General features: G+C 40.0%; 2 protein-coding genes across 3 annotated transcripts; both read right to left on the minus strand.

Moving 5' to 3' along the window:
• Positions 1–1,174: 1,174 nt before the first annotated feature.
• LOC147135187 (uncharacterized) lies at positions 1,175–28,151 on the minus strand. The gene is made up of 4 exons (XM_086054266.1): positions 27,916–28,151; positions 6,243–6,390; positions 4,470–4,628; positions 1,175–1,310 (listed from the first exon to the last, which is right to left on the minus strand). Exons 1-4 carry the CDS (start codon positions 28,046–28,048, stop codon positions 1,181–1,183), a joined length of 570 nt encoding a protein of 189 aa, XP_085910392.1. The 5' UTR covers positions 28,049–28,151; the 3' UTR covers positions 1,175–1,180.
• Positions 28,152–33,309: 5,158 nt separating this feature from the next.
• cacna1bb (calcium channel, voltage-dependent, N type, alpha 1B subunit, b) lies at positions 33,310–209,487 on the minus strand. Of its 2 annotated transcripts, XM_086052698.1 has the most exons (51): positions 209,338–209,481; positions 203,960–204,253; positions 200,634–200,739; positions 197,378–197,517; positions 147,212–147,303; positions 145,044–145,196; positions 134,615–134,802; positions 124,319–124,422; positions 121,189–121,304; positions 121,022–121,111; positions 115,483–115,572; positions 113,271–113,492; positions 113,065–113,177; positions 112,816–112,928; positions 111,397–111,528; positions 102,946–103,018; positions 102,489–102,606; positions 101,085–101,152; positions 100,908–101,014; positions 96,883–96,945; positions 96,121–96,162; positions 93,493–94,209; positions 92,282–92,466; positions 91,865–91,994; positions 91,123–91,252; positions 90,509–90,568; positions 90,247–90,353; positions 78,633–78,729; positions 75,827–75,987; positions 75,554–75,703; positions 73,535–73,736; positions 72,935–73,099; positions 72,125–72,235; positions 71,316–71,399; positions 66,315–66,431; positions 65,623–65,688; positions 64,619–64,710; positions 64,365–64,515; positions 62,576–62,703; positions 59,498–59,566; positions 56,100–56,196; positions 51,313–51,418; positions 51,090–51,197; positions 50,860–50,969; positions 49,995–50,170; positions 47,924–48,053; positions 47,723–47,833; positions 44,201–44,239; positions 42,365–42,614; positions 37,677–37,900; positions 33,310–36,679 (listed from the first exon to the last, which is right to left on the minus strand). In XM_086052698.1, exons 1-51 carry the CDS (start codon positions 209,364–209,366, stop codon positions 36,128–36,130), a joined length of 7,278 nt encoding a protein of 2,425 aa, XP_085908824.1. In that variant the 5' UTR covers positions 209,367–209,481; the 3' UTR covers positions 33,310–36,127. The 2 variants fall into 2 exon arrangements, with proteins under 2 accessions (XP_085908824.1, XP_085908825.1); XM_086052699.1 differs by lacking the exons at positions 59,498–59,566; positions 96,121–96,162 and having other exon boundaries at positions 209,338–209,487.
• Positions 209,488–212,716: the final 3,229 nt, after the last annotated feature.

The following is a 212,716-nucleotide window of genomic DNA, read 5'->3' on the forward strand; positions in this document are numbered from 1 at the left end:
AAGTAAAAAAAAAAAAAAAAACTTAGCTAGTCCCTTACCCTTGTTCTCCATAAATTATTACTCATATCATGGTGTGGCGTTGGTTTGTGTGAGTGTGTGTGTGCATGAGTGCCAGTGCTTTGTGTTTAACATGTTTAATTCAGGTCTGACAGTGGATCATGTCAACACATTTGGTAATGACGCCAATCCCAAAGTATTTACCTTGCACTGACTACTGCTGTTACGACTGAATCGTCTCAGAAGTCTGCGCAAATATTCTTTATCAGGTAAACCAGAGATTATACAGCCACTGATACACGATGTAGTCCATCCAACACCAGAGCAGTACAATCAACACTGCCTTTATACATTCAAATGGATGTAGAAAACTTACTTCAAACGGAGTCTCAAAGCCTTCAATGATGCCTCCAATCATGAAGAGCCCATCAGTTGTGATCCCTAACCCTTGGTTGACCCAGTCCACACTCTCCAGCAGAGTGCAGTCCACAAATATTGCCACACGCTGGCCAGACACACTGACTGCTACATGATGCCACTTTCCATCAGTCAGATCACGGATGGGGAACCTGAGGAAGTGTGTAGATTGGTGCAGAATCAGAGAGGAAGAATGTAAAACCTACAGTAGATAGATGGATTTATTATATGGATTTTATTGAACTAACCACACCGACATCAATATTTATATGCTAAACACAGGGTTCAAAATTATTATACACATTTTTGAAGGAAGAAATAATGTTGAAAAAAAGGTATAAATCTGTCAGGACATAGAGACAAAAACATCTTCCTTCTATAGGTCCTCCACAGGTTCTCGGTGGAATTTAGGTCAGGGAATGATTGTGACCAAATCATGTGTTAACCTTTCTTTATAACAATAAAATGTAGATCATATTTTTGGCAGTGGCAAGCATGGTTCTTCTTTTTATGGTATAACACAGCAGAAAAAAGTCATTTAGAACCTCCACATATTTTGCAGAGGTCATTTTTACACCTTCAGGCCCCCTTAAGGTGATGACCATTTCCCGACCTCTTATTCCAGCCCAATAAATTGCCTCCTTGTTGGGACATGTGGGCATCCACTCATCATCCAGAACTCCATCTATCAAGATCATCCAAAAATGCACAGCATTCATTTGTGAATACACCATCCTTGAAAATTAATCTTTGGATCATACTGCAATCATTTCTCTTTGTGCGCATTGGTTAGGCATGTCCAAAATACAGCTTGATGCATGACTGCAAGTCTTTGGAGGATACTGCATGGAGGGGTTCTCAGGACTCCAGAGACACCATGAGCTCCATATACTGGCCTGCAGGGTTAAATATTTTTTTTAACAATTTTCCTTTAATGAGGTCCACCACAGAAACTAATAACCAAACTGGCTTTTGATTAATAGCGATACAAATATACAGGAAAAAAAAGATGCAAAAAAAATACCCCAGAAAAACTGAAACTCTAATGTTTGTTTAACTTCAATCCCATCTAAATAATTATTTGGAACACATGGTCCATCACTCTGCTGCTGTTTGTTTGGTGCAGCGTTACTACAATCTACCTCCAATCTCATGCTCTTGATTTAAAGCTTTAAAGGAGACATACTGTATTATGCAGGTCTCCAGACAGCCCCCAAATGATTGATGGTGATGTCCAGAGCTGGGCAGTCCGTCCCGGTGCCGGACCCTCCAGCCCGGTCGGATGCCCATTTTTGGGGCGGGGGGTGGGGGCTGTCAAATTTAAAAAAAGGGCTGGACTAAGCATGGCCGGAAGTGGATTTTGGTCCGGCCCACTAATTGGCCTTTATGCGTGTGACGTGGTTGCGAGGCGGCCAAATTTCATCTCAGTGTACTCGGTGAAAGGTTTCTTTTAGGCTTCTTTATACACCCGCGTCGGCGTGACGCATTGTGCTGTTGCGACAGGTCTGCAACACATGCCATGCACACATCAGGAATTGTTGCTGCTCTGATCGGTCCATTATGTCACATGTTGTGATGAGGATGCACCCCGCAGCACGTTGCTGCTGCAAAGCAAACTAGTTTGGCAGCGGCATGGGTGTTATGTCACGTATGTGTGTGTGTGTAAAGAAGCTACTCACCCACGTCCCCCCTTTGCAGCCACCTTCCAGATCGTTTTAGCAATACAGTTAAATGCATCGTCTCGTCATCTTGGTCCCTTTATGGTTGTAGCAGGCACGATATCCATTGTTGTCGCTGTCTTTTTGAAGCGACGCCCCCCGACTTGGAACGGAACAGTTTCAAAACAACTTGTGTCCACGAGTATGGTCAAGCTGCGCGCATCACTCAAGGATGACGCTGGCATATCGATTGATAATATTTATGAATAAGGGCGGGGGGTTGAGGTTGGAAGGGTACCCAGGTCAAGGATGGAGGGTCGCGGCCGGACCGGCAAAAAAGGGTCAAGTGCCCAGCTCTGGTGATGTCGTTGTGTGTGTTCTGAAGGAGGTCATTATTAAACACTGTGACTGGCTAATGTGAGAAAAGAGGTGGGTTTTGGAGTTATCATGTGAATTTCCAAGTTTCAGATAACTCTTGTAAACAATGAAAAATGGCAGAGAGGACGATTGGTACTTATATTGAGTCTGACTTGTTTTGTCAGGAAACATTCATGGCAAAAAAAAAGGCAGGAAACTGTGGGGCGTTCATCTGGTTGAGGTATTTCATGGAGATCATTCAATGAACTGCAAATTTTGGTGTCAATGAACGAAAGATTGAACACAAAATGTGTTGATAATACTGGCACCAGTGGTCTAAACATGAATTTTGAATTAGATACATTTAAAGGCATTTAAAAGCAAAGTAAAGAAATAAAAAAGTAGCATTCCAAAATTACTGACAGTGAACTTGATTGTAATGCTTCTAAGAAAAGGTTTGGAAAAAAGTAGTTTAAAACCTGGATTTAAAAGCATTCACACCTGGAACTGACTTCACTTCTGTTGGCAGCTTATTCCACTTGTGTGCCGCTTCATGTTTGATTTTGCATTTATACTCGCGTGTTGTATTGAAAACGTGTTGCATTTTCACTCCAAGTCAGAGAGTGTCGCTCCAGCAGATATTAGACCTTATTTCTGGCCAATTCCGGTCGGCGCTTTTACTGCCAAGCAACGCACAAAGCAACATTGACAACAATAAATATCGTGCCTGCTAGAACAAAGGGACCTAGATGAAGAAAGTCAACCTAAGCATATTTTCTTCAACAATATGTTCGAGGCAGGCCCACTAGTTGAAATATGGCATTCTGATTAATATTGCGTTTGTGGAATATAAGTTAAGCAGCAAAATGCACCCACTTTTAGCCATCTCAGGGGACGGCCATTTTGTCACTTCTGTTGACTGAAAATGACATCACAACTGCTCAGGGATTAATTAACGACCAATCACGGCTCACCTGTTTTCTGAAGCTGAGCCATGATTGGTTGTTACCTGAGCCCTGAACAACTTCAATGTCATCTTCAGTCGACAGAAGTGACAAAATGGCCGCCCATAGAGCTAGCTAAAAACAGGTGGATTTCTCATATTCCACAAACGCAATATTATTCAGATTGCCGTGTTTAGACTGCATAAAAGTTATTTGGAAAAAAATATGTTTGGGTTGACTTTTGACTTGACCCTTAAAGGCCCTGATACACCAAAAAGACGCTGGCCAACAGTGACAGACGCCTACCCCCTGTGGCGTCCGGCCAGCTGTCGGCACATCACGCTGGAGGAATACACCCGCAACGACAGACAGTGACGCTGACCTTAAGTACCTTCTGTGCATGCATAAGATGTAATACCCTTCCATACCATCGGCGGCGGTAGTCACTATTTCTCATGGTTAGGAAAAAACAAACGGAAAGATGTTGGCCAGGGGCGGATTATAAAAAGATATCTTCTTCACTCACGATGAACTCCAACGCAAAGTAAACATCACTTTCTTGACACGGTATTGTGAAATACTTACATTGTCAACCCTCACTCTTGTACTTGTAAGAAGATTAAGGCAGTGGAGGCATGCTCACTGATTTTCCGCATTTGTCACTTCCCGTTGGTGCTCCGAGCGCTGATTTGCTAGCTAACAGACAATCAGAGTGACGAAATGTCACGACTGGCGACGCCGATTCAACATACGTAAACGCCCCCAAGACTCTTACAGGCGGGTTACGACAGTACACCAGTGGCCACTACACCAAAGACGCCACGACGCTTAACGACCTCCGACGTCGGTTTGGTGTATCAGGGCCTTTTAAGCTGCTTGACTGGACTTTGACAACATTTATCAAGACATCAGAAATTATCACAATTGCTGTATGTGCAAAGCAGTTAATAAGTGAAGTAAATATGCTAAGACAAAAGTTGCTTCTCCACGTCCGTGTTTTTAGTCCAAGCATATAGAACGGCATAGCTGTTGGAATAAGAAAGAAAGAAGCAAGAAAATCCTTGCAAACTCATGTGAAATAGTGAAGTAGGCTCACTCATAGTGGCGTTGCTGTGCTCCGGTGAGGATAATGGTGAAAGCACTGATTCGCAGCTGCAGCATGATATGGCTGTCTGGGCTCAGCATGGTGAAAACGCTGCTTTCAACTCTCTGAGGACTCTTCAGCTGCAGCAATAGACTGAACTCATCAGCAAACCTAACAGAAACATTTCACATCAGAGGCACTGATCCAGTCTATTTTCTGAGATGTTATTGAAAAAACAAAACACAACATGGCATGTGCTTGATCACCTAAAAAATATTGAATGTGTGCCATCAGATATTTAAATTAAGACATTTAGCCAGTTGCAACAGTTCTAACAGTTGTCAAATAATTGATCATTTTATTATTGTCATTTACACCAAAGACAAATTACATTACGAAAAGGTCAACTTAATGAATAGATACACCCAAAAAAAAAAAAATGATGGTTGAATTTAATCAATTATATTTTGTCAGGTGGTTGCACAAAATAAAACAATCTGGAGTTTTACTTTTAAGTAGATTGAGATGATTATATTTTGTGCAACCACTTGAAGAATTAAAATTGAGTAAATGATGCACAATATTTTTTTCAGTGTAGGTGAGAATACAAGGTGCATCAAAACACGTTCCCACAATGTTGTCACAAAAAGTCTACAGTAACTCAAACCTCAGCTACAAACTATGAGTTTTCCTTGTCTGGGATTAGCCAAGAGGCCGCCAAAGCAGCACTTTTATCAGAATTGTGCAACGGTTATTATTCCTGAAAAACAAATAATGTTACAGTGGTCATCGTTTTACACCGCTACTGACATACAGTACAACAATTTGACGTTACAAACAGCGCTTAATGGCTTAGTTTGTGCATCAGTGTTAGGCTTTGGTACTTACTGTTTTTCCTGTTATTGTTTTATATTTACGGCCTAAAGGTGTTTTCGTAGATAGAAAGTATTTCCTGTAATCAGGACTTTACTAATTTGTGAGAGACAGGTTACATCAACGCTGCTGCAACGGAACTCTGTTGTAAAGCGAGAACCAGGAGACAACCAGCTTCTCAAGCAAATGTTTGTCATTATAGTTCACTCCCCCATATAGCACATTGTCACCTTCCTCCTATGCTAGTGTTTATGTTAAAACAGCATAGATACTGTTTTAACATGTTTTAACATATACATTGGAAGCAGAAGATATTAGATATAAATATAATATGATGAAACAGCATACACACCATTTTAACATGTTTTAAGATAAACACTAGCAGACATAAAAAACTATATTTTCTTCACAAATACATTCTAAGTTTTCACTCAAAATGAATACCACCGATAATGAGTTAAAGAGGAAGTCAACCCAAACATATTTTTTTCCAGAATATGTTCTTTACAGACCCACTTGTTGAAACAAGGCATTCTCATAAGAGTTAAGTCACTTGTTTTTAGCCATCTCTGGGTGCGGCCATTTTGTCACTTCTGTCGACTGAAAACGACATCACAGTTGCTCAGGGCTCAGGTAACGACCAATCACGGCTCACCAATTTTCTGAAGCTGAGCCATGATTGGTCGTTACCTGAGCATCTGTGATGTCATTTTCAGTCAACAGAAATGATAAAATGGCCGCCCCCCTGTGATGTCTAGATTTTGCTGTTTAACTCATATTCCACAAACGTAATATTAATCAAAACGCCATGTTTAGACTACCGGGACTACATAGAACATATTATTGTAAAGGAAATGTTTGGGTTGACCTCCCTTTTAATAAGAAGTCATGTGACTAAAGATAGAACCATACCCTTCAGTGAAGAGCTGCGAGAGAGGGAGAGCCAAGATGGAGTAGTGTCCCACCTGTAGGACTGGGCACCTGCCATCCTCCACAATCATAGAGGTGTTTGGACTACTGGGTAACAGAATGGAAAACTCCTGGAGAATGTTCACCTCATCTGGACGGAGACAGTGCAGTTAAATAAATGCACAAATGAATTTGTTCTACAATGCATGTGGACAAAATAGCATTGCAGGTTTTTGGATATACTCTACATTCGTTTGGTCATTGTACCTACAGGGACTGAGCATGGAGAAATTAAGGAGTTAGTCTCCACATTGCCAAATGTTGGAAATGGAAGATATTATATACAAATATAATAATATAAATAAAAATATGTTTTATATTTAGGACGACTTTCACCAACCTCATATTGATTTAATTTTCGAAGAGGAGTATCTCAATCGCCCATGACTGTTGGGTATGAATATGGATACTGATACGGCATTTGATTAACTTGGCTATTTTCAGAATTTCAGTTTAGTAACCTTCCAGCTCGTTCCATACTAAAATCAAATACGAACAATAAATTGTGACCCAAAAAAAAAGATCAAAGTTGTAAGTTGAACTGTAGTTCATGTTCAGATGCATTCAGTTGAAGTGGTGATTCTACAGAGATCTGCTGTATGTCACAGTCACGAGATCCAGCTGGCAAACATATGCAGAAACCATCTCCTTCACTTGTGGGCAATTACAACATACTGCAGAGCTTAGCACACAGTGAACAGACCACTTACTGATGCCATTACTAAAAAGCGGAAAACCACTTATGGAGTCATTGACTTTAAAAGCTCAGAGAGCACTGGCACATTTTATCCTGTTTAAACTTTTTTTTTTACCCCTAATGCCAAGGAATGTCAGACACTGTTTTACCATTAAACATAAGTAATGGGTAGCAAATATGCCATATCCTGCTCAGATCTGAGGGGAGGGTAAAAAACATCTTTTGGGGGATTAGGCAAAGTGATCCTGATCACATGTAGAAACTGAGAGAAGACTGGGATTATTTTATGCATGTATATTGATCCCATTCTCATATGGGAAAGAATGAATTAATTTTAAGAGTAAAGTAAAGTGAGCTGTCAGTATAATTTGTTTGTAAGTTTGTTTTGGTGTTGGTTGGTTTGTTGGCCCAGGGGTTGGGAAATGCAGCGAGGCTCAGGCCAGCCCATCTTCGTCTGGTAATCAGGCACCCTTTGGTAGACAAGCTGTGGAACTAGGATGATGCCGAATGATTCCCGTCAGCAGTGTATGATGGCTGTTAAAGTGCTGGCAATTTATTTTTGTCTTTTGTTCCTAACAGAACCAAATATTGGTCAGTCCTCAATGGCGTTTTCCAGAAATGTTTTTTGTTTGCCATTGTTTTTTTAAATGTATTTATTTATTGATACAGAGGCGTTTTGATATCTAACACTGAACATTTCTGCATCAGCAGCAGGTCATTCTGTATTAGAACAAAAGCACATGTACATTATCCTCTTGAACATGGAAACACTTCCAACAACTTCTGACCTCTAGAGGAGTGCACTGTCGGTTTCGTAACTGAATCCAAATCTGTCAGCTATTCACTTTTTAGATTCTAGCAGCCTTGCCAGACACATGCCTTCAACAACAGAGCTCTCTCTGTGGTCACACTCTGCGGCACAGAGGAATGGCACTGGTGGAACATATTTCGGGTCACACAAAAAATTCCAACATACCAGCCTACCAGGAATTCTCAAATAAGAGAAGGATGAGAAGCAAGGACAGAGAGAGGGAGAGAGAGAGAGAGAGAGAGAGAGAGAGAGAGAGAGAGAGAGAAAGAGAGAGAGAGCGAGAGAGAGATTATTTGAATAATGGCTTTTGCTGCACTCTTGACCTTAACTGCTGTTAGTGACATGAGGTCAAATAGTTTGCAAATGAGCTAGAAAAGATATTTTATACAGCAAGTTAATACGTACCGGTACCCGCTTTTGAAACATGGCGGACAGCATTAAAGGATTATCAATAAGGAATAGTGTATTGTTTAATTAACTATTAATCAACAACACGTAAAAACATGGGGGCAGTGATGATTGTTGATGAAGAAACATCGAAACGTATAAACTGGAAATAATCGACACAAACTTGTGTAGACGCCGCAGGTTGTCTTTACGAAGCTCAATCTGTGAAGGTCTTATTAGACGGATTCATGAAAGAACATTTCCTGATGGCCCCAAGGGGAGTTCAAAACGTATGCTTTTCTTCAAGCGCTATAATCACAGGATCAAGCTATTAAGGTGAGGAGAATTAAAGGGAGGGGGAGACTGGGGGCAGGGTCAGCCAGTCATGCCTGTTATGTTTCGTTTCAAAGTAAAACAGATGTATGAGATGTCTGAGATCTCTGAAGAATGAAGACTTTAAGGACTAATTTTTAGTTTTTTATTCTGATTCACATACACAGACACACCCCTTGTAAACATGAATAAATACCAAAAAAAACGTGAACCCGCAGTCCTATATATAGTCGCTGTCCTGTGAAAAACACGTAGGTCCATTTTTTAAATTTATTATTATTATTTTTTTACGTTAATGGAGTTTCTGTGTTACAGGCATCCCATTAACGTGAAAAAATTTTTAAATGACAAGATTGGACATATACTTTTTTCACAGGACAGTGACGATATGGAAGCAATTAGGGATGTAAAAACATTCACTGAAGCCCCGATTCTTCGATTTGATTTTCAATTTTCAGTTCCTTATTTCGATTCAATTTGATTAAAAAAAATCTTTTTTAACAAAATGAACGACTTATTTTATAATTATGTTTTATTTTAACATCTACATTTTGTACTTGTTACAAACTAACATTTTTTAATTTTATAAAAAAAAATTAAAATGAACTAATAATTTTCACTTTGTAATTACATTTTCATCTTATTAACAGTGTTTTGTTCATGAAAGAACTAAAAATGAAAATATATGCATGTATAATAGATTTGACTGTTATCATTACAAATCTTTTTGTGATCAAATCTTTACTTTGAACATCTGCCTAGGTTCCTCTGAGTCCCGCTCTGCCCCTCTATCGTATGGTGTTCCACAGGGTTCTATTTTGGGGCCCTTGCTGTTCTCACTGTATTTGCTGCCCCTTGGTTCCATCCTTAGAAAACACAGCATTTCCTTCCACTGCTATGCGGACGACTGTCAAATCTATATCCCGCTAAGCAAAAAAGAGGCTTCCTCCTTAAGTCCACTTTTGTCCTGCCTAAAGGACATCAAAGATTGGATGGCACTAAATTTCCTAAATTTCAACGAAAAGAAAACAGAAGTTCTGGTGTTCGGTCCCAGCGGCTCGTCTCCATCCCACCCTGTTGTCCTGGGCCCCCTGGCTTCATATCTAAAGCCAACAGTCTCAAACTTGGGTTTTAAAATGGACAGTGATCTTGAATTGGACCAGCAAATCAGCGCTGTTGTAAAGTCGAGCTTCTTTTACCTTAGACAGCTGGCTAAGGTAAGGCCCCTCCTTTCCCATCAGGACTTAGAAACAGTCATCCATGACTTTGTTACATCTCGGCTAGATTACTGCAATGCACTTTATTTCGGAGTCAGCCAGTCCTCCCTCAAACGTCTCCAGTTGGTCCAAAATTCTGCTGCCCACCTACTAACTGGAGCTGGGAGGATGGAGCACATAACACCAATTCTGGCCTCCTCTCACTGACTCCCAGTGCATTTTAGGGTTCAATTTAAGATTCTCTTATTTGCCTATTCATGAAATGGCATGGACACTCTCTGAGCTCTTCCACTCCTACGCACCTTCCCGCAGCCTCAGGTCTGCAAACCAGGCGCTGCTCGAAGTGCCGAGGACCAAGAAGAGCTTCAGAGGGGACCGAGCCTTTTCAACTGTTGGTCCTTCCCTCTGGAATGACCTTCCATTGGTTGTTAGGCAAGCCCCTGTCCATTTTTAAAACCCGGTTGAAGACACATTTCTTTTCTCTGGCTTTTGATCAGACCTGAAATTTTCGGCTCTTTTTCGGTGTCAATTGTATATAGTGTTTTATGTCAATTTATTGGCTTCATTATTTATATTTTATTTATATTTGTACATTATTTATGTCTATATTTATTAATACATGTATCACAGCCTTTTATTGTTTTTGTTCTATTTATTGTATTGTTTGTAAAGTGCTTTGTTACAGCTCTAGCTGTTATGAAATGCGCTATATAAATAAAATTGTATTGCATTGTATTGATTTCTCAAAATCCTCAAAATAAAAATCACACACAGGCTGCACCCACCGAAGGGAGGAGCACAGGAAAGATATGTAGAGATGATTTTCACAATAACTGCTTAAATTTTTTGTGACTGATGCTTCTGTGCGGTTCTTAACAAATAGCAGCTATACCAGGATTTAATATGAAAGTACTGTATCTTAGGGGGTTGTGGAACACAGTAAGAGGAAAAATGTCAATGAAAGGTGAATCTATGTTTTTTCATTTAAAATTGCCCAAATGCTCGAAATTTCAGCTACTCAACAATAAACATCCAATTTCTGTAGTTCGCGATGAAAGCGGATTGATTATCTTTGTGTTGAATCAAAATAAAGAAATTGGTTTTACTTTGGAAACCAATGATCAACATGTTTGCCTACTTTCTCACGTTACGGACCAAACCAGTTACTGAATTATAATTAATGTATGTTTGTGCAATGTCAATTTGAAATAATGTCCTGTTTTTGAATAAAGGGATGGACATTTCAACAGGTTAAAATAAAATGAATTAAAAAGTATAAAAAAAATTATGTGCCATGGCTTTTGGAATCCAAATAATTAAATGGATATGATGGTTATGTAGATAATAGATCATGGATGGATGGATGGATGGATGGATTAAGTGTATGGATGGATGGAAGAGTCAGTGTTTAATGTGCAGACTTCAATGCGATTTAAATGATCAGTCTGTCCCTGTGTGCCCATATCCTCCTAGCTGGACATCATCCAGAAGTCATCATAAGGGAAACCGAGTTCACTTCCGTGTCGTTCTGTGGAAAGATCTTATTACTTAATCGGCAAGATGACGGAGTGACAGATTTCCGTTACAGTGCTTGCACAATTATCAGACCCTGCTCGGATAGATGGCGGAAGCCCAAATGGGAAGGTGATTAAAGACTTCCACCTGCTCTGATGGAAAAATATCAGCATCGCCACCAAGTATACCAGCTCAGATATGAAAGAAATGAATGAAGTGAACACAGGAAAATGTTCGTTCCTATGCATCACCACTGAAGCTCTGAGTGATGAGCACACCTCCAGCCAAACTGAGTGTCACTCAAAGAGCGTACTGGAATTGATATACCTTCTGTTTGCACAGCCTTAGAGTGCTGATTTAACAAAAATCCAGATCCAATGGCCACAGGGTGTCCCTTTGAGAGGAGGCTACCTGTGAAGACAGGCCTATTAACAGCTTTAATAGTCCAGTGGAGGAAGTACAGTAAATGCACTGAATGGTTATCACAGATGTGTTTGTTACAAGGCCCAGTGGATCACCCCGTACCAGACGGGATGATCCTCTGTCTCGTAAATCTTCAATATGCACTCATCTGCAACAGCACAAAAATTGTCCTGGAGGGAGAAATGACCTTTTGTTTTCAGTAACATAGTTCAATCCGCACACTAGTTTTTTTTGTCTATTTTCGAATTGTTTTTTCACACCAAAAAAAAAAAAAGATTCAGGGAATCCTGTTTTTACCACGTTAACGAGGTTAAGACTGTTAGACTTGTGATTGGAAGAAGTGTGTGTGTAGGCGGAACATCCGGCTGCACAAATAACACCTTGTTGGCATGGGTAGAAGGTAAGGATGTAACGATTCATCGAAAGTCGAATTAAAATTGATTTAAACTGCCTAAAATATGCATCGGTGTAAAACATAAAAGAAAGAAAATTTTGATCACAAAAGGATTTGTAATGCCAACAGTCAAATCCATTGCACATTTATTTCTTTTCATGTTTTGTGTTCTGGCACTAACAAAACACCGATAAGACAAAAATGTAGTAAAAAGTCAAAAATATTAGTTCATTTTCAAGATGTTTTTGGTAAAGTTACAAAAAGTTACTGCTTATAACAAGGACAAAATGCATATGTTATGTTATGTTTAACATATGTTAAAATAAAAACATCTTTAGGTTATAAAATTAGTCATTAATTTTGTTGTGTCTATTTTATTTTTTCAATTTAAGAGATGCTCCAGTACCATACATACTGTACGTATCATCAGGTCTGGGCATTTTAGTAAAATTTCCCAGTCTGTTTATCGCCTTCCACCTGCAGCTGGGGTACCCTTCCGCCGTCCGTCTATCCACATTTTTGTCTGCCCAGAACAAATAGTAATTTCCTATGGGCTGGTCCACCTATCATTTGAAAGAGGAAGTCAACCCAAACCTGTTTTTTTCAAGCATATGTTCCCAGCAGGCCCACTAGTTGAAACACGGCATTGTGATTAATTTTGTGTTTATGGAATAAATGTTAATCCACTCCTTTTTAGCCATCACGGCTGACCTGTTTTCTGAATCTGAGCCGTGATTGGTCCTTGTGAGCAGTTGTGATGTCATTTTCAGTCAACAGAAGACAAAATGGCCACCCCCAGAAACTAAATTGCCCAAAGCTTTGAGATGTCAGCCGCTTTAATCAAAATAAGACATTTTATTGTAAATCATGAGAAAATATTCATGGCAACTTTTGTTTTCCTCCCATCTTTTTCACCCTTTGCCTTTGTTTTGGGTTCATCATACTGTAGGTCTCACTGGGAGGCCATGATATCTAATCACTCTGTTTAAGATGTAAACAGACAATACTGCTTCCTGACATATTCTTCTCTCTTTTGGATGTCAACGTAATCCTTTCAAAGTACCGTGTAAGAACACTGGAGCCAGTCACAGGAAAAGTACAAACATTATGTTAGTATTAAATACACTGAGGAAGGGGGAAATCCCACCGTGAGGATTATTGCTGTGGCATTGCATTTTCAGGAAGGATCATGTATTCGACTCAGAGTAATGAGATGTGCACATGTGATTTCACCTCTAAAATGCTTTTACATGTCAGTCAGCGTATGTTAAGTGTAAAATACTCAAAACATACTGGGGACCTGAATAACTAAACGGAGGGTGTGAAAACAACCTGTTGATTCTGTTGATTGCTGACAAGAAATGAAATACTTCATAAATTAGTGATAATGTGACAGTGTCTGCAATATTCAGCTGTGATTTAACAGCACTCTTTACACATAAGCACTTGTTAGCGTAATTTTGTCTTATCAGTCCCTGAGGCTGTTTTATGTTGCTCCAGTCTACTGAAATGGCACGTCTTGAAAATAGCATGTCTAAACTTTTAGGTGTGCAAAAAAGCTTACACAAGCATTGATGTTATCATCAGCGCTTGGACAAAAAATAGAACACACATACCTGGCAAACCGCTTTTATAGAGCAGGCAGTGGTAGATGATCCTATATGATTTTCAATACCAGTGTAACATCACATTAAATTTAGTACATGTTATTTTAAACTTTTACTTGTGTACACACTACATGTGAGGGTGCCACCTAGCGTCTTATTTAATCCACATTGAAAAACAAACTTTCGGAATGATTTGCCACATGAATAACAACACACACCACAACAGCGTGAGAAATCGCCAGAACTTCAAGAAGTGGAAATACAGAAAAGCACCAGTCAACACTTGCCTAAGTCTAATCAACTCACCTGTGTGGGAAATTCAGGACATGCACTCAAGAAGCGACTAGCATTAATCATATGATGAAAGATTTGAATTGCTTTGAGTATTTTGAACTTCATGGCAGACAGAATGTCATTTATGTCAGTTATTCATCTCAATTAGGCTGTTTGACTTCACACTAGTAAAGTAAAATATCCATAACGCAGGCTTGCGGGTCTGCAGACTTTCTGTATGGCCAGAACAGTTTTTTTCAATCATAAAGATTAATACAGGTCATCCTAAAACAACACAAAAATGAATCTTGTAATAATCAAAAAAATATAGAAATAAAAAAAAAATGGCTTGAAAGTGGGAGGTCACGAGTAACCGCGATTGCCTGGCATCCATTCCAGGGTGTGCCCCGCCTCTTGCCCAAAGTCAACTGGGATCAGCTCCAGCACACCTGCAGTCCTAATAAGGATAAGCGCGATACAAGATGGGTCACCAATAAGTCAATTTTAAAATGTAGCTGCTGGGTTCAGGTCATTTGTACCAATGCAGAACTTTGCTGGTGTAAAACACAAAAAGGGCAGGGGGCTGTGGCCGTTACGCATTATTTACATCTTATGTGAGTTTTTAAGAAGTTCACAACTGATTAAAAGCTGCAACTGTGTTATTGTGATGACAACGATACAAACATTCTATAACATAAATACAAAAAAAGCAATACCTGTAACTATGGATTATTGATGCGCAGTAAGAAATGTTAAATAGTTAGCCAGTTATTTATGTGTGTTGTGCTTGATTGCAGGTGTTAGTGCTTTGCTTCACCTGCCAGACTATGCTTTAATTAGGATACCGGTCATTATTATTTTCTCAGATGTGGCAGTTAAACATCTTTGGGCATCACATCTACATTTTAAAATGATAAATCACTACAAACTTGTTCCACAGGGTAAATAGTTGCCAAGTCAAATAAAATCACCCAGTTATTAGACACTGTACTACAGATATGAGCCTGCATACCTTCCAAGATTTAAATCAGCGCAATTCAGACACGTTTTTGTCAAAATAAATGCGAATGAGGGTCATATACCGGTATTTGAAGATTTGTGATTAATTAGTGACTGTAGTGTATACTACCACCAGACTTGGTCTACAAACTCCTTTCACTCAGATCATTAATAGGAAACAAGGTGAGAAGAGTTCTACATCTGGTTTATACTTCACTTCCCACAATGTTCGCAACCGCAACGTGCAAAAGACTCCGCACACACACACACAACCGGACCAATGACCCAGTCTGCCTACGGCACATTATACAACATACTACGAGTATATTATTATGAGTTAATGGGCTACAGGTCGTGGCTCTGTGGTACACCAAGAACCACCATTTCATCATTTCATTGGATGCAGATGTCGAGGCGTGCAGCTGGCATTATACTGGCAATGACATCATAAGCTCACTTTGCTCGAGGAGATGTGTGAGTCGCTTGGTTTTTGATCCGGTTTGTCTTGGCTTACTGACATTTATTTCAATGTCAAATGTTATTGAGAGTCAACATTTTCTTTGTAGACTGACTAGACTTGTCAAAATGTTTTTTAATACGCACGGACCAAGTATTCATCTTTGTATGAACACTTGATTGTAAGTGTGTGTGTGTGTGGTGGTGTGCGTGGGTGGGTGTGTGTGCGTGGGTGGAGGTGTGCGTGCGCGCGTGTGCGTGCATACCTTCATCTAATTTAATGGTAAATGTTTATGCCACAGCTGTCTGAAATTAAAAACAATGGAAATAACAAAAATCATGTTTTATATGTCTGTACACTGCAAATCGGCCAGTGTTAAAAGTTCGGGGACAGTGTTAAGAACAGAATGTTGCCGTTGCATTAACACCACTCAGTAATAAAATGAATAAAGTGTAGTCTAACATGTAAGACTGACACATAGTTAAAATGGGGTGTCACCTGCTGGATTGCACCTTGATTGGTGTCTTTTTGAAATTGAAAACACAACCGTATGTAATAATTTGAAGTTCACTGGTTAGACAATTTTCTTCAGCATCATTTTCCTTCTGACTGAGATGGAATCAAACTTCCCGACAGCAGGTAAAATGATCACATAAACGTATTTGATGAAAAAAATGTTTTTCCTCATAACTTGTTTTTCACAGTTTCATATTTTTTAAAACAGATAACATTAATTAACCGATAATTAAGATTGCATATAGCGTACATCTTTTCAGTACTTCAAAGTATAGATGGGTATCGGTCACTTAGGTCATTTGGACACTCACAGTTTTATTTTCTGTGACGTCACATGGGCTTACACGACCAATCGGGTTCATTAACACTAATACCAGGTAGTGTGGATGCATTGGGACACTCAAATTTTAACATCAGCAGGTTTACAGTTTAATGTCTGTTTATACAATTCATAGAAGCCCTGTAACCTAAATTGTATTTTCAACTTCTGATAATCACTACTGATATGCATGAATATTCAAATGTACTGTTTTACAAAAAGTGTAAACCATGTACTTGATTGATGAAGATTATACTTTGAATGTTGTCCTTGAATAATTTTAGAAAATTCCAGTGAGGCATGCACATACAGTGAGTGTAAAGTCTACCCACCCCAGTTTAAATTGACAAGTTTTTGTGATATTTAAAAAAAAAAAAAAAAGAGAAAAATCAGTTGAAAACACTTTTCAACATTGGAATGTGACTTGTACAACTAAAAAAAATATTTTCGAGAGGGGAAGTAAAAATAAACACCTGAGATAGTGTAGTTGCACAATTGTGCATACCCTCTTACAGCTGGGTATGTGGCTGTCTTAAGAATTAACCAAGCACATTCAAACTCATGTTAAATGGGAGTCAGCACACACCTGTCACCATTTAAAGTGATGTTGATTAAGTCCAAGTTCCGATGTTCTAGTAGACTTCTCTTGATATCTTGTATTTTCTTGATAGCAAAACTTTGAAGGATTTGTGCAACAAACCACAATTCAAATGAAGTTGGGATGTTGTGTAAAATGTAAATAAAAAACAGAATAAAATGATTTTCAAGCCCTTTTGAACCTGTAGGTCATACTCACACCCTGTAGGTGTCAAACTCAAGGCCCGGGGGCCAGATCCGGCCCGTGACATCATTTTATGTGGCCCGCGAAGACAAATCATGTGTTGACTTTACATGTTGTTTTTTTAAATTGTCTTCACTGATAACACAACATATTCAATATTTCAAGCATTTGTTACCAATCCTTCCTTTAAAATACATTGAAAAATAGTTTAACAAACTATTTGCTGGCTTCTGATTTAAAAAACAGTGATTCATCAATTAGCTGTGTATGGTGATAATACATTTACACAGGTTAACAGTCGTAACGGCCAATTGAAATCAGAAATATGATGTGGCCCGCGACAAACATTGTCAATGCTGTAGGTAATTGAATACACTACAAATACAAGATAGACTGTATTTCATGTGATACATGTTATTGTTTATTTACAAGTATTCTCATTTTGAATTTGATGCCTGCAACACATTACAAAAAAGATGGGACAGGGACAACAAATGACTGGGAAAGTTGAGGAATTCTAAAACACACACACACACACCTGTTTGGAACATTCAACAGGTGAACAGGAAGGGGTTAGGATTAGAAGGGGTGAAGAGTTAGGGTACATGAGCAAATACTTCAATAGTTCACGAAAACATCTCATGATACAATTGGGGATGAGGAATTTCATTTTATACGGTCATCAAAATAGCATCAATGTGGAAACGATATTAAAATATCAAGTGGGTTAAAACTCTCCCGTGCCAATCAAAATCCATATTTCAGCAACGTGGCATTTCTGGGCCCGGCTCATCTGAGATGGACTGACGCAAAATGAAAACGTGCACTTTGGTCTGACGAGACCCATCCATCCATCCATTATCGATACCGCTTATCCTCACAAGGGTCGCGGGGCGTGCTGGAGCCTATCCCAGCAGTCTTCGGGCAGTAGGCGGGGGACACCCTGAATTGGTTGCCAGCCAATCGCAGGGCACACAGAGACAAACATCCGCACTCACAATCACACCTAGGGGCAATTTAGACAGTCCAATCAACTTACCATGCATGTTTTTGGAATGTGGGAGGAAACCGGAGTACCCGGAGGAAACCCACGCAGGCACGGTGAGAACATGCAAACTCCACACAGGGAGGCCGGAGCCGGGATCGAACCCACGGCCTCTGAACTGTCAGGCGGACGTGCTAACCAGTCGACTACCGTGCCGCTCTGACGAGACCAAATTTCAAATTTAGGGGGAAAACATGTTCTGTGCTCCAGGCCAAAGAGGAAAAGGACCATCCAGATTGTTACGAGCACACAGTTCAAAAGCCAGCATCCGTGATGGTATGGAGGGTGTTAACGCCCATGGTATGGGTAACTCGTGTGAACGGACCTTTAATGCGGAAATATTCAGAGCTGGGCATTTTACACCACATTTATCACCTTCCGCATACAGCCGTGGTACCCTTCCACCGTCCGTTTATCCGCCTTTTTGAACCAGCCGGCCCAAATAGTAATCGCCTATAGGCCGGTCCCACTATCATTTTAAATTGGCTTCCATTTGTGTTTCCAACTACAAACTTCGACATTGATTGGTATTTGGAACCTCACAGAGCCTCAAAGCATGGTGCCGCAAAATCATACTTCAGTGTAGATATGGTACTCTTTTTGTGATGAGCAGTATTGTTTTTGCATGCAACGCCTTTCGGAATTATGGATGGAAAGTTCAAATTCGGTTTCATTGGACTATTGCACATTTCCCCACATGCTTTTGGGAGACTTAAACATTTTTTTTTTATTGTTTGTTCTTTTGTATGAAAAGGCTTTCATCTGGGACAGTTGAAGAAGATGGAAGATGTCACAAGTACTAGCACTAGAACTTGCCAGAAATTCCTGCAGCTCCTTCATTGTTGCTGATGGCCTCATAGCAGCCATCCTGATCAGATTTTTTATCATAAATTTAAATTACTGAGAGATTACCAGCTTTCGGTCATATTTTCTCCACTCTATGATGACCGTCTTCACTCGCTACGTTTACATGGACAAAATTTCTTTAATACAATCAGAGTTCGGATTGATATTACGATCGGCTGCAATGCTTTCATGGACACTAAAAATATTGCGTGTTCATGCGTCACACTTTTAATCGAACAAATTATTTTGTTATTTTGTGTTATTATGTGGAGTTTGACCAAATATAGCGGAAGTAGTAGAAGAAGAAGCCGTAGTGATTTCTGTGTCAACAAAACATCGCTCCACCCATTTCTACGTTTCTACGCTAGTGTTATTTCGCATATTTTCCCCATTTGTGCTGTTACGTCGAGTTAACACTTCCTAATGGAGCTGCAAATGTACCAGTTCAGTCTATCGCCCGCCATGTCTTTTGCTCGCTGCTTCTAATAGCTTCCGGGAATAACATAAACGTGTATACAGACATCACAGACATGCGCAGTAAAGACGATTTCTTCCGAGATTTCAGAATAAGTGTTTTCATGCTCGGGGATGGGATTAACAATCGACATAAACCACCTCTCTCGTTCGGAATAAAATCTTGATTGGAAAGGGCTTGTTCGGGTCCGAATATTCCAAATGGTGTGTGTACATTAAGAATTTTTATTCCGATCAGGCATTTAATCCGAATAATTGTGTCCATGTAAACGTAGCCACTGTCTTCCATGGTATATTTAATGCCTTGCCAAATTTTGTGTAGGCTTTTCCTGAATGATTTTAAAAATGAGATCCCTCTCATGCTGCGCAAGCTGTCTGTGGAACATGGCTTTTATTGTATGATATGATGAAAAGACGACATTAAAAGACTACTAGAACATCTAGATTTATCTTTGTCTCATTTTTATTACGTTACATAAACCTGACATTTGAAGGGGTGTGAAGAATTTTTACTTACTTTTTACCACTTTATGATACAGTATATAAGCGTCTGACATTACATTGCTTTTACTTGAAAGCTTGTCTAATATTTTTCTGACAGCTGAACAGACTATTACAAAGTGTTACCTCATCCAATGGTTTGCCAACAATGACAAACTTGTTGTCATTGGCTTGATTTGCAATATTTCCAGTTGATAGCGTGGATTATATATCCACCACTCTTAAAGTATCCCATGAGTGTTTTTGATATTGAGAAAAATAAATGAGAGGCCATGGCGTATGCATAGCTATAAAAGGAGAATATGAACTTTCAGGTCGTGAGAAGTGTATAGAACTTTTATATTAACATTTAATATATTTCTATGAATATCTCCCCTTAAAAATGTGCCTTAAAATGAAAACAATCTTGCACTGAAAAAGCGATTAGTCTATCTAGAGCTGTTCAGACTCTTGCTAAGACCTTAGGCTTGAGAAACACAGACGCATTCCAGACGGAAAGAAAGATTGGAGATGAGTTATGTTCTTGCTGATAATGCATGCTGTTGTAGAGTGTGATATGAAGTCAAATCAAAGCTATGGGTAAGATATATCAACGGCAATGGAATTTTGCTTCATGAGTTTACATGTAAATGGTTCTAACGTGTAATCAACTTTAACAAGTGTGTTAAGTGATTGATTTATTGCGCTCAAGGCTTCTATCGTTCCCTTTTTCTGCTGGTTTACCAAGCAAAAAGAATGGCTCATTTGGAAAGGTGGTCTGTCAAGTCTGTCACTGACGGACGCCTGTTTTACTGATGATTGACGGGAAACTGGAAAAAAAAGACAGACTGAGCACTGATGGGATTGTTTTTTCGTCAATCAGTGCAATCGTCACTTTCCGGGTCAAAGTAACCATGGTCCTTTCAGTCCGTCATAGACATAGAAGTGACAGAAAGACGCCCCACCTCTCTAGTGTGTTTGTTTGCAGGTTCTTTGTTTTCGTTTTAGAGAGGACTGCATTGACTATATATGTGTGAGAGAGAGTGTTCCTGTTTTCAATAGGATCTCTGCGAGGACTGTGATGGCCGGCTGTGATTGCCTAAGGAGGCGGAACCAGAATACGTCACTTCACTTTGCTATGACAACACAAATCTACAATGTTTGTTTGAATCAAATATTATATGTATGTGTATTTATTTGTACATAAACCTTTCTGGTTGTGGTTTTCTGTTAAATCTTGGTGAAATTATGTTTAATCAAGACTGTCTCGTGTGTTTGATCGCGGGACATTGACTATATGTGGGAACGTTTTGCACTTCCTGTAGAGTAGGTGGCTATATGCACCAAAGAGCTGTAATCTGCCCATGAACCAAGAAGAAGGAGGGGAGGAAGAAGAAGAAGAGGAGGAGGAAGAAGAAGACAAGGGTTTATAAACATTAATTAGAGTGCGCTACTTGGATTAGATTTTATTTACACTTGGTCACAATGCGGAGCTGGATTCTGGTTAAGATAAGTCATTTTAAACTATAAAACCTTTGGGCGTTTTAGGGCGTTCATAAATGTAGGCTGTAGGATGTGAAACAGACCGACTGACTTCTAATGGACTAACTGATGGATTTGACTGACGGATCACCTGGCGGACTGACCAACTGACGATTACAGGTTGGTTCGGTTTGAAAAAATATGACGGACTGACAAATGACGGACAAGTACCCAGGCCGCTGATGGACGACAAATGACGGAAATTTAGTAAAATGCCCACTTCTGCTCATTTGTATTTTGCTATTTGTATACTATATATATTGGTTATATTCTTCTGAGCTGAACATGCTTTCCATGCTTCTTCAAAACTCATTTAATCCCAAAGACATATATATATATATATATATATATATATATATATATATATATATATATATATATGTCTTTTCACAGTCCAGCCATTTAATCCCAGGAATTTATTTATATATTTTTTTTCTCATTTTTTTTTAAACGTTTGGGTAAAAGACGGACTAAAAATGTCTGGTACTGAATGAGTTAAAGCTAAACTAATTTCCGTTGTTTGTTGTTATATTTTGTTTATTTATTGAATGCTTAAGTCAAATAGATTATTGTAAATATTGATTGTAAATACTAAGGAATGTCTTTGATTTAATTTTCACGGTGTTCCATAATGGACGAGCAATTAAACGTGGTTATTTACTGGAGTAGATACATTGCTTGTGCTGCGCATGCGTGACTTAGTACTTTGTATGTAGTATGTTCTCAACGCCAAGTGGCTGTGATGATTTGATGGTCCTAAAATAGCAATCGCAGACTGTAATTTAGCGATGATGGAAGCGTGGTTAAAATAACAATGATAGAGTGACAGACTGAAAATGATAGATTTGGTCGGCTTGAACTAATGATGGACTGACGGTGACGGACCACCGGGTGGCCTGGCTGTTGGTAAATGATGAATGACGGACCAAAAAAATTTACAGACACGCTCTCCTCTGATGGTTCTTTGTCTATGTGTGCCCTGCGATTGGCTTGTGAAAGTCTTGTGTGTACCCCGCTTCTTGCCCAAAGACAGCTAGCATAGGCTGCAGTTCACCTGGGACCCTAATGAGCATAAGCAGGATAAAAACTGAGTGGATGCATGTGGATCATCATCATCATCATCATCATCAGTTTGGTTGTATCTTTGGCTAAATTGGCAGACAGAATATTTTATTTAGAATTCCAAGTTCATGCTGCTGCTTTCATCATGAGCTGCAGTAAAAGATACTGTAAGTGATCCAGAAAAAAACATGGAGGCCCAAGCCTACGCTATGTTTCACAGCTAAGCTTGAATATTTGCGTGTGAGAATATCCATGCTCTCTCCAAAAATATTCCCACCCATCATTTTGATAAAGGTTCATCTTTGTCTCGTCATCAGTCAATAAAACTTTTCGACCAGCATGTTCTGGGTGTGTCTCTGTACTTTCAACCTGCCTGGTCTTAGTGGGCTGCAACATCTGTACTTTAATTCATGAAGTCTTCTGCAAATACTGCACCTTCAGTTTTGCCCTCTGGATGATATTGCTGATGTCACTGACAGTTATTTTACATTCAAAAATGTTCTGTTCTAAAATGGTGTTCTTTCTTTTTTAATTTACATTACTACACCAATTGTTTCTTTTTAAGGGTTTCCAAATGGATATACAGTACTGCTACAGCTAATGTCTACGCAACGGCTTTGATTTTCCATTTTCGTTCAGCTTCATAAATGCTTGTTTTCATGTTGGTACATTTCTAACTAGTATAAATGTAATTTATAGATTTATAGGCAAAAACAGGAGGGAACTCCTCTCTTTGATATGCGCTAGCCATGTTGAAGTGCTCAATTTGTTTATTAATTCATTCTTTGGCTTGAGAACACAGCTCTCAACATTGACATTTAATTTCAGGAATTGTGCTGGCTTCTGAAAAGTGTTTATTTACACTGACAAATCAAGACTAACCAAGATATATGTGGAACAAGTTAAAACAGATCATAGGGGACATATTACTCAGTATTACAAAGAGATGGGCACTTTTCCCTATTTTGCCGGTCCGTCCTCTAATTTCCTATTCACATCCACTTAGCGGCTGGGAATATCTAGAGTGGCTTGAATTGTTTCCAACTGTTAAAGTGTCAACCAAGATACCATTTAGCTGCCAACACAACCATTGTCGGTCACCAGACTAAATAGCCTGCTAGGGGACATTACGAGAATATTTAAGATTGTGTTATAACGCAATACTATTGCGTTTTATTCCAAAACGTTTGCATTATAACGCAATAGGTTTTCAGTCTTTATGTGTTATTTTGCAAAAAAAGTAATCATTGCAAAATAACGCAATGTTATTTTAGGAGGAGAATGAAAGACTTCCACTTCCGGGTCGTAGCTTTAAATGTACAGCGGGGCTGGTGTGAACATGAATAATGGTCTGGATAGTTTTTTACGCTCTAGAAATGTCCCAGACAAGGACATACTTTGCATGCAATGGAATAAGGTATGTGCTAAATGTTAACAGTTAGTTAACAAAACAAAATTGCTTTCAAACTTTTTCCTCGTCAGTGAAATGGGCATCCTGTGGCATAATCTATGGTATTACATGTGTTGAACCACTAGAGGGCAGACTATGCCTGTGAGTACCGTATTTTCCGGACTACAAGTCTATATATATATATATATATATATATTGCATTTTGGGGGAAAATGCAAGAACAGACCCGTCATTTAACATTTAAATGGCGAACAATTTAAAATAAAAATAGAATAGAGGTAACAACAGGCTGAACGGTATGCTTAGGTTGCATTACAAGGGAAGCCAAACTGTCAATTGTCTCCGTCGCGTAACGCTGATATTAAATGCACAAGCTAGCATCTCCGTTGCGTAACACTAATATTAAATGCACAAACTAGCAAATGAGTAAAACAAATAGACGTATTGGGCACCACTTTGAGTCCGTTCTTTAAAAAAAGCAAAAAAAACTTCTCGTCCTCTATCCCCAAAATGGGCGTCTGACAGGGACGGATTGACGGAATGCCCATCTCTGGTATTACATAACCATCAGGCTACAGTTACACTGAAGAACCTGATGTTCGGTTCAAGATAAGAAGCAGTACTTCTGAGTCTCAGTCCATCCGTCAACTATATAACAAAAAAGATGACACTAAAGACGAAATGTGCTGCAAACCAAGCAGCAAAATAAACAGTGTACTGCTGTGGAATTCAGACGTAACTCACTAAGGCGCCTGGCACAGTGCCAATCTGAGATCAATTTCAGCAGGTCATGAAAAGATTATAGAAGTTCAACACAATGTAAACCCAACAGCATGTGCACTTCTGTCACTCTGTCAACAATCCTGAGAAAACAAACGCCGATGAGAGAGTCAAGCCGCCGGGATGTTGTGTTTAACTTAGTCTAGATGGCACATTAAAATCCTTCCATCAGATGTAACACGTATGGATTGGATTTGGCGCCTGATTCCACGTACACAATTAATAACATTATTGTGTGCATGACAAGAATCCATCCAAACAAGACATCAACTGAAATGTATCTTGACTGCTGGTCATTCACAACTTAATTTCAAAAGATATAATGTATCAAAATGTGCACTTTTCACCATCACCAGCTCCTATTATGCATTTTTTAAGAATACCATACTACCGTATATTAATAAGCATTGCAGTACATTCACATAGGGCTGGACCGATAATTCAATATCAAAATGTATCACGATTGACACATGATCGATATCAATTAAAAATGCCTTTGATAAAACAATCGATAGAAAAAAAATTAGAAAACAAACCCAATGGTGCGTGATGTAGGTAGCGCACATCATGCACACATGAAGAAGAAGTTAAACCAACAAATAAGAAACCGCTAAACCAACGAAGAAGAAGCAGCTAGCCAACGGACCATGCGTGCGGGCCCGGCGGCCGTGTGCCATACTCACATAGAGCAGCTAAACTTCGTTCTAATAAATGACCAGTCGACTCAATACAACTCTTACAATAAAGTGATATTATGCGGGATAACCCGATTAAACACCTCCGGATGGAGACGTGGTGTACAAGTAAAGGAGTTCCCCTGTCTTTGATATTCTAGCGCCAGTTAGCCATATCCGATCCCTTGCACTCAAGTTAAAATCAAGCAAGTAAAATATGAATGGGCTATGGCAATAATGAGTCTGCTAAAAAGATACAGTAGTCCTAAGATGGTTGGTAAACGAAAATGTATGTGCTGCAAGAGAGTACATTAGTTCACTCGTATGAAGATTAAATGAAGGCTAATGTAATCAACAATGCTGCTTTGGGGTAGCACCTAATGCAAATAAGCATTACAACGTACTGGTGGAGGAGACACTGGCAACAACGCTACATAATGGTGTACACAAAAACAGTTAACTGTTATTTTTTTTAACAGGCTTAAAACAAAATCAATAATTATCAATATTGACTGATATTATCCATCCATCCATCCATTATCTATACCGCTTATCCTCACAAGGGTCGCCGGCGTGCTGGAACCTATCTCAGCTGTCATCTGGGAGTAGGCGCGGTACACCCTGAACTGGTTGCCAGCCAATCATAGGGCAAACAGAGACAAACAAACATCTGCACTCACATTCACACCTAGGGGCGATTTAGAGTATCCAATTAACCTACCGTGTATGTTTTTGGAATGTGGGAGGAAACCGGAGTACCCGGAGAAAACCCACGCGGGCACGGGGAGAACATGCAAATTCCACACAGCAAGGCCGGGGACGGGTACGAACTTACACACAAACACCCGACCGAAATTGATTTTTTTAGGCTGATGCCGTTTTTTTCTGGAAAAAAATACAACATACCGACTGATTCATTTAAAAAATATATAATGCAGAATTTTTTTTTTGTCTAATGCATTTCAATGGTCAATAATACACAGATTTTCGCTATTCGGTTGGCCGCCCTGGTTCACAATCCTCGCAGTAGTCCACTGTAAAAAAAAAAAACGTTCCTTTTTAGTTCCCAGAATACACTGGGTAGCGCAATGGATTTAATCAATTAAGTTATGAGGACATTAATCCTTGTCATATGTGTGTTTGTGTTACCAGTAGTGTGTCACATTTAACACATTTATGTTTGATTTATGTTGCACTATGTTTTTATCCATCCATCCATTATCCATACCGCTTATCCTCACAAGGGTCGCGGGGAGTGCTGGATCCTATCCCAGCAGTCTTCGGGCAGTAGGCGGGGGACACCACGAATTGGTTGCCAGCCAATCGCGGGGCACACAGAGACAAACAAACATCTGCACTCACAATCACACCTAGGGTGATTTAGAGTGTCCAATTAACCCACCATGCATGTTTTTGGTATGTGGGAGGAAACCGGAATACCAGGAGAAAACCCACGCAGGCACGGGGAGGACATGCAAACTCCACACAGGGAGGCCGGGACCGGGATCGAACCCATGACCTCTGAACTGTGAGGCGGATGTGCTAACGAGTCGACCACCGCGCCGCCACTATGTTTTTATATTATTTGTTTTTTTTTTTATTTAGGGTTGAGTGTAAAATAGTGACAGCCAGGTCAATTCATTACACAACTGGCATTGCACACTGAAACATTACTTGTAAAAATTCAGATTTTCTTTGGTTTGAACGACCTTTTCAATCTTATAATAATAAGAATTATAATAATTGGGTATTTTGGTGCATGAAAAAATGTACTTCATTAGATATAGTAATAACAATGTTTCTTTAGGTACATGTTAAAAATCACAGTAATATTGCTATCATTGTAGTCAACATCCATATCGAATGTTTTTTCCAAGAAATGAATGGATAACGCAAAACAAATTCTACAGTGTACCGATCCTGTGTGGATACAGTAAAAAAATAAAAATCAAGTTTTTCTAAACTGCCCAATTTATCATCTTCAACAGATAATAATAATGCCCATAGATGTACTGTACAGTGCATTATTAAAGCGGTCACTTTGTGCAGGTTTGAAAAGCAGGACTAAAGCGGAAAACGTTAACCTTACAAAAGATAGAACAAGCAAAATCTGAGCAAACACCACAACTTGTTAGTGGTGCATCAGATTGGCATGAGAGGCAAAGTTGACAGCCAAACACTAATGTGTCAACAAAGATGTCAAGAATGCCAAGATTTTACCAATACCACAGGTTCTATAACAGAGGATGTGGGTACATTTTTTCATAAAAAAAATGTACAGCCCAAATCCCCCAAAGTCACATTTTTACCTGTCCTCAATGTAAAATAGACACTAGACTAGTTGTTAAATCACAACACACACATAACACAGCCTCAATTTGATATATTGTTCTAAAAAAGTAGATCAGATGTGTTCAAAGAGTAAAACGGTGATATTTACTAACTGAACAATCATGAAACATTTATGTTCATTTTAGGATTCGTCAATTGCAATGCGTTTTAAATGAGGAATTTAAATACTATACGCTGCCTGTGCTATACTAGCAGTAGCATATTATTGAGGCATCCCTTACCGGTGTACAGCATCCCTGAGCCAGACTCTCCTCCGTAATCAAGCAAGTTTGGGAATTCTTCGGGCGTGCCTGATCTGCACATGCTAATGAGCCCAAAGAGGCACAGTGTGCATTGTGACCACGGGCACAGCATCTCCTTCGTGTATTACGGTGCCAAAGTGCGTTGTGGGCATCAACGTGTGGTCGGCACTGATTTAAAACAAAGTCACTGGACTTTTTCCACCTGTCCAGTTGTTTCTTACTTCTTCCCAGCCGGTATCTGTCTCCCCCTCCCTTGGCGACATCGACATCACAAGCCGGACAAGACTCGCCCACGCTTTCCTATGTGGCCAATCAAAACTCTGCATTTCTCCGCCAATTTGACTATTCAATTTCAGAATGTAGCGTCAACAATGAGTGCTTGGATAATTCCGGGCGGCAGAACGCAAGCTATTATTGTGAAAATGACGAAATCCCTCCGGAAATTGTCGAGACAGAAAAGCTGGTAAAAGTACTCTCTCACTGTACTTAAGTAGAAGTGCAGTTATCTACTGCATGGCGCCAAAAAGACAAGTAGAAGTGCAGCACTGATCCAACACCTGTAAATTAATAAGTAAAAAATGACGGGGACGTTTTTTTCTGTCAGTTACACCAATTTTAACAACTTGGTGCGACAAAAACAAAACTGCACAAAATAGCCCCACTTTTGTTAACTTTCTGATCATACAGAGAAGAAGAAAAAAAAGAACACACTATATGCTTACATTTAACTTAAAAGCACTTTTAAAAGCAACCGCTGCTGGTATAAATTGCTGTACATTAAAGCAATCAAACATAAATACGAATAATACTAATATTTATACTACTAATACAACTAACGGTAATGAATAATAATAATAATAATAATAATAATAATGAATACTTATTTCCTTTAAAAACATAAAACTGGTCGAATCGAAACACTCCTGCAGCGCCTCTTCACCTGCTGTTCAAGCGGCCTGTTAATGGTCTGAAATTGTGGTCAGATTGAGTCATATGCTCTCTTCACAGCAGTTTTATTCCCTTTCGTTGCACAGTCCAACTAACATGTTGTGATAAGTAGTTAATGCAAGCAAAAGAGGAACATGATCAAAGTCTTTACTGACCTTTATGAGGCAATGAGATTTTGAAATTGTAATCTTGTGATCACTGTGTATGACGTCACTCACATTAGCTGCAGCAACTGAAGGTTGAAATGTAAACAAATGACTGCAGTTTTCTTACGAGTAACTTCACATTGCCTATATTGATCAAAGGAAGGAATGGTTTGATTATCATGTCCCCTTCAGTCCTCTGTCTCACTTTACTTCACTAGCGCTTTTCCACCTATTAAGGCACCGAGCGCTTCACACTGAGTTCACATTCACCTACTGATGGCACAGCATCAGGAGAACCTGGGGGTTCAATGTCTTGCTCAAGGACACTGTTCGAATATGATGTGGGTTTTTTTTGGAGGGGATGGTAGGTATTAGACGGATCAAAATTTAGCGCTCGGTGGTCGCAGTTCGTAGTCAGAAATGCTAACGAAAGTCAGTGTAGACTCATAGGCCGACCGGCTCAGAGGCGAGTACTATTTTTTCTGGCCGGACAAAATGGCGGATAAACGGACAGCGGCAGGGTAAGGCAATAAACGGACCACAATTTTTTTGTAAAATGCCCAGGTCTGCAGTTTAGGGTTAATCTTTTTTGAAAGATACATTCAAACTACAACGATGGAAATGACGGCAAGCCAATCGGAGACGCGTTCCTTTGTAAATGTGACATGCTGTACTCAGCATGTCACATTTGGGATTGAAAAAAAAAAAGTCAGTTGTCAGTAATCTAGTTCCGAGTGAGATTACTTCTTGTTCTGCAGAGATGAGTCTCTTCACATGAAGCACACCTCACTTTGTAGCATCCATTTAGTTTTTAAAAAAATCATTTTAAACTTAGCCATGTTTTACTGCGTAGCCTGGATAGAAGCCCAAACAATGCAACATGTTCTGTTTGAAATTCTATTATTATCATAGTTCTCCTTTTTGCCATCACTGGCACTCTGTGACTCTGTGACAACATTGTATATATGTAAATATATACATAATATGAATATATGTAAATAAATAAAAAATCAAATCAAAACATGATTAAGCTAAATCATGAGATTCTCACTGAGCTTGTAAATTTCGCATGATGCTGTATTTATATAATGTAGATTACAATATGACCTTGGCAACATTTTTAGGAATGAAAGACAGCCATTTCATAATCATTCTTTATTCAATAATTTATACTCATACAAAAATCGGTACAGTTAGACTGACTGCGGGAGACAGTCGAGTAACAGATCAGGCAGCAAAGACACTTTAGAACCACTCTGCAAGTACATTTCCACTTTTTTTGGAGGGAGGACTGGTGGCAACTTTGTGACTATGGTATTCGTCGAGTTCATTAAGTTTACACACTGGTTGTGTAAACTAAAGCATCAGATACACAACAGGCAAATTATCAAAGTCATGGATGTATTGAAGTCAAACAATGTTTTTTTTCTTCATTTTTCATTTTTGCACATGCACACTTCTTTTAAGAACATGCAACAGGAAATGTCCATAGGGGAAGCCAGAGTAAATGATGACAGAAGACATTTGGCACCCTGTTCAAGTTAGAGGTTGAAAATATTGTCTATTTTCGAAGCACAAATCTAACACATCCCTGGAGCCATAATGGCTGATGGCCAATTGTTGTAAGAATGAGACAAGCGTTACTGACACAGACAAACTCCCAACACAGTTGGGAATGATAAACAATGTATGAGAATGATTTCTGGTGGTGAGGTGAGGACACCGTAAAATGTGAGATAACACCCACCTAAATAATTTTCTTGTGATTCCTCACTATAAATATACCCATTGTCTAATATCCAACAGTGTATACTGGAGTGTTGCCTTGCTCAACATAGTAGCTCTTGAAGACAAAAACAAAGGATGTTAAGGGCGCTCATATTTCCTCCACTGTTGTTATGTAAGTCACATCTAAAAGTCCATTGGCCTGTGCCCATATTTCATTAGACTATCGAGATATCTTTCAATTGTGTGGACCATAGTGTTTGATCTGATGGGATTGTGGTAGCATGCCTGATTGCTTGGAAAAGTACATATTCCATATTTGTACATGAATTTGTTTAGAAAGCCCCCATGCCTCGCCTGGCCAACCATAACATCTTGACAATTATTGTTTGTAGTTCCAGAAAATGTTTATTTGGGATGTCTGACAAACCATTCAAGTCTGCAAAGGAAGTTAAAAATAATCTATAAAACAGTGGAGCCACTGAACGCTTAACCTGATGAGCCTGGGCCAGGAACTGATGAATTGGGGAGGGAGTCATACTAGGGTAAAGTATTAAGGTCCTGCTGTCATGCATCTCTATTATTCTGTCAGGCTAACATTCAGTGAGTAATGAATTGAGGCAAGTAATTCATCCGTTGCATGTTGGCTCACTATTTGCTCTTACATTAGGCCTTCATTATGGCTAATTGACTTTCCAAGTCGCTGATATACCCTGAAATCTGGGTGGTGATTTCAGACCAGACACAGTATACTGTATGCAGGGCCGTCCTTCCCTTAATGCAGAACACGCACTGTGCAAAGGGCCTCATTCTCGCTATGGTCACATTTTGCGCAAATGTGCAGTGACTGCGGTTATGCGAATCCATTTGGAAGTTTGTGCTTCACTTGAAGATGGCTATGATGAAATAAAACTGCTACTTAGATAGAAATCCCTGTTTCCAGTCTCTGTCTGATGATCCCCACCTCCACTCTAACAGCATTGATGATCATTTATTGAATATCGCAATTACCTTGGCATCCACTGGATGAAACGGAATTGTAAAATGACCAGTTTGTGGTTGTATGTACAGTAAAATGCAGTCAATATATTGCTTACAGTAAGCATATTACTTAGCCTATCAATTTATATCTGTGACGGTGTGGCTCCGTCAGGTGCTGCGGGCAGAACAGTGTCGCCAACCTAATCCCATACGCACATAAGCACACCCGTACCTCGAGCCGTTTGTCCACTCAGTCTGCCCACATGTGTTTTGTTGGTTGGCCATTCATCGGTGGGCTTGGGCGTGCGGGATGTGGTCACCGTCGGGCCATTTTTTTCCATTCCATAGTAGTATTCCATAACCTCGTGTTCCACAAACTTTTCTCCAGCAACCATCTATCATTCACAACTTGCCACTGTCAAACCGAGCACGTCGTTATTTCCGGGTTTTGTAACGTCATGCGTAGGGCGCGCCGCGTGACGTCATTGGGACGTCATGGCGGAATACCGGGTTTTTAAGTTAAATAATTGTTTATTGTTTTTGAGCAGTCTAAGGGCGCAGGGTTATGACTGGTTGAACGATTATATTTTTCTAAAATTTTGAATATTTTTTGTTGGTAATAAGGATGTGTTTTGACAAAGAAAACAGTCAATTTGGGAATTGATTGGTTTAGGGGAGGGGCCTTGGGGTTTAAAAGGTGACCAATCTCCTGTGGCGGCTGTCGGCACGTCACGCTGGAGGAATACACCGCAACGACAGACAGCGACGCTGACCATTCAAGTACCTTCTGCGCATGCATAAGATGTAATACCCTTCCATACCATCGGCGGTGGTAGTCACTATTTCTCATGGTTAGAAAACTGTCAGAGTGACCAAATGTCACGACTGCCGACGCCGATTCAACATACGTAAACGTCCCCAAGACGCTTACAGACGGGTTACGACACTACGATGGTGACCACTACACCAAACAGACGGCGCATTTGGATGCCACGGTGCTTCGCGACCTTAAAGGCCCTCTGATAGACCAAACCGACGTCGGAGGTCGTGAAGCGTCGTGGCATCTGAATGCGCCGTCTGTTTGGTGTAGTGGCCACCGTCGTAGTGTCGTAACCCGTCTGTAAGCGTCTTGTGGACGTTTACATATGTTGAGTCGGCGTCGCCAGTTAGGACATTTGGTCACTCTGATTGGCTGTTAGCTAGCAAATCAGCGCTCGGAGCACCAACGGGAAGTGACAAATGCGGAAAAACAGTGAGCACGCCTCCGCTGCCTTAATCTTCTTACAAGTACAAGAGCGAGGGTTGCCAATGTAATTATTTCACAATATCGTGTCAAAAACGTGATGGTTTACTTCGCGTGGGAGTTCATCGTGAGCGAAGAATATAGCTGAATGCATTGTTTACGTTTTTATAATCCGCCCCCGGCCAACAGCTTTCTGGTTGGATTTTTCTAACCATGAGAAATGGTGACTACCGCCGCAGATGGTATGGAAGGGTATTACACCTTATGCATGTGCAGAAGGTACTTTAATGGCCAACGTCGCTGTCTGTCGTTGCGATGTATTCCTCCAGCGTGACGTGCCGACAGCCGGCCGGACGTCACAGGGGGTAAGCGTCTGTCACTGTTGGCCAGCGTCTTTTTGGTCTATCTAGGCCTTAAAAGGCACAATTGCATGTTTCGTTTAGATTTGTTTGTTTATTTCAGATTTGAAGATGTCTTTATTCAGTATTTATCTTATTTAGGTTGATGTTTAAATTACAGCTGTTAACTGTTTGGCGATAAATGTTGTCAAATGGCATGTTGTGGTATGGTCAGAGGTGGGGTGGGGGATCTCCACATAGAATTGTGCTTGGGGCCCCAATTTGGTCAGATTGTATGTACATATGACAATAAAGAAAGTGGAACAGATAAAACCATCTTCTGATTTTTCTATACCCATAATGACAATTTAAGAGATGAACAACATTCATTGCAAGACAGTGATTTGGAGAGGGTGTGCATGCATGCAACATAATCAGCCCACAGTAACACACAAGCGGGCGCAGTAAACCTTTTTCAAGAATTTGGAAAACATTTTGTCTGTGAAATCTTTCTTTTTTTGTCTTGGCAGACACACACATACCCAACACTCAAAACGAACACACAAATGTACATAAATATGGTACATCCAGATGGCAAAACATACATCCTCCTATAATTAGATTGGGTGATATATCTCAAAATGCCCACAGATTCATAACAAGTGCATATTTCGTAACTGTACCAAAGAATGTATAGAATACGATCAAAAACTCGAAAACAAGTGTGGTTTGGGTAAATGTGGAAAAGATATAATCAGGGATGCACAGAAGTGGGCCACAGATACTCCCAAACATATGCATCACACCAACAGAAAAGTGGCAATGCTGAAATGCCACATCACAAACAAAACGCTATTGACCTGTTGAATGCAGACTGAACCAGGAAGAAAGAGGCCTAATACATCGTCATCACTCCATCCATTTTGTACAGCGCATGTCCTCATTAGGTTAGGAGCATATCCCAGGTAACTTTTGGCGAGAGGTGGGGTACACCCTGGTCTGGTCTGGTCATACACCCTTCAATTAAACTAACATGCATGTTTTTGGAATGAGGGAGGAAGCCCGAGTATTCGCAGAAAACTTATGCTAGCACCTAAAGAACAACTCCGCACAGGAGGCAACGGGTTGAATTCAGTGCAGTGAAAAGCTGCAATTTCATTTGTTTTTCATTGTTCTGGTATATTTAGTTCATCAGTACTTAAACGGCTGTCATTTCGTTAGATTAGGAGTGACCAACTGTTCCGAAACTACTTCTTGGGTACTAAGTAATGCAAAGGGCTACGAGTTTGATACACACTTCTGAAATAAGACATTTGCGCAAATTGCATGTTAATGATTTCTCACAATAATTATCAACAATGATTTAACAAGGTAGAGAAAAGTCAGATTTCAATATGGGACAATTCATTTCTATAAATAGCTGCAGAACAATGATCACTTCTACAACATACCTAGTAAATCACTGAGTCCCATCACTGGTGAGTTATTTATAGAACACGCCCATGGGCTACTCAAGTGGTCTTCAGGGTCTACCTAGTGTTTGTGGACACCATGTTGGTGACCCCTGCGTTAAAAGGTTACACAATAGGTTAGTTGTACTGATTGTGGGGAAGGCATTAAGAAAAGGATGAGGACTAAAACTAACCAAGCAAAACGTTCTTCTCAGAGCCAGAACAAACAAAAATCAGCGCTGTGCATCTTTGAATAGAATCAGGTCTGCTGGAGGACATTTGTTTCTGACTTGAGTTACATTTTGATGTTTTAAAAATGGCACTTTTGTCCTTTTAGAGACGTTTTTGTATCAATGGACTGGCAGTGTGTTTGAAGAAAAAGGCAAATGCTTAGTACACACCCTTGAATAAAGCACAGACACAATTTTGACATGTTCAAGACCTCGGCATGCACTAAAATGCTGACTTTGGATCTTTAGTTTGGACTCACCAACTACAAGACTCAATATATAAAATGTTTTTTTTGTTTTTTCTTTGATTTTTTGTTTTTGTTTTTATCGAGACCATTACGACGGATCCAAACAGCTTTATGTTGTCCAGTATTCCTCAACAGTCTACATAGCAGTACTTACATGCTTGACTGTGTGTTCAACACAGACCACCCACTCAAGAAGCCAGACTCCTGCTCACATCTTGTAAAATGAGGCACTTAGTATTCGGCCACATGTTGTTGTAAAATTGTTGTCCAAGTCCCTGCGTGCACCCCCCCCTACCCCCCGAATTTGAACAAAGCCTGACCATGAAAACGACTCATGATTGTTTCTTTTGCCTCATAGTGACATTTGTTGATGTTTGCGTTAATCTCAAAAGTTCCAAGAATATTCATCTTGGTCAACGGTGACCCTTCTATTCCATCAGATGTTTGGTGCTAGCAAGTTACGTCAAAACCTCTGCCCTATATATGAAGAGAAAATAAAGCATCCAGGTAGAATGAGGCATTTGGACGATTCTAAATCATACAGTAGCTCTTCAAGATTTTGGCTTTTTAGTCCTCAACACCACTGGCCAAGGCAAAATACTGAAGTGTCTTCAAAATCATTTTGGTGCAAGGGGTAAAATAAAGGGGTAGAAAAAGTCAGCATTCTGTTTCCTTCAACAGTTCTTTGTGTTGGAAGGAAAGTAACCCCAGGACACTGCATTGGACCCTTTTGACAGCACTTTCAACTGACTAGTTTCCACTTTCCCTCAATTCAAGCCTGCTGGCCTTTGACCAGCTCACGCGACCTGACATGAGCAACAGAGACAAGCTGCTCCTTCATCAGTGGATAAGAAAAAAAACCTCTCTCGTATCCTAGCATGTTAGCACCAGTCCTCATCCTCTCTCTCCCTGAGGCTTCCTGTTCCTCTGCTGTTTGACGCAGAGTTTACCCCAAATGTGAAGTGATACCCGTTGGGTACCACATCTGCACGGCCTTGTGTGGCCGCTGCTGTGACGGGCACAGCAGCAGTATCATGGGAAGATGAGGTGGTTGCGGAGGCGCCAGCTCTGGCAGAGTGCGACAATACTTGGCTGCTAACAGCGTCCTGGAAGTCCTCTGTCTCTTCCATAAGCGCTTGTTGAGAAGCTCCCTGCAGCTGCCGGTCTAAATTTGGGTCTGAACCAATGCAAGTGACCGGTATGGGGGAGCGGTCATTGTCCCCGTGCAAGCACTCATGTTCTGAAAGGCCACGGCTGACGCGAGTGTGGTGTCCGGCCATAGTGGTGCTGGCAGCAGAAGAGAGAGGGGAGGAGTTTGCAGTCTTGTAGGCCACGGCAGGACGAGGAGTGAGGGGTGTTTGGGGGAGCTGCCTGCGACCACGACCTGGTGTGCTTGAACCAGAGGGGGCGGGTTTACTCCCAGTGCTACCATACTGAAAAAACAAAATAGGATATTACCAGCCAGCTAAATTCGACGAGAGTGATATAATATCAATTTGGGGAAGACCCATGTTTGTTACTTATACTGTACAGTATGAAATTGGTTTTGTTCAGGCTTTCAAAAGAGCTAAGTAGTAATGTTTCGCTGAACATACCCCCTCTACAATATAAGCTATACTGTAACTGCGTCCACTGATATTTCTTACCCAAAATTAGTTACTGTACCTAAGAGGAGGGCTGCAGACATAAAGCTTTATAAACATACAAACACAATTCAGTGAACCGCACCTACGAGGGGCAGTCAAACAGTTATGGGCCCTGTTCAATTTACCCGACTTATAGTTCATATTTTCTCCAGAACTGTCAACAGTGTGTAAATATTTTAAATATAAACTGTTAAAAAAATGTTTTCTGTTTCCTTCACTTTGTGTCAGCCATTTTGGAAATGACGTCTGTCAGAAGCAAAGAGCTGTGATTGAATTACTTGTTTTGGAAGGCGAACCAACACTAAACATTTTAAAAATAATTCTAGAGGCTGTTTGAGGTATAAACCTTTGGAAAAAACACACGGTAACTCTATACAGTATATTTTTACTGTTCGCGGATGGGTCTGGAAGGTATACCAAATGATGAAGATGGTTTTTATGGTACTGTTAAATTAATCCCTCTATTAATGTGTCATTTAAAACTGTCAAGACATAAAAATACAGATCTGGTTTTGAATCATATTAGATTATGCAGGTGTATCTATTATTAATTAATGATGATAGTATGTGTCTTCATTTGCAGTCTAGTCCTGACTTGGAAATTAAATTTTATAAGACCTTAAAATAATTCTTTTTTAAATAATCCTGATTTGCCCTGGTTACTTTACCATGTGAATATCCATAATCTTGTCCAAATGACACATATGAGCCTGATCATTTGGATTTTTGACATTTGATCACACAAATATGTGAATGCTGTTTCACATAAAAAAAAAAGTCTCACTTGTTTAAGGATGGCGGTGTCTTGTCCCTCTCCTGGAGATGTGGATCGGCTTGGACCGGCGGACTTGGCGTGGCTTGTCTCCCTGGAGCCATAACGCTCGCAGGAGTAGTAGCGTTGCTTCTCCCCTGCAGAGGAGTGATGCCTTCTCTCGTGTGGGCGACTGCGGTCACGCTCCCTCGCTCGTTCTCTAGACATACCTTCAGCTGAGGGGTCTGTGAATGAGCCTACGGGAAAAATACGCAAAATTACAAAACTGCAGCTTCAGCTTTTTATGTCTTTTGAAAGTCACGTCGTTTTTCCTTGACCTAAGCCCATAGTCCAACTTTGATTATCATGTTATTTGTGGTGAAGTTTAAAAGGGAATCCACAAAACAGATATCAATAGAACAGTCGATAATAAGTAGCATTTTTTCCATTTTTTTTTGATGAAAACGTTTTTTTGGTTTCGTGATTCAAGTTGTAAAAATACAGGAATACAGGAATACATTTGTATACATTTAAGAAAAGATTGTTTCCTTTCAAGTTTCAATTAGTAGTAATATGAGGGTAAAGTTGTATTTTTATCAGCGACATCAGAGGAGCTGTTTGTTGCCTGAGACAGGATGAGCATTGTAGAGGAAATGTTATACGTTCAAATTTTCACAAGACACAGTAAAGAACGCTGATCAAGATTTTGGATTGTAATGGACTGGAATTCCGGCGAACTTGTCGTCCACGGCTATGACACTTTAATGGCATTGGGATTGACAGTATGGGAGGATCTCATGTTGGAGGCTATCAGAGCAACTTCCAAATATGTGTGGTTCTTTCGTCGCAACCCATTTGTGCTGGCACAATCGCTTCAAAGTCCTGATACAGATAATACAGTGATCTGATACTGATGTGCCAGAATATTGACTACAGTTGACCCCTGCATTTTCGAAGCTCGGTATGCTTGCAAATTCACCTACTTGCAGACTTTTTTTAAACACATCCCCTTAGTTGTGGAAACCCTGACTTATTTGCTGTTTTTCGACCCAATCATCTGATTAATTGTGGAACCCCCATACTTTTTTGTGGTTTTTTTGGGGGGGGGGTGGGGGGGGGGGGGGTGGGGGGGTTTGGCCATCGTAGCTATTTTGGTTCAGGCTCACATAGTGGGGGTAGGCTACACTGTATTTCATTCAATTCTCAGAATACTGCAACTTCAAAAAAAAACTTTTTTATAAAACATTATTTTCATAAGATAACAACTATTTTTGTAGTATAATTGATTTGACCGACAAATATACTTTGGAAAAATACTTTGCTTAAAGCGGAAGTCAACCCAAACATATATTTTTCAAGAATATGTACTATACAAGCCCATTAGTCGAAACAAGGCATTCTGATAAATATTGCGTTTGTGGAATAAGAGTTAATCCACCCGTTTTTACCCATCTCGTTTTTAACCGGCTCAGCCGTGCTTGGTCGTTACCTGAGCCCTGAGCAGTTGTGATGTCATTTTCAGTCAACAGAAGTGACAAATTGGCCGCCTCCTAAGATGGCTAAAAGGGGGTGGATTTTGCTGCTTAATTAACTCATATTCCACAAAAGCAATATTAATCAGACTGCCGTGTTTTAACTAGTCGGCCTGCATAGAACATATTCTTGAAAAAAATGTGTTTGGGTTGATTTCCCCTTTAAGCGAGTGAGCATCAACATTAAAGTCAGTGAACACGCCAGCAGTTAAGCACTAGGTTTCTGTATTTGAAACCAATTAGTCTGTACAAAGTCATCATGGAAGGAACAAATTGTTTACCTGGACAACAAACAAATCAACAAAACCTCTTTCAAATCCAAACAATGGACACTGCAATGTGAACACATGCTTGAAATAAAGCTAATGATTTTGAGTGGAATTCTGTTGGTTCAAAGCTGGAGGCTGAGATTTTTCCTCGGAATCAGCCTGTATCGTCAAACCTTGTACAGAGTAGAACAAAGGTGCAGACATGTGGCAGGAAGAACGATAACTAAACTGGAAACAGCAAAAGCCGGCAACGCTGTCGGATCAGCCATATAACTTGTCATCGCCACAAGCATGCTTGAGACTTAGGTAGCAAAAGGCAGTCAGGGCTTGGATGTTGACTGGGATTTCATTTTGTAATAGGGACTTTGCTGTGTAATATATTAGATGGATGAGTAATAAAACATTCTGTTTCTCCAGGGATGTGCCTGGGAACAGATGACGTCGGGAAACAAAACAGACGTCCTGACAACCTTTGTGGCTGGTCTGCACCCAGTTGATGCCCTGTTGTCCTCCTGTACATTCACAAGGTCCATTTGTAAATGTTTGTCTGCAACATTAAAAAATACAAAAAAATAAATGCGGCCCTGAGTATACAGAGCATCACCAAGCGGTGGCTGGAGGTCATTTCGAGGCAGTTGTAATCATCTCTGCCCACATACCAATGACTATCTGTGACGACAGAATGGCGCCTTCTTCATCAGCTCCAAATATCCCATCCAGGTCACCCCCCTCCCTGCACCTTCATATGATGCATAAAAGAGCCTCTGTCTTATGTCTTTCCAACCTGATAAACGCACATCCCCATTTACAAAGACAAAACCAGCAGTGTTATACACTGGTGAGAGGAAAGAAGAACAACAAGACTATTGAAAAGTGAAAGCCTCAACTATGATTGGCAATGGGGGAAAATGCTGCATGACCTTTGACCAATTTGTCAGTTGACTGGAAGGATTATGAAACATTATTACAATCTCACCCCTGGTCACACCTTACTTTGATGAAAATGACATGACTGTTGTAACACTGATTCAGGTTTGTCACCTTTGTTACAAGATTAATTAACGACCAATGTATAATTGCAGTTTTGTTAACTGATTTAGCTCCTCATCTCGTTTTTTTGTGCAATGTATGCATATGTTGTACAGTAGAGAAGACTTTCGTTTCATCAAATACAGCACCACCTGTCTTAAAAACTTGGCGTATGCGCTGAAAATTTATTGACTCTTGCTATGCGGTGACGGTTGACGATGTTAACATCCACGCTGGTGTCCCTCAGGACAGCCGCGCTGAGAACGGCGAAATACTGTACATTCTACAGTGCTATAAACTTATAAACTTACTCAACAAGTGCAGACCACACAATCTGTGTAGTAACTAGCACTCAAGCAGAGTTTATGGCAAAAAAGAAAGAGCCTGTAACAGTTTTTTTGTTGTTGTTTTTTTATAATACATTGAATTAAAACGTGCATCTATCTATCACCTTGTAAAAGTAAGTGAACTCTAAAACAGGTAAAATTCTATACACAACACTGCCACAAAGTTTCTCATTTTGTAGAACATGTGCTTCATTGGGTCATGTTTGAAGTGTCTGCCTAAATGTTTCTGTTTTCACTCTCCCTTCTTCAGAGTGAAACTGCTGAATGGAAGCAAGAGAGAGAGAGAGAGTTTCTCCGGACCACTTTCTGACTGCATAAAGACCCAAACAACTTCTTGAAAGAATACTTTAGATCAGTATTTTTGTCTTGATTACATTTGTTTACTTTGAATAAATGGATAAATAAAAGCCCTAATATCCACGTAAAACAGCAACATGAACAAGAACTGGCCTGTTTGGCAGTGACTCTGTAATCTGCAACCATTTGGAATAGCATCTAGCTGCCCCTAACCCTGAATAGGACAGTGCAGCCTAATTTGGATGGATTGTTGGATGGTACGAATGAGTATACTCATTGACAGATCAAATATTTTAATCATTAGGGAAAAAAAAAATCAGTAGTTCAATCTCTTGGAGAAACACTTACAGTAAATGTAATGTAAGTAAATTATTTTAAAAAACGTTCATAGAATATCAATTCTTTACTAGCAAACTATGAGCACATAACTCAAATCATGGCTCTTGGATATATCAAAAGGGGGAAAATGATGACATCCATATCACATATGTCACATTTGCTTATTTATCAGAAATTGTTCATCTTTTTGAACTACAGTACAGTATTTTGTTGTTTTTGACTTGTACTGTCCACCTAACACCAAGCTACTGCCCCCAAATTTTGCTAACAGCAGACCTGGGCAAACTACAACGAGGGGCCACATCTCGGACCGGCCCGCACAGTGACCATGAAGTCAAAGTAAAACATAAAATATGTGGTGCTTTTATTTTGAACGTTGCGCTTTTTATGTGCACACGTGTGGACGCTAGTACAAGCGAGGTACTAGCAAACAAGCGCTACGACTTGTGTCTGCAGTGTTGCCAACTTTGTGGCGTTTTCGCTATATTTAGCGACTTTCGGACCCTTCTCGCAATTATTTCTCCAAAAAAAGAGACTAGCAACAATGACAACAGAGACCCTGATATTAGCAACATTCTTATTTCCTGCACAGTGGCAAGAAGTGGATCAAAAAGATTTGGCCTACTGTATGCAAATCTACAGTTGCATATATTTTACATAAGTCATCACATTTGTATGTCCTAATCAGAAAAATACATACCATATCTACACATGGAGCAATTTATTGAAACAAGACATTATACTTTTCTAAATGCATTGAAAACAATACAGACACAGTTGAAGTTTGCATGTTGGCTTGGGCCTTGGCAAGCATTCCAGTTTCTCATGTGGCCCCTTTGCAAACTTAATTGCCCACCACTGTCTTACCATCTTAAAACACAGAAGTCATTTCTATTTTGTAGACTTACCAACAGTACTTGGTGACTGCACCGACGTAGCTCTATCCAGGGATTTCTGCTTTTTATCTTTGTCTTTGTCCCTGCGTCTGTGGCAGCGGTGGTGGTGATGATGGTGATGGACTCGGTCCTGGCCTTGGACTGCTAATGATTGATGCTGGCCTGGTCGTATCAGTTTATAATCCTGAAGAATGACCTCCTGGTTGTGCTGTGGGGTCAGCGAGGAAGCTGAGCGTCTTATGGGACTGAGGTCAACAATTGGCTGGAAATGGAAACAAAGCAGACAGCAGTGAGGAGAAAGTAGAGTGATGGTGTGTCAGATCGTAACCAAACCAATTGTCACGTCACACATGATCAAGGCAACTTTTTGTTTAAAGACTGATGATACTCAACGAATTCCTATTCCTCAATCTGACCAACCTCCATGTACAGATGTTGAAATGGTTGGAGAAGACCTTAAATACTTACAATTACATAACTGTGGACTACAGTATTTGTAGACAAAGAACAGGCTGGGGGATGACAGTACAATTTCTGGGTCATTACTTAGGGCGTACCAAGACTAATTACGGACTAACACTGTTGCGTGCGTGTGGCTCTGCTTGTGTGTGTTATTTTTTTACATTTGCTAATTAGAAAAAACATGTATTATAACCATTGTGTTTCATTATTGTTCAACATCATCTTAGCAGTATGTTTCACTGGATTGTGAAGTGAATCAGGCTGGGTCAATTCAGGAAAACTTTTTTTTAAAAAAGCTACTATGATTCTTTGACCTATCCCGTCTAAAGAGTTGTATGTTTGTGATTCTTGGAAATGAGTCTGACAGTACCGAGTTTTACAGAGGTGGACTTTTGCCTGTCGTATTTGGCATCCTAATTCATCTGAACATTTCTTTTCAATAAACTGTAATTGACTGACTCAAACAGCTGAAGAATACTTAAACGTCTATGTAAGGAGTAATTGTTCTTTATCACCTGATATGTAACACAGCACTTCCAAGTGCTTGTACAAGCACCCAAAAGGAGAGTGTGTATTGTATACAAAGTTTAGTTCTTTATTATGCACCAATTAAATTGTTTTTCATTGTTTTGTTCTCCTCTGAATCTGAATTCCTTGGTTTATACATTACTCTCTGAAATTCTCCCCAAAGCAACACAGATAAAACAGCACCTTATTTGGGAAGTACATGACTCACGAAATGTGTAATATTACGGTCATATTTTGTAGTAGTCCAAAGTACAACCAGTAGAGACATTCAAGGACAACAATAGTACAACACAGAAAACAAACATGACTAAATCATTGTATCTGGAATGCTGTCGTAAAAGCATACCGCAATGAAAATGCACGGACACGTGGTCACAAAATTCAAGAATGAACTTAAACGACTTTTGTTTTGTGAAGCAGAAGATGTCGCCTTCAGGAAAGGTCATTCTATCAATCAACTTTGACTGGTTACTGAGCAGTAAATGAGAGAAAATTGTTATTCCAGAGCAGGAAAGCAGTCATTGTCCCTGCCATGGTTCAGAAACACAAACACTCACAAAGCTTCACAGAAAACTACATGCCACTATTTTCACACACACACACACACACCCTTTTAAAGAATAGAATTGTACTACTGCAACTAGTTGCCAAAAACTGGCGCAAAAGTGCTAGAAATGAAATCTTTGTTTTTATTGTTTGTATCTCTGTATCTAATCTGACCAATAACGCTGCATAGTGCAGGGTCACCTTCTCCATAAGGATGCAAACTGCACTGAGATGACGGAAGCTCACAGACACAAAGACATTCGAGAGGAGAAAGGAGAGGAACATAGAGGTGGCACAACAGGTGGTACATACTGCCAGGTGGGTCCCAGGGGCGTGGCGAGGGTGGCTCCGCTATCAGACAGCACACACAAGAGGGAGGTGGGCAAAATATTAGCAATGGGCATCCAAATTAGGAGAAAGCGAAGACAGAACAGGAGAGACTGATGAAGTTAAAGGTTGGCAGTAGCCCATCAATTTTTCACCAACATTCTAGAAAAAGATAGTCACAGTCACTTGAAGTTCATAAAGTAGCACAGTCTGGAAAGGCAGTTTGTTCTTATTTCTGCCTCGGAGTTTCCCATCACAGAAACACATCACACATGTTGCATGTTCTTTCACTAGTGTTAGGAGTATGACCTTACTTGCGCTGAATAATGCATGAACTGGGTGGTCCAATTATCAATTTCCTATATGTGTCTACATATATCTTCGTTCTGGCCCAAAATATTTAGTTATTTATGTTTACCATGCATAATGCCAACCTCCTCTTCCAACAAGCCAAAAAGCAACATAGGAAAAGTGCATGTCAGGTGACGCGGGGGAGCAGGGGGACAGAGAGCGGGAGATAAAACTAGCGAGAGCGGGCATTTAAATTAGACCAAAAAAAAAAACCTAACCCAAAACTAATACTACAGTTCACAGATTGGCATTAAATAAAACAATTTAAATTGATGAGTTGACTGAAAATGACGAATCGTGATCAAAACTTGGAGTACGGTACTTGACGATCAACTATTAAAAGTATAAAATGAGTGCATTCATTAAGAAGATTTCCTGGAAAAATTCTGGATAAATACAAATAAAATTCACTAGATTCATTTACAACTCTAAAGAGTCCAGAATATTCACAAAAATTTGTTAGAAGTTTGTTGATATTACTTCAAGATTGTGGCAAGAGGACAGAGGAAAACATGTATTTAGTTTGCTAAAGAGGTCCAAATAGTTATATTCTGAAGAGCTTTTTTCTAGGAAAACAAGCCGATGTCCAGAGTTAATTTTCAACATTTCACTGCATTTGCAAATACAAATTCAACATGTAATAATTATTTAAGTATGTACGGATTTTCACACAGCATTCTTGCACTTAAGTTACACTCCCATTCAATGTATTGAAACAGTGAGGACAATTTTTTTTTCTCTAAACTGAAAACATTTTGGTATGAGGATCAAGTTTTATTCACAGATAAAACTAAGTAAAGTTACAAAGTGATGGACTAGCTAAAATATTTGTGAAAGAAAGGATCTGATCACGACCTCAAATATACAAGCAGGGTGTGTATAACTCACCGTAATTATTGATTATTGGCGTATTTCTATAAAACCATGATATAGACATGTATTAAGACACCTGGGAGATGTTTAAAATCATGGAAAAAAATGCTTAATACAGTATGTCCGCTTTAAAAAAGGGCGAAAGCAAACTGATTTGGAGATCCTTCATTTTGTAACATGGTAATGACCTAAAACACACACATGGGCAAAATTTTGGAAGGTTTTAGACTGGCCAAGTCAATGTCCAGAGTTAAAAACTACAGGGCATGCCCGCTACTGTAAAGGAGTTTGAGGTAAATGGAGTGACCTCCTAAAACCAACATTGAATGAAAGAGGCAGAGCCTGGAAAAGCATCACTTAATGTAAAATTTTAGAGATGTCAATGGGTCACAGGCTTGATGCATATTGCAAGCAAGAGATTTGAAACTAAGAATGAACTCACTTCAGTCCATTCAAGGTTATCTCTTCCAAAACTTTTGCTAACCTAAAGTCTAGCGCAAAGCGCAGTCTAACCGTGCGCATGGGTTGAGTTTTCTCTCTTTTGATGTTTTTGCACGCATAGGAGTGGGCACAAGGGGGCGTTTGCGCCACTGAAGCGCACACGGTGCTTGACATCACGGAAACTGAAATAGACTCGCCGGGGTCAATGCATGACACTGGCGTATGCAAAGTGCATTTATTCAGGTAAACTGCAAGATCTCCTCTTGCGGATGATGAAGTCGAACCGGGCATGTGACGTGGGCAATTGGAGACCACCTTGCACCCACGGCCCGCCTCCATGTGTGACCACCCCACCAATAGTTGTGGGGATGTTAAAACATTTTTAAGATTATGATGGTAATTTGTTCAATTAATTTCTTTCTACAATGATTCAGAGAGATTGTCCCATGCCGGTGGCATACTTATGAATGAAATATGCAGAGGTGGGCATTGCGTCTGACTGACGGACCCGTCCGCCTGTCCGTCACTAATGAACGGCTGTTTTGCTGACCTTAGACTATAGATGGGAAATTTAGAAAAAGGTGCATTAAGTACAGATGGAAGTGGATTTTCATCCGTCTATATAATCATCACTAGCCTGGTCAAATACCAACAGGCCACACAGTTCATCATTGACAGACGCCCGTTTTGCTGACGAGAGACGGAAACGCGACCCGCCTATCGCGTGTGAGTTGTTTTGACGGCATGCTTCCTAGAGTAGACTGTCTTGACCGTTTATGTACACTAGGTGGGGGTATGCACCAAAGAGAGAATCATGAGTTAGGCTGGCTGTAAGGCAATAACTAATTATGAGCTCAGAAGCAATGAAGTAGCTTTGAAATAAGAGACAGTTTTACAGAGAAGTTCTTGTGAGTTAAGGTTTACATTTCTATTTCATTTTTCGTAAAGAGAAGGGTTGTGGTGGTGAGTGTAAAGCTGTTTGAGCAGCAAGCCAACACAATATGATGCAGATCCACTTTGTGTACGCCATTTTATTCAAATTGTTGCAGATAATGGATGGATGGATGGAGGAGTGGATGATGGATGGATGGAGGGATTTTTCATATGTTGGATGTTTTTTTCTGGTTTGATGACTGACAGACTGGCGGCCCTTTGAGTTTACTGACGGAAGCACAGTTAAAATAACACGACGGACTGACCGACAGATGATGACAGTTTGGTTCGACTTGAAAAAATGACGAATGACGGACCGGCAAACTTAAGTATAATGCCCACCTCTAGAAATGTGATTACACTCACCACACATGTCCACAGAGCGCTGAATCTGTCTGCCTGCGCCAGTGTGACTTTTTGCCTACTTTTTGTTACCAAATCAGCCGGTGCGCCGTGGGAGTCGCACAGTCTTCCGGAATGCCTAGTGGCGCTAAGCGTGGGCTACAAAATTACAAAAAAGTCTAGTTTAGCGAATATGAATCCGCTAAACTAGACTTGGCTAGGCACGAAAATGAAGTTGTGCCCGTTTTTACACCTAGCGCCTGTCCACCAAAATAGGGCTCATGGTCTTTTGTTCGGAATAATGCTAATTGATAGCTGTTTATCAGATCCAGATGTCACTATTGTACCCAGAAATACAAATTGAATTGTTGATCTCTTGTATCATATTCACCTTTTGATGTCAACCCCAATATAAAGGAATTGGCCTCACTGTTCCCATTTGTTTTGGAGGGGAGTATAGTTGCAGAGATACACTGCCTTTTTATACCACTCATATTTCCAAAATAAACACCTGAAAGCAAATACTTGAAGAAATAGACACAATATCCTGAATAGCGAGGAGCTTACGTAGTACTCTGCATTAAGTCGAGGCAGAGAAGCTGCTCGGCCATGGCCTTCCAGGCCGGGATATGCCTCTGTGTCTGAGATGTTCTCAACCGGCTTCATTTCAACCACTTCCTGAAAATACAATGAAGCATGCATGACAAAAGCAGGCGCTTCATTGTTTTAGTTCTTGGTTGTGGTGCTTTTTCATGTGTGTGTGTAAACCTGAGGCCTTGTGGAACACTGCACATCTTCTGACTGGCCTCTTTGTAGTTTCCTCCGCCCTTTGGGTCTCAGCGCTGCCAGAGAAACGTCTCCAGACTGGGAGTGTTTTATGGAACTTTTCTGGTCAAGTCTGTGAAGAAAAACAACAAAATTGTGTATTATCATTCTCTATTTCTCCAGGGAAGGTCGAATTTGTTCACTTTTGATGGTAACTTTTGAAGCAATGGAGGCCAAAGGGATTTTAGTGGATGCAAACAGTGAATGGTGTTGCTAATTTAGATTCCAAGTAGAGTATTTAAAGTAGGGCCTGGACAATTAATCTGCTAGCTCATAATGATCAGCTTTCTAGTAGTACTGATTGACAGTAGGAATTGTAAAAGTCTGGCGCAGGCAGCAGCTCACTTGTGACGTAACGCTGTACTTCATAATAAATGTAATCGTTAATCAGTCAGCTACTCGTGATCCTAATGAAGAGAAGCAGTATAAAAATGGATGGATGTAAACTGTAGGTTGTAATTGTGGAAGATGACTCATGATATCTGCTCTCCTTCTGATTTCTGTTATTCTACATCTCACACACATCACTGCTCGCCTTGCCTCATTTATCTTATTCAAATAGAATGGCCAGTAAATGTTATACTCCATGATATTTTCAAATAATGTAAATAATAATTAATATACCCGTTGGTCGATAATTTGTGCTTCCTCTTTTTAACCTATTGTAATGGCCCATCTATGCAATACGTGTATGTCACGGGAACTTGTGCAATTAGCAATTGTGCAAATTCTCCGTACGCTTTAGATTGTACAATTAGTACTTTCTGCAAGAACCATTTATCTACATTAAGCATTTTTTCACCAAGGCATTTTATCTGTATTCTGATGGTCACTAAGCATAGCTCTTAGTTTTTTTTGTTCTCGACTTTTTCTGTATTCAGTTTTCTATTTTGTTGCTATGTTTCTTTGTTGTTTATTGGGATGCTCTGATCAGATCATGATCAGCCTGTAATATTAAGTGATCTGAACGTTTGATCAAAGCCTTTTATTGCCGAGCAAATAATCTGATCACCCGCATCTCATGCTTCGCAGTCTACAGCCATGAGAGACCCGCCTGTGTTGCGTCACCGCCCCATGATGCAGTGCTGTCACAGCGCAGTATAAGTAACATTAATGCCACAGGGAGATGCATTGTGGGTCATTATTTTTAAAATACACTGATAATCCATGTGATCCGAATTGGCATCTTTATCGACCTTTCTCACTCATGGATGATCGATATCGTTATAGGTGTCATAAAACCATCATTGGAACATCCCGAGTTGTTTATTTCATATCTAAGCTTTTAAACATCTACCTGCCAACCGACTACAGGCGTGAATTAGCCTGTGGCTTCAAATTGGCATATTTAAAGGTGAATGTTCTTTAACATGCACTGTGAGGATGTGCGGCTTGGATAATGGATGAATGGGTGGCCTTTCTTTGAAATAAATTAACATGAGTATTGAAAATCAAATCAAAGAATGTGCGGTGAATGTGCACACCTACTGATGTGCACATATACAGAGATCATAGACAAGTTCATTTATTACTTTAGTTCAATTCAAAAAGTGAATAGAATGAATATTAACATTCCTAAATTTTCATATAGGAATATTTCATTAAAGCGGAAGTAATGAAATCAGTTTGATGGACTCCTACGTAATACTCAAACTTCTTGAAATGGTAAATTTTAGGGTTTCGTTAGCTGCAAGATATAATCGTTAACATTATAAGAAAAAAATCTAGCAGTATTTCACTCTTTGTGAAGTGAAATCCCCATAATATATGACATTCAATTGAACTACTGAAATGTAGTAGATTAGGTTGGAAAATGCCACACAATAATGGTATGACGGATAAGATGAAATACAACACATGATTTTATTTTTCGATTGAAGATGCATAAATGTAATTTTCAGGGGTCTCCAAGATGATGGAACAAAAGCTGAGTCCTAAAACTGTTGTCAATATTGTGTTGGTAAGTTGAGTAGGATATGTTTGACAGCAAATGCCACTGACTGTAAACACTCACATTGTGTTGTCGTTAACCGAAGTGGTAGTAGCGGTTGTGACTGGTGGAAGTGGTGACGTCTTTGCTTCTGACTCAGGGTGTGGATGAAATAGCTGTTTGGGACTGGTTATCAGGGGCTCGACTTCCTTGATATGACCGAGGGGAAGCATAGGACGAAACAACGCCCCCAGTTTACTCTGCAATACAAATAAAAGTGATTATTAACCATAAGCATAACAGACAAGTTATAGTACTCTACCTCAGTATTCATCACTATCACTGAAGGGAAGTCACAATATACACATCCTTTGTTACTGTAATTAAGTAGATTGTTTATGTATCTGTACTTTATTAAGTATTTCACTCTGACATTTGTTTACTTTTACTCTCTAAATTTGAAAACTTTGTCAAAAAGACCCTCGGGGTGTTTCCACCTAAACCGATGATAACACAATGTAAAAAAATGTGCACATAGAGGTAAAGTCAACCTCAATTGAGATTTTGATTGAGAGCCTCAGGTCTTATAAGGCGGGAAAAACAGGAACAGCAGTGAGCATTAATACAGATTGCAAAAGATTTGAAGAAGCAAGATATTCCCCATTCATGTCACACAAGAATGATTCACGTTGAATGTGAGGTGTATTTTTTTTCAGTTATCATTAGCTAAGTTTGCTTTTTTTTTTTGTCAGTTCTCAGTGCTAAAGCTACAGATCCTAACATTCATTCATTCTCTACCGCACTTTTTTCACTGTTATCATGTACATATACATTTTCTACTTTCGAAGTAGCACAAAAATTGCGATAGCTTTCTTTCTAACAAAATGAAAGCAAAATTCACTAGATTTCACTTTAATCAAGGTCCGCGAATGAACTTTGGATAATGTACCTGAACTCCTCCTGAAGGATGCTGCTGCTGAAGTCTCTTGGCTCTATTCTGCTTATAGTAGTCAAAGATCATGAGAGCTGCATACACTTTCCCCACGGTCAGCTCATTGTCTGGAAAAGAGGGCACACAGTAGGTGGCGCCAGAGTACAAAAAAAGCGAAACACTAACGTACTTGAGACCATGATTCCTTTGTCTGTTTCCATAGCACTCTAAAGAGAAATTGGGCTTACATTTGTGTGGCGTCACAAGAAGGTCAATAGTCTTCTGCGACAAGCTGGGCCATACTCTGTTTAATTCTCTTTTCAGGTCAATATCACATAAATGTTGTGCCAAGACTCCTGTGAAAGCAAAAATTTCACATGATGTACATTCTTCTTCTTATTATTATTCTTTAGAATGATCATCATCATTCCAGATGCAAAGAATTTCCAAATGTTGAGCTTCCAGTCTCACCAGATGCCAGCTTGATCTCGAGGGCTGTGCGAATCAGGGCCATTAGTGTGGAGGTGAAATGCACTGTGTTGTCATCTGCAATTGGCATGTTCATCCTTACCAAACGCTAACAGGAGTGGCAGAAAGAGAGAAGGCAGCTTTATAAACTGGGAAAATTCACACACACCACTTGTTTTGCAGTCCCCTGAATATTTGGTTTACGTGTAGAAAATTGTAATAATAATTTGAGCTTTGAGCTGTAACATATTAAAAGGATAATGTAATGTTTGTGCAGTATACTGATATTCTTGGAGAAGCAAAAAAGTCATGGGTATAAAAAGTTTACACACCCCTGTTCAAATGCAAGAGTTTTGTAAAACATTTAAAAACCTTTTCCACCATTGTGACCAACAACTTGTACAACTCAACTGAAAAAAAGTGTGGTTGAACAAGTGTGCACCCACTTAGAACTGGGCATGTGGCTGGGTTCAAAATTCTAATTCTAAGGGAGTCAGCTCACACTAGGGCTGTGCAATTAATCGAAATTCAATTACAATTACTATTATTACACTCCACCCTTACAAATTTGGCATAATCGTAAAAAAAAGATGATTAATATGCATTTGTATCCAATGCATTATGTTAGTTTATACAAAGAAATCATAGTTGAATTTCTACACTTGCACCTTTTTTTATTTTATAATAACAAATTTTATAAATTTTGTTTGGTGCAAAAGGAACTTACATAATTAGAGTGTTTCAAAGAAATGTGTCTTTATATTTTTTACGTTTAAATTTTTTCTTGTTTTGTACCAAAAAATAAATGACAGTTTGGATTATTACCAAGATAATCGTGATGAATATTTTTTTCATAATCGAGCAGCCATAGCTCACACCTGCCACCATTTATAGTTTAGCTGTTGCAGTGTGGACAGCATGCATCCACGCATTCAAACAGGAGTGTGTAGGATCTTTATATCCACTGTATTGTATCTGCAATGTCTGGCAAGAAACTTTTATTAGACCAAGGAGCAACAGTTAGGAACATGTCTCTTGGCCAACATAAATCTCACAACTGTTGGAATGCCTGGAAGACTTCTAATTGAATCTGACCTAAACGCTGGGAGTTGACATCCTCAATTTTTTCATAAAGCACATACATTCTGTGAATTAAAGATCCTATTTAAGAAAAAAAAAAGGAGGGGGGGAACATTATCAGGCTCTAACACTTTTAAATCAACAGATTTTTTGTTATGCTCATTATGTCGACTAGTATTAATTGTGTAGTCAAATAACATACTGTATCCTGAGAGCCACAAGAGCGTGGACTATTGTATGCAGCCGGTATTGGTTTTAATCATCGGTGATCCATTCCAGTCTGTGTTGCATTGTATTTATTGGTCATGCAGATTTCACATCCAGACATTCACATTGCGGCAAGGCAGGTACATGCGCATCTGTATCCAGATACTTGAAGCATCACAAACAGTGCAAAAAAGACAATGACAGAGATGACATGTAGGAAAAGGAGGTGGGAAATAATGGGGAGAATGCGCAGTATTGTGTATTTATGGAAAGTCTTGCGCCTATTACTGAGAAACACATAGCAGAAAGGTGTCAGCTGAGGACATGAGTGCCGGATAACAACACAACACATCATGCAAATGGGTAGGAACACCCATGATAAAGTCACAGCGGAGATTTGAAAAGTCCCAGTGTCAGCAACGCTGCATGTGAATCAAAATAAAAGACCAACACTTTCTTAAAAGTTCCTATTCTTTGATTCATACTCCGTTTTTGGTGCCCAACAGCTACACTTGTGCATTCCTCTTTCCTTGTGATTTTTCACACGTAAGCCACACACTGTCAATATTCTAATTGTACTTGTGTAGAGATCAGATTACAATACTACGTAAACAGAAAGTAAAACTTTATAAATTATTAAATAAAGAGGTTAAATTTAAAAATATGTAAAAAAAAAAAAAAAAGCTAGTTGAGACAGGATGATAAGCAGGGAGTGAAGTTATGGCAAGGTGATTTAAAATTGTCATTTAAATGCATTGCATCTAAATTGAGAAGCTCCTTTGAAGTCTTAAATACTGTAAGTTAGCAGCAGAAACTGCTTTCATTGAACCGTAGTAATTGACTTCTTGCTTTGAGATATGTCTTTCTATAGAAAGACTAAATATATATCCATTCATTTTCTATAGGGCTGATTCTTGTTAAGGTTCCAAGTGTGCTGTAGCCTATCCCAGCTGACTTTGAATAAGACGCAAAGTACACCACTGATCACCAGTCAGTTGCAGGGAATAGCCAAACAACCATTTACGGTCACATTCACACATACAGTATGGAGGATTCAGATTATACAGTAGCACAGGTTCTAGGTTCTCGGCCCTGCTATTTTGCAGGTGTTTTTTTTGTACGGTTAACAACTCGGGCCCAAATTCACAAAGAATGAACTCTGGTCGCTCATAACTCCAATTGCACTTCATCATTTTGCACCATCTTAACATCCTACTCATAAAGGATATTGTGCTGATGATATACCAGCGGAAACACGCCTCAAAGTTTGACAGCTTAGAGCAGTTTGCACCTGGTTCCTCCCGAATGTCAAAATTCACATGCACATCTGTACTCATGCCCACAGACTAAATCTCTGACCACATCATTATACGTTATAAGCATTTTTGAGGGAGAGGAAAACACTCCTCTAAAATCCCAAATATTGGGGCGATATGTATATTGACCTCTTTTAAACGTGCAAATAACACCGGAGCATTGAGACACAATCTGCTTGGCAGCGCAGTTAGTGAAGCGTTTCGACATCTGGGCATGCTTTGTGAATAAGATGCGATTGTTTTGCTCTATTTTTACGTTAGTGCCATGCAAAAGCCACGCAATGATTTAAAGCCCATATGCCACTGAGCGGTGAAGGTTTGCGAGTGTTTGCGAATGTTGATTTTTCATTGGATCGCAAACGGCCGCGAAGACGTTCGCCAGACGTTCGCCAACAGTTACTTACAATACTTGCAAATATTTTTTCTTGTCGCCAAGAAAATTTTAACATGAACAATTTGACATTGAATGAACGCATATGAAAGATCAACAAAGCATCTGCTAACCTTCGCTGCTCAGTGTGATATGTGATTTAGTGAATCTGAATCTATTTGGTCAAACACTCCTGTTTATTGGGTGAACTGTAATTCTACTGTTGACCAACAGATGGCGGCACACTTATTGAGTTTGAGGTGGTGTAAATTTGAAAAGAAGGAAAATGGAGTTACTGTTTTTCACCAAAGCCTGATCTTGTAATGTTAACATTTTCCGCGTTAATCTTGTTTTTTAAGACTGCACCAAGTTACGGCTTCAATAATGTACTGTACATCTTTGAGCATTATTATTGACGTATTTGATATGAATTTGTTAGTTCAGAAAAGTTATAGTTTTTAATGTATACAATTTTTACACTGCATAATTTTTTGGGTTATCCATTGCTCTCCTCTCTCTCTCAATATATGTTTTGTTTAAATGTGTTTACATTATTTTAAAATTTCATTTAAAGTCCTTAAAAGGACAATGTGTAGTATTCAATGCCATCTAGTGGTCAACTAATGGAATGAAACGACCTAAGATGGAAGCCATGCATTTTGAAGCACTCGCTTCAAAACGAGACCACACGTCACAAGCCTACCAACAGTTTCTTCAGTAGAGGTGCAAGAAAAATGTCATCACAAATGACTTCTAGTATTCCCTCAAGTCATGAAGTAAGTATATTGCATTCTTTACACATGCAGTGCTCATGATGCTTAGGAACTACGTTCGCTAAGTTTGTCTCCTTCGACTATCCGTAGCTCAAAGATGGCAGCCTCCTGTAGGGGTGGCGCGCCCTATGTAATAGAAGTAGAGGTTACATCATCTACCATTATCCATCCATCCATTATCGATACCGCTTATCCTCACAAGGGTCGCAGGGCGTGCTGGAGCCTATCCCAGCTGTCTTCGGGCAGTAGGCGGGGGACACCCTGAATCGGTTGCCAGCCAATCGCAGGGCACACAGAGACAAACATCCGCACTCACAATCACACCTAGGGTGGCTTTAGAGTGTCCAGTCAACCTATCATGCATGTTTTTGGAATGTGGGAGGAAACCGGAGTACCCGGAGAAAACCCATGCAGAAAGGGGGAGAGGATGCAAACTCCACGCAGGGAGGCCGGAGCCGGGATCGAACCCACGACCTCTGAACTGTGAGGCGGACGTGCTAACCAGTCGCCCACCGTGCCCCAATCTACCATTATATAAAAATAATTATGTTGATGTGATAGAGAATATTTTTTTGCATATTGTTGAAATGAATAGTGGGTCTTTAAAATGAATGATCATTGAAAAATCAAAACATTCTACATATTGTGCCTTTAAAAACAATTAAGTACTGTAAATGCTATAAAAACCCCACGCTACTGAGATTAAATATCTAACTAATAAAATGGTTTTCTATTCCCAGTTTGGATTCTGGTCTAAGTTTCGTAGAGGTTTTTCTTTGGCCTTCCCTGCTCCACGAGAAACGACTTGAGATCATCTATCCAGAATTTTTTTTTTTTTTTCAAACCGAACATAAATGTCAACAAACCCTCACAAAGCATGACAATGCTATGGGGCCTCACGGGAAAACAAGATACATCAGCAGCCCAGAAGATTCTGAATGTGACACACTGACAGAAATTGGATGGTGTTTGACAGTTGGAAGCAGGATACCAGCAGTGACTGAACGAGGCAACGGAGAGATGAGGGGGGAGGGGGGATTCTACCTTATAGGCGATGCGGGGTGGGCATTTCTTTCCCAAACCTAGAGGAGGGGACATGTCTCGAAGCATCTCGTACATATCACGATAAGTCATGCGGCCACTTTCCGCAGAGATGATAGGAGGAGGCCATGGTGGAAGGAATGGAGATTTCCCATGTGTGAGATGGTACAGTAAAGAAGGAGGGGTGGGGAAAGTTTCATCAACAAAACAAAACAAGAAAAATGGCAAGGAGAGTGGGGAGGGGAAAGAGAAAGGGACACAGAAATCCTTGTTAATAAGATTTCCAGGATATCATGATATGGAATCCTTGTTGGAGTTAAGGATTCAGGAATGGATCCCAGAGACGATCGTTAGGGAGAAGGCTCTGGAGAACTACCTAGATGGAGGCATCCCAGTGAAAGTTGTGCATTCAGAAGTTAGAGAGCATTTTGTGTTAAATGAATACTTTGATTTTTTTAAGAATAAAATGCAAAGGCTATTCGAAAAAGTATATCCACATTAGTTACAATGGCTTTACAGGGCAGCCTGCTTTTATCGTAAAGCCATATGATCCATACATCATTTTGTCCTGATTGGATTAATCATCCAGCAAAACATACTATCGACAATGATGATCGACATTACAATCTATGAATCAGTGCATGTGTGTATGTTCAAACTCTTCTAACATATGCTCTGGGTGATTTTATTGTAATCTTAAAGTTCAGGTGTGGCAAGATTTTGCCTAACTTTCTCACACCTCGTCTTTGTAGTATGGCAGTACGATAGTGGAAAAACGTGACATCGGCGCACTGATTGGATGACTGTTATAGTTACGTTATAAGTTATCAAGTGTTAGTAATGTCCATTGATACTTTTCCCTCATTGGTTGCCGATGCACATTTAAGGTTGCATCTGATAGCTTAAAGTCAAGTTAAAGTCAGATAAAAGCATACAATTTCATATGAAACTTACTGTGATACACATATTATAAACGCATTTTGCATCCCTACTTTACAGTACAACATTTTATATAGCTTCTGTAACACCGAAAGATTTGTTGTTTTTTTGTTTACAAATGAATGTCAGTGGAAATGGTTTTGCTCTCCAGGGCTTAATTAATTTGAGAAGCTGCTCATGTGATAATTGTTAACAGTTGTCCAGATGCTCGCTGGTTCACCACCACATCATTCACAGCCAGTGTATGTAATAAATGTGTAGTAAACATCTGGATTGATATAATTAAACACAGTGTGTATTGTTTGTATTTTGCGCTTCAAAGATTAAATCGCAATTGGTCACTCAAGACACCTCTGTCAAAGTCACTGCATTGTCTTTAAAGCGAAAGTCAACCCAAACATATTTTTTTCAAGGATATGTTCCGAGCAGGCCCACTAGTTGAAACACAGCATTCTGATTAATTTTGCGTTTGTGGAGAATAAATTAAGCAGCAAATTGCACTAGTTTTTAGCCATCTCTAGGGGCGGCCATTTTGTCTTCTGTCGACTGAAAATGACATCACAACTGCTCTCAACGACCAATCACGGCTCAGATTCAGAAAACAGGTCAGCCGTGATGGGTCGTTCTGAGCAGTTGTGATGTCACTTTCAGTCGACAGAAGACAAAATGGCCGCCCCCGGAGATGGCTAAAAACAAGTGGATTAACACTTATCCACAAACGCAATATTTATCAGAATGCCCTGTTTCCACTAGTGGGCCTGCTGGGAACATATTCTTGAAAAAAATATGTTTGGGTTGACTTTCGCTTTAAGCCTTTCATAAGACAACGCTAAATATCTTAAATGCCAGAATAGCGGTGGAGTATTCATTCAAGATGCCCTCTATCTTCTAATGCTAAAATACAATAGCAGTAACCAAAGTGGAAACAAAGCACACAAAGCTCATAACTCTGCATTCATTTCTGTGTAAAAACATCTTGTTTGGTGTCTTTCGTATGAGCCTCACTTGTGGCGTTGTTTCTTAAACTTGCCATGGTTAGCTGCATGCTGGTTAGTAAGGGATCAATGCATATTTGTATGCATGTGTGCCCATGTCGTTCTCTGGCACCTCAGGAAATGAAAACAGACATTCACGGTCCAAATCATCACAGTCCCTTTGAAAACAAAAGGACTGTGAGAGAGTGCAAACCTTATAGGCCACCCTGTTAGGGCACTTCTTCCCCAGGCCCAGTGGAGGTGAGATAAAACGCAACAATTTGTACATATCTTGATAGCATATCCTTCCACTGAAAAAGATAAGACATGATCAGTGATGTTAGGTCAGAGGTCATCTCATGTTTCTGCTTGGTCATAACTTCAATGCTCAAAAAGAACATACCGTCGCTGTCGGGTGGAATTCTTGTACTGTCAAATTGACAACTTGACAGGAAGTAAAAATAAATAAATAAATATAAACGGCAGCTTGTTTGAGTTCGCAGGTACTGCTTCGTTCAATGTGTATTATACCTTCTACTGTTATGGCACACTCACGTCAACATAATACTACCTAAAAAATACATTCAATCGCTAATTTAACGCTGGCATTGATTAAGACAGTGCAAACACAAAGTCCGCCCCGTACAACATCTTCTTGAATTCCTTGCAATGAGCGACGTAATGAATAAAACAATGAGCCAACTAAGCCCATTTATTATTAATATGAAACGGAGACTTACCTCCGTGACACACGAGGGTACTTCTGCAATCAAGCACCTCAGGGATCGATTTTAAACAAACAAGCCAACTTAAATGTAGCTGACCTTATTATTTTCACTCATTGTCTAAAAAAAATATCCAAATGCTAAACAGAGGCGACAATTACGCCACACAGCTTCCGCAGAACGAGGAAACCGAAGTAGTGACAGAAGTAGAAGCGCCATTTCTACAACACTTCTCAATTATAAGTTGCGTTCAAGAGCAGTAATGTATTTGTTTTCAAGCAGTTTTCACCTAGCTAAAATTGTGTAAAAATTACAGACGAAGTGGGGAAGAGTCCAATAGTAACGATTTGTGAAAAAATATGAATTTGACCCTATTTGGACATGTGATGTTTCTGCCGGACAGCGACGATATACTGAAGATGTACACTTTATATACTAAACAACAGGTACATTTGTTCGCATTTTTTAAAATTGTTTTTATAGTTCTTTTTCCAACTACAGTGGTACCTCTACTCTACTACGAAATTAAATGGTTCTTGAAGAAATTTCTTAAGTAGAAAATTTTGTGAGTAGAGACGTGTTTTCCATGTATATGCCCTAATCCGTTCGAAGCCCCCCAATATTCAGACCAAAGAATAAAAATGCATCAAAACATGTAACAAATACAAACATGTTACAATTAGATTGTTGAACAATAAATGAGAGTTGTGCATAATGTATAAAACAAAGAATAGAGTAAAGAATAAAAATGATGGTCGTTTACCTTTTAATTGCTGTCCTCATCGCTTTTTGCCCTCTTTGGTTCATGTTCTCTCTCAGAAGTGGTTTGTGCCTGGCGTTTTGTAAAGAACTGATTTAATAACGTGGCGACTGTCGATACATTACGGTCATATTCTTTGGCGAGATCAACCAAACGCATCCCTTTTCATACTTTTCTATTATCTCTTTCTTTCTTTTTCTCGTTTCTAATTCACGTTAAACTATCGGAACATCTCATGGCCCGAGGGGCGAATGACGAGGACGCTGCATAGACATATTTAACACGTATATATCTATCTACCTGTCTATCTACACACATAGACATATACGGTAGAGGTCCCTCTTAGCCAATGGGATGCCAGGAAGATGCTAGGTAATAGCCAAAGGCAGAGCAGCTATGAGTATGTTGCGTTCAGGAAACTCCGGAGCTTTGAGTACCGGCCCATACTGTATTTTTACCTTTCGTATCTTGAAATTTCTTTTGTAACAAGAGGTAATATTTTCCCGTTGAAGCGTTTCGTAACTTGAAAATTTCGTATGAAGAGACGTTCGTAAGTAGAGGTACCACTGTATTATAATTTGGTTGGCACATCAGCACAATCATTCATTCCAGGCTACGTTTACACCACAGTATGTTCCCGGCAGCCATGGCAGCCCATTTGCCTGAAACGTAATGCAATGTGGAATTCCGATGATTATTTTTCACTGTTTCCTAAATGTGAGTCCCAGCAGCTCAAAGGCACAGAACGGTTCGGCCCCCGGTTTACCACAGATGCCAGTACGTTCCCTTCCCAACCTGTGGTGTTGGGTGGTTGAAGTTTCTCAAGTTCTGTCAAGGATTTGTACAAATGAATCATGGACTCTCAGCAGCTTTGGAGCATGTTTACGCTCGACTGTTGTCCAGATTCTGCTTCAATGTTAAGGGAGCACAATGTTGCTCAAAAGATGCTTAATATTAGTAGTATTCATTCAATAAAGTCACTAATAAATCTCTTGTAGCAAAACATGCACAAGAGCCCATTATTTACGTACACAGTTACACCACGCAGACTGCACAGTGAACTCAAAACACATCCAAGATTTGATTATACTTTACTATGTACTGTTAAGTTTAATTGTATTTACCCAGTCTCACTACAGCTTACTGGTGGAACAAACTTTTCGACAGTTTTAAAATCTCACCGGGCATCCACAGCAAATATTGGCCTGTCACATGCGTCCATCCCGTTCCCCTGCATTGTCTCACGATCAACCCACAGTCCACAGTTGCCTGAAACGGGGCTGCCACGGCCACGGAACGTACAGTGAAGAAAAGTGGATCCAAAAAAAAGTGTACTCACCCCTGTTCAAATGCCAGGTTTTTGTGGTATAAATACAACTGAGTCCAAGATAATTAATTTCCCCAAAAATTCCAACATTAATGTGGCCCTATAACCTGCACAACTCAACTGAAAAATGTCATGTCATGTCATCTTCCAAACCGCTTATCCTATATAGGGTCGCGGGGAGTTGCTGGAGCCTATCCCAGCCGTCAATGGGCGAAGGCAGACTACACCCCGAACTGGTCGCCAGCCAGTCGCAGGGCACACATAGACACTGTCACTGAGCGGGAATCGATCCCACGCTGCCCGCACACAACTCAGGCGTGTGTACCACTACACTATCAGCGGACACTGAAAAATGTTTGTCACCTTTTTTTTTGGAGGGTACTGGGGATGTGGGGCAGGGGGGGTAATAAAAACCAACCCCAAATTTTGTGGTTGCACAAGCGTGCACACCCTCTTATAACTGGGCGGTAACTGTGTTCAGAACTAATCACACTGAAATTAAAAGTTTAAAAAGGTCTGCACACACAACAATTTAGTGGCTCTGATTAACCCCTAATAAATGTCAGCTAGTCTAGTAGGCTTTTCTTGACTTTTGTGCATTTTAGTGGAATGTGCTGACACTGATTGCTATTTCAAACTGTTCATAATTCCTTGCACCTCATCTAATGTCTCGGATCCCTTGAAATGAAACAGCCCAGAAGCATGACACTGCTGTCATCACCACAAAGGTATGGTGTTGTTTTGGTGATATGAGCAGTGTTGTGCTTGTGCCAAACATACCAACAATGATAAGAGGGTGTGCAAACGTGTGCAACCACATCATTTCATTTGTGAAAGGAACAAAATGTGAAACAATGTTTCAATTGAGTTGTACAGGTTGCAGGTCGTATTCATGGTGGAAAACGTTTTGAAATGACTCTTCTTTATTATTATTATTTTTTTAATCACTCAAAACTGACAGGGGCGTGTAAAGTTTTTATATCCACTGTAGTGTACACGTATCCTTTGTCAGGGCAATTTTACATAAATGTTCAAAATCTTAACATGAGTGTTTTAAACCCATTAAACAAGGAGGGGGGGGGGGGGCAATCCACCCCCATCAGACATAGTACACACTTGGAGATGTGTAAATATTTTCAATTAAATCGCTTCATTTTCGTGTTTTAATTACATGATTTACTCATCTATATTATGCTAAAACACAGAATATGGTCTCACTGACATCAAATCATTTATAATTACTGAACTAAATTGGAATTTTAAGAGAATCTCTCATGTGTCAGAAAATGACAGTTTTATAGCTCACTTAGCAGCAGTCCTGACTCATAAACAAGGCTCCAGTAAATCCGGAATCTACTTAGCCTTAGGATTTACTCTCCGTGCTAAAATATGTAAAGTAGAGCAGGGTGAGTGTGGCAGAGAGCAAAACTTGTATTGTCCCACTAGTGGGAAAATGTCTTCCCTTCACAGTGTCGTGAGTCCGTGACTGACTAATATCTTTAGAGGCACTTGGTTTAGCAGGAAGGAGGGGACGTTTGCTGGATTTCCATGCATCAGGCACGCCGGCTGAGGGCTTGTCACCCTTCTCAGTTGGCACGGGGCTCAGGCTGTCATTCACCCCGCTGGTGATTCTAAGATGGGATTTTTTTTCCCCCTCTCAATGGCATTAAATCATTCAGTTGGAACACCGAGACCCTCAGCAGAAGATCCTCTTCTAGCATCGCTATACAATGGAGATCAACTGAAGCACCTACCATGCAGCAGGGTCATACTCTGCCCATACACGGATGAACTCATCGAGGTGATGAGGACCCAAAATGGAGGCATCCCTGGTCAGATATTCAAAGTTGTCCATGATGACAGCAACAAATAGATTCAGCATCTAGTGAAGGGAAAACAAACATGCATAAACATCTGACAACATGTGAAAACAATCAAAACAGGTCATCGAAGATTCTCAAAGTTTACATAGCGAGCTGCTTTTAAAGCAGAAGTTAACTCAAACATATTTTTTTCAAGAATATGTTCCCAGCAGGTCGGCACGGTGGTCGACTGGTTAGCACGTCCGCCTCACAGTTCAGAGGTCGTGGCTTCGATCCCGGCTCCGGCCTCCCTGTGTGGAGTTTGCATGTTCTCCCCGTGCCTGCGTGGGTTGCCTCCGGGTACTCCGGTTTCTTCCCACATTCCAAAAACATGCATGGTAAATTGATTGGACACTATAAATTAAAGGTGTGATTGTGAGTGCGGATGTTTGTTTGTCTCTGTGTGCCCTGCGATTGGCTGGCAACCAATTCAGGGTGTCCCCCGCCTACTGCCCGAAGACAGCTGGGATAGGCTCCAGCACGCCCCGCGACCCTTGTGAGGAGAAGCGGTATCGATAATGGATGGATGGATGGATGTTCCCAGCAGGCACACTAGTTGAAACAAGGCATTCTGATTAATATTGCGTTTGTGGATAAGTGTTAATCCACTTGTTTTAAGCCATCTCTGGGGGCGGCCATTTTGTCTTCTGTCGACTGACAGTGACATCACAACGACCAATCACGGCTGACCTGTTTTCTGAATCTGAGCCGTGATTGGTCGTTGTGAGCAACTGTGATGTCATTTTCAGTTGACAGAGGTGACCCCCCCCGGAGATGGCTAAAAACGAGTGGATTAACTCTACAAGTGCAATATTTATCAGAATGCCCTGTTTCAACTAGTGGGCTTTCATAAAAAGTTCAGGTGTGGCAAGATTTTGCCTAACTTTCACATACATCGTCTTTGTAGTAGGGCAGTACGATATTGGAAAAATGTGACATGCAATGAGTGATGAATAATGTGATTGCGATATTATTGCAATATTTAACATGTACCAAAAGAAATTACATTATTACCAAATGAATTGCTTCATGTGGCAATGTGACAGGTGCCTTGTGCCAACACTTCTTTCCGATTGGTGGCCTTCGGCGGGAAAATGGCCATCCAATCAGTGCGCACTGTGTGCAGGAGCCCTCCCATCAGCACACTGATTGGATGACTGTTATAGTTACGTTGTAAGTTATCAAGTGTTAGTAATGTCCGTTGATACTGTTCACTCATTGGTTGGCGATGTACATTTAACATTGCATCTGATAGCTTGAAGTCAGGTTTGTGTGGAATAAGTGTTAATCCACTCATTTTTAGCCATCTCTGGGGGCGGCCATTTTGTCATCTGTCGACTGAAAATGACATCACAACTGCTCACAATGAGAAAAGAGGTCAGCCGTGATTGGTCGTTGTGAGCAGTTGTGATGTCATTTTCAGTCGAAGACAAAATGGCCACCCCCAGAGAGGGCTAAAACAAGTGTATTTTGCTGCTTTATATTCAACAAACGCAAAATTAACAAGAATGCCGTGTTTCAACTAGTGGGCCTACTGGGAACATATTCTTGAATAAAATATGTTAGGGTTGACTTCCGCTTTAATGGTTTCTTAGGCCTGAAAATATGCACCTACGTCTGCTTGAATCACATTGACGGAATTACTCTATTAGTGTGTTTTACAAGGGCCGAAATTACTGACCAAGAAGGAGCAGAGGAAAATGAAGGAGACAAAGTAGAAGTAGGCAAAGTCACTTCCGCACTCTTTCCCTGAAGTTCCTGAGAGTTTGTCACATGACCGATTACTGAGACATGAAAGCATAATTTCATGCCACGCTTCACCAGTGGCACTCCTGCAAAATGCATAAAAAATACAAAGGAAAGACACAATTTGAGCCCGGAGCAATATTTATGATTGTGTCAGCATGTTTAGAGTGCGGGTGTGTGTGTGTTCACCTGAAGAGAAGGGTTAAAGCCTGGAAAAAAGTCTGAAAGTTGTTGTGGTGATTTATTGCAGTCTCCTCATTCAGCTCGATGTTACCAAACACCTGGAATGGGAGGGAATCATCTTTAATGTGCAAAGTTGCTTTCAAAGTAGTTTCTGGAAGTGTTGAAATATTTGGATTATTGTGGAGCTTTTCAATTTAGTAACTTTGAACACCAACTCTGAATGATGACAACTTCATCTAAGATTAAAACAAGGCAAGAGACCTCCACTTTATAGCGCAAAACAATTCACATTTTAAGCGTTACTTATTTATTTGAAGTACAGTAAAGTGGTTGTTTATAAAATAATCATCTTTCTTTCTTTGGCTGTAGCATATGTTGAAAGATGAGAACATGTTAAAGAGAGAGAGTGCAAACAGCTGTGTGACTCACACACTGTCAGTGCAGTAAAACCATTTTGCTTTAAATATGTATTTGCCACATAGCACGTTCATCCTACTGACAACAACAGCAACAAAATCCGCTGTATACTGTTTACAAGAGGTGAAAAATCGCAGTCATATGCACACAAGCTGAAAGATATACTGTACGAATTCATCTTATATGCTGACATGAAAAAAAAAATCAATGAGCAGAATCATAAATTATGACCAAAAAATTCAACAATGGACCATAGCACATTTCACCACATGTGTTGGGGAGACTTCATCATGGTCCAGTGAATGTGGCAGGAGTGTGATGACTCCCATTTAACATGAGGTTGAATGTGATTGCTTGATTCTGAAGACAGCCACATCTCACTTATAAGAGGTGTACACATTTGTCCAACCGCATTATTTCAGTTCATTTCTACTTCCGTCTTAATAAGATTCAAAATGTAGAAAAAAAAAATCATAAGTAGAATGAATGGGATAAATGTTTTAGAATGATTTATCTTGTTTTAGGATAAATAAAATGAAGTGGAACGTCCATTCTAAAACGTCCATCTACGTGACGTGCATGCAACAACTCACCTGCATCCCGATAATGGCATAGATGAAGAAGAGCATTGCAATGAGCAGGCAAACATATGGCAGGGCCTAAAAACACAAACACACGCAAGGCTGTACAGTACAGAAGGCTTCAGATTTTCTGTCTCCGTTTCACAGACATGTCCATGTCAACACTTGAGTAGTGCCTCTCTGTTATGCCTCTTTCTTTGCACACAAACACATCTGACTTACGCTGCAGGTTATGAGCATCCACCAGGTTTGTTTAACAATCTAAACTTTCAACCTTACCTGCTGGGCTGAGACATTAGCTGTAATTAAATAGCCACCTTTTAACACACCAATTACTGTCCATTTTCGTCTTTAATAAAAGCTCTCACCACTGACATTAAACCTGCTATAAATTCCTTCAGCTGTAACTTGGCTTTTTGGATTTAACATGACATGATCTATCTGCAGCCTTGCCAGTGCTAGTTTGCGAATTTTTATAGTAAACAGAGTTTGCAGTCGCCTCTTCAACCTTTTTAGCCTTCTGTTTGTCTTATACTTGTGGTGTTTATCTCTAAATAAATCACAGTGGGAAAATAGCAAACTAATGCAGTTGCTTTCTTATACTTAGGGAATAATTACTCGCCTGCGTTATCTGCATTTTGAACGTCAAGACTGTAACTCCTTTCCACTCTGTATGTAAATGTGCATGAGAACTGTTTGTTCACCTTGAAGGACTGCACAAACGTCCACAACAAAATGCGAATGGTGTAGCCCTGCCGAAGCAGTTTGATGAGCCGGGCCGCTCTGAACAGCCGCAGGAAGCTCAGGTTAATCATCTTGTCCTGGAGGAGATGAAAGGGAACAGGAAAACGTTCACAGCGAAACAACAACCTTAGGAGAAACTATTTCCCTTTCATTTGTACTGTTTTGTTTGTTTTTTTAACCGGTAATCGGAAAATGGTGTCCGCTGATAGTGTAGTGGTACACACGCCTGAGTTGTGTGCGGGCAGCGTGGGATCGATTCCCGCTCAGTGACAGTGTCTATGTGTGCCCTGCGACTGGCTGGCGACCAGTTCGGGGTGTAGTCTGCCTTCGCCCATTGACGGCTGGGATAGGCTCCAGCAACTCCCCGCGACCCTGTATAGGATAAGCGGTTTGGAAGATGACATAATCGGAAAATACTTATTGAGAGGCCAACAAAAGACGGCCACGTATGAGCTATACACTAACAATGCATGTCTAAACATTGAGCATGGAAAGGTTTTATAAAGCTTTTTATTGAATTTACGCAATTTTATTTCATCAAGTGGTTGCAAAAACTAAAATCACCTCCAGATACAATCAGATCAAATCCAGATACATTTTTTAAGTAGACCTATAGTCTTCTTTAAAAATGTATCTAAATTCAGATTTGTCATGACCCAGAGGCATCTCGTATCCATGACCCTGCGGAAGAAGGTTCTGAACTGGGAACCATTGTCCCTGAGGGGTGCATCGTGGGAGCAGTAAGACGGGAGGTGTAGCAGAGGATACTGGAGGCACTGAGAGGGACCTCAGTACCGGATGCCCAGATGGAAGACTGTGGGAGACTTTGTCCCCACCGCTGCGGTCCGAGGTGCTGCTGTGGGGCCGCTCCTCCAAGGTGGCATGTCATCCCGGGGTTAACCGTACCCTCCAGCTCATCTCCCAACATTTCCGGTGGTTGGAGCTCAGGACAGACGTCAGTCTTTGCAGTCGTCATCGGCTTTGTCAAGGCCTGATTTGCCTGTGCCTGCAGCAAGGAAGACCACCAGCCGCCTGCTGGATTGTTGCAACCTCTCCCGGTTACGCCTCGCCCTTGGTCCCATATTGCTCTCGCCTTCATCACCGGTTTTCCTTCTTCCGGGGGCAAGTCTGTCATTCTCACCGTTGTTGACCGATTCTCCAAGTCCGCCCAATTCATAGCTCTTTCCAAGTTACCTTCTGCCCTCAAGACCGCCAACCTCGTTCAGCACGTATTCCAGCTACATGGGATCCCAGAGGATATTGTGTCCGATCGTGGTCCCCAGTTCGTCTCCGAGGTATGGAAATGGTTCTGCCAAGCCCTCGGGGGTCACTGCAAATCTGTCCCCCAACTATCACCTGCCATCAAATGGACAGTCCAAGCGCACGAACCAGAACTTGGAGGCAGCGCTTCAGTGCGTTTAGTGTGGTCTAAACCCACGTCCTGGGCTGTCCATCTGCCCTGGGTTGAGTGCGCGCGCAACACTCTTGTCTTGTCGGCGGTCTCCGTTCATGGCGGCTTATGGCTACCAGCCACCGCTGTTTCCTTCTCAGGAGGGACTGGTGGAGTTCCCGTCGGTACAGCTCCAGTTACGGAGGGCCCGTAGGATCTGGAAGGAGACCAAACCTGCCTTGACGTGCACTGCGTCCCGCAATAGGACGATTGCGGATCGGCAGTGACGACCAACACCTTCGTACCAGGTGGGCCAGAAGGTGTGGCAGTATACTCAAGATTTGCATCTGGATAGCTCGTCTCGTAAACTAGGGCTGAGGTTCGCGGGACCGTTTGCGGTAAAGGCCGGCGTCAACACTGTGTCCGTCAGGCTCCGGTTCCCGCCTAGCCTGAAGGTCCACCCAGTCGTTCACATCTCTCTGGTCAAGCCGGTGTCGTCCAGTCCTCTGGCTCCTCTTTCTGTTCCGCCTCCTCCTCCGCGGTTGGTCGATGGTGGTCTGGTATACACAGTGAAGGAGATTTTGGACTCAGGGCGCAGGGGCAGGGGTGTCCAGTACCTAGTCGACTGGGAAGGCAGTGTGCTCCTGGATTGTTGACCCGTCCCTTTTTCGTGATTTCCATTCGTCCAACCCGTCCAAGCCAGGTAGTCCACCAGATGTTTTTTTTTTCTTTCCTTCCAGATGGAGTGGTGGCCAGTTCCCTCCAGTGGCGCACCTGCCTCTCATTGTAATCAGCCTAGTTTAAAAGGACTGCCAAACCATTTGTGCCTCGTCAGGTTATTCCTTTGATTGCACCTGACTATAGTCGCCAAGTATTGAATTTTCTAGACGTTCTCACACTCACTCTTCTTGTTTTGATGCATTTTTGGCCATATTAAGTATTGGGTTTTTTGTTGTTAAGAATATTCTGGGTTAAACCTTTACAGATTTGGAATTATCTTGTGTTTTTATGACAAGCAACCTTCGTTTCAAGTTTCCTTTGTTCACGCGGAATTGGTTTGTGTTCTTGTCTTGGCACAACAAGCAATTTTTGTTTTTATGATCCTTGCCTTTTGCAAGCGTCTTTTGTTAGTCTCGTTTTCCTGGTTTTTCCATTATCAGCACTCTTATTCGAACTTTGTTGTTTTTGCGAGTTTTTGTATAGCTGTAAGTAAACTATTTTTTGTCAACATCTATCTGGGTTTTCTGTTTCTGAGTCCTGCCTCAAAAACTATAGGTATCCTTTATAAAACCAAGGATATCCTAAATAAGGCATCTTTATATATATTATATTGCTCATTATTACTGCCGTACCTGATATGGGGACACACTTATAAAACAAACACTCAGTCTATCTTTAAGCTACAAAAAAGAGCCATACGAATTATTAACCACTCATCTTATATAGAACTAACTAATCCATTATTTATCAAGTTAAACACTCTCAAATTCCATGACTTAGTTGAATTTAAAACAGCACAAATAATGTATAAAGCCTACTATAATCAACTTTGCCACAGTCTCCAGAAGCTGTTCAAAATCAGAGAAGGTTGCTCAGGTAAATGTGTGTCTGTATTTGTGAATAACCCACCTTAGTATTAATAGAACATGATTTCCAATATTTTATAATGAACAAGGGGTAGGACTCTACAAGTTATTTAATTCTTCCTACTCCCCTTGAACATATAAACTTTACTGAATTAAGATAAGTACTGACCCTTTATTTTTATTTTTTTGTTTCCTTCGTGTTTTTCATGTTGTTTATATGTTCAATAAATCAAATTAAATCAATCGGCCGATTTTCATGAAAAATTATGTGATCGGAATATTCAATCAAAGTCTTTTTTGCCGATCAAAACATCCGATCACCCGCAGCTCATGCTTGGTTGCCGCGAGACGAAATGGCAAACAAGTTGATTTGTTTAACACGCGACGACGTCTCTCTGTCCAAAAGCATCGCTCGCGTCGCCCTGCATGCATCCGCGCCCGCCCGCGTGAGCTACATTGACTCCAATTGAAACGCGCCGCCAGACAGGCTCCCTAACGCAGCCGTGCCTCCACTGCGAATAGAGGGGAGGGACGCAACACAAGGCTGCTAAGCGTGTGTGTGGAGTTTGCGTCTTGTAATACTGTATATGCCATGAAAAGGTAGCTCGCGCGGGGAGCATGGCCAAACGTTTCAACAAAACCAACTTAATCCGACATTTGAAGAACAAGCAATTGGGAGACTACGGTGCGTTTATAATAATAATAATAATAATAATAATTAATAGTTAATATTGCATAATAGCAGTCACCATAAATAAATGGAAAAATATACAGATATTCCATGTGATCTGAATCGATATCGGCCGATCTCACTCATGCATGATCGGTGAAAAAAAAAAAAAACTATACGCTTGACACGTAAACATGATACGCGGCCAATTTTGGACCAGCCGCACTAGCGTTGCGTTCATTGCCTGCACGGTAAGCACTTAATGTGTGGCTCAAAGCCAGCCTCACATATCGCCACATCCATGTTGCGAGCGTTGTCGGTCACAACAGCGACTCCGTGATTTGGCCTCGGGAGTTCCCATTCGGTGATAGCTCCTTTTATCATCTGCTATATTCCAAAACACCGTCAAAAGAAAATAGATCTCGTGCGGTGCAGGGACGAGAAATATCGTGGCGTTATAACCCGTCCCATCCCTAATATATATTTATATTACTACATATATGTGTGCATGTATTTCGATAAATCACGATGTCATCTCTCTTAAGTCTCAGCAACATGTCACACTGAAAAAAACACTTGACTTGACTCAAGCAAGAGAAAACAAACCATAGGGAGGAAAAATGAAAGAATCAGCAGCCGACAAGAAAAGCCACTTACCGTCTGTGTCAGTTGTGACACGGAGGGCAGAGTGAGGGCACAGGCGCCAGGAAAGGCATAGCAGATGATGGAGATAGTGACAAGAGAAACAGAGAAAGGAATGTGAGAGAAAAGAGACAGAGCGCAGACCAACAATCATATGATGAGAAAAGCACACAAAGATAGAAAGTACATCTGCCACATACAACGCCACAATACCCCGCCTCAGTCCTCCATTCCATCAATGGGTCCATTACTAGAGTCAGTTCTCATAGCTGCCTTACAGTAGTAAATGCATGATGCATGCTTACATTAGTGATTTTTTTATAATCAAGAAGCCAAAATGAAGAATGAAAGGTTAGAGAAAACTATGCCTTTGAAGCTTTGCTTTGTTCAGCCTTGTGTGAAGAAAAGAACATAGAAAAGTATTTTGATTTTGCCATTTACATGTTGACCACTTTAACCAAGATGTCTTTTGTTGGCCAAGGAAAAATTGCCTTGAGAATCTGAAACTCAATTATTCATCATTGAAAGCAGCTAGTTAGCTTAACTACGTGCACATCCTTCTGCTGTGGGTGAATTCCTACTGCAGTTGCTAGCATACACAACACAGTGTGCTCATGTTACCATTGAGGGATTGGTGAGCCAGAGGGTGCACTCGATGAGGTGCAGGTCTTACCTTAATCTCTGTCACCAGGATGTCTGTTATGCTTCCCAAAACCGTCACAAAGTCAAACACATTCCAGGCTGCTTTCAGGTAATTCTAAAATACAAACCAACCGATTTTATTGTGACCCGTTCTGCTAAAAATAAAAACAGTCACATGTAATTTATAATGGTTGAAGTTCCAGCAGAATCTGACAGCTCCCAAATGAAATCCTCATTAATCTTTCCTTAAGACAAGCATTAGGATTCGTTAAGAGAGTCGTAAAATAATAGATGAGAATAAATAGTCAACGTTTATATGCAGTGACTAGCAAATGCTGTCTAAAAGTAGAGCCTGGTGCTGTACATACACTTCTGAGTGGGAGAGGCTGAGAACATTCTGCAAGCTCCAACAAAACATGTGGAGGTAACTGGTGTGTAAGAAAAGCAAATTAAGAGCCAGAACTACGCTTTAGATGAAACAGTTCATGCAGACCAGATGGCTCCATGTGGAAATGCAAAGTATCACATCTTTGAATTCCTGCCTTCTTAGCTGTGCTTATCGGTATGAGTAATTTTGCATCTTTGTCTGGAGTTTGAGACCTAAACTCAGTATTTTACAATAATGTTTCCCTGAGTAGTGCTCTGTGACTGTTTCTTAATTTGCTCGGCTTTCTTAAGATTCAACACTAGAGACTGAATTTCTAAAGAATCCTGATGATTTTAGCAATTGTCTGGGATTGCAGTCAGTTTCACAGAGAATAATAATCATTAAAAAAAAGTACAAATAAATAAATAAATACGGACAAGTGTTTGCAGAGTGCAATAGGAGCACATTCTCACCAGTGGACCAAAGGCAATAATCTTAAGGATGCACTCAAGAGTGAAGAGGGCAGTGAAGACGATGTTCAAGTATTTCAGCATGGACTCGTAAAGGTCTGGTGCTCCATAAAACTGAGGAGGAAAGGTAAAAGGCACATAAGTGTACGGTACGGTGGCTGACGAAAGCGCTCGAGGAACGACTAATGTGTTTATAATCCGCAACATTACAATGCTCGGAGGTGCAAGGGGAGAAAGGAGGCCCCTCAATATGAACTTTAACTCCAGCACTCTAAAAACAATTGGGGTTAAAAATAACACAATTTGGGGTCAAAAAAGGACCGATCCACTACTTGGGTCAATTTGAACCAACTTTCTGGGTTGTTTTGCAGAAAACCATCCCAAAAATGGACAGTTTTGTACAAAACAACCCCCAAATTTGGACTGTTTTGTACAAAACAACGCAAGAAGGTGATGTATGCACTGCCTACTCTGGTATATTTCCTCATAATTCACTCACGATCCCTTGTCCCAGGGCTCCATAATATATGACAGTCTATGTAGGAACATACCTATAATAATGGCGCACTATCAATAGAAATATTCAACAGGCTATTTCTGTTGCTAATAAATAGACATCTCAGTAAAACCATGTTATTTCCTGATTGTGTTTACTGACTAATGACAAAATAAAAATATCAAAAGGTATGTTGTTTGTGCACGAGATAAAGTAACTAGATAAAATAAAAATACTTTTTTCAGGGCAGCTCTAGTCTTCAATTTGTGTGATGTAACTTTTTCTTTCTGAGGAATACATATCGTACTGTAACTCACCTTCATCATCAGCACCACAGTGTTGAGGGCAATTAAAGTCATAATGGCATATTCAAATGGAGGCGACACCACAAATTTCCACATCTTATACTGGAAGGATTGCTTGTTTTCCGGCATGTATCTAGTCAGCGGCTTGGCATTTATGGCGAAGTCAATGCAAGCCCTCTGTTTGATAAGGAGACACAATAGAAACTGTGTGAAATTCTGTTTAGAATAAGGAGCTTTACTCCAACCAGAACTAAGTCAATCAGCATTTAAAACTAAGTGCGGCAGATGGCTTGCATCAAAAAAAAAATTTGAGTGTTGTTATATCATAAAAAGATGAGACTACAAATGCTCTGTGATCACAAGCAAATAATGTAAAGACAAAAAGAGCCTCAATCAAAGTCCCTGTGGGATGGAGATGACAAAATACAGAAACAAACATCATTTTGCAATTTGGCTTGTGTGCACAAATTGTAACGGTCAAATTCATTTGTTTTGAACATACTTCAATGAAGAATTTGAGACGGAAGATCAGTGTGCCTTTAGCAAAGCATGAATACTATAGTCGCAACGTGAAAAATGTAGACAAGCCGATAAAAACTTCCACTCTCATACCTCATTCTTTTCCAGGCTACACTCAGACATGGCTTTGTCTCCCTGCTCTTGAAAGGTGATGATAATCAAAGCCACAAATATGTTGACGAAGAAGAACGGGAACACCACAAAGTACACCACATAGAAGATGGATGTCTCCATGCGGAAACCTGGGCTGGGGCCCTGGTCCTCATAGGTGGCATCCACTGAGTGCTTCAGCACCCTGAAAGTGAATAATGTCATTTAGAGTGATGATTTATAAACACCATCTGTGTAGAAATGCACTGCATCCTGTAAAGCAACGGCTGCTTTATAATGTAAGAAAAAATATCAGATATCAGAAGTAATTTTCAGTCAATAACTATAAACATTACTCATACATTTTCCATTAACTCATTCCCTGCCAGCCATTTTCAGACCCTTCTTTACCCTACCGCATGACAATATTTGCAAAAACATGCAAATACATACCTGGAATTGAATGTTTGGATTCTTAACTCATTCACTGCCATTGACGAATTTACTTGTCTTTTCACAGTCCAGCCATTCAATCCCAGGAATTTATTTAGATTATTTTTCAAACGTTAGGGTAAAGGGGGACTGAAAATTCTAGCAGTGGATGGGTTAACGGAGAAGTCAAATTCAAAATGTTTTTTACAATAATATGGTATATGCGCCTCCACTAGCCTAAACAGCATTCTGATTAATATTGCATTTGTGAAATATGAATTGAGCAGCAAATTCCACCCGTTTTTGGCCATCTCAGGGGGCGGCCATTTTGTCACTTGTTGTCGACTGAAAATGACATCACAGTTTCTCAGGGTTCAGGTAATGATCAATCACGGCTCTCCTGTTTGCTGAAGCTGAGCCATGATTGGTTGTTTCCTGAGCCCTGAGCAGCTGTGATCTTATTTTCAGTTGATAGCAAGTGACAAAATGGCCGTCCCCTGAGAGGGCTAAAAACGAGTGGATTTTATGACTTAATTTATATTCCTCAAACACAATGTCAATCAGAATGCTCTGTTTAGACTAGTGAGGCTGCATAGAACATATTGTAAAGATTTTTGGGGAGTTGACAAACTATGCTGCAAATCACAAAAGGAGACAACCTGAACACTCACTTATGAACGCTTACTTATTTTCTGATGTGTGCGACTCGAGTAAGGCGTGAGACAGCTCACTAACAAATTGATTGCAATGTGGTTCGATTCACAGTACAATACAGGCATGTGTTGACAAAAAATCTTGGTAAACCACATGATGATATGTTTCGTAGGAGATAAAAGAATTGTGTGGTGAAAAATATTGCTGAGACTCCAATTCGAATCATTCTGTCACCAACCGATCCTTACCACACCACTTTTTAGAACATTTCCTTTGGTGTACCAACTACAGCATTATAGTACCTCTAGGGCAGAACTACGTACAGGACTCACTATAGTAGAATGACCTTTGGTTCAAAATCTGACCTTAACTCTCTGCAATGAAAATGGAGTCAGATAAACATTTAATCGTTCCAAAGTGCACCAGAATAAGATAAACTGCACTTAGTGATCATATTGCTCAGTGGTTAGCTGTTGTAGCAGTTGGTTCAGATTTTTGCATAAAAACATATTATCGCAAACAAAGTTGAGCTTTTCTACTGAAATGATTGCGCTGCCACTGTCAATTAAGTTGAGCGAGACATTAGGTGACAACAGTAATTAGTTAAATTAATTACTTTCCCGTCATGTAACTCAAATCAGCAAATAGTCTAACAGCCCTAGGTGGATCTTGGCAGCGATGATGATTATGATGAATGTATTCATTTTGGCACGGACTACTTGAACGACACAAGGTATTTATACAATGAGCATTGATTGAATAATGAACATACAAAGCCGAAGAAATACATTGGATTTCATTTCGTCTTCATGTGTATTGCATTTTCTCAAATTGGCACAGCTAAATTTTAATGTTTGGATCACTGGTTTCTACTTTGATTCTTGATCATGAGTGATGGTAATATGCAGCTTGAATGTGCTGATTATCCTAACTTACAGAGGCCAGCCCTCTCCTGTGGAGACGGTGAATAGCGTTAAGAAGGCCCAGAGAACATTATCGTAGTGGAACTCATATTTCTTCCACTCTCTGGGCTGAGCTTCCACATCACGTCCGCGTTCCACTTTGTCATAGTCCAGGAACTGACCCCTTTGAGAAACGGGAAGAGAAAGAGCCTCAGTTGGAATCAAGAAAGACAGAAAAAAAACTCTCGCTGGGTTTAAAAGTGCTACCCAGAAATTAGAGGAAGGCCAAAGACTGTAAAATGTGTACCTGCAGTCTTTCTCTAGACCCTTGGACTCATCAGTGCAGTAGAAGAATTTGCCTTTAAAAAGTTGCACAGCGATAACAGCAAAGATGAACATGAAGAGGATGTAGACGATGAGGATGTTGAGAACATTCTTCAGGGAATTCACAACACAGTCAAACACAGCCTGAAAAATAGACAACACAAATGTCAGGAATAAGGAGACATCTGGCTATACTCTACATATGCAGTCATGCATCAATGTTTGTCCTCTGAGTTCTACAAATTTTGCGTTGGATGTTTTGTGAGATAAAGTACTTTGTGTATGCACTGTGACGTCTGTGCAATCCAGACCATAAATAGTCTTATGCATGGATGACCACAATCATATTTTTACATAGAGTGAGCCAAGTATATCTCCCCCCTGTCCATCATTGTGTTATCACAGAAACCATGTCAGCCTGCCAACCTCCATTTTACTCAGTCACTCTTCTTTTGTTACCCCACTGGTCTTATGTCTTCTATAAGAAAAAACATCTTTTCAGCATTCACACCCCCAAGTCACACTGACATGTGAGTGTTATACGATGTACTGTAGACCAAAACAGACCATTTTTAATTAAGATGCTCTACACAGACTCCACGGAAAGTAATAATTTGCCTGATAGCCAGAATCCATGCTGAGATGGATATCTATGATACTTCAAGCAAGATATGGTGAGATGATAAAGAAACTAATCTAATGAATGAAAGGTGCTTCCATGGTGTAAGCACCTTTTCATTTGCAAGGACACAAAGCACAGCTTCAGCAAAATGTGCCGCTTGTTCTAAAAAGTTACTTTTTAAAATTCAAACACTTAGATTACTGAAACAATGGTCTATTCCTAACAATACATTCATCAAATCAAAGACGGAAAATAAATGATGTTATGTCACCGCCAGAAGGGTCCATTTCCACCTACTAATGTAACCCATTCCACTCACAGCACTGTATCTGGGGATTGCTATGCTTTGCTGTGATGTATGCCATACTCTTCCGTAGCATAATTGCTTCAGCGAAAGTAATTGCAGAGTGAATTTGAATTTCTACTTCTCGATGGCTCTTTTATGAAAATCATTAGATTAGTATTCCATCCATGTTCTCTACAACTTGTTCTTGGTAGAGTCGGCGGTAAGATGGAGCCTATCCCCACTAATTTGGACGAGAGGCAGGATACACGCTGGACTGGTCACCAGTCAGTCACAAGGCACACACCTGTATATACGAAACAACCATCCACATTCACATTCACACTCAAATTCTGACTTTTCAAATAATTATGCATCTTTTAGGAATGTGCTAGGGAACCCTCATAAGCATGCTAACTCCACACAGGACGATACGGACGGACACCCATTTTGTGGACAGACGGACAGAAGATGAGAAGTCTCTTAAAAAAGATGGACTAAGCAAGGACGGAAGTGAGTTTTCGTCCGTCCCTCTATTCGTCCATAACCGGGTCAAATATCAACTAACGTGTTGTGTTGGGTTCTTTTGAAAAGAAAGATCACTATTCTTTTCTGTGATACCACGGAGCCGCCTTGATCAACTGCACTTTTTAATGTGCATTGCACAGGCATAGTCTGACATTAATATAATCCATCCATCCATCCATTGTCTATACCACTTATCCTCACAAGTGTCGCTGGTGCGCTGGAGCCTATCCCAGCTGTCTTCGGGCAGTAAGCGGCGGACACCCTGAATTGGTTGCCAGCCAATCGCAGGGCACACACAGACAAACAAACATCCACACTCACACTCACACCTAGGGGCAATCTAGAGTGATCAATTAACCTGCCATGCATGTTTTTGGGATGTGGGAGGAAACCGGAGTACCCGGAGAAAACCCACGCAGGCACGGGGAGAACATGCAAACCCCACACAGGGAGGCCGGAGCCGGGATCGAACCCACGACGGGGCGAACTGACGGAATTTAAGGACGGAAGCACTTTAATAATAAAGGATGAGTACAGGCGGGGTCGACGATTATTTTTATGAACGGAGGGACGAGGACGAAAGGGTACCCAGTTCGCGGACGGAGGACGGACCGGTAAAAAAGGGTAAAGTGCCCATCTCTGGTAATTAACATTCCTGTATACAGTATGTACAAAGGAAACCTTGCAGGCCAATTCTTACATCCAAACTCTCAAAATTACTAATATGACAAGAAATTAAAACAGCACAAACATCCAAACAGAAAATCCGGCACGTTACAGCTATTAGCTTCTGTCCAGAGATTATGATGTTATGAGCAAATAGGCTTTGCCAGAGGCACTTTTACCCCTCTTTGCAACCAACTTACAAACCATACCATACCATACCATACCATACCATACCATACCATACCATACCATACCACATATTTGGACCAAATATAATGGAATATGTTTTGTTTAACATTGAAATATAAAAGATGATTAAAATATTAAACATATAGTAGTGAACAACTATTACGGAAAACCTGAAATTATTTTTTTTTGAAAGCAGTAACTAGAGGATTCAAGACAGTAAATTTCCCATTTTCATTCGTGGTGATGTCGTCTGTTCCTGTACCCAAAGTGCCAAAAAGGTTTACACCGTGTAAAATCGATCCAAAATGAATCAGTGCTGTGCAAAATCACAAATACTAGTGTGTGTGCCTGCGTATAACTAAGTTGAAGGAAAAAAAAAACCCAACAAAAACACACCCACACACACACACACACACCTACTGTCTATAAACAGTGTTGCCACTTCATGCCATTTGTTTTGTCCCGAATGAGCTTGATGAGTTACATATTGGATTACTGTACCTTCAGTTTGGGCAGACGTTTAATGGTTTTGAGTGGCCGCAAGACTCTGAGGACCCTCAGGGACTTAATGGTGTTGATGTCCTTGCCTTTTGTCCCTCTGTGGAGATTGAGATGACAGTAAATTTGTGAGATGTTGAGTAACCCATTACCATTAAACCCTTTAACCTTTCTAAACGCTTCCATCCTCTTAAGAGTAGCAGACCGCAGTACATCAAATAAATGGTCCACACAAGGAGAAATACCTGCTTATGATCTGTTAGTAGTGAAATACAGTTAGGTGAGGGTTACACCATGTTATTCTACAGAAACCAGGGGAAGATGTTACATTAGCAGTGCAAAGTAAATTTGATGAAATAGGCAAAATTTGTCACAAATTTGAGACATTCATGCCATCCTGCATGCAGTATTTTGTTCATATTACAAAATATTGTGTTCGTAAAACTCTACATTGAGATAAGACTTTGTCACTGCTTGCTAAGTCAGCTAATAAATGATTTTGCATAAGACAATTCTACCACTTCCATGGTCAAGATGAATTCTATTTGCACTTCACTGGTAGCGTTCACTAACACTTGAACCACCTTTCTGGAGAATAACATAAAAACAAACAAACAAAAAAAATAGAGTAAATCAGCAAAGAATCAACCTCTAGTTGAGGTAAAAGCTTCTTTGCAGGAACCACTACCATGAGTCTTTGGCTAATGGTGCACCTTTAATGTACTAAGACGGAGTTGTGTATACTCCTCCTGAAAGGATTGTGTACAGCTGAACCATCACTCACGCAAAGACTGATGTTGGCCAAGGACAGTGGGGAGAGTGAGATTTGATTAGAACTATACATGTATTTATTGTACCTGATGGAATTGTTTTCTCATGTGGGATTCACATATGCAAATGCTAAATGAGACAAAGAAGAAATATACAAAGCAGTCTCTATACAATGACAGCCAAAATGTGATTAAAGATTGCAGTTGTGATTTACATGAACAAATTTGCTTTACTAAACATGTTTTTACTCAAGATATTTTTGCAGTTGCTTTTTCTGGTCATTTTATTATGTGCCTGCTTGTGGAGCAGTGCCCTCCTTGTAAATGCACTACAGTAATGCTGAGCAGTAGCTAAAGATAGCGTGATGCATACATACTGTAAAGCAGTCTATATTATTATTTCCCATACGTATACCCATTCATCCATTCATTTGGAATGGCTGCCAGTCAATACATTCACGCGCACATCCACACTTAAGGAAAATCGGAATCATCCATCCATCCATCCATTATCTGTACCGCTTCTCCTCACAAGGGTCGCGGGGCGTGCTGGAGCCTATCCCAGCTGTCTTTGGGCAGTAGGCGGGGGACACCCTGAACTGGTTGCCAGCCAATCGCAGGGCACACAGAGACAAACATCCGCACTCACAATCACACCTAGGGGCAATTTAGAGTATCCAATCAACTTACCATGCATGTTTTTGGAATGTGGGAGGAAACCGGAGTGCCCGGAGAAAACCCACGCAGGCACGGGGAGAACATGCAAACTCCACACAGGGAGGACGGAGCCGGGATCGAACCCACGACCGCTGAACTGTGAGGCGGACGTGCTAACCAGTCGAACACCGTGCCGCCCAATCGGAATCATCATTTACATTAAAAATTGCATCCGACCACAGGGAATGATGTAAAATCATGATCAAACTGCCTTTGGCATACTAACTGCTAGCAAGTTAACATTTCAGCTATTCTCATTTGAAACAGTACCTGACTACATGACACAATAGTATATCCTTATGGATCTGCCTAATCAATTTTTGTGCTCAAGTTGTTTTGTTGTTCTATGTTAGCATACATGCAGACATACACAAAAAGACTTACCATGGGAGTATTCAATAATTCTTTATTATAAATAGGCAACAGGGGCGAATGTAAAATAAGCACAGAATAATTGCCAATTTGTCGGGCCCGAAATTAAAATAGTTCTACAAGGTGAGCCTAACTCTCAACAAATAAGGTAAATGCACGCTTTTGCATGCTTTCTTTAAAACAGTAAACATCACTTAATTTGTCAGAGGATTTGGTAAAATAGTCAAATGTTAGAAAACTAGGGTTGCCAACTCCTTGAAAAATAAATAAGGGGCACCTCATCGGCAGGGAAGACCGACCTGATAGCCTTTAGCTAGGGATGGGCGTATCGATACCAAAATATTGATATTCCGATGCAGAGTGCTCAATTTTAATTATCGCTCCTCAAGATACAGATATAATATCTAGAAGGTTGTATTGTCATACAATCAGAATTTTCGCTGTGTGTTGCCAAGGGCAAAGAGCTTTCTGTCTTGGCAGGTACATTTTTGACGACTGCAGAGTAAAACGCTGAGCAAGACATGTCATAGTTGAGGCTCAAAAATGAGCTCACCTTTAATCGCCTCAGCAGAACATTTGCTTCAAATATTTGTCCACTTAATCTTCAAAAAAAGAAAAATAATGTAACCAATTTTTTACTGTTTTTTAAATACTGTATTATATATTTGAACTTATATATAACTTATAAATATTTGACACTTTAACTATAGTTAACTATAGTTAAAGTGCAGTATATCAGCTGCCTGTAGAGCAAAAATTATGCATATCTGTTTGAACTTGTAATAAATGTAAGGCTGTGTGTGTATTCTTTATCTATTTTTCATCAATGTATTACTTTTATGTATTGTCTATTTAACATACTTAAAATTACCCTAAAATTATTACATGTTTGTCCATACAATGCTGACATTCATTGAACATTCGCATGTTAACCTTGATCAGGGGGTTAAAAAAAAATCATTCTTTACATACCATATCTATCTCTGACATTGCCTGGTGGAAAACAACTTTGGCATGCTCCTTTTTTGATTTTCCCTATCTACTTTGGCAAGTAACATTCCCTCGACCAATAAGACAAGCGGATTCTGTATCCTGATACACACGAATGTGCTCTCATCTCACTGGTCATAGAGCAGGGGAGGGCTTAGGACCGTTACCGTAAATTGTCATATAAAGTGAACTGTTGTTCATTAATTCCATTGACATTTTACAGACTATTTTTGACTCTCATGATATTACGGGACAAAGTGCGTGCCTTTACAACTCAATACAGGATGCATACTTATATTTCTAAATACGTGACAATTACGTTTTTCAAGGGACTGTTGGCAACCCTTTATAAAACACATTTTAAAAAGCCCCTAACCAATAAAGTGTCTCACACATATAGATTAACACTGGACTGGTAAGTGTTTGAAATTTTGCTAACCTACAATTTTTATGTTTTGTTATTAATAATTGTAGAAATAACTGCCTACTGCCTTCAAATTGTGTATTGGATAAATCATACTGTGACTATCTGTAAATACAAGTAGAAATGTTGATCTCTTACTCATATTTATTTTTAGTGTTCAGTTTACATTGTAAATCAGGAATGGACTCTATACACGTAGTAATTCCGTGTTTCGTGTAAGGTGGCATATTTTTAACTTACAGTTGGCAGGTAAATGCAAGGTGCAAAGTGACAACAATGTCAAAGTTTGCTATCTGCTGGAATTACTTAAAGTTACAATGAATTACGTATTAGATTTAGAATTGCCACAGTTATCCAAGTAACTGCAGTTGAGTAACTCTCAACTCAACTTAATTTATAGAGCGCTTTAAAAATACAACCGCGGCTCTACCAAAGTGCTGTACATAAAGACTAATAAAACAATAATGACAAGTATATACTACAGGGAGAATCAATGTGCTCACGGCCTAAAGAGTTTCTCCATCTCTGTGACAGGAGCTCTGTGACGGGACGCCGGCCCGAGCTAAGCAGCACAGAGCAGAGAGACAGAGAGAGACAGTTTTGGTGGTGGAATTGCCCCAGCGAATATTAACTTTCCCTCTCCATTGTAGTTCTGGGTCACTGGGAACATAACGGGCAGCACACCACATAGATGGACCAAGGAGCTATCTGCTTGTCTTTCAAAAGTAAAAACATTTGATGCCATTGCCACTTGAAAAGTACCAACACTGAACTATAACAAACCCAGGTTATCACAAACAGTATTGAACGAAGGAGGTTATTTTTACGTCAGATGGCATCCCAGTAACTTATAACATATCGACAGCCATGCATATGATCCATTGGCCAGACTTTTCCCCCTGAAATTGGAGTGTAAATAATTTAAAGGCCCAACCCTATACCTCGAAACCCTCAGGGACTTTCACAATAATCCCACCAACAGCACTACGATAATACTCAACCGAAGATGAGCAGGTGACCGAGATTTATGTGCTGTAACACATGGTTCAAAGGTACTATAGGCTCAAAGAAAGGAAGATGTGTGGTTCCATCACTCTTCTCCCTCAGTTACAGTCTAAGAAAATGACATGCACCGCTCATGCTCACATTACTTGACTACCCGGGCATGCAAGCTAAAAAGACAATTCCATCTCTTGTTATTAAAGGACCTACACGCGGAGATGAAAACAACAGTCTCCCAATAGCTTTCAGAAGGTCAGCAGTGTTTGCTAAAATAATTTAGGATCCAGGTATGTCAGGTCATTGTTACTCATTGGGTGTGTGCACGACTCAACAGCCTCTTAAGAGTGGGATCCTTCCTGAGTTGACTTATACTCCGAGAAGCTTTAATGCCCCAGTAAAATGGGATGCGCATTTCACTTCATATTAAAAGTCTACTTCAGGAGGTATTCTAAATCATTCTATAACATGCCAAACAGGTTTAATTATACATAGTAAATGTTTCTTATTATGATTAAATTGAAGGAAATTTGCTAAGACTTTTTTTCAGACTGATATCTGTGCAAGTATTCACATTTTGAGTATTAAGCAGTCTCAATACTGAGTACAGACACCACTCATACTTTTGATACATGAAATGTTAATTAACACAGTGACAGATAATTGTGAACAGACCTTTCTTTCTTACTGACACACATGGCTGATATGTCAAACAACTGCAATGTAGCGCCAACTACTGTCATGGAGGACTTACTCGGTCCAATGTTCTTGCTTATTGCGGCCTTCCGGAGAACCTGATACATTGAAAAAAAGCTGGTATGAGCCTGATACCGATATTTGGTGATACATTGCGATACCTGGTGCGTGACACTGACTCACCGCACAGCTAGAGTTGAAAATCAGTAGCTTTTAGACATGACGGTCCGATTTCACTCCATGAAGTGCCTCATCTTTTCTCATGACCGCAACACACATTCACACCTACTGGGACACATACTATACGTACTCTGTTTATTACGATACATGTACATACTGTACTCTGATTAAGTGTGAGGTGCACAAACTTGTCCGACCTCCAAAGTGTTGCCATTTCTCTCTCTGGTAATCGATGTGACAAGGCCGGATAAATCCGCCAATCTTAATCTTCTACTCAAAAGCTGTGCTGATCTCAAATTCAAAGCGATGCAATGCCACCATTTACTGGGACCTGTTAGTCATTGCAGTGGTTAACAAACAGACAAGCTGGGTGAGATACTCTTCCATGAGTTCCTCTTGAAAAACATACGTGACCAATAAATAAGTCAGCGGCAGTAAATGGTTTGATGAATATAAACATCCAGGGTAATGCATTAATTAAAATGATCATTTGTTTGAATTCTTTTAGCAGTTGTCATGAGCAGTATCTTTAAAATGAGGAATTTCGTGTCAAATGTCAGAACGATGAGAAAAGACTGAGATTTTTCCAATTGACCTTCTGAAAGCTAGGTAAAGGAGATCCCAATATTGTCTTCTTGTCCTGATGTCCAAATATTGGGACAGGAGCTACTCTTACTCTACAAGGGAAGAGGGATACATGGTCATATCCCAAGCACCTTGGGATGGAGGCCAACAAAAAAAACCCCACACACATCTGAAGAGGTGGATAAGAGAAGCATTCTTTGCTTCACATGTAGGAAAGAAGGGAAAGGAGTGTGGACAGGCAATAGGTAGATAAGGACTGTTCCCACCTGGCCACGCTTTGTTGCGATCTGATGAGAAAAAGCATGATAAGCAGACAAACACACACAATGAATTAACACCCAAACCCCTAAAATGCCAAAAACCAAAGGTAGAGCAAATGGATGTAACAAAATACAGTCAAGCCAAATAATCTATTTAAACAGATAACCATATATTGTGATGGTATAGTGATGGTTATTCAAATGATGACATCATACAGTATGTTGAAAAGGGACACCAGATGAGAAGTTCTTTGAGTGGATGGAAAGGCAAATCATGGACTTTTCACACTCATGTGTGATTTAAATAAAACGGTGATAAAGGGTATAGGTGACGACCCGAATTACTTAACAATGAAAGGACACTGTGAAGGAATAGCATGTGTGGCATGACTGACTACATTCACACTGCAACTAAGAGTGAAGAAAATCTGACTCGACTTTGTAATGTCACTGTCCGCTTAGCAGACACATTTCCACTTCAGCGCCTCAGCACTCTCTAAACGCCACACAACTTTTAAACCAATAGTTTGACTCATGGGTATTAAGCTGGTTCGAAACATACTGTCTGCATATCCATTCAACCAAATTCAATTGAAACCCATACAAACAGGTTACACATCCAGTACTGTGTTGTACTGAACTTCATAGGTAATTACTAAGCAATGATTTTGAACATGGCAAAAGAAACACTTGGAATTGAAAACATTAAAAGTGCCTTAAATAAATGGATAAAGGGTGAGTTCAATAATATTAACCTTTGAAACGTTTCACTTAGTGCTTATACTGATCGTGAAATTGATTTATTAAACATATTTCAGAAATTAAATCCTCATTCTTTGCTGCTCATGAGTACACTGCATTTGGGTAAATGTGTAGCCAAACGGGTTGACATAAACATGGCTGAAAGATCACAGTTCTGTAGTCTTGATGATGGTTATTAAGTTCCGCAGGTCAGAAATATCATTTAAGTCTTGCAATGTGAAAGCAGCCTGTGACATCATAAATATGAGTTGATGAGGTAAATGATATGAACGGAGCGACCAAATGCTGGAAAGGAAGGGAGGCCGGGTGATGGGTTAATGAAGAGGAAATGTTTGCGTCTGATAACTTGCATGAGTGAATTAGAGAAGTGCTAATGGTACTATGTGAGGGCAGTGCCGTGCATTAGAAGTCACAGAGATACTGACAAAACCCTCAAAGTTTACTTTATGTTTGCAGTTTCACATACATGCATGGTTTACGCTTTTTGTATGCCAACCGCAGCACTCATCCTCTGCAACTCTTATAAAAGACTCAGCTTTTAATTTTTTTGTCTCAGCCAGTAAGGTATGAACAATAGGTCATTGCTGCCAACATTATCAGATAAAAGGAAAACAGTTAAATTGCTCTTTTATAACACAACCACATACACGTGTGTGCCAGTATCTCTGGTTGTTACTGATCTGAGTTAGACAGAAACACTCATTCAGCTGTGAGGTTGCAGAAGATAAACTGATTAAATTTGCAAATGATGGGCAGGAAGGAAAACAGAAGATCCAAACAGGACAGACAAGCACAGACTGAAAGACTGAAAGTTCAGGCATTACCCCATTAGGCTCCTGAAAGCAATCCAAGGCAGAAACCAAGGACGGAAGGAAAAAAACGTGAAAAAAGAAAGGGACAAATACACAAGAATCAGCAACATGTAAAAGACAGAGAAGCATCAATTTTTCATTGGAAAGGGAGGAGAAAGCGGAGTGACAGCAAGCAGAAAAAGATCATACAGGTGAGAATCTGTAAAGAATATTAGGACAGGGTCCATGTGAAACCAATTGCAGAGGAGGTAAAACTGAAAGAAAAGAAATAAAGAGAATAGGGAATCAGCTTCGAACTTGTGAGACCCAAATTGCAGGTCCGTATGAGCTTCAAGGGGCTCATTAACTCTGTTTTCAAAGCCTCTGAATTATTGTGAGACATATTAGAAATGCGGGGAAATACAAACTCTAATTCCAATGAAAGTTATGTAAAACAGAAACAGAATACAATGATTTTCAAATCTTTTTCAGCCTATATTCAATTGAATACACCACATCTTCAAACTCTTGAACTTATTACTATTATTATTGTTTTAATTGCAAATATTATCACATTTTGAATTTTTGATGCCTGCAACAGTTCCAAAAATGCTGGGACAGGGGGCAAGAAAAGACTGAGAAAGTTGAGAAATGCACAAAAACATCTGTTTGGAACAGGTTAATTAGAAACAGGCAAGTGTCACGATTGAATATGAAAGGAGCATCCCTGGAAGGCTCAGTTCTTCACAAGCAAGCATAAAGAAAGGTTCATACAAACCAACTGTGTGAGCAAAAAGTCAACCAGTTTAAGGAAAACGTTTCTCAACGTACAATTGTGAGGAGTTTAGGGATTTCATCATCTACGCTCTATAGCATCATCAAAACATTCAGAGAATCTGGAGAAACCTTTGCATGTTAGCGAAAAGGTCCAAAACTAACGTTGAAAGGAAATGCCCTTCAATCCCTCAGGTGGCACTGCATTAAAAACTGGCGTCATTGTTTAAAGCGACATTTCAGAAAAACCTTGTGAGTTACTTTATACATCAACAAATGTAAATTAAAAGTCTTACATGCAAAGCCAAAGCCATTCAGTATATCATCCAGAAACACCGTCAGCTTCTCTGGGCCCGAGCTTATCTGAGATGGACTAAAGTTGAAAAGTGTGCTGTGGTCTGACGAGTCCACATTTCATATTCTTCTTGAATATGAATGTTCATGAATGTTGTGTCCTCCCAGCCAAAGAGGAAAAGGAGCATCCAGATTGTTATTAGTGCAAAGTTAAAAAGTCAGCAGGTATGGGGATGTGTAAGTGATAGCTTGTACATCTGTGAAGGCACCATTAATGCTGAAAGGTAAACACAGGTTTGGAGCTGTCATCCAAGCAACATCTTTTTCAGGGACATCACTGCTTATTTCAGCAAGACAATGCCAAGCCACATCCTGCACTTGTTACAACAGCGTGGCTTCATAGTAAAAGAGTGTGAGTACCAGACTGGCCTGCCGGCAGTCTAGACCTGTGCCCCATTGAAAATGTGTGACGTGTTCTGAAGCGTAGAACACGACAACAGAAACCCCGGACTGTTGGACAGTTGAAGGTGTACATCAAGCAAGAATGGTAGAAAATTCCAGCTATAAAGCATCAACAATTAGTGCTCTCAATTCCCAGACACTTATTGAGTGTTTGTTGTCAAAGGAAAGGTGATATAACACAGTGGGTACCAACATCCCGTTTTTTCATTTTTTTTTAATGTGTGACAGGCATCAAATTCAAATTTTTTTTGCTGAGAAAAAACCATGAAGTTTATCAGTTTAAAAATTACATATATTGTCTTTGTAGTGTATTTAATTGAATATACTAAATATACTATATTGTCTTCTGTCATTATGTTTTAAACATAGTCCCAATTTAATTAGATTTTCGGTTTATATTAGGCTACAACAAATAATTCTTATTGATGCATATTTAACATGGGTGGATCAGACTAAGTATAGAGCATGTTTTTTTTTTTTTTTCATTTAAAAACCTACTGCATTATAACCATAATCATCACAGTGTTAGGCTTGGAAACATTCAAGATTTTGAGTGAAAGAATAAACTAGTTCAATCCATCACGAAATATTAATTCATCATTTCTGCTTTAAATTTTACCATTTAGCAAACAAAACTGACTGTTAAAGCAATCTTTAAAAACTCTGCATGTATTTGTTTACTGTATTTGTTCACGTATTAGTATATGTAAGCATGCCACAGCTGGACGCTAATTTGGATTTGAATATGAAATATAGAATTGGAATATAATGTTCAACATTATTTCGGTATTAAAATAAGCATATTTCTAATTTCCAGTTAATTTCTACAATCACTTCTAGACCCTGCTGCTCAATTTAAGGTTTTTCTTTAATGTGGGTCATGGGGACTAAATGTAGCATTTGATTGAAGAGATTGACATCATGTTACCAAATTAACCCATGGCAGCACAAAGGTATGACCTTGGGCAACTAAATCCAGGTTTTATATATGTATATATGTGTATGTATGTATTAGTGCTGCCACAAACGATTATTTTGCTAGTCGACTAATCACTAACAGTAGTCGCGATTAGTCAACTAATTGGATAACATATAAATCGCGGCAAATCGCAGCAGCAAGCTGCTGCTCTTATAATAAGCATCATTCACTTACATCTTAAATTCTTTATGTACAAACTAATCATGAATACAAGACAATAGTACATTTAACTTGTATTAAACTTTGCAACTCAAGCCATCATTCCTGACATGTTTATAAATAAAGGAACAACTTAAATTGATTGCAATACACTGTCCTTTAATTTTTTAGCTGTAATTCTTTAGTGTGTTTTAAAATTGAAACAAAACTATACACTATGCAGAGTTGCACTATTACAATGAAATTATCTATGAATACAAAAAGAAGTACTTGTAAACATATTTCACTCTTCTTGGGCACCAAGACTTTTTTTTTTTTTTAACGGAAGGTAGGGAAATCAGAGGAGAAAATTGGGAAAATGCTCTGTGCTAAAGAACAACTCAAATAAACATTTGTATAGGTTTTTAATTTTGTGTTAATTTAAATTTTATCAAAAAGGTTTTGTTTTTCTTCACTAGTATGCATAATTTAAAAGTAATCAATCAATCTACACAATAAAAATGTGGTATGCACCTGTAACAAGAAAAGGAAGACTTTTTTTTTGCACTATAACGTAGTATATTACAACAAACTTAATTATGGATTTTATTGTTATGTGATGCCGATGAGTGGCAGGTATGCCGTTTTTGTGTTGAGTGCTGACACTTCCCAGTTCATGAACGCGTCACTCCGTTCGCAAGTGAGAGAAAGAGAGAGAGAGCAAGCGTGCCCTTCCTGCTTCGATGTCCACCACGGGCATAAACACACAGAGTTTTGAGTGTTAATCAACGCGAGTTTACTGAATAATGGCTGCTTAATCCATAGAAGATGCTACGACGTGTTAGCGTACCAAATAGGAGCGTTACATCAAACACACACTGTAACGTGTGTAACTGCAACTAGCCAGATATGAAATCAGGCATAAGCCATAACTTGCTTCCTTTTTTAAAATGATTGGGCATCCCCATTGCGCTGCCATGAAAGGCAGGTTTGCATTGTATTGAGTAAGTATATTTGGTGAAATGCACCGTAACTTTCATACTCGGTTGCCAACACGAATTAGCCCCTAGAGTGTAAGGCTTACACTACTTTCACTACTACACTACTATCACCCGGATTACCACCACTGCGCATGTGCGTTGCAGATAGGAAAACAGCCAGCGGGAGAAGCCCGGGATGCGGCAGTCTCGAGAGAAAAATAATGTGCCAAATAAATAAATATATAAATAAATGACACGTCGATGATTAAAAGTAATTGTCGACGATTTTGATCATCGACGTTGTCCTGATTAGTCAACTAATCATGGCAGCCCTAGTATGTATAAATTTGCACTTGCACACACCTTGTTCATATATATAGTACATTGCACAGTAGATGTCTATATACAAAAAACATTGCAAGAGCATTAAAGAAGAGGACTTACGAGCAGGCAAATGCCACAAGAGCGCCACTGACCACAATGAAGTCAAGAATGTTCCATAGATCACGAAAATAGGAACCAGGGTGGAGGAGCAGTCCTAAATCAATCATCTTGAAAATCAACACAATAATATTAGAAAAAACAAAACGGCAAAGACCGCTATGTAGGCATTTTTGCTTAATTCCCAACTACATAATAGACAAAAAAAAATGTGCTAAAACAAAACGTCACCAAAGACTCTGCTTTACTCTGACAGCCCTCTTACCTTAATCACCATCTCAAAAGTAAACACTCCAGTGAAGACATAATCCAAATACTTGAGCACCTGCAAAACAGAGTTAGAAAAGATGCTATAAAATGACAGTGTGGGATATGTGAACAAACCATGTCATAGATGTCAAGCCCTGTCAACTTTGCACTCCCCTCAAGCAGAACACACTGCTCACAAGACCCACAAATAAGACAGAAAACACACATGCATGTTACATCAAAACCATGCTGACTCTGGGCAGAATATGAATTGCCAGTGCCAGTCTGTCAAAGCGCAAGATACCAGGTCACACATCTTTGAACATGTTTTTGTTTTGTGTCATACAAGACATGAATACATATGTCACAAAAGCATAACAGACACTCAAAGGAATTTCTGCACAAGGTTTGCACCAATTCTCCTGTGCTATCTGTAAACAAAAACACATTTTGGTGCTTCCATCCTACTGCTTGTTGCATAAACTTTCAAGTCTCATCAGCAATTATTTTGGATCAGTCAAAAAAAGATTCAACAGGCGCATTCTTCTTGTAAATATGACTTCCTATGTCTAATCTGTAAATTTGGGAACTATGATACCACCAGATGCTGAAGTTCAAAATCTGACTCACGTTGTTACGCGGTGCATTGGATTGCACAGGATCCTCAGCTGCCAGGGCAATGCTGCTCATGGTAATGACCATCAGGATGCACATTTCAAAATACCGTAGGTTGACCACGTAGTGACACAGCCGTCGTACCCTGTGACACCGCACGTGAGAGCATAAAATGAAGAGACAGCTCATGTTCGAGTGGCATGCTTCCCAGGTGAGCCATGAACAATAAACAGTCAAAATGACTCATCTGGTTTGTCAAGATACCTATGAGCCAATATAAAACAACTTAAGATGCGGCATCATCAGCATATGGGGAATTTAGCGAGGACAAATGTCATTCCTACGTTCGAATCGTTACGATGTACTAAATTAGAATTGCAGATTGCTGTGTTTTCATACCATTTGTTTAACAGTCACAAGACACTTCCATAGGTACATTTGTACAATCTAAGGACATTCGATGTAAGGCCTCTTTAAAACTCTGCCCTTATTTCTTTATTTATTTATTTAGCATTTGTCATTGTAGTTCGTACAGTGGGGCTGTGTTAATCAGAACTGGAACATTTATTCTTCCTAAAGTTTCTTCCATGAATGGTATATTCCCCTTCCCATTGATTTATTAAAGCTTCCATCTTTAAAAATTAATGGAAGACTGTTTCAACTTTCAATTAATTACACAGGAAACTCTGGAAATTGTGCAATCTTTATGACTTTAATTAACAAAAAAATGTACGCCAGTTATTACCCAATGACTTACGGGTTTGTTTGTCCAAAGATGAACATGGAACTATAGGGGAGGATCTGCCGAGGCCTATTGGCAGCATCGTCATCTTCCAGAGCTTTCTTCTCCTCGCTGACTCCGAAGTTACCACACTCAATGTTGTTCACTAGTGTGGAGAAATACGTATATTTGTGTATTTATCGTAGCTCAAAGGGTTGAACTGAAAGAGATACTATGACTATATAATTGTAATTGTCATCATTTTGCTTAATGTGGGTTGATTTTCAGCCAAGGAAACATCGCATGGATAGCCATCACGTTTACCACAAGCATTCATGTCTTCCAATTCCTGAAATGATTCCTCATTAGTTCCAAGTATTACATTCTGTGACGAGAATACTAATACTTTAGTTGGAAGTGGGCATAATGTGATGTGATGACGGTTCTGCTCACTGGGAATAATGGTGGTCTCTCCAGGAGGGGCAGTTATGGTGACAGGGATGTGAATTGTGTTGCTGTTAAGGCCGGCCTGGCTGGCTCTTGTGGAATTCCTTTGGTTATCAGCATCTTCTTGTTTGTCTCCAAGACTCAGAGGACTCGTGGCAAGAGCCTCCTCCTCACCATCAGACTGCATCTCCCTGTGGAAAGAGATGTTTATCTGATCAGAGACATTCACTTTGAAGGTGCTTCATCTTTATGCAGTCAAATGAGATCCAGTAACTTGAGGGGGTTGAACACAGATTTTCTCAAAAGACAAAGCTATAAATTATATTATATAGTATTCTTATGATGTCTTCCACTAGAGCAGCGGTCTGCATCCTTCAAAAGGAAGGGAGGAAGGAAGTCATTTTTAAAGATGATGAAGAAGAAAGAAGAAAGATTAAGGACATGGATTACTGGAACTGGGCCATGTGGTCTGATGAGACCAAGAGAAATGTATTTGTTCGGATGGTGTCAAGCGGGTGTGGTGGCACCCAGGTGAGGAGAACAAAGACAAATGTGTCCTGCCTATGGTCAATCTGTGGTGAGAGAGGCATAGTCTGGAGCTCAATTACAGCAGCCAGCACTGGGGAGCTACAGCTCATCACGGGAACCATACATGCCAATGTGTATTGTGACATACAGAAGCAGAGCTTGATCCACACCATTGGAAAGTGGGACTGAGGGTAAAGGTGATGGACAAACCATCTTTGCGAAGCCCAAGCAGGGTTAAGGCAGTGCTGGAAAATAATGGTGGCCACACAAAATATTTACACTCTGGGCACAATTTGTACATTTTCACTTAGGGGTGGTTCAAATTTGTTGCTATCAGTTTGGACATAAAGGCAGCAGTAAAAGCCCAAATGCCAGAAAGTGTTGATTAAGTTTATGTATAACATTTGCGTTGTCTTCATCAGGTTTGGGTTTCATAATTTTAATTTCACATGAATCATAAAGCTGTCGTGGACACATGTTGCAGCTGTACTGGGAGCCGACAGCATTGACACAACTCATGTTGAACGGACCATGAACTAAGATCTTATTTCTTTGAAAAACATGTCATGGAACATGTAAGCAGAGAAAGGACATGGGAGCTCACAAATAATGAAATGAGAAAAATCCTCAATCAACCACAAGACCAACACGTTCTGTTATTTGATAGCCGATACTACCTGGAGTCTTACCTATGACTTTTCTTGCACTTTTTGCTTTCATCTCCATCTAGGGTCGACTGTGCTCTGACCAATCGAGAGCAACGTCCTTTCCTCTCCCCATTACCCTCCGCTCCTCTCCCCCGGCCCCTGCGCTCTCCATGGGCACCATTGGCTAATGTCCCGTTCCCCTCTTTTGGTGTACGGTGTGAGTGGTGATGGCGATGCACTCTCTCTTCCCCTCCTCCCCGTACATCAGAGCCCTCCTCTTCCGGGGAGCCGGTGTGATGATGCCTCCGGCGCCTCTGCCCCTCATCCCGACTGTGACTACTCTCCCCTCTTCTCTCCTTAGTCTGAGCGCCGTTGCTACTGTGATCTTTGCTCCGGCTGTGATGGGTGTGGTGCCTCGTGGCGCGGCCGTCACCCCCATCTCTGCCCTCGCCGTTCCTGTCCCGATGGCGGTGGTGCTTTCTGCTGTGCGAATGGAAGTTGTCTCCCGTGCCATCTTGTTGTCCTTCCTCAGGAGGCCTGTTAGGAAGGTCGCTGTTCCTGGACTCTACCACAAGGGGCCTGTCCAGATGAGTCTTCATGTCGGGATGGAGATGGAGAACAGAGGACAGTCGTAGGCGTTCCTCAGGGTCGAGCTCATTAAATAGAGCCTCGCTGCTTGCTCTTATGTTGTGTCTCCTCAGTTGGTTGGTCCTCTGCTCCCACACTGACATGGTCTTTGATGTCCGTTGCTGTTCCTTGCTAGGCACACAAAAATCCCACATGGCAATGTCACAATTAACACCGTGTCATTTAAGATGTCTGCCTTTTACTAGGTTTTTCAGTGCATGGTGTTTGGACAGATATTGGTCATCTCCAGTTAACACACAGCCAGGTCAACTTCTATTATTGATGTTAAATTCATAATTAACAGTATCAACAGCTACCTATTCGTCCCCGAAAGACCCAAACTTACGAGCATGTCACAAAATGATCAGGGATGTAGAGCACAAATGTCCATCATGATAGATTTCACTAACCATGCTCATGTAAAATACAGAAATGCAAACAGTACTGTTTAAGTTTAGGATTTGCAGAAAACACATAAAACCAGAATGCAGTGGAATGAAAGCATACAATGCCTCATTTCTAAATTACAGTACACTATATACATTATATGCATGTACCCAGGATGCCATAGTCATGAATGCACCTCTATTTTTTTTAACCAGAGGATGGCTGACTTTTCCATTTTCACCAGCAATTTAGGCAATCCCTCTTTCTTTATTAAACAAAGTGTACTCATGTTAAGACTCATAATAGCACTCTCTACATTCCTACTGCCCCGAAAGATCCATAGTCTAGTACAATAATATAACTGGCTGCCTGAGGGTCATATTTAATGAGGTGTGAGTATTTCACACGTTGGGGTTGAAAGCAAAAAACATTTCCCTTTAGTTGTGCTTTGAATTCTGTTGGCTGGAAACATTTGGACCATATTTGTCCCTATAGCTTTTAATAGAAGAGGATGTCCACAAACCGGAATCTTTAACGGCAGTAAAGATGCCATCTGTTAACAATTGACTTTCCATCATAAACAGTATTTTTGCATGCCGTGGAACCGAGGACTTTATGAGTTCTACAAACAAATAGACGATCCCTTCTCCCATTCCTTTCCTTCTGCCAAGTCTTTCCAATTGGCAGAGAATAATTCATTATTACTCTATTTAGGCAAACAGTGAGCCAGGGGAATTAAAATAGAATACAGTCAATCCAATATTAATGTGGAATTTGCCAGGCCCCAGCACACAAATGAGGTGATCTATAAACCATTCAGAAAGAAAGGTACATGCTTGCTACAAGTGTTCCCTTTGCTGTAATAGAGTAAAAAAAATACTACTTGTTCAAATTACATTTGACAGATCCACTCCTTTAAAAAAATACATTTTACTGTGTCTTCGAAGACTGATTACTGAGATTAGGGATAACTTGATTTAATAGGCTCATAACTACAGTATATGGAATGTGGCAAAGGGAACTTCAGCAAAAACAATATTTTTTTTTATAGTATTTGCTGCCCTAATAACAAGTCTACTGTGTATCTTTGGGATGTAATGATAACAGCGATATCACAATATCATGATATAAAAAGCCTACTGCATGAAGACAGCTGGGATAGGCTCCAGCACGTCCGCCACCCTCGTGGGATAAGTGGTTCGGATGATGGATGGATCCAGATACATTTTTTAAAGTAGATGTATATTCTACTTAAAAATGTATCTTGATTTCGATGATTTTATTTCATGCAACCACTTGACAAAATAGAATTGAGTAAATCCAACTCTCTTGAAAAAACTTTTGTTCAGTGTAGCATTGGTTTGTTTTGGTCTTCTACCCATATGATTCTGTTTTAGGAACATGTTTGCTACAACTATCATACAACTGTACGTCCTATGTCAGCTTCTGCAGACATGGCATGCCTGTATCCAACATGGCAACAATGAGTGAAGACACAAATGGGTGAAACTTGACTTTTCATATTATGTGCTTTTTTTTAAGTTGTGTTATTTCCTTCTAACCCCCCTCAAAAAAGCAATGCTTACTGTGTCTATATGAATTATTTACATGGTACTTTATTGGTTAGTTAAGTTTGCTCCATCTGGTCACCTGTACCTCAAGATTCGGCGGGCAGGGGTAGAGTAGAGACTATAACTCCTAAGAGACAGACAGAAGACACACAAAGACAGACGGAAGACACAAAGGAAAGGTTTCCACACGCACAGACGTGAGCAACACACACAGGCTGTATTTCCCAGAGAGGAAAGTGACAGAGACAAAGACACTAAAGAGATAAAATTATTCTTCGCGTGAGATACATTTAAGTCCCCACAAAGCATACGAGTCAAATTAATGTTTTGTGTTGTCTCAAAAAGATGTCAAATAGTCAGCTTCCCTAACCTTATTTTAGAACTGCAATACATTCAGACACCACAAAACAACTGTTATGTTGACACAGACAGCAATAAGCAAGCTATTGGCTTCACTGCAGACAGTGTTGTGGTTAATAAAAGCACTTTCAAATATTAAACAAAAAGTTCAGAGATGTGTGTTTGCTAGACTATTTCTCTGTTGTATTAGTGTTTCAGGCCAATACATTTTATACTGTAGGAAAGATTATTTTAATTCCCTTTAAATTATGAGGCATTTGTAAGGAACATGAATTTATGATAGCGGTTTATTCTGTATGATATATTCAAATAACGGTCTACTTCGCCAACAATAAGGACAAGACAGACAACAATTTTGATGTAGGGAGCCCCAGTGAAGAAGAGTAGTAAGCTAATTATATAGGTAGTACCGTAATTCGATCTGAATGGGGAGTACAGAGGAGAAGAGGCAAGGAGGGGAATATTGTAACAGAGAGTGATAACTCACAGTGACTGAATGCTGTTGATGGACGACCTGCGAGAGATTGCATCTCGATTTTGCTTTACAAAACTGTACATGCAGAACAAAAAAACAAAAGAAAAATGAGACACAAATATGAAGGGAAAAGGTGGAACCTCAGTCCGTCCACCTGTTCCCTTCTAATTTACTCCAAAGGACAAATCTGTGCAACTACTTTGCAAACACCATCACTAATTTGTAAGAAGACGTTTTTAGAAAAGCATAAACTGAACCTCAAAGCTAGTCAGGAGTTTCATTCCAAAGACATTTTCCATTTGAATTTGTAACATTAACAATTAGAATGGTTTGAAAACAATCCTGATTGGAATTTTCATCGAATTTTGTCAAGAAAATGTCATGCCATGAAACCCAGAGTTTGCAAACAAAAACAGTACATTTCAAACAAAAACAGTTGCTTATGAGCCATCTCACCAATGTGTCACCACACTATTCACTTTCAAACATTTGAAGAACACTGGAGATTAATGCACAGGAACATAACAGTGATGACAGGGGATAAGGGAGGGTAAGGCAGCTAACAAGTGTTTTGTCCAGTTGAGCAATGAAGGAGACGCTGTAGGACAAACATCATTTTGTGTAATGTATAGCCTGTGAGGGCAAATGAGACTATGAGTCACTCTTTTTCACCACGTACAATAACATACCTGTGTGTGTGCACATGTGTGAGCATGGATTTACAGAGAGATTTGACGTTACATGAGTTACAATGTAAGATACTTGAAATTTAACTGAAGTATTGCTTTCAAGTACTCCACACAAGACTGGAGGGAAAAAACCTCAATGTAATGTATTTAATTTTGTTAGTAATTAGTAAATGATTACGCAAACAAAACCCTACCTGTCTTTTGAACGATATTGAAACTGTGAGCATCTTTTTATATACAACTTTGTGAAAATTGAAGCAGAAGATACCATTTTGGCCTCTTTTGCCACCCCAAAAACATGAACCCAAAAACTACTCAGTTTGTTTGCCTGGATCGGGGGTGTCAAACTCCAGTCCGCAATGGCCCAAATCCAGCATGTTTTAGGTGTGTCCTCCTCCAACACACATGATTCAATTGATCAGGATCTTTATCAGGCTTCTCAGAGCTTGCTGATGAGCTGATCATTTGAATCAGGTGTGTTGGAAGAGAGAAACATGCTGGATAGTTCAGATGAGCTTGTGTGCTTCGCTTTAGAGTGGCCGTTTACTGTGAGTACTAAGAATGGCCTTTGGGTCTTTTGTGATAAGAGCTGTGAAATGTTCTGGTTATTTACATCATCGTAATGATGCCAATAAAAAACGATTCACGTTCTTTGAGACGTTTTTTAATTCCACAAGGGCCTCCCATACCAGATGGATGGAATATTATAATTTTTTAGATAATAAAAAAATATTTAAGAAATGAACCAAATATAAGGAGTAAGTATTTTGTTTGCATGGCCTCACACTAAGCAATGCGGTAGAACCCTGAACACACACGCCGTGCACGGGGCCAAGTCTGGGCCTATGGTTTTGTGGCGATTGAAAATATGAATCGCAGTTGCATGATGTGGCAGCCTCACAGATTATAGCCGATCAAAATGCACGGAAGGTTTCACAAATGCCATCCATTTCCTGGTTCTAAACTAGCAAGACACAGCCACGCTCCGCCAAGCCATAGAAATACGGTATAAACAGTACACTTACATGCGTTTTACAACAGTACTTAACCATATTTATTTTCCTATGCGAGCCCTGACAATCAGTAAATCCCCATTGTTCGCCTTTATTTTTGCCCACGTCAGACTTTAGCAAACTGTAGACCGTGGGGTAAATATAGCTTCCGTTTTGAATTTGTATGATTTCCGTCTAGCGGAGGTGTGAAAATTTGATAAAATGGGGCCTGAGAACCTTTTAAAGAACTTTTTTTTTCACAAGGGCTAATGTTACACATAAGTGAATACTGTTCCACTAAAGTATCAGTTGCAGGGCTCCAGACTGCCCCTAAATAGTGGCAATACGCCATCGCGCATGTGTGACCAGTAAATTTGCTGATTTTATTTTTTTTAACTCTTGAATATTTTTTGTTCCTGATAAACTTATGATACGCTCCCACTCTTCTGCCCATTTATCAGAAATATAGTGAAAATGAGTGATTTGAATATTTGCTTTGCAAGTCAATTTGGGATGAATTCATGTGCGTCCCTAAATTTAAAAAATGTAGGTATCTTAAAAAATAGGTTTTGTGATATATTTACATAATACTTTGCAGGACAGAAGAACATGTACCTAAACAGGTTGGAGCCTTTTCACAATCCACCCATAAGTAAAATTATAAAATTATTCAAATGCTTAAGCTCAAGTAAAAATAAAAAAAAATAAAAAACTTTAAACATACCTGTACTGGCGACACTATTTGCAAGTACAGTACTTCTTTACCGGTGGCAATACTATTTTGCACCCGCAAACGTGCTGCTTGTCAGTGAATCTTGCATAGCAAGAAAGATGGAAATCAGCATCCCTTCAAATGGGCATCGAAGCTGCCTGCAGCGTGTGATTACACAAAACTGAGCAATTTAAGTTTTAGACTGCCCTCTAAATGTTGCAGCTGAAGCACAAATTCTTTACAAAGTATAAAATGATCCCATGTCTTGTTATTACATGACGCTACAGTGGATTTCTTTTTAGGTTAAATACACACATCACATTTTTTTTTAATTGTGCTACTTGCCAATAGTACAGCGCTTTTCATTGGTCAAGACAGATATCGGCGTCTTAAGGGTATCTCTATTGGCTAGGCTGGGCAGTTAATTTATAAAACAAAATCCAATATTGTAAAATAACGTGCACATTTTCAGCATGTGAGAAAACACACTAGTAAAGTTATATATTTTTTCCAATATTTTAATAAAGGTTTGCCTCCCTTTACTTGGTCATCTAATGAAAAAATGAATCCACAAACATCATCATCATCATCGTCATTCTTACTCTATCTTTTTACGGATAAAAAAAAAATGATACAGTACAAAATATTTCACGGGGATCCTCAGAAAGCGATACAGGCTCGCATAGTTTACATCGATGGGAGTCCGTGTTGTGAATTGCCCGATGTGCGGGGATGAGTGGCCAATTGCCATTTTTCGCGATGGTCGGGAAAGAAGCATCACAAAGAGTGATGCTTACGTGTTTTTATACCATTTGTAGAAAGAAGAGTACTTTCCCTGTCCTTTCCATTTTTTGCATGAGGCTAGTCCACCAATTTCACATTACGGAAACCTAGTGTGGAAACCTTTCTGCCACTAAGGGATAACTGTAAATTATATGTAATATATATTAAAAATCCTAAATGTTCTACAAAGTTTCTTATCTTCTCAAACTCATACTTTTAATGTCCATTTGTCATGAGCAAAGTTAATGTTGCATGTACAACTTGAACTAACAAGAAAACGATCTGTGATATTGGGTGCTTGTTCAACAAAACACTTTTTATATTTTCCGTGGTTCAGTATTCCTATCACTTTGTTTCTGCTCAACAAAATGAGATAATGTTGAACAGAAAAATACAACTAATTGGCAAGTACATGCTGTTTTCTTAACCCTAGAACACTAACGGCGGGTGGTTTTCACCAACACATTGTTTTTTTAATCTGATATTTTGAATTGGGAAATTAAAGAAGACCACTTCCAATTGAGCATACAGTGTTGTAATTTTACATACATTGATGAAAACTGTATTTTATCAGGGATATTACATCGGGTTAAATGTACCCGACGTTAGTGATAATTTTAAAATTTGTGTTCTAGGGTTAATTGTTTGTAATTCAAGGTGAACTGGGGTAGGGTAGGAGGGGATGTGGGTGAACCAATTAAAAGTACAGGAGTACTCTCCTAGGTTGAGAAGATGAGAGGAAACACAAACACAAACTCACACACAATATTAGATGGAGGAAGAGGACGACAACACAGTCAATAACAAAAGAATGTTTCATTGGGGTTGTGTTAGAGAATTTTGGGATGCACAGAAACTTACGCAGCTATTGAGATGTTGGCTGCTGACATGGGACTGACTTCCTTCACCTCCAAAGCCTTCTGCAGAGCAAGCTTCTTATTGGCTGCCTCCTCCTGTTCTTCTTCATCCTTTAGCCAAGTTGCAGGATTACGCACTGCAGGTGTATGTATTATGTGAAAATGGAATGCTTGAACTTACCTTTGTTAGCTCCTGTGCATTTGCAAGATTATCAACAGCAATAGCCAAGAAGACATTCAGTAGGGTGTCTGAGGAGCAACGCAACTCAGGAGAAACAATGTACTTACTATGCCACGATTACACTCAAAGATATTTTGGGAGGGCATATTCAACAGTGTAACCATCAGACAAAATAAAAATGGGAGGAGTGTTGCCCAAAGAAACAGATACGGTAGACACACTCAAGTGGGAATTTGATCCATTAGTCCAAAAGAGTATTTGTGAGGTTGGAGCACATTGATCTGAAGAGGATCTTGGCTCTCAATCTCAAAGGTGCTTGATAGTGCAGAGATCAGTCAAGTTTTTCTATAGCACACTCCAACCATGCTTGTATGGACCTTGCTTTGTGCAGTGGGTCACAGCTGTGCTGGAATGCAAAATACACTGAATGCTCCCCACAAAGAAGCATAGGATTGTCTAAAATCCCTTGGTAGTATGAAAAGTTAAAATTCAGGGGGGCTAATGAAACACTAGCGAGAAAAGTATTTGAACACTTTGGAATTAAATCAATTCTGCATGAATTTGCATGAAATGTGTTCTGATCAGCTAAGTCACAACAAATAAACACAGTCTTCATAAATGAATACCTCAAAAACTATTGTATCCATGCATGTTTTGAACGCAACATGTAAATGTCACAGTGCAGGGTGGGAAAGCATTTGAATTTTTCCATTTAAGTGACTGATCATTTTTGACAGTGATACGCTCAACCAAATGTTTCTACCAGTTGCAGATCAGACCTTTACCAGGGCGAGGAGGCACCATTTCTCTTTGTGGAACAGTTTCAATTCAGCAATATTTTAGCTGCCTCTTGGTGTCACGCCAGTCATTTTGAGATCAGGACTGTGACTTGGCCACTCTAGACGGCACATTTCTTCTGTTACTGCCATTCTGTCGTTGATTTACTTCAGTTCCTTGGGTCGCTTATATATATACTTATATATATAAGTTCTTATTTTATAGGATAGGGCAGCTTTAACCAACACCTCCAATCTCATCAAATCGATTATCTAGGTTGACTGACACCTGACGCTGATTGGCTCATGAGCCTCAGGGCTCACATTCTTTTCCCACCCTGCATTGTGATGTTTACATGAAATGTTGAATAAAAACATTGCTTTGTTGTATTAGGTTAAGAAGGCTGTGTTCTCTATTGTTGGGACTCCCATTTTATGACCAATTTAGGCAGAGTAAGAAACCAATTTCATTTGTGATCCATTAAAGCATCATAAAATGTTCACCTTTCAAACTTGATCTTGGCTTTTTACTAATTAACTAAACTAATGTTTGTTTACTAAGGAATTGCTCCAACAAAAATCATTAGACCAAAATGATAGTAATACTGTTTTTCTATTGAGAGGATACAGTTTCCAAAAAGTGTAAGGACAATGAAGTAGACAGAAGAGAACATTCCACGGCGAACACCTCCTTGTGACTCGATGCCATGGTACATCACAGCATTCCAGTCCTCCCCAGTTAAAATCTGAGTGAGTCAAGAGAATTCCAATGACAGGTTTGTTAGAGTACTGCACGGAACTTAAATTAGCTCGCAGTATAAAGGGTTGTGAACACAGACTAATTAAGGGATTATAAGTGAGCTTGTCAAGAGGCAAAAAGGTACACAGAGCAGTAATTTCTTCTTATTAACGACTGATAATAATCTTACAGCTTCCGTGAAGTCAAGTTTTTCTCATTTTGAAGATGAACCGTATGTGTGTGTGGGTGTGTGGGTGTGTGGGTGTGGGTGTGTGTGGGGGTGTGTGTGTGTGTGTGTGTGCGTGTGTGTGTGTGTGCGTTAACTCTTATATTTGGGCTGCCCCACCTGAAACACAGTGAGGATGGCTGCTGGGAAGGTATCGAAGTTTGTTGTTGGCGTTTCATCCTCAAAGTTAAATCTAAATGAAAGCAAAAAGAGAGCAAGTATCATGAAGGAGCAACTCAAATAGCATCTCACTATGGAGTGTGCAAATATCTGCCAAGACCAAACAAACAATCAACTGAAACATGCTTTAAACATTCCTCAAGTCTTAGGGAAATCTAGTACGCTCTGAGTTGTGCCAGCAAACATACAGTGAATGCAAACAAATGAGCGAGATGACATAATCTAAACATGCAATATCTCGGCAGATTGGCAATTGTACCAAATGAATGAATAACGAGGTGGGCGTATGCAAATAACAAGTACTGTACTACTACTTCGGGAAACAAAAACCCACAATTATTAATAACTATTCACACAAAAAGCCCCTCAAGGCATAGTACTGGGTCATACTTCAAACTACATAAGGCTCAAATAGCAGTTTGCATTTTGAACCTCATCAAAACACAAATAATAATAACAAAACAGAAAATCACAGATTTCAAATTTTATTTTTTTATTTTTTGATAACTGAACAGTGGAGACTGTCCCAAAAAGCTTTGCTGGGCTACTTATGGACTATATGCATGGAGTGATGTGACGTATTTCTAGTAAAACCTCACAGGGCAGCGCATCTTCCGGTCATGCCGAGCACCATTGTTTTGAAGCCCTTTTACTTCAGAGAATTTCTATCAATTGTCAACGTTTTGGATATTTTTCACTACTGTCTCGTGTCTCTTTATAGACCATGGCCATTGAAGCCTCGCCGCAAAAATAGACTATAGACGATTATAGACTATATTTAAACAGAAAGGGTGACTCAGTGCGCCATGGAAGCCCGTTCATAGCCTGGTTGATCAACTCATATCTATCCCCCAGGCAACTACAACTCATTATTGTTTCTTGCTGTGCTCGCCCTTCCGCAAAAAATAGACTAATGACGGACTACAGACGAATAACGGATACCGACTATGCTTAGTCTGTCTATTTTAAAATTTTACCCGTCATTCGTCAACCGTCAGCAAAACGGGCGTCCGTCAGTGACGGATAGACAGACCGGTCCGTCACATAGGTGGAATGCCCAGCTCTGGTAGTTATATAGCACCAAAGTCTGTTCTCTGCATTTTTTTCCCCACTGATGTATTAATGTAGCCGTCAACCACACAAGGGCGCCATTTGTTCAACTATAACTACTAGCCTTAATTTTGACAGCCAGGCTTTAAACAAAGGAGCGGTCCCTGTTCCTTTTGAGTCGATTAACGAGTTCAGGCAAGATTTACATTGACGCGGAAGTGCTGCGTGCATATAGTCCATATCAAAGTGAGACTCCGCATTAGCTAGCTATAGCAAATTTAGAAACGAGATTCGGCTGGCTGCTACTAACTGCTAAACGTTGCGATTTGGCTCCTAAATCAGTAATCACAGCCTCGATTGTGGCAAATAAACTACATGCATCGTTCTCATGCAGGGATTACAATGAGCAAATAAAAGAAGGAAAGTCGGAGAAGCCATGCTAATTGCTAAGATAACTTAATGTTATGTTGTGAAAGACCAGAATTGAGTGCTTGGGTAGGTGAGTAGAATTTTCACAGAAGTCTCACTCGAACCGCGCAAAGCCAAGTATATCCATCTTAGTTAGACCAGCAAATTAGCAGGCAATTTAATTAGTGTCTGGAGAGAAAATGATACAAAATAATGCTACACACACATTGAAACATAAAATGATTGTAATGGCGTCTCATACGTAGACTGGGAGGAGTGGCCCAGAAGATTAAAAGTATATATAGTATATATAAACATTGAGGGAACAGAAAATGGATGGATATAGTATATTGAATGCATATAATATTAGAAATGTGATTTGTTTTCAAAATCTGACTGTTCCCGAGTTTTGATTTTGACTTTTGTTTTCTGCACAATAAATGTTGACCAAATTACATTGCAGGAGAGCTCACCTTTTTATTTTCATTTTTGTAATCACTTTTCATAAACAGTATTTTGTGTCTCTTATTTAAATTGATATCTACATTTGTGCAAAAATATGTAGGCTACTTTGCTTCCGTTTACATTTGATAATTTTGGATAGCAGCACTACTGGATGCATTTCTTATATGATATCGGTCTGTTTAATGCAATGTATAACTGACAATATATGGTGGTACTATGTATCATTAGCATGATATGAAAAGTCCTATATTGCGATAGACATTTTTTTTTCATATCGCCCAGCACTACACAGTCGTATGATTCAATACGTGTGTTGGGGATGAAAAGAAGTGAGGAGAGGATGTGGCGCACTTTGTTACCGCAAGACAACTTGGCCCATTAGCACCAAATGGCAGCCTGCTTCTTCCTCTCAAGAAAATCATGTCATAAATGCATGTCTGGATGTGTGTGGGCGCACATATTATATACATGTAAATTACTGTACATTCTGTCTCTTTTTTGTACATACTAGAAAGCACAGTGCATTGACAAACTTACAGAACAGTGGTAAATCTACAATAACCCAGTAAAGCTCAACCATGATCAGCCAGCCACACAGCTTTTGCTCGCATGTGCACTGTACATGCATCACATGAAGGAAATGAGGGGAAAGAGGGTGGTGGAGGAGTGAATTAGAGAAGAGTGGGGAGGGGCATCTACTGTAATTCAATAAGCTTTGCCTCCCTTGGTATGGCATTATGTTGTCTCTCTGCATGCTCGTCTCCGTTCACCATTGTCCCCCTCTGTCAGATCACGACGTCCTTCATCACACTCACATCTTTGGTCCATTTCTTCCCAGCCCTTCCTCGCCTTCCTAACGCTCTCCACCGCTGCCTCTCCTACTATCTTGTGGATTAGCGGGTCCACTGCAGGCGGTTGGCTGCTGTGCTTGTGAGTTCTGACCTCTGTTTACTACGATAATGGGGATTGGGAGTGCTCATCCAAATGGCACCCACAGAGACTTCATTAAATCAATTCAAGAAGTATGGGCCATGTGAGTCCCCGCTAGCAAATACCCTCACCTCGAGATTATACAGGACACGGTGCATATGTGTCTGTGTGTAAAAGTGGGCTGGAGATAAAGGTGGCAATAAAATAAAATAGAAATAAACAGGACTTCCTCAAACAGACCTGACTTTACAAAGTACTTTATCAGTATCTTTAGAGCTTTTATTTTTCTCAAGATTCATGAATTTGGGACTGACAAATTTATGAAAGGTTAAAGAATGCCCTCCCACGCAGAACCAATAAATACAGGAGGAAAGCCTGGATCTTATATAGACTAACAAAACCTTTTGTGGAAAGCGATTTAGTAATGTCAAGTGCAGCAATCAAATAACTACTCTATATATATATATATATATATATATATATATATATATATATATATATATATACACTTTTTTTAAACTTATACTGCAAATTACCGCTGCTCAAAAATAGTCTTTTTCACTCTGTTCTATTTTATATATTTTTTTGGTGTGTGAAGCATTTGAGACCACAGACAAATAAGTGCACAGGCCATAGTGCTATGTCAGCGTAGGCTGAGTTTGGGGAGGTGCAATGCCTTGCTCAAGGACATCTCAGCTGTACACAGCAAAACAATTGGAAAACACACCATCTGAGATATCAAGAAATGACAAGGAGCAAATGCTCACTGGCATGTATACAAGACACATTGGAGGGGAAAAAAAGGCATTTTTAGAGTTTCTCACCATATGATGTCAATACATTGAAATGAGCAAATCACGCAAAATTATTTTATAGTCATCACAGTAAAGGCTGCACATTTCGTCAAAGCTTATCACAAACAGACGTGTTGTCCTTTGAGTCTCAGCAGGGAGACGGTCCACTGCCTCAAGCTGTTTATCTTTTAATTCATAATTTTACCAAGACACATTTGGTGTGTTGTGAGCAAGAACATAATCTCTGAACAAAAAAAATAGCCATTTGCTTTGCTCATATAGCAAAGCATCCTCCTTCCTAAAAGATGCACTATTGTACGTATCATTTAACTAAGCTTAGAGTGATTATTTTGCTTGTGAAAGTTAAAACCAACATTGTATGCAGCCAGTGCAGCAAAAGTGTGTGCTGCTGGCTGAAAGCACTCTGTGGACGTCAGACTCATCTCACACTTGTCCATCACAAGAGACTGTTGGGGTGCTAATGATGGCATAGACTGATATAAGGCTTGGTGCCATGGCAACAGCCTGCTGCTTTCAAGGCAGCCAGACGTGGTGTTTGTGAGGAGAAGTGAATCCAAGTGAAAGGCTGCTTCACACATACTAGCGGTGTGAATACTATACTAACCTAGTAAAAACAGTACGTGGCAACATATACACTAGCAAGTGACTACCTGGCAACAGTGTTGGCAAAAAAAATACTATTTTTCTATCATGTATCTATCAGTCTAAAGTCCTGCTACAAATGTAGATTCATCTCATTTACGGGCTATTAATGAAGAAAATCTCATTTCACTTTACCTCCCTAAAAATTAGATTTATGAACCACACGTTTAAAAGTCATCTTCCAGTCATTGTGTTTTATTATTTTTTATAACAATTTTCACAGTTGGTTACACAAGGTAAGCCAAACGCGTAAATATTAACATGGAGTATTTTCATCAAGGCAGTGGGCTATTGCTCTTAATCTGTTTCCTACTTACAGTACATCACTTAAAAGGATGTTATGCATTATGTTGCTTCTCTAAAAGGTCAGTCTAATGGCACAAAGAAGTATTTGTCTGCCGCTGATGATAACCACCCATGAAAATCAAAACAAAACAAATGAAGAGGTTATAGACGAGAGGCAAAATGCTCTGGGAAAGGCCTGCTATGCATACTGAAAAGGTCTATTGGGTGAGTATGTGAAGATTTTGACAGAAAAACTCTTGATTCTTTCTTCTCTTTTATAGCATGACTAGCCCTTCATATTCAAATTACAAAACCACAACTGTCTTAAAGACTCTTAAATTATTGTCTCAAATTGGTAGTTATGAAAAGAACTAACTAATTTCCAATGGCCAAAAATGACACCAAACGAGACGAAACGTAAGAGAAAAACTTAATGGACGCTTTTTTGGATACAGCGCACATCCCTTGTGCATTCTACGCTTCCAATCTGGCTTGTGTTTCTGCTCACTTAAGCCCATATCCCGCTGAACGGCGAACAATTGCGATATCTGCGTTCACGACAGAATTTAATGTCACAAATGTTCTCAAAATGTGCTCAGACGTTCACCAACAGTTTTACTGATTTTTCTTGTTGCAAGGAAATTTGGAACATGTTTGAAATTCCCTTGCGAAAAGAAAAGTACAGGCCGACGTCTGACAACAGTTTGGCGAACATATGCGACCTTGAACGAACCTTGACGTGAACGTGCCTTTTTCTACCTTTGCCAACAGTCATAAATGTTCACCCCTAAGTGGGGTAGGGGCTTTAAGCCCGTATTGCACTGAGCGGCGAAGGTAGCGAATGTTGCTTTTTCGTCAGTGTTTGTTCAAGGCCGTAAACGTTCGTAAACATTCGCCAATAGTTTTAATGCTTGCACACAGTTTTTCTTTGCCAAAAAATGTTCACCATGTTCTAAAATGTTCGCCAAGAAATGTTGAGCATTTTCATTTCTTGGTAACAACAAAAATAGTTTGCGACCGTTAAAACTGTTGGCAAGCGATCTTTGCGAGTGTTTGCAACCTTGAACGAACCCTGATGGAAAAAAAATAAAATAAAAAAAACATTTGCTACCTTCGCAAACCTTCACGGCTCAGTGAGATACAGGCTTAAATGCAAATATTTGAAAAGTAGGATGGTGAACGTCGGAAGCACAAAGTTAGCTGAGTAACATAACTCAAAGAAACCGACTTGTGACTTTAGGAAGTCATGAATGTTTGGTTTACCATACATCCATGAGGATATTTTAACCTTTTCCTGTAGCTGGCAAAGGTAACCATCCATTCATTTTCGACACCACTCCTCATTGGGAACAGCTCACCAGCCAATCACAGGGCACATGTACTGCAGATGAACAACCGTTAAAAACTATGGACAGTTTAGAGTCTTGTGATTCATTTAACAACCAGTCTTTGTGCCCCGCCTCTCACCCAGCGTCCGCTTCAATAGGCACCAGTTCACCCGTGACCCGATTTATGATTATTTATAGATAATAAACCGGATTTATTTTTTCTTTATGGTATTTTTAGGAGCGCATGCAAACTCCACAAAAGGAAAGGCAGAGATCGGATTTATACGCTGAGTCTCAGAACCATATGACAGTTGTGCATTGTAAGGTTCTGTTGCTGCGGCTGTGAGAACACCCATTTGTTGTGTGGTGGGCTGTTATTGATTTTTACGTTTTGCCATATAATACATTATCAGAGATCCAGTTTTCCTCCTTTACTTAAAGTGGGAATCAACCCAAACATATTTTTTTGAAGAATATGTTCCCAGCAGGCCCACTAGTTGAAACACAGCATTCTGATTAATATTGCGTTTGTGGAATAAGAGTTAAGCAGCAAAATCCACCCCTTCTTAGCCATCTCGTGGGCCGGCCATTTTGTCACTTCTGTCGACTGAAAATGACATCACAACTACTCAGGGCTCAGGTAACGACCAATCACAGCTCAGCTTGAGAAAGCAGGTCAGCCGTGATTGGTCGTTACATGAGCAGTCGTGGTGTCATTTTCAGTTGACAGAAGTGACAAAATGGTCGCCTCCAGAAATGGCTAAAAACAGGTGGATTAACTCTTATTCCACAAACGCAATATTTATCGGAATGCCTTGTTTCAACTAGTGGTCTTGCATAGAACATATTCTTGAAAAAAAGTATGATTGGGTTGACTTCCCTCTTTAAGTACTTATGTTTTGTGTATATTGTTGCAGTATCCCCAGATATCACTGTTTTACCTTCATATAGTATACTGTATGTGGTTTATTTTAATACAAAGCAGCAATGCAATTGGATAATTAACTTGGCTCATAGTGCTGCTAATCCTATTGAAATGCTACAGCATTTTTTTTGTTTTCGACATGTTTCTCACAAAGACTTTTTTCTAATTACAGCAGTGTTCTTCCACTCTGTTATCACCAAGATGATTACCTGTCACATCCACGTTGGCAAAGACATGATTGCCAACAACAAACCTGACCACTTAAATTACACAGAAAGCCAGATTCAAAATCAATCACGTTGATGTTCTTCCTATTTGCTGTATCTCCCTTCTGTGGTAATTGTGTCGTTTGAGAAGAACAGCATAAAACCTTGAAAGTAATCCAAAAAATGCATGTTAGGTTCATTGATGACTCTCAATTGTCTTTTAGTGTGACAGGTAGTTTGTTTATTGGTGCCAACCAGTGCAGGGTGTACCTCGCCTTTTGCTCAAAGTCAGTTGAACTAGATTCCAGCTCACCCGTGAACCCTAATGTGGACAACCAGTATAGAAAATGGATGGTGACTGGACTAGTCACATCTATTCTGATTGTATCTGGTTGATGGAGAGAAGCTCTAACCATCAGAGTGTCTAGGCATTTCTTTGTTGAAGATCACTGAAGTATAACAAATAAGAAACAAATAAATGAAACCTGTCAAACAAGTAATGGGAAAATCATCACCAAAACGCTTCTTCACAAGTCTGACTCAGCACTGTGCAGCTTTTGAGCTGTCACCTTTGGTTTTAAGTGCTTTAGAAACTAGAAAGAAACTGTTGACTTGTTTACAACCGGTCTACCTCATCGTCTGTCAGCTTATAGTTCTTTATTGTTATACTCCATTGAACTAATGATGCCATTCTCTCAACATCAGCAACATCTTTTCAGGATGGAATACTTTTAGGGCCAAATAAAACAACAAGCAGTAAAAACAAAAACAACAACAAAGACAACAACAAAAGGGTATTGGGCTTTTAGGCCAAGGTTTGATTTTACGCATTCTTTCCATCTGAACTACTAATATCACTTGCCATTACTGCAAAAACTTCGACCATTTATTCTATAGCTGTTCAAAACTATAAAAGCAGAATAATATGTGAGTTGAGTATTCAGGGCTAAATGCCAGATGGATTATAAAGTGCTCCCATCATTAGAAAGCATGGGACCCTCGCTGAGATTGATATCAAAGAGCCACAGTCACTGCTGCTACTTTGCCAGCTTCCTGCTGCGCCAACATGTCTGTCACCAGCACCACGCAGGGCCACTGGCTGCACACAAGAAGGGTCAGCTGGAGAAATGGATTGTGGAGATTTTGAGCAGTTGTGTACAGTACAGAGGTGTGTGTGCGTGTGTGTTTGTATTCGTCCATGCAGCAAATAGTGAGCTAATTGGAACTCAAGAGGAGGCACGTACAGTCTGTGAGCATATTAAATCAAGCGCTGGATGGAAATGAGAAGAAAGATCAGTTAGACTGTATGAGTGGGACAGGTTCAAGCTATTACTCACTGTCCTCCGAAGAGCTGCATGCCCAGCAGAGCAAAGACAACGATGAATAGGAAGAGGAGGAAGAGCAAACTGATGATTGACTTCATGGAATTTAGAAGAGAGACCACAAGATTCCTCAGAGAGTTCCAATACCTTATAAATTACAAAACAAGGACAAAAATTACTGAACAAAGCTGTACCTTCAGAATAGAAGAATACAGCTGATAGCTGAACAGAATATCATCCATCATAACTGGCATTTATTGACCAAAAATGGAAGAAAATAGGGTAGGCATAGTATGAATCATTTGCTAAATGCATCAGGTTATTCTCAGCCTACAAAGCACGTTTTTACTGGCCAAAGATGTGATGTGCATAAAAGAATGAAAACAAAATCTAGCATGAATTAATTTACACAAGACATCAAACCTCAAAGTTAACGCAGATGGAAAGGTCAACGTCAAATGACAGCTTTGTAATCTTCACTTCTCTTTGGATGCTGAGATATCTAATTGCAACACGATCATGCTTAAACAGGAAGTCAACCCAAACTTATTTTAAGTTCTTAAGTTCTTACTTAAATTTAAGAAAATATTCTATGCAGGCCCACTAGTTGAAACAAAGCACTCTGATTAATACTGTGTTTGGGGAATATGAGTTAAGCAGCAAAATCCAACCCCTTTTTAGCCATCTCAGGGGGCGGCCATTTTGTCAACTTTTGTCACTTCTGTCGACTGAAAATGACATCACAGTTGCTCAGGGCTCAGATAACAACCAATCATGGCTCAGCTTCAGAAAACAGATGAGCTGTGATGTCATTTTGAGTCGATAGAAGTGACAAAATGGCCACCCCGAGAGGTGGCTAAAAACGGGTGGATTAACTCTTGTTCCACAAACGCCTTGTTTCAACAAGTGGGCCTGCATAGAAGATCCATCCATCCATTATCTATACCGCTTATCCACACAAGGGTCGCGGGGAGTGCTGGAGCCTATCCCAGCTGTCTTCGGGCAGTAGGCGGGGGACACCCTGAACTGGTTGCCAGTCAATCGCAGGGCACACAGAGACAAACAAACACTCGCACTCACAATCACACCTAGTGGCAATTTAGAGTGTCCAATTAACCTACCAAGCATGTTTTTTTTGGAATGTGGGAGGAAACCGGAGTACCCGGAGAAAACCCACACAGGCACAGGGAGAACATGCAAACTCCACACAGGGAGGCCGGAGCCGGGATCGAACCCACGACCTCTGAACTGTGAGGCGGACATGTTAACCAGTCGACAACCGCGCCGCCCTGCATAGAACATATCCTTGAAAAAAATACGTTTGGGTTGACTTCCACTTCAACACAGATTAGGCAACATCATGATACAGTTTGTAACATACTGTGTAATGAGTGTGATGATGATGTCATTTTATCATCGCAGACAGAAACTCACTTTGTGACTTTGAAGATTCTTAGCAGTCTCAGTGCTCTCAACACACTGATGCCAAATGATGCTCCGGGTTTGATCATGTCCCAGATCACCTCAAAAATACTTCCCACGATTACCTAGATGTTAGAAAAGAGGGAATAGGTCCATGGTTCAATGTTCCTTAATTTCACCAAGTGGCTAAGTAAATAAGCACTCTCTGTTAAGACCTTATCATCGATCTGCGCTGGTGTTAGAAAAACAGCATCAATTTACCCCAAAATCAAAGCAGTTAAAGGAGGAGTGGAAATAATTCCTTGGTCCAAGGCCGTACATCTTCAAGGTCATCTCCGTGAGAAACAAACCCAGGAATACAAACTCTGCTGTGTCTGTTACAAACATGGACAATGTAATAAGATAGCTAAAAAGTCTGACAAATGTGCACGGCTTTCATTTGGAGCCATACTTTATGTGTGACTTACACAGGGCCGTGGTAAGCCACGCGGGTTGATCGTAGTGGACTATCGCCACACACAGAGTGTTCAGGCCAACCAGACACAGAACGATCCAATAGAAGCTCTGTGCTTTTACCATCCGCCGGATAAAGAAACGAACCCTCTTCTCCTTACGACGAAAGTAAGACGAGCTGTCCATCTTAGTGCTGCTTTTCACACTCGCCCGACCAAAAGGAGAACCAGGAGTAGCTGAGCAACATGACAAGAGTTAATACAATACTTGAAATTATGCATTCTACCAAAGTGGCAGTGAAATTCAAAAGCTACCCGAAGTACATTGTTTTTTAGTCCCTACGGTTTCCTCTGACTATGTTAACAAGTGGTTTATATTATTGCTGCATGAATACCACAAGCGCAGCACTGTGTACAGGACTTGTTTGATGCCATCCATCTTGTTTAGTCTAATTTGCAAAAATGGAATGGAAATTTGTGAGTCCAAGGTAAGATGACAACACCTTGGGTATGAGGTTCAAAATTTCAAAAGGAGCAAAAAAAGACACCGTAACGGATGTTAAGTACACTACATGCATGTGTAGGTAAGTACTGCATATAGAGTACAAATATAATTTTTTCAACATTTCAACATGCACATCGACGGCATCAGAAGTTTTGCTCTCTCTTCCCGGAACACATCAAAACGCCTTGTCTGTCATGGTAGTAACCAGCTGTGGGGTAGGAGGTCTTTGATATTTAGTTTCCTTCTCAGACTGAGGTTTGCATTATGCATGAATCTTAAAGGGGAGGTCAACCCAAACATATTTTTTCGGCTGCTAAAAGGGCTAAAAATAGGTGGATTAACTCATTCAACAAACGCGATATTAAGCAGAATGCCTTGTTTCAACTAGTAGGCCAGCATAGAACATATTCTGGACAAAAATATGTTTTGGGTTGACTTCCTCTTTAAAGACCCTGGGATGTTGAAACCAATGTATGTGCTGCGGATTGATACGTAAGCATAATCTGGTTTTGACTCACTTCTGCTGGAAAAATAATGAAGTTTCAAGATAAATACTGGACTGATGAAAGACACCCACACCGCCTGTCTACAGGTAAGGGAGTAAAATTAGCTGACTCCCATTGGGTGCCCTACGCCCACCCTACAACACTGCAAAGATTAGTGATTCCAATTCATAATATTGTCATTATTTTGGAGTCATTTCCCGAGTTTGTTTGACTATATCCTTGTCCATTTCGTTCCTTTTCCCTTAGGGCGTCCTCTGGCCCAAGCTGCTGAGCAAAAAGCATAGCTAGTACAACTGACATTTTGCCATGTTTCGTACTGTGCTTTGTTGGATTATGTGACGCGATCAGCAAATACAATTGTGGTGATCTCTGCTGCAGTTTTATATTGACTAAGGATTATTTCAGGTCATCATGTCTGAGGACACTCTCAAAATGGGGAAAACATTAGACAATAATAGTATAAAAGTATTGCAGTTTTCCTTGTATGTGACCTAGGTGGTCAGTGCTCCACCATTATTTTTTTCATACAAATGCACCGCGGTGGTCAGCAGACTTCTCATCACAATAGGGGTGACAAAGGTAGTTATGACTTACTATTTCAAAGTTACAAAAGAAAAAAAAAGGCTGGTGCAATTAAACTAGCAGCTACCTGTTTAAATAGAGCACTTTGGAAACCATGGCTTGATGAGAGACTACATTTTAATATTCACCCTGCAGCATTATCCCTCCACACTCTGCAGGGTACATTTTAATAGTAATAGCACTGAAATAATTTCAATTTTCATGTTTTTACCCAGTTGCAACCCACAGACAATAAATTACGTGTCCTCTGTGTTTCTTACCGTGAAGTCAATTAATTTCCAAATTCATATTCTAATATGCTGCAGGCCTACTCCTGAAAGTATTTTAATCAAACATTCTAATTAAAAAAGGTAATTGTACTTTTTTTTCCCCCTAACGGTGATACCAGATCCAGTTGGTGTTGAAGCATATGTGTGATGCTCACATCTTTGGCAAGAGGGATATTTAACTATGTTTTATAGTGTTGACGTGACATGCCACCTTAACCCTAGATCTGAGTCAGCAGCCAGTATGGGTACATTTGTCAAAGACAGGCTTTTAAGGTGGCTTTTATTCTAAAGGTCAGCGCTGTGAGGAGACAGCATGTGGAGGTCAGAGGTGATCTGCTGGTGGACGAAAAGGACGTCAGGCTTACCGACAGAGGAGATGTCAGCGAATGGATCTTCCCCTTCTTCAGCACCAATCAGGTCATTTTTACCTTTTTTGTTTTTGCTTCGTTTCAGGGCTGTAGAGATATACACAGAATAACAGGCGGAGAAAAATATGCAGAACATGCATATATATATATATATTTATATATATATATTTTCTGTTCACACACAATATACTATACAACGTGGTGCATGTGTGTGAGTGTGTGCTTGTGTGTGCGTAAGAAAACTAATTAAAAGTGTGAGTTAATGGGCAACTTTGATTAGAAGGCATCAATCTTGTTTTAATGGTCTGCCTTCCGTGTAGCCTTACACTGGAAAAACTGCCAGCCTGATATGGATTTCATTGGCTCGTGACCTCCTACATGTTGACACAGGTTGTTTGGGTTGTTTTTGTCTGTCAAATTTCTGTCTAATAAACACCTGGTGCTGTATATTAACCCTTCCATGCAAAGTGGTCACTACAGTGAACAGCTATTTAAAAGCTGCTTTTGCGTATATTAATTAAACTAAAAAACATTAAATCAGAATTAATGCATGAAAGGGTTAAAAATATTTGTAAAAATTTAGATTAATTAATATAGGTGAAAGCAACTTTTAAAAAGCTGTAGTCACCACTATGCATGAAAGGGTTAAAATGTTTAGTTTGCCACTAGATCCAAATGATTGTAAAGTATTCCTGGAAGTGGTGAGGCTATAATGATGTGTTGGGCGAATCATTTTCAAACAAAAAACAAACATTCTGCCCCAATTTGATTTGAACTTAATATTTCTGAGGGGATATTTGCTTCAACTTTTCCCGGAAATGAAAACTATAACACCTACAAATCAATCAATAATTTATTTCTTTATACAGTATCTTTGGTACTTAAAGCGGAAGTCAACCCAACCATATTTTTTCCAAGAATATCTTGTATGCAGGCCCACTAGTTGAAACACGGCATTCTGATTAATATTGCGTTTGTTGAATATGAGTTAAGCAGCAAAATCCACCCCTTTTCAGCCATCTCATGGGGCGGCCATTTTGTCACCTCTGTCGACTGAAAATGACATCACACACCCTCAGGGCTCAGGTAACGACCAATCATAGCCGAGCTTCAGAAAACAGGTGAGCTGTGATTGGTTGTTACCTGAGCCCTGTGCAGTTGTGGTGTCATTTTCAGACGACAGAAGTGATAAAATGGCCGCCCCCAGAGATGGCTAAAAACGGGTGGATTAACTCTTATTCCACAAACGCAATATTTATCGGAATGCCTTGTTTCAACTAGTGGGCTTGCATAGAACACATTCTTGAAAAAAATATGTTTGGGTTGACTTCCCTCTTTAAAAAGCAACACAAGGTGCTGTGCAAAATAATGAAATAAAGGACAATAAAAGCTCATAGCTGCAGAGGCAGAGCCGCACAAGAACCACTCAGGCACACGGAGGAGTCTGGACCACAAGAAAAAGACTAAGACCGATACCACCACCAAACCCCAACAAGGTGACCTACAGTGACATTCTCCACAGTCAGAGCCAATCACAGTAGTACTAACGGCTAACTGATATACAAGGACTAAAATAAATAAACAAATACTGTACAATACTATTTGAAAACAATCAGACAACATAATAAGCCCAAGATAAAACAAATCATACAACAACTCACACAATAATATATAGTACATAAAGATACCAATAGATTTAAAAAAAAAAGTGATGTTAAATCAGACTTGAGTAAAATAAAAATGTAAATAAATGCTAAATCATCGAAAAAAAGGGCATAAGGTAACAAGGTAATTATTAGGTAAAGTAACAAGGTAAGGGAGAGGGAGGTCCTGAACCTCTTTTTAAGCATAATTTCTGAAACAACACTGCGTGATGCCTACCAACAAACTCACAAAACAGTGTCCATATAATTTTTTATTAAGTGTTACCAATAGGACAACTGTAACATGAATGTAATTCTACTTCAATTATTGTTTTTAGAAGCTAGACTGACATGGCAAAGTCAAGGCATAACTATTTTATCTTCTCTGAGAAATGTCAAACTTGTGCCAAAAATTACATTAAACATCTTAAGGTGATCTCTATAACCCTAAAGTCAGGATTTGTTTTCAGCAAAGCTTTTCTAAATGATTGTCTCTATGATGCCTTGAAATAAAGACTCCAGAAAGCCACAGTTCCTGTGATGGTAGACCTGACCAGCAACTCTTGTGTGAATGCAAGTAGTTAACTCAATATTATATATTCTTCATACATGTCCTATTTACAGTACATACTGTAATATAAAAATGTGTTGAATGTCTTTACAAAACATCCAAAAAAGAAAAAGAATGTGAATCAGAGGGGACTTTTTCTAAGTTATGTGGTAAAAAACAAAGAATAGACTTGAATAGTATATTGATCAGAAAGTAAATGAAAACTGTTCCAAACACTATTCAAGGGGTTTCATGCAAGCATCAACCTGTTTGAAAGTATAATAGTGGATAAACTCCTTCATTCCCCCTCATCCAAGGATTATGGATATTGTAAGTCAATTGCTAGATAATTGACGTTTTTGCTTTTCAGTACTCATGACTGTCATTCAAATTCTGCGTGACATCAACAAATTTTCTACAGGGAGGGACTCAAGACACTTCTTCATGTAAGGAAAGGAGAAATAAGACAACACTGTTCTTTCACTCAGCCAATGAGTAAACAAGACAGTAATAGAATCAGGTTTGCTCTTTTTTAGAAGCTTCAAACAACAATTTCCAGCCAGACAACTTGTGCTGATTTCATGTTCTGTCCGTGCTTTCCAGTATTTTCTCAGAGTACTTCGGTTTCCTCCAACATCTCAAAAACATTCCATTCCACATCTCAAATATGCAGGAGGGGCCCTCGAGGTCCTTGAGTTCTGTCGAGTTGGTGACCACTCTGGCCCTCGAGGGCTGCTGCGCTATATTAATGGGTATTTACTGAACAAAACCACCATGATGACAACAGTATTTTAGTGCGAAGTGCAACATTTTTCAAATTAGTTTTCTCAATTATTATGCATAATAGTTACAAAGGTTGTAAAGAATTTGTCTTTCGGTACATAAAGGTTTTTTTTTTTCTGTGTTAATGTATCCATCCATCCATCCATCTATCCATCCTATCCACCCTATTTTCTACCACATATCCGGAGTCGGGTTGCGGGGGCACCCTCTTCGGCAGGAAAGCCTAGAATCCCCAGCCGCTTCTTCCAAATCTTCCAGCGAGATCCCAAGGCGTTCCCAGGCCAGCCGGGAGGCATACTGATTCCAGGATGACCTGGGGTCGTCACTGGGGCTTCTTGCCAGTGTGACATGCCCGGAACACCTCACCAGGCAGTCGTCCAGGAGACATCCTATCCAGGTACCCAAGCCACTTCATTTGGCTTCTCTCAATGTGGATTAGCAGCAGTTTGACTCAAAGTCACTCCCAGATGACCAAGCTTCTCACACAATCTCAAAGAAATAGGCACCGGCCACCTTACGGCCACGGCTCTAATCGGCCGTCTCAAGAATGGAGGAACTCGATTTTCCCCGCCTCCCCCCAGGGCGTGGGGGAAGTTCTGAAGGCTGCTGTACTTTGATCAACAACCTGATGATGGCCCCGTCATTATGCTGTGGAAGGCGTAGATCTGCTTTTTGTATCATCAAGGTAATGGTCAATTTGAAAGTCCACATTCTGTCTCGGTCATTTTGACATCTTCAGGCGCACTAAAGCGCCCTGCCATCTCACTTTCCATTATTCCACGTTAAAACATAACTAAGCCACCTCCTTGCTGACGTTGCAGCCTTGTTGGGACATGATTGCCACTCACCAGACATCTAGAACTGAATTCATTTTGACAATCTAAGGTGCATTCATCAGTGAATAAAACCATTTGAAAACAAATCTTAAACACTCTAGAAACAGTTGGGTTAAAAATAACACAATTTTAGGTCAAAAATGTACCAATCCATAACTTGGGTAAATTTGACCCAACTTTTGTTGGTTGTTTTTGCAGAAAACAACCCAGAAAAATGGGGTGTTTTGTACAAAACAATATAAGAAAGTGGGTCAAATCGGCCCATTTTTGACCCAAAATTATGTTATTTTTAACCCAACTTTTTTTAGAGTGATGTATTCCTGAGCACATTGCAAAGGTTTTTCCCTGTGATGATGGCTTAGGGGTGGCAAGAATACAACTTGAGGCATGTTTGCATTACACAATAAACATGTCAACAAAATGAGTTTATATTGCCTATTTCTGCATAACACGGTTGCTAAAGTTTTATTTACCCTCTCATTAAATTTAGCACAGATAATAGAAATAATATGTTCAATGCTGCCTCTTACCAGTTTTAAAGGGAAGGCAAGGCAAACATTTTTTTTCAAGAATATGTTCTATACAAGCCCACTAGTTGAAACAGGGCATTCTGATAAATATTGCATTTGTGGAATAAGTGTTAATCCACTCGTTTTTAGCCATCACTGGGGGTGGCCATTTTGTCTTCTGTTGACTGAAAATGACATCACAACTGGTGACAACGACCAATCACGGCTCAGCTTTAGAAAACCAGACAGCCGTGATTGGTCATTACCTGAGCCCAGAGCAATTGTGATTTCATTTTCAGTTGACAGAAGACAAAATGGCCGCCCACCAGAGATGGATAAAAACAAGTGCATTTTGCTGCTTAATTTATATTCCACAAATGCAAAATTAATCTGAATGCCATGTTTCAACTAATGGGCCTGCTGGGAACATTCATTCATTCATTCATTAACTATACCGCTTATCCTCACAAGGGTCGCGGGCGTGCTGAAGCCTATCCCAGCAGTCTTCAGGCAGTAGGCGGGGGACACCCTGAATAGGTTGCCAGCCAATCGCAAGGCACACAGAAACAAACAAACATCCACACTCACAATCACACATAGGGGCAATTTAGAATCTCCACTTAACCTACCAAGAATGTTTTTGGAATGTGGGAGGAAACCGGAGTACCCGGATAAAACCTGAAAGATAATACCGTACTATAAGTATATTAAATGACAGGTTTAGGTAAATTCAGGGCTGAATTATGCTTCCTGCGTGTTTCATGACTGTTGTAGCACAAATTTGAATACTGTAATTTATTCATGGATAGGAAAAATTGTTGTAATTTGTGGAAAATTGCAACTTAATATTGTCAGCCCTTTGGACTTAATGACACTGCTCGTTTTTCTTTCTACTGCCACCTACATTGTAGATGTAGAGTGCAGTTACTTCTGCCAAGTCATCATTTTTTCATTATTCTCTTTGATCTAATTTTGTAGTTTTTTTTTGTAGGGTTTGTTTGTTGTTGTTTTGTTTTTATGTTTGAAAAAAAAAAAGCAAATGAAATGAGTCAATCAATCCGCCTGATTTACGTAAATGCTCCAGAGATAAAGGCTGCTGTCTGAATGCCAAACAAAAATGGGCCACAAGAATTATTTTGTCCAAGAAATTAACAGTTCCTGGTAATTTTGGTGTGAAAGCACCTCAAGTTAAGTTTTTAGCAGTGTTGCTGTCACCTGGCAGATTTTGTTTCCTCTTGTACCATGCACCATCCAGAGGTGACTTCTCCTCTGCAATTTCCTCCTCCTCTTCCAGCAACACCTCCTCTGCAGAAAGAACAAAAGTGACATTTTCATTATTTGGGGGATTTAATAATTAGCGCAGATTGAGGGATGGCGCCGACCGGCTTTGCAGATCCATTCCAGGTATCCCGTGAGCTCTCTCTCAATTTGCTGCTGCCTTCGAAGCTTCAGGAACTCCTGTCTCTTCTCCACACGCTCTCTCTCTTTGGCAAACTCTCTGTGGAATTCACATGATGCTTTAATTTTCACTCACAAAAGGTAAACAAATGTCGCACTTGATATTTCTTCTTTTGGCGAGTTTACTATGCCCTGTGCATATGCATGTCAGCCTGCTTTTACCTTGCAACTGATTCAAATGGTCCATCCCTATCAAACTGCATAAGTCAGATAATAACTGATAAAAAAAAATATATTGCGGAAATATCACATTTAGATTTTCTGTATTTTTCGGCTGCAGCAAAGTGACTGCCTTTAGTCCAAGGTCAAAACCACTTGAATCTGTTTATCTTCAGTACTAACGTGGATATCATACAAAAGGAATTTGACAAGAAGATCTGAGGAAAGAAATGGTGACTAATTTATACTCACACAATGTTTATTTATTTTGCTGCCCCAAAAGACAAACAAACTATGTAACAAATCCTGTAATTCATTGCTGTAAAAAAATAAAATAAAAAAGATTTGTTTGGGTTTGTGATTTCTTCTTACTTTTTACCAGGAAAAAATGAAGGCAATCAATACATTTGGTAAGACAGGGGCAATCATGAATTCAAATAAGTTCCATTCCTTGATGCTCTCTTAATTTTTTTCATCTTATATTTAACATGAATTGTTAATTACAACAGCACGTAACAAATCAATGTAAAGAAAAACGTAAATGCTGTGGCAGGTATTCAGCTGATACCAAGTCACATTTTCCGTGTGTTGAAAATGAATGAAACATAAGAGGCTATATTTTCGTGACCAGTGTAAATCCTGTGCGGCGTGTGGCGCACCTCTGCCAGACACGGGTTGGATGAGCACAGGCTTGCGGGCAGGGGTTGGCATTTTACAAAAATTTGCCGGTCCATTTATCGCCATCCGTCTGCAGCCTGGGTACCCTTCTGCCGTCCGTCTATCCGCCTTTTTGTCAAGCCAGATCAAATAGTAATCGACTATCGGCCGGTCCGTGTATCATTTTAAACGCGCTTCCATTAGCGCTCCCGTCGACCAACTTTTCCCTTCATTCATTCAGACGGATTGATGGCCGCTCTTTTTACGTGCATGAATGAAATATGTCACATTAGACGAGCCATCTATCCTGCGCTGGCCACTTACTTTTACATCAACTTTGTGCCACCAAGTTGTCACTTCACTGAGGCTTGTGCTGATATAAAAATCGGGATCCAGCAGCATTTGCTGCTGTCTACGAAAATAGAGGCCAAGGTGTACAAAATGTGACACATGGTGGTTATTTGTTTTTTTTCTGCATTTTCAATTCCAGATGTGTGTTGATAATGTGTCTTGACTTGTATGTACAGTACAATGTTTGTTTGTTTTTTAATATTAGCACAGCAGGCCTTCAATTATCAGACAGACTGACATGCCTCCAATTTGATGCAGTACGCAGTGTGACATTTTCTAGCAGTGATTTTATACAAGTCACCTTGCAGTGTGACATGCAACAATCCTGCAAGATTGCTGTTACACCCAAAAACAACCACACCAAATTGAAGGGTAGCAAGTGCAACTGGATTGGAGTGAAGACACTGTGATTTAACTCACATTCAACAATGCCATCGTCAGTACAGTATGTTCACAACATGCCATCTTTGTAAGGAGAAACGGATTGAACCAATCAATCAATAATGGCAGACACATGTAAAAGACACTGCTTGTACCGTATAGCATTAAAAGGTTTTCTAAATGTCAAAACACTTTCTCAGCAGGGTTCTTAGGATGTTCAAACTATCGATAAATCAAAAATCTGCTTCTAATCAAATTTTGCAACTTCAATGTGCAAGTCACAATTACTTGACTGAAGTTAGATCCATGAACAGAAAGTGATTAAAGTCATAAATCGAGGCATGTTGAGCTTTGCGCCCAAGCTTTTACATCTGATGTATGTTTTCCTTCCTTTCAGGGATCAGTGGGACGCATGGGCACCATAAGAGGTAGTAATTTGACCATGATTCTACTTGTAATCCAATTTTCAATTTTCGGCATTGCTGGAGACCAAGTGATATGTTTTAGATTAGAGAGTCCCAAATCATTGGTGGCACTCCTGGATCATGCTACGTCAACGTTATTCCCCACCAAAAATAAGAACAAGAAAAATCTTCAATATAAAAGTACATCATGTGGTAATATGGCATCCATTGTTTTTAATGTGTACTAAGTAAGTATTTGTTGAGATTAAAGACAGCTCTGATTAGTCCAATTGTGCGCCAAAATGTACATTAGGACTTTCAGAGAAAGGATAAAAATTAGAACAAAAGGGACAAATCCTGGTCTAGATAGGGAGAGAGAAATGGAAGGGGAAACATGTTAATTCATCGCCTTTTTTTACTTTGGCACACAGCAAACCGAATCACCTACCACTCAGGTTCTTAAGGCAGAGATTTCTAACAACTATGCTGTGGCACAGTGGTGTGCCTGCCATGAGAGATCATCAGGCGTGCCACAGGAAATTATCTATTTACCAATGACCAGAGCTGGGCATCGCCCAACCGCCACTGAGTTTCCATCTACATATTTAAATAGTAGGTACGGCTTCGGCTTCGACAACTGACTTGACCTGTACCAGGTCACACGAAGGTGCCTCACTTCTGACATGCAAGGGGGTAAGGAAAAAATAAAAAATAAAACTGCGTTGTCTACCTCGTGTACACGGCTCACCTGTTTTCTGAAGCAGAACCATGATTGGTCGTTATCTGCGCCCTGAGCAACTGTGATGTCATTTTCATTCGACAGAAGTGACAAAATGGCCGACCGTGAGAACACTAAAAACAGGTGGATTTTGCTGCTCAATTCATATTCCACAAACGCAATATCATATACAATACAATAGTGGGCCTGCATAGAACATATTCTGGAAGAAAAATGTTATGTTGACTTACTCTTTTATGACTTGATGTACTGTAAATAATAACATGTAAAAGCCGATCAGCTCTGGATTATTTGCTAAAGTCATTGCTGCATATCAATTTTTGTTCTTCGTTTTTGTTCTTTCAGTGCTCTAAAATGACTTACCCTGATAGGACACCAAGTACCAAGTTGAGCATGAAGAAAGAGCCAATGATGATGAGAGGGATGAAGTAGAGCCAGTTCCAAGTGTTTCCTGCCACATCATTGGTCTGCACATACAAAACATATGATAAGACAGTTTTTAGGAATTTGTGAAATTGTCAAGTGGTCCAGTTCAATCATGTGCGGTGGGCCTTGGAAATACCAAATTATAAAGGCCTCGGAGTCATTGTGAACATCATTACTTCAGTCACCCCATCCACCCAATGCTGATTTTTGTACCCTGTCTAAAGTATGTCGGTATTACTTATGCTTTGAGCCACTCTGCTACAACAGAGCTGATATGCATGCCCCTGTGTTTTAGAAGTCAATACTCGACAAGTCTCCAAGTGCAGCCACACAGTGACCTTAAGGCGGAGAAGAGTAAACCTACAGGTGGATCGTCTATAGGCAGCGGGGAGACATTTTGCAGACACCAGTTGCAGAGAGAAGCCATGCACAGATTGTAATTGTAATGGGAGGTTGAATAAGACTCAATCAGCAACAAGACATTGTATATCATGTACTCACGTGCCTGTGAGATAAGCAAAACATCTTTGTTGAAGCCCAGCCACCTGTGTAACTTGGCAGACATTTTTTCTTAGTTTGCGTTCAATGATTCATTAATTGTATCATCTTTGTCAAGATACATGCATGTAACTAAAATTGATCTTTATACGAAGACTTGAAAATGACTTTTAAATCCAGCTACAGACAAAGAAAGATTGAAAAGAAAGAAAATACTAATCCAACAGATTTGATGAATATTCAACAAATCCTGACGACTGTATCTTGTAGAGAACATACATAACATTACAAAAGTTGGTCGACTGTGGAACAGAACAGAGGTGGATGTGCTAATCACGCACCCACTGTGCCACTGGGGAAAAAAAAAAATAGACAGCTAAAATGATTAATTACCATAAACACATAGGGTTTTAACGTGTTGAATATCATAGTAACGAAATTCGTAATTACGTGTAAAGAATGTGTAATGTTCAAGATGTCGTCAGGAGTAGAAACCAGTAGTTTACACGGGTCATCATTCACAATAAAGCTCCACGCCATGTACTGGAGGCTATTGTCACCCCAAAAGGTCAACGTTCTGGTGAACGATGTTAACATAAGCTGTGAATTCAATGAGTCATTTTTTCCACCTGTGCTACAATTTTTTTCCCCTGTAGAGTTTGTGGTTCTATACAGGTACGTTTCACTTTTCTTACCCTTTAAATCTTTGCAAAATGGACTCTCAGTACACGTGAAAAATAGACATACAGTATTTATACCAGAAAGGAGAGGAAAAAGGAAAGACAAGAAGGCATCAAGGAAGGACAGGCGTCATTTTAACACATCATACTGCACGTCACATCCGAACGAAGGCTTTGAGCCAGTATTCTATGTTACAATCAGCCTCTGGCATCAACATCTGCGATTTTTTTCTGCATCTAATTGGTGTGTGAGTGTGTGTGCGTGTGCATATGTGCATGCATCTGTGCAGACTTATACTCATTTGCTGCAAACCCTTTCCACATCAGTGTCATTTTCATTTTTTTGCATTTTGCTAAAAAGGCTGAAAAATGCTTTATAACCTAGAGATGCAAATGTGCATCATTCCCTGACTGTGTACAGGGTGTACAACACTTCACTAACAATGTTTCTTGCTCTCCGGACAAAAATCAAAACCTAGAGGACAGAATCATTGCCCTGTTTTATTGCGCAGTATAAAAAAAGTATAAGAGGGTGAGGAAAAACAAAGAGCAAAAGTAGCATCCGTGTCATTTAAACAGATTTGGGCTAATGAGCCGAGTATCCTTTTAAGTGCAGGGGCTGTGGAGTCTCCGTACAAGCTATGCGAGCAACTGAGAGGCATATACAGGGCATTTGGCAAAGGAGCCCACTAGCGATACTCACAAAGTTCATTACAAAACTGCTCATGCACTATGTTGCCTCAGGCAAGGTACTTCAAATGACCCCATAGAGAAGTAAACATCTTGAGACATTTTGTCAAAGCAAGTAACAACTTTGCACCAACAGCACAGAGCAATACATGATTTTGATGCCAATTTTAACCTGTGCCATTGAGGACCCCTCAAGGACATTCAGTATGGATGGTAGTGCTTAAATTGAGGGACCTAATGGAAAGGTTTGAAAGAAGATGATATCCTTTTTTTTTTGTGCACTGGCCTCTGAGGTAACTATATTACATAAATAAGTGAATTATGAAAAGATTACATCATTATTCTCAACAGTAATCAGGTCTGTTTTGGAGATGACTTTTCAGATCATTTGAAAATCTCCTCCATCTACTGTGTGTCATTTTTATATAGCTTGCTCTCATTAGGCTCGTGGGTGTCATGATCTGTGATTTTGTAAGTGTTAGGTTTGAGGTTAGGCTTCACTCTGGAAAAAAAATCGTTTGTGTTTTGGTCTTAGTTTATCTAAAGTTGGGTATTTGCCAGTCATTCAGCTTTCTCCAGTCACCTGTGTCTTACTCAGGCATACCTTGTTGTCTTGTCAGTCTGCTTGTGTTTAATTCCAGGATTTTGTTCACTCTGACTCTGGCAACTGTCATATGTCATATGCTATAGGTTCTTGAAATGGAGTGAAATCCAGGACCTGAATATAGGCAAGGCATATGGGAGTTGTTCATGGAAAAATCAGGGTGGGCCTGAATATTTGTTTCACTAAGCAGAATGCTCCTGTCCTGACAAGTCGTATAATCAAATACAATGACAAACCGAATAATATGAAGTTCAGATCGTCCTTAGACAACCACAACAATGCCATTCTTAATATTCAATCAAATCCAAAAACACAACGAAACACAATTCAAATAATTGAATGTAATTAATTTAATAATAATTTGCTAAAAATGTAAAAGTATATATTTTTAAAAAGTATATATTTTTTTCATGAATCTCACTGGTTGGGCAGTCTATCAATCTGGGTGGGCCTCTGAATAAATAAAGCCAAAGGAAAATGTGATTTGGAGACTTAACAACACACATCCAGTAGGTCTCTATAAAGCTTTATTTAAAAATTTCATTTAAAAAAAAAACTTAAAAAAAAACTTTTTTCTTTATTCTCTTTTGGTGTGACCAAATATATGAACTTACTAAACTAGAGAACTGTAGAGTTTGTTACATAAGATGAGAGTCAAATTAGACGAACATTTTTGTCTTTTAAAAAGAGCGAACGCAATTTAATATTTAAGCACAGACATCTTTTAACACAACATGGCAAGGGTTATTTGAGTCGCTTCTAATTCTTATGACAGCTGCTGGATTGTAAGAAAAAGTCATAAAATTACAAGGCATGAAATGAAGATTGGCACATTATCTGCACTGCAAAAGCACCGACATATCCCTCAGTAGCAAAAAGAGTGTCAATTTTAACGCTTGCTGGTTCCGAGTAACAGCATTCACAGTGATAATTTGCGTGGCTTTGGTGGATCAGTGTCATTTTGCTGAATGGGTGTACAAATGGGGAGATAGTGCCAAGATGGCACTTGAGGCATGCATCGTTAGCTTTATCGGGAGGTTTGAGTCTCTCAAGAGGAACCTACGTCAATAAGAATTATGCTAATTATTTTCAGTTTGCCAATGTGGGTTGACTCAGTGAAAGACAGGCAATCGGCCTCAAGCCTGACAGCTCATGTAGGCCATATAACCTTTCAACCAACTCATTGCTCCAACAGTCACTAGATAGCGTGAGATTGCCGCAGTCACATTTTAAGTGACTTGGGAATTCCCCAGGAAAGAGAGATTAGAATGCAGAGGGTTTAATTTAAGCCCTTTTCCGAGTAACATTATCAAAGTGAATTGTAGCAGAATGTTTATCTGTATTTAGGAGGCGCAACTAAACTGCAATGCTGCTTTTTCCATACTGGAGCTGGCCAATGAACAGCATGTCTCCACTCTACGACTATTTTTTTGTTGACAAACAAACAAAACAACATGGATACATGCACTATTCAATGGTCAGCAACATATTTAGACACACAAAAACATCAGCGCCAGTGTCGGAAATAGATGTACTAGTGTTATATTGTGTTTAAAAAATGTCAGTTCAACTGTTTTGGTAGAGTCCAAAATCATACTTTTTGAAAATTGCAGTTTTAAAATTCAGTTTTGCGTGTTGTCAAGTTACATAAAGGGGAAAATCAACCCAAACATATTGTTTTCAAAAAATGTTTCCAGCAGCCCCACTAGTTGAAATAAGGAATTCTGATTAATAGTGCATTTGTGCAATATGAGTTAAGAAGCAAAATCCACCCGTTTTTAGCCATCCCAGGGAGTGGCCATTTTGTCACTTCTGTTGACTGAAAATTACATCACAACTGCTCAGGGTAACGACCAATCACAGCTCGTCTGTTTTCTAAAGTTGAGCCGTGATTGGTTGTTTCCTGAGCACTGAGTAGTTGTGATGTCATTTTCAGTCGACAGAAGTGACAAAATGGCCGCCCCCAGAGATGGCTAAAAACGAGTGGTTTAACTCTTATTCCACAGACGCAATATTTATCAGAATGCTTTCAACTAGTGGGCTTGCATAGAACATCCATCCATCATCGATCCCGCTTATCCTCACAAGGGTCGCGGGGCGTGCTGGAGCCTATCCCAGCTGTCTTCGGGCAGTAGGCAGGGGACACCCTGAATCGGTTGCCAGCCAATCGCAGGGCACACAGAGACAAACAAACATGCACACTCACAATCAGAACCTAGAGGCAATTTAGAGTGTCCAATCAACTTAACATGCATGTTTTTGGAATGTGGGAAGAAATCGGAGTACCCGGAGAAAACCCACGCAGGCATGGAGAGAACATGCAAACTCCACACAGGGAGGCCGGAGCCGGGATCGAACCCACGACCTCTGAACTGTGAGGCGGACGTGCTAACCAGTCGACCTGCATAGAACATATTCTTGAAAAAAATATCTTTGGGTTGATTTCCCCTTTAAGCGCTGCTAATTACAGTTCATGATTTTCGGTGTCGTTACATTGTCTTATTACAAAATGGGTTGTGTAAGCAGTCACTTTAGTCTTGGGCTATGGTGTGTCATCTATCAATGTTGAACTAAATAAATGTTCAGGGTTCTGCTAATCATACAGTTTCATTTAAGGTCATCGCTACGTAAAAAAAGCTGCTTTTCACATGATAAGGGTGGATCATATTTTCTCTATTAGTGCATTACTCACTGACAACTTTTTGTCTACGAAGCACTTGTGATAATACACATGCCAGCTCACGTTAAACACTTTTTGAAAAAATGAGACTTGGTATTATCCTATAATTAATACACTATTAGAAATGGTAAAATGTAGCATTACATATAAGGTAGTATTTATATTATTTGTGGCCTATCCCAGCTGACTTTGGGGCACAACCTGAACTGGTTGCCAACCACAGTACAGAAAGGTTGAGGGCTTGAATCTAGTCCCCAACATCCCTGTTTCGCCTTTGCATGTTCTCCTCGTGCATGTGTGGGTTATCTCCGGGTACTCCAGCTTTCTCCCAAATTTCAAAAACATGCAAGTTTGTTTAATTGATTGCTCTAAATTAAAAATTGGTGTGAATGTGACTGTGAATGGTTGTTTGTGTGCCCTGCGATTGGCTGGCAACCAGTTTAGGGTGTATGCCGCCTCTTGCCCAAAGGCAACTGGGATAGGCTCCAGTGTTTTTTAGTTTTTCCTTGCTCGGTTAGATCAGGTAATGTCGTTAATATTTTTCATCTGTGGGCTTGTGGAGCTCTTTGAGACTCATTTGTGATTAAGGGCTATAGAAATAAACTTGACCAAATTAGAATGCATGCTATGCATCATGATTCCTAGAACCTTGGCTTGTAAAACATTTCTTGATCTAGACCTTTTTAGATTGAGGACTCCTGATTCGTATCCTGCTGGCTTTTCCCACCCCCAAATGAATGGGATTTGAATTTGCTCATTTTAATTAACTAATTAAAACACGGGCGGCACGGTGGTCGACTGGTTAGCACGTCCGCCTCACAGTTCAGAGATCGTGGGTTCGATCCCGGCTCCGGCCTGCCTGTGTGGAGTTTGCATGTTCTCCCCGTGCCTGCGTGGGTTTCCTCCGGGTACTCCGGTTTCCTCCCACATTCCAAAAACATGCATGGTAAGTTGATTGGACACTCTAAATTGCCCCTAGGTGTGATTGTGAGTGCGGATGTTTGTCTCTGTGTGCCCTGCGATTGGCTGGCAACCAATTCAGGGTGTCCCCCGCCTACTGCCCAAAGACAGCTGGGATAGGCTCGCGACCCTTGTGAGGATAAGCGGTATGGATAATGAATGAATGAATAATTAAAACACTTGAAATTAATTAACAATGCAAAATTGGTACTAGAGTACTATATAACCTGGAACCTACAGCGCAAATACATAGACTATCATACTATAGCTGCAATAATATATGACTTATTCCTTCACTGCTGGATTTTATGATTTATATATTGGGAAACCAGGAGATGTATTAATTCAGAAAAGAATTATAAAAATATGCAGAAAATAATGTCTGACGGGTTAGAAGGAATACGAGGTAATCTGTGATAAATCCCCCGCAGAAAGCAATAGGATAAAGTATTTCTCAGAAGTAGGAAAAAGCAAATAGTAAGAATAAAAAAAAAAAAAAAAACGTATCAACAGAATGGAAATGCTGTCCTAGATCAAACCAGTGAGAGTTTGCAAGCGCTTAACATAATGAGCCTGGAAAAGCTACAGGAGATGTTTGGAGTGAAATGAAAGGAGCAGGAAGGAAATGGAAAGATGGCTCGCTATGTGGTTCACGATGTGTCTCATGGGGGAGGAAAAATGAGGCAGATGGTAAAGAAAGGGTCAGAATGTGCTCAAGAAATAATAATAATAATAATAATAATAATAATAATAATAATAATAATAATAATAATAAAATAATAATAATAACAATGACATGTACATTTATATACAGGAGCGCCACCCAAGGACTGCAAGGGGAACATGACTAAGCTTTGTTTTCCTTTCCGTGGCAGTTTGCACACTCCTTCCCTAATTATATGGAAAAAGAGACAATTATTTTAATTATTATTATTATTAGAATTATTTTACTCATAAAAGAAACTATTTTGCATGTGTTTTTAATTTAATTTGTATTTATGTATCTGATGAGGGAATTAAATGAATATGTTTTATTATTAGGCACACATTATCTTAAACGTTAGCTTTTTTACTTTAATTTTACTTTAAACCTGGCCAATCTGAACATTTTAAAAATCAAATGTAGTCCCTGAGTCCTCCGCTGTCGATTTGCAGGGCTCCCACATGTGATATAGTGTGGGCATGGGACGCATATACCATCATGACTCCTGCAGAAAAACAGTTTCTGTCAGCAAAGCATACATTTTTTTTCTCTTGCATTGAATTCCTAAAGACAGTCACAACTCAATGATGCAAATATGTAAATAAAGTTGAGTATTGAATTAATATTTACCATTTCAATTAGTATGTAGAGAAATTTAAGAAAGGTTCAATAATGGCCAACTAAAATATGCCTTGCCTGTCTGAATGATGTTTTTATATTTAATTTGAATGATTTCCTGCATGGGCCTCGAGCAGATTGTGTGATGTTATGTAAATAAAAATCAGATGTTATTTCATACAGCGCCTTTTCACCTAAATGCTATGATTTAAAGTTCAGTCGTGCATTAAATAATGCATTCCAACTTTGACCCGGCAACAGTTTGCTCCCACACGGCTTCTCCTTTGCAATTATGGTTTGAGACTCACTATATGCTCACTTCAGCACCTCTAATTTTGAGGAAATATAACCTGACATTTTTTTCTCTCTGTTGCCACGCTGAATAGACATATCACCGCTCCATTGATGGTGTCCTTTTGTTGTGATCATCCATGTGCTTGACTAAGTGTGAACATACTTCAAGTTGACTGAACTGATTCTGATCAGTTTTCCATCACAAATTAACTCAGTGTTCAGGTTTAGACACAATTGAATCCCAAATAGATGCCATGTCTTTCAATTCAATTTGTTCTGCCATCGTCCAAGCCTTCCTCCTTGCTCTATTCTTCACTGAGCCTTGTTGTTTTTCCGCATGCCCTCTTCTTTTTGCTGCAGTACTTATTTTCATCTAGCACCGTAGTTTTATGATACACAACTGAATGTAAAAAATGAAATGTAATTAGTTCTCCCTTTGCCTCCCTTACTTGACTAATGCTAATAAAAACCTCTATGAGAGACTTGCTTAATATTTCTTCACACTCTTGTTGAATTGTTCGAGACACTTGCTTGGATGACCCACTGCCGTCCTTTAGGGATTCTTGTTTTCTTATATGTCCACGTGGACTGTATGTTTTGTTGCCCTGAAAATCCCTCTTTAGAGAACACAACTGTGGAAGTGTAGGGAGGAGTACTGAAAAAGATTAAAGGTCTTGTCTAGCTGGAGAGGTTGTTTGGGTGATCGGCATGATCTCCTTTGCTTTTTTTGTGCTGACTTTAAAAAAAAAAGACCTATTCAAAGCTGATATTTCAGCATCCTTCTTCTTCCCTTCGCAGTAAACCAGTTACTGAGAGGAAAAACGAGAAGCTTTGAAAGCAGTGGAACAGACGTTCACCCTATCAGTCGTTTGCCACATCGTAGTTACGGTGTCCCTCAGAGGACCGTTATGACGTTGAACCACATAAATGTATGTCATGTAATGTAAGTAAATGTGTGCCTTACATTATCACATACACACAACAAATTGATGGATAACTAGTTTTGCAATCAGAAGCCAGTAAATAATTGTTGTTCAAGCATTTTAAAGGAGGCATTGGTAACAAAAAAGGCTTGCAATAGCTCAATGTTTTTAAATGTGAAAACAATTTACAGGAAACATGGACTCGACGCACATGATTTGACATAAAATTATGTTGTGGCCCACACCTTGCTCCCAGGCCTAGAAATTGACACCTGTGCTGTAAATCATTGAACAAGTATGAACATCTTTCAGTCAGTGGTGGAAAAAATGACAAACTCTCCTCATTCATTGAGAGATGAATTAATCAGAACAGTTTCTTAAAGTTCTTTAGGTTATACAACTGTGAATACAGTACTGGTGGAAGAATATACCGTATAATATATTATATATATCCTTATACAAATGACTATTCCCCACATATCATTGTCCGACTTCCTCAAAAAGCTCTGCCATTTGAATGGTGAACCAACATTTGAAAGAGTGAATAAAGATTTTCAAGGAAATTTGAATTTTGAAGGACTTGAGCCTAAAATAGCAACATCAAACAGGGCCAGCTCATTGACAATGTCAGATGGCATCCCAAAGCAACGAAGCCACTGGCACCAACCATGACTTCAATAAACTAGTAACTCCCTGTGTACTATTTTATTACTCTAAAACATTTACCAGACTAGGGCACGAGAAAGCAATAATTGTGCTACAGAATGAAAATGAATGATGTTGCTGAATGGGGACTTGAGGAAACTGACACATCAAGGCAAACAAAGACCTTTTGAGATTATCATGAGAAAATGGATTTTGTGCAAAAGGTGATGCAAAGTAACCAGTCAAAGTGATTTAATGTTGGAGTTTTAACGTGGAAATCAACCCAAACATATTTTTTTTCAAGAATATGTTGTATGAAGGCCAACTAGTTGAAACAAGGAATTCTGACTAATATTGTGTTTGTAGAATATGAGTTAAGCAGCAAAATCCAGCCCTTTTTTAGCCATCTCAGGCGGCGGCCATTTTGTCACTTCTGTCAACTGAAAATGACATCACAACTGCTCAGGGCTCAGCTAATGACCAATCTCGGCTCAGATTCACAAAACAGGTCAGCCGTGATTGGTCGTTACCCTGAGCAGTTGTGATGTAATTTTCAGTCAACAGAAGTGACAAAATGGCCGCACCCTGAGATGGCTAAAAAAGGGGTGGATTTTGCTGTTTAACCCATATTCCACAAACGCAATATTTATCACAATGCCTTGTTTCAACTAGTGGGCTAGCATAGAACATAATATTGAAAGAAATATGTTTGGGTTGACTCCCCTTGAAAGACGTAGCGGTGACAATGTTTTTTAAATATTTGACACAAATTTGGGGCATTTTTGCTTCTTAGGTGAGTCTCTAAGGACGTTTGAGAATGCATACTGTGCTTATGTGGGCACAATGCTAGAAAATGGTCCAGTCGCTATATATTGTGTGTGACTTTTTGTACAATTTCCTACTAAATACTTGCAAGAACATAATGTGTATCAACTTACGCTGTAGAGGATGTCGACCCAGCCCTCCATCGTGATGCACTGGAACACCGTAAGCACGGCAAATAGGATGTTGTCGAAGTTAGTGATACCAAAATTGGGTCCGGTCCAGTATTCATTGCACTGGGTCCCGTTGGGACACAACCTGGCTGGGGGCTCCAGACCACAAGGCCATTCTGCTGCTTTTTCACCTGAAGGAAAAAAGGGCATATATATTTTAGCATGACTTATTTTGCGGCTCTTAGTACCCGTCTATAGGCTGGTCCGTCTCTAATTTTAAACGGGCCTCCGACAGCGATCACGACTAAACTTTCACTCACACCAGCTCTGGTAATTTGTGGTTTAATTTCTTGCTTTCACTTGTTATATTATTGATATTTTGTTATTATAATGTAAAGTGTTTTGTTACAGCTGTAGCTGTTCTGAAATGCGCTATATAAATAAAGTTGTATTGTATTATATGGAGCAGTCTCAGTGCAAACCAAGCGGCCACAGGTCCTTTTCCAGAGCAGTTTCCCTCGTGCTGTACACCGTCAGTTATCATCGGTTAAGCTCTCTAAAGGCATCCATCTCTGGTAAGTGCTCAGCCCACTTCAACTGATTTCTCTCAGTGAACACCATTGACCCTGCTAACACTATCGTTCAGAGTGGTGCTGCAGCCTCATTCTGTCCATCACTACAGAGCATGTGGCCACAGGTTGAAGGCCTGGTTGAATTGAAAATTTTGTCAGTGGCACAGATCACGTTCCGACATACAGCAGCATCGACTGCATCTTCAGCTACACACGTTGAATTGTCTGCACCGACGTTGATTGTCTTCCTAATGTGGTGGTTTAACGAGAATATTTCAGCTATAGTGAAACAAATTAAACTGTTTTATTTTGGATATGGGAAAATTCCAATTTTCTGTTTAACATGCAGAGTCTAAAATGCACTGATGCACTTGCATAACTACCCAGTGATGGTGTCATTGTGACTTTGAATGGTTGTCTGACTCCATGGACGGGTAATTTAATTGCTGGAGTGGTCCTTAATCTGGGGGCCACAAATATTCATTAGCACTGTTTTTGGGCACATTGGACCACGCACTTCCTAACCAGATGTATGATATGACAAAATTACTATTTTGAATATGGACAGAATCCATGCATCTAAATGAACTTTTTTTTATCACCAGCCATAAAGCTGGTGACGCTCTCAAGCTACCAGCCAATCAGAATTTACACTAGCCATTTAAATTTTTTTTTTTTACTTTTTAAAACGTTTTTTTTAATTTCCTCCCTTACACAATCTCTGTTTGTTTGTCGCGCTGTTGACATTAGACTGTAGCTTGAAATACTGGCATTCACGCAGCCAGTGTTGGGAAAGTTGCTTTTCTATGCAGACTACCTCAAACTTCAGCTTACAAATTAAAAAAATGATCTGGTTCAGTTCATGGTTCACATAAAAAAAAACAAAAAACTACAAAGATGAAGACCACTGGGACTCTATACTCTGCAGCGATGAGACCAAGATAAATGTTTCTGCAACTGATGGCTTCAAAAGTGTATGGCGTCGCAAAGGTGAGGAATACAAGGAAAAATGCATGGTGCATACAGTGAAACATAGTGGTGGCAGTGGCCTAATTTGGGTTTGAAAGAGTACTGCTAGTGTCGGGGAGCTGCATTTCATTAATGGCATCAGAAACTCACAGATGCATTGCTCCATACTCAAAGACGAGATGCTGCAATCATTCCATGCCCTTGGTCGTCGTGCACTTTTTCCAACATGACAATGATCCTAAGCACAAATCTAAGGCCACTGTGGGATTTCTGAAGAAGAACAGGTTAAATGTGAACCCAATTAAACACCTATGGGGACTTTTGAAGAGACAAGTTGAGCATCACTCTCCATCCAGCATCCAGTCCCTAAAAGAGGTCATTCTTGAATAATGGAAAACGATTGATGGAACAAAATGTTGCCAGTATGTGCATTCCATGCCTGGCAGACTTAGTGCTGTCACAAAACATCATGGAGGCTATACAAAATACTTGATGTAGAAGTTTTTGTTGTGGGGTGTACTCATTTCTGCATCACCCTTATTTGAGTAAAACTGAAAAATGTGCCATCTAACTTATATTAACCTTACTTTCATGTTCTAATTTTATAAACAGATGTATTAAACATGGTCTAGGCAGAATTTCGCCAATTGTTTTTGTGTTCATTGAACTATTCTTTAAAATGTTGCTTATCAAAGGGGGTGTACTCATTTACGCTGAGCACTGTAAGTAAGTAAGCGCAGCATGACACATTTAAAAAGGGGGTTTTGCACTGTTGTGGGTGTGACTTGATTTGCCACCAATCAAAGCTGCTGCTCTCATTCCTTGCAAATGAATCGTGCGAGAGGCATGCTGATGGTCCGTGACATGGGGGAAGAATTAAAAGATTTGCTAGAGTCCTATGGGAGGTCGAGGTGCGCGGAGTACGTTTATAAGGAAATCCGAGCAGACCTCCATGGACGGATGAAATAAAGTTGGCAAAGATAATCACAAATCTGTGAAGTGGGCACTTCCACCCACGGCGAATGTGGGGGTTTTGTATGTGACCCACAATTCCCAGCGCCCCTAGCTGTACGATGGCCAGTGGGATAATTTAAAATAATAGTAATATAGTTGAAAGGTAAATCAGATAATATTAATAATTTGACTTCTGTAATGATTCAGAGAGCTGGGTGCACATGGTTGTCAACTTGTCATATTTATGAATAAAATACAATGACATTCAATGACACATGTCAGCGGAGCTTACAATCCTTCTGCCTGCACCAAATTCAACCAAATCATAATAGTTAGACGTGATTCCAGCAGGTGTAAAGTTAAGTCTACTTTCAGCCACCAGACTGTCGGGTGCGCCATGGATGCCCAGCAAAACAGACGCAGACATGACAGTAAGCTACAGCTGCACACTGTGCAGGTTAAACAGTACAGAAAATGGATGGATGTTTACTATAGCTAGTATAGTAGTGCTCCTCAACTAGGTGTTTTCAAACTAGTACCCTTCAGTTATTTTCAATCCAACTGCAGTTCTTTTGCCTAAACTAACTAGCACAGACCAAATCAATTGTTCTGCTAAAGCCTGAATATGAACGCATTCATTTGTACCCTAAATGGTCCTGTAGCCGGCCCCTCTTTATTTTGTGATGCAGCGTGTGCATGGGAGCGAAATAACATTTGCGATAGCATCGGCAACTAAAAGGATGAAATGAGGCGTTATTGATATGCTCCTTCCACGCAGGAAATCATTATAGTGACTATATGCTCACAGTTTGCAGAGCACCATGGTGAGCGGCAACATGAGTTTTCCATTAGATTTCTCTATGTGGTTTGTCCACATGTTTTGTCAATATATTTTGAAGTTATTGCATGTACCTGAAGTTAGGATTGTTAAAGAGGAAGTCAACCCAAACGTTTTTTTCAATACTATGTTCTATGCATGCCCACTAGTTGAAATTTTGCGTTTGTGGAATATGAGTTAAAGCAGCAAAATCCACCCATTCTTAGCCATCTCAGGGTGGACATTTTGTCACAGCTCATCTGTTTTCTGAAGCTGAGCCTGGTCTTTATCTGTGCCCAGAGCGACTGTGATGTCATTATCAGTCGACAGAGGTGACAAAATGGCGGAGATTTGACGTTTTGTTTTTTTTGCTGCTATTTCCCTGAGACAAACAAAAACCTGCTCAAACACAAAATGTATGAATGAGGCAACTTATGGGTTTCATCATAAATAATAATGTGTCTGTTTACGAACATCCATACCTGGAACTGACATTCCAATGTCACATTGCAACATTGAGAAAGTTTCTTACCTACATGCTCAAGTTTTAATTGCACTGGACTGCACAGAAGATGCTGAGAGACGATTTAAAGGTTGTGCAGGCGCATGTCAAATAGTCCAGGATGAAGAATGAATGTGCTGAGTCTAACAGATGCTTTCGAGGCCAACATTTCTTTCCTCGATCAAGTTTTAACAATGATGTGCAGAGCCACTTTGCACAGCCAACATGCCTCTAGTGCCACTCCTGTAAAATGGGCCCTTTGCTTCCCACTGACAGATGCTGCGTCAGCCAGACTCAGTGCCCGAGGACGATCCAGGAACATCGAAGGTCCCTATTTGCTTTTACAAAGTGCATTCCCCCGGTCAAATTTAGCCATAACACTGGTATTTAAGATAGCCATTTGATATTTGGGCTGTAGAAAAAGGATGCAGAAAACAGTTTGAACAATGATGTAAAAGATGGGACTTTGAACCAATACCAGCCAGGAAAATATTGTGCAACTATTTCCAAAACAAGACCTCTAGCATGTATTCTACATTTACAGGGATTCTTAGATTTGACATTGTCAGAGAGGTTCAATCTAATCAGTATGTTCATTATTGCAGCATGGTAGCATAGTGGTTAGCATGTCTACCCTTCAGTCAAGAGATGTGGGTTTGAATCTCAGTTAAAACATCTCTGCGTGGTGTGTACACAGGGACGCCTTACCAACGGGCTTACCTTGGCTAGAGCCCGGGGCCTACGGAAGTCGGGGGCCTATCAGATTTTTTTTTTAAAAAGGAAAAAAAAGATGTTGATTTTTCTATCAATCACTTTACATTCTTGCCCTGAGTTGACAAAGCTGCAGGTGATGCAGGCAATTCTGTGCAACGCCGTGGCCGTAGAGATAGGGTCACTTGCTGTTGCAGTACACGAAGCCTGCTCTAGGGGGCCTATCGGAAGGCATTCAATTCCACATTCTGGTGTCATTTGTTTATTTGTCAGTCAATCTTGTCATCGTGGCAATCAAACACCCGTACCATATACTATGACAATTTCCAGCCAATCTCCATGTACAGGAATTTCCCGTGACTTTTTTTTTTGACGTCACGTGACCGATCGCCGGGCGTATTTGTTCACGCAGCCAAGATGACTGGACTGTAGCTAGTGGCGCTTTAACAGTCAATATTTTGTCCAAGTGAACACGCAACTCACTTTGATAAAAAGGACATAATGAGTGGACCGGTTGGTATATCACAGAGCACCAGGAGTGCTTTTTCAACAATGGCAGGTGCACTGGTGAGTCCTTGCGAAATTGTCTCGGAACGTTACAGAGTTCCGGGCCGTGTGAACTTGCAGGGCTTTAAACTTTTAGACAGGCATACTAGCAGGATCTACCAGGCTGCCTCAGAGCCAGGGCTGGGCTGGTTGGATGTTTTAGTTCATTTTTTAAAATCAATTTCAGGCCACAAGCCTCTTTTAGGACATATCTTTAGGTGACTAATATTTACATTTCATAGACATACTGTATGTAAAGGGAAAGCGCACCCATCTGCCTTTTCACAAAACGTTGTTCCCAGCGAGCACAGCTTGATGAAATCCTGCTGGGTTTCTGCAACTAAAATAACTCAACAATATAATGTACATAGCAAGCCATGCTGAACACAACATCACACTCGCTCAAGACACCAGCAGTGCTCAGAGAATTCTGCCATAATTGTTATCACTACATTACACAATGGCCCTTTTCAGGAATCTGAGGGGGTTTTCCAGTCACCGTAGTTGGACAAATCTTATATTAATGCAATTAACTACAACTACGAGAGTATCAATAGTTTTGATGCATGCATCTTTAAATACATTTCAGAGCGCGTTTATATTTTAAGCCCCTCATAACATAGTAGACATATAGTACATTCAAATCTCACTTTAACAACAAAAACAATGCATTTAAAAGTACTGGGTTGTATATGTAAAAATACATAATACCACAGCTTTCTCTACATGAAATAAAGATGAAGATTTCCTGAAACTGTTACGCATTTTGATGAAAACATGTTCTCGTGGCTTTTCTATCCACCCATCCATCCATTTTCAACACCATTTATCCTGTACAGGGTCGCGAGGGGGTGCTGGAGCCTAGAAAGGAGGCCTACACCCTGAACTGGTCGCCAGTCAGTTGCAGGGCACATATTGAGACGAACAACCATTCACACCCACATCCACACCGTCACTGAATGGAAACCGATTCCACGCTGCCCGCACACAAGTCAGGTGAGTGTACCACGACACCACCAGCGACTTTATGGCTTTTCATTATCCACATTAGTTGATAAATTAGTGTGACATTAAGGAATAACTGCTTCCCTGTTAGTTTGACCGTTTTATTTTTCACTCCTCGGATCATGTATTTTCAAGGAACCATTTTCTTCAGTCTTTTATTGGGTGAAATTAACTTGCATTTACAGTACATGTCTCTGTGGCCAAGGTCAAAACATGTGTTTTTTTTTTCTCATTTCTCTCTTTTACGGATGGAGCTTAGTATGCCCATGTGTAAAGTTATGGGTGTCAAAGTGGGAGAAAAAGTTGCAATGGTTTACCAGAGCCCTGGGCTTTTGTAAGATTTTAGATAAGTAAAGGCCACACAAACCCTGCATTTTCAAGGGAGGGAAGGGAAATCCAAGGGCCAGCACTCATTAGCAGCCATGTGCGTTGGCCGAGGCTGCAAGCTGTTGCTTACTGCGGACTCCATTTCCAGCCATCTGCTGATAGATTCCGGTGTTCAGTGCAGCCTCCTGCCGGCAGAGGTGACAGTAGAAATCCGCCGGACGGATGCTGCTAATGGCACTCCTATACATACCTACTGCACCAACTATGGAGAGGTGTGTTTTGGTGGACGGCATTTCAGATGGGACTTTGTTATGGCCTCGGTATCTGTGCCACTGCTGGGTGTGGACTTTCTCTGTGTTTTTAATCTGCTTGTGGATGTTACTAACTGCCGCCTTATGGATGCGGTGTCTTGTGCTACATACCCCTGCATGTTTGGAGGGGCTGGCCTGCCTCTCAACATGCTGGCTGGCTACCAGGGATCTGTATCAAAACCTGATCACAGAGTTCCCTGACCTCACCAAGCCCGTTTTCTCAGCAGCTGTGGCTAAGCAAAACATGGAGCACCACATCACTACTGGTGATGCCCGGTATCCGGTTCATGCTTGTGTTCTGGCGATATGCAATATGGTTGTTGAATACAGCGATATCGATATTACTGCGATATTCAACATGTAAGGTACCTAAAAGAATGTACCTAGAAGAGTTGTTTGGTTTTTTTGCAGCAAAATAAGCAAGCTCAATGTATTCTCAGCTAATTAACTGTAATTACCCTAGATAATGTTCCAGCGTTGGACGGCGATGCACATTTAAATTTGCATCTGACTGGTCGAATTCAGATAAAAGTATACAACTCCATAAGAAATGTATTGCATGTCTTTGCGATATGCATATTGCATGGGCCATTATCGCGATATGAATTTAAAAATACAATGGAAAAAAGAGCACTATTTCACTATAATAAATATTTGCAAAATAACTGCCTGAATATTTATTTTACCTTGTTGATGGGACTTAAAGAGACACTTGGGTGAGCTTGACATTGGTACCTATATAATAGCTTTGCATGTAAAAATGACATTAGTACTAAAACGCCCACCTCAAAAGACTGTAGTGATTTAAGGGCTTTTTTTGTGATTAGGTTTACGACAAATTTCCCCGCCCTTTCAGGGGCGTGGCTTATGTTATGTTTTCGGTCTCAACTGTCCACGTCATGGGAGGGAGCCAAGCGTGGTAATATTGCTCGCTTTGTCAGTACTGTTGTCTAAAACGGTGACTGATCGCCACCAAAATGCAAATACACATTACTACTCTTGTCCACTTCAACCTGTTAAAGTATAAAAGTGTTCTGCACAATAGTTTGGATTTATTGACATAAAACATGATCTCCCTCCCAAGCAGTCGTGTGCGTTATCAGACAGAGAGCCGCCAGAGAGTGAGTTAAGCCCTCATCGAACAAGCGTCAATGTTCAGCAAACAAAAATTTCCAGCGAGGCTGACTCCACAACCAAGTGTGGCCGCATTGGAACGTACCTTTTCGGCTGTATACGTTCCAAATTGGACGGTGTGTTGTCGGTCGAGAAAATGGGGCCATTCCTCATCCAAATAAATGTGCACGTCTACTCATTTCCACTTCAGTGTCTGTAAATAGGGGCGGTTGACTGGTTAGCACGTCCGCCTCACAGTTCAGAGGTTGTGGGTTCGATCCCGGCTCCGGCCTCCCTGTGTGGAGTTTGCATGTTCTCCCCGTGCCTGCGTGGGTTTTCTCCGGGTACTCCGGTTTCCTCCCACATTCCAAAAACATGCATGGTAAGTTGATTGGACTCTCTAAATTGCCCCTAGGTGTGACTGTGAGTGCGGATGTTTGTCACTGCGATTGGCTGGCAACCAATTCAGGGTGTCCCCCGCCTACTGCCCGAAGACAGCTTGGATAGGCTCCAGCACGCCCCGCGACCCTTGTGAGGATAAGCGGTATCGATAATAGATGGATGGATGTCTGCAAGTATCCTGACTGGTGTTAAATGCCTCGCTCGTCCTAACCGTGATCAGCAAAGAAGCAGTGTTTTTTTTTTGTTTTTGTTTTTTTTTTAAGCAAAGAAGCAGTGTGCGCTCGTCCCATCCTAGATCTATGTAGCGCTGCTCACTTCCACATTTCCTCATTCTCATATAAATCAGCCACGGAGAGGTTAATCCTTTTGATATGTTGAAGTGGGCATTAGTAGAGATGTCCACATGAATTTTGGTGCCAATTGATCGCCGTTTTTGGACGTTATAAGCAATGAAAGTACAATGATTTCCAATGGAGGGTTTGGAATCGGTTACTCCCGTGACTCCGGCCGAACAGGGATAGAACGCTAGGGGGCGCGGCCATTCTCCTCATTAACAAGGGGCGTTATTCCAGGTGTCCCTTATTTCCTAATTTCTCCCAAATTTATTGATAAAATAGAAAATGGCAACTCTTTTCATTTTCCTGATAAAAAAATATATAAAATGAATTTGTTAGTTAAAACATGGCCATCCCGGCCCCACCGTCCCTTTAAGCTGCCATCTTTTTTTTTCAAATCAGATTTTTTTTGTGTGTGAAAGCGTTCATATTACATTATAAATGCGACCTTCGTCTCTTTCGTGTGTGAAGATATGCACCCGAAAGTAACCTGCGCAGAAGAAGAGACGACGTCACTCACGACGAAGTGTTTACGAAAATAAATGTGGTCAAGCTATCGGGGCATTTTTACAGTGGAGCAATTTGGTAGGATGTAGAAATAGAGTATTTGGGGGACTTATCGATCTCATTTCATGGAGACATCACTAAAGATGATGTCCCCAGCTGCCAGCGTCCTCCCTCCACCCACACTCATATCAATCACATGTCAATGTCTGATATATGCCACCTGGCAGTTCAGACTGCGGTCCCATTGCAAAAAATCTGATACGTGTCTGATCTAGGACCACTTATGAAAGTGGCCAAAAACTTTGACTTAACAAGAAGACAAGATACACGTTTTTGAGACAAATAACATACACTTCAATTGGATACTTATCATTTCTTTTCCCATTCCACAAATGCCGCAACATAAGAATAAGCTGCATGCGGCTCCGGAGCCGCGGGTTGCCGACCCCTGCACTAGATGATATAATATAGTATATAATCATTTCTTGTTGTCTACTTTGAGGGTCATCATTTGGCCTGCAATTTGATATCCAATACTTTGAGCCCAAACTTAAAGCACCACAATTCCCAAGCTAAAATAAAACTCAATTTTGAACTTAGTGTTACACTCATTAAAAAAAATAACCTACGTTTATTACCCACACTAAATTCAAAAAAGACATGCAAGGTTAATTTCTACTAGCCAAGGTGCTGACACAAGGGATGCAGTTGTTGCCCATTGCTGCTCAGGGATAGTTTAATTTCACAGAACACATTTGCTGTACACTGTACACTTGGCCAAGTGAAGTACATTCACCTTCACCTTCACTTATGGATAAGACTAACAAGAAAATCATCGGTTTCCTGGAATAAAAAATACATTTGCAACCTTTCTGTGTTAAAGCCTAATATTTTTACAACCCTTCAATCTACATGATTTGAATAAAAGGAGCTCCTGTCTACACACAAACAATAAACGAAAGCGCTCGGTGTGTACTTGCAAAATGCAGCGTCAGGTTTTAGTGTGACTGTAATCAGCGGTACACATTTCTGATGCAGGAGAGAAATGTATTGAGTGCAACCACCTTTACATTGTCTGAGGTTGAGTTATATCAGCAGAAGCTATCAATCAATGCCTGAATAATATGGTGTCATTAATCAAAATCAAGACATGACAAAAGGCTGTCAAAAATTATGCTATGTGCCTGTTTATGTTTCATATTCTGTTGGAACACCTGCAGAGTCAGTCACATGTACACAAAGACGCTATAAATAATGTATGCGCATAAATATGTAATGACATATACTGTAAAAGAGAAAAAAAAAACTTCCTGGCAAAAATTCAAGGCCTTATAAAAACACCACCAGCTGTTTTTCCTTACCGGTTTCAATGTTGAAGCAGGTGGTGTGGAACTTGCCCATGTAAAACTCCACCCCGATGATGGCAAACATGACAATGGCGAAGAAAAGCAGCAGGCCGATCTGAAGCAGGGGCACCATGGCTTTCATTATAGACTTCAACACGACTTGGAGGCCTGGAGAAAACAAGACAGATCCTTGCTGCAAAAGCACACTCACACGCAAATGGAAGTCTGTTAAGCATGTTACTGTACAATTACAAAAAATATCGGGACACTTGCCCATGCTCCATACATGTACTCAATTTGGAAGATATAATGGAGGTCACTCCTTTACAGCTGTAACAATATTCTGGGAAAACGTTCGACGTCAGTTTGCAGTTTGTCTGTAGAACTCATCCAGAGGAGGATTTTTAAGGCCCCAGAGGTTGAACAAGCCCACCTGTCTTCCTCCAAGCATGCCTTTATGGCACAACATGGTCATAAATAGGTGTCAAGTTCTGTATCGCAAGGTATAATCAACATCAATGCATGTAGCCCTGCCCAAAAACATGAATGTTATGTTAATCCAAAAAAAAACTAACTTGCCCAAAGGTATGAATGTGAGTGTGACTGATTCTTTTAATATACAGTACAATACAGTGAAAGGTTGTCAACCCCCAAATTTTCCATACAATATGTGCCTCCAGTTACTGTAAAGAACATGTTTGCCTTGACTTCCTTTTTAAACAACGTTGTCATTCATCTAAAGTAGTGCTTCCTATCCTTTTAACATGACAAAAATCTCAAGGCACACCACCATAAAAAATGCCACGAAAATGTAGGAATACTAAAATAATTATCATAATCTTGTCTAAATTTACTTGTGAAATTGTGCCCTGTGTAATTAAACACAAAGCTGACATACGTGCAGGAAAACATGATTTATTAGGAATCATTTTGAACAGATTGGACCTACTTCCTGGACCTATCTGGAAGAATGAGCATGGCCGTAAGTAGTAGTAGTTACTGTTAGTATAATATTGTGAGATTTAAAAATAAGATACACTGAGCAAATATTTAATTGTTCTGCCTGTCACTCTATGTCACTTGCATAGATGAACAAGGACATCTGTGTCTGACATCTGTAAGGTGAAATGGGATAAATAATAATGACAATCTGTTATGGCACACTAGTGTGCCATGGCACCCTGGTGGGGAATCATCAGTCTGAAGTGTATTCATTTACCGGTAATTAAAAATTGCTGTTCACTTTGACAATAAAATAAATAACACAAATTCACACTAGCACTTCCAGGATTTTTGAACCCCCCCAGGACTTCCCTGCCTGTTTTTTGGACCTGGAAAGGGGTGTGTCAGGGGATTAGCCTAGCCAATGTTTTTTCTTAAATAGCATTTTCACTTCAGGACAAGACAAAAGTGTATGTGTCACGAAACTGGGTCAATCATGGATCCCTTTTCCGCCATTTGCCATTACATGGTAAAGAAAGTAAGGACGTCTGCTTCTTGGGAAAACTCTGCTAGCAAAGGTTAGAGGTTAAAGTTACACTGCGTGAATTGCATAAATGTTTTTTTTTTCTTTTTCTTGGTGTTCATGTATGGTAACTGGTAGGATGGATGTCTTAAGACTGCTCTTGTATTTCAGAAGAAAACAGAAAAAAAAGAAAGGAAGAAGAACAAAGAAATTAGTGCAAAAGGTTGGAAAAGAAAGACAATAACTGAATGGAAGAAAGGAAAAAGTAAATTAGTAATGAACCAATGATGTAAAGCATTAGAAACAAGGCTTGCAAATGCTTGAGTGGTTAGCACAACTGCCTCCCAGTTCAAAATTATGACTCTTTGAGAGGGGCAATAATGTACAGTTAAATGTCAAGTGTCCAAACATAGTTCCTTTGTTGGTATCAGTCCAGTGATGAAGCATTATTAAACAAAAGGCAGAACGGTTTACAGTTTTCCTGAAAGGTTAATGTGTGGTCTTACTGAAACTGAACAAAATCTTCCCAAAACTCATTCCACAAGGATAGAAGCATAGACAATTGAACAATTATAAGGTGTGCCTTGATACTTCTGCACTATACGATTTACAAATAATCAAAAAATAATCTCAAAGTAGAAATCCAAACAGACCCAATGTTATTTTATGTTTTTCCATTTATGCTCAAATCCAACAACTTTTCTGAAGAGTGACTTACTGGGGATCCCGGACACCAGTTTGAGGGGTCGCAGCACTCTAACAGCCCGCAGTGTTCGCAGGTCAAAGTCAGAGCCCACTTTTGCCAGGATCCTGTGCACACAGAAAGCCAAACATGATTACAAGTTACATCCATACTGTAGGTTAAGCCCCTCTGTAATATGCAATTGACGTCAAGTTTAAGGTTTAGAAAGAACAGTGTCAGCAGTCCTAAAAAGAGAATAGACTTAATAAATATCACATAGATACTCAAAGGACAAACAACATGCAATTTTCATTACATCAATGTGGAAAAAATTTCTGGTCAAAAATTACATTGCACCCCCAATTAAAAACTGCATAACATTTTGATGATAAATAAGGAGAGCCTACATTACTTCTACTATACATGAATATATGAACCCTGTAAAGTGAAATCTGAGATTTTTTTATTTTTTTTTTCAGTACATTATACATTTGAGGATAATTGTTGAAAACGTGCAAAGAGAGTGTTTTTTTTTCCTCACTATTTCGCCAAAGCTAAAACTGACTTAGTGATAAATTTGATGTGGGACTGGAATGGCAACTTGGAGTCGAGAGTAATCCCAAGGTTGCAGACTTCGGAAGAAGGGTGGAGTGAGTACTCATCATTAGCTCTGACTTGTGTTAAGTGTCATGTAGAAAGTTGGTAAGTGATAGAGGGAGGAGATGCACGGCTGATTGTGTGCTGATTTAGAACTGGCATATGAGTGAAAGGTCCGTCCATGTTGGCGGATGACCTGTCCAAGGGATAGCATACAGATCAGGGATCTTAACTGATAGGGTGGGCCACAATTTTTCACAAGTGCTACTGGAGGGCCACATTCTAGAACCACACTCTTCCTAATCAGATGTATGACAAAAATGCCAATTTTAAAATGTGTATGTCTGTTTTTCATTGAACCAATGTACACCACAGTATGTTTATATATTTTCTGCTCAATTCATGTGTAAACGATCTAGCCTTCAACAACAAAGGGTTTGGACTTTTAGTTGAAGAAAAAAAAAAAACATGCTGACCCATGGTATCGGTAAGGACAAATTAAAATCCAGAAGAGAAACAAATGTTGCTTCACAATACAGTACCTAAAGTTCCTATGACCAGGACGGGAATGAAAAGTATGAATTAACGGTAAGTCTAGAAACATCCACCCCATCGCGCTCTCATGACTTCCAAAATCAATAACTCACTTAGCCCTGTTAAGTGCACGTGTGTGTATGTTTGCAATTTTGCATGCATGTGTGTGTGTGCACACAGGGCTGATTTGATGGCTGTGTAGACAGACAGTCTGAGCAAGGATTCATCAGAAGAAGGAGCTAGAATACTTTCAATATTCTTTTATCATTCACTGCAATATGTCCATGCGGGTGCCAGACAGCAGCAGCGGAAATATGGAGTGCGATTGTATCGTCTCTCATGTACACACCGTCGCGTCACTTCCCTCAAGTGATGAGTGCAATAGCAGGGAAGACATTCTTAGCAACCATAGTAATCTTTTTTTTTAAGAAATACATATGTATACAAAGCAAATGTAAAGGTCGCATCATTATTTGAACGAAAGTTAAACTTTGGAAGAAGTTAAGAATAGAAGTGCAGAAAAGCCTAAACGTAAGACAGTTTAAAAACAAATAAAGGCATAATTTTCACAAAGTATATACGTTTAGGAAGGCGTATCATTGCTGTCCTGTGAAAAACACTTATGTCCAATTTTGGAATTTTTTTAAATGTTCACGTTAATATGATGTCTGTAACGCGGAAACACCATTCACGTAAAAATAAAAAAATTGAAAAAAATGGACATAAGTGTTTTTCACAGGACAGAAACATTATGCAACATGGACATGTGTACATTGTACTGTATATTTCTATCCATACAATATTGTTTAAGAAGTCATGTCATATTGTTGTATTATAGCAAGAAATTTGTAATGATATTTATACACAATGTCTTATAATATGTTGTATATTAGATTGTTATACGCCCAACAGCTGTTTAGAATTATTGGTCTAATTGTTTGCAATGTCCATAACATTTATAGTTTTTATTTATAACCACATATTTAAGAAAGTATTGTATAATTGTAGCAATCATAGTTTGTTTATTTTTATTGATGTACTTATTTATTCTTGAATACTGAACTGAATATTATAGGAAAAGTAGATTCTTATGTAAGGGGTAGGACGAGATAAGTTTATACTTCTTCCTACCCCTTTTCGAGCATGTGACTCTGCTTTGCCGTGGCAGATTTTTTATTTCTGTTTCTGTTTATTTTCTTCCCAGTTGGACTTATAATGATAAATGTATACTTTTATTTTTATTTGAATATTATTTTAGTTACATGGTCAGAATAAAGACACTCACACAAAATGTCAATAGTCATCAAATACAGAAGTGATTCCCAAACTGGGGAATAAATTGACAATTTATATATAGCTACTCTATTTATCTATGTATGTATTTATTCAATCAACACGTGGTACAAAACCTAAGTAAAAACACAAATTGTTTTGTTTTTTTTCCCATTGGAACAGCTTTGTGAAGACAAACTGTAACACGTTGCAGAAAATAGGCTTTGTCATTAGACAAGAGCCATTTCATGCCAATTAGACCTACAATCTTGTAGAAGGAAACAAGCAAACTAATCATCAGTTCAGTATGTCACATCCTGTTTGTGATGGTGTGTGTCTCTGTGTGTGTTTACGTGTTTGTGCATGTGTGTGTGTGTGTGTTGTGGCCCTGACTTCATGTGATACGAGCAGACAGCGGTGACAGAGGCAGGAGAGGCCACAATGCACATGAGGACGGTGGAAGTGGGTACACATGAAGTCACTGTAGTTGCCACAGTCTCTTGCCGTCAAACATGGCTGCTGTTGCACAGCCATGATTCAAAATTGACACACCCTGCCTGGCCGATCTTCACCCAGCCTTGTCGTCAAGTCATGAGCGGAGGAAATCGGTGCGGGGGCGCATCATTATTATGATGCCCCGCTGTTAGACGATTCATTTTCCATAATAATCTATGTCCTATTTAACTAATGATTAATGTCCATTGAAAATTTCACTCTAGTAAAATATAATTAATGTTATTCAATGCAGGATGTACACTAATCAGTAATGAATATTACAAGCCAAGTAAAAACAGTTAAACAGTTAAATGACCAATGTGGGAAAAGCCACGAGCCTGGAGTGGAAATTCGGAAAACGTGTTTTTTTTAATTATGTTTTGAGAAGTTGTCAAACATCATAAGGAAGTGTGAGAAACTTGACGGATAATGAGTGGGCATCATTTCTGAATTGTTTCTCATTACAAGTTATAATGAGGCTCGAGAAGATGTGTTCTGTTGCATTAATTTTTACAAATGAATGAAAACATTTAAAACTGCTCAGTATGTTTGCTCAGTATGGAAATTAAGGTAAATGTTGAATAATTCTCCTGCTAGACATTTTTGACAGGACAAAGAAATGGGATGAATGGGTTTTTGGCAGAAGGCACCATTTTAAATGGAGAAAATGATTTTTCCATTTCAAAATGGTTTGGTTTAATAATGATATTCAAGGATCCATCCATGGGTGAGCTGCAGCCTGTCCCAGCTGAATTTGGGAGAGACGCGCGAACACTCTGGAGTGGTCGCCAATCAATCAAAGGACAGATATAGGCAGACAACCATTCATAGTCACATTCACACCCAGGAGCACATTACAGTAGTCAATTTAACCTATCAGGCACGTTTTTGCAATGTGGGAGGAAGTGAGAGAACTCAAGATTCCACTTGACTGTAACACACATTCCCCATGCTGCCTGATGATCGTTTTATTTATTCCGATTTGGGCAAAACAGACAAGAACATCAAAATGTAAAATGTAATCATGAAGTGGGAAGAGGTCACATTTTTGGCAGCCCAACATGAAATAAATAAAAAATGTTGAGTGCATGCAGCAGTGACCACAGATGGTTGACACAGTGATATATTTTTTTAAATCAAGAGAGAGGTTTCTGTGCTGGCTTTAAAATAGTCATTAGAGGATTAGTATGTTATCAATAGTAATATATGGATACAAACATTAGCATATCTGCCGGAAGTAACGTCATGTGCACATTATAGTATCTAGTCTACAAGGAACAGAGACTATTCTTTTATACTGCATGATAGCTATTGACAAGTCATTGTCAAGAGTTTGACAAAAGAGAGACTAACAAGGTGTTCTGTGATTTATGTCTTGGAATCTGATGAAGTTGCAGTTTTCTCATTTGAATCCTTTAAGGAACGGCATAAATTCAAATATCCTGCACTCGAATTTCTTGCCCAGTTCTACAGTCTAAATCTGTGCAGGGGTGTATTAGACTAAGTTTTGGTATTTTTACAGACCCATGCAAGTGGGGGTGGCATGTCACATTTGACTCTTTCAATTCCGACCATTAAAAGAAGAGAGAACCTTTTGAGTGCATGCCAGTTTAAAGCATTCTGTCTGCTATTTATAGGATCGCAGAATATCGTGTTTTAGTACTACGTTTTACTCCTACTAGAAACTACCAAATGAAAGATTAGACTCTCATCTCTAATCCCCCCCCCAAAAAAAAAAATTTTGTTTCCACCTTATTCAGTTAGGTATTATTTTCCGCAAATTGATCAGGCTAAACATTGAAATTGTGGCCCTCCAGGAAATGTGACTTCCTTCGAATGGCATCCTCAAAGAGAAGAACTACACTTTCTTCTGGCAGGGGATAGAACCTGAAGATCGTCGAATACACGGCATGGGATTTGCCGTTCGTAACTCACTCCTACCCTCATTCGAACCATCCTCTCAGTGGGCCGCTCAGATTTTAACCCCTCAGTTTATGACGAATTCCGGCCATGCAAACACCTTTAGTATCCATGCCCTCACACTCTACAGCTGAGACATAAGATACATTCAATGAGGAGCTTGATATCAAAATCAGAGAAGTCCCTGCCAAGAAGCACTTGTTTCTGCTTAAGGATCTCAATGCTTGGATTGGCTCATACTATAGCCCTTGGCCGCGGTGCATTGGCCATTTTGACATTGGGAAGTTCAATGCGAACAGGCAGCAAATACTTGAGCTTTTTTTGTATTATGATCTCTGCTTCACAAACACCTTCTTTCTCACCAAGATCCATCATAGAGTGTCTTGGAGACACCCAAGATCACCACACTGGCACCCGTTGGACTCCATCATCACTAGACGATCCTTACTCAATCAAGTGCTAGTCACCCGCAGCTACCACAGAGTTGACTACAACACACACCATTCCTTGGTCTGCAACAAGGTGCGGCTCAAAACCAAGCAGACAGTTCGTTCCTGCAAAAACACCGCCGGAACATTCAAGCCCGAACTACGTTTACTAGAGCTGTTGATGAAGCTCTCAAGGATTGCGTAACTGACTTTGCCACAACTTGATGGAATCACATTTGCGCTGCTATGAACCAATCTGACCTGGACACCTTCGGGAAGAGAGTTAAGGAGTATGCTTCATGATAATGGCAGGTTCCGTAGCTTCAATTCCTGCCTCAAACCAGTTCTGTTTTTCCACTACTCCAACATAAAAACAACACACTAAGAACACACTTGCAGCATACTGACAAGCCAGAAACAATGTTCAACATACCGCCCGTAAGTGCACCAACAACTACTGGCTGAAAATGTGTCGTGATATTCAGCCATCGGCCGACAGTGGGGATATCCGTGCCATGTATGAGGGCCTAAAGCAGGAGTTGTTCGATGGGTCATGTTCAGAAGCCTTCCCAATTAAGAGTGGTGTGAAGCAGGGATGTGTCCTTGCTCCAACACTCTTTTCATTGCTGTTGCGTTATGCTTTCAACAGTCTGAGGACGGTGTCTTTCTGCACAGCATGAAACGATGGAAATCTTTTTAATCTTTCATGCCTCTGAGCCAAGACTAAGGTGCGCAAAGTCCTCATCAGAGAGATGTTCTTTCCTGACCACGCTGCGCTTATTACTGCGTCTACATTGGTGACCACACACTTGAGGTTACTGACAGATTTACATAGCTCGGCTCTTGTATTTCCAACAACCTCTCGCTGGAAGCTGAGTTGAATATACGAATTGGCAAGGCAGCAACAGCAATGAGCCTCCTAGCACAGAGAGTATGGGATAACACCTTTCTGAGAGTCAACACCAAAATGAACGCGAATCAAACATGTGTATTGAGCACTCCTCTGTACGGCAGTGAAGCTTGGACCATTTACTCCCACCAGGAATACAGGCTAAGCGTTTTTTCACTCTGCATTACTTGGAAAAAACATATCACATATATCACCAATAAAAACATATTACCCCAGTCAGGGATACCAAGCATTTTTGCGTTGTTAAAGCAAAGGCGTATGCACTGGCTAGGGCATGTCTGTCACATGGACGATGGTCGTATGGGTCACCAACCCGTGGGACGACCTGCTCTACGCTATAAAGACATGCAAGCATGACCTGTAGCCAGCGGCTTCAGCGGGATCTGGCAATCCCAAAATAAAGGAGGGAATAATAGAGGCTGAAAAGAAACGAGAGACCAAATGGGAAGAACGGAGAAATCACAAAGTAGGCTGCAACTGGTATCCACAAGTACATAGGGGAGTGACTTCACTTGCAACAAATGCAACAGAGTCTACCACTCAAGCATTGGTCTATATACCCATAGCAGGCAGTACAATAAAAGCACAGACTAAACCGGCGCAAACGCCATTCTCTTACGAGACAGAAGGATGCCAGAGTGTAGTAGTAGTATTTAGTGGGGTGTGTGTGAGCGCATTGTTCCATGAATGTGTGTGTGTGTATGCATGGTATGTACATTATGTCATCGCTTCTACTTCTAAATTTAAATAATCTCTGTCATATTTTCTCTTTTTTGTGACTATTTGTAGTCCAGGTAGATTTAACGTTGCAAACACTTTCATCAAACACAAGCTGCTTGTAACGGTCAAATTTCCAGAGATCCGCAATGTTTACAAGCATCCATGTTGTATTGATACCAATGCTGATACCACTTGATACCAAAAGGACAAAAATAAAATGTTATGCATTTACTGCAATGTTGTGGTAGCTGCCCTTCGAGACGGGAACACAGGAATGTGTACGTGTGACTAAAAGTTGTTTTGCTTTACTCATGAAAAACAATTATACATATTTTTCAATTGCAAACACAATTACACTATAACCATAATCGTTAATAAATTATGGCTTCAATATTTGTTATTGTAATTACTGAATCAACCTGCCTGAATCAAAGTATATGAGATTTCAATTTACCAAAACAAAATCATCTTTATCCATGGATGAATTTGCCTTTTTTCTGATTCTGTTTTCAAGCGCAGCAAAGAAAACAAGCCTATTAAATCACATTAAGCAGATCTCAGAAGTCAAAATTCAAACTCAGCACTCTATTCAGCAAACAAACCAATAACCATGTTATATATTGGATTAAATAGTTTTAAGCACAGACAGAATTTTGTAATTGGTTAATTATACTTATTACATGTACTGTAATGGAATAATCGACAGCATAATTGATTCTAAAAAGATTTGATAGTGACAGCCCTACATCAAACTGTGCTTAAAAATATAAACTACTGTACATGTGTTTTCAGAGGTTATATTTAAATAAACAAACAAACAAAAAAACATTGTTCTTAAATTCTAATAAAGTGGTTCACGACTTTGCAACAATAGGGAAATGCAGGTCCCACGGTGACAACATTGAGAACAACTGCTGAAGAGGAATAACGTTAGAACACACTTCTTCAACTGTTTCTCTAAAAATGAAAACAAGTAATAAAGGCAGGTGGGACGTGAATTCATACACACCAAAATAAACATACAAAGTGGGATTAATATAAAACCAGACAGTAAGGATATTGCTATTGACAGTTTTATTTATTAGTCTGAGCCAGGGACAAGAAATCTTATGATATGTAACATAAGATGAACAAAGAAATGTCTTGCCACTTCACAACTTATGTAACATAAGATGAACAAAGAAATGTCTTGCCACTTCACAACTTCAATCAAAGACCAAGGAATCTCTACAAGTTTGTGACATCATACCAAGCATCATAACCTTATTCTCAGTGTGAGTGCCGCTAAATAGAAATATTCTTGCTGTTTTACATTTTATCATTTTTGCCTGGGGGTCATCATGTGGTATTGAATTAGTAGTTTTAATAAACGGTAACTAGGCCAAAACAGGATTAAGCTATATACAGTCTACTGTATAGAAGGCTCTACACATTACTAAGTGAAGCTATAATATAAAAACAAGATTCAACATCAGCGTGAAATGTATGACAAACACTCCCTCGTAAGTAATTTATACTCAGTTACAAACCCGATTAGCCTACATTATGCGCCATGAAAAAAAACAGTCATATTTTTTCAAAAGTGCCACTTAAATTCTAGAGAAAGGAGCAGTTGACTCCTGTAGGACGCATAACATAATAAAAATCAAGTGACTGACAGTGAAGAGGAGAAAAAATACCTTTCTAATACAGCAATTATTTGTACTAGAACAGTTAACAAAGAGAAGTAATAGTATTCTTTGCAAAAAGAAGTCGTTTAAAAATATGATAGACTATCCAGTATTGTGAAAATAATGTTGCAACAATGTTGCATTTGGTGTTCATTGCGTGGATACAAACATCACATTTTGCCTCGAATGATGGATTTCCCTAGTGTGAAAAATACTTTTGTTCTGTATAACAGATTAATTAACAAATCCACGCACTGATGATGATTGAATATTGATTATATAAATTTGGAGACACATCCACTACCTCCTGGAAAATATTAAAAATATTACCAGTAATTTGCAGAGCATGACATCTTACTAAAATTTCACGGTCCGTTTATCGCCTTTTGTCTACAGCTGGAGTACCCATCTGCTGTCTGTCTATCCGCCTTTTTGTCCGACCGGACCAAATAGTAATCGCCTATAGGCCAGTCAGCTTATCATTTTAAACGGGCTTCCGTTACAAAATGGGCGGATAGACGGACCAGTTTGTCACAAAGGCGGAATGCCCAGCTCTGGTCATTTGGATGTCAGATCATCTCAGTGATGTCTTTATTAATCAAAATGAAGGTCTCGATGTGCCAACAATAAGGCTGTTTACGAAAGGGCTCTCTTAAAACCAGTGACTCATGGTGAGATAATACACATCTCCTCTAAACCACTCAAATGAGATTATGTGTGTTTATGTGCGTTAAATTGTAAATTACATCCTCAAGGGAGTGGTCCTGGATATTTATTTTCCAGAGAGTTTCATAAAGCTTTGGCTTCACATGAATTGACATTGACTGACAATGACTACACTGACGTGTTAGATCCCCTCATAAGATGATGTGGAACGTTTGGTCTTAAGCATGTTTAAATTGCAATTTAGTGGAAATTGTGGATTTGTGTTATATTCATGTGAGAGCGGAATGAGAATCCATTGACTTTATAAAGTGTGCATATGACAGGAGTGTGCCCTAATGTTTCAGGTCAACTAATGCTTCATTCGAGTGGAATTCCAAGATCCGTGGATAAACAGCCTGTAGACCTCAGTCAGAGATCAGCCATGTTTTTGCCACCGAAAGGCCTCAGGAATTCATGGTTCCTGGAAACCCGACATGGGATGTGATTGAGAAAAGAGAATTAAGTGAAGCGAGGTTTAGTGAAATTTGATCTGCTTCAGGCATGCAGTGTTTTACGGGTGACGGAGGATCTGATCTATGCAAATCAATTTAGTCACTGTTGACAGATGTGACTTTTCAGAACGCATGGCAATCAGTGAAGACCTCCAGATATACAAAACTAATCAAAGGGAGTCCACACAAGAACTGTTTACTCATGATTAGGTATTGTTATTATCTCAATTACTTTGTAGGAATAAATATCACATTAGCATTAACTTGGTTTCTCAACACGAAAAAAAAAAAAAAAAAAAGACCACAAGTGGATCTTTCCAGACATCAATCCCAACTAATATACAGTATGGTGAAAAGTCAACAGATTTTTTGGGGGGGAGAGGGGAGCAACAGTGGGGGCACCACTGCATGAAATAAATAAAAGTACTTTTAATTGGCAAGATGTTATTGGAATAGAAAACTTTAGACCAAAGGTGGGTTTTGCACAGGGTGCCATTAAACTAGGACCCCCACAGTAAGAAACACCCACACACCCACATCCCAGCTCCACCACCACCACACACACATACAGGCAACAGCTAATCAATGTGGAAAATGAACATTTGTGGTCAGCTCAGTTCTGAATATCACCCACTCATAAATCACAATGTCTATACAAGACCATTACTGGGAGCTATTAACAATGCAGTAATCAGCCCTCAACTCATTAGCAATGACAAGATAAATTAACACAGTACTGAAGAAATCCTGGGACCGCCATTCAGTATAAGGGGTTGCTGGGTTTATCTAGATCTAGCCTGGTCCTCGACAGCGTATATCCAGCTTGTTTTAGATGTTTCTCTAGCTCCAACACACCTGATATAAATGAGGGCTCTTTAACAGGCTTGTGCAAAGATTGCTGATGAGCTGACCATTTGAATCAGGTGTGTTGGAGCGGAGAAACTTATGAAACTGGCTGTTTCTCCAGTAAAATGTTATTTACAAAGATGAAAAGAAATCGGATCCGGACAAATCGGATCGCAGGGGCAGCAGCTTAACCAGGCAAGCACAGACTTCCCTCTCCTCAGCCACTCCGTCCATTCCCAGGCCAACTGGGAAACATGGGGCCCTATTTTGACTGGTGCCCATGCACTCGGGGTAAAAACGGGCTTTACTTCATTTTTGTGCCGGTGCAAGTCTAGTCTACCACGTTTGGGACCATGTTGCACCTTTCTGGGCGTTCAGGCGAGTTGTGAGGGGTAAAAACGGGCACATGCCAGGGCAATGGTCTAGTTCAGTCTGTTTGTGAATTTGATAGATGCGCTACGTCTCACGTGGCATTCCTGCCGCGCCCCCCAGCGCATCTGCAAATGTGGTTACACATATTAGGCTAGATTTTAGACCCGGGAAAAGCATGTGTAACGCATGACACAGTGGTGTAAAGCAATTTTGGTGTATTTGATCGAGGCGCAGCCAGACAAATTCAACACTTTGCGTACGTGAGTGGTTGATGTCATCAGATTTAATTCATAAATATGAAATGAATAAATCAGCATGGAATAATTCCTCTAAATCATTGTACACTCAGAAAAATAAATGATGACATAATTGATTTTTAAGTATTTAAATTTAATAATTAATTTAAATCCTGTTTTTTAATATTAGTTTGGATTCCTTAAATTCCGCATAAACCTGTACATTTCAAAACTAAAAATTAATTAGTTAAAACGTATGAATATAGTTTAAATATGGCAGGCATTCAAAATGACTCCCACGCCCGTCCCGCTCCCAATTTTGAGGTCAGCAACATTAAAAATGTCTGCGCATCTGTCTGAGTTGTTTTACCCTTTACTGGATAGTCCCTCTCCCGTCTGCTCCCTTGAACATTTTTTTCGTTATATTATATGTAAATACAACATTAGTTTTCACTATTTTGCCCATGATACTCAAATTTGTAGGCCGTTAGAAATAACAAACCCGCGCAATTGCTGTAATCTAGAGGCATGCCTTGCTGAGATGAAACAATGGATGTCTTTCAATTTTTTGCTTCATAACCTCAACAAAACAGAGATGTTGACCATCGGCCCTTCTCGTCAACGGCACCTATTAAAAGACACCACTATGAGACTTGATAAATGCACTATTACCCAAAATGATTCAACAAAAAAATCTCTTTTCAAATGCACATTAAGAATATTACTAGAACCGTTTTCATTCTACCTGCTAGTGACACAGAAATCATAATTCATGCATTTGTTACGTCTCTTCTCGATTATTGTAACGTATAGGTCTCAATTTTTCCCATGTCTAGAATTAAAAGTCTACAGTTAGTACAGACTCCAGAAGGTTTGATCATATTACCCCGATACCAGCCAACTTTAATTGGCTCTTGGTTCACTTGAGATGCGATTTCAAGGGTTTGCTACTTACTTTTTATTACACAGCTTAGCACCTTCTTATCACATTGATTTAGTGGTACCATATGTTCCGTCCCAAAATCTTCGTTCACAAAGCGCTGGTCTTTTAATGATCCCGAGAGCCAGTGAGAATTCTGCAGGTTGTAGAGCATTTTTGATTCGGGCTCAAGTAATCTGGAATGCCCTACCCATGGATATTAGATCCGCAACCTCGGAAGAGATCTATAAATCACGACTTAAGACTTATTTGTATACTGTTACATTTAGTTGAATTACATGGTTGCCTGCTTGCCGCTTCTTCTCTTTCTCCTGCCCCCTCCTCCCTCAGCTTGGAGAGGAGGCTGGATGGGGATGACCCAATTGGGTGTTGCTGTAGGGATTCTGCACCAACTGATCTGAAGATCTGAGGTGGACCATCTCCTCGCAGGCGCTTCTATGGATATTTCCACATTGACCAGCCAGGCCTGTTTTGAGGAGGACCAACTTCTCTGAATGCATCTGTGTTGGCATTTCATCTTATTAAATGGACCCGATTTTAGCTAGCTCAGGAGGTGGCCATTTTGTCACATCTGTCGACTGAAGGTGACATCAAAGTTGCTCAGGGCTCAGATAACGACCAATCATGGCTCAGCTTCAACAAACAGGTGATCTGTGGTTGGTCATTGCCTGAGCTCTGAGCAACTGTGATGTCATTTTCAGCCGACAGAAGTGACAAAATGGCCGCCCCCTGAGATAGCTTAAAAGTGGCTGCATTTTGCTGTTTAACTTATATTCCACAAACAGTATTAATCAGAATGCCGTTTTTCAACTAGTGGGCCTGCATAAAACATATTCTGGAAATAAATATGTTTGGGTTGACGTCCCCCTTTTAAGTTTTAGTTCTCCGTCACTGTTCATTCATGCATAATCATGGATAGGTGCTTGTCACAATGTCAGAGCCGTCACATTTAAACTACCTCATGTCATCGAATCAAGTGAAGAGGCACTACATGCACACATGATCATAGGCATGAATTAGTAACATCATCATCCACATGTGCACAACAAAAACAGCATGTCTGTGGATCGTCTTCTGTGATGTAAGCCTTCCGCTTGCTTCCCACTCCAAGCCTATGATGTGGTGTTATTGTGTTGGTGAAGTGGAGCTGAAGAGAGAGCGGGAAGCCTCACCACAGAGTTACTAATGCACGGTGTAACACATCACATGCACACTCACCCCAGACATTGACACTGACACTTTTAGCGGTTCACCCAGGTGTACAAATCTTAACCCATATTTTCTTTCTGATATTCTGTGATCGGTCCTTGAGGTGTCACCTTACCGTGACGGAGGGGGTTGTGTGTACCACTGATCCTAAGCATGAATGCATCTGCATTTATCTGCTCCTGGTACGATCACTGAAGGCAAACGGGTCATAAGTGACTCCTTACTGTGGCCCACCTCTAGATGGCAAGCACCCGGTGGCCACGGCAGTACTCAGCACAACGTAAAGAAGCACATTGTCCGCCTTATCGTAGCTTGGGGCCTATCTCGGTCCTGCCCCCCAGTGAGAGGCCTCTAGCAGGTGTGGAGATACTGCCACCAGATTTGGTGTCTGTACATTGAGGTTTATAACCAGGAGCTCATTAAGGTTCTCGATGATGTGGGGCTGTCTTGCTTGACACTCCTCTGCAACATTGTGTGCACATCGCTGGCATTGCCTCTAGATTGACGGACTATGTGAGTGTCCCCCTTTTACAGAAGGTTGACCACAGGGTGTGCTCCAAGTAGAGTGGGATCTCACTCTTTAGCCTCCCTAGTAAGGTCTAGTCAGATGTTCTGGAAAGGAGGATCCATCGGGAAGTATAAGTACCTGAAATTAAGGAGGAGCAGTGTGGATTTTGTCCAAGTGGTGGAACGGTGGATCAGCTCTTCAACCTCACGAGGGACCTGGAAGCGGGTATACCGGTCTATATGTGCTTTGTGGACTTGGCAATGGCGTTCAAACGAGTCCTTTGGGGAGTCCAGTGGGGATTGTTTGGGGAGAATGGAGTCCCAGACTCCCTAATAAAGGCTATTTGGTGCCCGTACGACCGATGTCAAAGTTTGGTCCCCATCACCAGCTGTTCAAAGTCTCTGCCAAGGCTGCCCCTTATCACCGATTCTGCTCACAACCCCCATGGGCAGAATTTTCAGGCACAGCCTAAGTGTTGAGGAGGTTTGATTTGATGGGCTCAATATTAGTCCCTTTGCAAATGATGTGGGTCTGTTGGCTTAAAGAAGCTGTGATTTACAGGTCTCACCGGAGCGGTTCGCAGCTGAATGTGAAGCTGTTGGGTGAGAATAAGCACCTCCAAATGTGAGGCAATGATCCTCAGTTGGAAAAGGATGCTTAGAATTGATCCCACTGGAAGGATATCAAGGAAAGATCCAGGAACCTTTGGAGAGAGAATGTATCACCGATTGCCTCGGAATGCCTGGGCTTGGGAGACGGAAGTCTGTCTGGGCTTCTCTACTTAAGATGTCGATCAGCATAATGATGGTTGGATGGCTTGATAGACGGATAGGGAAGTTACATCAGCCAAGCTCTACAAATTCTGTAACGGTCGTCACATTTATTATCTTTTAAGAAATGTCAATGTTTGTTGACAACCAGAAAAAAAGAGGCAATGGAGTTTTATTCATGAAGGGTAAATATTAATGGAGGTGGAAAGAGATTGTTATTTTTTATTTAAGATGATCGAAGGCATGAGATATAAGACAGTGAGATAGTGAGATACTCTTTTCCAACTCTGGAGAGGTGTTATAACAACAACACTGTGTGCATGCTACGCGTAGCATACAAAATACAAGTGCATGAGGAGGAAGAAAAAATCCACACTGATGCCATTAAAAATTCAAAGTTATGTCACAGTAGGTTGTGCATTATTTGTCAAGCTTTTATGCATCCTCAAATGCAAATAGCGTGCATCTTTGCTGGAAATTTCAATGACCGGTGTCCTTAAAGGCAGGTGTCATTTAGCATTCTTTTCTCATCAATAGCCTACAAAGTACTGTGAGGTTGAAAAAAAAAAGTTTTGGGGAAAAAAAAAAGAGTATTTTTAAGCTTACTTAATCTTACTGCAATATCCCTGTCCATTGTCTTTTGCGCCAGCCTCAACCTCTACCCAGACCCAACCCTTGGTTGGGCCATAGCGGGCTGTGTGTGTCCACCAAGTTCCATGTGCCACCAACCCCCCCCCCAAATTTTTTAAAATTACATTTTTATTTTTATTTTTCTCAGTAGCTATTTTTCTGTTAAGAAATGCTACTGTTGCGCTGTTTTTCACTCATTGGAGAGATAAAGAAACAATGGCGTTTTGTTTGATTGATGCAAATTGATGGGAATGGGAAGAATTGGGAAGCTCTTGAGACAAAACAAGGGTAACAAACACAGCACTCCATTATGAATATGTCATGCTAGCAACGTAGCAGCCGTGGCTGAGAACGGCTTGTTTGCATGCATATTTTAAGAGTGCATGTCTTGCACACACATTCATGTTAGTGAAGGCTGTGGCTTTGGTTGAAGACTTTGGTACGGGGGGCCATTAAATCTTGCAACTGCCTGGGTGAAAAACTGTAGGGGGGGCACAAAATTTCACAAAAAAAATTAAATGAAGTAGAACTGGTGTTGAACTAGTAGAAGTTGAAGTCATAATTTAAAAAAAATGTATTTTTACGATTCCTTTGGCTGTTCTCGCCAGTCTTTTCTCATATCAATTACAATAAACAATTGGTAACATTAAACAAATGTCTACCTCACTGTTTCCTCCGACCTTAATTGAAAAAAGTTATTATCGCCCGGTACAGCCACTGGAGCGAAGATGAGGGCAAATACAAAGCATTGAGGTGCACGAGCATTGTGACTCAAATCAGCTGATAGAGGGAGAACAACAGGCATCTTCCAGTGAACCAGTGACGGAACACTAGCTTGCAAGAGTGAATCAAATCAATTAGTAGGCCTTGTTTACCATCTGGCACAGTGCCTGGGAGCCAGTCTAAAAGAGAATTTGTTTTAATCTGTTTGCCAGGCAGTGTGAAGAAACACTGACGTATGTGATATGCGTACACAATGATTTTTTTTTTTGTGTGCAAAACCATCAATAGCTAAAAGAAATAAAAAGTATTTCCCAAAATGTGCTGTCGAATAAAGGATCAATATTGTTACACCCAACATTACATGGAGAAATAGTGACATACAGTATAAACAGTGTTTAGTTTCAAGGGGGGGGACTATTGATTGTTGTAATGAACTTTATTGAATTACTAGAAAGCAAGCTCAGTGCAGTGATATGTAGCATAATATTGCATGGGTCTCAGTATTGTTGAAGCACTTAACCTATTTCATTGTCTTGTGACTGTTGTTGCTCAACACCTGATTTCTCAGTGGGGCCATTTAAACACTGGAAAGGCCGAGGCAAGCCTTTAAGAGGGCTTTTGGCGGATCGAACGATCACCAGCTTTGTGGTTACGCTCTGTGAGGACTCCGCAAATGTGTTTGTTGTACTTCTCAAAATAAGAGCTGACCTTTCATTCGATGCACTACCATTTAAGAAAAAAATTATATATAGCAATATATATATATATATATATATATATATATATATATATATATATATATATATATATATATATATATATATATATATATATATATATATATTGCCCATGCTTGTGGGCAGTGTATTTAGAGCAGGGAGCTATTCTTTGTGCTCAAATGACCTTAAATAATGTTGTTATTATGTTAGTTTTTAATCATTTATGATGTTCACTTATGTGAAGGCACTGATATGTTCATGATTTTGCACAATAATTAGGAAACAAATATCAATATACAACACTTTAGTTCTATAAATCTCTGCCAGCGTTTATTTTCAAATGATCACTTTTAAAATATTCCTAGAAAATCACAATACCCCATCATTGGTGAGCTGTTTTTAGAACAGGCCCACAGGCTACTCATGTGGACCTTGGTGGCTACCCCGGTGCCCATGGGCATCACATTGGTGACCCCTGAGGTTCTAGGTTCAAACCTCAACTCAAGCTCTTTTCATGCCGCGTGAAAAAGTATTATGATAACATCATAAAGGTATACCACACATCTCAGTGCCATCGTAAACTGATGATCCCTGTACAGACAATAAAAAAAAAAACATAAAATGTTCCCTTTAATAGAAAATAAAAAACATCACACTTTAGTGTGTCAGGGACATGTGGGCAGAGTAAAGCTCGGAAAGCAGAGCAATCTGGGGAGATGAGAATATTTGGCCAGCCTAATGTTGTTATGAAGACCTCCGATTCTTTCTTTCTGGAATGAGCACCAGTCAACCACAGGGCACATCGATCACACGTAAACTCCACACAAAAGTCAGAGCCGACATTTGAACCCCACAACCTTTAGACTATGATTCACAAGCTAGCCACATGCACGATGGCGCCATCCTCTTCTCCATTTTGCGTCTGACGTAATTCGTGCGTGAGGACGAATTTGGGAAGAGCACAGTATAAACGCACATATAGCCTCTCACGTCTGGACACCTCTGTTCTTCCGTTATAAGAAAAACAACATTGTTTTAGTGAACTCATTGTTTTTCATGTGTGAGTTGATGTGTGTGTAATGTATCACACTGTCACCCAAGGGCTCTGTTAGAGGGTTTGTGTATGTGTGTTGGCACGTTAGGGTTGTGCTCTACAATAACGTGCGTATGTGCCAATCAGTCTGCGCCCAGCTGCCTAAGGTTCAGCACCAGCTGGGCAAGTGGCCGTATATTATGTTCCGAAGAGGTTCCACAGCCTCCTGCCTGAGAGGGAGAGCAGGTGTGTGCTGGCACTCGTACATCCAGCAAAAAAAAAAAAAAAAAAAAAAAAAAAAAGGCGCATGTTTGGAAATGAGGGACCAAAAAGCATTCATTTCATGGAATCAGAGAGAAAGGAAGAGAGCATCTGAACCGATGGTTTTGCTTCATATATATACACTTCTGGCGAAAATCTATTGAGATCCAAAACAAGAGCTGTATTAAGGTTGAATTCACAAATGTTCTATTTTGAAAAGATCAGAGCAATAGGAACATTTTATGTTCATTATTGTGGTGGTAGTTTGCAGTGGTGTAGAGCTGCATCATAGTGACAACTTGTTTCACTCTGAGGTATGTGATGCAGTACAGCTCTAAGCCACCCTTTGGGTGTGAACTGCGAGCATTGGAAATCAGCTGACACTCTTCTTCATGCATAAAAGGATAAAGGAATACTGTGAGTTGACATTATAAGAGGAGGAAACACAGAAATATCTGTGTATGGTGTAGTGCATTTCTATACCACTGCAAACTGTAGGCAAGGTAATGACCAGCTTTTGTTTGTTGTTTTTGTCTCATTAGATTTTGTAGATGTAGTTGATGAGGTATACTTTTGCTACAGTATTTATAACATTTATCTGTAAAAAAAAAAAAAAGGTATTCACATGCATGAGAGGAAGTGCGTTTGGACAATAAAAACATGGATTACTTAAATCTTTAAGATTGCTGCAGCCCATCCCAGCTGACTTGGGGAAAAAGACGGATTAAACCCCGAACCGGTCACCAGCCAGTCGCAAGGGAGAGATGAACAACCATACACAGCGTCACTGGGCGGGAACCGATTCGTATTCCATTAAATTGTTCATTCATAAATTTACTGTTATATTATTCAAGAACTATAAGAACTTTGCCCCTAAGAATATACGTTATTTTTTCTAATGTAAGAGAGGGCATTTCTTATCAGTATTCAGTATGTGTTCATCTTTAATATTCCACAACAATTCCCCAAAAATGTTGACAATAATATGAATTGCAGTGCTGCCATCTTAAACCATCTTAATTTGTTAACAGGATCTTGTTTTGGATGACGAGGACTTACTGTACATACAGTATGTCAGACAGGAGAACAGTATGTGGGAGCCTACTGAGTGCTTAACTGACAGCTTCCTCCTGTACACTGGCCACTTTACAAAAGCAGTGAATTATTCAAAAGTTTCTAGACTTCATCTTCCAAACAGTACCAATCAACCCGGAATTAGAGCCAGTTCAGCGGTTGTTTAGTGATATGTGAGCAAGTGTGTATGTGTGATCCGGCTCACACCTCTACGAGAGTGGACATGCTTGAAAGTCACTGGAGCAAAAGAGGAGTGCCGAGGCGAGAGACTCACTGGAAACAGATCGCACCTCGTCACCATAGAAACAGGAAGCCGACATGACAATGGCTCCACTGAGCCTGTGGAAGTGCACAGCAGCAGTGGGGGATGACGAGCAAAGAGATGTCAGTGGGAGAGAGAAAAAGGCCGTGGTGGGAGGGGCTAGAAGTTACTCACACGAGATTGTTTGTTGTGTTAATTGGGCTGATGACCACATGTGGGAATAGTAAATAAATAGGGTATGATGGATAAAATAAATGACATTCCAAGTTGTAAGTGTTCAGGTGATATCTCGGTGATCAGGTTCTGGAATTAATCAGCAGTTCTGCATACATTTGGCAGTTTCAGACCACTCTTACTAAAAGTGGCCCATAAAGTAGCCCATTATAATGAATGTTATTTATAGGTGCCTGTTTTGTTGCTTTTTGTCTATAGTTAAAAATGAAGACGGAAAAAAAGGACATTACTGAATTTCCTACTTCTATATTATAAAGACAAAAAAACGAGGCATACTTTGAGCCAGAGCCAGATGATGGTGTTGGAAGTTTAAAAAAAAAAAAAAAAGGTGGGGGGAAATGTGATGCATACAAGATGTCACGCTTCAGCTAATTTGCAGTCTTGGTCCCTGGTCTGCACCTGAGGTGGAGTAAGTCACATTGTGCAAGTCACAAGCAAGTCTCACATCGCAGCCTTCAAGTCTCAAGCAAGTCACTGGGGGGAGAAAAATAAAATCAAGCAAGTCAAGTTATTGCTTGGTTCAAAAAGTCGCAAATTGTAAGTCAAGTCATGCAATTTTGATCAGTCACAACTACGGATTCATTGAAAATTGATAAAAAATCGATTAAAATGATAAATCCTTAATCGATTCGACTATTTGATTGATCGGTTTGATTGAATTTGTCTAAAAGTGATGTCTTTAAATTTTTCCATAACAGATGCATACCAAATTTTGAATGTGCAGATCAAATTGCACCGAACATCATTGTGTATTGCATTTGTGGATGGCTGCAGCACCACACTAACGCAGAGGCAGCGATTTTTTTAAATCGAATCGAATCGAAAATCAGCCCTGCGATTTACTGGCAACCAATTCCAGGGTGTCCCCTGCCTACTGCCCGAAGACAGCTGGGATAGGCTCCAGAACTCCCCGCGACCCTTGTGAGGATAAGCGGTATAGATAATGGATGGATGGATGTTCTATGCAGGCCCACTTGTTGAAACAAGGCGTTTGTGGAGCAAGAGTTAATCCACCCGTTTTTAGCCACCTCTCGGGGTGGCCATTTTGTCACTTCTATCGACTCAAAATGACATCAGAGCTCATCTGTTTTCTGAAGCTGAGCCATGATTGGTCGACCTTTGTGAGGATAAGGATGGATGGAATCGAAAATCAGTAACTGAAAATCGAATTGAATCGGTGCTTGAGTGAATTGTTACATCCCTAGTCACAACAAATATTGGAGTAGTAAAATATTTTTGTCACCGATCATACTGCAAAAATTGACATCTCTAAAAATGAAATGAAAAACAATTAACTTATAAAATGAGTGTCTACACTTCAATTATTTAGAAGAATGCATGATATTTTATAACATTTATATGAGTGGCACACTGTGCATGTGGTGATAATTACAGTACTGAAATTATGTGGAATGTGGGAGTAAACGTATAATCATCAGATTTAAAAACTACATATATTGTTTCCGGTGCCAATCTATTACCCAAATCTAATTAGTAAGAGTAAAAGGGTTCATGAAAGGCATTCACGTTGTGCACATTGTAGGTTGTCACTTTTTGAAGTTGATGTGCATTCGGAGTCGCTGCCACATCAAATATGGCGGACACCTTCACGACCCGAAAAGTACTCTGTGTTTGGACTCTGTATCAATGTCTGTGCTTGAATAACAATTGCTGTTTTAACGGTATAGTTTGAAGATAACAGTCTCCATAGTGTCTAATTAAATGCAGAAACAGCATCAAGCATTTGAACAGCTATTGGCGTGAATGAAAAAAAAAATCTCTTTTTTTTCTTGCTTTCCTTCCTAAAAAGGCAAATTGTGTTAACATACAGATTTCAAACTACAGTATAAACAAGATGTCGTTCAAATCCAAGTCAAGTCGAGCCACTTGGATAACAAGTCCCACGTCAAGTCGTTCCCAAGTTTTTGTCAGGCAAGCATGTCGTAATAGTCGTAATAATAGCAACTCCAGTCTACCTCCAGTCAAGTCATATGAGTTGAGTCCCCCATCTCAGGTCTGCTCTGTTCTGTCAGGTTTGTTCTTTTAGTGATGATATCAACAGACTCACTATATTATTAATGCTATAGTGTTTCATGCTCTTTAATGTACCTGTTGTTGCGCAGTGTTCGTGAAGATAGCATGAGCACGCTAAGTAGTGGACCGGAAGTGGTGTGAGCTGGTTTCAAATAAGCACGCTACTATATTTATATAAATATTGCTGACTTTACAGAGTTGGATTAATTTGCCTTATGAAGTGGAATGTGTCTTGTCCAGTGTTATGCACACTGACTAATTGGTCACTTTTTGTCATTTTGTCCATTTTTTATTTTGACTCTTCTGGTAAAGTGCAGAGGCGTACCATGCTCCAACTTGAAAAAATAGAGTGAAGCTGCTTCACGCTTTAGCCACGAGTTTCCGCGAACAAATACAGTGCAGCTCAGCCTCTGGGTAGAGGACACCATGGCGAGCAATAGCTTTTGATGCTCCATCAAACTCATTGGAAACAGCATTAGAAAATCGATTAAATGATCCTTTATGTGTGTTTTCAGAGGCTGTTTTTAAACAAAATATGTACTTTATTGTTCTTAACTTGTATAAAAATGGGTCCCATGGGGACAACAGTGGGAAACCACTGCACTAAAGGATTCTGTGGTGTTATCATATAATTAGTGATTTTATTTTGAAGGATCTGATGCCGATGTCTCCCAAGTGTTGCAGAGTGGACTGGGAGGGTCGTTGTCTTCACTCATTAATAGAGTGACTTTGTCCAAATATTTTCGAGACACTAAAATGGATGTACTTTGCATTAAATGGTTATACTCTATTTCATGAATTATATGATATGTTTTTGTGAATTTAAATTAAAGCTGAAAATCTAAACATACACACTGACTATTCTATTTCAGATTCATTGTGATGGTGGGTGACTGCAAAATCAAAAATAAAAGGAACTATCAGATTCTAATGTGTTTGGATGGACCTCACAGTCATAAGACATGAAGAATGGAAAATAATAACTTTGAGTAATAACAAATTCTCCCCAGGAACCATTCTGACAGCATGCGCTGTGATTCATGTAATTATTTCTCCACCAACACTATATAGGAAGACGATTGGCTTGAGCTTGCAAAAGAGGCATTGAAATGGATTTCAAATTCAAAGAACAATTACCGTGTATACAGACACGCCCATTTGATAATGAAACGCTGCTGTGATATTTAGTGTGCTTGTGTGCACCAGACATTCTTTTTACATGATCGGCTGTTCTAAATCTAGAAGCGGTCGCAGCGATCGCACTGATCATTTGCAACCGTTCTCTTTCTGTCCCTCCACGTGAACCTGAAGGATGGCATCCCCCTCAAAGTGTCTCAGTCGCATGACTTTGCTCTTCTGGATGTTCCCGCTTCTGCTTTGATTGAGCTCTCTCCCAGTCTCGCCCATTACTGCCCTCCCGCTGGCCCATCTGTCTCGTTCCGGCCTTTTTTTCTGCTGTGGCTTGGATACACAGCAGGAAAGCAGTCGCCCGGGTGACCAAAAAGGCCTCTTTTACAATATCTCTTGTTTATGTCTATTTACACAAATGTACAGAAAAGGGTGATAATTGTAGAGTAGCATGCAAGTGACACAATAGGAAGTGGAAAACAATAATGAAAATGTGGACAGTGTGTCGGGTCGCTAGCTGCAGCAATTCCCTTGAATTCACAAAAGAACAAACAGCTCCACATTAAAAGGGCGTCTGTTTGTTGTTCTCCCAATGAAAAGATCAAAATACTGTATCTGAAACAGCTCTTAGCCTTCCTTAAGTATCAGTTGGCCTCACTGCACTTAAAATGATTTTCTACTACGACAAAAATAAAGACGTACATTTATACACATTTCTCAGTGAGCATTACTTATTACATTTGTAAATGCATTTTTACATACAGCACTTGAATTGTATTAGACTGTGCATATACTGTAGTATATACATCATGGTGTGTCTGGTTTGTTCCAATGGTCTATGTCCCAGTCATAGTTGGTCAACAATACCTTAGACTGGTAGCCGGTCAAGCACAGAGTTATTCAGTCAATATTGATCAATCCATCCATTTTTTGAAATACCGCTGATCATCAATAGGGTCACAGGTAAGCAGGAGTCTATCCCAGGTGACTTTGGGAAAAAGGCAGGGTACACTCTGGACGGTACAAACAACCATTCACACTCGCTTTCACTCCTATGGGCAATTTGGAGTCTTAAAGAGGAAGTCAACCCAAACATATTTTTTTCAAGAATATGTTCCCAGCAGGCCCACGAGTTGAAACACGGCATTCTGATTCATTTTGCGTTTGTGGAATATAAGTTAAGCAGCAGTCCACTGATAGTGTAGTGGTACACACGCCCGAGTTGTGTGCGGGGAGCGTGGGATCGATTCCCGCTCAGTGACGGTGTCTGTGTGTGCCCTGCGACTGGCTGGCGACCAGTTCGGGGTGTAGTCTGCCTTCGCCCGTTGATGGCTGGGAGAGGCTCCAGCAACTCCCCGCGACCCTGTATAGAATAAGCGGTTTGGAAGATGACATGACAAGTTAAGCAGCAAAATGCACTCGTTTTTAGCCATCTGTGGGGGCGGCCATTTTGTCTTCTGCCGACTGAAAATGACATCACAACTGCTCACAACGACCAATCACTGCTAACCTGTTCTCTGAATCTGATCCGTGATTCAGATTCATGTCATCTTCAGTCGAAAGAAAATGGCCGCCCTCTGAGAAAGCTAAAAGTGGGTGCATTTTGCTGCTTAACTTATATTCCACAAATGCAAAATTAATCAGAATGCCGCGTTTCAACTAGTAGGCCTGCTGGGAACATATTCTTGAAAAGAATATGTTTTCGGTCGACTTCCACTTTAAGATTGCCAACCATGCATGTTTTTTTTAATACAGAGGGAAGGCGGAATGCCTGAAGAAAACCCACACAGGCACACGAGTGCCTGAGCCAATATTTTACAATATTTTGCAGGCCCACGAGTCTAAACACAGCAACTTCGATGTCATCTTCATTTGACAGAAGTTACAAAATGGCCACCCTCAGAGATGGCTAAAAGTGGGTGTATTTTGCTGCTTAACTTACATTCCACAAACGCAATATTAATCAGAATGCCGTATTTCAACTAGTGGGACTGCATAGACATATTCTAGAAAAAATTGTTTGAAAAAAAGTTTGGATTGACCCCCTCTCTTAAGCTGCCCCATTGAGTCATATTATGATGACGTTTTATTTATTTTTTTGTAAATACAATTACATCTACATTTTACTTTAAAAACTGTGGCAACTGTATTGTTATTGTAGTATTGTAAAACACTCACTCATTCTGGGCCCTTGTTTTGTGCCCAGTGCAAATCTTGTCTAACTGTGCAAATGGGTGGAGCCTTTTTTATTTTGGTATTTTTGCAGATGGGCGTAGTTAGAAATTAGGGTTTGCGCCGTTGTGGTAGTGAACACAGCCAACTTCAATTTCGGACAATCAAAGCATCTGCCCCGATTCTCTAGTTAACACAGGGACGCGAGCATCAACCTGGAAGGGGGCAGCCACAGCCCCCATTAGACTGCGATTTGCGCTAGACTTGGGCTTGGAACGAGGGACCGTAGACTAAAATGAAGACGCGCCACATTTTATGACGAGCGCATGCACGCCTGTCCACAAAAATATGGCCCGTCATGTTGTACAGTGAGTCCTTGTAAAGCGCCTCTTTGTTGTGTCACATGTGTTTTTGTTCTCAATGTTAGTTTTGTGTTGCAACCGTAAGTGACTGCTCTCTCAGCTCACTTTGTGCATGTTGCTCTTGTAAGCAAGTGACATAACAGTCTTAATTTATTGGCAAATGTTGAGTGCGCATGATACCAGATAGAATCGCTTATCGTGGCGGAAAAGCTCTTAAGTCAGAATTAAAAATTGTTGGTCTGACAGGCGAGCTGCGTGTTGGTCATCCCGGTGTAGGAGGTTCCCTCAATACTTTATTGTCCGTTTGACTAAAATGCATATCCGAGACCTCAACCTTTGAGTCAATAAATTTCGACTGGCGTTATTTTATTGGCCGGCAAGAGATCAGTCAGTGTATTTGGCACGATCACCAGAATGTTTCAGGCTGAAGTTCAGTTGTGGATGATAAAAGATGTATATTGTGATTGCTGAGTAGTCCTCTTGTGAGGTTCAAGATGCATTCATATTTGCTTTGTGTATAACTACCACTGATTGGCAATCAGTCCAAGGTCTACCTCACCTCTATGTGACCCTACACAGGAGAAGCGGTATGTCTCTTTTGTTTTCACAGTAAGACTTATCCAGTTACCAGTCTATGAAGGAAGACCAAGGCCACACTGAGAAGAAAACCGCAATAGTAGAGAAAAGTTGCAATGTTGTGACTAAAGTTACAATAAAAAAAATAGATTGAATAAAGTAATATATGTAACGATGAGAACGGTTGAGGAGCTCGTCAAGCTATATTTTGTATAATGCAATGAAAAAGTCCATGTTTTGGCACATCAACACCATCGTCACTGCAGACAGTTTAACAGGACTATATAAATGTCTGTCTGCTTCAGAAAAAGAACTTGCTAAGTGACATCAACACTTTGGTGGTGTTTTTTTTTTTTTTTAAACACCTAAGAGCCTTAAAAAGCAAAGCAAAAGTACAAACGTTGGAGACAAATCTGTGACAGTTGACTGGATGTGATTAAGTTAAGCAAAAATGTCACCTCGGATCTGTCCCTCAAATACATGTTGTAGAAGAACCCAACATTCCCAGAGAGAACTAATTTAGTAACATTAAGGCGCTTGTTCGTTAAAGGAAGGCCTTGACTATATCTGCTAGAGGACAAATCAACACAAGCTCGTCTACATGGAGGGTTGACAGCATTTCCCATTTACACTTGACGACTCTGGAGAGATCTCCCTCAGTCACAGATCACAAAGCACACCTGCTTCTCTCAGGACTTTCAGTCCCCCGTGCACAACAGTATAAAATCTCAACTTGTCACTTTTAAACCAATCTCTTACTCTGACTTCTATCTTTGGAATTGAAGTCATGCAGGTCAGGTATGACAGGAGAGGTGTTGGGACAGAGGAAATAGCAGCAATTATATTGGCGTGCGCCACTCAGTTGGGTTGGATATTTTTAGCATCAACTAACATATAAGGGCCATTCTACTGAATTGGTTCAAATTCAGAGTTGGAAAATGTGTGAAATTTGTATTTTATTTCAGAATAACTTGTATTGTATTCATGTTGCACCTTATCTAAGGGGCACAAATATAGTAAAAGTACAATCAATTTTCAAATAGTATTTTCTAGCTTTTCCCTAATATCTTGCCTGTCCCTAAAATGTGTCACTACCAAAACACACAATTACAGAAGAATAAAAATAATTCTACTAGCCGATTCATATTTTTTTCCATTACCCCCTCTACAGAGTATTTTTATAAATTAATATATATGGTTTTGACATCAAAACCGATCAAAATGAATTCTTAACAGAATTTAATGTGACTTTTTCATTTTTTATTTTTCATTGTAAAATGTAGAAAGTTGATCATACTGACTTCAAAAGACATAATTAATTAAAACAAACATACCCGTAAACAATCATTATCAAAAATTGTTGGTTGATAATTCAATACTTTTTATTTTTGTTAAAACATCATTTTTTTTCGGTAGTGACTGCAAAATTTCAGATGTGACCATAGTGTTGCTGCTGTTGCAGTAATACTTTGTGTGAGGGTAGCATTTTAATCATTTCACTAGTTTTGCAATATTTAAACTTTTCATGTGTATTATAACTAATGAAATATTTTTTTTTTCCATTTTCTACTGCTTTGTGCTGTACTCAGGGTCGCAGGGGGTTGGAGTTGATCGCAGCTGACTTAAGGCAAAAGCAGGGTACATGCTGGACCGGTCATCTGTCCATCACAGGGCTCTTCATCATTGAAAAATTGTGGTTTCACCTTCTAAATGAAAATTTAATTGGAATGACAAACACTTTTGTAACATACATTTCCCTGTATGTATGTTCCCTCTCTCTCTGTTTTTTGATAGACATCCGGTGGTCTTATCTTTTGCTCCATGCTCTTCCGACTTTCCTTTGCTCTCTGCTGGAGAATTCATTGGTAGACTTCAGCTTTCCTTCTTCCTTCCATTTCTTATTTCTTTCTCTTTCCTTTATTAAATATTCTTTGGATTTCACTGGGTCATTCTAACCCTTTGCCTGTACTCTGTCTCTGTTAGGCTTTTTGGCATTTTGGTGTTTTTACCTTCAAATTAAGATAAAATATGAAATGGAATATTGTTAAAATCAGAGAGATCTATGTATTACATATGTATATATGTATTATAATATTTAAAACTTACTTTATTAAAAAATAAACATCATATTGTCACTACCAAAACCATTATGTCACAACCGAAACCTTTCTGTATGTTTCGGTAGTGACCGGTTCAGGTTTATTTTTCCCTTCAAATTTTGATAAAATATGGAATACAATATTGTTAAAATTAGAAAGATCTATGTATGACATATGTATCTATGTATTATTTAAAACTTACTTTTTTCAAAAAGAAACATCATATTGTCACTAGCGAAACCATTATGTCACTACCGAAACGTTTCGGCAGTGACCGTTTCGGTAGTGACGTTTTATGATAGGTGTTAACAATACTCAACAATGCTAGGCACAATGTGGCTACCACAAACAGTTTTGAGCATGTATACAGAGAGAGAAAACAGTACATTTAGCATTAAAATCAAAAGTGCTCATTTTATTGCCGAAATGAGGTGTTCGGTAGTGACGGTCCTTAGAACCACATGCTGATTTCCAGACTTTGGAGGGCACATAACTTAATAATGCTGCCAATTAATTACTCGCCATGTGCCCAGTGATGAACATGAAGGTAATGTCTCTTACTGGTGAAATTTCTGGGGATGTGGCTAAAACCAACCCCTGCCAACAGACAAATACTCTATGTGTTTCAGTAGTGACATGAAAAGTTGGGACAGTTTGTTTACATTAAAACTTCTCATTTGAAAAAAATCTACAAAATCAATGTAAATCTTTCACCATACATTTAAAAACAACCAAAATGTTCTATTAAAGTAAAGTATTTTTTAAATTGGCAAAAATCTTCTACAATTTTGTTTTTAGAGTTAGAGTTCGAGATTGGGACAGCCACCTCCCAATCGGAAGTGACATATAAAAGATGACTTTTTATACATTCAGTTTAACAGTATCTCAATTAATGCCTTGTGGTAAAATCGATCATAAGATATTACTAAATATGCAAAGTCTGAACTCTTCATTGTTTTTTAAAATTTGATTATCATTGTGGGACAGCAATTTCAACCAATTCGGTAGAATGGCTCATAAATGCTTGCCATACTAGAAAAAGGAACAAAGATTGACCCATTATTGAGGATTGTGGTGTGTTCTGATGTGAAGGTATAATGTTTAGACAAGTGACGTTACCTTGATTGGGCCAGAGGAATATTACAATGAATCTATTTTACAAATATGTTGTTGATTTTAGAAGGCATGAGTAAAGTGCAATCCATTCCCATGAAGCTGTCTTTATTTCAAGACTAATGTCTTTGTTGTAATTTTAACAATCCATTATAAAATATTGGATGAAAACGAAAAAAAAAATGAGCATGAGCAACAATATTCTTCAGGCCACGAATGAGTTGACACTCAATGAACAACACCTCGTAGCCAAGTAGTGGACTCCATTCGGCCTAGTTTCTTCAGGGTCATCATTATTGTCAATATTGATGATTGAATGATAATACGGGTCATCCCTAATAAGCACATTCATAATACAATGATGTAAATAACACAACAAGGTGACATTTAATGGAGTTCATCATATTATATTAGTAAACATGATTCTATTATTGTTTTGGTAATTGACCAATGAACAGACGGCCTGCACACCACTGAGTTGGCTGGTGGAGCTATTCCTTCATATTTAAAAAGTTACAACTTTGAATGACATTTCCTCCCTGAAAAAAGCAGATTAGACAAACCAACGTTAACACACATTTAAAGAACATTTTTCCTCCATAGGGTGTCACACTTGCTTGAAACAAGCGAAGACAGGAAATATGTGAGCCACCACATCTTAGCGCCGGAAATCTTTAATGGAATGCCGTACAAAATGGTCCTTTGTCAGAATACCAAACATTCATATCAGTCAATTGGCCTCCATTGTAGCACCTAATGTTGTGTGCTTTGCTTAAAAAAAAATACTAAAGCCATCCATGTTTGCACAATTTGCTCCGATAAAGAATGGAATAATTATGCCATGTTACAGAACATAACATTAGAAATTATAAAACCGTTGTCAACATTAACGCCATATACGATCATTCATTTGAAAGCAGTTTTGCCGCATAGCATACGTACCTATTTATCACAAAGAATATGTTATATATGTAGGTCGAAATCCACAATATATATATGTTTTTTTGAAAAAAAAAAAAATTATTTTAATAGTTTTACACCTCCCACATTCCAACATATTAAAACACACATAACCTTATCAAAACACACTTGCTGGTAACACACGGTCAAGAAATGGGAGACGATGGTATGAAAACAAGTAACAACCTTTTGCTAGCCAAGTCCTCCAAAGACACAAAACAAGCATGTTTCAATCTGTTGTCACTTCTGGTTGAAGTTTTGCTATAAGACTAAAACATAAAATAAAAGACTAGTAAACAGTGGGCATTTTACTAAAAATTGAGGGTCCGTTATTTGTCATCCGTCTGCAGCGTGGGTACCCTTCCGTCGTCTGTAATTAGCTTTTTTTGGGCGAGAGAACTTTTCTCTCTAAGAAAGCAACAGCAGAAAGGGATTGAATATAGTCTATTTCACGTCACATAATTAAAGCACTGTAGACTCGAGAGGAAATCTAATTGTCATCTTCTCTAATGTCAACCTGCATGTATTTTGCGAAAACTAGCCGACTTCAGAGCACAGAGAGACTTTTAATGCCGGCCACACTGGTTATGGCGGAAACCCAATAATTGCAGAGAGGTGATGTAGTCACTGCGAGACATCACGAATAACTGACCAATTGGAGCTACAGTTTGTACAATATGGTCTATAGAGTATAAGTACAATGCATCCCCTTCTAAAGTGTTGCAATGTTTACCTGCACTCTAACCTTATTGCGAGTCCTCTCTGGCCTCCTCCTGTGTTGCCTTGTTATGATCTTAAACTATTGATCCTGACAGTGCAGTCTATTGATATGGTCACTACTTTGTGCTTCCTCTAAAGATTCCTTGTTTCTCACACATCAGGAACCTCGGTTGTTTAAGCACCCACAAATTTCGGATGTGTTTTCATGTAATTAACACAACGACTGCTTGTATTTTGCGTTGTGCTTTTATGTGACGAATGAAAGTAAACAAGTCTGAAGGTACAATATTACATACCTCATTTTACATGCTCTCTTCTACAGTCATGTGTTTTTAATGTTTGTCTAGGGTAGTTTTGTGGGCTTTTTTCTTGTCAAAATAAGAACAGCCATCAGTAGACTCACAAGCATTTTGCTCATAAATCTTGATCGGAGTTGTTCATTTTGTCTGTGCTCTTTGTTATCTCTGACATGAAATTGCATTAATGTTTGTGCATGGAAGTACAGTTTGAAGTGCTTTACAAAGGCATATATGAGACTAAAGCTAAAAATGTAAAACATAAGATCATTTGTTTACATCAGCACCCCATTATGTTGTTAAAGCCGAAGTCAACCCAAAGATGTTTTTTTCAAAAATATGTTCTGTGCAGACCCACTAGTTAAAACTTCTGATTAATATTGCGTTTGTGGAATATGAGTTAAGCAGCAAAATCCAACACTTTTTAGCCATCTCAGGGGTGGCCATTTTGTCACTTCGACTGAAAATGACATCAGGGCTCGAAAACCAACCAATCACGGCTCAGCTTCAGAAAACAGGTCAGCCGTGATTGGTCGTTACCTGAGCCCTGAGCAGTTGTGATGTAATTTTCAGTCGACGGAAGTGACGAAATGGCCGCCCCCAGAGATGGCTAAAAACGGGTGGATTAACTCTTATTCCACAAACGCAATATTTATCAGAATTCCTTGTTTCTAGTGGGCTTGTATAGAACATATTCTTGAAAAAAATATGTTTGGGTTGACTTCCCTCTTTAAAGGCTGGATCACCATGTTTAATATGGGCATTTTTCCTTGCAGTCAAGTACTAAACCGGAGAAGCTCTAGTGGTGTAAGATATTAAACTTACCTGTACTTAATACTTTTAAGACCAAGGTGCTTCACAACAATGTCAAATGAACAAATGTCCTTTGAAACAAGCAACCCTACAAGGAAAACTTTTTGTGAAACTTTGAACCTTTCTACTAAATATTTCATTCTACCGCGCCAATTTGCTGCCTTTTGCTACTTTTGTGTCCACCTGCCAGCACAGGGTTACATACACTGTATATTGTGTCAGCCAACACTTCAGCCTCTCTTATCTCATTTCCCTCCTCTCCGTTGTGCTGTACACCTCTTTGTGTAGGACTCTGTTTTCCACAGTGAGTGCGCTTACGAGGGGGCCGGGGAGGGCGAACAAACAGAGCGCCTCTCCACCGAGGCGAGACGAGGAGAAGACGCGGTGCAGAGGAGGAGGAGGTGACGAGTGCTTTAGCAGCAGAAAGCAGCATCCTCCACGTAGATCTAATGAGAATGAGAGGAAGAAACCAGAGGAGGAATGCCTTTTCTCTCACTGCACATAAATAAACCCCCCACGCCCTGCGCTTGGTGTAAAGCCACAGACTCTCTGCACCAGAATTCGCTCCATTACGCAGATACTTGGGAACAGGGGGGATGCCACAAAAAGCCACTTTCCAGGCCTTTTAGGGATGGGAGATTCAGCTTTGAAGGGGAGACAAGGGAAGCCAGTCCATGCGTTATACTGCAATAGGGCTAAGAGGGGCCCATTTTGATCGAACAGCTGCAGACCTTGGAGGTTAACATGGGGAAACGTGGTGAGGGACGTTGGCAAGACTTGAGACGTTGTAATTAAGTGCTTGATTTCAAAATCGAGGTCCTCGACGTCAGTGTGGCACGATGAAGTCATTCGAGAACAACATAGATTATGAGAGAAGCTATATGGTAAATATCAAGAGCAGAGGCCCACTTCCAACAAGGCCCATGCATGGACTCCTATTGAATATGCCCTTGTAACATAGATGACATTGAAGGGGTGTGAAAAAAATGAAAGTCAATTTGTTGAGAAACAAAACAGCAAAACCAAAACTGCAAAATTCCTTTCTGCAGGATGACCTTTGGACTGTCAGCCTTCTATAAAAGACTATAAAAGTTGGAAACTGTGGAACACACTGCCATCAGAAATAAAATCCATTTTGCAATTTAAGATTTTCACTTCCAAAACTAAAACTTGGCTAAAGAAAAAACAAAAATGTACTCGCCTGTAAAATAATGTCCTTTGTGTGGTCTTACTGAATTAAAGAACATGTTTTGTTTTTGTTCTTATTTATTTCAAGAGAAGATTTTATGTCATATACTGTAATTGCAATGTTTGATTATTGATTTGTCTGTTTTCTTTAGGTTTTTTTAATTGATGTATATTTTTTTTGTCTTATATTGTACTGCAGTGTTGTGGGAGAGACCAAGTGGGGGCCGAAGTTGAGAATTAGCATTAGCTATAAAACCTCTAAATGCATCACATCAGCTGCAAGCTTGTATCTATGTTTGACTGCATTGTCCTCGTCAAATAAAGTGTTATTATTATGATCTGATTATTATGAATGAATATTCTCTATAGAATAATAGAATATACTTAATTAAACAAAAATCTGACTTGAGGGGTTTTGTCTCTCAAAAAAAAAAGAAAAAAAATGTAATTTCTCTGTAAATGTGGTGTGACAGGTGTGACTGCTATAACAGCTAAACAACTTGACGTTCTTTTTATTTGTATTAATTCAAATTATTACTGTAAGGATACTAATTACAATACTTTTGATAAAATTAAAATAAAAAAATGAAAATTTTCAAACACCAGAGCTGGGCAGTCCGTCCCTGGGTCAGACCCTCCGGCCCGGCCGGATGCCCATTTTTGGGGCGGAGGGGTGGGGGGTGACAAATTTTGAAAAATGGCTGGACTAAACATGGCCGGAAGTTGATTTTAGTCCGGCCCACTAATTGGCCCTCATGCGTGTGACGTGCTCGAGAGGCGGCCAAAAAACATCTCAGCCTACTTGGTGATAGGCTTCTTTTTAGGCTTCTTTCTACTCCCACGTCAGCGCGAGCGACAACTGCTGTTATTATAGGGATTGTGGTATTGGCTTTTTTTTTTCTTTTTTTGGGGGGGGTCGGGGAATGGGGCGGGGGCCGACAATGTTTATGAATATGGCTGGGGTCGCGACCGGAAGGGTACCCAAGTCAAGGGTGGAGGGTCGCGTCCGGACCAGCAAAAAATGGTCAAGTGCCCAGCTCTGTCAAACACTTTAGAACAATTGAAGAAAAACTACCATTTTTAATCACTACTTCTATGACAAAACTGAGCATTATTATCTTTGTAAAAGCACAATTGTATGTACAGTACAGCTCTTCCATTAAATTGTGCAAGAAGCCATCAATGTACATTCACATATTTGTATTTGTTGGTTTGAGTAACCTGTGCAGATTTTAATGGAATTACGGCACGTTACACAACTGTTATCGTTCGCTATTTCCTACGAATTACAAATTGGCTCTGGACTGAGTCGTGTGTGAGAAGATGGAAACCTGCCAGTCTGCCACATCAGCTGTGGTGTGGCGCATGAGCTCCCACTGCCTGCAGGAAATGACAAGCATTACTTTCCTGACACCGACTTCAGCCCGAGCAGCCAAAGCCAAAATATCTGTTTGTTTGCCAATTTCCCACTGAGATAATGCAAAGTCATCCGTCTTGAGCTTTCAGTCAGAATGCCCTGCTTTTCAACCACGAGCTTGGTGTCACATTTCAGGCAGATGATGCGGCTGACCAGTTATGGTACAAATGTACAATATGCCACCATGTTAATTAGCCATAGAATGTAAACATATAAATGCAAGACGGTATGGGGGAGATGTACAAACTTCCACTGTGTTACACTTAGCCACAGCATGGCATCATGTAATTTCAGTTTGGATGAATATTAATGAGCTGAGGCTTGATTGCTGGTTGGCTTCAGTTGCGACTTGTCAAGTCAAATTGTCAGGTCCAAACATGTCAGCAAGCTTAGAAGACATAAATTTACAAGCTGGACATGTCATATGTCATTTCTGTATTGTCTGATATGCAGAAAATGTTACATATGTTTTTATTTTAAGCATTTTTGTTCTGTCAGATGGGCTTAAATTATTGCCTTTCATTTACAGCAATGGGCCAACTATTGGGACAACAAAAGATTGCTTTACATGTGTTATTTAGCTGTAATCAAATTAAGTCTGGTTTTAAATCAACATTATTTTTAGCATACCGGTAAATATTTTTTCCGTCACCATGATGCTGACAATGTGTATATGTCTGTTGTATCTGGAAATGGACAGACAGCTGTGCAATATCCGTGAAAAGAACAAATGAAATGCGTACTTGGTTACTTTACTATATTTTTCAGGTACCTTTTCTTGAGTATTTTTTTTCTAACTTAACTTTTCTCCCTACATTTGGACATGGACATCTTTCTAGTCCTTACTTTGACAAAATAGGCTTGTTATTTTTTTTTTCCACTCCTACGGATGACGATGCAACATAAAAGAAAATAAATAGAGAGTGGTTAGGTCAACTGTGGCTGAGATCTTGACTGATTGAGATCTTGGGGTCTTATAAGGCAGGGGGGGAAAACAGGCACAACAGCAACATGGAGGAACATCAACCAGCAACCATTAACAGCGACAGCACAAGATTTGGAGATATAGAATTGTTTGATGTTGTTGGCTACGAGGACAACAATGGTTCATGGAGAATGTGTCTTGTCTTGTGGCAGGCTAAAAATACAAGTTTCTGGTGTTCAAAAATTATCAGTCTAATATGGAAAAAAAAAAAAATAGTAAAGGGTATTTTTCAATCACTAGCTAATTTAGCATTTTTAAAGAAGTAGTCAACCTAAACATATTTTTCTCAAGAATATGTTGTATGCAGGACCACTAGTTGAATCACGGCATCCTAATTAATTTTGAATTTGTGGAATATGAGTTACGCAGCAATATCCACCCATTTTTAGGGGGAGTGGCCATTTTGTCACTTCTGTTGACTGAAAATGACATCGCAGATGCTCAGGACTCAGATAACGACCAATCACAGCTCACCTATTTTCGGAAGCTGAGCCATGATTGGTCGTTGTCTGAGCCCTGAGCATCTCTGATGTCATTTTCAGTCGACAGAAGTGACAAAATGGCCGCCCCTGGAGATAGCTAAAAACGGGTGGATTAACTCTTAAATCCACAAACGCAATATTTATCAGAACGCCTTGTTTCAACTAATGGGCCTGCATAGAACATATTCTTGAAAAAAAATATGTTTGGGTTTACTTCCTCTAAGTTACTCAGTTCTCAATGTTAGCAAAGCTGTGGGAGTTATACGTTTTGAAAGCATAGAAGTGGAACCAGCGGTAGCTAGTTTATACAATTATTCAATTATACAACAACATGCAACATATAATGTGATTTTTTTTTTTTACTTTTACACTTCAGTACATTTCAGAGTCTGTATTTGTTTTTGTTTTTTTACTTTTACCGAAGTATAGGATTTGAATTAGTACTTAGACTTGACAAGACTCTTCAGTAGCTGTGTCTCTGCTTACTTTAAGGAGAGAGTCAGAATAGGAATTGGCGCATGTTGGACGAAATAGAGGGAAGTGGATTGAATTCAAATACATTTTTGAGGAATTCAGCTATGTTTTAATGGGGGGGTGGGGTCAAAAGAGCACGTTTGATTGAGTATCTGTGAATTTATAGAACCATGTTGATAGCATTTTTAGCAGTCCAGCGAATTGTGAAACATCTTGATTTATTTTGACACTTTAGAACACTCAGCCGCCAACCATTTGGAACCCACAATCGCTCACAGGACAAGCAACAACCAAACATAAATCAGCTGTCAAATTGTGACTCTCAGTTAGTCTATATTGTGTTAGCACTTTAATCATTTTCTTTGACTTTTGGAGGATGAATTAAATATCATCTTTGAATACTTTCTACATTAATTAAATCTAGCCAATCTTGAGGCCTGTATGAGCTTTCTCTTACTCTCAGGTTTTATCCTCTTATCGTCTTGGTTTTATCAGAAAATTAGTGTTAATGCGCATTAACGGAATCATTGGGAGAAGCGGTAATGAGTAGAATACACCTACATCATCACATTTTAAGCTGACATAGTAAAACATGAACTGCTGATTTACTTGTTCAGTAAATTCACAATACAGTAATAAATAGGGAGTTTGTTTGAGCAGCAGCAAAGGGAATTTTTGGGCTCGCTGTTTGCTAAATGCTTCACAATGTTTAGCTGTTGACAAACTGGCTCCACCAGTGTAATTTTTCTGCCTCACTCTCTCAGCTTTTTGCTACTATTTATCCACTAAATGATTCAAGGATTCATTAAAAAGCGTCGTATTGTCATGAATTATTAAGATCATCATTCGTTTCGGTTGTACGCCAATGTAGGATGGATGGATATCATGATTTTCTCTCCAAAGCATCTGTGTTATGCATGCCAATGTTTATGAGCCTCAAGCAACACTCTGTTTTAGCTGCCATTCAGCATCACTCCAAAATGCTCCCTCTATAGATTTGGATTGATTTAGTAGTTAATAATGTGTTCTAAGATTGAGGCTCCAATATGCTTGTTCAGTTTGGCTAACACTTTGTTATCTATATTGTCCAGACACCCTTTATTGCCCAGATGTAGCTTTTTGGACTTTTTAAAATTAGTTTCTAATGTAATATTGTGTAATATGATTATACAGTCAATTAGTCGATCTATTTAGTTTCATTATTATTTTTTTTTTTTTTTGGGGTCAGTCGCGCTACACGCAATCATTGGGTGGTCTATCTGCGAGTCAAAATGTGCAGCACCACTGATGGATCATAATTTCAAGCAGACATTTGATTCATTAAAGATTTGCCTCAGCAACCCGTTTCACATATCTGCTCACCCTCCTACTAATTACTGGACAGATAAAACATGGACATTTGTACAGGGATACTCAATTCTGCTCGAGGATCTTAAATTCATTCATCTACTGTTTGATACTACAGCAATTCTAAATGTGTCCATCAAGCAGTAAATTTCATGACAATATAGTATGCAAGTTTTATTTTTTCGTTTTCATTTTCAAAAGTAAAAAATAAATAAAAAAGACCACATTCAGACCACTTTCACAATATCATACGTTTTAGCCCGCTTGGGCTGACGTGTGAAGTTTAGTGGTTTTGAGCCTCAAGCTAGAGCTAAACACTGTGCAGATGATTGATTTACAACAAATGATTAATCCTGCGTGACAATTAGGGATGGGCGATACCACAATTTACAGATTCGATACAATACCTACACTTTTCCTTGCTATACAATCAAAACCGATACCTTTTTCTTCGCATTTTTTTCAGTCAAATTAATTAATTAATGACAAATGCTGGCCATTTATAGCAAATTATTTTGTGCGTATGATGTGAAATACATAATAAAACTAAAGTAAAAACAAACAATATATAACCTAAATAAATAAACAACTAAAGGAATTAAATAATGAATAAATGTGAACAAAATAACGCACATTTGCACATTCCTAGTTTGCGATAGACAGTATTGTAATCAAGCAAACGTGAAAATCATTATCTAAATGTAAGAAAACATGTAACAGATTAAGACCAATATCAAAACATCACAATTTAAATATTCTCTTTTTTTGTGGAAAAATAAAATGTCATGCAAAATGCATTTTAAACACAAATTACTTCTGTATAAGGTTTTGCTACCTACTTATCCACACAATCTAAATAATAAAATATATAATAATAAAAACATATATATATATATATATATATATATATATATATATATATATATATATATATATATATATATATATATAAGATGGCTTAGTCAAGCTTTAAGATGCCTGAAAATATATGCATATTCGACACATACTGTAAATTTTGCGTCAACTACGATTATCCTTTTTACCTGTGTGTGTGACATGTTAAAATTAGGCAAAATACATTGTCCATAGGTAGCAGGTAACAGTTTGTACCTGGACAGACTTTTTGTAAACTCTCGAACAGGGTCTTTTGCCGGACAGCGGATAGGGCAGGAGACTGGTCCTCTGTTTTCAAGCTCACCCTGGATCTTGAGATGCTTGTATAAATTACTTGTGTTGCCACAGTATGCAACATGTTTTATCACACAATTGGCACCTCGCACTAACTTTATCGACGGGTGAAAAATAACACCACACCACACTTCGCTTCCTCTCTGCACATGAATATGAACATGTGAAACCGCGCGTTTGACTCTACGTCACGTCTCGTTTCCTGATCATGTGACACAGAACAGTCGATCTAATCTTCCAATAGGCATGGGGGTTCTGCGTAATTGCGAATTGAAGTAAACTACCAAAAACAGTTGAAAATGATGCGTGTGCTTTTTTTTTAAGTTGGCATCGACACTTGTTTAAGGATATCGATGCCAAATGAATAGCATGTGAGTGTCGATACATCGAAACAAAAAGGATCGATACGTCCATCCCTAGTGACAACGGGAAGAAAATCAAACACTCGTCTTTGTAAACAAAGCTCCTCTTCTTCTTGTATTCAACAGGTACAGTACGTCAAAAAAAAAAAAAAGAAATGTCACCTCAGGCTGGATGTCCTTCATTGTTTTGCTGTTTACTGTGTCGCGTTCCACTTCTTTGCTAAATTCATAGGCGGATATCATGCTGCTGTAACATCACACTATTTAGGCAGCTGATACCACAGTCAGCCTACACACGAACACAAGACAGAGCCAGATAAGGATTCAACGTTCCAAAGCATACAGTTACAAGCTGAAATGAACTCTACTGCTTGCTAAAAATGTGGCGTTAATATGCTTGGTTAAATTATTTCCTCATTCCTTGGGAACTGCCAAGCTCAATGACAAAACCCTTGGGACAGTGGGAGTCACGTGAGTTCCCACCTGCTCCTCATGTGACAACCGACAGGCAAAAGCAGAGCTGCAATCAGTCAGCTCCAAGGTGGATAACATGCCATCAGCAGCACATGATGTTCACCCAAGTGTGTGTGTGTGTGTGTGTGTGTGTGTGTGTTGGGGGAGCTCCCTAACTCGCTCTGAGGCATTGATCAGAACAGTCTGTACCAAGAACATGACTCCCACGTAGGCATAGAAAGGCAACACACAGCTGACGCCTGTCAGGTCAATGACCATCAGCCAGTTGATTAGATATTGAGAGATGCATCAATAACACAAGCACCAGGGAAGCTCTGAGAGAGAACTCAAACACCTGGGACACATTCATGTAACAGCAGGAAAAAAAAAAAACCTATGCAAACAAAGGATGCCTTTGAATGTGTACTTGTTTAATTGTCAGTTGTGTAATCGTCATCAAAGACACATTTAAATGCGTCCATGTAGATATTTCTATGTACAGTATGTACATTACATAACTGGTTGAAATAACTAAAGTGGTTCTCAAATACACTTTCGAAGGTGCACAAAGAAGAATACTTCAAATGAAGAAGTGGCAAATACAAGATGAGAGGGTACAAAAATGAGCAAAAGTTGAAATATTACAATAATAAAATTGTAAAATTACAAGTGTATACATTTTGTAATTTTAGGAGAATCAAATCTTAAAATTACATTTATGAGAAGAAATTTGTAATAACTTGTAGCTGTGTTAAAAAGGAGAATGTGAAGAGAAGACAAAGTTTCTTAAACCAGAGCTGGGCATTCCGCCGATATGATGGACCGATCCATCTATCCGTTTATGACGGACGCCTATTTGGTAGGCGATAAAGGATAGACAGGAAACAAAAAAAATAGTCGCATTAAGCATAGTCGGAAGCCCATTTTTTCCGGCTATGTAATCGGCTAACATTTTTGCAGTAAGGCTTCAATGACCCCGGCAGGGCTTCTGTTTCCCGTTGGACGTAGCCGAGGTCCTCAAAGGTCCATAAAATTCTCGTTTAGGACATTTGGGGGGTGCGTGGTCGTTTGTCGAGGTTGGTAGTCGGAAACGCTAACGGAAGCCCATTTAAAATGATAGACGGACCGGCCTATAGGCGATTACTTTTTGGTCCGGCTGGACAAAATGGCGGCTAGAAGGACGGCGGAAGGGTACCCCGGCTGTAGGCGGAAGGCGGTAAACGGACCAGCTCTGTCACAAACACTGACAACTAACACTCCAAAAAACTGAATAAATTCATAATGTATAAGACTACAAGGTATTTTGAAATCTTTTCAAATTATCTGACGGATTCAAGTAAGAGTTACATCATCCTTTTTATATGTTTTCCTTCCTCCTGTCCAGTGAATAACATTTATTACCAAAGATTTTGAAGGTCTATCATCAACTAAAAAGTGTGGTTTGGAAAAAATTCTTCCATTCCCTGAGCTGCATAAAGTGCTTATAACACTTCTCAACAATTACCTAACAAGTGAATCGTTTCAATGCTTTTAACGCAATTGATAAGAACATTAATCAGCATTTAATAGAGTTGACCATTTCCACCGCTTTAATCCTCACTACTTCATGATGAAAAGCGTCACTCGTGTCCCTCTGCATTCTACTCAGAGGACATTGACAGCAGTGCTAAATATGATCATGTCTAGCTCAAATATCGAATATAATGACAACATACATGTTGTCCAGACCTTCATGATCAACAAACAGCATTCGGTCACGGTTCAAAAGGAGCATTTATTGATGTAGCCGGATGTAGAGAAATGTGGCCCACCTCTGCAGTGACCATACTTTGAAGCTTCCGATTGTGTCCGCCCCATTGCCCGAGATGCACATGAAAGGCCTTTGGCAACTTTGAAGTCGACGAGCACCGACTCTCGCCCCGACCACTTAAGGCAGGGGCTCGTGAATCAAACACACCTATAAATAAATACAAATACAAATTGTTTCCGTGGTGATGACAGTGGGGTTATTGTTCTCGCTTAGTTAAAACAGGAGCCTCAGATCGCAGTTGCCATAGTGTTTGCGGAGGCCCCAAAAGGTCATGTGAGGCTCAGTCAATAGCGGATTTGGCCGCATGAAAGAGCAAGAGGCACTGGAAGGTTCACCAGGAGAAGCACGCACCCATTCACATGTGTCTTATCTAGAAATCTTTAAACTCCCTCATTTTCAATGCATTTATCAGAAAGCTCTATTCAAATGCATAATGACCTCACCTCGGCAACAACCCTCAAATGTGATTTGTCACTTGTGTATTTCACTGGGAGTGGAGCAAAGTGTACTCCTTGTGAGATTTGAATTCCAACTTGGGAAAATAGTACTGATGGCACTGTTGGAGTATTAGGTCCACGGAAAACTTTTTTTTTTTTTTTAATAATTGTCAGGGTGAAGTGAGAAGCACAAGAACTAAATTGAAAAAAAAATTCTTAATGGGAATATCACATAATGATATCAGAAAAAGGTGTCAGGCATATTTATTTTTAATGAGATAACGTAACAGATCAGTGTGAGCTCAGCTGCTATTGTCCCTTCGCTAAAGATTTGCTTTGCATGTAGCAGGAAATGAAATAAAGTGGTGCCTTGAGATACAAGTTTAACTCATTCCGTGACCATACTCATAACTCCAAACATTCCATGCCATTAATCCATTCCGGGCTCACCCCAAAACAATTGCGCATGTGTTTTTCAAGTAAGAAAAAATAGCTCATATATAATGTTGTTATTTATGGCAAATGGAGTGATAACAATTAAATTAAATGTAAAGAATGCAACAATTTTGCATCATGATTCAATTCTGCAATCCAATTCATTGTACTGTTCCTTCGAGTGTGCCTACTTTGGCCACCGGGAGGCAGTATAATACTGTAAAGTCATGCAGATGCAAACAAAAGAGAATAGTCTTCTTTTTCAACTACTACTGTAAGCGACTCAATAAAATGTTGGAATATTAGTCATTTTTCTTAGTGGATAAAGAATATAGGCCCGTGAGTCTAAATGTGTTGGTCCACCGTTTGTATTTAAATATCCATTGCTTCTAAAACCAAGACTATCAATGCTACCTGGACGTCAATGGCATCTTGCATTGTTTTTAAGTAATGTTTTAAATACACAACGTGTAATCCTATTTCTTTTATGTTTAGTGTAACAGTAAACGTTAATTGGGAGTGACAAACAGCTTGAAGCCTCTTTTTTGAAGAATTGTTCAATATTATAACTGCCACTTGAGCTCATATCTCACTGGGCGGCGAAGACTTGTGAGTGTCATTGCGGCCAGCCCGAATGTTGTTTCTTTGTCATGGTTCGTTAAAAGGTTCCAAAAGTTTGCAAAGACCTTCGCAAGAAATTCACAAAGAGTTTTTCTTGTCGCAAAGAAATTTTGATCATGTTCACAGAAAGCCAGAGAGAGAGAGAGAGAGAGAGAGAGAGAGAAAGGACATTATTTACATTTATCATGAATTCATGTATTTGGAATGTCTGAGGATGGGACTTTACTTTCAGTGTGACCCAAGACTTGTTTGTATCTTAGAATTTCTGCAAATAATAAAATATAAACTCCACACCCTATACCTTTTAGATCGAGAGCATGAGTGCTCCTCCTCAGAGTTTACTGTTCCTTTGCCGACCAAGATCTGCATGCTATCGATTAGCCCTTTGGCAACACAGGCAGATTCATTCTTTTATTAGGGGCTTCTAATGTCTGATCAGAACAGATTAAAGGTCTGCCACTGCCTCTAGCTACGCTATCATTTAGACCCTTTCATTAGGCTTGGATGGCTGTACAAACATAATTAGCCTAAGGACTAAGTGCTGGCGTTGGACTCAAGGGCAGACAGACTCTTCGTAAAGAGGTAAAAGAGTTGACTTGCATCAGTGGTACAATAAATAGCAGCAGAATGCTGACAAATACTGGTGCAGATCCATCATAGCATTTTGTGCATGTTACGGCAATCCCCAGATGCCAGAGAAATACATACCCTAGGGGCTGTACATTGAAAGCATTAGTTAGTGATGTGATCTGCTCATGCATGTTTATTGTTAGCATGCAAGAGGAAAGCCCCTTTCGCGTTGCCTTTCAATAAAACTGGCACATCAGCAATTAATACTGAACCGGCATTTATTTGCATGTGCCTTTCAAACAGAACTCCCATTTGATGCGGCTTATAGCAAACCAACAATTAGACGCATTCCAACAACAGCACCAGCTTTTTTTTTATAGCAAACCACAACAATTGCTTCTAGCGAAAAGAGTGCAGGCAATGAGTTTCAGATCTTATCTGGTGAGTACATTTACTTATTTACAACTGTTGAACTGTGAACCAAGATAGCAACAGCATTTAGCATTAGACAAAAATTTAGACCAACCACCGGCCATCTGGCTGAATACCGATGTTCATACTTTTGCGACATTTCGTCATCCGTCGTAGCCGTATGTAGCATTAACCTTAACACCCTGGTTATGGCCACCTTTGATACTACATCGGAGAAAAAACATGTCGTATTTCCTCTATGGAGTGTCAAGAAATGGAAATGACATAAGCAGGAGTCAGGGAAAATCAGAGTAATCCTCTGTGCTTCTCTGTAGAGATGTCTGATGACTGAATGTCTCATAATATGCATAAATGACTTTTAGATCTTCGATCGTTTGAACATGAGGAGGAGAGAGCTCCCAGGATGAGAACTTTCAATGAGAACACCTTGCCGTGTGATTGCCCTCACTTTGAAGTGGGCTCACTCTGGACAACTTTGACCCACGACGCCAATCCCAGAAGGACCATGTCAAGCACAAAGACAAGTTTTATGCACGCACGCACACGCACACACCTACACACACACAGTTCTGATCACACTAAGGCACATAATCTACCGTGGTTGCCAAGCAACCAAATGGAGATACACAATATAATTGTTAATTTGTATCCAGCTGTGTCAGCAATGGCTCCCCAAGACTGAAAAGCTGTTTCTCTCCTCATTCTGATAGAAAAGGAGAGGATTAATGCCGACACACTGCCACGTTTTTTTGATGACACATTGTTGGTTTTCTTAAAGGAAAAACGTAAATTTAAGAATTTGGGGTAGTTATGTTGTACCCATTCTACCTCATGGCAGTCTTCAAACTATCACATGGCCAATGCTTTTTTCCAGTTCTTAATTACTTCTTCTCCAATATGTGTTTATTGACTGAGAAATACTTACATTAACCCTTTCATGCAGATTGGTCACTACAGTGGACAGCTATTTAAAAGTTGCTTTTGCCTATGTTAATTAATCACAATTTTTAAAAATATTTTTAACCCTTTCATACATTAATTATGATTTAATGTTATTATTCAAAATATAAATATATCTTTTAGATTAATTAATATAGGCGAAAGCAACTTTTAAATAGCTGTCCACTGTAGTGACCACTTTGCATGAGAGGGTTAATAAACTTTATTATATGTGACCTAAACAGCATAATGGGAGCGCCACACTGTTTTACGGGTTTGCAGGACCAACAAACGTGCTAAAATATCAAATAACTAACTAAATTGTCACTGTTATAATATGAGTTTGGTATCTGTAAACAGTACTGGTCGTACAGCATAGTTCACCCTCACCCTATACGGAACGAGTATTATAGACAAGTGCTGATGGAAGGTTCGAGCAGAAAGTGCTGTACATGAGTCCAATTGGATCCTTGAAAAGTCTCCATATAAAGACTGCAAATAGACTGGTCGTGTGTGTGCCTCTGTAAACCAGGAATTAAAATTAATATGGATTTTTTTTTTTTTAGGCCAATGCCGATTTTTGGCAGAAAAAAATGATTACCGATGAATCCACAGATTAATTCAAAAATTATAGAGTGCATAAAATCCCCCCCCTATGCATTTCAATGGCCGTCAATTATAAGCGGAAGCGAGGGTCAACTGTAACTATATTACAAGGTCTAAACCTTATTGGATGGTGGCCCGAAAATGAGCCTAGTTGTGGTGGCGCTGTCACAACCAGCAATGGCTCTGATTTTAAACAATACTGAACACATTTAATAATTTAATATAACAAAAATAAGCATTCATTCTGAAGTTGTTGTTTGAAGTTGTATTTTTTACCTCTGTGTCCAGACTTTACAGACACCCTGTAAAACACACAATTAAATGAATTTTTTAAATTAAATAAATAAAATGAAACAAATATGTAGCCCAAAAAAGTCACAATCAAACTATGTGGTTGAACAACTTATATTCAAGACAAGTGCAAAAAGTTAAATTGAATACAACAGTGCTTTAAGTAACATATAGGATTAGGACGATCCACCATTTAATCAAAGTTTTACAAGTTTGTCACCAATTTCATTCAACTGTGGTGTCTCAGTCTGAACACTGGGTGGCATACAGGTAATGACGTACATGCCTTAGAAGAAGAAGAAATGTGACATCATGTCATAGCACTCTCCTGAGCTGGAAATAACTTCAATTTAAAAAAAAAATATAAGACTGACTGTTGAGAATTGTCATGTCATGTCATTTTCCAAACCGCTTATCCTATACAGGGTCGCGGGGAGTTGCTGGAGCCTATCCCAGCCGTCAACGGGCGAAGGCAGACTACACCCCGGACTGGTCGCCAGCCAGTCGCAGGGCACACTGTTGAGAATTACAACTGACCAAACTCAAATGTCTGGTAGAGGCGCAGAGAATGCCACCCCACAAAATTTTAAACTGTCACATTGGTTTGGCCATATGTTACACTGTCGTTGATGTTTTTAACAAACTGTGACTTTAGTAAAATAGTCAATTCCTCTAAAGCAGGGTCTTGAATCCTGTTCCTCGAGGGCCAGTTTCCTGGATGTTTTACATCTCTCCCTGCTGATCAGGATCGTTATCCAGCTTCAGCAGACATTGCTGATTATCTGATCATTTGAATCAGGTGTGCTGCAGCAGATTGAAGACCTCTCTGCTCTAGAGCATTAACATAAATCCTATAAATTTACATATACTTGCAACATCTACAAATTGTATCCTAAAGGGCATCTGTCAGACAGAAGGTATTGAAGAATGCGTGACGTTCTAACAACATGACACTGAGCAACTCGAGCTTAGAAAAGCGCTATATAAGTGACAGCCCATTTACATTTATATTCTGAGAGACAGTATTTAAGACCATGTCCATCAGGCCATGTCCAATTCTGTATGAAAAAATAAAGGTGACAACATAGAGAACCATAGCAACTGACATCAGCAAAGACCAACAGTCACAACCAGTCACAACAGATCCCACCCCCCTCTCAAGGGGGCAACACCTAGTGCTCATCCTAGCTTGTGAAGGAACTCCTATTAGAAGTCCCAGAGGAGGGAAAGGTCGAGGATGAGGGACCTTGAGACCTAGGAGCGTTCCACAGGGCCGTTTCGAAGGAGGCCTGAGAGGGCTAGAGGATTCTGGCTTCGGGAGGGAGACATAAAAAGGGAGGGCGAGTACGGCAGCCGGCCCAAACGGCGAGCAATCGGGTCTTTAAATAGCCACACTTGACGGGAGGGCGGCCGCAGGGCTTGCACTGGCGAAGTATGGTCAGAGGGCGTTTGCAGGGCTTGCGCTACTGATGCAGGGTCGGGTGCTGGCCGCAGGATGTGTGCTGCCAGAGCAGGAATGCGTGGTGGTCGCAGGTCGTGCCCCGCCGGAGCAAAGAAGAGTGAGGGAAAGAGAAACAGTCTGGTGTGTCACGGTCTCAAGGGGGCTTCCGTCAATGGCACTTACTGGTCAGGTTGAGTCCGGTGACTGGCTGCTGCGGTCGCACGGAGACTCTTGGGTTTGAGTGGAGACTCATTGATGAAATTCCCAGAGTTTCCACAAAAAATGCAAAGACCTGTGCAACCCGTGCTGGGAGAGGAGAATTCAACCAAGTTGCATTGGTTCTTACCCGGCGGCAACTCGCGTCTTGGGGCTTATCTAGGAGCAGGAGATGAAGGGGTTGGCAGGTTTGGAGCTCCAGCGGCATTCACTGATGCACCTGTCAATCTGATTCACTCAGGAGATTAACTGCTTGAGAGACTCAGGTTCGTCCTGAGAAGACAGTTGATCTTGGAGATCCTCAGACAGTCCGCAAACAAAAGCTGTTTTTTTTGTCTGGCTAGATTCCATCCATCTATCCTAGGCTTGAGTCCTGAATTCAACGGTATAGTCTGCAGCTGACTGAGAGCCGTGACATATAATGCCATTAGCCGTTTGCTGGATGACTGATTAATAAAGGGATGATCGAAGACTACGCATCCCCGCAGAAGAGGCAAATGATTACAATGTATCTGACTTTGATTCCCACGAGGAATAGGCCCACTTTCCTGCGCTTCTCCGAAGCAAGTGAATCACAAAAGCCAATTTGGCGCCATTGTCCAAATACGCACTAGGTTGCTGCTCGAAAACCAAGGAACAGTTCAGCAGGAATCTGCTACCCGCTCGTACCTCCCCGGAATAAAGTTCAGGTTACAGAATGTTGGGTTACCGGTGAAAAGGTGAAGCTGCAGCCGGTGAGATGGTCACTCCCTGATTTGAAGTGGAGGGATGGGTTGGAACAGGCGTTGTAGTGTTGTGGTCAAGCCCAAACCAACCGAGACCAAGACATTATAGAGACTCAAGTGTATCAAGACAAGACCAAGACATTTTGGAGGTCGAGACCGAGACAAGACCAAGACTGTGTATCTCAAAGGAAAATAACAAATAATAGAACAAAATGATCAATATATATATATTGTTTTTATTTCATTGGCAGTTCAGCACCTGCATTTTGCATTTGTCACTGGTCACAGTAGCACTAGCCTGGTCTTGACCGGTCGTGATCAAAAATTGAGAGTCCGCCCTGTCCGAGACCGAGGTAAGACCTATTAATAATGCTTACAATTCCAAGACGAGACGGGGACCCTTAAAAACTGGCCTAGGGACCGGTCTCAAGACCAAGGCCGATCTCAAGATCTACAACATTAACGTGATGACGTCTGCGGAAAAGCACTGGAGGTTGGCAGGGTAGCCATCGCGATGACGGTGGTGGAAAGGTTCTGAATAGATTGCATAATCTCCCCAGGAGTTCTTTGCTATGGAAATTGTCTGAGTCTGCCATGCCCATTACAGGTCAGAACGTACTGTCATGTGTGGAGCAGAATTTAGACGCTGATGCAGACAGGACACGGAAGTGGTAAAGTAAAAAGACTCTATAGAAAAAAATACCAAGTAGCAACAGAGAGCAGGCCTGGATGCAGAAGGCTTGAAAAAAAGCTTGACAAAACATCAGGCCATGGCCAATCCTATATGACAAAATAAAGTTGACAACAGAAAAGGACGATAGCAACTGACATCATCAAAGAGCCAACCCAAAACACAGTCACAACCACTCACAGCATTTAGTTCCTGATTGTAAAACGGCCACAATAGGGCGGCTGATACGCGAGTACCGATACCTTGAAATAAGGCCGTGTATCGGCCCGATACCGATACCTGGTATCGTTAGTCGGCCATCATTGATGATGTACTAAAAATGATGTACCAAGAAACAGTGAACAAAATTTTCAGGTTGCTGTATTACATGGTTTATACACATTTAAATTTAAAGGAAGGAAACAAAACACATCAAATACAAACAAATTCCAAGCAAGTATCCCAATGAAATGGGCGGTAAGTTACTGAAGATTACGATAGAATGTGAAATTGTTTATACAAGTACTGCAAACACCTCTCACGAGTACCATTAGCTCTGAGAAGCTAATAAAATTTAAGAAGTGATCAGGGCGGTAGCCATGGTATGACGGACACTATTCTATTTTATGATAAGTCACTGTTTCATCAAAACTATGACAAAGAAACCAATGAATTCAGTGGCTCTTGAGGTAAATTAACTATGTATTTTTTGACGAGGAAACTTAAAACAAATCAAAGCACTAATCTGAATTATGACAAGAGAAAAAGCAACCCCAAGCTTTTGAAAAGTTTTCATTTTTCCTTCAGGCCATCTGATTGCCATCAGTGGATAAAAGTAACAACATCTTGCTCTTGAGACAAAACCTAAATTGACATCCCACCGGTAATTGCTAAGAACTATTGACCTGATGACTGCTTTATTTGAGAGGCAACATTTTCACTTCACTGATAATAGGAAAGGTGAAATATCTGTAAGTATCTGAAGACCCAAAGTCTGCTCGGCAAGCCACTCTACCAGGAGCTTAATGGACACTTAAAGGTAGAAAAAAAAAAGTCATCATTTTCCAATTTTTACACAAAAGCATCCGTCATCTGATCAGGCTCTTGTATCTGTGCATGCCTTGCAGACGCTCAAGCTGAAGGTTAAAAAGTACTAGATAAGCACTGGATGTGTGTTACTTGTTGAATATGTAAGATGCTACGAAGTATGTAACTAACTGGTCTAAGGCGACGCCACTAAAGGCACACACAAACAAAAGAAGTCACTCTCTCACTTATGATACCCATACACAGCCGACACCCAGCGGGCGAAGGACTCACCCAGTGAGAACGACCACGAAGTCCATTACATTCCATCCGTTACGGAGGTAGGAGCCTTTATGGAATGCAAAGCCTAGGGCGATGATCTTAATGGCTGCCTCGAAACAGAATATTCCAATAAAGTAGGGCTCTGTGTCGTCCTGTAGAGGGAGAAAATCAGAGTGAGAGAGGCAGAGAAAGACCATGACAGTGACAGAGGAAGGGCATTTAAAAAAAATGCTAGAGAGCAGTTAATGAAGCATAAAGAGAAAGAGCGGTAAGTAACATGGAGAAAAAAAGATGACCCCTTTCACCTCTTGCACCATCCCAAACATAAGTGGAACCCTATATTCTGAAAAAAAAAACTGAACACAAATATTCATGCCCATAGCAAGGGGGGTTATTAATCAATGTAAGTCCACACGTGCTTATTAATGCCTAAGAAACAACTTAAAATTGTATCTTGCAGCCATGTTGTACTAAAACAATTTGGACAGACTTATTGAGGAGACCAGAAATGAAATTTCAATGAAACAAGGATCCCCCTGGCAGATTCTTAATAATTTGATATTATATAAAGCCTTTATACTGATTTAAATGAGCCCTTCATGGACAAATAAAAACTCTAACGAGCAAGATAGGACATGGATCACAAGAAAACAAGACATAACATGAAACAAAACCAACAAAGCACAGCTCTGTCCAATATGAACACATGTAGAGTGCCAGACTATTAACAAAAATTGAAATGTTGCGTTTGTTTGCCCATAAATTGCCCAGACTACTTCCTTGTTAAGGGAGGATAAATAACAGTTGGCCAGTGCCATTAGGATTTGGGAATCAGAAGCAATAGAGACCCAAACATCCCTCCCAATGAATCTGTTTTTACACATATTATCTTCTTCAGTTACATACTGTAGCTATCTGGATACATTGTTTTGGTTATTTTTCTTCCACTCACATGTGACCAAATCAGGTCAGAAAACAGGTGAGGTGTGACGCTAGCCCAGGCGCACTTTGACGTCAATTTCAGTTGACAGCAGGGGGCAGTGCTGCATAAAACGTCAGCCACCTTGGATGGCTGAAACGGCTCGGATTTATCTGCTTAAATCTTATTCCACCAACCTGCACTAACCAGACTACTGTGTTTCCACTAGTAGACAACATATTGCAAAGAGTGTCTAACTTGACTTCTACTTTAACTCATTCACTGACTGCCATTGACGAATTTACATGTCTTTTCACAGTCCAGCCATTCAATCCCAGTAATTTATTTTTTCTCAAATTTTTTCAAACGTTAGTGTAAAAGGGTCTGAAAATGTGATGTATATGTGCTGCAGGCCTGCAGGCATCGCACAATGCTTGAACAGCGGATATCTCAAGCCTGCTTCCACCCCCTTTGGTTTTCCTCACTCGCTTCCAGCATACTTCAACCTGACAGACACTGTCCCCAACCCCCTGAATCCTCCTGCAGTCTCCAACATAAATAATCACATAAAGGCAAGCGTGACAGGCCAGAGCACTATAAAGAAATGTGACCTTTTCTACAGTGTCGTCCGCCCACGCCGAAGCACGAGTGATAATAGACATGTTAGACAAGAGTTACTGTATCATGAAGAAAGGCGCTTCAGTATGGCAACATATTGTGTTCAAAGCCGTTTAGCTATCGACTCGAAATGTGTAGAAAAGTTACGAGGCAGACACAACCTCTGAGTTCTAAAGTCCTACTACCAAGGTTGTGTTTACATTGCAGTGTGTTTGTTAGTAAGAGTATGGAAAAGTAATTTAATGTGGTGCATGAGTCAAGAAAATCTCATTAACCCTCGGTTAGGATCCAGAAAAAACTTGAGATCAAAGATCTCTTCTTAACGAGGAAGTCAACCCAAACATTTTTTTTAAAGAATATGTTCTTTGTAGGCCCACTAATTGAAACACGGCATTCTGATTATTATTGCTTTTGTGGAATATAAGAATAAGAATAAGAATAAAAAGGCCTTTATTGATCCCACAGTGGGGAGATTTTCATCGTTACAGCAAAATATGAGTTAAGCAGCAAAATCCACCCATTTTTAGCCATCTCGGGGCGGCCATTTTGTCGACTGAAAATGACATCAGGGTTGCTCAGGGCTCAGGTAACGACAAATCACAGCTCAGCTTCAGAAAACAGGTGAGCTGTCGTTCCCTTAGCCCTGAGCAACTTTGATGTCATTTTCAGTCGACAGAAGTGACAAAATGGACGCCCCTGAGATGGCTAAAAACGTGTGAATTTTGCTGCTTAATAACTCCTATTTCACAAACGCAATATTAATCAGAATGTCTTGTGTCAACTAGTGGGCCCGCATAGAACATATTCTTGAAAAAAATCTTTGTGTTGACTTCCACTTTAATGGTGCCCAATACACTTTTCTAATTTTCGGCTATTTGAATTGTAAGAATGAACCTCATGACATAACAATCAGTTATGAAGTTGTCACTGCTGTCTTTGTTATTTTACTGACCTTTTTTTACGGGAGTCACTTTGACACGGTCAACAGTCATCCAGCAACATAAATTATAAAGGTTTGGAAAATAAATAAATAGCTTTATGGTTACTGGACACCTTCTGATTCGTTAACCTTGTTCCACGAATAAAACCTGATGGCCCGTGTTAATTAAATGGCTGCTTGTTTCACTACATCATCAAGGTGAAGAAGGCAGTGAGATAAGAGTATGATCCCTCTTTGTCGAACAATGCTCATTATTTTCCCAGGTCCCGGCTGCTAGTTTGTTGTCCTCGTCACAACAATCTTGTGTGCCGAATACGCGCCACAGCTGCGGAGACCATTTAAGGCAGGAGCAGGTGGGTGAATGTGACAGGAATTCATTAAGTTAGTCACACAAAGCTGTTGCTCTTTGTAACACACGCTATTTTAAACTCCAGTGTGCAACCTCAAAGAACACAAGCGGCTAACTATAACAAAATGTGCTGTTTTTCTTTTCTCTCCCTATTATTGATACACGGGGTAGTTTCATTTTTAATAATCACCCACATGCAGTGTCTTTAGTTTCCTTCCGACTCTGGTTGATTGCGTAATACAAGTGACAGAGTTCAACTTATGGTATTAACTGATGCAAGGTGGCGAGCAAAGAGAGCTCAACGTCACTCTTCGCTTATAAGGAAAATTACCCCCCCCCCCCCAAAAAAAAACAATTGCATCAAATGAGGAAAATGGCTCCCTTGCAGTAAAGGGAGCAGCAGCAAGTCTAAAAGAAGTGCGTGTAGGAAGACAACGCTTACCAGGCGCTCCGACATGGGCGTCTTGTCGCTGGCAGGTAGATGTTGCTCCAGGGCCAAGACGATGCAGTTGGCGATGATTGTAGCCAAGATCATGTATTCAAATGGAGTGGGAGGGTTAAGGAGCACTTCAAAGTCAAGCAGCATTCATTTCATTATAACATTAATCATTAAAACATCATCTAATGGAATTTAAAGTACACTATATGGACAAAAGTCAATTCATTCATCAGTCTAGACTCTAGACTACACCCATTATTTCAAACTCAATGTTAAATCTTAAGCTAAATAGATATTTATTATCCCGCAGGAAATTCAAGCATACCGACATCCATCTATTTGTTTTCTACGGTATACCGCATGTGCCTATTCGGGTCACGGGTGAGCTGGAGCCTATCCCAGAGGGTACAGAACACCCGAGACTGGTCGCCTGTCAGTGGCAGGGCACATGCAGACAAACAAGCATTCACACTCACATTCACACCTATGAACAATTTCGTCTTTAACCGCATGCGTGTCGGTGGAATTTCGGAAGAAGTCGGAGAAAAGCTACACGCGCACAGGGAGAACATAGAAACTCCATAGAGAAAGGCCAAAGCCGAGATTCAATTGGTAAACCTTAGAACCAGGGCTGTAACTAAGAATTATTTTAATAACAGATTAATCTGTCGATAAGTTTGACAATCAATCAATGAATCCGATTTTTTAAATCATGTTTCCATTATCACATCATCACATGCACAAACATACTGTGAATTAATGATTCTGTTTGGAGTTTGGTCTGTAAGATGTTGGAAAATGGGCAAAACCTTTTGATCATTGTTTTCCAAAGTATAAGCAGATATTTGCAAATGTCTTATTTTGAAAAAACACAAAGACAATCAGTCTGCCTTCATGGAGGATCACAGAAATCAGAGAATAGTTACTCTTGAGAGGCTGAAATTCCAAGACTTTGGACAAATCGACATTAAACACGGCCTACAAATGATTTATCGATTATCAAAATAGTTATTGATAGACTTGATAATCAATTAGTTGTCAATTAATTGATTCATTGTTGCAGCTCTACTCCGAACTATGAGGCAGTTGTGCTCAGCACTAGGACACCAGACTGGCCAATATAATATACCAACCTTTGAGGGGTCCGTTTGCTGAAAGTTCTTTATCTGTTCCAGCATGACTGTGCCTCAGTACAAAACGCAAGCTACATAAAGGCGTGCCTGGATGAGTTTGGTGTGAAGAACGGACATATATCTCCTACAAATATTTTAGACGTATAAAAAAAAGTGAAGACATTGATAATGTCTTCGATTTTCCCCACTCCTGTAGTGGTATTAATGTTATTCCCAAATTGTGTACAACTTTACAATACACTCATGTAATCAAATCCAGGGCTTTGCCAATGAATCATCGAGCATGTAGCCGAATGACTAATGTCGTTACGTTTTGATTTGAGTGTATTAAAGCAGAAAGCGTCAATAATGCTCGGGTTGAAGGCTTTCTGGAAAGAAAGAAAGCATCCTATACATGTGCTCATGATCTTTCCAGATGGTTGACCATTTCCAACTATTTTCAATGGCTGGCTCATTCTGCGTTCCATTTTCACTAGGTCATTGCCCACGGGTCAGGTCCCTTTGAGAGGTTATGAAATGCAAAGAAATAACAACTTAATGACCCTTTACGCCAAGATGTAGTGTTATTACTCATAAAACACTGAGCTGACTGATGTTAAATTCTGTCAGGAAGAATTTAACGTATATAACTGTATATAATTTGAAAAGGATTTGATTTCATTTGCAATAATTCATCTTCCTTATTTTGAATCTTTCCAACCATTCACAGCAACATTCACGCCTGTGGTCACTCTTCAATGAACCAAACATACACGTTTTAGTAGTACAAGACCACTCAAGTTGAATCTCAGATCTCGAACGCCCCAGTTCAAGAGCAATTCAGTTCATGACTAAAATCTTTGAACAAATATTGCCTCGGTATATGCACTATGCTTCAGTTCGAGAAACAGAGGACGCAGAAAGCTCAGTTACCGGGCTCAGCATAAATGTCATTCATTCAGTGTGTTGCAGATATTTTTGTTTTTTTGCTCTAAATTAGCCCTCAGTAGAGCTACAAGGAAACTAAAAAAGTCTAGTGATGGTGTTATCGGGAAGCCCAATCATACTGTACTATGTAGTAATGGATGGTTTGATAAAATAGACCATCTGTGCGATTTTTAAGCACAAAGTGGCAATAAAGGCAGCTGGTGTGGCTAATACGAACTCCTCAAATCGTAGCGGATGTAGAAAAATAATAATTGATGTGGAAACATGAAAGGGAACTTTCTGGTCATACAGTGCTTGCGTTATGCAAAAGCTACCTATATAGCCTCTTCGAAAAGCCGAAGACATTGCTCAGTGGTTTGTTAGCGAACACACAGTGGTAATTCCGTATGAAAAAATGTGATTTCATTTCTATATTGTACTGTGGTATATTTATTTAGAACTACACACCCGTAAAAACAAGGGAAACATGGCCTGGAATGGATTAATTCTATTTCCAGTACTTTCAATGGGAAACATTACTTCGATTCTCAATGAGAAGTTTGTGACCAGGGCTCCACTGCCATATTGTTGACTATCTTTAAGGTGTTGGGTTTGTTGTTGTTGTTGTTGTTGTTGTTGTTGTTGTTGTTGTTGTTTAAATAAGGAAGTGCACTGATAACTTACTGATTTTGAAAAGGAAGCAAATCCACCTCTTGTTTAGAGTTGACAAAAAGACTAAGTGACTGAATGGCCATGTTTTGTTGCAGCCTTCCCAGCGTGGCGTGGAAGGCGGCGTGGGCGACTTCAGCACCATGGAGAGGACTTGTAACTCAGCCTCTGCGCATCAACTCATCGCGTGTGTGCCTTCTCCTCCTGTTTCAACGCTCAGTATGACGACGTCAGGGGAGGGCTGACTCGCTAACGTCGCCCTTTTACGCACGTTATATTTCATCATTTGAAAGTATTGCACAACAATTGGACATATATTTTAGAGCTACCCATAAGAGTAATGTTTAGTCACGTGTGCGGTCCTATTCAGGCACCATCTATGCTTCTGAGAGATAAGCCCTGGAGCGACAGGTGCAGCCAGTGTTGCGCGGACAGGAATCAAGGTATAGATAGACCCGGTTGGGGGGGGGGGCGATACACGGGAGGGGACTTTTACTGTCTCGTGTAGCGAGCATTATCAGGAAGCTCGCTTTGGAGGCCTGTCGACTGTTGTGTATTTCTACTCAGTGGTTGTGTTGCATAGACTCCCGGTGCACATGCCCTTACGTTTGCAAAGGATATGGCCACTCTGTTATCCGTTTGGCATACTTCCTGATCAGGTTGTCCTCCCGGAAGATGAAGAGGGAGCGGTTGACAGTCAAGCAATTTTGCTTGACGGGGTTCGGGTTGTAAATGGCCATTGTCCGGGCTCTCTGGGCCATCGACTGCTTGTACATCCTCTGGCCGCTCGGAGCGCCCCCACCGCGGGCTCCCCCTCTTCCCGCACTCGGCGCCCCTCGCCCTCCTCCACCTCCGCCGCCGCCGCCAGTGCTCCCTCCGTAGCGGGTGGGGAGATCTTCAGTGAAACGAGCCATTCTGGGAACGCACAGATCCAACAGGGAAAATCCGAAGTAGTTTCAGTGGGAATGGAGGAGAGACGCATCACAACAGAACGCACAGCTTCATCCACAAGCACAGCTGTTTCGTTTTTTTTTTGTTTTTTTTTAGCTGTGACAGAGCATTGGAACGTGTTCAATGCTCGATTCTTTCCGCTGATTCATCCTCCTTAAAATGTCAAAATGTAAAAGTTCAAAACAAAAAACAGGGAGAAAATGAGTCCAGTTGTAGATGAGCTCACTTCATTGAAGCTGTTGCATCCACGGAGGAGAGAAATCACGTCTCCACATCATGTCAGCATTGTGGCTGCGGCCAAACACCAGTTGAAATGTCGCTTTTTTTTCTACAGAGAGGGTTGGGTCAGTCAAACAACACGACCATCCCTCTTGCGCCTTCTTCCTGGCTGCGAGCAACAATGACACGAGAAAATCTGACGCGCGAGCGTTGTCCTGTGGGTTGCGTTTGATCACTCCCTTCGTGGGGGAGTATGGGGCGGCTCAGGGCTCCACGAGTCCCCCCAGTGGAATAAGGAAGAGCTCACGTGGTCAATCCGGTCCTATCAGTGAGTCGAGCGCTCAGTGCTTTTTCCCTTCATCGTCTGCTGGCTGACTGGCTAACAGACAGGACAACTGATGAAGTTCTTGCACTGGTGGGAAGCATGGGCGATTCTAGGATCAGAGGTTTAGGGGTGCTGAACTCCAAGCCGGCAAGATAAATGTAACCGTTTTGCACATTTTAACACAATTTAAGTCTCCCGTTACGGCAGAAAAAACATAACACTTTTTAGGAAAGGTCTGTGACTCAACCATCAAGTCCGTTGAAAGGTTTTTTAATGTTGAGTCAGAGAAAAGGAGGAACGGCTTGGTTTCATAAAATGGATTTATCAAACATACAACTAAGATAACTCATATTGATGCAGCAGCACCTCAACACAGACCCGTGCCCAGACCATAGTCTTTAAGGGGACACATGAAATGCATGGGACCCCCGTTATTATTGTTACCCTAAACAACACAGTTGTGTGCATGGCTCGATTGCATAGAAACAGGGCAACTTCTACAGATTATTTGAGAGAAACACTATTTTATTAATCCTGTTTGGCTTCGGACAAACAATGTTGCTGAATGGACCAAAAATGTCATGTTTGTTTCATATGATGATCATACTGTTGTGCTGGCTTGCTTCATTGCATTTTTTTCTACCTCAGTCTGGCTCAGTCTCTTTAAAAAAAATCCAAATCACCTACAAATAACAGATGATTTAATTTTTGCTACTAAAATATGAAAAATGAAAATAGGTATCTGCTAGGGCTGGGACGATCCACTTTTGTCCTGGTCCGATACGGATCCCGATACTTGAGTTGCAATCTGATACATATTGTGATACTTAAATATCATTAAAAAAAATTTTTTTTTTTAAATGATGCATGTGTTTCCAAAGTTTTAATTTCAGTGCCATTTGACATTTATTCAAGTGTCATGATTGAAAAGGGCATACACTGTTCCACTAACTGTTCCTGATACACAGGAGTGCAATAAACAAAACTCCATTCACAAAGCCCAACTTAAAGGACCTTAAATGTTCCAAAAGTATGTTATAAAACATACAAAATATATAACATAAGGTATTGAAAGTATTGTGATACTTCATCAGCGTATCGGTACTTGTATCGGCATAAAAAGTATTGCGATACTTCGTGATACAAGATTTTTTCCCAGCCCTAGTATCCGCACTGTCTCCTCCTTATTTTGTCAAAATAGTCTCTTTTTCAACCTCTGATGAAGTGGTACCAAAAAAAGAGAAAAGGAAAAAAAAATACATAATTTGAGAAGTGGATTTTAGTCCGGCCCACTAATCGGCCCTCATGCGTGTGATGTGGTCACGAGGCGGCTAAAGTTAATCTCAAGCTACTCGGGGAAAGGCTTTAGGCTTCTTTTATACTCTCATGTCGGCGCATGCGACAACTGCCGCATTGCATTATGTGACCGACGCATTGTGCTGTGAGACATGTTGGCGACGGGTCTGCAACATATGCCGCACACACGTCAGAAATTGTTACTGCGTATACGACGCCGCGCACATTCTCTCTCATGATCGGTCCGTTATGTCACATGTTGCGACGACGTAAAGCTCCCCCGGCTCGGCCCGGCAATTTATTTGTTGCCACGGAGGAGAGGATCCACCTCGCAGCTCGTTGCTGCTGTGAAGCAAACTAGTTTGGCAGCGGCGCGGGTGTTATGTCACATATATGTGTAAAAAAGCTACACGCGCACATATCACCTTCGCCGCCACCTTCCAGATCGTTTTCGCAATACAATTAAATACATCGTCTTGTTATCTAGGTCCCTTTGTTGTAGCAGGCACAATATCCATTGTTGTCGCTGTCTTTTTGATCGCTGCTCGAGAGTAAAAACATAGATTGGAATTGGCCATAAAAGGCTGAGGAAATTCCGCCCTGCGGTGTCTTGTCAGTAGCCGTAGCGACGCCCCCTGACTTGGAATGAAACTAACACATTTTCAAAACAACGCGTGTGGGTTGTGCGCGAGTATAAAGGCAAACTGCGCGCAGCACTGCTGCAGTGACTTGCTCGCAGATGTCGCCCGCGGGAGTATAAAGAAGCCTGAAATGGACAAACGACAAAAATTGCGTCTGGACGCTTCAAACACGCCGCTAGTTACCCAACTGATCGTACTTGTTTGTAACCCTCAATAGTTGCTGTACCTTTTCCGAGGCGAAAGGGTACCCGGGTGGCGGACGGAGGACGGACCAGCAAAAAAGGGCCAAGTGCCCAGCTCTGTCAGTTTTTATTGAAACAGTGATTTTATATAACTGACAATTAAGGAAAATTATTTTTACTTTTGTACTTCAGTACATTTTAGAGTCCATACTTTTTCCACTTTTTATTGTAAGTATTGGAATGGATTCACTTCTTCTACTTTGACCAGAGTATTTCTTAATTAAACACAGGGTATCTTTACTTCTACCGAAAGGGGGAGTTTGAACTTGACACTAAAAGAAAAACACTTTTTGGCATATTTGTTAAAGCTGTCATTATAAAACGGACAGTTGTACATTAATAAAATCATATGTGGAAAAGATCCGACATCTCTATGCCCATCTTGTACCTTTAGTTGTCTAAGGCAGTGTTGCTCAACCTTTATTGAGCGAAGGCACATATTTCACATCGGAAAAGAATTCATGGCACTTAGCATAACGATTCACAAAAAGTGGATATCCAGGTAAATTATTTGCCTCTAGTGGGAGAGGAATTAATTGTCTGTTGCTCTATGTGCATGGCATACATAAATTAAAAGATTAACAAAAAATATTATAAAATACTATATTTTTGTCTATATAATTGACATTGGATCATTTTCCGCGGCACACCTGATGATCTCTCACGGCACACTAATGTGCCACGGCACACTGGTTGAGAATCGCTGGTCTAAGGGTACCACCTCACCAGAGAACAACCAATCAGAGACAGGGGGTGTGACCAAAGAGGTGTCAGTCATTTGCTATGCACTCGTGATCACACCGATAGGCAGACCCTGCAGATTCAAGATGACTTGGTAGCTTGGGCTTCAGTAGTGGAAGTTGGTCGAAGTTGGTAGACGGGAACGCTAACGGAAGCTCGTTTAAAATGAAAGGTAGACTGCTCGTGCAGCCAGACAAAATGGCGGATAGACGGACGAAGGAAGGGTACCCCGGCTGCAGACGGAAGGTGATGAACAGACCGGAAAATTTTAGTAAAATGCCTGAATGTAGGTCTAGATAAGAGCTACATTTCATACATCAACAATTCCCAGCTGGAATCAACAGGACGTTTGCAATTCCCCCTTTAAAGTAAAATTTGTGCCAGAAAAGCCGCGCCCACCACGACAGAAGAGATCCGTCAGCTTTGTGCATTTGGCCACATCCTCATATCCCCCCAACACAATGCAGTGAACCGGTCTGACGTTGCACTCCGTGCTACCTGCCGCTGTGAGGGTCAACCGTGGCAACATTACATTTAAAAAAAATAAAAATAATAAGAGGTTTGACCACAAGAGGGCCCATGGGTTTACAAAACCCACTAACCCCACGTCATCTGCGCTAGTGGGTGCACAGTACCTAATCCTATTGCCAAAGAAAACACAATACACTAGTAGTCTCACGTGATTAAAATGCAGCATAACTAAAAGACAACATACACCACTACAAACCAGGCCTGTTTATGGAACATTAATTACAAGTGGGAATTGTTTTATGCACACTGGTTACCGGAGATGATGCTAATGCTTTTAAAATTAGATTGTGAAGATTCGTTTAAAAATAAATCGCATTTACTAGCAATTGTGGAAGATTTGCTGGGTGTATCTTGTATTATTTAGAAAAACTGGATATATGCACGTAAATACACAAAGATTCTTAAATACAGCATTTGCATAATGCTCTCCATTACCCCAAATTGTGTTATCAGCCACTATCACTTTATTACGAGGTGCATATCGTGTTTCACTTCTGGGGGAGAAGCCATTAACACACTTTCAAGATACTGCGTGACAGTCATCTAGTGGTTCATTTGACATACTGCAACACATTTGAATGTTATGCTGTACTGATCATTAACATGGAGGGATTTTTGTATCACACTAAATCACTACTGTAAGCAAATAGGTCTGAACTGTCATAGATGCATTTAATACTATATAAACAGGTAAACATCATTTAAATATTTGAGCTCATTTTAAAAAAATATTTGGGTACAGTTCATGATTCATGGGAGTTTTGACGTTTTACACCATGCCACCACATTTAAAAAAAAATTCAGTTTTACAACATTTTGTTTACACTTTGGTATTATACTACCTGTTGATAAAGTGGAATTGATTATGTTGAGACATTACAGCCTGTATATTTTACACAACCTCGAATGGTCAACAATGCGTACGGTTGAATACGTTTGCTTTATTTCTGTATACGTATACTGATGTTATTTTTCTTTGTTTACTCCATTGCTCCTGGATGTGTTAATGATTTTTCATCATAATAGTGTTTTTGGTTCAAAGGTGTGATTTACCTGCCCGGCCAACATGGGTTTGTCTCCATCTCGTGCTTGTTGACAAAGTGACACAACCCATCGCTGGTCCCCACTCTGCTTGCACCATCCAAGTATATCGCGGTGTCATACTTAGTCGTGTTGGTCTCGCAGCGTTTCCATGAAGGCTCCTGTGGCTCTACATCCGCGGCATGCGCCTCCCGGGGAGGCCCCTTCGCCTGTTGTTGGGGTGGACACCTCTTGTCACGTGCCACGGCCCAGGTGCCCTCGTACTCGGCCCCCAGAGTGAGCATACGCCATGAGCTAAATGTGGCTGAACGCAGTGCTGATGAACAGAACACAATAAACAGCGGTGGGAAAATAGCTTTTTACTTTTACTCTCTGTACTTACTTATTACTTTGTCAAAATATGCTTGCTGCTATTTTAAATCCCCATGGATAATGACATGACTTAAAAAAATGTAAGTCAAGTCCAGTAAATAGAAAGAAGTTAAGTCAAATGCGGCTGAGATATTGACAGCCTGCATGGGTGCCTGCTATTTTCAGGACATAAGAGGCAGAAAAAACACCATGGAGGAACATGAGTAACAACAACAGATTCAGAAATGCGAGATATATCGCCCATTGTTGGTCCAATTTTAAAATAATGATTTCAAGATGTTGGCTACAAGAATGATTTGTGGAGAATGCATTGTGTCTTAAAAATCACAAAATTAAATAATTATCATTCTAACTTGAAAAAACAGATCAAACATCACGGGGGTTATGTTCCAGACCAGCATAAATCAAATCCATCCATCATCCGAACCGCTTTATCCAGTGATATAGAAATACCGTATTTAAATGCTTTGTATAGCATTTTACAGCACACGTTTTTTAAGGTGTTTACTACACACACTTGTAAAATAATACAAACACATTTAAACACATGCAGTATATGGATAGCAATGGATAACGCAAAGATATTGTCGTGCACTTATCCTGATTGTTTGGGGCCATCACCACCTATGACCCATCCCTTTGCACACCCCTGGACAGATGACATTGTCAAATACCAACTCTATCAAACAATATGTGTAACCATCCGGACATTCATTAATTCAAGTCACCTTTGGGAGGTTGTATGTCTCACTTCCACTGCTCATTAACGTATACGAACAGTATACAGTATGTATCATCTCTTTGGAGTGCATCCACTTTGACCACACTGATGTCGATTTGACATCAATTTTCTTTTCAAATATTTGTTAGCTATGTGGCCTTGAAATCATGCAGTCTCATCACTACATGCTGACCAGAATCAGCATCTCCTTCCTCCACATCACGTCAACTGCTCCCTGCAACCATGACAGCCATCATGTCCACGACGGATTTTAATTGGTTTCAGAGGGCCCACTCTGGCTTTCCCTACTGTGAACTAACAATGCACTTTGACAGTGTACTATAACTAGAACAACGTTGCCCGACTGCAGTCAGGGAATTACACAGCACCTGCACAGTGTTGTGTTACAAACTGGTACAACGTAAGTTACAATTGTCACACTTAAATGACTGATATGTCAACAGCTAACTAGTAATAATTTGACCATGGTCATATACAAGTGATTTTAATACAAAGAATTCATATGATTAAAATAATAAATAAATAATTTTAATAATTTAAAAGCGATTTAGGCTTAGCGTCTACATGTATTTGTTGCGTTATTGTTATTGTTATTGCTATTGTGAAGTGCAAACCCACGAGAGCTGTGTGAGCATTTCTGTCTTTTATAAAGATCATATTGAAAATGTTTGATTGAAAATGTCAGGTGGCAGCACCTCCGCCTCACAGTTCAGAGGTTGTGGGTTCAATCCCGGCCACGGCCTCCCTCAGTGGAATTTGCATGTTCTATCCGTGCCTGCGTGGGTTTTCTCTGGGTAATCCGGTTTCCTCCCACATTCCAAAAACATGCATGGTAAGTTGATTGGACATTCTAAATTGCTCCTAGGCGTGATTGTGAGTGAGGTCGTTTGTTTGTCTCTATGTGTCCTGCGATTGGCTGGCAACTAATTCAGGGTGTCCCCCGCCTACTGCCCGAAGACAGCTGGGATAGGCTCCAGCACGCCCCGCGACCCTTGTGACTATAAGCGGTATCGATAATGGACGGATGGATGGATGAAACTGTCAGTCAGATATTAGCTACGATAATTCAATTATATATCTGTGGCTGTAGCTTACAGGGTTGCTGTGCTGGACTATGTCACACGGAAAGGTGTTACTAATATTTCAGTTTTCTAATTTAGCTACATGAGAAGAACAAACTATCTGAAATGGTGCACAGTATGACTGACACAGCAAGCTCAAAGCACCACCATAATCGTTCTGTTGCTGAATTTTTAAAGAACATACATCAACTAGAAATAACATTAAGACATGCGCTTGCACAGTACAGTATTTGACGTCCAATACAAGAGCTGTAGAAGATATTCTACATTTATCAAGATAATACTGTTCAGTTTTCATTGACCATGCCAGAGAGGTACTGCAGAGCTAGCTGATATTGGTTACATCGACTGAGTGATTAAAAAATATCAGACATAGCTCTATGATGCAGAGCAGCTCTGCGGGTGAACTGCAAACTATTTTTTTTTTTTTTTTTTTTTAAACACACACTGATATTGTTCATACCTGTTATTTGCTGAATTAAAAAGTACATGTGAGATCATTCTAGACTTTACTTTATGACTGGCTGCTGTGGCGTGTAAATTTACAGTATGTTTTCTTTTCAAAATGTAAAACTTTCATTGGAAAATAAATGAAATATGTGGTCACAGTATTAGTCGGAACTTTTACAATTTCCTCAGGTACATCAATGTTTTGGGGGAATTTATAAAATAATTCTGTTCATAACTGCTCTTTATGAATATATGCGTACAGTATATCTAATCTATATACATTTTTTTTTTCTAATTATCTATGTTTTGCTTTGAATGTTTTAAAGCACTTTGAGTTGCATTTTTATGTATGAAAAGTGCTATATAAATAAAATGTGATTGATTGATTGATTGACATATCCGTAAGGATGCTTGGATAATCGATTGACAACAGAACTGAAGCTGAAATGTTAGTGAAAAGTTTTATGCGCCTGACAAAACCTCTCACCACTAAAATGTGTTTTATATCAGACATTATATATGTATACAACATTCAATCTACTTTTCAGCCTCAATCAACCTACAAAGTACAACCTCAACAAAAATATTGTCATATGTCGCAACCGGAGACCTACATGATCCAAATCCTTGACTGGTCATCAGTGATCACTTTGCAAGGACAGCTGTTGTCCTGTCATTTACGTACTTGAAGGATATTCATTTGAACAATGATTTTTCTTACGAATTAACGATGGCAAAGGAGCCA

This window comes from Filicampus tigris, chromosome 15 (assembly GCF_054856515.1).
Source record: "Filicampus tigris isolate MCC_2025a chromosome 15, RoL_Ftig_1.0, whole genome shotgun sequence".
Lineage (NCBI taxonomy): Eukaryota > Metazoa > Chordata > Actinopteri > Syngnathiformes > Syngnathidae > Filicampus > Filicampus tigris.

What these genes read in the sequence shown, in the direction of transcription:
- LOC147135187 (XM_086054266.1), bottom strand. Translation starts at nt 28,048, where the DNA reads ATGCTGTGCCCGTGGTCACAATGCACACTGTGCCTCTTTGGGCTCATT. An exon ending in CTCAGGGATGCTGTACACCG is followed by an intron (nt 6,391 to 27,915) that starts GTAAGGGATGCC and finishes GTCTCCGTCCAG; the next exon opens with ATGAGGTGAACATTCTCCAG. An exon ending in TCGCAGCTCTTCACTGAAGG is followed by an intron (nt 4,629 to 6,242) that starts GTATGGTTCTAT and finishes TGTTTCTGTTAG; the next exon opens with GTTTGCTGATGAGTTCAGTC.
- cacna1bb (XM_086052698.1), bottom strand. Translation starts at nt 209,366, where the DNA reads ATGGAGACAAACCCATGTTGGCCGGGCAG. An exon ending in GTGGCTTACCACGGCCCTGT is followed by an intron (nt 113,178 to 113,270) that starts GTAAGTCACACA and finishes TGTTTGTAACAG; the next exon opens with ACACAGCAGAGTTTGTATTC. An exon ending in GTAGCCTGGAAAAGAATGAG is followed by an intron (nt 73,100 to 73,534) that starts GTATGAGAGTGG and finishes CTTATCAAACAG; the next exon opens with AGGGCTTGCATTGACTTCGC.